This window comes from Coregonus clupeaformis, chromosome 12, assembly GCF_020615455.1.
Source record: "Coregonus clupeaformis isolate EN_2021a chromosome 12, ASM2061545v1, whole genome shotgun sequence".
NCBI classification, from domain to species: domain Eukaryota; kingdom Metazoa; phylum Chordata; class Actinopteri; order Salmoniformes; family Salmonidae; genus Coregonus; species Coregonus clupeaformis.
Window position 1 is genome coordinate 40,014,509 of NC_059203.1, and position 240,959 is coordinate 40,255,467.

Consider the following 240,959-nt stretch of genomic DNA (forward strand, 5'->3'; position numbering starts at 1 on the left):
TCATTCGTGCTGAGACGGCTATTACAGCACTGAGGAATGCTGAAGAGACTTTAAGTGACGGGCTGTTGATTGCAATGATTCTGAAAGGTTTGCCCGAATCATTTAAGCCGTTTGCCATCCACATAACGCAGAGTGACGAGCCGACAACTTATGGCAAGTTCAAAACCAAGTTGAGGAGCTATGAAAGCACCGAGAAGTTTAGCGCCATTTCCACTGACGACAACGTGATGAAGGCAAGTAACAATAAAGTTAGCTGGCCAAGAGGAAGAGATAAAGGGACCGAGATAACCTGCTTCAACTGTGGCCAGAAAGGGCACAAGGCCCGGGAATGTACCGTTACTGGAGAGCACAGAGAACGGAGACAGTGGTGTAGTTTTTGCAAGCGCTCCACTCATACTGACGCAAATTGCAGACGAAAAGGAAGAGACAATGTGAAACAAGCAACAGATGCTGAAGGCCACACATTTGCATTCAAAATAAGTGACTGTCAGCTTCGTGGACTGAAACATAAAGGGCTGATGGTTGATACGGGAGCAACGTCACATATAGTCACGGACATCGGGAAGTTTAAGGAGTTTGACGAGACTTTCAAACCGGAAAAACATTCCGTGGAGCTGGCTGATGGAACAAGAACGAATGGTGTCGCGGAGAGGAGAGGTGCAGCGGAGGTTTACCTGAGAGACAACACGGGTCGTCGGGTGAAAACAACGCTGACGAAGGCGCTGTACGTGCCGTCGTTTCCACAGGACATTTTCTCTGTTAAAGCAGCGACAGCCAACGGAGCTTCAGTCAACTTTCGACAGGGGTGTAACAAGCTCATCCACAAGAACGGTACCACTTTTGACATCGAGGAGTACGATAGACTTTACTATCTTAACACTGTAAGTGATGAAAATGATGATGGCTGTCATGGGTGCTATGATATTCACACATGGCACAAAATTCTTGGCCACTGTAATTTTGAGGATGTGTCAAAGTTAGAAAATGTGACAGAGGGAATGAAAATCACAGGTAAGATTGACAAATCTACCCTCAACTGTGAAATCTGCACACAGGGAAAATTTGTTCAGAGCAGAAACAGAGAGCCTGATGAAAAGGCAAAAGCAGCTCTTGAGCTTGTGCACACTGATTTGGCTGGCCCTATTGAGCCAGAGGCGAAAGATGGGTTCAGATATACTCTAGCATTTACGGATGATTATTCAGGGGCAGTTTTTGTGTATTTCCTAAAAGCAAAAAGTGATACTGTAAAAGCTACTGAGAAGTTTATTGCTGATGTGGCCCCTTATGGAAAAATAAAGTGTGTCAGGTCAGATAATGGCACAGAGTACACAGCCAAAGAGTTCCAGTCACTGCTCAGTAAGAATGCCATAAGACATGAAACTTCAGCCCCTTACTCACCCCATCAAAATGGGACCGCTGAGAGAAATTGGAGAACACTGTTTGAAATGGCAAGATGCATGCTACTTGAGAGCAACCTACCAAAGAAATTGTGGACATATGCTGTAATGACTGCTGCAGTAATTCGCAATAGGTGTTACAATAAGCGTGTAGGACAGACTCCACACTACATGTTTACTGGGAGAAAGCCTGATCTTTCAAAGATGAAAGAATTTGGATCTGTTTGCTATGCATACAGACAGAACAAGAAAAAGTTGGACTCAAGATGTGAAAAGGGTATTTTTGTCGGGTATGATAAAAATAGTCCAGCATACCTAGTCTACTACCCAGACACTGGAAAAGTTCTTAAAAACAGATTAGTCAAGTTCGTTACAAAAGGTGTAGTCGAACGCCAAACTCAGACAGATTTGGAAATGAGTGATGATCTTCGTGGGGAGAGATTTCAATCCCCCATGCCAAAAGCCAAGATGGCAGATCAAAATTCCGAAGAGACACAAGATGTGCAAATCGAGACTTCAGATAGTCAGAGTCCACGCTATCCAGACAGAGAGAGGAAGAAGCCACAGTACTTAAAAGACTATGAGTGTAAAGTGAAGTGTGATGACCAGATACCACCTAGTGTTGACTACTGCTACAGAGTAATGTGCAATGCACCACAAACCTTCAAAGAAGCAATGATTTCACCAAAATCAGAGATTTGGGCTACTGCTATGAAGGAGGAGATGGATTCCCTTAGGGAAAATGATACATTCACATTGACCACACTGCCAGAGGGTAAAAATGCAGTGGGGGGCAGGTGGGTCTATGCGGTCAAAAAACAATTCAGATGAGACTGAGACATACAAGGCAAGATATGTTGCAAAGGGATATAGTCAAGTGGCAGGAATAGACTATAAGGAGACTTTTTCTCCAACTGCAAATATGACATCAGTACGTTGTTTGATGCAGCTAGCAGCTCAGTATGACTTAGAGTTACATCAGATGGATGTCAAAACAGCATATCTACATGCTCCTATTGACTGTGAAGTGTACATGGAGCAACCAGAGGGTTTTGAAGTCAGGTCAGATACAGGTGAGCAACTAGTCTGCAAACTGAACAAGTCACTGTACGGCCTGAAACAGTCAGGAAGGAACTGGAACAAAATGTTGCATGATCACCTTAGTGAAAATGGTTTTACACAGAACCCAGCTGATCACTGTGTTTACAACAAACAAACTGCAACAGAAAGGATCATTTTGATAATTTGGGTCGATGATCTAATTATCGCTGCTAGTGATAGTGACTCACTCACAAGTGTAAAAGAAATGTTAAGTAACGAAGTTCAAAAATGAAAAATTATTGGGTTATATGTTTGGAATGTAAACTGACATTTGTGAGATGTATAACTGTAAGCTAAATGTGTTGATAGTTAGGTTGAATACGACTTGTACAGTATAAGAGCAAGTGGGGGTGTTAACATATAGACTAATATGTTATAAATTGTGTTCTTACACTGGTACAGTTATGCCCTATGAGAGATGTACAACTGCGCATGTGCGAAAATAAAGAAAGGGCATTTTCCCGCGTTCTGGTTGAAACACCAACGATGAACATGTGTGTTTATTCCTCCGTTAAGTAAGCCGGTATTCCTGTCCTGAAGATGACAGCACCAACAAGTTACAAGCCTCCTGAAAGACTAACTCTGTAGTTGAGACAGAGACTTGTGGCGTTAGAGTTTGTTTGGAGCAGCAGACCTAGTTGAAAAGAAATAAGGACAGTCTTTTATTTTTATTTTTACGGTTACAGTAACACCAGCAGAAGTTCTACAGTGTTGTGAAGTAAAGAAAAGAAAACATTGATTTACTTGTTAACCTTGTGTTTTCCTTACAAGGGGGATTTAAATTGAGGGGGGAGAAGTGTTATAGTGTGGACACTATATAAATAACTACATTGAATATGTGTTGTACTTACCTGCAGTATAGTATGATTACTATTCATGTGTGGAGGGTTATTATTGGCATTGACCGTGACCTTTCCCCTTTGTTGATGTCATCACCCAGAGTAGGATCTGTACAATGTGACTCTACCTCATGATGTTGTGGGCTGTATCGTTTTGCTGTATTTGTACCATTTGTACATAGCTGTATACCTTTTATTTCTTAAGTTGAAAGTAAAGGAAAGTAATATTGAAATTCGTGTGGGCATTCCACCTTCCTGTTCAAGTGAGCACAGCACAACAAGGTGAGTCCAAAAATGTATTGTATGCTGCTGCATAAATGATGTAATATGCCAGGGAGATATGTATACTGCAGCTAATAAAGTAATACTAAGTGAATGTTGTGTAGTAAGCTGTTAGTAGCCCATGTGCCTCACCCTAATAATTTGGTCCCGTTTCCCCTCCTAATTTCGGCTACTGTTCTGACTTGGTGGTGCACATGTAGCCTATAGCCTGTTTTAGATAAATGTAATCATCGAATATTGTAAGAGCTTTCATTGTCTGCTTATATGCCCCCTTGATTTATCCTACGGTTCTGACTTGGTGTACAGGGGGAATACTGTAAGAACGGCCCATGTTCTGAATTCTGTCGCTGTACATTTCAAAAGTGCTGAACAACGTCCGTCCTAGCTCGCTCATTGTCTTAATCGAAATTACGGATTGCCTCTTATCCGCTCGTCGTCTCCTTATGCCATAGTTTGTACATCTCAATTGTCAGTAGAAAACACATTTGTTTAAGTAAGTCAGCCATATCAGCTGTTTTTTTTTAAAGGCAGTAAATGAGGCTGAATCAGCTGTTTCGCTGCCAGACAAGGATCCGCTGATAGCCAGGTGTAGCAGTGGTAAGGTGTTGAGACTGCTGTAGGGACAGCTTTATGTAGACCCTAACAGTGTGTGGTCACCGTTATAGTGCAAATAATGTGTTGCGTTGTGTAGTGGATTTGCTGGCATGCATAAAAAAAAAAAATTGTGGCCACTGCTCCAGTGTTGCCAACTAATTTTCATGGGAAGTTGCTAGAGGCAGGTCGATTTGTTGCTAAAAGTTGCTAAATGACGTTGTGATATCATTACGTAATAACGTAAAACTGCGTCACTATGTAGAATACACAATAACGTTACTCAAATTGACTGGCCATCTCAGCGACAAATATGATTTGACATTTGTTAGTTTAGATTTGTTTGTTTATTATCACATTTTTATTTGTAAAAGTAATATAAACACAACACATTTTATATGATCAGATATTTTTATTTTTAAACACAACACATTGAATTATTGAACAATTACACATTATTGAACAATTACATTTGATTTATTTTCTTATTAACTAGTAAACCTACACATTCTGAACAATTATAGTTTTAAGCAGTGTATTGGTAGTTAGTTAACATGCTACCTAACTGATCAACAATTAGAGGTACAAGCTAATTAACAAGGTATATATGCTATCTTATTGAACAAGCAACTTAAGTCGAATAATGATGTGTGCGCTAGGCATCTCTCTCCAGCTCTCTCCAGGTTGTTGTGCTGCTTGGCTGGCCTGCTGCTGCCTGTGCACGAGCTGAGCGCCTGCTGCTGACGTCACTCACCATGCACTTTTGCAGCCAGGCACGTGTGTTGTGACTGAGTGTGTGACAGAGAAAATCGTTTTTGTGTAATTTAGAGGGAAAATGCGTGCATTTCACTTTTCAAAAGTTACAAGAAGTTACATTATTGTATGGCCAATATTTGCTTATTTCAGATTCATGTGTGGGAGAGTGTGTGTGCAAGAGAGAGAGAGCATGTGTGTTACAGCTGAGAAGGGGGCCAGAGGACATCAGCAGTATATTTTCAGTCCCAGGTGAATAGCATTCAGAAAGATGTCATTGCAGAGGGCAGTGAGATGAACCCCATCCCTCAAAATTTGCCCTGGGTGACTGTTTAATGTCAGTGTGCTTTATTGCTGCTCCCCCCAATCCCCTGACAAAGGCTGTCATCATGTTGTTGACCCAGATCCATGCCTTGTTGATCTTCACTGGATGAGCATTCCTCCAATACACTTGTTGAATGATACAGGGAATGATACAGGAGTAGAGGGGGACTCTGCACGTACACACTCTGCATGTCTCGCTCTTCATTCTTCTAACCAGCTCCACACTTTTAAGCCTTCTTAAATCATTGCCCCCTGCATGTACGATCAGGATGTCAGGAGCAGGCTGTTGCAGGAGCTGCCTTCTGAATGTTGGAAGGGCGCCACTCCAGCACATGCCTCCTTGTCCAAACCAGGACACTGTGGCATTCAGCCTGAGGTTACTCCCCAAAGTTTGGATAGCCCTTGGTTCAGCTCAGCGCACCAGACTGGAACCCATAATCCAAATTATTTTCGCTGTAATGAAAGTTGAGTCCACATTACTTGCCTCCTTCTTGGCTACATTGCATATAAATCATTTTTTGGGGATGAAATGGTCCTTAAAATAATGTCAGGTGAGATAATCATGCTAAGAAATTACTCAAAGGCATGCAATGTAACTTCCATACCTAAGAGTACAACCAGTCATTTGTTAATTTGCAAAAGGATATGGTGAAAAATTACACAGCTAGGATTTGTACACATCACATGATCATTCATTTGTGTGGATCATTCTTTAACTTGTACTTTTTGAGATGCAACAGGAGGCAGTGGGGTGAAGAGGCAAGAGATACAAACAAAGGGCCAGCTATATCTATGACTACTTATATGACCTCAATGGTGTGTACCTCACAGTGCATGACACAAATAATGCCTAAAAGGCAACCCTGAAAACACATGTTGCATTCAAGAGAAATGATGAACAGGACAAATTACACATATGAGCAAAGTGTTAGTCACAAGACTGGGTTAAAATACCAATACTGAACAGTAAAAAAAAAAAAGTTCATTAAAAAAGGTAATATTTACTTACTTAGAAACACCAAACAAATGTCAGGATCTGATAGATTAATTTGTATTTTAAGAATAATGACTAAAGGATTTCACCCCAAATACAGTATAAATGTGTGAACGATGTTAGAGTTATAATGTAGTGTCAACCCACTAACAGAGGGGGGAAGTTAGAAACTGTTGAGAAAGCATTCCAGGGTGAAGGGGACTAAGAAACGGTTTAAAGGTGGGCGGAGCAAAGTGCCTTTGTGTGTCAAGGGGTATAAAAGCTGTATATGTTTTTTGGCGCCAGAGCTCTCCATTATTAAAAATACAGATAATTCTTGCTGGTTGCGGACCTTTGTTTAATTCATGATTAAACCAGAGAATTTACACCCTCTGGGAATTATTCAGAGCATTAATTTTGATTAATTAGAGATATAAATTCTCGTGACAGGATCTCAGTTCAAGGTTGTAGGTCCACTAACAGGAGGTATCTTGGAAAGTAAATCAAATGTTGTTATTGTGCTCTGTAACTGGGCAAATCCTTCTCCAGGGACCGCACATGTAAAAGGCCATTGGTCAGTGACCCTGAGTATATAAGGTTGAAGGTGAAAAACACAAGAAGATTCAACCCGCCTCCCCCTCAGGAAACCAGTCAGTCTTGGGGCAGCTGGGGGTGTGCTGGCCAGGGTGACAATGGACATGGTGCTGAGCAGTAATTGCCACAGAGGGATGCCTTGTTGTGTCTCATCTTCCTCACCCACATTACTGAAAGAAAAATGTATAGATGCATCATTAGTACAGACCAACATTTAATTATTATTGTTAAACAATGATGGGCCAGCTCTACCCCCACAGAGCACTCCCTTGACCTCTTGGCTGTCTGTAAGAGGTGTGAAATGGAGGGATAGTGATCTGCTAAGGATCAACATGGACATTTGTTTTGAGCCACTGGGCTCAACATGACATAAAAAATTGATAATCTTACTGCTAACCCAAACGTAATGGTTTTAAAGAGTTAAATGCCAATGGACATGATTCTGGGCTGTAGGAATTTGAGAAAAGACTCAACTTACAGAATACAGTGAAAAACAACAAATTGGAATAGAGACAAATTGAGGTGCCTGGTTTGGTTTAAAGCCCACTCACCACATCAAGGTACAGGCCAAGAGTGGGATGTTAGTGTGACAATACAAAGACAGTCTTAGTTAACAAATATAAAGGACACACAAGCACTTATATACAGTAATGCCACCGACAGTACAAACATTTAAATAATATACAAGACAAAGGTATTTTTTATTGGAACATATATGTGCTACTATGAAGACTCCTGAGTGGCGCAGTGGTCTAAGGCACTGCATCGCAGTGCTAACTGTGCCACTAGAGATCCTGGTTCGAATCCAGGCTCTGTCGCAGCCGGCCGCGACCGGGAGACTCATGGGCGGCGCACAATTGGCCCAGCGTCGTCCAGGGTAGGGGAGGGAATGGCCGGCAGGGATGTAGCTCAGTTGATAGAGCATGGCGTTTGCAACGCCAGGGTTGTGGGTTTGATTCCCACGGGGGGCCAGTATAAAAAAAAACATGTATTCACTAACTGTAAGTTGCTCTGGATAAGAGCGTCTGCTAAATGACGTAAATGTAATGAAAAAAATGAACATTACAACGACAACACATTTTTTGGATGTTGCAAGTAATTGAACAGGTTTCAACATTATTACAGTATATTCAGAACTGTTAAATAAATATGTACACAAAACTCGTAAGTGGTGGTTAATAAATGGGGAACTGTAAATTAAACTACCAAAATGTCTTGTGAAAACCTGGGCCCCATAATGCGCACTCCAGGTATCAACTGCAGCATGTTGTAGAGAGTAAAAACTTGGGCCCTGTAAAGCAGACTCCAAGTATCACCTCAAGCATTTATTATGCTTGTTTTGCACGATGAGCCACGGTCGCCATGATGTTGAAACTGTGAGAAAAACTGTCCTTGTGTACTGGGATGGGGGAAATGTTAGGTGTCCATACATGGTTTGTTGGCAGCTGGCTTTGAATATGACTTTGAACAACATGAATTGGGTTGTTCTGCTGAAGGTCAATTTTCAGTAAAGAAGGATAAATGACAAAATACTGCAGGTCACACACATGTAAACTACTCATATAAGACAAGACTAACATATATGAAAGACTTACATACACATAAATAAGACAAGACAAACATAGATATAATATGTATACACACACACACAACACAACACATAACCTGCAGCCTTCTCATTACTGTTGTCATTCTCCCGTCTTGCCAGGTAGTGCATGCAGATCTTACAGTACCAAGAGGATGCAATTTTTATCAGCAAATGCAGATGATTTGAATCTACAGCAAAGTCAAACGTGGCTGTGCAGCTCTGGGAACAGACACTTCTCAGCATAAGCCTCAAGAACGTCACGGACAATGCCTGCTGTTATTCCTTGTCCCTGCGGTGGCTTGCTACCAGTTGTTCTCAGAAGCCTCTGAAAATGCTGTTCTGTGGTCTGACAGCTACTATGCCAGCTGATGGCTTCTGTTACCTCCTCTGTCTTTCAAAGCAACAAATGGATGTATAGAGTCAGAGGTCATGCCAGTGAGCAAGGCACCCAGGTGATCTTTCCTTCATCTTCTTGACCACAAAGCCTGAGATGTAATTTATGGCCGCCTCTTTATACTCTGATACCAGGGTTCAGCTTCATCCTCGTCAATCAGCAGGTGGTCACTGTGAACCTGGGGCTCCTCACGGGTCCATAGCTCTTCCTCAGTCACCATCTTCTGATATGAATTGTTGCCTCCAAGATGTTTTGTTGTCTCTGAGGAGACAGTTTCCATTCCCACTTTTCACCTGATGCTTTACCAGAAGGCGCTTGTATGCAGCCTTAAACTCCCTGGCATTGGGGTTATCGTTACTCCCCCCACGTGCTCTAACGGTGGAGAAGAAGAGCTCAAGCTGATCCTGGCTTAGCTTGTATGTCGGAAGGTACCTGCATGGAGCATTTGGTGCTTCCACAAGTTTACAGAAAACATTCAGGGCACTTCTGATGCTGGCGATAAAGCCAGTCACACATGTTCTCCTTTTACCAGCATGCAGAGGCTTGCCCCCTCAGTCCTTGAGCTCCAGAAGGAGGTTGTCTTCAAAGCTTGCCTTGTTGCATGTGTGTCTTCACATCCTTGGAACTGAGGCAGATGGAGATATTTGTCGCAGTAATCCATAGCATCAGCCAGAATTCTGCTAAACACCTGTGCAACAAGATTCACCTTTGTTTTCTGTTGCCGCCACCGTATATGTGCCATTTTCAGCTTGTTGCCAAGCCTCAGCCCTTCTTCCTCCTGCAGTTTGTTGAGCTCCTCTATGTACTGCCATATTATCCTGCCACCTCCACTGGTTTGGAAGACTCCACCCAATGCATTTCTCAGCAGCATCAACATGTGACACACATCCAACAGCACATGCACTTCCTGTGATTGACTGCCGGGATGAAGAAATGAGGGTCTCAAGTCTAATGTCCAGTTTGGCTCTGAGAGCCCTCAGCATGGAGAAGTTACATGAGGGCCCATCACATGTTAAGGAGACCACACGGACCCCAATGGCATGGAGACTATGCAGGCATTCCTTTAGACGTTGGCTCTTTCCTCGCCACACATGCCACTGTTAAGGAAATAGGCTACAGGGATTTTCCATGACTGGTCGATGGCAACCACCATGAGGACCATTGCATCCTTGGCTTCATTTGAGATGTAATCAACCTGGCCAGTGCCGATGTCAGCATAGCTGTGGATTTTATCCCCGTAGTATTCCACGGTTCATTATGGCCATCTCGTCCACCATGAGATTTGCCATTGCACCGAAAAGGGTGCAATTGCGGCCTGCAATTCGGGTCGTTCCTGCATGTGGGCATTCCTGCATCTGCAAACGGCTAACTCCGCCCTCTCGCGGCACAGGCCGAGGGCCTGAGACATGAAACAAACAATCCCCAGCTCGCAGTCAGCTCAAGTAGGCAGCTAGTACTGCCTTGCGGTCGGAGGCCAAGCAGTTGCCATACCAGGCGGTGATGCAACCAGTCAGGGTGCTCTTGATGGTACAGCTGTAGAACAGTCCTTTTTGGTTGTTCTGCTGAAGAACTTAGTGAAGCAGTTGGACAGCGTTCGTTGTCAGTCAGGGTGTTCTGACTGTTTTGTCCATTGCTGAAGGCATTTGACACTTCAGTAGTGTCATCCTGATGATACTCAGTCCCTTGAGTAAACGGCTGAAGCCTTAGAGCCACTCGGTTTCCTCCAAGTTTTGATACATGCTCCGTTTGGATCTCGTAGGATCGCGGTGCAACTTCTCTCTGCACGTGTCCTTGCTGCTGCATCCAGGTTCCCGTAGTGAGGTCTCTGAGTTTTTGGTTTTTTCTTTCAATTAAAACCTAGACAACCATCTTCTCTTCTTCTTTGATGGGTTTAACGGCGGTTGGCATCCAATGTTAATGGTGCATTACCGCCACCAGCTGGACAGGGTATTGAATAAGAAACTAAAAAACCATTGCGGGAAAGGTGGGGAAACAACGACATACAAAATAGAACATGTCAACTAAGAAAACCCATCCCACTTCTTCAATCACAGTCCACTCCAAAATACATCCCTACACAGGCTCAGGGGCTTGTGATGGCGGTCACCGACAGGATTTCTTACACGGCCTCAGCTGTGAAATCACAAAGACCCCAAAAACGTTCAGCGGCATTCACAATGATTCAAATATTCTTAGACTTATTCTCTGCTTGTGCTGGACAGTTTATGACCATTGCAATACATAATACAAAGTCCACCTTTTTAACATGTAGCATTTCACTATCCCTCGATTGATGGGAAACCTTCACTGGTCGTGGTGGCTCTACTACCATTGTTTCTTCCCCGCCACTCGTTCCTTCCAATCTTCTCACCGCCTCCAGATAGGAGACAAGCTGGACGCTCCTTACCCTTGCCACCTCATTCTCCTTCACCCTAACAGGGCACTCCAGGAATTCAGGTGCATGTTCACCTCCACAGTTGCAGCATTTACCTTCATCTGGCATACGATACTCTTCCTTTCTGCACACACTTGACACATGACCAAGTCTTTTACATTTATGACACTGAAGGGGCTTGTGCACAAAAGCTCTTACAGGGTATCTCATGAATCCTAACTTTATATGAGAAGGGAGAGACTCTTCATCAAAGAACAGTAGCATTTATTTTCTCCATCCACCATACAGGTCAGTCGACGTTCATCAACCACTCCATCGATGTCTTCAGTTATATCCTCTGCCTTTATTTCTTGCGCCACCCCATAAATAACCCCCTTGATAGGCCCTGCTACGAAAATCCATACAGGAAACATTCCATTCCGATATCTTTTTGAGTCTTAAAACATGCTTCTTCTGCTCCGCAGACACACAGAAAATCTAAATAAGACCACTTCTTGTGACTCTCACTGACTCCACACTTTCCTCCAACACATTCCAGATTTTCCTGGAGACGTTAAATGGATTTCCCAAGTAGCATTGATTCAAAAACCTCACTCCGACTAAAAACGAGTCTAGTGGTTTTACTTCTCTTGTTTCCCTTTGTCTTTGCCACTGTAACTCACTCATTCACACTTTCTGTACTCTTAGCTTCACCCGACTCACTAGCAGTTTCAAACAAAACCTCCTTTCCGCCATCTTCTCAACCGATGATCTTTCGACCTAGACAACCAGGTGAGGGGAGTTCCTTACTAATTAGTGACCTTAATTAATCAATCAAGTACATGGTAGGAGCGAAAACCCGAAGACACTCGGCCCACCGTGGAATGAGTTTGACACGTGACATAGATGTACCCTATTTTAGCCTCTATTAATTTAATAATAAGCCATTTAGCAGACGCTTTTATCCAAAGCAATTTACAGTCATGTGTGCATACATTTTTACATATGGGTGGTCCTGGGGATCGAACCCACTACCCTGGCGTTACAAGTGCCATGCTCTACCAATTGAGCTACAGGGGACCAATTTACTGTAGCTAAAATCGTTAACTGGGTTTGTATTGTTGCCTGACATCAGACAAGTTTTCACGAAGATAGTTTGGAGTGAGATTTGTTTCTTTAATCTGTAGATATGTCTACCATGATCCGTGCTTATATTCAACATGATTCACAAATAAAACTATATCTATGAATATATTTAAATATTTAGTAAATAAAACCAGGATCCGTAAATGTGTAAAAATATTTCACAAATTAAACCATAATCCGTGAATATGTAAAAATATTTCACAAATTAAACCATGATCTGTATGTGTATTCACCATAAATCACAAATAAATCCATAATCTGTCAATATATTCAACATAGCTCACAAATAAAACAAACATTTTAACAAATATAGAACGATTTGTGAGCAAATGTTCAGAAATGCCTAACATTTACAACTGTGGAATGTAGGTCCCCTGTAGCTCAGTTGGTAGAGCATGGCGTTTGCAACGCCAGGGTTGTGGGTTCGTTTCCCACGGGGGGCCAGTATGAAAAATGTATGCACTCACTAACTGTAAGTCGCTCCGAATAAGAGCGTCTGCTAAATGGCTAAAATGTAAATGTAATGTGCATTTGCACATTCAAAACGTGCTTGTGGATCTCCGTATTCTGTTTGTCAAAAATGCAAGTTATGGATTAACACTGGCGCCTAGTGGTTCTTTGTAATACTCCAGCCACAAGAGTGGATGTCCAGGACTTGTCGCTGTAGAGGTTTTCTCAGGCATGTACTGTATTAGATCAGGACAGTAGGAGGGCTTTATGAATCACAGTCTGATGGCTAGCTGTTAAATAGAACTGCAGCATCCTCAACACACAGTCCAGTGGCTCCTTTACACAAATGAAGTACAGTTTGGATTTTGAGAGAGATTTAACGTTACATAAAGGGTAAGTTCTTTATTCGTTGGGTTAGGCTAGCTATATACCTTCTTACATCGTGTTGCATTAGCTAGTAGTGTTTCAGTGATTATTGTGTGATAGTTGGTTGTTATTGAATTATATTGGAATATCTGATTTATTGATGCCATTTACTAATATTTGTTTCAGCTTGATGATTGTTGGTGATAGGATAGGGCGATGAAGATAATTTCATTGGGTTACTTACCTTAGTAGTTGTTGATGTTTACATCTGAGAGGAACAGTCTTGGTCTTACATAGATTATTGCTATCATCTTTACCTTTGTTCACAAGTTCAGAGGCATCTGATTGATTGCAGTGAAACATTTAAAAAATGTCTCCCTCTTCAGCGCTTTTTGTTTTGCTATTCTGTAGAGTAGAAGACTCAAGAAAGGGACTGGTGTCACATAGGATATTTAAACAAACTGACTCTTTCAACTCAGACAATGTACACTATATAAACAAAAGTATGTGGACACCCCTTCAAATTAGTGGATTCGGCTATTTCAGCCACACCGTTTCTGACAGGTGTAAAAAATCGAGCACACAGCCATGCAATCGCCATAGACAAACATTGGCAGTAGAATGGCCTTACTGAAGGGGCTCAGTGACTCAACATGGCATCGTCATAGGATGCCACCTTTCCAACAAGTCAGTTCGCAACATTTCTGCCCTGCTAGTACTGTTATTCTGAAGTGGAAACGTCTAGGAGCAACAAGAGGCTCAGCCGCTAAGTGGTAGGCCACACAAGCTCACAGAACGGGACCGCTGAGTGCTGAAGCGCGTAATGCGTAAAAATTGTCTGTCCTCGGTTGCAACAATCATTACCGAGTTCCAAACTGCCTCTGGAAGCAATGTCAGCACAAGATCTGTTCGTCGGGAGCTTAATGAAATGGGTTTCCATGGCTGAGCAGCCGCACACCAGCCTAAGATCACCATGTGCAATGCCAAGCGTCGGCTGGAGTGGTGTAAAGCTCGCTGCCATTGGACTCTGGAGCAGTGGAAACGCGTTCTCTGGAGTGATGAATCACGCTTCACCATCTGGCTGTCCGATGGACGAATCTGGGTTTGGTGGATGCCAGGAGAATGCTACCTGCCCCAATGCATAGTGCCAACTGTAAAGTTAGGTGCAGGAGGAATAATGGTCTGGGGCTGTTTTTCATGGTTCAGGCCCCTTAGTTCCAGTGAAGGGAAATCTTAACTCTACAGCATACAATGACATTCTAGACGATTCTGTTTTTCCGACTTTGTGGAATAGTTTGGGGAAGGCCCTTTCCTGTTTCAGCATGACAATGCCCCCGTGCACATATCGAGGTCCGTACAGAAATGGTTTGTCGAGATCGGTTTGGAAGAACTTGACTGGCCTGCACAGAGCCCTGACCTCAACCCCATCGAACACCTTTGGGATGAATTGGAACGCCGACTGCGAGCCAGGCCTAATCGCCCAACATCAGTGCCCGACCTCACTAATGCTCTTGTGGCTGAATGGAAGCAAGTCCCTGCAGCAATGTTCCAACATCTAGTGGAAAGCCTTCCCAGATGAGTGGAGGCTGTTATAGCAGCAAAGGGGGGACCAGCTCCATATTAATGCCCATGATTTTGGAATGAGATGTTCGACAAGCTTTTGGCCATGTAGTGTACATCACGTGTCTACATTTGACATTACGTCTTTTTACATGATCTTATTGATGACTTTACTGTTTCCTGGATAGTTCCTCAGACCACTATCCTCTTGCTGTGCTCTGTAAGTAGATATCTGTCTACTTAACTAATCTCCCTTTGTCCCCTGCAGTGTAGAACCAGAACAACCATGGCCAGTCGTAAGCGGATTCTGAGCTCCCTGGGGAAAGGTCCTGCCAGACGGAACCTGTTTGGCCCAGTGGACCTTGAGCAGCTGCAGCAGGAGTACCAGAATGCCCTGCGCAGAGACCTGGAGGACGCCTGCCACCGCTGGGGCTTCGACTTCCTGTCAGAGAAGCCTCTGGCTGGGGGAGACTTCCAGTGGGAGGGGGTTCCAGGCACCAAGCTGCCTCTCCTCTACCGGCCCTGCCTGTTGGGTCAGGGGGAGGCACAGAGGGTGGGAGTGCTGGCGGCCACCACAGGGAGTGTTAGGGCGGGGCCATTGCACCGTGGCAAGGAGAATATCCCTTGCACCCCTGAGAAGTACGGAGCCAACCTCCAGAACCTGGAGAAAACACCAGACAAGAAGGAGAACAAGAAGGAGAACAGGAACCATAATGAAAACAGACTGAAGTGGAAACAGACCAACCTCAAAGGTAGGAGCGTTGGTGTGGTGGGTGGATGTAGGGGATGGTTTTTGGGGATGGGTTATAAGTTGGTAGGGTTGAACTGCTGGTTTATTTGAATTAAGTTTTGAATACTGAGTCCAATGCTGACAAAACCTCTATTGGTTTCTGTCTCTGCAGATTTCTACCAAGCCAAGAAGAGAGTGGTGGGTACGCTGTGTAAGTCAGGCCAGTGATTTCAGGGCACACAGTCACAGCTGCCAGGGAGCCAACAGTCGGACAGAACCACAGCAAACACTACTTCTCTCAGGAACCCACATGCTGCACAGACTCTGGGCACATAGAGTACATACTTACATGGAGGAATACGTAACTAGTACTCTAAACAAACGCAGGGGGAAATTAAACAACCTCTTTTATTGCATCCATTACCGATGCATACTGTTACATTTTTATATCCATGTATGGTTGACTGATGTACTAATGATTTCAATGTAAGGGGGCTTGTGTTCTTCCTGTGGTAAGGGAGGGACATTCAAGCGGTTCAAATGATGCATCCATGTTCATTTGTGAGTCATGACATCCTCTAAAACCCTATGACCTTTTGGTGTAAGGGGGACTTTTGGTGTAAGAGCTCACTGTTTGGACAGGTAAGTTCCTGTCTGACATTCCACAGCACTGAAATGGACAAATCAAAACCCTGCCTCTGGGTCTACCCTTAAACCCTACTGTCTTGATGACATCTTGAAATTATGAAACCATACTGTTTATGGTGCTGAGGTTGAATCTACTATAATATACTGTCACATTGAGAGGACTCAATGAAAAACGACCACAACAACACAAGTCTCTTACTAAGTCTTTCTGGTTCATATGTCCAAATGCATTGATTGATGTTATTATATTTAATGTTTTTTCATTATGCTGTATCTCTTGTGAAGAGCGCCAGGAATCATGTTATTGTCTGTCTTTTGCAAGCACTTCCTGGCCAAAGTATGTATTTTTTTTTACATATTGTGTCAATTATGAAATCTCATGTATCTCAACATGCACTCATAGGAAACTAGTAGAAGAGTACCGTGATGCATAAGATCCCCAACCGGCCTCACAACCGCAGACCATGTGTAACCACACCAGCCCAGGACCTCCACATCTGGCTTTTTCACTTGTGGGATCGTCTTGAGACCAGCCACCCAGACAGCTGATGAAACTGTGGGTTTGCAGAACCGAAAAGTTCTAAAAAAACTGTCAGAAACCTTCTCAGGCAAGCTCATCTGCATGCTCATCGTCCTTACCAGGATCTTGACCTGACTGCAGTTCGGCGTCGTAACCGACTTCAGTGGGCAAATGCTCACCTTCAATAGCCACTGGCACACTGGAGAAGTGTACTTTTTTAAAAAGGCGTCTGTGACCAACAGATGCATATCTGTATTCCCAGTCATGTGAAATCCATAGATTAGGGCCTAATTAATTTATTTCAATTGACTGATTTCCTTATATGAACTGTAACTCAGTAAAATCTTTGAAATTGTTGCATGTTGCGTTTATATATTTTTGTTCAGTGTATAAAGGATGAAGACGGGGCCAAGCTTATGTTTGATTACATTTCCTAGTACCTCTACACATTATACACCATTACCACATCATGAACTCTCTTTTTAATCATGTTCATCATATTCCGCAAACTGAAAGTTAGCTCATCAAATATAAATTATTGCATAATCAATCATAATTGTAAACAAAGACTAATAAATTAAATCATTAGTATTTTTTTATTGATAGCATAGTGATTATAATTTGTAATATGCCATTTAGCAGACGCTTTTATCCTAAGCGACTTACAGTCATGCGTGCATACATTTTTGAGTATGGGTGGTCCCGGGGATCAAACCCACTACCCTGGCGTTACAAGCTCCGTGCTCTACCAGCTGAGCTACAGAGGACCACAAATTACAAATACTATCATCATGTAGACAGCTAGAATAAAAATATGATTTTTTGTTACTGTTATTAATGGTTGACAGAGCCCATTGTGGTTGTCAGAGGCCTCACCTCGGTCACTCCTTTACTCCTGTGCCCCCTTTCACATTGGAAACAGAAGATGACCACTGAAAGTAGTGACAACATCGTGATCATCAAAGGCAACTGCTCCGCTCCTGAGTTGAACATACACCTTCTCCCCAACCTCTAGCTGCAGGGAGACTGAGTTGGACATGTTGGTGTAATAATCATTGGATGAGTTGTGGAAAGCAGAGACGACCTTCTGGGAGTTCTGGTACATGCTTCAAATCATATGATGTGTTCCACGGCCAAATCCAGTAATTGCAAAGTGGTAGACTCCTTTAACCTTTGCAGTGAACACACCTAAATATAGGCATTAAGATATTAGTGATATAGGTGATGAGACAGTGTGAGATGGAACAGAGTAAATAGGCATTTCAGCGTCATAGATTTAGCAGGTGGTAACTTGTGGAATAGACACCAGCTGGAATACGGTTTTAACCAATCAGCATCCAGGATTAGACCCACCCCTTGTATAACATGTACTTTATACTTTAGATGACTATGTACAGTGCATGCCCACTGTGACAACTTATCACGTGCATCATTTTACATATATTTGACACACATACTATACATACCAATAGATGAATCAAAAGCCCCACAGATGTTGGTGTAGACTCGTTTGAAGACCACAGTGGTGTGATTGCCATAAGGCCCTATGGTGCTCCCCAGTGCAGAAGAGAACACCACCGCTGACCTCTCAGTGGACACAGGGCAGGGACCCTTACCAAAAAGTACGAAATAGCAATACATTCGAGTTACTTCAATAAAATAAAATAAACAGAATGGTTATCAACATTTTGCTTTGTGCATTACAGTACCTGACATTTATTTCTTCAGCCCTGCTACCAAGCCCTCACTGACTTTCAGCCTGGCCTCCATGGCTATAATGACAGAAAGAGTGTTTAAGGATATTTATTAAATAAAACCAACCAATGACAACAGTAGTTGATTTGATCTCTTACTGTACCTTCATTATCTATGGTGAGTTTCTCCACCATACCCTTGGTGGCTCTCAACTTGGCATCTGTGTTTCTCAGCTCCAAGCGTTGCTCCACTACCATGTCTCTGACAGCCAGGAGTTCAGTCCAGATGTTGGGAGGGCAGCTGTTCTTTTCATCCGTTGTATTTGCAGGAGCTGCAACAGCAATGGCCTCCTGCTTTGTGTTGCTCATGGTTCTAATATTGTGTCTCAAAATGTATATTCTTGTTGTGTGTGGTGCTCTTATGCCTCTGCTCTGCGCCTCACTTCTGATCAATGATTAACTTGGAACTAGGAATGGTGATGTGGACTAATACTTCTACGGAACCCAGGTGTATCTAGATTGGGCAAAACCAATCATCTATAATTCGATTCTGTGGTAAGTTCAAAAGCTTTATGGTAGTTATCACATCCACAATCCATCATATTTTCAAGATATTGCTCGTATAGAGCGGTCAGTGGCTGTGATAAACAAAGCTTGGGCCACCACAGTTGAAGTGTGTGATGGACTGTGCCAAACTCCAACAGATCTTAACAACTCTTTATCTTAAAATATTTATTCACCTACTTGGTAAGGGAGAGGGTGGAGTACATATTCTTCTATAGTAATATACCATGATGAAATTGTATTGTTAACTCCTACTTCCTCCCTGTAAGATCATAACTTTGTGTACTCTGTAACTATAACGAAACTCTTGACAGTTTGCAAATAGTTATATCGCTCTTGAAACGTAATTTTGTTTTGTGTGGATTGTCATGATTGCTGATATCTGTGATGTGACCCTCCAGTATGTGTACATTGTATATTATTGAAAATAAATACAAATGTTGATCAGAAAAAGATTTATGGTGCTTATTCATAAATAACCCTCAATAAAAATTCCTTCTGTCATAAATACAGCTGAGCATGTAAGCATGGCTGTGTGAGATATTGTATCTGTGGATCCAACCCCCCTTTTTCCAAACCCTTCAGTTTAGGAAGTCTGAGGAGAGCTCCTGGCAACCCCCGAAATCCCTACAGACCCCACAACCTCCCAACACATTAGAGAGAACCAAGAGAGAAATAAATAAATATATAATAAATAAGGGCATCAAATATGAACCCGTCCATCACAAAGAGACTATTATTAGTTCTCTGTTTTTGAAACCCTCACCAAGCATTCCTATAACCAGTGTGTGTAGGCCTATTTCTATGTAACTTTTTTTTAAACATTTTGTATCTGCCTTTATAATGCTGCACCGTGGGACAGAGAAGATAGGGCACTCCTTTTTAAGTCTGGCCGTAGCTCCACATTCTTTGTAAACCACTGCAGCAGCCCTCCATAAACATGCGTGAGGCGGTGTATATTCAGGGTTTAAGGGATGAAAGCGCTGCAATAGGCCCTGACACAAGCCCTGCTGTACTACCATCCCCCCTCCCTCCCCCTCTCCGCTTCCCTGGCTTCAGCACACACAGGCACCTGCACGCGTGCGCTAAACTCTCCCCATCCCCCCTCCCTTCTCCCTCCATCATCTGTGCCTCAGCTCACACAGCCGTGATAGAGCAGGACGGCTAGTGTTTGCACTCAGACAGCGAGAAGGGGAAAGAGAGAGAGGGAGACAGAGCGAGCGTAAGATACAAAGGGGGAGAAAGAGAGCAACAGCAGAGACAACGAGAGAGAGAGAGAGAGAGAGAGAGAGATGGAGGAGGACAGGGAGGCTGCAGACATCTTTGTTATCAACAATGGAGCATGAAGCTCTGGTAAGGCAATAGGCAGATATTGGGTAGGGGACAGACATTGAGGAAAGGGGGTCTCGTGTGACCACAGGGGGGAGGGAGGAGGAGAAGGAGGAAGTGGAGGAGAAGGATGGGCCTCGAACACAGACCTGCAGTGGCACAGCCAATCCTGGATTAAACAGTATGGTAACGTTCCCAAATTAATCTATCACTGCACTGGTTTTGTCTCATCATCCTCTAGTGTTTACACCCATTCTCGTTGGCACCCATCACTCATTTCACCCATGTCGCAGTGCATGTCTCCTCCTCACATGTGAAGACCCTTTTTTTTTAATGCCATAGCCGTCTGTTATGATCATCTCCCTGCTTCTGCTCTTGTCTCCAGGAGCCTCACCCACCGTGGATCTAACCCTGTGTTTTCACACACACTGTTGGATCTGAGCATCGGCCATTGCTGTCTCTGTGTCTCTGTGTGTGTGTTGTTTTTGTTGTATTTTTTCCCATCCATCCAGAGAGGAAGGAACATTGTGTATTTCTTCCCTTTATCCAGTCTGTAACAAAATAAGCTTTCCATTTGCTCTCATTGAAATAAAATGAATAGGTGAATAGCCTGGTATTGTAGTGCCTGCAGTCATTCGTCCATTAAAATCACATGCCTCCGTTTCAATGCAGCTACCTGATTGTAACCTACTTTCTAAAATTATCGCCTGCTTGTCAGTGGATCTGTTGGAAAATAGTGCTAGGCACTGGGGCTCCTCTGAGACCTCTTTTACATGCTAATACAATTCTAATAAAGCCTTAGTGGCCTGACTAGATGAATTAGGGCAGCGCTTGCTGAGAGATGTGTGGTGTCAGTTGTCTGCCCTGGTTCCTGTCTGCTGGGGTTGGTGACAGTAGTGTTGTGATGTCTGCCCAGGAGACGGGGTAATAATTCAAACATAACAAATTCCCACTCTCAGAAACAACTACATGGTTTTTATCCTATATTAACAGTCCACAGATGGTTGTGTCTTTCAGTGAGATGTTAAGAGTTCACACTGAGGGAGATTAGACCTCCATTGTTTGTCGAGCTGCCTGCCACGTTGCAGGGTAGAAGTGGCAGGGTACCCCCCCATGTTTATGTCATGCAGTATCACACCACTAGATCATACATCACACAAGTTTAAAAGGGATAGAATGATACATTGACAGTGCATCATTGTTTTAGGCCTAACCATTATCATCACCATCACCATCATCAGTGCAATGTGTTAAGGTGTTCATGTGCCAAAATAGTTTTTCACAGTTTAGCAGTATGCACTGTGAAAACACTTGATATAATATCTGTTTATTAAGGCTTAACAGTAATCTGTCTGGGTCTTATGCCAAGGATCTGGGGGAAAGTCAGTGAAAAGAGAATAATCACCAGATCTGTCATTGCGATGGGTGTTCTGCTTTAAAGATCATTTTTACCTTGCGATGCTGACTTCACATCAATCATGGCAACCACTTTCTCTCTATCTGCGCACTCTGTCACCCCTGCCTCCCCCATCCCCTTTCCCTGCTTAGCTGGATAAAAGTGAAGTGACAACATTGGGCCTGCCCCCCTCAGCCAGCCATGGCGGTTCTGACGGTAACATCAGCTTGGATGGGACCGGGGTGGGTGCGGGGGCGGGGGCCGGGGCTGTGGCTGGGTTGGGGGCTGTGGCTGGAGGGGCTGAAGGGGTCACCGAGCCTCAGCGAACGCGGGTCGCTCTGGAGCACCTGCAGCAGAAGATCCTGAAGATCACTGAGCAGATTCGGATAGAACAGGAGGCACGAGATGACAATGTAGCCGAGTACTTGAAGCTGGCCCACAACGCAGACAAGCAGCAGGCCTCGCGCATCAAACAGGTGTTTGAGAAGAAGAACCAGAAGTCTGCACAGACCATCACCCACCTGCACAAGAAGCTAGAGCATTACCACAAGAAATTGAAGGAGATAGAGCAGGTGAGTGAGTGAGTGTGTGTGTGTGTGTGTGTGTGTGTGTGTGTGTGTGTGTGTGTGTGTGTGTGTGGTGGTTCCTGCCACACTCACTGGTTCCATCTCATGACTGATGATGACTCCTCTCCATGGCTCAGCTGTTCCTAAGGGACATTTGTAATGTAATGTGTTTGTCTCACTTGAATGTTTTACCCTGACTGCTGCTTTCTGAGGTGATGCACAGGAGGTTGGTGGCACCTTAATTGGGGAGAACGGGCTCGTGGTAATGACTGGAGCGTAATCAGTGGAATGGTATCAAATACATCAAACACATTGTTTCCAGGTGTTTCATGCCATTCCATTTGCGCCGTTCCGGCCATTATTATGAGCCGTTCTCAGCAGCCTCCACTGAGGTGATGATACATGTTGTCACTTTCTAAGTAGGGTTGGGCGGTATCCACATTACCTTACGAATTAAATACAGAAATCATCCCTGTATGATGTATGATGCATTTTGCATCGTATGATGCAAAATGCATCATACAGGGATGATTTCTGTATTTTTAAAGTTACATATCTTAAAAATGTGAGTGCTGAGAAGCAAAACATTTTGGGACTATGTCAACAATGAACTAATGAAACAAATACCAAAATATCGTTTTTGGGTGGAATTTCCCTTTAACAACGGGCTGTTGAAAATACCTATTTCAATACCTGGGTTTGTAGAACATAACATGAGATGTCACTCACTCACTATCTAACGATTGGTTGTTGTTGTAGAAAAGCAAATAAGAATGATTAGCTTTATCTTTCAACCAATACACATATTTTATTTTAAAAGTACAAATATTAACATTTTAAAGAAACTGTTTCCACAGTATTGGAAATCATGTCTCGGTAATTCCTCGGTATACGGTATTATCATAAACCTGCCCAACCCTATTCCTAGGTAGATTATCTGAGTGTTCTGTTCAGACTATTCCCTCTTATTGATGAAGCATGTGTTTGTATTATCCTATCCCCCTCCTCTGTTGTGTCACCTCCACCATTCCACTTTTATTTCCATCTCTCTCTCACCACTTCTCCATCCATGTATCTGCTACTTCTTCACACCCTGTCAATCTATCCCATTTATTTTTGTTTCTCCCTGTCATCTTCCATCCCCCCTCCTCCTTCAACCCTCCTTATAGAATGGTCCTGCCCGTCAGCCTAAGGATGTGCTGCGGGACATGCAGCAGGGGCTGAAGGACATGGGGGCCAATGTACGAGCCGGGTTCCATGGCTTTGGCGGGGGTATGGTGGATGGGGTCAAAGGAGGGGTGGAAGGGGTCAAAGGAGCTGTGGTGTCTAAGCCACGGGAGTTTGCCAGCTTGATCCGCAACAAATTTGGCAGTGCAGACAACATCTCCCACCTCATAGAGGACGGGGTGGGAGGGCACTCGGAGGACGCGCCCGCTCAACGAGCCCTGAGTGGCAGTGCCACCCTGGTCTCCAGCCCCAAGTACGGCAGCGACGACGAGTGCTCCAGTGCCACCTCTGGCTCAGCAGCAGGCAGTCACTCAGGCGGGGCCGGGGTAGGAGGTGGGATGTCGGGGCAGGGGCAGGCTGGTCTGGGGAGCCCCAGACTGGATGGGCACCACCACCACCACCATCACATTCACAGCTCCTGGGACGCCTTGCTGGAAGGCCTGCAGGAGATCAAGGCCAGCCAGGCCCACATGGAGGACGCCATCGAGGACATGAAGAGTCAGCTGCAGAGTGACTACTCCTACATGAACCAGTGCCTGCAGGAGGAGAGATACAGGTGCAGACCAACACCTAGGCCAATACACAGAGCATGGAATGAAAGTTGGTAGTATACATCGATCTCACACTAACTGCTGAAACAAGCTGCTTTGCTTTTAGCTTATTTCAGTACAACAGTGTAAATCGTGTTCAGTGTTTTCACTCTACATGATTTATGCTGAATGATATTTATGAGGATAATTAAAAAGGTCAAGGAAACTGTTACAACAGGTTTTGTACATTTCAAGTTTTGTCAAGATCAGAAGTAGTTGTTTTAATGTATCAAACCAATCCTTAAATTAAACGGAGTGATGCCTTGAAAACTCCATAAATATGTAAAATCTTTCTCTAATTCATTGAATTAGTCTTTACGGCGCTGGTCTAAATTCTACCGACTCTACCTCATACATTTTTTCTCTCTCTCTGTTTAGGTATGAGAGACTGGAAGAGCAGCTGAATGACTTGACAGAGCTGCACCAAAACGAGATGACTAATCTGAAACAGGAGCTGGCCAGCATGGAGGAGAAAGTGGCCTACCAGTCCTATGAGAGAGCCAGAGACATACAGGTAGAGAGATAGAGACCTGGATTTACAGTATATGATACTTTTCCTGTAGATAACCACACAAGTATGACTCCAGAAATGAGCCTTGTTCCCCTAATTCAGTTGTAACATTGCGTTTTCCTGTGTTTATAATTTGTACCTGTGTGTGTATTTATACATGCAGGAAGCGGTGGAGTCGTGCCTGACCCGCATCACTAAGTTGGAGCTACAGCAGCAGCAGCAGCAGGTGGTGCAGTTGGAGGGTGTGGAGAACGCCAACGCCCGCGCCCTGCTGGGCAAACTCATCAACATCATCCTGGCACTCATGGCCGTAGTGCTGGTCTTTGTCTCCACCCTGGCAAACTTTATCACCCCACTCATGAAGACCCGAGCGCGGGTGGCCACCACCATCATGCTGGCCCTGTTTCTGTTCATCCTTTGGAAGCACTGGGACTTCCTGGAGCTGTGGCTACTGCCCAGCTGAGCTCCTTACAGCCAATCACCCACGCCCTTGTGTCTGAGTGACCAGGATGTGGACAGAGGGACCAGAGTGATACACTGAGCTGCCCTAGACACACTAACAGTCTGAAATTGTGAATACAAAACTCCGATATTTCTGAATGAGAACCAGCGCACTTTTTTCATAGGGTTTATGCTTGGAGAGCCATACTTAGGAGGGTTGAAAGGTCAAAAAATTTCTTTACAAAGCAACCGACGAAGACTCCCTTTGGATGGGGGGAGCGGCATTTCTGGTTGACTGATGGTCGAGAGAGAGACTTTTTAGGAAGAGTTTGGGGCGTTTTTGGTGATTACCATGACAAGGAACCTAAGGAACTATCTGCCTGGTCGCTTGGCAACTCAAGCATTTGCTCTTTCTCATGACCAATCTAGTGGCGTCAACTCACCATCGTACTGTAGTCACTATGACTTAATTACAATTCGAGAATTCATGTTGAAATTCTTTGACACTTTTTTCTAATAATTTTAGTATAGGCCTACACTTAAAAGTGATAATGGATAGAAGAACAAATTATACTTTGTCTTTGCTAAACCATGTTTGCTGTTACCTTTGTGTTGAGCCAATATTTGGAGAACATGGCCAAGCAAAAGGATTGCTTTTTTGCTCAATGTTAGGGTATGTACTACTCATGCATGTCCTCAGGTGCATTTATACCTGTGTGATGCACTTGGCATGAGTAACATTCCAACACCAACATAAATACTATTTGGACTTACAAGCATTCTGTTGTCTGTAGACAGTTTCTACCTAAATGTTTTTTTAAACTTTCATCTCCATATTATTTCTAAAACAGTCAACTCAATCACTTCTGGTGTTTAAAACTACACCTTTTTTGGTGTATCAGTCCTTTTAGTGTCTTATGTGTGATGTAAAGAAGAATTTGAGGGCCAGAAAGTAATCTGGTGAGATGGATCATCAAAACTACTAAATTATCTATAATCTATTCTGAGCATCAATGCTATTTCATAACCACTGTTGTTGTAGAGCAGCTAAGAATATATGTAGCGTCAGCCTCACAGGCATGTTTGACCATTGCTTCCATATTTCTATCCAGTTTGCTAAATCCATCACAACTCTGTTGCATTCTTAATAAATACATTCTTAAACTATATGCTAATGTTGCATGATATTGGAAAGTAGGATATTTTGCATGCAACTGTGTATATCTAACAGTATTGACTATGGAGTATAATAATAATATGGTAAGTAATCTGTGATAATCTGTGATAGTTGGGTCTTCACTATGAAAAAATGCCTACAAATTTCAAATACAGTTCCACAACCTATAAATTCCCAATGTAATTCCAGCCTGGTTCAAGCTAAAGGTTGTTTTTATATCAAGTTATGACATATCTTGTGTCCATCATTTCAGTCAGGGCGGCCTAAAATATGTGTTTACAGATGTGCAGTGAATAGCCTCTAAAAATGTATTCAGTTCCAGCTCAGCTGAATATTCACCCACTAATCCTGTGGATTACAGCATTATTTACACTTAACTGCCCCCCTCTCACTTTTATTCACTGGCTCAGTACAACTGTTAATCCTCATATGTGATTGGGTGAGAGGTAAACAACTCTGCACAACTGAATCTCAAATGTTTGAAAGAATACACGTTTAGGTTGGTTCTGTTGCCAAAATGTAATAGTTTACTATTCTGACCAACAGTACTAAATAAACTATGGAACTCTCAAAGGCTAAGACTGAGCCCTACAAAAATTAAGAGTTGTCAAGGTTTTGTCAGATGCAGTAAAGAGGCAAATAGGTTTTTAGTGAAGATTTCTTTGGAAAGGCCTCAACCATCAGACAGACCCTGACATAGGCTAAAACACACTGAGTGTACAAAACATTAGTATTGAGTTACACCCACTTTTGCCCTCAGAACAGCCTCAATTCATTGAGGCATGGACTCTACAAGGAGTCGAAAGCGTTCCACAGGGATGCTGGCCCATGTTGACTCCAATGCTTCCCACAGTTGTGTCAAGTTACCTGGGAAACTGTTGAGCGTGAAAAACCCCAGCAGAGTTGCAGTTCTTGACACACTCAAACCAGTGCACCTGGCATCAACTACCATACCCCATTCAAAGGCACTTAAATCTTTTGTCTTGCCCATTCACCCTCTGAATGGCACACATGCACAATCCTTCTCTCAATTGTCTCAAGGCATAAAAATCATTCTTTAACCTGTCTCCTCCCCTTCATCTACACTGATTAAAGTGGATTTAACAGGTGACATCAATAAGGGATCATAGCTTTCACATGGATTCACCTGGTCAGTCTGTCATGGAAAGAGCAGGTGTGCCTAATGTTTTGTACACTCAATATATGTACACTCACAATCACATAGGTAAGTTTCATCAGCACAAAGGCACCTCCTAGTGGAAAATATGGATATTGTTTTATTTTGTGACCACTAAATGGAAGTCTTCACTGCGCCAAAATCAAGAACTTGACTAAACATGAAAAATGAGTGTTGGCATTGTCACCGTTCTCTCGAGACACACAATAAACTAATATTGTGAGAAACACAGACATAGTTTCAATCCTTAAGAGTCCATGCGTCAATCTAAGTAACATAATAAAAAAAATCCCCATCAAAATCATTCAGTGTAAACTAGAGATCTGTTTTTTTGCATGGGCTGCGTCTCAATCCACTGCATCCGCCTACGTCAGCCTTACGCATCTGTGGTGGAAGGTGGCCGAGCTACAACGGTGTTTGTCAGACCATGAGACATCCCTAAAATCGGTCTTCTCACGAAAACTAATATATGAGACTCATGAACATGATGGTGTTCTCCGTTTTGCTCTACAACTCCCACAAGCCCCACTGGACTCGTCTGAAGTCGGTACTGCTGATGTGCCAACTTCTGTCTGTAGCATCCGAACCGTTTGGGCTACAAACTAATATGACCCCACAATGTCACGGACTCATCTGAAGGTATGGCAGTATGGAGGTAGTTTTGTGCCAATAAATATAAGGGGTTAAATGTGTCCAAAAAAACGAAAATATTTCCTGAGCTTTCTTATATCCCCTAGATATAGGAGACACTTCAAAACCTTTTTCCTTATGATTTTGTTTTTGACTGTCTTTTTTGCCATTTATTCAATGCCTTTCTCTGGGCTATAGTACTGTAGTAAAGGCCAAATTCAATATTTTTGGATACCTAAAAGGGTCCTTAAAATTCTAAATCAAATAGCTAAATGATCCATGGTATAACCATCTTAAAACAATTCCATATGTTAGCTTAGCAGAACCACCCCCCCCCCACCCCCACAGTTTAGAGGTTAAGACAGTCCATCAATGTAAGAGGGTACAGCAGGTAGTACATTTTAACATTTTAGTCATTTAGCAGACGCTCTTATCCAGAGCGACTTACAGTTAGTGAGTGCATACATTTTTCATACTGGCCCCCCGTGGGAATCGAACCCACAACCATGAAGTAGTACATTAACAAAATATATGCAAGTAACACACAAAAATGTATGTGATTTCTTGTTTTTTTTAATCAGTATTGTCCGGCAAACCCCATTTGACTATTACATTGATAACAGGTGCTTTTACAATACAGGACTGAACTCAAGAGATTATGATGGTCCAATGGAAAGGCCATAGTTGACCTCACAAATTAAGACATTCATCGTCATTAGATTTTCCATTTTTACAGTTCACAAATGAATTTTGAATTTGATTCATATCAAGACCAGCAGTACAATATCTCTTCATTACCTGCCAAACTATTAAAGTAACTGCCCAGCATTTCTAGATGTCTATGAAATATGACCTATAATTACTTACAATATGAGTAAAATAGATTTCCTTCTAAAAAATTGTAATTGGGTCCTCCTGAGTGGCACAGCGGTCTAAGGCACTGCATCGCAGTGCTAGAGGTGTAACTACAGACCTGGGTTCATTCCCGGGCTGTTCCACAACCGGCCGTGGCCGGGAATCCCATAGGACGGCGCACAATTGTCCGGGTTAGAGGGTTTGGCCCCTAGCGACTCCTTGTGGCAGGCCGGGTGCCTGCAGGCTGACCCCAGTCGCCAGTTGAACAGTGTTTCCTACGACACATTGGTGCGGCTGGCTTCCAGGTTAAGCTGACGGGTGTTAAGGAGCACGGTTAGGTGGGTCATGTTTCGGAGGATGCATGACTCCACCTCCTGAGCCTGTTGGGGAGTTGCAGCGCTGAGACAAGATCGAAATTAGGGAGAAATAAAAACAACTATTTGTAATTAAGTATGTTAAAAAGCAGCTTTTCTGTTTTGGAATGGTGTGGGCGTAACCCAACGACAGAATGGGGTGGGCGTATACTGGTCATTAAGTAGACCGCTGATTGGCCAGCTCATCCTCCTCAGGGAGATGACATGTTCTATGAGGAAATAGCATTTTTTTAAACAGTCTGTTTGAGATACAAGCAAAGACAGTACGAAGATAGGCAAAAACTGCTTCTCCAATATAAATCCACGATTACACTTGTAGGCGATGTTGGAGTAATAACATGTTCAACTACTTAAGACATTGGCTCAAATCTAGTTTGTGCCTTTAAATTGAGAAAATAAACAACTAAGGAAGAATTTTTCACTTCTCTCATTGGCTTCTCAAACCCCAACCTGGTCTGGTCTGTTTCGCAAGCGTTCCTGGACGTCTCATGATGTTGAGCCTCTGGGTTTAGAAACTCTGTGATACAAGTTTTAGGTGGGGTTTTTAAAAGTGTTTTTTCTTCAATGTATTATTCGGCCACAAATACAAGTATAGGATGAGTCAACATTAACTGGATAGGAGTTAACAGAATATTACACAAAAATAAAACGCAACATGAAACAATTTCAAAGACATTACTGAGTTACAGTTCATATAAGGAAATCAGTCAATTGAAATAAATTAATTAGGCCCTAATCTATGGATTTCACGACTGGGAATACAGATATGCATCTGTTGGTCACAGACACCTTAAAAAAAAAAAGAGCACACTTCTCCAGTGTGCCAGTGGCCATTGAAGGTGAGCATTTGCCCACTGAAGTCGGTTACGACGCCGAACTGCAGTCAGGTCAAGACCCTGGTGAGGACGACGAGGCCGCAGATGAGCTTCCCTGAGACGGTTTCTGAACGTTTGTGCAGAAATTCTTCGGTTGTGCAAACCCACAGTTTCATCAGCTGTCCGGGTGGCTGGTCTCAGACGATCCCACAGGTGAAGAGATCGGATGTGGAGGTCCTGGGCTGGCGTGGTTACACTTGGTCTGCGTTTGTGAGGCCTGTTCTCTAAAACGGCTTATGATAGAGAAATGAACATTCAAGTCTCTGGCAACAGCTCTGGTGGGCATTCCTGCAGTCAGCCTGCCAATTGCACACTCCCTCAAAACTTGAGACATCTGTGGCATTGTGTTGTGTGACAAAACTGCACATTTTAGTGGCCTTTTATTGTCCCCAGCACAAGGTGCTCCTGTGTAATAATCATGCTGTTTAATCAGCTTCTTGATATGCCACACCTGTCAGGTGGATGGATTATCTTGGTAAAGTTGAAATGCTCACTAACAGGGATGTAAATAAATTTGTGGACCACATTTGAGAGAAATAACCTTTTTGTGCGCATGGAAAATTTCTGGGATCTTTTATTTCAGATCATGAAACATGGGACCAATACTTTACATGTTGCGTTTCTATTTTTGCTCAGTATAACTTTTAAAAGTCAGATTTTCACTGGGCAGTTACTTTAAAAGACCCCAAATAGAAACAGCAGAGTAGAAGAAAAAAAACATTGTATTACAAAGCTGAAGAATTCCTGATTTGATCTTGATTTCATGTCATGATGTCACACGTATATTGCTTGCATGTGCTCCACTCGTAAAATGGGTACCCCTCTTATCCCAACAACACACTCCTCAATCTCTCAGTCCATTCTTCCATCTATTTCTATCCATGAACAGAGATACAGTACATCAGACTCCAACCAGAGCACAAACTAGCCTCTACAATTAAGGTAGGAGAAGAGAGCTGCCACAGGATACAGAAGTCAATAAAAGATCAGAAGAAGCCCATTGATCATGGGATCAATAACCTAAGCCCCTCCTCCATAAAGGTGCAGCATGACGCCAGTTGGCTCAATAAAGTTTCCATCCACATTCAAAGTGGCTGCCTGCCACACAACCCAATACCTCCGTTCAAGGTAGGGAAACAGAGTACACACAGGAATATCTACACACCATCTATCCCTGTTCATGCCGTTGGCCCAAACCAAGGCCATCAAGCCTGAGATATCCACAGCAGAACGTGTAAGAACAAGAGGTCATAGTGAGATACAGATGACACTGGGTTGGAGACTAAAATGCTCTTGGCTGACATCTCATTGTGGTTGAGAATACAGAACAGAGGTAGGCTAGGCAACATTGGTTCTGGAGTGTCTGATAGTATCTGCTGGCTCGTAATCCACCCAGGCTCTGAAGCACCTGATGCAATCGATCATCTCCGTTCCTGAGCCACAATGACAAACTCCATTAGTTTAGTCACAGGACGATTCCTATTCCACTCCAAATGGCTGCTGTTCATCACCCCAGGAGGGAGATAATAAACATTGGTGGAGGACGAGGCAAGTTACCTCCTATACAATGTAAAGCACTTTGACACCTGGTGAAATATATATCTAACCATATATGCAATTCATCATCATTATCAAAAGCTGGTCTTAAGACTGGATAGAGCAAAAAACTTTGCGGACACTGCCACATTCCAGGATCAACATTGCCTTCCCTTGTGGTACAACGTTCAGTAGCTCTCACATGGCTGTTAGCCTACCAGACTCAACGAATGTGGGCTGAGTTGTTTCAAGCCCGGACACACATCTAGGTGTAAACCAGGATGTAGCCTAGTAGATGGAGTGTAAAATGCCCAGGCAGACCTCTAGGCAACAAACCTAGATGTAGGTCTCGGTCCCCCAGGCCAGGCCTTGGCAGATGGGCCTGGTTGTTGAGTCCAGGCAGACAGTACACCCTGGTGTAGGGTGTAAGTGTGGGAGGGAGATGGGCCTAGGCAGACCTCTGGGTATAGAACAGAATGTAGGCCTGAGTGTTGCACACCTCCTCCACGCTGCACACGTTCATCTCAGAGTCATTACAGTGGACCCAGAAACCTGGAAACACACACACAGGGCTGGTTACGGATTGGTAAACTGTGCCACCTAGTCTCAACAGAAACTCATGTAATCTCACAGTATAAGGTTATACTCGGAGCAAACTGTTTATGAGAACCAACTGTACTATACAAAACTATAATTTCTACCAACTCATCATGTTTTCAAAATCTGAAATGTCCACATGACAAATCAGCCTAAAATGTACCAGTTAGGCTATTCTAAGCCAGAGTTGTTAGCTTTGATGCTAGTTTCTGGTATCTTGGTCCCACTCACCTCCCTCTGTGTTGTAGCAGTATGCAGTGTAGTGCCCGGAGCCAAAGCCTTTCCCATGGTGCATGACTACAGCAGACAGGTCGTAGGTGTAGCCCTCTCTGTGGACCGACTGACCAGAGTCTGTGCAGCAGTAGGGCTCTATGTTCAAAACCTGGTCAAAAGCCACATGGACGCCAATCTTTTCCCTGTGGTTCCGGCCTGACCATCTGTCACACAACAAGGAAAGGTTAACTTATGGTTGTCCCTGTTACAATTCACAGAAAAAAATATATCATACCAAATAAACCACAAGATAAGACAGTACCATAACATGCAACAGCATACATTTAGGAAACTAACAAGGACAGACGCGATAGACAAAGTGGTGGGTGTAAATCTTGACTGTGTAAGCAGACAAAGTCTTCAAATTCAGTAGACCAACTGGGTGTGTGAAAATAAAGTCTTCCTGCAAATGTAATAAATGCTCTGAATGAGCAGTATGGACTAAAGTTCAGGGCTAACCTGAAGCGTTTGAGGTGCAGCCGTAGAACCTGAGGTAGGCGGTAGATCAGCAGCTGCTTACATGCCTCTGACAGAACCAGGGGCTTGTGGGACGTCTTTCGCCTTTTCCCTGACAAATAGAAAACATACGTTACAGACGTGTAACATTTGTGTGATGGAGGTATAGGATGGGATCACCCAGAAAAAGCAGAACTATATTGTGATTACCCGAAAACACAAACTCAGTTTCACTTTAATTATCCACCAATTGACTAATTTGTCAAATAAAATCTAGCCCAAAATGAAAGAAACACACAATAGGCCGAATTCCCTAACCATGATTTGTCTACACCTGTTGTTTACGAAAGCATGTGACAAATACAATTATTTGATTTCATGATTCTGGTCAAATAGCTGAATAAAAACTATAGAAAAACATTGTCCAAGAGGATTTGTCTATTCCACAAACAGACAGATTTGTTTCTATGCCAGTACTAACTGTTGCAGTGGTTGCAGGCATAGATGCTGCCCTCCAGGGCCTCTGTCTCAGTGAACTTGGCCAGCATCTCAGTGAGGGAGCAGCTGCGCTGGTAGGCCAGAGATGCAGCCGAGCCCTTCTCCATGCTGTGGTAGCGCTCCGGGAACTCCAGGGACAGGTCCCAGAACGGCTCCACCGTGTTTGACTTGTGCTTACAGGACAGACACGTCACCTGGACAGATGCAGGGATAACCAAGCAAACATTTTAACAAGGGCTTATTAGTTGAAAAATCTGACAGAGCTGACACGCCTTAGTCCTGGTGCTGGAGAGCAACTATTGTCCTGCTTGACTTGAGACTTAGAAAAAAGGCTCTATAAAAAGCAATAGGTAGCTCTTTAAAAAATGCTCAGCTGGAGTGAAATCCAGCAATCAACTAGTATAAGAGTAGAGAAAACCTGGTCTAAAGTCAGAATGGTATAGAGTAGAAAGAGCTTAAACATCCTTGTGATTTACCTTTAGCCATGATAGGGTGTTGAAGGTCAAACCTAAATTAATGTGTTGTGTACAATTGCCATGGGAATGAGTAGAGACCTTTACCTGGCTGAGTAGCTGCCCGTGAAAGATGGTGTTGAGGACCTTGAGCACCTGCTTGGAGAGCTTCCTCTGGGTGATGGGGATGACGATCCTGCGCTTGCTGCCCTCTGACTCCAGCTCCTGCTGCACCTTGTCCAGCAGCTCACACAGGAACTCCTGGGCGTCCTGTTGGTCGTAGCCACGGAACGCCGGGATCAGGTTCCACACAGAGTGCAGCATGGCAAAGGGCGACACCAGCGACCAGCGGCCCGACCACATGACCCTGAACAGTGTGTGCAGCTCATGGCACAGTGACATCTGCTGGCGGGTGGAAGTGCGCGGCTCCTTGGGCTGAACCAGCTCTGCTGTGTTTAGGCAGGGTGGCGAGTTCTGCTTGCTGCCCGTGGGCAGACCCCCTATGCCTGCCTTTCCCATGCCACGTCCCAGAGGGCAGACTGATGTGGCTACACTACCACCCCCCACCACAGCCCCCGCCACACCCTGGTTAGTCTTGGCCAGCAGCTCCTCAGTCTCACACATGTCCAATGTGAGGAAGCACTCCCTGAATTTCTGCAGGTGGCTCAGCACCTGTAAGATAGAGTTCATGTAGCACGTGTTCCCAAGGTTGCGTAGCCCTGTGACCCCCGGGGCCAGTCTCCGATGGGTTGCCTTATGGGAGTAGTACCTCCGCACTCTGAGTTTACGAGTCCTGCCGTTGCTGGGGGGTTTCAGGGATAGAAGGGAGGGCTTCTTGGGTGGAGGCAGACGCTCCGGAGGGTCGCGGAACTTCAGGGGGATAAGTGTAATGGTTGAGCGGGGCGCCTGGGTGAGCAGCCTGGCACTCTTCCTCGGCTGCAAATTGTCAAGCTCTCCCATGAGTCTCCTCTTCACCTCGTTCTTTTGGCGCCGGACCTCCTCCTTCTCCTGCTCGAGTTTCTCCTCCCGCTGGCTCTGCTCCTGCTGCTGCCGGCTCCTCCAGTGGTGCAGCATCTTCCCCAGCAGCACCTTCCTGCGGTGCCACAGGGCCATTTGCATGGCAGGTTGAGGCCCGCCCTCGCCCACCCCTGCAGAGGAGCGCAGGGAGCGCCTTCCAGAGCTGCGCACAGTGGACAGTGCTCCCCGCAGGAGCTTGAGGTCTCCCTCAGCGTTGTCGTTGAGCACATAGTCCCCACAGGCGAAGCAAAAGACATCCAGCTCCCGCACCTCCATGGCCAGGGGGTGGCGTGACTCCTGGAAGTGTTTGAGGGAGTGCTCTTCCATGAAGCGGCCACAGGCCACATGGGAGCACTTGAGGCAGGCCCACACGGACTCGGTGGTGCAGCAGTCCACGCAGCGCCATTTCTGTGGGTTGAGGATGGAGTGGTCGTGGCCCAGGCGAAGGCGTCCCACATGTTTACAGCGGTCCATCTCTCCAGATGCACATGTGCCTGCCCACAGCGTCAGGACACACACCCCTGTGCCAAGCAGCAGTTCATCCTGCAGGAGGGAAACAGATAAACTTCAGTACATCACAGGGATAGAATTCAACCACTTCATTTTAGATATGCCAAACGCAAAATGTGTGCTCTATATTAAAGCAAAATGGTGTAGCATGTGGAAAGGATTTTAAGGCCCCAAAATATGAACTTGTTCACCATGTAGGCTTGTTTTACTTACTGTAAAAACACTGTGCTGATGTAAGTCAGTGCTCTTTCGACATATGAAAAGGGCCCTTCCCAGGTGCATTCAGTCAGCTTCACTCATGTCTGGTTCAGGATCCTGAATAAACTGAGAATAAAAAGGAGGAAAATAAATGGTGCTTATATAGCTAGTTCTATACATAACACTTTACAGGTAAAGAGCCACATTTTGTAGCAAAATAAATATATTTCTAACAAACTTATAGCATATAACTTGCTAACTGTGGCCATTTACAAGCAGTGTTAAATTCTGCTGTTCAGTTTCTTAGCAGAATGTAACACTGCTTGTAAACAAATTAAGTTAGGCAATTGAGTTTAGCCGTTAAACACGTTATTAACTAGTTAGACTGCCTTAAAATAAAGAACAAATCGATTTATCCATGATAACAAACAAAGGGGTCAAACTGCATAGAACATCTTTTCTGCAGTTTGCTAGTTAGCGAACTAGCCTCACTGGCCAACATGTGTCGGGTTGGCGACCAATCAATGGACTCGATTCAAACTGTGCTATATGCTAGCTAGCGTCTGGTACAATGCTTGCCAAATGGCACCAGTTTTTCCATAACGTTGCCACTCGGCTTGTAACACAATGAAAATGTAGTTAACGTTAGTTACTCCCTCCAGCCGAAGTGGGTTAGAGAGTGTGTTGTTCTTGTTCATTTAGCAAGCTCGAACTTATTGTTGCCTGTTTTGTTATATAGCCAGCTAACTCGCCAATACTATTGGCAATACAGATAACGTTAGCTAGTTAGCTACTTGTTGGTAACGTTAGCTAGCGAAGTTACCCATTCTTCACTGTATTTCTTCATAATCATTCGGCTAATGGTACAATAGCCGACATTGTGATCAAATAAAATGAAAACGTAAATGTCCTTCACCTCATAACTGTGTCCCTATGTATGCCGGTGTTTTTTCTTCAATTTAAGACAATACATACAGAATAAATAGCCTGATGGCTAGCTAGCATCACTAGCTAGGCTTGCTATCAGAACAAAGACTAGTCTGAAACACACTTTCTTGCGAACACTCAATAACTTCGGGTTAATATGATTGACAACGGGGGGTGGGGGGGAAATCACTGACGTTTTGCCAGGTAACTAGCTAGCGTCCACGGAGCCGCAATGTAAACCAAGTTAAATGTGTCGGATATCAACTTTTGAGTAAATCTTCAAACAAAACACCGGGAGGTCAACCTAGAATAAAGTCACAAATTCTCAGAAAACATATGAAAACATATGAACCCCTACATTTCTGAGGTTGACAAAAAAGTACACGACAATGTCAGTAGCTAGCTAGTTGATCCATAAAATAACTGTTTGTTGTATTTGTAAAAAACAACAACATTTGCTTCTATTTACCGCCATCGTCTGCACGCGAAAGCTGTCACAAATCTCGAGACAACCGAACCATATCCGTCCTAGAATCAACTCATTCTGATTGGATTGAACTGATCACTTTTCCGTCGAGCTTTAGCTCTCATTGGTACACGAGGTGGCATTCATTAAGTTGGTCGTGAAAAGATCCTGTGAGCAGAAAGCCCACAGTAGTCCACATTATTTGAGCTCAGTTGGTAAACCCAATGCCATTTTTATAAGGCATATGGCTTTTCACCTGGAGACTGATGCATTATTATTAGCACAATCATTGATTTATTTCAATTCATTAGTATGGCATGCTTTTCCCAATCATAACAGCTGAAATAGTCACTAGTAAACCATTCATGACAGGACTGACTGTAGTTGGTGAAAAACACCAGCGACAATATACACAACATATGTATATGGTTAATCAGGAACATAATCAATTTGATATTGACAAAAATATGTTTATTGAGTGTTTTGTTAGACAACATTTGTATTAAAATAACCAACTATAAATAGGACCATAAAGCCCAGGGGTGCATTCATTACGCCGATTCTGTTGCAAAACGTTTTGTCTGTTGCAAAGGTTTTGCAACAGAAACCGTTCACTCCAAACGGAAAACGTTTTTCAACGAAAAAGAGTTTATATCAGTCAAATCCAGGTAGGGCCCTCCCCGTTTGGTTATGTTTGCTCACGTTGGGTTCCTAGAGTAAACGGTAAACGGTTTCCGTTGCAAAACGTTTTACAACAGGCCAAACGTTTTGCAACGGAATCCGACTAATGAATACACCCCAGATACAACGTTAGTATCTAAAATGACGGTTCTTCAAACCGATTACTCATAAAGACAATCCACAAGACATTTGGGACAGCATTATTCTGTCAAGAGTTCAGACTACAATAAGGTTTTGATCTCATTTTTAGCATGAGATATTCCTTGCAGTGGTTGTGAAAGCCTTTGATCCGTTTGAGTTGCTGTACTAACGCTCAGTACATACCTTTCCTGCTGCCAAGTTAGCCTGTGTAAATGACTTATAGCTTGTAGCACAAACATCTGTAGCCATGAAATGCTTTGAAAAGCTGGTCATGGCTCACATCAACACCATCATCCCAGACCCACTCCAATTCGCATACCGCCCCAACATATCCACAGATGATGCAATCACTATTGCACTTCACACTGCCCTTTCCCACTTGGACAAAACGGACAGCTGCGTGAGAATGCCGTTCATTGACTACAGCTCAGCGTTCAACACCATCGCGCCCTCCGAAGCGCATCACTAACACAGATAGAACAATGAGACTGATATTTCACTGGATGTATACATGTGAAGCATCCGGTTGGCGTTTCCACTCACTCCCAAATATGGCGTTATTGCACATGCGCACTTCACAGAGTAGGTGTTCCCTAACGGAAATACTTAGATGCATACTAGAACTCGCCAATAGGATATCGCTAGTGCGTGCTTGGCTCTGCCCACCTCCTTGCTTGTTCTGCCCACTATGACTCATTTGTTCCCATTGGAAACGACAAGCTGTGGTCTATCTTAATTTAGTTATAACAATCTTTGTCACTAAGGTCCCTGGGACTGAACACCTCCCTCTGCAACTGGATCCTGGACTTCCTGACGGGCCGCCCCCAGGTGGTGACTGGCTGCATCACCGCTTGGTATGACAACTGACCCTTTTTTGCACTTACTCTGACTATGCACACACTGGACTCTACCCACACTTTAGTAGACAGGAGCAATTATGGTGAAGTGCCTTGGTCAAGGGCACATGGACAGATTTTTCACCTAGTCGGCTCAGGGATTCAAACCAGAGACCTTTCAGTTACTGATCCAACGCTCTTAACCACTAGGCTACCTACCACCCCACACATTACATACTGACACCACACTCACAGTTTCAAATCAAATCAAATCAAATTGTATTTGTCACATACACGTGTTTAGCAGATGTTATTGCAGGTGTAGCGAAATGCTTGTCATATGCAGGGGTACATGGTAATTGAGGTAGCTATGTACTGTACATATCGGTAGGGGTAAAGTGAATAGCAGCAGCGTATGTGGTGAGTATGACAAGCATTTCGCTAATTGAGGTAGCTATGTACGTTAATGCTTTGTACACTCAGTGTATAGCCATGGTATTTTTACTCATTATTTTTATTAGTTATTCACTGTGTATTATTATTTTTTCTTCTTATCTTTAACTCTGCATTGTTGGAAAAGGACCCGTAAGTAAGTATTTCACTGTTAGTCTACACCTGTTGTCTATGAAGCATGTGACAAAGTGTGGTCCCTGGGAGCTCCTGCTGTTTGCGCACTTTGCTGAACAACTTCAGTTCATGGTGTCAACACAGTCCGCTGGCGCATAAAGGCCCTCAGGCTTGGTGGCAAACACAGAGGGCGGCTCCGGGATGCTGGGCAAAAAGGAAGCTTTGCATAAACTCTTTCATCAGGTTCCAGCAGTCCCCATGGACCACACAGGGGCAGTACTCTACCCAAACAAACACACATAGATTTGATTGTGGATGTCAGTTTAGAAAAAGTGAGACAGATCGAACATCCCCTTTACCCTCCTTTGTGTTCATTCGCTGTACAGACCACTCACCTCTACTGAAATGACCCTCGCACTGGAGCACATTTTTACCGCGCCAACCTTTATCAGGAAATCACAATAGCGGTAGCGGGAGCCACAGCTCTCTACCTTCTGCCCCTTGGCGTTCTGGAAGTGGCTCTTCAACTTAATCATGAGCATGTCAGGCAGGGACCCCCTTCAAACAGGGCTAAGCAGCTCAGTGGTGTTTCTGAGTTATGCATCACATACAAGAGTTTGTTGGGCTGGCCTGTGACAAACAGAGAGAAAGAGAGAGAAAATAAAGATTAGGTGGCTGTTGTGGGTAGTTGAAGGATGTAGTCTGATGAATTACATGTTTATGTCATAGCTTTGCAGTACAACTTTAGTCACTGCTGGTAAAGTCTCACAGTCCACAGTAAATATTTCCTGCTTCACGTCACCCAACTGCTCCAACTTCTTGTGCAGAATTTATATTGTCTGTTGCACACTCTTTCCCTCTGCCAAAGGCACCTAAAACACACTAAGCATGGGATACAGCACACAGAGTATAAATGTTAATAACATTAAGATATTGTTCAGCATTAAAAATCAGATATTGAAACAATGTCAGATCTGAATGGTGATGTAAGATGAGAGGAAGCTTGGAGGAAATCAACCAGGTGACAGGTAAACTAATTGTGCATTGTTGCCTATTGATCCCAATGATTTACATATACAATAGATGACTAATAGGGGGCTCTGTGTTGAAGCCACAGCGCCTCCATCTTGGCACTCCCCCACCATTGTAAAAAGTATTTTGGAAGCTATAGAAAGGAATTTATTAAGGTCTACATTCGTTTTTGCCACGTTTATTCTATTACAGACACATTAATGCATACTTACTTTTAAATTATATTATGTGAGCTAAACATAAACATTTTAAATATATAAAAACATTTTCTTTAAAGTATAATTTTTTAGAGATTGCTAATGTTACTGTCCCCACTACAAGAAAATAACACTTAAATACATGTAATTTTGTCCTTGAAGCATTTAATTGAAATACTGTAGAATTCAATTAATTCCTATTCCTTATACATCACTGGTTTTTCCACATGGGATCTTGGACCATGTAAGAGACCAGGTGTGAGAAGTTATGTAGCTAGCTAACTATTGATATTTCATAAGTTTTATAAGAAAGCAACAAAAGCAAACAATAGATCTCACCAAATCACCCCCATTGATTTAAGCCGTTTGTTATTTTCCTACTATGAAAATGCACAGGCTTCCTGCCCGCTGTACCTGGGTCGTTTTTTGCATTTTAGCTAACCCTAACCATTTTCCTAATCTTAACCTATTTCTCCTAACCTGCTACGTTAATTCTCCTAACTTGCTACGAAAAGTCAAATCTGACGTTAATTTGACAAAAGCTGGATCCCTTCTAACCATGACCCAGTTCCTGCCGGTTCTAAACTAGAGGAAGTACAGCTACGACAGAAGGTGACTTTTTCGTAGCAGGTTAGGATAATTAACGTGGAATTAAGAGGCTTATGTTAAGGTTAGGAAACCGGTTAGGGTTAGCTCCAACGCTCTCCTAACCTGCTACGAAAAGTCATTTCTGGTCGTAGCTGTACTCTTCTATTCAAGTCCAGAGAGAAAGAGGCAAAGCGAGAGGGATAACTGAGCCCAAAATGAATGGCTTATTTGATCGAATATAAGTTTTGTAATTCTTAGGTTGTTACAAATATACTGATATAAGTAGGACACGTGACATCCCGATAACTTAAAAAACTAACAAAAACTTGTTTTTCACACGCGTATCTGCCCTCTCATTGGCTAGAATGGTCCCACCTGCTCGTGCCTCCTCCCGGATGTCTTTCATTTTTTAAGGATTTTTTAAAAATCGTAAAAGCAGCTACTTTAGTATCTCGTCAATATAATGGATAATCTGTGTCTAGTCACAACAGTTCCTGAAAAGAAAACTAAACCAAGATAGACCACAGCTTGTCGTTTCCAATGGGAACAAATGAGTCATAGTGGGCAGAACAAGCAAAGAAATGGGCAGAGCCAATCACGCACTAGCGATGTCCTATTGGCGCGTTCTAGTATATGTGTTGCACTGCATTAGGCAAATAAATGGTGGTCACACCAGATACTGACTGGTTTTCTGATCCATGCCCCTACCTTTAAAAAAAAAAGGTATCTGTGACCAACAGATGCATATCTGTATTCCCAGACATGTGAAATCCATAGATTAGGGCCTAATGCATTTATTTCAATTGACTGATTTCCTTTATATGAACTGTAACTCAGTTTATATTTTTGATCAGTATAGATGCCATAGAATATAATGACAACATGCATAATTTTACAGGGTAACAAGGTAAGCCGTGCACCTGCTCCATGCTGTATTCATTTGCTTGGCCACATGTAATTTTCCACTTCATCAGATTTCAGTCAGAACAGTCAGATGCTGAATATTACCAACTGATATTATAAACTTGTTTTTCTCTGTTGCTCTAGGTTCTATCTAGATATCGCAGTGGCAAGCTGCCCAAAGCTTTCAAGATTGTTCCAGCACTGTCAAACTGGGAGCAGGTTCTGTACTTAACAGAGCCTGAGACCTGGACTGGTCCTGCTATGTACCAGGCAACAAAATATAAATGTTATAAAAATTAAGAGGACGCTTTGTTAACTTCTATCAGTAACGTTTATTTAATTATTAGAAGGCACCTTATGAATATTCATGACCAACTCTGATTTGTCTTCTTTCTGAACAGAAACTTCTCATTCAATTTGAAGAAGCAAATGGCCCAACTGTTCTACAACTTGGTGCTACTGCCAAGGATACGAGATGACATTGCAGAGTATAAAAAACTAAACCTCCTCCTGTACATGGCCCTGAAGAAAGGTATTTTCATGCCAGGGTCATGGTTCAAAGATGAGACAAATCAAGAGCGTGTATTAAACAGGAGAGAAATAGTCAGGTAGATCATCTGAAAACTTGGTTGATAATCAGATTTATGGTTGCTAGGATGTAATAATGTGGAATGAAAGTAATTAAAATGATACACATTTTGCTGTCAGGCATTCAACATTTGTATCTATATTTACATTTTAGTCAATTAGCAGACGCTCTTATCCAGAGCGACTTACAGTTAGTGAATACATTTTTTTTTTTTCATACTGGTCCCCCGTGGGAAACGAACCCACAACCCTGGCGTTGCAAACGCCATGCTCTATCAACTGAGCTACATCCCTGCCGGCCATTCCCTCCCCTACCCTGGACGACGCTGGGCCAATTGTGCGCTGCCCATGAGTCTCCCGGTCGCGGCCGGCTGCGATAGAGCCTGGATTCGAACCAGGATCTCTAGTGGCACAGCTAGCACTGCGATGCAGTGCCTTAGACCACTGCGCCACTCAGGAGGATTATATACTCACTATATACTGGATTTTGTTTTGAGTGCATGTTGGCAATCAGCCAAAAAAGACAGTCGTTGCCACTAAGTGGCAGTATTGTCTAATCAGATCGCAGATTTAACCCGATTTATACTGTTATTTTGGTTCCTTAGTAAAGAAAGCAAGGGTTTGAGGGGTCAAAAAAGCTGACGCTAACCAATAAAAAAAACGATGATACTTTACCTTAGCTTGAGTGTTTATCTCAAGGTAAATAACAATGATCAACCATGATCTATTTAACATGTGTTGTACAATATTTTATCAATATTTGTTTCAACTAACGACTTTAACTCTAAACCCAGCATATGTTTCATGTGTCACTGGATGTGTGTTCACACATTGGCTCTTTCTCACTCAGTCATCCTGATCCCGCTCTGTGAATCTGGAACATGCACTCTCAGTGAGGCTATCATCATTGGCAGCATACTCAAAGTGCTCAATCCCTGTACTGCATTCCAGGTAAGAGAGACTCTTTTACCTGAATTATGTGTGCAATTTTGTATGATCTATGATGCCCTAATGTGATTGCTCGGCTTGCCGCTTTGGTTAGGGACTTGGTGTTTAAGCGTGGCAGCTTCTATCGCAGATCATGTAAGTGTAAATTCATGTGAATGTATGGTACTGTATTAAAGGTAGTTTAACAGCAGGGCTTGCCACAACTTGTCCTCTGTGGAAAGAATGCTGTAAGCAGTAAACAAATTACTTTGATTCTTTTTTTGCAGTGCTGCCATGCTCTAACTGGCAGAGATGGAGCACAATGGAGTCAACAGCATCTTCCTGCGACTCTTACTGGACAAGAAATACGCCCTGCCCTTCCGTGTCCTGGATGCCCTGGTCGTGTCCTTCCTGTGCTGTGGCACCAAAGTCTGCTCACCCTGGCGCAGCGCTACAAGGCCGACCTGGCCTCCGAACAGAAGGCTGCACTGCTGGAGCTGCTTAAATTGCAGACACCCCCCCAGATTTCTGCAGAGATCCGTCAGGAGCTGCAGAACCCGGAGTCCCGTGATCTGGAAACCGCCACAATGGCCTTGCACTGACTATTAAAGTGTTACTGTAAAAAAAATTTTTTGACATGTTTTTGAATAAATTGAATTGTTTTTTTAGTGTTTTTTTTTAGTGGTTTTTAGTGGTTTAAAGTAAAATGTCTTTAGTTGTATTGCTACCATCCACAAAAAAGGCCATAATTGTTTTCCCCATTCAATACAGAGATGCTAGCTACCCTGGCCTGGCCTACCAGATGAGTGCAAGGTGTGACAGCACGAGCCGCGTTTGAGAAATTCCCACCGTGCATAGGGTTTCGCAGCTAGCTAGAACTCGTAGCTACCTCACTTGCTTCAGCACGTTAGATTTAACATATATAACGTTAGCGAATTAAAGTAATGTGAATTAGAGGAAAGGTACCCGACCTACTATTTGACAACTCAAGACAAAATACATTCACTTTCTGCTCTGTTAGCTAGCTAGCTGAGACGGGGGCAGAGGTAGAAACGTCTTCGCAACGCCAATTAACGTATTGAGTTTGTTAGCTAAGCTTTGCTAACTGAGGGAGACCCTACACAAGTTGTCCAACAACCCTCTAATGGAGTTGTTGTGTCACGAGGATGGACAATTCCAAGACGCCTCAGAAAGCACCACCGAATATATGAATTCCACTGCTCTTCGGGCCAGCTCTGACCCGACCTTGACACGGGACCATCGAACATTGCAGAACCTTCTGTCACTGGAAAAGACCAGTCGGGCCTCACCATCATACTTCGGCACGATTCAGACAGACATTCAGCCATATATGCGGAGAATATTGGCAGTATGGATGCTACAGGTAATGTATGACAAAATATCCAAAATGAATTACATAATATTCAGGTCACGGTTAGTGGTAATTGTGATAGGATTTTGCTGTCAAATTGGATGTAATTCTTTCATTGACCACCATCATGCCACTGCAACACCGTCATCCAAGTTTAATTGTCTCAGTTCGCTTTCTTATGTAGCTAATGCACTCATCAGCCTACATTGCACCTGAAAGCAAGAGGGACTCTCTTGGACTGATTGGGTAAAATACTAACACCAAAAGAGAGACACATTGGAGGACTACAGTACAAAAAAGCTACAAGAAAACATATGCATGTGTATAGAAACAAATCTATCCACGAAACCAGTGCAGTCCTTACTTATCGTTGTTTAACAAACTTATTTCCTCCAACAGGTTTGCGAGGAGCAGAAGTGTGAGGAAGAGGTGTTTCCTTTGGCCATCCACTATCTGGACTGTTACTTGAGTCGCTTCCCTGTTCAAAGGTCCAACCTGCAGCTTTTAGGTGCTGTTTGCATGTTCCTGGCCTCAAAACTGCGAGAGACGGTACCCCTGAGTGCCAGCAAGCTCTGCATCTACACTGACAATGCAATTACAGTGTCAGAGCTCCTGGTAAACACAAGATTTGTTTACAAGTTCCATTTGCTTTTGCCATAAGTATAATAAAATGGCTGATACATTTGATGCACTTTGACTCGTCAATAAGTGTGTTATTACTTCGTAATAGCAGGTTGAATACACTGTAATTTCAGTTCTCTGTTCTGCTTTTCAGTCAGTAGGAGCCTGTTTTATGTTAATGTAATAGCCTACATATGTATTTATCTGTTATGCAGCAGGTGGAGCTTATGATGGATTTAATGTAATGTGTGGGTGTCTGTTTTGCAGCAGTGGGAACTTGTGGTGGTGGCAGGGTTAGAGTGGGACCTGGCTTCTGTGTTACCCTCTGACTTCCTGGAGCAAATTCTTCATGGCATACCCATAATCCCTCACAACCTCCATGCCTTGCGCAGGCATGTCCACTCCTACATTGCACTGGCAGCCACAGGTAGGGTCAGACATTGTGTAACTCATGGCGGTGTGATTGTTGCTTCTAGCAATGCAGAAACATTTAGGCCTACACGTCAAGTATCATAGAAAAACAAACATCTCTTTGTTATTCTATATGATAGGTTGTGCATGGCACTTCTTTGATTAATAATAGCTTGTGTTTCACTTATTCAAAGAAATCAAGTGGCTCTGTGTGAGGCAAACAAAGGGCACACAGCAACCATAACTTTGATTACGATGTGTCAGCGGTTCATTTGGGGGTAGGGGGGGTGGGCTGAGTTTGTGTAATCCTGTATTGTGCGGTGTGAAAGACCCATGCCCGTCCATTCAACTGCCTGATTTCCCACGAATCTCCCACGAGGTTGCCCGAGGCAACCAGTCACTGGGATACAGTCAGGGCCATTTTGAATAGGCTGTTTTATTGTATCTGGATTCGGCCCATTCCTGACTCCTGACTTTGAAACCTATTCTATGAGGTGTGGGTGAGAGGATTGCCTGAGATTGATTAATTGTCTCGTCGTCTTTCCTGCCTGGAGCCATTGGGTTAAAGTGTTAGATTTTCAGGTTTTGGGAAATGACCGTCTTTAAGCACTTCCTATTGTCTGTCAGGGCGGCATTCCTCTACTCCTATGGCATCCTGCCTCAGGGATTAACGATGTCTGCTCCAAACCACTAACTCCCAATTGTTAAGAAATTAATTTCTGTTGCACACTTGGTATTATGTTCCTTGTCCACAAAGTGGGTCTGACAATTGCTCTGTCATCTAAGCAGATTAGTATAACAGACTGGTCAAACCTAAAGGTATTACTTTTCTGCTGATCTCTTGTTTATCACCCTGCCTTTAGAGTTTAAATTCTCTGTGTTCCTGCCCTCCACTATTGCCTGTGCCAGTGTGGGCGCTGCCATTCGCAGACTGAAGCTCCTGGAAGGAGCTCTATCCAATGATTCACTCATGCAGTTGCTAGCCAACATCTTGGCCATTGATCTGGTGAGGCGAATATTTAACTAGAAACCTGCTGCTCCTTCTTTAACCTTGTCTGTTTCCTCTTCAAGCAAATGCCTGTATTTTCCTTGTTTGTCTGGCTCCTCCTTGTTTTCTTGTTTGTCTGCAGAAAAAAGGCCTCCTTTATTCAAGGAAGCAAGCAGACTGGTTTTGAAACAAATAGTACAAATGTCATTGTTTTCTCTGGGCCTTGGTTGGTGAGGACTCTGGAGATTGATGTTTTTCAGCTTAGACTCTTTCTTTATGGCGCTGTCCCCAAACAGGAGTCTCTCTGCTGCTGCTCTGACCAGTTGGAGGGTGTGCTGGAGCTCAGCCTGCCCCCCTGCCCCCAGGCACCAGGGGCTTGCCGTTCAGGGACACCCGGCCCAGAGGTCAGCTACACTCCCACTGACATCCAGGACGTACACCTGTCACCACTGGGCTAGAGATGACACCAAGCAGACAATCACTTTAACTGCTCTCTTAACAATGACTGGGGCTTATTTATACCGTAGTGACTATAATGAGACAGGCGTCTTAACTACCCCGTAAGACTATTTTTGGCAGTCACTAAAACAAAGAATGTATGTGATAAGAAGAAACATGTCTTATAAGCAATACGGTGTTCACACATGATGAATTGTGGAGATCTTTTGCTAAAATGTCAAAAGTTTTTTTTCTGTTTACATTTTACAGCGTGTTTGAGTTCTTTGTCGTTGCTATGCTGTTGCTGCTAAGGTTTTTTAAGGACGTTTTAAAACTTTGAAGTTACTGTCGCTAGCGTCAGGGAACACCGTTTCTCACTGCTCTCTGAAGTTACCACAGAGGGGTATCTTTTTATCTTAAACATGCTATTTGTGATATTGCCAGAAGTATTACACTGAATTTCCATTTCAATGTTTGCACTGTGTGAGCGGTGTTCTCTGAATACATTATGAATTATAAAAATGCTGCTTTTCATGGAGTTGTATTTAGTACCCCTTCTGACATCTCTCATCCTGCAAACATCAGTCACTCAAGACTGTTACGAGTGTTGTAATACACCTCTAGATGTTGGGTAATGCCAGCAGAGTTTGATAAGCACAAACAATGCCATGCATTGTTTTCTGGTATCAGCGTTCTACCATAATCAGCCTACTAAATCAATAGTAATGCCACAACTACCATAAATGCCCCAAACGAGGTCAAAGACAATGAAGGAATCATTCATATGGGTATAGTTTATTTTTTTATGATTCACTGGGCCAAGTCAGATCAGTGGGACAGAGCACAAGCTGACAGATAAGCCGGGCAAACATGGATCACGTCCCACTCATGAAAAACATAATTGCTTAGATTTACCTGTATCTATTAACATGACAACATATTTTTATGGTTTTGTTGACATGAGTTGGCTAACAACTGACAAAAACGCAATTAGGTCACTTAATGGAACTGTATGAAAGGTTTGTAGTTCCTGTATAATACTGAAAAATCACCTGAATCTGTTTGAGCATCAACGTGTGAATATCTTTGCGTTTTAACCTCCATTGTTGACCGCTCTTGTATACTAATAAAACCAAGAGTTCTATTTCCCCTTTACCCCTACAGTGTTAAATCAATCTAAAAGCAACCTATTAAAAACCAACAATAAGAAATCACCACATTCCAGTCATTGAACAGCAACTTGATGTTGTAGCCCCATGTGCGAAGCATCATGTGCAATTTGTTCCACATTCAAGTGAACCCTGATAAACATTTTATATAATTATCAGGTTTCAATAGTCTGATTGAGCAGCTCCTAGGCACAGTTTTTAATAGCATTAATAATGTTTTAAGGTGTTAAAAACATAATAAATTGAATCAATCCTGGTCATTATCATGAAATGCTGGAATCCAATTTGATTTGAAATGCCCAGAGGGCACATCATAAAGTCACAAATACCAGTCTTTGGCCACCTGCTGTTACCGGGAAACCGAAACGCACCTTTAGACCCATCCTTGTAAATTAATCAACTCATAAAAATGTCACATGTATCGGTCTGGACTAGTTCTTCAGTTCACTGTCTGGGGAGGTTACACATTAACTAGTTACCACACATGCTACAGATCACGGTTTAGTTCCAGAGAACTGCTGGAATACTGCTGCAATACTTAACCCGCCAAAAGACTGAGGTACTTAACATTTACTGTAAACCCCCCTTTTCATGTGAAATGCACTGAGTAAACTTAGGCTGAATAGAATAGAAGCAGGTTCTACACGTTCTTGCTAGTGTGCCTCATTGCTTAAAGGAGCAATCTGCAGTTTAAACAATAACAAAGCGGTAACCCGGTAAACAGCTGAGGGGTGGGGCTGGAGAAATGTAACCACTCAAAATGTACAGAGCTATGTATACAGGGAGAGACCATCCATGATTTAAAGATTATAGTTTTAACCATGGTTTGAGACTATACATTGTTTAAAACAAAGGAGTATAACAAACTCATTTTGGGTTCTGATGGGGTACGACAGTTGAACTAAGCTGATGAGGCATCTATAAGTTATATTCTTAATTAATTTAAAAGTCTAATAATGGATGTACCAACTACAGATTGCCACTTAAATGATGTCATTTAAGTCATTATTACCTTTACTTATTATTGTGAGTCATCTCTCCAGGTGTAAATAAATTCCAGTTCTAAAAGTTGAATCATAACAGTCAGTAGTAGAATTCAGCTCTGCAGGCCCAGATGAACCTGTCTTATTAACATGGTGATTGAACAGAAAAAATAGTGCTCAACATGTTGTTTTCACATTTTATCTTTGGTATTGAACTGTCAATTCCCTCAAACCTTGAACAAAAATGCTACATTTTGAAATCAAAATCCAAAAGTCAACATTGAAAAACCCCCAAAGCCAATTGGAACTTGATCCAGACAAAATGTCACAATTAACAGCTACCAATATTTTTGAAAAACACTAACTAACCTCTGTTATTCTGACATTTAGTGACTGAAAACATTATTGTATTGAACAGGATATCCCTGGCAAATAAACAAAAAAATGGGAATATCTCAAACCTCTGATTTAGTTAGCTAATTGAAAGGCATTTATTTTACAATGTTTGTCTAAACTAGCAATGAGTCTGATATGAGCCTAGATTCTTTCTCCCTTTGCTAGACTGTTTTTGGTCAAGTAGGACTGCATCAAAACAATGTCACATCACGAGTGGCTACTGTAGCTACTCACTTCTCCTATACCACTTTGGCTATCAAGTCACACATTACCACAAATGTGTTCAGTTGTCAGCCAACTTTAAACACAACTGCCTCAGTCTCTGTGTCCTTTGAGAATGCTGTATTATACTGTCCTTGGACACTTGCTGGTCCTCAGCTGGCTGCAACTCCTCCGATCACCATGGCATGCTTGTAGGCTTCTGTCACATTCTCACAGTCTGTGATGGAGAAAGCGCTGTCAGCCACCCCAGACTGATAACAGGCCATGTCCCAGGGTCCTCTCTGCCTCAGCAGGTCTTGCCCAAGCCCCTCCTCTCGGATGTCCAGGAGGTTGTCAGCGGACACGCAGCCTCTCATGGTGCCCTTGGCTGGGCGTTCGCTGGGTGCCGCTGGCCCCACGCGGTCAGGCAGATCCAGCTGGTCAAAGGACTCTGAGGAGAGGATGCTGTCCTCGCTGATTGCCCCGCTGGGTCGTGCTCTGGTGCTCCCTCTTGGCAGGGAGGCCACCAGCTGGTCCAGAGACCCAAACTCCTGCAAGCCGCCTGAAGAGAACTTGCCGTGGCGCTTCAGGATGCCTTTTCGGTGGGGCGGGGCTGAGGGGCAGAGCTGGGCCTGGGGTGTCTGGGCAGAATCACTGCTGTCTGGGGAGGAAGAGTAGTAGCCAGACTCTCGCTCGGCTGGTTTCTTCAAGATGCCTTTGCGGGGCAGCGATGCAACAGGTGGGGGCTGGGCTGGGGTGGAGAGTTCATAGTCCCTCACTGGTTCCTCTATCACTGGGGTTGTAGCCTCGCTGAGGGCTTTCTGCTTCAGGCTACCTCGTCTCTTCAGTATGCCCTTGGAGGGCCGAGCGGTGGCCCCATCATTCATGGTCTGGGAGACGTTGTTCTCCTTGCGTGACCTCCGTAGGGACCGCTGACGCACCACGTCCACTCCACCGCTCCCGTGGGACCGCAGCAGGCAGCGCACCTTGGAGCTGTTCTCCAGTAAAGGCCGGGAGTTTCGACGCAGCCAACTGGCAATGCTTGCAAAGCCTCCAGACTGCTGTGTGGATGCAGAGGTCTTCTCACTTGGTTGTAGCAATGTCGCGTTCTCACTCTCGGCCAGTAGGGGTTTCTGGTAACCCCAGTTGAGCCACCAGTGTCCAGCGATCTCCTCTATGGTAGCTCTGCGCTCTGGATTCACCATTAACATCCAGCGAATCAACCCACAGGCATCTGAGACACGGAGGAAGAACATACACCAGTATTTACAACTGATACAGCTCTGCTGGGCTACAATAAGATACAGTTGAAGTCGGAAGTTTACATACACCTTAGCCAAATACATTTAAACTCAGTTTTTCACAATTCCTGACATTTAATCCTAGTAAAAATTCCCTGTTTTAGGTCAGTTAGGATCACCACTTTATTTTAAGAATGTGAAATGTCAGAATAATAGTACAGAGAATGATTTATTTCAGCTTTTATTTATTTCATCACATTCCCAGTGGGTCAGAAGTTTACATACACTCAATTCGTATTTGGTAGCATTGCCTTTAAATTGTTTAACTTGGGTCAAACATTTCGGGTAGCCTTCCACAATAAGTTGGGTGAATGTGGTCCCATTCCTCCTGACAGAGCTGGAGTCAGGTTTGTAGGCCTCCTTGCTCGCACATGCCGTTTCCTCCAGCATCTTCACAAGGTCCTTTTCTGTTGTTCTGGGATTGATTTGCACTTTTCGCACCAAAGTACGTTCATCTCTAGGAGACAGAACGCGTCTCCTTCCTGAGCGGTATGACGGCTGCGTGGTCCCATGGTGTTTATACTTGCGTACTATAGTTTGTACAGATGAACGTGGTACCTTCAGGCGTTTGGAAATTGCTCCCAAGGATGAACCAGACTTGTGGAGGTCTACAATTATGTTTCTGAGGTCTTGGCTGATTTCTTTTGATTTTCCCATGATGTCAAGCAAAGAGGCACTGAGTTTGAAGGTAGGCCTTGAAATACATCCACAGGTACACCTCCAATTGACTCAATTAATGTCAATTAGCCTATCAGAAGCTTCTAAAGCCATGACATCATTTTCTGGAATTTTCCAAGCTGTTTGAAAGGCACAGTCAACTTAGTGTATGTAAACTTCTGACCCACTGGAATTGTGATACAGTGAATTATAAGTGAAATAATCTGTCTGTAAACAATTGTTGGAAAAATTACTTGTGTCATGCACAAAGTAGATGTCCTAACCGACTTGCCAAAACTATAGTTTGTTAACAAGAATGGTGGTTGAAAAACAAGTTTTAATGACTCCAACCTAAGTGTATGTAAACTTCCGACTTCAACTGTATAACTAAAACACACACCACTACAAGGCAGACCTACATCCCAGTTAGGAGAGGCTATACTCTGTAAAAGGCTCACCTGAAGGGTTGGTGGGTTTGCGGTAGTTTCCAGTGCTAATCTGCTGGACCAGGTTCTTGTGGTTTTGCCCATCGAAGGGCATGGCCCCGTGGACCAGGGTGTAGAGCAGAACTCCCAGAGACCAGGTGTCCACCTCGGGCCCTTTGTACGGCCGCCCGTTAACAATCTCTGGAGAAGCATACAGAGGGCTGCCACAAAATGTCTGCAGGTACTCATCACCACGGTACAGGTTGGACAGCCCAAAGTCAGCAATCTGGAACAACATTCAAATAGAAGTTTGCCATTAGGTACAATCACTAATCAATGAACACTAGGAACTACAAACAAGTGAAAGTAGAGAGAACCGAATTGGAGTGGATGACAGGAATCGTTTGCCACCAGTATGTGAGAGTTGTTAATGTGTAAATTCTCCAAGCAACACTGCAGTGTGAACTGTGCATGTATGAGAGTGACCTATGTGTGAATGCCTCAGGTGTGCAAATGCTAAAGATTGTAGATTGTCACAGGTGTTGAGACACAGTAGCCCTTTGTCCATACCTTAATATTGCCCTTTCCATCTAGTAAAATGTTCTCCAGCTTCAAGTCCCGATGCACTATCCCATTCTGTGTGATGGGAAGAAGATAAACTATTAAGGTCTTCATGTTGACACAGTTGACACCTAAGATGGCTGATATGAGTCTTTGCTATTTGCCCACAATGCGTAAAAAAAAAGAAAAAAAGAAAAGAAAAAAAGAGTGAAGCCCTCTGAGCATTTGGGTCAGAACAGAGGTTGTTCCAACAGAAGATTATTCTGGAATGTCAGCTATGCTCCATTGTCCTCCACTCTACAGGGGGGGCATGCCTCTGATGCAGGTCAAACTAGTTTGGTCTTGCAACTCCTGTTAGAATCACTCAAGAATTTGTTTAAAATGTAACTATTCTGAATTTCCATTTTTATTTGATGTTGCAATGAGGTAAAGAAAACATACAAGAGCCAGTGAACATAGAATAATGCTTTTAGTAACTGTAAAAGGGTTCAGAACATACTACTTATTGATTTGATATACATTTGGTTCTAAATGTACAGTATATAAAATTGATAATACAAAATAGTTTATTTAATGAGGAACCACATTTTATTGGACCAACAATATTCTACCACTAAACAACCAGCCTAAGAGCAATTTTATACAGCTCAAATAGCAATAAAGTACCAAAAATATTGACATATCTGACAAAAGACAAACAGAATAGACAGCTGGGTAGCAGAGAGAGAGCCTTTTACTGGCCCATTTCCTTCACTTTGTCAACTCAGGTTGGTTTAATATGGTACTAAACTCTTCCTACCTCTCACAGAGAACAGGCCTAAGTGGTTCTTACTGTAATGTACAGAAAAACAGTATACTATTAAACCATGTACTCTAGACACAGGGATTGTAACACTACTATGGGCCCTGGGGGAGTAACGATTAGATGTGTGTGTGCGCATGTGTGTTTGTCTATGTGTATGTGTGTTCACAGAGCCTGTCTGTTCCCTCGCATCCTCATTAGAGAGAGAGACAGAGAGAGGGTGTGTATGTGTGCTTGTGTTGAGACCAGTGGCCTTTGGCCCTGACGCTGGCTCTCCATAAACCTAACGGTTCATTTCACCCTTCAGAGCTGGCCGACGGTGAATAATGCCCATTATGTAACTGCCAGGGTGGCTTTGCCAGCACTCTAGGGAGGAGGCTGATGAGCAGGCAGGCTAGTGGGGTTCCCTGCCTACTTACTGTCCCTGTGTGCCCGTCACAAATCTGCCCACGAGGTACAGCAAGTTGTGGGCACTGATGGAGATTTGTTTCGGCTGATTTAAGAAAACAAAAAAAGATGGCTGTAATTATATGAGACCACTATGTGTAAATACTAAACAAGTGGACAGAGATGTAGGCTAATCTCAGAACCAAATCTCATACTCTGTCAAGACAGACTAATAGAGATGTAATGCCTTAACCTGTGGCAGTAGTGTACAGTTGACAATGCTTTACCCTGTGGCAGTAGTGTACAGCTGACACGATTTGTCTGAAGAAGTGTCTGGCCTCACGTTCTGAGATCCTCTGCTTTTCAGAGATGTAGTCGTAAAGGTCACCTCGGCTAGCATACTCCATCACAATCACAATCTTGTCCTTGTTCTCGAACACTGCGAGGCCACACACAGAAAAACACACAGGGGGAGAACTGTCAGACAAAGGTACACAGCAACGTAGGCGGGATGGGTTGTTACAGGGACAACACGTCAGTGGTGATGGGAATTGGGAAGCTCGGAGGGCACTGCAGCGGGTAATGTAACCAAGAATAGGTCAATGTCAAACAAAGCCTTGCGTGACCAGACTCTGCTGGAAGACGTGTGCTCCACAGAGTTCAGTGTGAAAACATCTTATTCTGGTGTCACGTTTCATCGCATATGCAATTTGATCACATCTTACTGTCTTGTTCCCGAGAAGTTTTACTACTGTATCAGTGCGTGACTATTGTAAAACCAACAGGGCTGACCGCGACCTGGGTCTCAATGTGACTTCCCTATCTAAATAAAGAGCTAATTAAATTAAAAAGTGAAAGTGCTCCTAGTGGGGATTTGAGACACAGATGTGTGTACCTTCATATATGGTGATGATGTAGGGGTGATTGAGTGCGGACATGATCTCAATCTCTCTGCGAATGTGCACTAGGTCCTGCTCATCCTGGATCTTTTCCTTTCTGATGGACTTAATGGCAACCTGGGTAAAGGTAAAGAGAAGAACAATAAAATAAGGCTTTGAGAAAGGTATGCATTAGAACAAACCGTGTTGTTTAATTTAACATTTTCAATGTAATATGATCGTATAATGCACGTGTCAAAAACTAATTCCACAGAGGGCAGAGTGTCTGCGGGTTTTCACTCCTCCCTTGTACTTGATTGATGAATGAAAATCGAATCACATTTTATTGGTCGCATACACATACAGTGGGGAGAACAAGTATTTGATACACTGCCGATTTTGCAGGTTTTCCTATTTACAAAGCATGTAGAGGTCTGTAATTTTTTATCATAGGTACACTTCAACTGTGAGAGACGGAATCTAAAACAAAAATCCAGAAAATCACATTGTATGATTTTTAAGTAATTAATTTGCATTTTATTGCATGACATAAGTATTTGATCACCTACCAACCAGTAAGAATTCCGGCTCTCACAGACCTGTTAGTTTTTCTTTAAGAAGCCCTCCCGTTCTCCACTCATTACCTGTATTAACTGCACCTGTTTGAACTCGTTACCTGTATAGAAGACACCTGTCCACACACTCAATCAAACAGACTCCAACCTCTCCACAATGGCCAAGACCAGTGAGCTGTGTAAGGACATCAGGGATAAAATTGTAGACCTGCACAAGGCTGGGATGGGCTACATGACAATAGGCAAGCAGCTTGGTGAGAAGGCAACAACTGTTGGCGCAATTATTAGAAAATGGAAGAAGTTCAAGATGACGGTCAATCACCCTCGGTCTGGGGCTCCATGCAAGATCTCACCTCGTGGGGCATCAATGATCATGAGGAAGGTGAGGGATCAGCCCAGAACTACACGGCAGGACCTGGTCAATGACCTGAAGAGAGCTGGGACCACAGTCTCAAAGAAAACCATTAGTAACACACTACGCCGTCATGGATTAAAATCCTGCAGCGCACGCAAGGTCCCCCTGCTCAAGCCAGCGCATGTCCAGGCCTGTCTGAAGTTTGCCAATGACCATCTGTATGATCCAGAGGAGGAATGGGAGAAGGTAATGTGGTCTGATGAGACAAAAATAGAGCTTTTTGGTCTAAACTCCACTCGCCGTGTTTGGAGGAAGAAGAAGGATGAGTACAACCCCAAGAACACCATCCCAACCGTGAAGCATGGAGGTGGAAACATCGTTCTTTGGGGATGCTTTTCTGCAAAGGGGACAGGACGACTGCACCGTATTGAGGGGAGGATGGATGGGGCCATGTATCGCGAGATCTTGGCCAACAACCTCCTTCCCTCAGTAAGAGCATTGAAGATGGGTCGTGGCTGGGTCTTCCAGCATGACAACGACCCGAAACACACAGCCAGGGGAACTAAGGAGTGGCTCCGTAAGAAGCATCTCAAGGTCCTGGAGTGGCCTAGCCAGTCTCCAGACCTGAACCCAAAAGAAAATCTTTGGAGGGAGCTGAAAGTCCGTATTGCCCAGCGACAACCCCGAAACCTGAAGGATCTGGAGAAGGTCTGTTTGGAGGAGTGGGCCAAAATCCCTGCTGCAGTGTGTGCAAACCTGGTCAAGACCTACAGGAAACGTAGGATCTCTGTAATTGCAAACAAAGGTTTCTGTACCAAATATTAAGTTCTGCTTTTCTGATGTATCAAATACTTATGTCATGCAATAAAATGCAAATTAAATACTTAAAAATCATACAATGTGATTTTCTGGATTTTTGTTTTACATTCCGTCTCTCACAGTTGAAGTGTACCTATGATAAAAATTACAGACCTCTACATGCTTTGTAAGTAGGAAAACCTGCAAAATCGGCAGTGTATCAAATACTTGTTCTCCCCACTGTATCTAGCAGATGTTATTGCGGGTGTAGCTAAATGCTTATGCTCCTAGCTCCAACAGTGCAGTAATATCTAACACACTCAAATCTAAAAAGTAAAAGAACATAATTAAGAATATTAAGAATTAAGGTCACTGATTAGTAAGGAACTCCCCTCACCTGGTTGTCTAGGTCTTAATTGAAGGGAAAAACCAAAAACCAGCAGACACTAAGCCTGGGCTGTCCAACTGTGGCCCGCGGGCCAAATATTTTCTTTAAATGTTCATTGTTGGACATAAAAGGCTGTAAAAACACCAGGAAATGAGCTCCAAGTGATTTCCATTTAAGAAATCTGTTCCCAAGTATTCCCACAAATAATAAAAATGTAAGCAAGGTTTGAAATGATTATGTTTCAGTCAAACATATGTTTGGGCTTCTTGCAGTCAATTTGTTACAAATTATTTATAATAAAAACTGTGGTTCGAGCCCTGAATGCTGATTGGCTGACAGACGTGGTATATCAGACTGTACACCACGTGTATGACAAAACATGTATTTTTACTGCTCTAATTACGTTGGTAAACAGTTTATAATAGCAATAAGGCAACTCGGGGGTTTGTGGTATATGGCCAATATACCACGGCTTAGGGCTGTATCCAGGCACTCCGAGTTGCGTCGTGCATAAGAACATCCCTTAGCTGTGGTATAATGGCCATATACCACACCCTCTCTGGACTTATTGCCTAATTATGTTCCAGCCCCCTGACCATCCGCTAAAAAAACAAAAACAAAAAACATTAAAATCGGCCCACGGCTGAATCTAGTTGATGATCCCTGCACTAGGCCCTCCATGGAATGAGTTTGACACCCCTGATATAAAGTATCCACCATCACTGACAGGTTAAACATGAATCAGTTTATTCTCCAAGACAATCACTATACTAAATAATGCAGCAAGTCCTGCCAAGGGAATGTCACAGAAACCAAACACAATGAAAGACGGTTTATCAAGTAGATGTTAAAATCCATACAACAGTAGCAAATGGACCTGCCAGGAATATTTAACAAACTTAAACAAAGTGAGTAATTGTTTGTTTTTTAAAACCTAGCCAAGTATGTTAGGCAACATGTAGCATGGAGAAGAGGTTAGGCAAAATGTAGATTAGATCAGAAACATAATTTATCCAAATGAAAGGAGCAATCAGAATCTTAGTTTAGCTTTACCCTTCCATAGCCTGAGGGTTATTGGGCTGAAAGTGTTAACTGAAAACACACCACAGTGCTACTGTGACAGGGCAGTAGAAGGGGGGACAGTGTACTGTCTGTTGTGATGAAATGCATTGTCTCGTATGACGTCAGTGAGGCGCCCAGAATTAGATCATTTGAATTTGAATAGAAGTGACAGAGTTTAAATGCACACATGCATCAGGGTGTGACTGCATGTAGACATATGTGCAGGGCTGTAACTAAATGTCAGCATGTATGTGTGTATATGGTTGTCTGTGTGAAACATACGTGTTGAGATGTTATCTGTGATTGGTGCTAATGTTCACCTATATGCCTTTTATATTTTTGTATGTATAATTGGTGTGTGTAATAGATTGCACTCTATCCATGTGTACATGAAGGAGTATGCATGTGTCTTAGCCTATTTGATGCAGGCTTGTTTAGATGTCTGGGATTCCACACTGCCCCGAGTGCGTCAGAAGCATATCAAAATGGGAGAAGAGGGGTAATGAGGGGCAGCCGATGGTTAGAGAGTGGGGTCTTCTTCAGCCCTTCACATTCACCATAATAAAGACCACAGACACACTCAGTGAGAGGAGGAGGAATGCCAGACAAGACCTTCACACACTCACGTCCTCTTCCTATGAGTCATAGTCTGGATATGTCTTCTCCTATCAATGTCACATACCTCAGGATGAATCCTTCTGTTGTTGTGTCTGTTAACTGGATTCATTGCCAAACTAATGCTCAATAGTCACACTGAGCTAGTGTTAACATCATGTTAGTGAGTTATTCCTCAATACAGGTGGAGTATTGCCACCAAATACTGGTCCTGTAAAACACTGTGGTGAGGACTAAACACACACACACGCGCAAGGTGACGTTTAGGCTGGCCTAAAGATTAAGCTCCTTGGATTATGTAACATACAGGATTTCACAAAGGGATAGGAGCAGCAGGAGAACACAGAATACTGTACATAGAGCCTGTAGATGAAAATTATGCCCTCCATTGTATTAAAGGTCACTCCCAGCATTGAGTTATACATCTGTGTCATTAGACTGGAATATATAGGAAGATGGATCAGAGAGAAATGCTTCTTCCTCATCAGCCAGCAGAGTCGCTAGTGAGGTCACCCATCAATTCAGAGAAGTTTTGCACAGTGATGGTGACAAAATCTTTGTCATATCAGTTTAACTGGGGGCCCAGGCCTGAGGAAGGAAGTTAAAAAGTTAATAGTTTACATGACATGTCAGGTTCAGTCAGTCTCAGCCAGACTCAACTCATGTCTGACAGAGTTCCAGTCTAGAAAGTCAGCCTAGCCCTAGTCACTGATGATACAGTGCATTCGGGAAGTATTCAGACCTTCACTCCCCCCCGCATCATTCTACACACACAATACCCCTTTATGACAAAGCAAAAACAAGTTTAGACATTTTTGCAAATGTATTTTTTAAAAAAACCTGAAATATCACATTTACATAAGTATTCAGACCCTTTACTCAGTACTTTGTTGAAGCACCTTTGGCAGGGATTATAGCCTCGAGTCTTCTTGGGTATGACGCTACAAGCTTGGCACACCTGTATTTGGGGAGTTTCTCCCATTCTTCTCTGCAGATCCTCTCAAGCTCTGTCAGGTTGGATGGGGAGCGTCGCTGCACAGCTATTTTCAGGTCTCGCCAGAGATGTTAGATCAGGTTCAAGTCCGGGCTCTGGCTGGGCCACTCAAGGACATTCAGAGACTTGTCCCGAAGCCACTCCTGCATTGTCTTGGCTGTGTGCTTAGGGTCGTTGTCCTGTTGGAAGGTGAACCTTCGCCCCAGTCTGAGGTACTGAGCGCTCTGGAGAAGGTTTTCATCAAGGATCTCGCTGTACTTTGCCCCGTTCATCTTTCCCTCGATCCTGACTAGTCTCCCAGTCCCTGCCGCTGAAAAACATCCCCACAGCATGATGCTGCCACCACCATGCTTCACCGTAGGGATGGTGCCAGGTTTCCTCCAGACGTGATGCTTGGCATTCAGGCCAAAGAGTTCAATCTTGGTTTCATCAGACCAGAGAATCTTATTTCTCATGGTCTGAGATTCCTTTAGGTGCCTTTTGGCAAACTTCAAGCAGGCTGTCATGTGCCTTTTACTGAGGAGTGGCTTCCGACTGGCTACTCTACCATAAAGGCCTGATTGGTGGAGTGCTGCAGAGATGGTTGTCCTTCTGGAAGGTTCTCCCATCTCCACAGAGGAACTCTGGAGCTCTGTCAGAGTGACCATCGAGTTCTTGGTCACCTCCCTGACCAAGGCCCTTCTCCCCTGATTGCTCAGTTTGGCTGGGCGGCCAGCTCTAGGAAGAGTCTTGGTGGTTCCAAACTTCTTCCATTTAAGAATGATGGAGGCCACTGTGTTCTTGAGGACCTTCAATTCTGCAGAAATGCTTTGGTACCCTTCCCCAGATCTGTGCCTCAACACAATCCTGTCTCGGAGCTCTACGGACAATTCCTTTGACCTTTTTGCTCTGACATGCGCTGTCAACTGTGGGACCTTACAGAGACATGTGTGTGTCTTTCCAAATCATGTCCAAATCAATTGAATTTACCACAGGTGGACTCCAATCAAGTTGTAGAAACATCTCAAGGATGATCAATGGAAACAGGATGCACCCGAGCAAAATGTTGAGTCTCGTAGCAAAGGGTCTGAATACTTATGTAAATAAGGTATGTTTTTTTATTTTTAATACATTTGCAAAAATTTCTAAAAACCTATTTTCGCTTTGTCATTATGGGGTAGTGTGTAGATTGATGAGGAAAAACTAAAATGTATTCCATTTTAGAATAAGGCTGTAACGTAACAAAATGTGGAAAAAGTGAAGGGGTCTGAATACTTTCCAAATGCACTGTATGTGGGTCGTTCCATGAAATGAGTGCCTTTTTGCGTCCCTTTTATATTTAAAAGTAATAATATAATAATAAGCCATTTAGCAGACGCTTTTATCCAAAGCGACTTACAGTCATGTGCGCATACATTTTTACGTATGGGTGGTCCCAGGGATCGAACCCACTACCCTGGCGTTACAAGCGCCATGCTCTACCAATTGAGCTACAGTTGAGCTAATATCGGTGCATAATTTCTAAAAGTAGAAATTACGCACCGATATTGAAATGGTAAAGTACCAAAATTCAGCATTTTGACATGTCCCTGTGTCACTTCTAGGAAGATTTCAACCCACTTAATCCAAAAATGTATCCAAGTTTCATCATCATTATTGTAAAGGCCTAGTTATTTTGCTGCTTTGACAAAGTCATTTCTGAAAATTATTATTTATATTTATGTGATTAGTGATGCATTTACATCTGTCACAAATTTTAAGGCCAATCCTGTTATGCGTACAATTTACCACTTTAAAACAATGGACCATTCCACAAAGTTAAATGATTCACAGCAGGTGACATAATTTGGGTCCTCTGAACAGCATGGTGGAAAAGGAAGTAAGTCTCTCTTTTTGGAATATTTATAATTGTTTTATCATCTTTGACTGAGGTGGTTGAGTTTAACATGTCAATCCTGTTCGTTAAGTAAATTAATGTTTAAATCAAATTAAAGTTATGTCTGGAACATTTACATTTTTAGTCATTTAGCAGACGCTCTTATCCAGAGCGACACAGTTTTTAGTGAGTGCATACATTTTCATACTGGCCCCCCGAGGGAATCGAACATCTTTACTAAACTTCAGACATACGAGTTACCACACCCGGTCTCAGGGATGGCCAACTCTGGAAATGTGTTTGGTCTCTACGGAGTTTGGTAAATCAGCTTTTAGATTTCTTGCACCTTATTTGTTGAACAATCTTCAAAATGTTCTTAAATTTGATGTTTTGGTGCCTCTAAGGCAATTCAGAAAGCTGATTGAGGACCTTATTACTGATGAATGTGTTTGTTTTTTATGATTGTGTTTTTCTTTCTACTTGCATTTTGATGTGTGTATTTTCTGTAATTTATGTAATTCAGGGCTCATCTGTAAAAGAGTCCTTGGTCTCAGTATGACTCCCTGATAAAATACATGTCAAATAAATCATTCCTAATTTCATGAACACCATTTGGTCCCATGCTCGTCACCACATGAGGAGTATTGGCCGATCTTCACCTAAAACCTCAACCCTGCTATTGTCAAACCAGTTAGAGGCCCAACTAACTTTATCAGTTTGATGTGTGTGAGTTTATTTGTTTAAGGGATACTTGATCAATGAAAAATCAAATGTCATCTCAAACATGGTTTTAAATAATAGTTAGGCAGTTACATACAGTAAGTGTCCATAACAGGGTTGACAGACATTGTCCAAAATGCACCCATTTCGTCGAACGAGCCATGTGTGATGATACAGCCACCCCAGCCAGGTATGCAGACACAACACTTTTATCTATACAGAAGTTTCGGGAGGGGATTTCCAATCGTCACTTTCTTCAATTCTCTCAGGATGTTTCCTCACAGTAAACAGTCCAATCTTTAACAGCACACTGCTTGGAAAGGGCCAACCCCAGCTGATTTAGCATGGACTTTAATGGCCAAACAAGCCAGGATTATTTGTTGACACATGCATGTTTTGGAGGTCAGCATAGATTGTTCACCTTGTTGTTTTCTCCCTGCTTCTATCTCAAAATATAATGAGAAATGTATCTTCATGCTTGTGCATGTCCACAGTCAAGAAGGGTGTGAGCATCTTTCTGTTCCTGTGGAATTGCCCCAAATGGAAATCCATCTATGTCCTTATGGAACAATCCAGTCCTATTATGTGACCACATCAAAGGAAACACCTATATAAAATCCCCTTGTGTTCTTTCCTACGAATTGTGTTTCCTGCTTCCCTAATGGTAAATGATGAATAGTGTAATGAAATGTGAAACTGAATATTGATGTTTAACATCACCTTTACTGGTCAGGATGCAGGGTTGGGGTCCATTAATCTCTGTCCATTAATCAAATCAAATCAAATTTTATTGGTCACATGCGTCGAATACAACAGGTGCAGACATTACAGTGAAATGCTTACTTACAGCCCTTAACCAACAGTGCATTTATTTTTAACAAAAAAAGTAAAAATAAAACAACAACAAAAAAAGTGTTGAGAAAAAAAAGAGCAGAAGTAAAATAAAATAACAGTAGGGAGGCTATATATACAGGGGGGTACCGTTGCAGACTCAATGTGCGGGGGCACCGGCTAGTTGAGGTAGTTGAGGTAATATGTACATGTGGGTAGAGTTAAAGTGACTATGCATAAATAATTAACAGAGTAGCAGCAGCGTAAAAAGGATGGGGTGGGGGGGCAGTGCAAATAGTCCGGGTAGCCATGATTAGCTGTTCAGGAGTCTTATGGCTTGGGGGTAGAAGCTGTTGAGAATTCTTTTGGACCTAGACTTGGCACTCCGGTACCGCTTGCCGTGCGGTAGCAGAGAGAACAGTCTATGACTAGGGTGGCTGGAGTCTTTGACAATTTTGAGGGCCTTCCTCTGACACCGCGGTGATGCAACCAGTCAGGATGCTCTCGATGGTGCAGCTGTAGAATTTTTTGAGGATCTGAGGACCCATGCCAAATCTTTTCAGTCTCCTGAGGGGGAATAGGCTTTGTCGTGCCCTCTTCACGACTGTCTTGGTGTGTTTGGACCATGATAGTTTGTTGGTGATGTGGACACCAAGGAACTTGAAGCGCTCAACCTGTTCCACTACAGCCCCGTCGATGAGAATGGGGGCGTGCTCAATCTCTCTGTGACAAATAGATTCACTTTTTTTTTGCTAACAGTTAAAAAAACAAAACCATTGCCCTCCTCTCTCCAACCCCCCTCTCTTCTGATCAATATGACAGAAGTCCAAGGTTATACCATAGAGGCATTGTGTTATGACCCAATGTTGCCTAGTTTTGGCTACAAAACTGCTGCGACTGTTCACTGAGGTTAATTCACTGATACTGACCAATCTGTATTATTTGTTATGAACACACAAATGACATACTGAATGTTTGATGTTTGTCAGCAAACAAATTGTGAATAATCACAAGTAAATATGTCAGATCAGGTATTTTTTTTTTTACCTCATTCTCCCATCCCCCTCTCTTTTTGCCTCTAGGCCACAGGACAGGAATGCACCTCAGCCTGGTGGGAATTTACCCAGCTGTCCCTCCTCCATACCTGAGAGGTAGGCCTAGATTAGAGAGCCATTTTAGGGTGACCAACTATCACCCCATCAGGAGACACCAAAACTCCAGTGTCCTTTAAAAGGACAAATCTGGGTTACAGATTACACCTCGGTGTCACATTTTACACATAATAAATACCATGGGGACAGGATTATGTGAGACCTCCAAAGTGTTGAGAGATTTTGGGACATCGACTTTCACTTTGCTAACCCACGTATTTGTTAGTGAACTACAAGGGAATGGTTGTTATCCATCTAACTCTTGCATTTCAAATCCCCTGCATTCAATTTATGTATTTGGAGGTCGGTTGCCCTTGACACAGGAACATGTTACACACATTTCGGTCTTGTGTTTGATTAGATGAGAACTACACTTTTAATGCCCTGTTGGAAACTATACTATATTAACAATGTATTTTTCCAGTATGGCTCTCAATTGTCAGTACTGAATGAAGGTCATTCATAGCCATTGGCATCTATTGCCAAGTATACAACGTACCCAAGAGGTGAATGAATATAATGAGCTCAGACTGTTTGGAGATGTTCTACAGGACAGATAAGAAGTGCACATACATCGTTATGGTCTGGAGATATGGGAGGTTTATTGGACTGTACTGAACCATCCCAGAGCATGTCCTGTTGTCTTAACTGTTGAACTCTTACTCAAACATACATTTGGCTAAATCTTTACTCAACACATTCCAAAATGGAGGGTAAATAGAAAGTGGCGTGCCTTCCCAGAAACTCTGATACCATAGTGTCAAGTTGCCAACTGTCTGCCCACAGAGCTATTCACTGCCAGGCAGGCATTGTAGAATAGGCTACAGGCCAGTTTGGTGCCTCTTTGTTCTAACATGTTGGGTGTTCAATAGACTGGACATGTTTAGTCTTAGTAGATCCAACCAAACAAGGGTAGATTACAGTGTGGAAAAGATCACAGAATGAATCTATTGCTGATGTTGTAGCCTACTGCTTTATAAAGTCTCATCAAAACATGTTTCTCTTTCTAATGCAGGCTGCACGCAGTTAATGGTATTGGCCTTAGAGGCAAAATAATACATACCATCACCCACCTTTAGGAGTTTCTACAGTGTAAACTAGATATGGGTGTGCTAATGGAAAGACCTGTTTTTTGTTTTTAAAGGAAAGTCCATTCAAGCTCCTGGTGAACCAGTCACAGTGTGTCATTATTTTGTGTCATTGTACTTTGAGTGAGTCATGACAGAACATACACAACTTTGTGTGCTTGCTTCAGTCTCCTCTGTACAACATAACACAACAATTTGGTCTGACATGGCATCAGCTAAATAATATATATATGCGTATATATAAGTATGAGGACACCCTTTCAAATTAGTGGATTTGGCCATTTCAGCCACACTCGTTGCTGACAGGTGTATAAAATCGAGCACACAGCCATGCAATCTCCATAGACAAACACTGACAGTAAAATGGCCTTACTGAAGAGCTCAGTGTCTTTCAATGTGACACCATCATAGGATGCCACCTTTCCAACAAGTCAGTTCGTCAAATTTCTGCCCTGCTAGAGCTGCCCAAGTCAACTGTAAGTGCTGTTATTGTGAAGTGGAAACGTCAAGGAGCAACAACGGCTCAGCCGTGAAGTGGTAGGCCAGACAAACTCACAGAACAGGACCACCGAGTGCTGAAGCACGTATCGCGTAAAAATCATCTGTCCTCAGTTGCAACACTCACTACCGAGTTCCAAACTGCCTCTGGAAGCAACGTCAGCACAAGAACTGTTGGTCGGGAGCTTCATGAAAATGGGTTTCCATGGCCGAGCAGCCGCACACAAGCCTGAGATCACCATGCGCAATGCCAAGCGTCGGCTGGAGTGGTGTAAAGCTCACCGCCATTGGACTCAGGAGCAGTGGAAAAGCGTTCTCTGGAATGATGAATCACGTTTCACCATCTGGCAGTCCGACGGACAAATCTTGGTTTGGCGGATGCCAGGAGAATGCTACCTGCCCCAATGCATAGTGCCAACTGTAAAGTTTGGTGGAGAAGGAATAATGGTCTGGGGCTGTTTTTCATGGTTCGGGCTAGGCCCCTTAGTTTCAGTTAAGGGAAATCTTAATACTACAGCATACAATGACATTCTAGACGATTCTGTGCTTCCAACTTTGTGGCAACAATTTGCGGAATGCCCTTTCCTGTTTCAGCATGACAATGCCCCTGTGCACAAAGCGAGGTCCATACAGAAATGGTTTGCCGAGATCGGTGTGGAAGAACTTGACTGGCCTGCACAGAGCCCTGACCTCAACCCCATCGAACACCTTGGGATGAATTGGAACGCTGACTGCGAGCCAGGCCTAATCGCCCAATATCAGTGCCTGACCTCACTAATGAGTTTGCGGCTGAAAGGAAGCAAGTCCCCGCTGCAATGTTCCAACATCTAGTGGAAAGCCTTCCCAGATGAGTGGAGGCTGTTATAGCAGCAAAGGGGGGACCAACTCCATATTAATGCACATGATTTTGGAATGAGATGTTCGACGAGCTGGTGTCCACATACTTTTGGTCATGTAGTGTAACACAGAATGTAGGCATAATGTAAAAAGAATAAATACAAGTCTACATAATTAGACCAGCAAAGGGGGGGACCAACTCCATATTAATGCACATGATTTTGGAATGAGATGTTCGACGAGCTGGTGTCCACATACTTTTGGTCATGTAGTGTAATACAGAATGTAGGCTATAGGCATAATGTAAAAATAATAAACACAAGTCTACATAATTAGACCATCAAAGTAGGCCAATAGATGAATTAAAGGCCTAAACCTTGAAAACATTATGAAATTGTAATGACAAATTATGAAATATTTAAAAAGGCTACTCATTATAACATTGAAAATGAGGATAAGCATAAAAAACGTACCATTCTACCGGATCTCTCGATTGCTTTCTTCACTTTTCCATAAGTCCCTTTTCCAAGAGTTTCAAGAAATTCATACCGATGCTTCAGATTGTGTTTATGATGGTGTCTCTTTACCGCTTGCCTTTTCACGGATGCCTCGGAGACCGATTTTCCAAAAATCGAGTGGCCATGACCAGGTAACAGTTGTCTATTGTCGGATAAAGTTGATGATCGCCCGCCACTGTTGAAATCGTTGGGATCCATTATAGATTGCAACCCCTTTTTATTTATCCTACAGTTGAATGACTAGACTATACAAATATAACACATTTAAAACATGTATTTTGTTGTATACACTCTTCCTCAGGTGTCCTTGTCTTCTGTGTTGGTTTCATGAAGTCGATGAAGGTGACCACTCCTCCTATTTGAATATCCATCAAACAGGCATCGTTGCCCATTTGCTGTTGTTTTACCAGGGGGCGTGTGAGCTTCATGGTGCTTTCAAGACAACTGGGAACTCGGAAATAACCGAGGTCAAATCATGACGTCGGTGATCTTCAGGTCGGAAAGTCGGAGCTCTAGAAAGATGCACGAGTTTCCGATTTGGAATTCCGAGTTGGATGACCGTTCAAAACAATTTTCCCCATTTCAGAGCTCGTTTTTGTCCGAGTTTCCAGTTGTCATAAACGCACTGAAGTCGGAGTAAGTTTACCCCTACCTACATGTACAAATTACCTCGACTAACCTGTACCCCCCCACACACACACACACATTGACTTGGTACCGGTACCCCCTGTATATAGCCTCGTTATTCTTATGTTATTTTAGTGTGTTATTTTTTATTCAATTTTTTACTTTAGTTTATTTAGTAAATGTTTTCTTAACTCTATTTCTTGAACTGCATTGTTGGTTAAGGGCTTGTAAGTAAGCATTTCATGGTAAGGTCTACACCTGTTGTATTCGGTGCATGTGACAAATAACACTTGATTTGATTTGATTTCCGAGTTCCCAATTGTTTTGGACGTGGCATCATTCCAGTGCGCCGTGTGGGCGGAGTTCGGGAATAATGGCGCTTTCAATGCCCCATTCAAAACAACTAGGAACTGGGAAGTCGGAAATATCAGATTTCCGACTTCAGTGCATTCAAAACAACTGGGAACTCGGAAAAAAACGAGTTCAGACTGGGAAAAATCAATTTGAACGGTCATCCAAATTGAAATTCCAACTCGGGAACTTGGGCCTCTGTCTAGAGCTCTGACTTTCCAACCTGAAGATCACTGACGTCATGATTTGACGTCGTATTTTTCTGGAGTTCCCAGTTGTTTTGAACGCGGCACAAGACAACTGGGAACTCGGGGGAAAAAACAAGGTCAAATTATGATGTCAGTGATTTTCAGGTCAGAAAGTCGGAGCGCTAGAAAGATGCCAGAGTTTCCGACTTCAAATTCAGAGTTGGAAGACCGTTCAAAACGATTTTCCCAGTCGGAGCTAATTTTATTTGGAGTTCCAAGTTGTCTTGAACGCACTGAAGTTGTAAGTCGGAGATTTCCCAGTTCCCAGTTGTTTTGAACACTGCATTATTTCATTTTCTGCCAGTGCGAAATGCCAGGCAAGCTAAATCAGGTGCTTATCTTCTTTATAAAAAGAGTATTCCAAATTTAGTTACACAAGTTCTTATCTGTTCTCTTCAACGTTTCCAACTGTTTGCCAGGCTATGTGTGTGGATTAGAGTTCACACTGTGGCCTAGTTGAACCTTTACAAATACAACTATAGTGATAGAGTACACCAAAGACTTTTCAGTAGCCTGCCTATTATTTGGTCCAAAGTTCCTGGCTTGCTGCCGCTATGCTCTGATACACATGATCTAACCCAAATTTCATTTATTATGAATCCCCTTTAGTTCCTGCCAAGGCAGCAGCTACTCTTCCTGGGGTCCAGACACATTAAGGCTCACCACAAAATAAATAAACAAAAACAAAATAAAACAATACATCACATAACATCACCACATATCTACAACACAAAAATGTACAATACCACCATACAACAATATTAAAATGTATGTGTGTATAGAGTGTGTGTGCTAGTGTGTGTGAGAGTATGAGTGTGTGTGTCCCTGTGTATCTCTTCACAGTCCACGCTGTTCCATAAGGTGTAGTTTTATCTGTATTTTTCAACTTAATTTCACTGCTTGCATGAGTTGCTTGATGTGGAATAGAGTTCCATGTGGTCATGGCTCTGTGTAGTACTGTGCGTTTCCCAGAGTCTGTTCTGGACTTGGTGAATGTGAAGAGACCCATGGTGGCATGTCTATTGGGGTATGCATGGGTGTCTGAGCTAGTCGTTTGAACAGACACCTCGGTACTTCCAATATTTCAATCCTTCTCACAAAGACAAGTAGTGATGCAGTCGATCTCTCCTCTACTTTGACCATGTCATTGATGTTAGCTCTCTGTGTACATTTAAGGACCAGCCGTGCTGCTCTGTTCTGGGCCAACTGTAATTTGCCTATGTCCCTCTTTGTGGCACTTGACCATATGACTGGACAGTAGTCCAGGTGTGACAAAACTAGGACCTGTAGGACTTGTTTTGTTGATAGCCTTGTCAAGAAAGCAGAGCAGTGCTTTATTACGGACAGACCTCTCCCCATCTTAGCTACCATTGCATCAATATGTTTTGACCATGACAGTTTACAATCCAGGGTTACACCAAGCAGTTTAGTCTCCTCAACTTGCTAAATTTCCACATTATTTATTACAAGCTTTTTGTTAAGTGTTGCAGTGATTTCACTTGCTGTGGTAGCTGACATGTATAATGTTGAGTCATCAGCATACATAGATACACATGCTTTACTCAGTGCCAGTGCCAGGTCATTAGTAAAGATTGAAAAAAAGTAAGGGGCCTAGACAACTGCCCTGGGGAATGCCAGACTCTACCTTGATTATGTTGGAGAGGCTTCCATTAAAGAACACCCTCTGTTTTCTCTTAGATAGGTAACTCTCGCTCCACAAAATAGCAGGGGATGTAAAGCCATAACACATGTTTTTCCAGCAGCAGATTATGATCGATAATGTCAAAAGCAGCACTGAAGTCTAACCAAACAGCTCCCACAAGATTCTCACTGCAGTTACACAAGTCATCTCAAGTGTGAATGGAAATGCCTCTTAATGAGTGAATAACTGACAAACAGGAATATAAGCCAAGATCACACAGCATATGTAAATATGAAAGTTGTTTAGTCTTTTATCCAGGGACTGGATTTTTCATCATCCATACATTACAATTCAATTGAGTCCTCAAAACTCAGAGGGGAAGCTAAATGTGCAACAAACTGTACATATCAATTATTTATATATATACTGTGCCTTCTGAAAGTATTCAGACCCCTTGACTTTTTCCATATTTTGTTACATTACAGCCTTATTCTAAAATTGATTAAATTGTTTTTTCTCCTCATCAATCTACACACAATACCCCATAATGACTAACCAAAAACAGATTTGTATCCTTTTTCTTCTAATAATAAAAAACAAAAATGGAAATATCACATTTACATAAGTATTCAGACCCTTTACTCAGTACTTTGTTGAAGCACCTTTGGCAGCAATTACAACATCGAGTCTTTTTGGGGAGTTTATCCTATTCTTCTCTGCAGATCCTCTCAAGCTCTGTCAGGTTGGATGGGGAGCGTTGCTGCACAGCTATTTTCAAGTCTCTCCAGAGATGTTCGATTGGGTTCAAGTCCGGGCTCTGGCTTGGCCAATCAAGGACATTCAGAGACTTTTCCCAAAGCAACTCCTGCGTTGTCTTGGCTGTGTGCTTAGAGTCGTTATCCTGTTGGAAGGTGAACCTTCGCCCCCAGTCAGAGGTCCTGAGCCTCTGGAGCAGGTTTTCATCAAGGATCTCTCTGTACTTTGAACCATTCATCTTTGCCTTGATCCTGACTAGTCTCCCAGTCTCTGCTGCTGAAAAACATCCCCACAGCATGATGCTGCCACCACCATGCTTCACCGTAGGGATGGTGCCAGGTTTCCTCCAGATGTGATGCTTGGCATTCAGGCCAAAGAGTTCAAACTTGGTTTCATCAGACCAGAGAATCTTGTTTCTCATGGTCTGAGAGTCTTTAGGTTCCTTTTGGAAAACTCCAAGCGGGCGGTCATGTGCCTTTTACTGAGGAGTGGCTTCCATCTGGCCACTCTACCATAAAGGCATGATTAGCGGAGTGCTGCAGAGATGGTTGTCCTTCTGGAAGGTTCTCCCATCTCAAATCAAATCAAATTTTATTGGCCACATGCGCCGAATACAACAGGTGCAGACATTACAGTGAAATGCTTACTTACAGCCCTTAACCAACAGTGCATTTATTTTTAATAAAAAAGTAAAATAAAACAACAACAAAAAAGTGTTGAGAAAAAAAGAGCAGAAGTAAAATAAAATAACAGTAGGGAGGCTATATACAGTGGGGAGAACAAGTATTTGATACACTGCCGATTTTGCAGGTTTTCCTACTTACAAAGCATGTAGAGGTCTGTAATTTTTAACATAGGTACACTTCAACTGTGAGAGACGGAATCTAAAACAAAAATCCAGAAAATCACATTGTATGATTTTTAAGTAATTCATTTGCATTTTATTGCATGACATAAGTATTTGATCACCTACCAACCAGTAAGAATTCCGTCTCTCACAGACCTGTTAGTTTTTCTTTAAGAAGCCCTCCTGTTCTCCACTCATTACCTGTATTAACTGCACATGTTTGAACTCGTTACCTGTATAAAAGACACCTGTCCACACACTCAATCAAACAGACTCCAACATCTCCACAATGGCCAAGACCAGAGAGCTGTGTAAGGACATCAGGGATAAAATTGTAGACATGCACAAGGCTGGGATGGGCTACAGGACAATAGGCAAGCAGCTTGGTGAGAAGGCAACAACTGTTGGCGCAATTATTAGAAAATGGAAGAAGTTCAAGATGACGGTCAATCACCCTCGGTCTGGGGCTCCATGCAAGATCTCACCTCGTGGGGCATCAATGATCATGAGGAAGGTGAGGGATCAGTCCAGAACTACACGGCAGGACCTGGTCAATGACCTGAAGAGAGCTGGGACCACAGTCTCAAAGAAAACCATTAGTAACACACTACGCCGTCATGGATTAAAATCCTGCAGCGCACGCAAGGTCCCCCTGCTCAAGCCAACGCATGTCCAGGCCCGTCTGAAGTTTGCCAATGACCATCTGGATGATCCAGAGGAGGAATGGGAGAAGGTCATGTGGTCTGATGAGACAAAAATAGAGCTTTTTGGTCTAAACTCCACTCGCCGTGTTTGGAGGAAGAAGAAGGATGAGTACAACCCCAAGAACACCATCCCAACCGTGAAGCATGGAGGTGGAAACATAATTCATTGGGGATGCTTTTCTGCAAAGGGGACAGGACGACTGCACCGTATTGAGGGGAGGATGGATGGGGCCATGTATCGCGAGATCTTGGCCAACAACCTCCTTCCCTCAGTAAGAGCATTGAAGATGGGTCGTGGCTGGGTTTTCCAGCATGACAACGACCTGAAACACACAGCCAGGGCAACTAAGGAGTGGCTCCGTAAGAAGCATCTCAAGGTCCTGGAGAGGCCTAGCCAGTCTCCAGACCTGAACCCAATAGAAAATCTTTGGAGGGAGCTGAAAGTCCGTATTGCCCAGCGACAGCCCCGAAACCTGAAGGATCTGGAGAAGGTCTGTATGGAGGAGTGGGCCAAAATCCCTGCTGCAGTGTGTGCAAACCTGGTCAAGACCTACAGGAAACGTATGATCTCTGTAATTGCAAACAAAGGTTTCTGTACCAAATATTAAGTTCTGCTTTTCTGATGTATCAAATACTTATGTCATGCAATAAAATGCAAATTAATTACTTAAAAATCATACAATGTGACTTTCTGGATTTTTTGTTTTAGATTCCGTCTCTCACAGTTGAAGTGTACCTATGATAAAAATTACAGACCTCTACATGCTTTGTAAGTAGGAAAACCTGCAAAATCGGCAGTGTATCAAATACTTGTTCTCCCCACTGTATACAGGGGGGTACCGGTGCAGAGTCAATGTGCGGGGGCAACGGCTAGTTGAGGTAGTTGAAGTAATATGTACATGTGGGTAGAGTTAAAGTGACTATGCATAAATAATTAACAGACTAGCAGCAGCGTAAAAAGATGGGGTGGAGGGGCAGTGCAAATAGTCCGGATAGCCATGATTAGCTGTTCAGGAGTCTTATGGCTTGGGGGTAGAAGCTGTTGAGAAGTCTTTTGGACCTAGACTTGGCACTCCGGTACCGCTTGCCGTGCGGTAGCAGAGAGAACAGTCTATGACTAGGGTGGCTGGAGTCTTTGACAATTTTGAGGGCCTTCCTCTGACACCGACTGGTATAGAGGTCCTGGATGGCAGGAAGCTTGGCCCCAGTGATGTACTGGGCCGTACGCACTACCCTCTGTAGTGCCTTGCGGTCGGAGGCCAAGCAGTTGCCATACCAGGCGGTGATGCAACCAGTCAGGATGCTCTCGATGGTGCAGCTGTAGATTTTTTTGAGGATCTGAGGACCCATGCCGAATCTTTTCAGTCTCCTGAGGGGGAATAGGCTTTGTCGTGCCCTCTTCACGACTGTCTTGGTGTGTTTGGACCATGATAGTTCGTTGGTGATGTGGACACCAAGGAACTTGAAGCTCTCAACCTGTTCCACTACAGCCCCGTCGATGAGAATGGGGGCGTGCTCAGTCCTCTTTTTTTTCCTGTAGTCCACAATCATCTCCTTTGTCTTGGTCACGTTGAGGGAGAGGTTGTTATCCTGGCACCACACGGCCAGGTCTCTGACCTCCTCCCTATAGGCTGTCTCATCGTTGTCGGTGATCAGGCCTACCACTGTTGTGTCGTCGGCAAACTTAATGATGGTGTTGGAGTCGTGCCTGGCCATGCAGTCATGGGTGAACAGGGAGTACAGGAGGGGACTGAGCACGCACCCCTGAGGGGCCCCCGTGGATCAGTGTGGCAGATGTGTTGTTACCTACCCTTACCACCTGGGGGCGGCCCGTCAGGAAGTCCAGGATCCAGTTGCAGAGACACTCAAGAGCTCTGTCAGAGGGACCATCAGGTTCTTGGTCACCTCCCTGACCAAGGCCCTTCTCCCCCAATTGCCCAGTTTGGCCGTTCGGCCAGCTCTAGGAAGAGTCTTGGTGGTGCCAAACTTCTTCCGTTTAAGAATGATGGATGCCACTGTGTTCTTGGGGGACCTTCAATGCTGCAGAATTTTTTTGGTACTCTTCCCCAGATCTGTGCCTCGACACAATCCTGTCTCGGAGCTCTACGGACAATTCCTTCGACCTCATGGCTATTTTTTTTTGTTTGTTATTTTTTTAGTTTTATTTTCCTTATTTTATTTTATTATTTTAATTATTTTTTTTGGGGGGGGGAATGGATCAGCTTAATATTGCAGATAGATTGTATCTTCTATCAATGTAATTGTCTGCATCACTTCCAATCCCCCATGTTTTTTTTATTTTTTTTATATATATATACTCCCCTTTATTACTTTTCAACCCCACCATCCTCTCCCTACTTGGAGTAAATTAGTGAACAACAATGCCCAGGCCTCTACTTCCGGTCTATACTTACTATCTACACCTTATGGACAGAGTTAATTTTACAATAATTCTATATATATATATATATATATATATATATATATATATATATATATATATATATATATATATATATCTATATATAATTTATTTTTTGCTCCTGAACTTCTTCTACTCTCAACCTCTCCGATCATTTTCATGATGTCCATCCGGTTTGCTTCTATATGCCATATCTTTCTAACTGTGCTCTTTCCCAAAAGCTCCCAACATACAACCTATATACTTATTATGGACACAGTATGCTTACATTATTAGCTATCTTTGTTATTATTTGTTGTTATTTGTTATTAGTCCCATCCTTCAACTTTATTCAATACCTCCCATCTATCTCTTAACACCATCCATATAGGATTTCTTCGACCTCATGGCTTGGTTTTTGCTCTGACATGCAGTGTCAACTGTGGGACCTTATATAGACAGGTGTGAGCCTTTCCAAATCATGTCCAATCAATTGAATTTACCACAGGTGGACTCCAATCAAGTTGTAGAAACATCTCAAGGATGATCAATGTAAAAAGGATGCACATGAGCTACATTTCGAGTCTCATAGCAAAGGGTCTGAATACTTATGTAAATAAGGTATTTTTATTTTATATACATTTGCAAAAATGTCAAAAAATCTGTTTTCGCTTTGTCATTATGGGGTATTGTGTGTAGATTGCTGAGGAAAATGTTTTATTCAATCCATTTTAGAATAAGGCTGTAACATAACAAATGTGAAAAAAGTCAAGGTGTCTGAATACAGAGATATAAGAGATATAAAAATGGTTGATTCAATGTATATAAACAAAAAGTCCATTGACAGAACCAAGACATAATATAGTTAAATTTTTTCATTCATTGGTTGATTCTCCTGCATTCCAAGATCGACAGAGGCGTCAACACTAGATTACTTAAAGGGTGCACAGTTTTGAAGCCAGAGTGCCTCCATCTTGGCACTCCCCCACCAGTGTAAAAAATATTTAGGAAGCTATAGAAATGCATTTGTTAATGTCTACATTTGTTTTTGCCACATGTATTATGTTACAGACACCTTAATGCATACTTTTAAATTATATTATGTGAGCTAAACATAAAAAAATATATATATATATATGTATATATAAAAACATTTTCCTTAAAGTGTGATTTTGAGAAAGTTATAATGTTACTTAAATACATGTAATTGTTTCCTTGAAACATTTAATTGAAATACTGTAGAAATGGAGGGGACTGCTCCTTCTGGGGAGTGACAATATGGCCGACTGGAGGCTTCAAAGATCACACTGGCCAATACACAGCATCTTCAATCCAGGGTTTATATACAACATTGGTCTGTCCACACATGACATTGTCATTTGAAATCTTAGTGTAAATTCTACATACATAGAGGACAGACACCACCAAGTGGTGCATTTTAATCATGAAATGTAGGCCTACTTTTGCCCCAAGAGGGAGCACTTTACATAAAAATGTGTAATCCATGTTGAGAGTTTGGTAAATAAATTGTCCTTATCAGTTACTGACTTGGGGTTTTGTGACACTTCATCATGCCATTACATTATACCTCATGTAATGATTGCAGTGGAGTTACTGGAATATTGCATGAAACATCAAACTAAGAAAGCACAACAATAATCCAATTAATTGGGGGTTATTTCATGAGAAGGTCTCTAGGTCTCTACTGGAATACACCAGTATTATAAACATATTTTCTCAAATTACATGTCAAATGACAAACCTGTCACAAGGCATGATTCTGCATTTGAAGTTCACATTGATTAGTTCCTTACTCACTTGGAGAGGATGACATGTTATTCTAAACAAAAATATTTCCAGAGAATCACCCACTAAATCTGACTTCATTAGGACAAATGCTGCCTCTATAGATTTTAACGACTCTCCGGAAAACATGTGAATCTGAAATCTCATGAGAATTCTGCCCTAATTCGGTAGGCAAAGCTGCAGCCAGCAAAACCGCCAAGGCCAATTGATTGGCTGCAATAAATCCACTGACATTGCAAAATTAAGGCTAAAGGCCCATGGGTAAGGTTTGTACAGCATGAGTCACTGTTTTAGGACACAGTGAATGACAAGGTGAGGATTTGATGAGCCTCTAAAGTAGGACAAGTGCAGCTTTGCGAGGAGCACATTAAATGTGGATTGGAACAATACACTTGAGTTAAAATACTATAAGGGTATTTCAACGACATTTGGAAGTACGATTTTTTATATGTTTTATTTGAAAACACAAGTAGTTGAATATTGGAACGTATTTGTTAATACACTTGGAAAGTATTGGCACACTTGAAAATACTCAAATACACTGTGTATTTTCAAATAAAAATACAAATACTCTTGGTCTTTTGAACGCAGGTCTGTTTGGTATTTGAAATAATGTATTTGGAAATAAGTATTTGAAATATTTTCAAATAGTAGGCTTTTTATAGGTCATTTTTGAAAATACTTGAAAAAACTTCCAATAGAAGTAGTTGATTTGGGCCAGATTATTTGAGAATACTCAAATACACAGAAAATGGTATTTCAACGACATTTGGAAGTAAGATGTTTTATATGTTTTATTTGAAAACACAAGTAGTTGAATATTGGAACGTATTTGTTAATACACTTGGAAAGTATTGGCACACTTGAAAATACTCAAATACACTGTGTATTTTCAAATATAAATAAATACTCTTGGTCTTTTGAACGCAGGTCTGTTTGGTATTTGAAATAATGTATTTGGAAATAAGTATTTGAAATATTTTCAAATAGTAGGCATTTTATAGGTCATTTTTGAAAATACTTGAAAAAACTTCCAATAGAAGTAGTTGATTTGGGCCAGATTATTTGAGAATACTCAAATACACAGAAAACAGGTATCTAAATAACAAATAAAAAAAATTGTCCTACACATGTATTTGAACTCAGGTCTGGAAACAAACGCGACTCAAACTCAACGAAGACAAACACTACCAGGAGGAAAATAGTGAAAGAGTATAGGAGGTGAACTCAGTTGAGTTTCCCCCCAAATTTGCTATACTGGTGTTAGAAATGGGATTGCGCTGCTGGGAGGCTGTTGAAAGTGTGTCCCATCGGGACTTGCACGTTCCAAAGGAAGGGGCAGAGATGAGCAGTATTTCTGTTACATGTATTTGAAATATGTATTTCAATTACTTCTGAGTATTATTTGTAATTTGTATTACACTGGGCTGAACTACACTCTTAGGTATTTTGTAACAAGATGCTTTAGAGAGCTGTAATTTATATTTTCAAAATACAAAATACTTGTGTGGCCCCCTCTCACCTTGCATTGGTATCAGAAGTCTGATAGCACTATGGTGTGATAAGAGCATCTACTAAATAAACGAAATATAATTATATATGTAAAAATGGACAATTGCAAAGCATGCTGAGTATTATTCTAATGACCTCTGCCTGACACTAGACCAATAATAATAATACCCAGAGTGCTTTGCAGTTCATTCTGGTATGTTCATTTTCATATATAAGATTACATTTTGGTCATTTAGCAGACACTCTTATCCAGAGTGACTTACAGTAAGTGCATTCAACTAAGGTAGATAAACATCACATATCACAGTTATAGCAAGTAAAACGTTTCTGTAACCGTTACTGAGAATGTTGTTGCTGTTCGGCCCAACTACCGTACTTAAAAATGTAGGCTTCTTTCCTATTTTAAAATACATGTCTTTTTATTAAATACTTTCAAAATACAAGGATTTTATAGGTTATTTTGACACATTGATCTTTATGGTATTTTGTAATTGTATTTTGTAATTTTTGTCCATCCCTGGGAAGGTGATACTTTAACGACCAAGAGGTCCACCTTCTTGGTGTAATAAAGTATTCGACTGACAGTCGCATGGAACCAAGTTCCAATTCACTGCAACACCAAACCTCTAAATTCATTTCCCAGATAATATTGTTTTTCACACATTGCCCTGTCAGAGAAAGAAGATGGAAAACTTGAGCCTCTTTGGCCTCGAGTACCGTACATCCTAAATAATCTATCGTGTACTACGTAAACATAAATAAAACATACATTTAATCGAGCAAAATTGTAGTTCTGGGTTAACCGAGGTTACGTCCTAACAGCAGCAAATTAGTCCATGTTCTCTGGGCAGACGAACTACATATCCCAGAAGGCAGTAGAGAAACGTTGTCCCTCTCCAACTAACTAACTAGGTACTTTCGAACTGTCTGTCTGTGTTTTATGAGAGTGCTGCTAAACTGTAACATGCCAAATGTTGATCTCCTTGAGTGATGGTAACAGTTTTTTTCTAGCATTAATGGAAGACTGAGGAGCGCAGCGACGGACATCTAATCTTTATCCTGCATCACAACTGTCTGTTGATAGAGAGCGAGTCTGTTTGTTTAGCTAGCTAACTAACCATCTCTTCCGTGGAATCTCGGATTAGAAAGCTAGCTAGATAGTTAATTTAGCACCAGTGGAAAAAGTTACTCGAGGGAGCTAACGACAACGTCGGCTGGGGTAATGGGTCTGCTGTCTTGAAACATATTAGCTTCGAATACGATGCCTGGCTTGCTGGCTAGGATAGGAACTGGATAGGAAGGTAAGTAAGGCTACTAGTACAGGAGCTAGCTAACGTTATCTATCTCAAATCACTGAGACACTGCTAGTTAGGGCTGGAAACAAGTTGGCAAGTTCGACAGCTAACGTTAGCTAAGACAGTCATTTGCTAGAATACACTGCCGGTTATCAAACTAGCTATATGCCGTACAAAGTTAGTGTCATGCTATGTTTTGTTTATTTGTGGACAGCGACAATGTGATGCAGTGATTTTGCTACGGAATTCCCCACGGCAGTAACGTAGCCCGCTAGCACACTGCGATATCGCTTGCACAATCGGCCCTTTGAATTAACTGTGGACTTTTTGGACTGTTGATGTCTGTGAAATCCATGACACAGGGCACAACCTAGACGTCAAGTAAACAAACATTAGTGATACTGATGCAAATAGTTGAACAACAGTGGAAATCTGAATAAGTGAGACCAGAGAGAACTCACTGAAACTGAGCAGCAAATCACAGATTGACGCTCACTCCTTGCGCCCTTGTCCAATAACTTTCAATGGCAATTAAAACTTGAAGACTGGGTCCATCTACATACCATATTCGGTTGGAGATTCATAAGGTGTTAGAAGTAAAGAGAAGAACATTCTCCCATTTGTGCCTCATTTCAGACTCGAATACCTACTGCCATGGAGGGGGTAGGTGGGGGAAATTTGCAGAAAGTCACTCCTTTAGCTAGAGAATTATCCCGGATCTTCAACAGCTACAATAAACACTCCATACAACTGAAAAAGAATCTGAAGGAGACCAACGCATTTTTCCGGGAAATAAAACGCAACTACAGTAACGCCTGCGCATCGGCCGCCAGCTCGGAGGCAGCTGCTCTGGAGGCAGGTAAGAATGTAAACCTGTTCAAATTTGTTACCTATAATTACCGCTTTTCTCGGCATCATCACAACAGAATGTTCAGTAAAACTCCCACATTCCTCAGAAAACGTCATGCTTATTCAAACATGCATAGCTAACTAGACCATATTAAATGGTTAGGTTGTCACATCATGTCACACACACTTCAGTACTTGAGGTTACATTTATCCATGCAGCTACAGTACTAGCATTATAATATGCCTGCCACTGAAGGACCCTGTCTGATTCTTTTACATTCTACAGACTGCCTTCATTGAGAGCCACCACTCAACAAGTTTTGGAATGTGCTCATTGGTTCCAGTGTAAAACCCTATTAACTTTAGACAAGCCCCATAAACATATCAGACTCAAGCATAGGAATGTCTGTCATTCTATAATGAGTTTGAGTGGAAACTCTTCTGATTGTGGTCAAGGAGGACTGAATTAGGTACAGCAGACTCTGCACATCCCATAATGTTCCAATTAGGAATGTGCTGCTGACGTCAGGCAATTCCTGAAGGGCCACAGGTTTCTGACCTGTAATCCATTCATATACAGTGGTGGGATGGCATTAACAGGTGGATTGTTAATAGCTAAACTGTCTTCTGAATGGGAGTAATGAGGTAGTCTAAATTCCCCCACAGGAAAAAAAATGACTGTTCTTTGCCCGGAAAGAGATTTACTTGGCAACACATTGACGGTAGAAAATGCATTAAATAGGATTTAGAGGGAAAAATTAAGAGATTAGGGCCAGCTAAAGTCTTTCTCAACAGTATGACCTGACAAAAGGCACCCAGTATACTGAGATTCCCGCTTAAGAAAGAACTGAGGCTAAAAATGTATGCACTCACTAACTGTAAGTCGCTCTGGATAAGAGCGTCTGCTAAATTACTAAAATGTAAAATGTAAAACGAAGCATGTACTGATGATGAATAACATATAAGTAGGTTATATATCCACTTGCTGTAAGCCATCCTCATTTCATCCTATTTTCAACTCTACACTAGTCACTGCACTAGTTAATTTGGGGATTGCCTGACTTCGAGATGTGTGCGGGCTGATGAGCAGAGTGTGAGTGTGATTCTCACATTCCTGTTTAGGAGATGTGAGTTCTTTTGAGCCACTGTCTAATAGGGCTGTCATTCAAGCCCAACCTTCCTGTCCACTAAGGTATGTTTGTGGGGTTAGTGTCTCCACTACACACATTTACACACACATTTACCAAGAATATTTAAACATCCTCAATCTAGTGCATCTAGAATGTAAAATTTCATGTGAAAGCAAATCTAACCTTATCCTTTCCATCAAGTAGGGCTATACATATCTTTCAGTCTAACAACAAACCACATAGTGGTTGTCATGCCAGATGACATGCTTCAAGCTCTAGTAACATGCTACAAAATGTGACCAGTCATCACTGAACGGAAAGTGCAGCAGTTTAGCCTAATTCCAAGTGGATGTTTTAGCCTATAGGCCTATTTTTATACAAAACCTTATGAGTGTTCGAATCCAGGCTCTGTCGTAGCCGGCCGCGACCGGGAGACCCATGGGGCGGCGCACAATTGGCCCAGCGTCGTCCAGGGTATGGGAGGGAATGGCCGGCAGGGATGTAGCTCAGTTGGTAGAGCATGGCGTTTGCAACGCCAGGGTTGTGGGTTTGATTCCCACGGGGGCCAGTATGAAAAAAACAGTCACCGCCTTTAGAATCACACACACACACACACACACACACACACACACACACACACACAGAGATGGTCTTTCTGGCCTCAATTAAAAACCTTATAAATGCCATAGTTGTGATAAAATGAGCTGCCACCTCTTAAGCAAGGTGTCATAAGTGAACTTGAATACAATACCAAATTAGATGTAGACAACAGTACAGTAGGTATCTTTTTAAAAATGAATTTACTGTGGTTCAATCATTCATTGTATTATAAAGCCTACTGCGTGCAAAATGTTTTAGGCCAAACACCATGCAGAGAAATACCAGATTAACAGCTGCAGAGGAAACAGAGTGGCAGAGTGGAGAAAGAGGGAGTGAATATAATGGGTGGGGAGGGAAAAAGAGAACCAGAGTAGAGTAGTCCATTGCTGTCTTTGTCTGTTGTATAACTGCTTTAGACCGTGACTCCGCATCATGGAGGATTATGACCATTTCCTGTAATGAACTTAGGTTGAAGATGACAAAGGTTAAGACAACTGTATTCTAATATCCCATAACTCTTTGCAACAATGGGGAAGAATTCTAAACAATGGGACTAGCAATGCGAGCGAAAATTACTGGAAGGGAATCTTAGCAGTACAGAAAGTTTGCCATCAAAGTGGAAAATAAACACAATCATAGTGCATTTCAGCTAACTACTCAGCAAATACGTAGCATAACTGCTTTACTGTCATTCTAATCATTTAAAAGTTTTTCTAATGATCTACAGCCACTTTACTACTTGATGTCCCGACAGCTGGTCACGTTTTCTATGCTAATCCTGTAGAATCAGCAACGGCGCTGGTCCAATTATTATTATTGTTATTTTTTGAATGCTCCCACATGGAATTATTATGTTGTCTTAACCTGTATATTTTCGACCTAGTGATGAACCAGGATGAATTGGTTGTGCTGTTAATATGGATTGCCACAGAGATGGGTCAGGACATAACAGACAAGGGCTTAAGGAGGGGCTTTGAAGTAAACACAATAGATTCTCCCTCAGGCCTTTCCTATGCCAGAGGTGCAGAGACAGAGAGATGCCAGACACCAGTTCACAACAGGTTGTTATTTCTCTATTGCAAGCCAATCCGTTGGAATTTGCACACATTCAAAGTGGGATGTTAGATGGTGTTATAACATTACATTGTATTATCAATTTATGCAGATTTTTACTAGGCCTAATACCTGAAGAAAAAGGCTTCTTCATTAACCCTCAGAAGGGAGAGGGACAACAGATCAAGCCCCCCCCCCTGACCACCATTACTATTCCCTGTTCCCTTCTATACACCCACATGTTGTTGTCCCTTCTCTTCCTAGGCCAGCTGAGCTGCATCTCCTTCCCCCGGCATGAGGAGGAGTTCCTGCAAAGCAGCGTGGGCAGCGCCCCCTACGTCCTGGTACTTGGTCAGGACTGTGCCGCGCGTTACCAGCTGCTCAACTGCCTGCTGGGGGAGCGGCTCTTGCCCCTGGGGCCAGAGGCGGGCGAGGCCTGCGATGGCGTCCAGGGCACCGCCTGCAAGAGGAGGAAGCTGTGCTTCACCCACGGGCGCCAGACGCGACTTAGCCTAGCGTTGCCCGGCCAGTATGAGCTGGTGCACCAGCTGGCGGCCCACTGCGGGCGCTGGGATACGGTTCCCCGGGAGGACCTGGAGATCCAGGAGGAGTGTGAGGACCCCGCCCACAGGCTGGCCGAGCTGGAGATCACCCTGCACCACCCTCTGCTACAGGTATACACACACATACATTTGCATATGTGAGGAGGATTCCGATGGTGGGAGTCTTGTTTATGTATTTGCAATGTAAGCCTACACAAAGCACATAGTAACAGGAGAAATGGTCAAGGGTCCTTTTACTTATTGGTATGCTCATTGACGTTACAGCATTGATTTGATAAATGCCTGATTTGTTGGCGCGCTTGAGAGTGAGTCTTTGAGTTTTTGACTTTGATTGATGATACTGTCATCTCACTGATGATATGTTAGTTCTCTCTCTTATGGGAACTAGAAGGGTAGGCTTGTTTTTCGTCTTTCTCTCCAGGCTGGAAACATTACTCTCACACGTGGCTTAGCTGACACAAAGGTTACTGCACAGAGTAGATCAGTCCCCATGTTAGTCAGAGCTCTCCCTCTCTGGTGCCTGTGGCACCAGAGGACTAGTGGACTTACAGAGGACTAGTGGACTTACAGAGGACTAGTGGACTTACAGAGGACTAGTGGACTTACAGAGGACTAGTGGACTTACAGAGGACTAGTGGACTTGTCTACCAGGTGGACAGACATAGCCCATCTTGCTCGGCTGACTAACATGCCTTGGTGTGTGGATTGCACTGTGCTCGCTTGTTGTCACGTGCGGGTTGAGAAAAGTAGCACTTAATCCTTCAAACAAAGGCCTCGCTTAGCTGGTCGCCATGGAAGCCAGGCTCCAGACAGCCCTGAGACGTACGCGTTAGCGAGGCCCTGCCTGCACTGCTTTGTAGGCCGCCGCCCACCCCCACCTTACATAATGGCCCTGGTCTGGTGCGATTCACATGACCGGGGCACATAAGGAAAAAAACTTCCCAAGTTAAACCCTTCACTGCGATGAGGAAGTTGCCATGGTTACGACTGGATCCTTCCCGCAGGGCACTATTTATTAGCCCATGTCATAGTTTGCCGCCTTTCAGTGTTTTGCCAAATTCATTATGATAGCAAGCTTATTATTTGGAGCACAAAAAGCTGATATCAGGTTGCCCTGTCCTTTGGTTTTGTCGTTTTTGTGTTAAATTGGCGAGGCAGGATTCTGAGTGTGAATGGAGTAGTGACGGCGCCAGTGTAAGTCAATATGTGATGACCTATGTGATTACTCACACATTAAATAAGTCTTATGAAGTGGTGCTCCCTTACCCATCTTATTTTTCCTGTTTTGTTTTCAGGTAGGCTAAACAGGGAGATATTGTTTACGCAATGATTAAAGAGACCTTACCTGAGAAGCTGTAAAATTCAGGCTGGTATGTAATGTTTCTGATGCTTGTCAACCTGATTAATCTTGTCATGATAATGCAAATGCATGTGCCAGGTTAGGTAGGCTAGGCTATGGTTTATTTAATAATGTAGTCAGAGCAGTAGTTCAGAGAGATGCACCCAGCTGCTGCTGTTTACTCAGGGGGGCTAGAGGCAGGCAGGCAGGGAAGCAGCTCTCAGCCAACTGCTGTTTACTCAGGGGGGCTAGAGGCAGGCAGGCAGGGAAGCAGCTCTCAGCCAACTGCTGTTTACTCAGGGGGGCTAGAGGCAGGCAGGCAGGGAAGCAGCTCTCAGCCAACTGCTGTTTACTCAGGGGGGCTAGAGGCAGGCAGGCAGGGAAGCAGCTCTCAGCCAACTGTGACATTCACACAGCCATGGCAGAGTCAGAGCGCCCCGTTTTGGGAGGCCAGGAGATAAAAGGGTTAACTCTCTAATTACCTTCCCCTCCCCACCCCTGGGCTCCCCACTCCTCTTTTTCCCAAGTTAGCCACACAATGACACACATGACTGGGATAGTGCTAACCTATGTATGGATGCATTTCTCAGATAACCTCCCCGACATCAGTCTGCCACAAGTTCATATAGCCTAGAATGTCATGCTTGTTTTTTAACAATGGGTCGAGACATCTTTAGCATAGACTCTCCAAGAATGCTATTATTGGATCATACCATTTGAAGGGACAAACATTTATTAGGAACATTAGAAGTTCGAAAGCTTTTTAGATGTGTTTCTATATCTAGAGAATGTTTTCGACTGAGAAGAAAAATCTATTGGTATGCAGATTGTGGGTTGCTACCGTCCATTATTGTCTGATATAGGGGTAAATCCATTTGAATTCAATCACTTTTTGACAGCCTCCCTTTATTATTGTAATAATAATAATAATACTTTTGGGGGGGTGCTTATATTTGTCCTGTTACTCAGTGTGTAATGGAAATGTGTTTTTTTGCATATCCCAACTCCCCCTGAGACACCCGCAGGGAGTGGGGTCACAGCCAGGGTCGTCATTGTGGAGCAATTAGGGTTAAGTGCTTTGCTCAAGGGCACTGCAACAGATTTTTTCACCTTGTCGGCTCCGGTATTCGAACCAGCATCCTTTTTGATTTAAACAAAACTTTCCATACATGTTTGTCCATGAAAGAAGTGGTCAGAAAGTGACTTTTTGGACCTGAATGACAAAATATTCAGGAGATAAAGGTGCTCAAAGTTGACCCGTTTTCCATACCCCACCATACTATGAGACATCCATGTCTTCATCACTGGAAAAGATAAACGGTTGAGTTTGATATCATTTAAAATCTTACAAACAGTGTTGTCAAACTATTTTATAATTTCTTTAATTTTATAAAAAATAAAATAAAAGTTATGGAATTGTTTCACCTTTAACGTCATTATCTAAAAACTTGTAAACTCCGTTTTTTTTTCTTAATATTTGCACATGTAGCTTAGACCCTACTTTACATAATAAGAGGTTTTTTGTTTCACCTGCCATCGGTTGAGACACAACATGCTCTTGAATACAGTGTGGGTGTAATTTCAATCATAGAAATATAATTCATAGAATGGACCTATCCCGTTAGACCACTGCAGTTTAGCTGGCACACTATTGAAATGCAAATGTAATTGACATGTAAACTTCTAATTACTACCACGAAGATGGCCGCCGGTCATGTCTATTCTATCATTTATATTTTCTATGATTTCAATAGGTTTCCTATGGAGGTTTGACAGTATAATTTAAAACAACAGATATTCCCATTCAAGTCAACATTCTCTGATGTGTGGACCTCCAACCATCTTTGAAATGTAAATGTTATTTCCATTTTAATAAATGTATCAGCCAAAACATGACACCCACCCTGTATTCAAGAGTATTTTGTGTCTGAACCGATGGCGGGCAAAACACAAAAACCTCAGATGACGGAATATACGGTTATGAGAATATGAAGAAAAAAATCTGAGTTTACGCGTTTTTAGATAGTTGACGTTTCAGGTTAAAAAATGCAATGTTTTATTAACATATTTTCAAAAAATTATAAAATAGTTTGACAACCCTGTTTGTAAGCTTTTAAATGATATCAATCTTAACTGTTAATATTTTCCAGTGATGAAGACATGGATGTCTCATTGTATGCAAAATTTTAGCACCTTTATCTCTTTAATGTTTTGGCATTCAGGTCAAAAAAGTCACTTTCTGAGCACTTCTATAATGGGCAAATCTGTATAGAAGGTTTTGTTCAAATCAAAAGGGGTGCTGTCATTTTACCCATAGGGGTGATACAATATTCTTCAAAATATCCCATAGATATTCAGCTGTTGGACTACATTTGGAAATTGACTGCATTATGGCAATTCAAACATTCTATTTATTTTGAATGGTTGTGAAGAAATGTTTGCAGGCTATCTTTGTTCTAAAGAGACTGCTCAGTTGGCCACAGCTCTTGTTACTTGGAGACAGGACTGACTGTCTCCTTTGTGTGGCTGTGTTAGTCATTTCTCTCTCTCTCTCTCTCTCTCTCTCTTACACTCTGCCCCCCCTTCCATTTCTCTTCCTCTTTCCCTCTCACGCTCTCTTGTTCTATTTCTGTGGCTGTTACTGTGTAATTCATCAAACGTGGAGTGAAAATGTTTTCTTGCTTAGTTTTCTGTTGCCCTCCCATACCCTTTCCCATGACCAGACAGGTCTGTGTGTGTTTGTGTTTATGGGGGATGGCACTGGCAGCACATACTACGTCTGAGTTTCCTGTCTCTGACTTTTCTCATTCGTCTATGTCCCAGTTAGAAAAACAATAATGTGACTGGTAGTAGTATATGTGGGAGCCAATTGGGACTGGAGAAATATTGTGTACTCCCCTGCACCCTGCATGTTTACTCAACCTAGGAATCTTTTTATTTAAAAAACGCCCTATTAACACATGTTGGTGTTTCCTTTCCCCCCCCCCCCCTCTTTTCTTTGAAATCTTTTTTTATAAGCTTTTTTTAATTATACAGATAACACAGACAGAACAGGTAGAGGGCAAAACACACTTTGATCCCCTACCAAATCAACCCCCCCCGCCCCACCCCAAAACCAGACTTAAAGCATGCATGATATACAATTAGTAATATAATCAAAAAGTTAAAAAAACAACAAAGATATTATAAAACAAAAGTAAAAAAAATAGTTTAAATAGTGATACAAATTCTAATATGGGTTGGTTTATGGAGTTGTGAAATTAGCTGGGTCCATGTCTTCTACAAAGGATAGGAAAGGTTGCCAGATATTATAAAATGTAATTGCAGATCCCCTAACGGAGTAGCGTATTTTCTCTAGCTTGAGATGTTGCATAACTTCCTTTATTTAATGTTTAAAAGTAGGAGGAAACCGATCCTTCCACTTAAATAGTATAAGACGTCTAGCTAGAAGAGTAGTAAATGCCAGCATGTTGCCCATAGAACTGTTTAGACGGGCCTCCTGTGGTGCCACTCCGAAAATGCAATAAAGGCAGAAGGTTCTATAGGTCTCTCCAGTATCTTAGAAAACGTCTCAAAAATTGATATCCAGAAATCTGTCAATTTCAGGCATGTCCAAAACATGTGCAATAAAGTAGCAGGAGCCCGCTTACATCGGTCACAAGTGGGATCTATTTCTGGTCTAATTTTGGATAATTTTGCCTTTGACCAATGCAGCCAATGAACTATTTTAAATTGAATTACAGTCTTAGACATATATATGAATAATGTATTCTCTGAAGCATACTCTGCCAAATTTCATCTGAAAGTTGTTCACCTAAATCCTCTTCCCGTTGGTTCTTAAGAGAGTTCAGGGAATCCAGATTATGCGAGTTTAATAACGTTGTCACGGTCGAGGTAAGGAGTAGACCAAGGCGCAGCGTGATGAACAAACATGACTTTAATTAGTTAAAGCACGAAACAAAACAAGAAACGACTCGTGACGTCCACGGTATCAATGACCGAACACGGAACAAAAACCCACAACCACAAAGGAAAAACATACAGTTTAAATATGGCTCCCAATCAGAGACAACCAGCCAACAGCTGACACTCGTTGCCTCTGATTGGGAGTCACTCAGGCAAACATAGAATACAACAAACTAGAATGAACACCAACATAGAAATACACACATAGAAATGAACACACCCTGGCTCAACATAATGAGTCCCAGAGCCAGGGTGTGACAAACGTATAGATCAAGCGTATGCCCCCTTTGATATAAGGGTTCACTTTAAAAAATATAATCTAGAAGGGAGGTAGGTGGGCATGATGGGAAGTGACTAGAGTATGAAGATACAAAACTACGCAATTGTAGGTATCTAAAGAAATGGTATCTAAGAATATTGAACTTTTGTACTAACTGTTCAAAAGATGCAAAATCCATATCAATGTACAAGTCGTTCAGTGAGGAGATCTCTTTTCCAGACCAGATATGAAACGCCCTGTCTACTGTTTCCTTTATTTTGGCAGTTACCTGTAGGTGTTTTATTTTTCCACAACATTTATATACAGTTGAAGTCGGAAGTTTACATACACTTAGGTTTTCAACCACTCCACTAATTTCTGGTTAATTTCCAAACTATCGTTTTGGCAAGTCGGTTAGGACATCTACTTTGTGCATGACACAAGCAATTTTTCCAACAATTGTTTACAGACAGATTATTTCACTTATAATTCACTGTATCACAATTCCAGTGGGTCAGAAGTTTACATACACTAAATTGTCATGGCTTTAGAAGCTTCTGATAGGCTAATTGAAATCATTTGAGTCAATTGGAGGTGTACCTGTGGATGTATTTCAAGGCCTACCTTCAAACTCAGTGCCTCTTTGCTTGACATCATAGAAAAATCAAAAGAAATCAGCCAAGACCTCAGAGAAATTTGTAGACCTCCACAAGTCTGGTTCATTGTTGGGAGCAATTTCCAAACACCTGAAGGTACCACGTTCATCTGTACAAACAATAGTACGCAAGTATAAACACCATGGGACCACGCAGCCGTCATACTGCTCAGGAAGGAGACGCGTTCTGTCTCCTAGAGATGAATGTACTTTGGTGCGACAAGTGCAAATCAATCCCAGAACAACAGCAAAGGACCTTGTGAAGATGCTGGAGGAAACTGGTAAAAAAGTATCTATATCCACAGTAAAACATGTCCTATATCGACATAACCTGAAAGGCCACGCAGCAAGGAAGAAGCCACTGCTCCAAAACCGCCATAAAAAAGCCAGACAACGGTTTGCAACTGCACATGGGGACAAAGATCTTACTTTTTGGAGAAATGTCCTCTGGTCTGATGAAACAAAAATAGAACTGTTTGGCCATAATGACCATCGTTATGTTTGGAGGAAAAAGGGAGTGCTTGCAAGCCAAAGAACACCATCCCAACCATGAAGCATGGGGTAGCAGCATCATGCTGTGGGGGTGCTTTGCTGCAGGAGGGACTGGTGCACTTCACAAAATAGATTGCATCATGAGGAAGGAAAATGATGTGGATATATTGAAGCAACACCTCAAGACATCAGTCAGGAAGTTAAAGCTTGGTCGCAAATGGGTCTTCCAAATGGACAATGACCCCAAGCATACTTCCAAAATTGTGGCAAAATGGCTTAAGGACAACAAAGTCAAGGTATTGGAGTGGCAATCACAAAGCCCTGACCTCAATCCTATAGAACATTTGTAGGCAGAACTGAAAAAGCGTGTGTGAGCAAGGAGGCCTACAAACCTGACTCAGTTAAACCAGCTCTGTCAGGAGGAATGGGCTAAAATTCACCCAACTTATTGTGGGAAGCTTGTGGAAGGCTACCCAAAACGTTTGACCCAAGTTAAACAATTTAAAGGCAATGCTACCAAATACTAATTGAGTGTATGTAAACTTCTGACCCACTGGGAATGTGATGAAAGAAATAAAAGCTGAAATAAATCATTCTCTCTACTATTATTCTGACATTTCACATTCTTAAAATAAAGTGGTGATCCTAACTGACCTAAGACAGGGAATTTTTACTAAGATTAAATGTCAGGAATTGTGAAAAACTGAGTTTAAATGTATTTGGCTAAGGTGTATGTAAACTTCCGACTTCAACTGTAAGTGTCGTTGAGCTGATGAGTGCTGCTATGACCATTTCAATGATAAAAGTATATTCCCTGCTCTGTCAGGAGGCGAAAATCATGGTGGTGCCGTGCCCCAGTGTCCAGCCCATCGAGGAGGCCCTGGAGGACTGTACGCGTAACGTGGTTCCCATCATGCTCTACGCCCTCAACCAGGACTCCCTCACTGCTGAGCAGGTGGCTGAGCTAATGAAAGTCAAAGAGATGCTCATCTTCCCCATTTGCTTCGTCCGTATCCCTGCCACCCCACCCGAGGCCTCCCCCGAGCCCAGCCGGCGCCTGGAGAAGGAGAAGGAGAGGGAGAGGAGCCCCCTCTACAAGCAGCTGCTGTCCCTGGGCTTCCTCAGCACTCCGGTGGGAAACTGCTCCTGCGGAGCCCCCTCCCAGACGCCCAGCCCGGCCGTCAAGCCCCAGAGCGTCCTGGGGGAGGCCTTTGAGAGGCTGCACCGCCTCCTGGTGCCCTTCGCCCGCCAAGTGCTCCACAACCAGCAGGTGGAGGTTGCTAACCTGCTTAACGGGGTCCACTGCCGCTGCCTTGACCTCTTCATCAACCAGGTCAGTAGGGGGGCGGCTGTGTCTGTGGGAAATAATCAACCAATCAATTAGCTAATCAAATAAAATCTGTATAGCGTCACAAAATGTATAACAGAAACTTGTTTAATTTGAAGGCATGACTACAGTAGGGAGACATTACTCTGACTATGTAGTGGTAGTGGTGGCAGATGGACTTTTCCTCCTCCTCCCTGGTTGCAGGCATTTGACATGCAGAGGGACCTGCAGATCACGCCGCGGCGGCTGGAGTACACACGGGAGAAGGAGGGCGAGCTGTTCACCTCCCTGATGGCCATCGCCAACCGCAAGCAGGAGGAGATGAAAGAGATGATCGTGGAGACGCTGAGCAGCATGAAGGAGCAGCTGCTGGAGGACGCTGCCAACCTGGAGTTCACAGGTACACTGCCTGTCACAGGCCACAAGGTCAAAGGTCAAAACTAAAGACTGATACTGTAAAATGTCTCTGAGATCATCGCATACTATAGTACTACTGACCCTAAGCTGACCCTCAGTTGTTGATTAATGACACTGAGTTGACAAGACACAACCTTGAGGTGACCTATGTTGTAGCTCAGTAAAAATACCTTAATAGTTAATGTGGGAGATACAGCCGACACAATAAGGAGATACAGCCGACACAATAAGGAGATACAGCCGACACAATAAGGAGATACAGCCGACACAATAAGGAGATACAGCCGACACAATAAGGAGATACAGCCGACACAATAAGGAGATACAGCCGACACAATAAGGAGATACAGCCAAAGACACAATAAGGAGATACAGCCAAAGACACAATAAGGAGATACAGCCAAAGACACAATTAGTTGAAAAATGCGTCCTCATCAAAGTGTTGACCTGGTATGAACAGTGTCCAAGTTATTTGCTGTTGCAGCAGCACATGCTTCATATTATGGCACAATCAGAAAAACTAAATTGTCTTTATTTAATTTTCACAATGTTATACTTTGACAGTGTCAGTTCAACCTGCAAGCTAGGACAGTTGCGACACTGTCACTCTCACATTTTTGGACGTGAGCCAGATTTGGAATTTTTATTTTATTTTTATTTCACCATTATTTAACCAGGTAAGCCAGTTGAGAACAAGTTCTCATTTACAACTGCGACCTGGCCAAGATAAAGCAAAGCAGTGCGATAAAAACAACAACACAGAGTTACATATGGGGTAAAACAAAACAAAGTAAAAAATACAACAGAAATAAATATATATACAGTGTGTGCAAATGTAGCAAGTTATGGAGGTAAGGCAATAAATAGGCTATAGTGCAAAATCATTACAATTAGTATTAACACTGGAATGATAGATGTGCAAGAGATGATGTGCAAATAGAGATACTGGGGTACAAATGAGCAAAATAAATAACAATATAGGGATGAGGTAGTTGGGCGGGCTAATTTCAGATGGGCTGTGTACAGGTGCAGTGATCGGTAAGGTGCTCTGACAACTGATGCTTAAAGTTAGTGAGGGAGATAAGTGTCTCCAGCTTCAGAGATTTTTGCAATTTGTTCCAGTCATTGGCAGCAGAGAACTTGAAGGAATGGCGGCCAAAGGAGGTGTTGGCTTTGGGGATGACCAGTGAGATATACCTGCTGGAGCGCATACTACGGGTGGGTGTTGCTATGGTGACCAATGAGCTAAGATAAGGCGGGGATTTGCCTAGCAGTGATTTATAGATGGCCTGGAGCCAGTGGGTTTGGCGACGAATATGTAGTGAGGACCAGCCAACAAGAGCGTACAGGTCACAGTGGTGGGTAGTATATGGGGCTTTGGAGACAAAACGGATGGCACTGTGATAGACTACATCCAATTTGCTGAGTAGAGTGTTGGAGGCTATTTTGTAAATTACATCGCCGAAGTCAAGGATCGGTAGGATAGTCAGTTTTACGAGGGCATGTTTGGCAGCATGAGTGAAGGAAGCTTTGTTGCGAAATAGGAAACCGATTCTAGATTTAACTTTGGATTGGAGATTCTTAATGTGAGTCTGGAAGGAGAGTTTACAGTCTAACCAGACACCTAGGTATTTGTAGTTGTCCACATACTCTAGGTCAGACCCGTCGAGTAGTGATTCTAGTCGGGTGGGCGGGTGCAAGCAGCGTTCGGTTGAAGAGCATGCATTTAGTTTTACTAGTGTTTAAGAGCAGTTGGAGGCTACTGAAGGAGTGTTGTATGGCATTGAAGCTCGTTTGGAGGTTTGTTAACACAGTGTCCAATGAAGGGCCAGATGTATACAAAATGGTGTCGTCTGCGTAGAGGTGGATCTGAGAGTCACCAGCAGCAAGAGCGACGTCATTGATATACACAGAGAAAAGAGTCGGCCCAAGAATTGAACCCTGTGGCACCCCCATAGAGACTGCCATAGGTCCAGACAACAGGCCCTCCGATTTGACACATTGAACTCTATCAGAGAAGTAGTTGGTGAACCAGGCGAGGCAGTCATTTGAGAAACCAAGGCTATTTAGTCTGCCAATAAGAATGCGGTGGTTGACAGAGTCGAAAGCCTTGGCCAGGTCAATGAAAACGGCTGCACAGTACTGTCTATTATCGATCGCGGTTATAATATCGTTTAGGACCTTGAGCGTGGCTGAAGTGCACCCATGACCAGCTCGGAAACCGGATTGCATAGCGGAGAAGGTACGGTGGGATTCGAAATGGTCGGTGATCTGTTTGTTAACTTGGCTTTCAAAAACTTTTGAAGGGCAGGATGGATATGGGACTGTAACAGTTTCGATCTAGAGTGTCACCCCCTTTGAAGAGGGGGATGACCGCGGCAGCTTTCCAATCTCTGGGGATCTCAGACGTTACGAAAGAGAGGTTGAACAGGCTAGTAATAGGGGTTGCGACAATTTCGGCGGCTAGTTTTAGAAAGAAAGGGTCCAGATTGTCTAGCCCAGATGATTTGTAGGGGTCCAGATTTTGCAGCTCTTTCAGAACATCAGCTGTCTGGATTTGTGTGAAGGAGAAGCGGGGGGGGGCATGGGCAAGTTGCAGCGGAGGGTGCAGAGCTGGTGGCCGGGGTAGTGGTAGCCAGGTGGAAAGCATGGCCAGCCGTAGCAAAATGCTTGTTGAAATTCTCGATTATTGTAGATTTATCGGTGGTGATAGTGTTTCCTAGCCTCAGTGCAGTGGGCAGCTGGGAGGAAGTGCTCTTATTTTCCATGGACTTTACAGTGTCCCAAAACTTTTTGGAGTTAGTGCTACAGGATGCAAATTTCTGTTTGAAAAAGTTAGCCTTTGCTTTCCTAACTGCTTGTGTATATTGGTTCCTAACTTCCCTGAAAAGTTGCATATCGTGGGGGCTATTTGATGCTAATGCAGTACGCCACAGGATGTTTTTGTGCTGGTAAAGGGCAGTCAAGTCTGAGGAGAACCAGGGGCTATATCTGTTCTTAGTTCTGTATTTTTTGAATGGGGCATGTTTATTTAAGATTGAGAGGAAATTACTTTTAAAGAACAACCAGGCATCCTCTACTGACGGAATGAGATCTATATCCATCCAGGATACCTGGGCCAGGTCAATTAGGAAGGCCTGCTCGCTGAAGTGTTTTTGGGAGCGTTTGACAGTGATGAGGGGTGGTCGCTTTGACCGCGGACCCGTTACGGACGCAGGCAATAAGGCAGTGATCGCTGAGATCCTGGTTGAAGACAGCGGAGGTGTATTTAGAGGGTAAGTTAGTCAGGATGATATCTATGAGGGTACCCATGTTTACGGATTTAGGGTTGTACCTGGTAGGTTCGTTGATAATTTGTGTGAGATTGAGGGCATCTAGTTTAGATTGTAGGATGGCCGGGGTGTTAAGCATATCCCAATTTAGGTAACCAAGCAGTACGAACTCTGAGGATAGATGGGGGGCAATCAATTCACATATGGTGTCCAGGGCACAGCTGGGGGCTGAGGGGGGTCTGTAGCAAGCGGCAACAGTGAGAGACTTATTTCTGGAAAGGTGGATTTTTAGAAGTAGAAGCTCAAACTGTTTGGGCACAGACCTGGATAGTATGATAGAGCTCTGCAGGCTATCTCTACAGTAGATTGCAACTCCACCCCCTTTGGCAGTTCTATCTAGACGGAAAATGTTATAGTTGGGGATGGAAATTTCAGAATTTTTGGTGGCCTTCCTAAGCCAGGATTCAGACACTGCTAGAACATCAGGGTTGGCGGAGTGTGCTAACGCAGTGAATAACTCAAACTTAGGAAGGAGGCTTCTGATATTTACGTGCAGAAAACCAAGGCTTTTACGGTTACAGAAGTCAACAAATGATAGCTCCTGGGGAGTAGGAGTGATACTGGGGGCTGCAGGGCCTGGGTTAGCCTCTACATCACCAGAGGAACAGAGGAGGACTAGAATAAGGATACGACTAAAGGCTTTAAGAACTGGTCTTCTAGTGCGTTGGGTACATAGAATAAAGGGGGCAGTTCTCCGGGCGTTGTAGAAAAGATTCAGGGCATTATGTACAGAAAAGGATATGGAAGGATATGAGTACAGTTGAGGTAAACCTAAGCGTTGGGTAACAATGAAAGAGATAGCATCACTGGAGGCACCGATTGAGCCGGTCTCGGCGTGTATGGGGGGTGGAACAAAGGAACTATTTGAGGCAGTTTGAGAGGGACTAGGGGTTCTACAGTGAAATTGTATAATAAGAACTAACCCAAACAGCAATAGGCAAGGCATATTGACAAGGGAGAGAGGCATAAAGCAATCACAGGTGTTATTAGAGAGAGCTAAGACAACAACTGGTAATAGCGATAAAGTTTGGGCTGAGGCTAAACAGAATAAACAGGACAGGGTACCGTGTAAAGGAACAGTCCAGCAGGCATCAGCTGTGCAGCTGAGTGATCATAAGGTCCAGTGAACAGCAATATGTGAGTCCGAGAGCAGTTCAAATTGGTGCTTCAGCACAGCTAGCAGGGAGCACAGTTGTAGTTTGCGTGTGCTAGCGGGCCGGGGCTAGCAGATGGATCTTCGTGGTCGTCGCAACGGGAAGCCTGTTGAAACCACATCAGACGATTTCGTCGGCAAACCAGTCGTGTTGGATCGGCGGGGCTCAGTGTCAACACTAGGAGGTCCCGTCCGGTTGACAGAGAGGTAGATAGCCGGGAGATGGGCCTGAGGCTAGCTCAAGGCTAACTGGTGCTTGCTATAGGGCAATGGTAATTAGCCAACAACAGGTTGCAGCTAGCTAGCTGGTTGCGATGATCCGGCGCTAGGGTCCAGTGATTCCGGCAGAAAGTCCGATAAGCTCTGGGTCGATAGCACGCTGTGAATTGTCCAGGCTAGAGCTAGAGCTGGCTGGTGGATAGTGTAGGCCACAGACAATGGTGAAGATGCTAACGGTGACTAATAGCAAGTAGCCATTCAGTTGCAGCTACACTAGTTTCAGCTTAAGGTTCTTGATGAAAGTTATAAAGAAATAATAGAATCCTTTCCACGTTGGGTGAGGCGGGTTGCAGGAAAGTATATTTAGTTAAAGAATGAAAAGTAAAAATTGAGAAATATATACAAAATAGACCCAAAAAACAAGAAACGGGATATTTACACTAGGACAATTAATAAAACCGCGACCGCACTGCTACGCCATCTTGGATCATATGATAGAGATAACCTTGTTGTTCTCAATTGTCGACTACGCTGAAAAACAAAAAAACTAATAATTTGCAATGGACAAAACAATGCATCACATTCACAAGTATTATGTCACACAACATATTTTCGGAGGACTGTTCTATGTAAAAGGTGTCTGACTACATGAACACCTCTGGAGAGTGAACAGGAGTGAGTGTGATCTGGCAGAGGAAGCCCAGTCTCAAAGGGAAGGGGATGTCCTCAGCTCATTATGTCATTATGCTGCTCCATTACAGAAGATGTCCAACTCGTGGCTCCCTCCCAGAGTAGAGCCCATTCAGCCCGTCGTCATGGCAGCCACTCCTATTTAGAGTTGAGAGACCAGAGAGAGAGAGACCAGCGAGAGAGAGAGACCAGAGAGAGAGAGACCAGAGAGAGTGAGAGGCACACAGACCAGACAGTGACTGGCTGGATTCATAAGACACAACACTCCAGTGTTCAGTCTCAGTGCCATTCAGTTAGCAACAGCAGCAGGTGTCAATATGATACTATGCCAAAAGCTCATCAAATGTTGCCAGAAAAATTTCATGAATACCACAAATTCCTCTTGACAGTTTACAAAAGACCATTTAGCCTACTTGTAAAATGTCCCAACTGTGAAATTTCACCACACTTTTGTTCCATTTGCAAATGGCTCAAGAGTTCAAGGGACAGCCCTGTTCTAGCCGTGCAATCAACATAACCACACTATAACACAATAGCATGAACTCAGTCACCGCATGAGGGTTGCATGGTAGTGGCGTGTAACCAACCTACATTATCTTTCACTCACGCTTTCATTCACATTATCTCTTTCTGACCTCACAGACCTCATAGTGGCGACCAACGGAGAGCCTGTTACCTCGAAGGACATCAAGTCTTGCATCCACCAGATCCAGGAGCTGATAGTGGTGAGGTTGAACCAGGCGGTGGCCAACAAGCTGATCAGCTCTGTGGACTACCTGAGGGAGAGCTTCGTAGGAACCCTGGAGCGCTGTCTAAACAGCCTGGAGAAGTCCAACATGGAGTCATCTGTCCACAATGTCACCTCCAACCACCTCAAACAGGTGTGTGATTGTACAGTATACTGTATGTCAACCATGTCAAATGAAGCTTGTTTTGTTCAGAAGTGCCTTTTCTGTTTCTCTGTACTACATTATGTTGACCATATCATTGATAAGATGTCCAAATACCATTAGATATCTGAGATTAATTCAATAGAAGGATTCCTCAAAAGTCAATAGAAAAGACAGGATAAAAGACAATGACCTTTTTTCCTATGAGACAGTTGGTCTAAGTTAAATGATAACATCTTGTTCTGTTTTCTCTCCATCTCACTTCCTCTCCTGGTCAGATCCTTAACGCTGCCTATCACGTGGAGGTGACCTTCCATTCAGGATCATCTGTTACGAGACTCGTCTGGGAGCAGATCAAACAGGTAACCATTCCCAGTCAAGCCTCAGGAATCTACTTCAATTGTAGGGCTTTGCAATAACAACAAATGTTGATTTGATTTTAACCTTGATTTATTTCTGGTGTACTCTCTCTCTTTCTCTTTCTCTCTCTCTGTCTCTCTCTCCTTCTCTTTCTCTCCTCCCCTATGTAGATCATTCAGAGGATAACGTTTGTGAACCCTCCTGCCATCACTACAGAGTGGAAGAGGAAGGTGGCCCAGGATGCCATAGAAAGCCTGAGTGCTGCCAAGCTGGCTAAGAGTATCTGTTCCCAGTTCAGAACACGACTCAACAGCTCCCACGACGCATTCGCTGCCTCCCTGCGACAGGTACACCAACTAACTCTCAACCACATTCCCAACCCGGCTTCAGCTAATCTTTTTGTCTCAAACAAACTTTTTTATGCACCTTCACGCTCTCCATAAGGTGCCCTCTTCTCTATTGCACTCTTCATCCAATCAGGTTTGGTCTTCGCTACTTTTTACTTTCCCAGCGGGAAAAACTGTTTGAAAAGACGTTATAATTACCTTCTTTCAACCATTCTCTGGTTGTAATGATGATGTAATTTCAACCAGTTTTGCCAGGTTCTCTCTTCACGCTAGCTCTTGGGACTTTAAAACCTTGCAATGTGTCACTTCAGCAACTCTCCAGTTACAAATTTAGTGTTGTAAGGAGTCTGATTTTCTTTTACCTTTGATGTCAATGGTCAAATTGCTGTGATGGCTGTCCCCACATGACTGACAATGTGATTCCCATCATTGATAAAGACCCTTGTTAAGTATCACAGTGATTTCAACAAAGCCCAGTTTGAACTAGGACGCCATATTAGAGATTAAAACACAATATATTGAAAACATGGATTATTTGGCCTGTGTTTGCCGGAATGATTTATGATTTATCTGATATCTAGGCCTAGATTGTTTTTCTGTTTGCAGTTTGCAATTGTTTTTTTTATGATGATCTTATCTTATGGGTTTACAAGTAGCTGGAGTGTCGTTAACGTTTGTTGGGTTAATTTCAACCAATGATGTGTGTGTGTAGCTGGAGGAGGGCCACACGGGGCGGTTGGAGCGTACTGAGGACCTGTGGCTGCGTGTGAGGAAGGACCACGCCCCGCGGCTGGCACGCCTGTCTCTGGAGAGCCGCTCCCTCCGAGACGTGCTACTGCATGGTGAGACACACAGACTAGCTGCTCTATCCACTGGGCCCTGGGCTCTATCACCAACAGTAAACACTCTGCCTGGGTGCCACGCTCTCACAGGCTAAAAAGGCCCAGAACCTGTATTTATGACCGACAACAAAATCAACAACACAATATTCTTCCAACTTTGTCATGAAGTTGACCAGTAGTTGACATTGATGTCACTGGAGATGTTGGTTTTGTGAAAATGAATTGACATGTTTCTCTCTTCCTGGCAGGCAAGCCCAAGCTTGGGCGAGAGCTGGGGCGGGGTCAGTATGGAGTGGTCTATCTGTGTGACAGCTGGGGGGGACGCTACCCCTGCGCTCTGAAGTCAGTTGTACCGCCCGACGACAAGCACTGGAACGACCTCGCCCTGGAGTTTCACTACACCAGGTGAGCTGGCCCAGCCAGTGGAGAGGAAAGGGTTACGACAAGCTGCTGCTATCCTATATGGCCACACCTGTGCCATGGATCTCAGACATACCCTTTCAGTTTGGAGTTTTAACCATTGCTGAATGTACTATAATTTCAATAAAGCATGCCTTTAAACTGACACCTAAGGTAGTAATAGAAAGTCAACTGAGTGAACTTATTTTGCAGTATAAAAATTGGTCCATACTCAAGTGAAAAGTAGTCCTCCAATAAAAAAGAATGGTGACTAATTTGTCATTAACAAAACTCTTCTTTATTGGTGGTGACAGCTCTTTGTATAACGCATGTACTGGTAAAACCACCACACCCTCTAGGATAACGAAAAAAACATATATTCTGCTTGCCGGAGCACATGTTTTTCTCTCTAGGGCAATGAAATGGCATCTGGTGCTGCGTGCATTTAGTGTACATCTCAGCATGTTCATTTCATATAACTGCAGCCTTTCACTGTGTAATTTCACGGTTCACCTGCTATAAAAGCTCACTAATGCAGTTCATGGAGAAGTAACCACTCATGTCTGTGGCCAGATGCCAGTGTTGGAACTGTGATGCCTCTGTCCTGTTGTGACTGATAGAAGAATTGAATACACCATGCAGCTGTAAAGGAAAAGTTGTGGTACTGTATTTGCGGGCCAGACTCCACAAGGGGGCAAAAGGGGGCTTAGCCCCCTCAGTTGAAACTTGTGCCCACTCAGTTTTAGTTTTATGTCTCTATATAAAAATAGAAAAAAAGTTTAAATGATTGAGTGACAGGTTGGCGCATAATCTGTATCTCAGCTGCGCTGTGTCAGCACAATGGACAGAGTTCACCGAGGTGTGTGTAGGGGGCTATGGAAAGCCACTGGGGTGGTTATGTATGATTTCTTTGTGTTTCTCTAAAAAGTGGGAAAAAACGCTTCTCATCTGTGGTAGGCTAAGTAAATAATGTGATACGTCTCCTACTTGTTATATTAGATTTAGATTTATAAGGGCGGGCCAAGTTTCCCATTGAAGCTGGTTCACTTTACTCTGCCTCACGCCCCACCACTAGAGTTTAGTTAGCTTCTTAGCTAGCGTTAGTGGTATTAGAATTAGCCTATTTAGCTAGCTCGAACCAGCTAATCTGCCACTGCCACGATGGATATCAGAAATAGGCTTCGCCAAAGTATCCAAACAAAGCCAAACGGAGGAGAGCGATGAGCAGCAGCATTAAACCACCGAGGCCGCCGCCAAGCACAGCAGTGATGGTGCTGCCGAGCTCCGGCTTGCTCCTTGTGCAGAACCTACCCACCTTCCACAAGCGCCGCCAGGATAATGGCTCCACAGCCCTCTCCACCTCCGACTGTTCCTGACGATCTTGGAACAGAGGAGCCAGCCCAGGTTAGCCTAGAATCCTACCCTAGCCGCAGCTTTTCTGCCCCAAAACATTCATTTTAATAGCAACTGGTTTATAGGAAGAGAGTGGCTGGAATACTCGGTTACTGCAGAATTCAATATAATTCCAATGCAAAAACCCAAATGACACCCCTGGGTATAGCTACATATCGGAAGTTACAAATGTAACTATGGTTCTACGAATACCTGGAAGACCGTCAGTACGGTTGAAAGTATGGATTATAGCTCTATCGCGCTCCGCGCAGGTCGAGTAATAAATAACAACAAAGTCACGCCGGTTATGTGACAGCGTGGGAGGACGTGCCCCTGCGGTTCATATAAAACCGTACGTCAGACCACGCACTGTCTCAGAGAATCTTCTCGCCCAAAAGATTCAGAGTGACAGGAAAGTACTGACAGTCTTCCAGGTATTCGTAGAACCATAGTTACATTCGTAACTTCCGTTCTACTTCATACCTTTCAGACAGTCAGTACGGTTGACAGTATGGATGACTCATACCAACAAGGTCACGAGGAATAGCACTACTAACCTCTGATTAATGCACCAGTGCCACTGGAAGAATGGCAGAGCCCATGGTGTGGCAGGATTTGACGTTGACCTTGTAAAATCTTGAGAACGTACAGGGTGACGACCAGGTAGCAGCTGCGCATATCTCATTCAGGGGGAAGCCTCTCAGCGCAGCCCAGGATGTGGCGACACTTCTGGTCGAGAGGCATATCACACCTTCTGGGACAGGGAGCCCTACTCCCTTATAGGCCTGAGTGATGACATCCACAACCCAGTGTGAAAGCCTCTGCTTGGACAATGCAAGTCCTTTTTGACTTCCCACTGAAGCACAGAAACAGCTGGTCTGACTTCCTGTAGTGCTCCGAGGCTTGCATATAGCGTTTGAGGGAACGGACTGGACACAGGAGATTTGCTCACTCCTCCTCCGCATTCTGGAAAGGAGGGGGACAGTAGGCCGCCAGTTCGATGGCTTGATTGATGTGAAGGGGTGATAAACCCTTAGGCAAAAAGGCTGGATTGGGCCATAAGGTCACGCCTAGGTTGTCTGCCTTCCATTGTGGGCAGACAGGGCTCATAGAGAGCGCGTGGAGCTTACTCACACGTTTCGCTGATGAAATAGCTAAGAGGAAAGCCGTTTTCAGAGGGAACCATTTTATGTCTGGCTCCTCCGTATGCTCGAAAGGATGTTTTGTCCGGTAATAGCAGGATCGCAGCCGATCAGTAGAGGGTCGGGCTCTTCAGAGGCCACACCCATAGCTGTAGTTGGTCTGGGCTGGTATGCCATATCCTGCATTCCAACTGTGAAAGCAGGTCCTGTCTGTGAATGAGCTGCCATGGCTCTCCCTCCAGATGACTGAGGAGGGTTGGAAACAAGGGTCTCCCTTCTAGGGGCTACAAGCATACAGTACTCTCCTCGTACAGACCTGTGTTGCCACCCTGCTCCCCAGCCTGTTAGCGAAGCGTCGGTCGTCACTACCTCCCGCTTTGCCGGAATTGATCCAAGAGGGACACCTGTAGTCAGGTAGGCTCTCTACCTCCACGGCCGCAGAGTAGCACACCCTTGTCATCCGTATTTTGGTGTTTCTGTCCCGCTTGGGGTCCAAGCAGGGGTTGTTGAACCACCCTTTTAGTGGCCTTAAAGACAGCAGGTCTAACGTTGTCACTGCGGAGGCCACCGCGAGAATGCACATCAGTTGTTGGAACGTTCGTACCTTCACCAATGCATTCAACTGAAATTGTTGCAGAAGAAGAATGCTGTCCACACGCTGAGGTGTTATACATGCCCTCATAGTGCGGGAGTTCAGAGCCATGGAATAAAGGTGACCTTTTGGCTTGGTGTGAAGTTGCTCTTTTGGTTGTTCATGGTAAGACCCAGTGCGGTGACGTGGTTCAGTGTCAGCGCTGTGCCCTCGGCCGCACACTCGCGAGAGGGCGCGTAGATGAGTCAGTCATCGAAGTACGGAAGGATCTTGATCCCTTGTAGGTAGAGGAAGCTCAGGGCTGCGCTCAATCATCTTGTGAAGACACGAGGAGCCATGGAGAGACCGAAGGGTAATACCACAAACTGGTATGCCTGGCCCTGGAAGGCGACACGCAGAAAATGGCTGTGTTCCGGTAACACAGGAATGTGAAAGTAAGCATCCTTTAAGTCCAGGGACGTGAACCATTCCCCTGCGGCTACGATCTGGAGAACGTCGACCGTCTGCAACATGTGAAAGTGGAGAACTTTTAGGAAAACATTGAACCTCTTGGGGGTTGGGGGAGTGGCTGCATCGCTGTCTGCGGCTGGCGAGCACCTGTGTTAGGCTGGTGGTAGGACCAAGGGCGTGTGTAGGGCTGGGCCGTGAGCGCGGCGAGGTTCACAGGTGTCAGGCCTCACTCTGCCACGACTGTGGTGCCTGGTTTCTGGGCTGTGGGTTCCACAGTGGTGTAGCCTGACTCTGTTTTCTACGTTCAATGGCCCGCTCAGCTGCGGGGCCGAAGAGCAGTCTGGGGACCACTGGGAGATTTCTCAGCGTCCGTCTGGAGTCATCGGGCTTGGGCAAGCCAGACCTGGCGACGAGTCACAACAAGGGTGGACATCAGTCTGCCTAACTCTCTGGTCATGAACGCTTGAAGAGATGCGTCATTCAGGTTGCAGAGGTCCAGGTCTGCGTGCTCCGGCTGGAGAATCCTGTTCTGTGCTAGCATGAGCACTGAGAAGGAATTCCCAATGCGGGCCATGCGGGCCGCTGTGTCGTAGGCCCGTGACAGTAGCTCATCTGTGGCCCTGCATTGAGGTCTGGGGCAGTGGGCGTCATCTTTCAGGGCTTCATCTGGGGAGAGCATTAGCTCTGCTATGCATTCATCCACCTTAGGCATATGGTCCAGCCCATGTTGTTTTGCGTCACACATGGCAGATAGCGTCCTGCTGTCCTTGCCGTGCTGGGCAAGGGCCCGCGGGTCAGCCCAGCATCTATGAAGCTCCGTAAGAAAAGCCGGTGAAGGTGGCACATTGAATGGTGTAGCTGCCGGGGCCTTCTTAAAGAATGGGTTAGCTGCAGGGGCTGAGGCTTGAGGGTCATCAAGCCTAGCTAAGGCCGCACGCAGGACCACGCGTAGTGAGGCAGAGCTTCCTTCTGACTCCGTGTGATCAGAGCCTTGGAATGACTCCTCTGCCCCATCTTTAGCGTTGACTGAATGGGTCCACAACACTGGTTGGCACTTCCTTCACCATGTTGGGTGTGTCATCATCCTGGTCACTAAAGTGCCGGTTGGATGTCCAAGTGGACAGCAGGTCATCAACCCGGCTATCTGGGGGGACGCAACAGAGTCCTCTGTTGCGTCCCCCATGCTGGAGGGTGTGCTAGAGGGCCTCGACTCAGATAAGGAATTGACCTTCCGAATTAGGCTCTTATTTTTGTACTTTTTTACCGGGGGGGCATCGGTTTCGTGGGCTTTCCCTCTTTTGGTGGCCCTGGGTGGGTCCTGGTGAACAATGCTGGACGCTGGTAAATTATCTGTGAAAACCAGGCCCTCAACTCTGGCTAGCCGCGCTTCTCTCACCTTCACAGGCAGGATGGCGCAGTTAACGCAGGGGTCAGAAAGGGCCTCACGCAGGTGGCCAATGTCTAGGCAGGCGGGGCACAGGTCATGACCATCTTCTACTAGTTCAGCTCCACAAGAGGAGCAGCCATGCATGCAATACACTGATTCATCAAATGAACTAATATAATAGTAACCGAAGACTGTATACAACAGCTACAATAATCTGTCGGGAGCTGTACAGCACCCGCAAAAATAAATAATTTTGGGTGAGCCTAGCTATGACCACAGGGCTGGAGCAGGAGAGGTAACATGTTTGAACGTAGGCTTATTTATGCGAAACATGCACAAATGGCCGTCGTTTGTTAAGAAAAGCTGACAACACACAGTGGCAGCTATGTGGAGTTGATAAGCTAGCTGACGACACACAGTGGCAGCTAGGTTGAGTTAGTAAACTAGCTAGCTAGCTTGTAGCATGCTAGTAATACCAGGGGAGAGGGATGCCTAGGGGAGGCAATCCGAATCTCACGTCATATAGCTGGCTAGGCTAACAATCTTCCTAGATGTGGTTATCTAGGGAAGTGACCCATTCGAGTTTTAAATAGTCGAAGGACGACTAGTGCCCAGTGGCCTCGATAACGAGCACAGCAGTGGAGGATATCTTGACAAGGTTAGCACCAGAGTAGTCAGCACAAGACAAGGAAGCCAGATATCCTCTGATAAAAGGGATAGGTAGGGGAGAGCTGTCACACAGCCTTGGAGGGCGAATTTCGTGCTCTGACTCACAGGTCACAGGCTGTTGGTGACAGACTGACAGTACACACAACTCATACAGAGTTTAGCTTACCCTACCGGGACCTGGGAAGATGCAATCCGAAAAACGGGAGCAGCGGAGCAGTCAACTTGCGTGATACAGCTAAGCTAACTTTGCGAGGGAAATGAGACAGTGGTCTGACGTACGGTTTTATATGAACCACAGGGGCACGTCCTCCCACGCTGTCACGACACCGCCGTGACTTTGTTGTCATTATTACTCGACCTGCGCGGAGCGCGATAGAGCTATAATCCATACTTTCAACCGTACTGACGGTCTGAAAGGTATGAAGTAGAACGGTATGTTTCATCGTAGAAATGGATACATTCTATTATGGTTTTCTTGGTAGTCTATTGGTTTTTGTGGTTGTAAATGTATGTATTGGAAATGTGTTTATGATAGGCTGGCATTTCTTAATTGATTACGTGGCTCAAATTTGATCAACAGAAGTGTATTGTGCCATATCACAACGTGCTGCTGCACTCACGGGCGCCATGATTTTCCAAGCGGGCCTATAGGCCTATTTGTTTGGCAAGACCGCTGTGCATGGCTGCATCTCACTGTAGTAGTTGTGTCGGTATTCTAAGCTGGTATTCTAAGCCTGCATGAATAACTAAGCTATTTTGTTAAGACAGCTGTGTGTACGGCTGCATTCACATGGCTGTTTGTAGTAGGTGAATTACCCTATTTATCTTGTAGCCTATATTCATTACCAAAACGACCTCACTTTAGTGTGTAGGGCGCTGTCCATTGTGCTGATACAGTGCAACGGCAATAGGCTACAGATTTAGTGCCAACCTGTCACTTCAAAAGCACTCAATATAATTCCAAAGCAAGATCCCCCGCCCCCCCAAAAAACGATTTCAACTGCCCCCTTATCCTGGCACCGGGTCTGTATTTGTGTGCTAGTGAGCACTGTAAAAAGAATGGCAGAACCCATTTCCACTAACACAGAGGGTAGGATGTAGTAATATTAATATAAAAATGTAGGACCTTATTTCTCCTACCTTCTCTATTGTGTACGGGTACAGGTCCCTCCCTAAACACGAGCGCCTGGTGGACCTGCATGGCTCGGTGATTGACCACACATATGGCGGAGGCTCCAGCATCGCTGTGCTTCTCATCATGGAGAGGCTTCACAGAGATCTCTACACAGGCCTGAAGGTAACCACATATCTATTATATACCCTAATATAGTTCATCTTGCACATATGATGACATAAGTGATTCGCACACTGAGGTCTACCTTACCATCTCCCTCTCTCTCTCTCGCTCGCTCTCTCTATCAGGCTGGTTTATCAATGAAGGAGAGACTCCAGATTGCTCTGGACGTGGTGGAAGGCATTCGCTTCCTGCATGGTCAGGGGCTTCTGCACAGAGACATCAAACTAAAGAATGTGCTGGTGAGTGAGGGTTAAAGGTGCTTTCTCAAATCATGCTAAATGTAACACTAGCGTTGATCACTACATTATCAATTTATCAAATCAGTATAATTTCCATTGATTTTTATTTAGACATAGTTCTAATGTTGAGCTGATTTAGCTGTGGTCATCATGGCTCAGTGGAAACGCTCCAGCACCACACACACACCAATGAATTCCTCATTATTTCCATCATATTCATATTCCGCCTGTGCTGCTTGCTTGGTTATGTAAGAATAGCCCAGCCCTGCCTACACAGTATGACGTTTGGCTCATATCTCACTGTTCTGCTGTGTCCTCTGACTGACTCAATTATGTGTGAAAATGAGGGCAATGTTTAATGAGACATACTATGGAGGTCACAGGCTACTATACTACAATAAAGGGCTGTATTGTTAGGACAGAGTTATGGAAAATGATTTAACTTCCCTCATAAATTGAATGTTCTGGGGCATTGGATGTTCCGAGTGGAATGATAGATATGTACTGAACTTTTTGGAATTTAGGTTTGAGTTGAAAATTGGGGGAAAAACCACTTAACCCCTCTTTGTATAGAGGACCTAAGGGTATGCTTTTTTGACTGTGTGTATACCCTGAGAAACCAATATTTATGGTCCTGAAATTTCACATCTTGCCAGACGTGTTCCTAACCTGTGCTGTCGTTTGTCCCTCCCTCAGTTGGACAAACAGAACCGGGCCAAGATCACAGACCTGGGCTTCTGTAAGCCAGAGGCCATGATGTCCGGCAGCATCGTAGGAACCCCAATCCACATGGCCCCTGAGCTCTTCACAGGTCAGCTATCCTGCTACTCAGTCACAGTGCTGCATCATGGACCACCTCTTATTCTAGGCTCTTTGGTTTAACCCCAAGTCTCACCTCTCTCTTTCTTCAGGAAAGTATGATAATTCTGTGGATGTCTATGCCTTTGGAATCCTGTTCTGGTACCTCTGCACTGGCTCCGTCAAACTCCCAGAGTCCTTTGAGAAATGCTCCAGCAAGGACCAGTTGTGGAATAATGTTAAAAAAGGTGATGTACAATTCCAGCTCGAGCAAACCCACAGCTAAAATACTAATTCACACTGACGACTGAATATGATCAAAACCAAATAGCTTGTTGTAACATTTGTCTTTTATCCAGGATTTACAGTGTGTCTGTTTGTGGATGAGATGTGTTGTGTGTGTGTCTGTTGGCTGAATTGGACTAGAGAGCTGCCCGGGCCTCATTTGTGCCCATGTTTGCAGGCGCGCGCCCCGAACGGTTGGCCAACTTTGATGAGGAATGCTGGCAGCTGATGGAGGCCTGCTGGAACGGAGACCCTTCCCAGAGGCCCCTGCTCGGCATCGTAGAGCCCAGCCTGCAAAGCATCATGGTACGGCTCTGCAATTGTGGCTCAGATCAGAAGAGCAGCAGCCTGGACTCAAACTGACAAACTCTGAGAGGACCACAGTTGCAAAGGATTATGATCAAAAAATGTACTTTTTGTTGTATTTATGGAAAAAGGACAGTGTGTTTCTGGAAGGCCAAGAGAGGAGAAGACCAATAATAAAGATTGACAAAGACAGTGTTCCTCTTCCTTTACAGGAGTTATATATACACTATTTAAGCTGAAACAGGACAAACATTTATATGGATATGTGTTTGTGCCGTGTGTATTTGTATAGTATACAAACTCTAGCAGACACTATGCTTCCGTCTTAGCTGGCATGCTAATTGCTGCTTGGTCATAGGATTGTTACTAGATAAAACATTTTAAATGTAGTAATAAAAAAATAAAAAAATGCAGTATTATATAGAAAAATATTAATTTTAGGTTGTATTTAAACTGGTTCAGAGTATTTCTGCATCTATGAAATTTCAATTTTTTTAATAAAATGATTTTGACAAAATAATAAATTGTTTCCCTTCACTCTTATATAGGGTTCTGTTTTCAGCATCTTCACAGCACCGGTCCTCAAGGCTTAGAGGATACTGCTATTTCCCTGATAATAAATCAATCTATATCATTGATAAGATGCCAGCAGGGTAACCTCCCCAGGCAAATTTTGACTGTCCACATTAATACAGTAGAGAAGATGGTAGTGATGCTGATGCTCTTTTATGTTTGCTATCTATATGCCTGTTACACATGTTTGACTTCTAAAATGTGGGATGGAAACGTAATGACATGAATCAACACCTGGAAGAAATTTAGGATGGTAGAATAATTTTATATTAAGATTCTGGAACTGAGGTATTCTGAAACATGTCATAGCTGACAACAGCATTTTTCAAGTGTTTTTGAACAGCAACAAGACTATCCTGGCCATTGTGTACCAAGTAAGTAAGACTTGATTGCGACCAGCTGAACGCGACAGCATTTGTTTAATCTATTATACGTAGTGTACATAATGAATATTTTGATTTGCATTGAATGTTTATTTTAAGTTATTGAAGACTACTGTATACTTCTGTGATCCAGAGTTTTTAGGAGGGATGGAGAAGACAGAGACTGCTCACACTGCACAGCAGCCCACCTTGGAGTAAGTGTAGTCCATAAAAATACAATGGTGTAGTCTCACCTAGTCCATGATATGGTCACTACTATAGTGAATATAGTCTCAAACAATTATAAATAAAAGTGGAATACCAAAGCATGAGGAAAATGCTTGTGCTCTGGTCTCAGTGACTCACAGAGCGAGTTGGACGAGGAAGAGGATGATTGCTTTGTTGGGGGGACCGGAGAGCAGTCAGACAAGGGACAGAGTGGCGCGGAGTCAGAGGGTGTGGATGAAGAGGATGACGACGATGATGAGAAAGAGGAGGTAACTTTGTTAGAAAGGACATTGTAATGTTTGGTCCAATCCAGACAACTGTACATTTGATATCAGAGATTTAATCACCTTCAGTTTAGGTATAAATGTGTCCCTCTTTCATTAGGCGGGACCTGCAGCCCAACCCAAGGAGAAGGATAGTGAGTATTATCACCAGTAACATATTTCTCTCTCTATTCTGAAGTACACTGATAAAGCACCAATGACGTAAGTAACCATTGTTGTGCTCTACAGAGGATTCCTTTTCCCGGAAGCGTTCTATCTGGGGTACCACCAAGTACATCAGCAAGTGGAAAATGGCCCATCGGAGAGGCTACCACATCAACTGCCTGACCGACGACCCATACCGCAAGGCCATGATCATGCAGCAAGAGCTGGACTGCAAAACCAGCGTAAGAGATCCTAACCCCAACCTTATTCCTTCAACTCTGCTCAATGGTAGAAAGGGTAATGCTGCTTGTGAGAGTTGCTGATGACGTTGATTAATTGTGCATATCTTAGATGTCCATTACCCTGAAAGCTGAATCATGCAACTCTCTTCTTCAGATTCCCCTCCCTATGGTGTGTATGATTGAGAAGGAGACCCTGCAGATTCTACAAAATATTGAGAATGGTAATCCCTGGTCAAAGTGTCTCTACACTTCAATTTATCTGAGCATGAAAACTCTAGAAAGTCCTCTCCTCTCCCTACATTCTCTGTGTTACTGTAGACTACAAGTACAAGTTGGGCGCCAGCCACCATCTGACGAAAGAGCTCCATGAGCGTATTGAGAGCCTGAAGTGCCAGGTATCCTCCAAGGTTAGGCACAGTGATCCGGCCCCAGAGGTAGGAGTGCTGGCGACCCTGGTGGGGTGGTGCAGGGCACTATCTGCTATGCTGGGTTGGGGCAGTGGAGCCTCAGCTACTAAAGATGAAGAGAACGCTCTACCCCGCAAGGAGCGTCCCCTTGAAACAGACGAGACAACAGAATTATAGAACTAAAAGAATAAAGACTTGAATTTCAACTGGTTGAATATAAATAACAGACTAATCTGTGATTCTTTTTGAGGTTGTCACTTGTGTTTTGGTAGCAGTTCAGCACATTGGGCACCAGAGGGCTCTAATGACTGGACTGTACTAAAGCTCAGCATTCTACTACACACTGATACAAAATGCTTGGCCTACATGTTCACTTGACACACATTATGTTGCATTAAGATAGCCATGGAATGCTTTTAATAGGCTATGGAGGCCATTTCCCCTGAAGGAATAAAAAACAATAACACCACTGTATTAAAAGCACATCTGTCTGTTTTACTCATTGCATTTTGGAGAATTCCTTTACAAAGCTGTTTCTCATAGAAAAATACAAGTAATATCTAGTCTACCCTGTATCACTAAAGCTTTGACATCAGTAACCTACTACAGGTCTTGGTTTAAAGCAGTTGATTGCTTGGCGCTCCAATTATGAACTGTTCGTACCAACCAGATAAGGAAACAGAAATGTTTTGTTATTCAATCAAACAGAGATAGGGAGTATGAGAGTAGCATATATAGTGCTCTTCACAGTTGTCTCAAAGTGATTAATTAGGATCCTGATAATGTGGTAATGAATACACTGCAATATGAAAGTGAGGTTGCACTCTTTTGTAGGCCTGATATTCAATAACCCTTCAACAAATGTTTTACTAAAGCTTCACCTTGTATTTACCTTGATATCATAGTGTTGTAAAAAAAAGGAAAACATTTTAAAGAAACAATTGGCAATGCAGGAATGACCCTTACTTGACTTGCCACATATATTGTTGAGGTACTGTATCATGGAGAATGCTCTCAGATGTCAGTTCATTTCATTTTAGGGAGCACCAATGAAAACAGACAATCCTCTCAGGAACTGTAGTGTTATTCAATCTTCCAATAAAACATGATTCAGATGAAGACTGTGTGTTGGTGCTTGTGGAGTAATGTTAAATTAGTGATAAGACCTTTTAAGGCTGATAAAAACGTTATCTACAGTTTAAATCTACACATCAAAACACATAATATGCGAGAGAAATAACATGTTGTTTTCTTTTCTACACATCAATAAATTGCCTGAACTGCTTTTCAATAGTGGGAATATAGTGGTGTACAGTATATTTCAGGACTGACTGAGGTGTGTACAGTTTATGCAGTATGATTCAATTGAAGAATATGTTGCATGAAGAATTAGTGTGTCTTTTTACAGAAAACTCTGTACAGTAAAATTGGAATACATTTCAAAGAGTATTACAGCACAAGTTTGCAAGTATTTCAGTAAGTATTTTACAAAACAATGAGTCCTTCATACCTAATCTATAAAAATACAAAGTTGTTTAGTCGCTGATTCAAATGAAGGCATATATCCCTAGGACAAAAACATTTAAAATTGGGAGCATCTTCAGTGTCCATACAAAAATTTGCTCCCAACAATTTACAAAAGTCAAGATGTATCAAAAGTCCTTGTTATACAAATTCTTGACACGCACTCTTTTCCTCCAATGATGATGTAATAAAACAAAGGCGAAGTGGAGGAGAAAGGCAGGCATTCTTCCTCTATGTGGATGACAGCTGGCCAGTCACTGCTGCCTTGATTAAACATCCTTCACTAGTGAGAGAAACTGTTTACAGAGCGTCCATTACGGGGCATGGCAATACTGAGTGACCCCATGGCCTCTCACTGTCCACAACCCAGTTCTCCAGCCACACTTCCAACAGGAGTCCTTTCCTCCAGTGCAGAGCACAGTGTAGTGGTTGACCTCAGCTGGGTGGAGCTGTTCATCTCTCTGTCCATCTCTCCTGTTCAGTCTGGGGACATGTTGGACTGACTGCTCTTCCTGTCCACCAGCTCAGGCTGGCAGCGTCCTGAGACTGGAGTGGAGAAGAGTGAGTCCTCTCTACACTGCAGCAAAACTCAAACTGGCCTCAGCCCTCAGTAGAACAACTAAATCCTCTAACAAAACAACAACTGTACAGGCGACCCTTTCTGAGATTACAAACTAGATGAGGAAATTCCCTGAACATGTAAAATCTTACAGCTAAATGACCCAGCCAAAGGAGGACTTATTCATTGTTCCGTATCTCCGGAGTTTGAAACATAAAAACAACCACAATAAAAAAAAACAGAACATCTGCTCCAGTTGACTACCAGCACATCTGGTCGGGCAGTTTAAATGATTAAAAAAGTGCATCGCTTCAAGTATGTAAACAAACAATGAAATATATATTTTTTAAAGAGAAAGAGACTCATTTCATTAGTGCTCTCAAGCCTGGGCCAGTGCAGAGACTCCTGAGGTGTGGTTCTCTCTCTCACACACACACACACACACACACACACACACACACACACACACACACACACACACACACACACACACACACACACACACACACACACACACACACACACACACACACACACCCTCTGAAAAAATGAGGGGGAAGAGAGAGGGTACTCCATGGATCTCCAGGTGAGGACAGTCCAACGCTCTGTGTCTCCTCAGACATCAGCTCCTGTCACTTAGAGAAAAGTAGGCGTGGCGATGAGGGGCGAGGCTCTATGACCTGCAAAGACACACCCCTCCGTCAGCCTGCTCATATGTGTTGCGGTGGCTGCTGGGAAAACAGGGTGATGGGGGGGGGGTGTCAGTGACAAACGTAACACAACACAGGGAAAACAGAAGGAACAGGGAGAAAAAATGAATGAGAATGTTTCACACACACAGTACGTACACACAGTGTGAGAGGTGATAACCACATATGGGATTCTTATTTTGGTTGTAAGGAGTGAAGGATGCTGAATGATCCAACGACATGAAGACAGTGATCCTGATTTCAAATGAGGATCAAGTACTTCAGTGAATAAAATTAAAGAATAAGAATCTATGGTTTTTGGAGAGAGAGAGGACAGAGAAGGGTGGTTAGAAAGCAACAAGACTCTGCACTGTAGAAACTCTTCATAATAAAATGATATTGCCTCACAATTAAAGTTGCAATCTGCAGTTGCTGCATACATTTTTTGGACCTATAAATTAATGATATAACTTAGAAATGCCTCGTACCCCATCAGAACCCAAAATATAAGCTTGTTTTAATGCAATGTTTTTGAACAAAGTAAATGTTAACAAACACTATATAGCCTCACAACATAGTTAAAACTATAATTTTGATATCTTGGATGGTCAGTCCTTGCATCCATAGCTCTATCTATGAATTTGAGAGTGGTTACATTTCTCCAGCCCCATCCCTCATCTTTTTTACAAAACAGGTGCGGGGAGCACGCTTTGTTATTGTTGACTGCTGATTGGCACTTTAAAGCCACTTGTTTCTAGCAGTTTGTATAATGGTAGCGAACAAAGCTAAAAAAAAAAAGTGTTAATATACAATCTAACTTGTTGAAATGAGCTTTTACCAAGTCCCTCTGTTTATGGAACTAACAGTATTTTGAAAATACAGTATTTTGTTCCCAATAGAATAAAATCACCTGATCATGGAAGTTGTTTGAGATCTTTCCACATTGGTGTCTGAGCTCATTGATGAGAATGTGACGGTACTGTATGTATTGGACTATTGACAAGCCAGCATGCTAACATCAACACTACATAGTCAGAGGAGGACAGGGGACTACACACAATGGTGTGGGGGAGACGACACATACTGAAGACAGCAGCAAGATACATTCAGTGGGACATCAATTCTCACACATCAACCTGGCAGACTGTTAAACAGAAAATATAACATACTGTATCCAGCAACACATAAAGCAACATTTAAATAAATAAGTACTGAGAAATCTCTTAACTTCCATCTAAGGGCTGTTGCTTTGACTATATGACATTGTGTTGTACTGTATGAGTTGATGTGTTTGTGATCTATTCTGGGTTGTGTTCAGACAGATTGGTGTATTCTGGGTATTATGCTTGGACCTGGGTCATGTTTGGTGCTCTGTGTTGGATGACACTCACTCTGATCCTGACGAGTCACCGTCCACTGTTCCCGCCTTGATGCTCATGGCGACACCATTCAGCTGATCTGGTAGGCTGGGCTTGGCCCGGCCCCCTCGGCGCTCACCGGAGGAGGAGCCCTGAGAGGAGGCATGGCCCGGAGCGTTCTTCGACAGCTCGTTATGGATGCGGTTGATACCATTTCTCTCCGCGATGGGGGAGAGCTGTTTCTTCTTCAGGATTCCTGTATGTGAAAAGACACATCCTCTCATAAACAATTCCAATGTTCTGGAAAGTCCACCCCTACAAAGATATAAAGTTGAACTAACAACAACATGTGGATGTTTGGGTTTGTTGCTGACCTTTCTGTGGGAGTGCATGGAGGTTGGGCTGACTGGGAAGTAGCAGCATCACGTTGTCCTTCCCATAGCTCTCTGCCTTGTCCCCTGGCCTTTCGTCTGACATGCCTCGGTTGTCCCGGGTCTGGCCCAGCTCAGGGTTGGCCAGAGACTGTGCCTTCAGCCTGTCTGCTCCCCCGAGGCCCTCACTGTCGCTGGCTGTCGTCACATACTCCCCTGGCCAGAACAGCTTACTCAGGTTGTTATCTGGGGAACAACCAGACACAACTTTAAGACTACATCTTACATGCTTGATGCATTAAATCATGGTGTAAGCTGTGGTCTTTCAAGACCATAATCTGGTCATGTAAGTCTTATTAATAGATGTTTAAGTAAGATTCATAACATTCATGTATTGCTCAGAAGTGGATTTATTTACTCCCGGACAACTGTATACAGTGTAGGTGTAGTCTATTGAAGGGATGTCTGGTATGTGTGTGCTGTTTGGGTGTGGTGAACTGTTTAAACAGAAGTGTGGGAGCAGTCTTATCAAGAAGGTGTGATGCCAAATCTTACAACGCCTGGATAGGTATTTTACGTATCAGCTAACCACATCATATGTTATAGCAATCTGATGCCCAACAGCAGTCTATGACGTGGCACGCAACCACTGGTTGATGCATGCAACGTCTAAGCAGGGGGAACACGACCACCATGTTGGTGTGGTCTACTGGGTGTGAGGGAGTGAGGTCGTATAGAGATTATATTGTGTGGGTGACTGGGCTGATTATAGGTGTGAGGTCATACCATGAGGGTGTGGTCTCTTGGACACGTTGGAGGCCATGCTTTCCCAGCATTCCTCTGGTGGGTAGGGCCCCTCCTCCTCGCTGTCAGAGGAGTGTGTGGAGGCGTATGAGCCGCTCTGGTCGTCCTCCAGAGATAGGTCACTGTCCGAGTCCGAGTCGTGATCTGTGGTTGTTGCACAAACACATGTTAAGATGATGACCAATGAGAATTGCACAGATATATATATATTTTTTATACATATATTAACCATATGAAATGAACCCTCTGTATGCCTCTCTGCTAAAGGCAGTCACAGTGATCCTAATGACATTAGAATGGGAGACCTACCATCTAAATGCTCTTTAGTTTGATGGAAGAGTGAGCCGTGCTCATTCAGAGCGATGTGTGCCTGGCTGTTATTCAGGCCACTATCATCCCTGAAAAACACAACAGGACTTGTAACAGGACATAAACGTACAAACAAAGCCCTCATCTCCTCAATGAAAGTTACTATGTGGATCTGAAAGGGCTGTTCTACTGTTTTACAGTACATAATGGACCATCATAAAACACACTTTTTCAATTAATTTGTAAAGCACACTTTTTTCTAGCACACAATGATGCAGGAGGCCCTGAACAGCGTGTGTCCATGGGGCCTGTTATGTCCCTCTGGGCTTGCTGTACCTGAGGACAAAGGGGACGTAGCTCTGCTGGCTCTTGCCGCTCTGTAGGGTGCCGTTCAGAGACACACTGGAGTCTCCAAACGGCAGGTGGTACAGTCTGCCATCCATGTAGCTGGTGTTACAGTTATATGACTGGAGGAGGAGGATGAGGAGAGGGAGAAAATAGAGAGGTATGAGTTAATAGGCAATAATTCATCATACCAAATTCTGTTTTATTTGTTTGATGCTTTAGTTAAAATGTCCTTGGTAATAAAAGGCCAAACCTAAATGCCATGATATGGAGGCCTTCAGCTGTACATAGCTGTACTAGTTCCTGTTCTACTAAGACCTTGGAAGACTGGTATCCCTATATAGTGGGAGAGACTCACAGAGGGCTTGGACTTGATCATGTGATCTGGGCGCTTGCGGCTGCAGCAGTAGCGCATGGCGTTCCTGGCCTCCTTGTTGAAGACGATGCGGAAGAAGAAGATGAAGGGACCCTGGAAGGATAGACCAAACGAAGAGGAGGTCAAAGAAACCAATGGAGCAAGGATACTGATTCCTTGTACAAATGAGAGAAAAAAAGTGTTTACCTGGAGACAGTTGAATCCAGCAAACAAGTAGTGGAAGATGATCATGTCACTGTTGACTGAGAGTATAGCTAACAGACATGTTACAGTGACCAGGAGGAGAACCCCACACGCAGTCCTCAGCCCAGAGCTACACACACACACACACACACACACACACACACACACACACACACACACACACACACACACACACACACAGGTTAGATGAGAACACCACAAAGGTTACATTAGGATAAGTGCGTTTTCAGAGTTGATAGAAATATGTTTTTGGCCTTTATGAGCCAACAACATCAACAGTTTAGTGAATTGGCAGCTTCACTCTCAATTCAATGAGACAATGCACACTCTTGTGGTGCCTAAAGTGCTGTAGTCATGTTTCCTTGGGGTACAACAGCATGCCTGTGTTAATGACAGAATGAGTGTAGTTTCCCTAGTGTTTTTATTCAGGCAGCGGCAGCACACTCACACAGGGGGCTCTTTCTTCTCAAAGCTGTGGTGTCTTATGGAGCAGGATACTCTGGAGGCCAGGATGTACATGAAGATGTTCATCTGGAAAACACAAAACACAATCAAACAATGTATTAATGCACCATAATAATACATAATAAGCTACTGATATTGAACACAAACTACACAAAGATTACACACCACATCATATGAATATAATATAATACACTGTATTAGAGAGGTGGAGTGTACTCACAGACACCACCATGGCGATGGGCCCTGCCAAGCTCCAGATCAGAGTGTCGTACATGGACAGCCAGCAGAAGTCTGGGTTCCCATAACCCTCTGGGTCCAGTCCGACCGCCAGGCCTGGACAACACAACAAACAAACACTAGTAACTATAAAATAACTACAGTCTAACTGGATACATGATGAGTTGGCATTGTGTGTCTGTGTGTTTGTGTATGCAAGCGTGTGTGTGTGTATTGTTCAGACCTGTGATAAAGGCCGGCACGCCCCAGCCGATCATGTAGTAAAAGCGCATGGGTCCGTAGTTGATGTCTCGTATTTCACTCAGCATGCGGTAGACATGTAGGCCCTCCAGGAAGAGCCAGGAGAAGGTGCACAGGTAGAAGAAATGCAGCAGGATGGCGATGATTGTGCACACGAACTAGACACACAGACAGAGACAGAGACGTAGAGAGAGAGAGAGCTTATTATACTGGATATGACAGGGCTCAAAATGGGCTGAATGTTTTGCTTATTTTTTTCCATTGTTTTGAATCAGATCCATATGTCAGACACCCATTCCAAATATAAATGAAAGGAAAGGTAGGATATTGAAAGTGATGTTGCTGAACGGAGGTAGAGAGGGACAAAGGTAGACAGAGAATAACTTTGTTCCAGTAGTTTACCGGGTTGTCTGCCAGGTTAATGCCCAGGATGAAGATGAGTTCGGAGATGAAGAGGGCGGTGGCTCCATTGTTGATGATGCTGGTCTTGTTGCAGTGCATGGCCCGCAGGCAGAGGAGGAAGAGGGTGGTGAGGAAGAGGAAGACCAGGGTCACACCCACCGTGCTCCACGTCACCAGCTTCACCGGCAGGATCTCACCGTTCTAAGAAGGAAGAGAGGAAGAAGAGGTTTTTTTGGTCGTTATAGTGAACAAGACCACTTTGGGGTGTGGCCTGTGGTCTATTGAGGTATCTATGTAAAGTTTACAATGTGAAGTCTATATGGAGTAGTTTTGTAGTGTTGTATGAAATGTTAGGTCTGAAAGTATGAGGGGAGTGTTGTGTTGTGTTGTGTTGTGTAGCCTCTCTCACCTCTCTCCTGGAGACATCCATGAGGACAGCGAAGCTGGTCATGTGGTAACACTGGCAGCTGATGTGAGTGTTGTTCCTGAACACCACCTCACAGCCTTTAGCTGACCAGCCTCCGTTCCCCGCTCTGACAAACACAAACAACAGTCAAACAATGCAATAGTCAAACAATGCAATGGTGGATTAATTGGTTTCAACCTAATCCCTTATAGAGCCTTTGTAAAACCTTTGTTTCTACAGCTCAAAGTTGAAATAGCTAGTGTGTGTGTGTGTAACTCACAGTATGGAGTGGTTCCAGAAGACACAGATGGGTTTGGAGCGGTCCTCGGTGGTGACCATGCGGAACTGCACAGTGATTGGTTTGTCCAGCGTGTGCTGCAGCAGCTCCTCGTTGTCATGGACCGTGATGCTGACCACCGGGGTGTTGATGACCGGACGCTTGGGCACCCTAGTGGACGTCACACAAAACCATCATTAAATAATACTTCAGCATAGAAGACAGCAACCTTGACACTCCTATACTTTACCATCTTTCTCTTCCTCCCTTAACCCCTACAAACACATACAGTACCAGTCAAAAGTTTGGACACACCTACTCATTCAAGGGTTTTTCTTTATTTTTACTATTTTCGACATCGTAGAATAATAGTTAAGACATCAAAACTATGAAATAACACATATAGAATCATGTAGTAACCAAGAAAGTGTTAAACAAATCAAAATATATTTTAGATTTTAGATTCTTCAAAGTAGCCACCCTTTGCCTTGATGACAGCTTTGCACACTCTTGGCATTCTCTCAACCAGCTTCACCTGGAATGCATTTCAATTAACATGTGTGCCTTGTTTAAAGTTAATTTGTGGAATTTATTTCCTTCTTAATGTGTTTGAGCCAATGAGTTGTGTTGTGACAAGGTAGGGTTGGTATACAGAAGATAGCCCTATTTGGTAAAAGACCAAGTCCATATTATGGCAAGAACAGCTGAAATAAGCAAAATAAAACGACAGTCCATCATTATGTTAAGACATGAAGGTCAGGCAATCTGGAACATTTCAAGATCTTCAAGTGCAGTCGCAAACACCATTATGAAACTGGCTCATGAGGACCGCCACAGGAAAGGAAGACCCAGAGTTACCTCTGCTGCAGCAGATAAGTTCTTTAGAGTTACCAGCCTCAGAAATTGCAGCCCAAATACAGTTTAAGTCGGAAGTTTACATACACCTTAGCCAAATACATTTAAACTCAGTTTTTCACAATTCCTGACATTTAATCCTAGTACAAATTCCCTGTCTGTAGGTCAGTTAGGATCACCACTTTATTTTAAGAATGTGAAATGTCAGAATAATAGTAGAGAGAATGATTTATTTCAGCTTTTAGATTTACATACACTTAGGTTAGAGTCATTAAAATTTGTTTTTCAACCACTCCACACATTTCTTGTTAACAAACTATCGTTTTGGCAAGTGGGTTAGGACATATACTTTGTGCATGACACAAGTAATTTTTCCAACAATTGTTTACAGACAGATTATTTCACTTATAATTCACTGTATCACAATTCCAGTGGGTCAGAACTTTACATACACAAAGTTGACTGTGCCTTTAAACAGCTTGGAAAATTCCAGAAAATGATGTCATGGCTTTAGAAGCTTCTGATAGGCTAATTGACATAATTTGAGTCAATTGGAGTTGTACACCTGTGGATGTATTTCAAGGCCTACCTTCAAACTCAGTGCCTCTTTGCTTGACATCATGGGAAACTCTAAAGAAATCAGCAAAGACCTCAGAAATTTTTTTGTAGACCTCCACAAGTCTGGTTCATCCTTGGGAGCAATTTCCAAACACCTGACAGTACCACATTCATCTGTACAAACAATAGTACGCAAGTATAAACACCATGGGACCATGCAGCCGTCATACCGCTCAGGAAGGAGACGCGTTCTGTCTCCTAGAGATGAACGTACTTTGGTGCGAAAAGTGCTAATCAATCCCAGAACAACAGCAAAGGACCTTGTGAAGATGCTGGAGGAAACAGGTACACAAGTATCTATATCCACAGTAAAACGAGTCCTATATCGACATAACCTGAAAGGCCGCTCAGCAAGGAAGAAGCCACTGCTCCAAAACCGCCATTAAATGCCAGACTACGGTTTGCAACTGCACATGGGGACAAAGATCGCACTTTTTGGAGAAATGTCCTCTGGTCTGATGAAACAAAAATAGAACTGCTTGGCCATAATGACCATCGTTATGTTTGGAGGAAAAAGGTGGTAGCTTGCAAGCCGAAGAACACCATCCCAACCGTGAAGCACAGGGTGTCACGGTTTCGGCCGAGGCTGCTCCTCCTCCTTGGTCGGGCAGGCTTCGGCGGTCGTCGTCCCCGGAGTACTAGCTGCCACCGTTGTATGTTATCGATGTTTGTTTGGTTTTGTCTTAGTTGTACACCTGTTCCCGTTTAGTGTTAATTATGTGTCCTATAAGTTCTCGTTTTGTTAGTCGTGTGTTGTGTGTAATTGTCCGCCTGTCAGCAGGTGCCGTATTGTTTTGCTCCATTGTTTTGGAGAGTTTCGCACTTGTGTGCGCACTTATTTGTATTTTCGGTGTTTACGCACGGTGTGCGTAATCGCTCGCCTCCGGGCTCTTTTGAGGCCCGTTTGTATTTGCTTGATCGTCTACTAAAGTGTGTTGGACAAAGCTTCTGTGTCCTGCGCCTGATTCCTGCACCACATCCACATTCAGCTATTCCTGACACAGGGTGGCAGCATCATGCTGTGGGGGTGCTTTACTGCAGGAGGGACTGGTGCACTTCACAAAATAGATGGCATCATGAGGAAGGAAAATTATGTGGATATATTGAAGCAACATCTCAAGACATCAGTCAGGAAGTTAAAGCTTGGTCGCAAATGGTCTTCCAAATGGACAATGACCCCAAACTTCCAAAGTTGTGGCAAAATGGCTTAAGGACAACAAAGTCAAGGTATTGGAGTGGCCATCACAAAGCCCTGACCTCAATCCTACAGAACATTTGTGGGCAGAACTGAAAAAGCGTGTGCGAGCAAGGAGGCCTACAAACCTGACTCAGTTACACCAGCTCTGTCAGGAGGAATGGGCCAAAATACACCCAACTTATTGTGGAAAGCTTGTGGAAGGCTACCCGAAACGTTTGACCCAAGTTAAACAATTTAAAGTCAATGCTACCAAATACTAATTGAGTGTATGTAAACTTCTGACCCATTGGGAATGTGATGAAATAAATAAAAGCTGAAATAAGTCATTCTCTCTACTATTATTCTGACATTTCACATTCTTAAAATAAAGTGGTGATCCTAACTGACCTAAGACAGGGAATTTTTACTAGGATTAAATGTCAGGAATTGTGAAAAACTGAGTTTAAATGTATTTGGCTAAGGTGTATGTAAACTTCCAACTTCAACTGTACACACACACACACACACACACACACACACACACACGTAACTCCACCTGGCCTATCTGAGGGAAAGGTAGACCCATGACCATATTATAACCAATACGTATCCAATGGTTTTAGATCTATATGAAGTATCTAGAGGTAGAGGGGCTAGGGGTCAATATGGAATCAGATCTCAATCTCTCTCTATCCCACCTCAGACTCCTCTTATCAGGGTCGTAGCTCTCAGGCAGCAGCGAGGCCAGGCTGTGGAAGATGATCACACTAGCGATGGCCTCCTGCTCGGGGTCGTCAGGACCTCTATGGCGCCTCTTCCTGTTGGACGTGTGGTTCCTCAGGGAGGGTTCTGGGAAGGTGTCCAGGTGGGGGTGGCCCTTGGTCTCCACGGGCGGCTCGAAGACGGAGTCCGGGAGGGTGACGGCCGTCTCCTGGTCCTGAGGCCTCAGCCCTCTCAGAGACTGGTAGCGAGGGAGCTTGGCTCCGGCAAAGTTCATCTTCTGGAGGCGATCTACTGAGATGACTGTGGAGAGAACACACACAACACAGGTAGGGTAGGTTAGACAAACCACAACAAAGAGATAAATGGTTAGATCAGGTTAATCCTTCAACGCTCCTGGAAGAAGAATGAACACATACAGTGAGGGAAAAAAGTATTTGATCCCCTGCTGATTTTGTAAGTTTGCCCACTGACAACGAAATGATCAGTTTATAATTTTAATGGTAGGTTTATTTGAACAGTGAGAGACAGAATAACAACAACAAAATCGAGAAAAACGTATGTCAAAAATTGTATAAATTGATTTGCATTTTAATGAGGGAAATAAGTATTTGACCCCCTCTCAATCAGAAAGATTTCTGGCTCCCAGGTGTCTTTTATACAGGTAACGAGCTGAGATTAGGAGCACACTCTTAAAGGGAGTGCTCCTAATCTCAGTTTGTTACCTGTATAAAAGACACCTGTCCACAGAAGCAATCAATCAATCAGATTCCAAACTCTCCACCATGGCCAAGACCAAAGAGCTCTCCAAGGATGTCAGGGACAAGATTGTAGACCTACACAAGGCTGGAATGGACTACAAGACCATCGCCAAGCAGCTTGGTGAGAAGGTGACAACAGTTGGTGCGATTATTCGCAAATGGAAGAAACACAAAAGAACTGTCAATCTCCCTCGGTCTGGGGCTCCATGCAAGAACTCACCTCGTGGAGTTGCAATGATCATGAGAACGGTGAGGAATCAGCCCAGAACTACACGGGAGGATCTTGTCAATGATCTCAAGGCAGCTGGGACCATAGTCACCAAGAAAACAATTGGTAACACACTACACCGTGAAGGACTGAAATCCTGCAGCGCCCGCAAGGTCTCCCTGCTCAAGAAAGCACATATACAGGGCCGTCTGAAGTTTGCCAATGAACATCTGAATGATTCAGAGGAGAACTGGGTGAAAGTGTTGTGGTCAGATGAGACCAAAATCGAGCTCTTTGGCATCAACTCAACTCGCCGTGTTTGGAGGAGGAGGAATGCTGCCTATGACCCCAATAACACCATCCCCACCTTCAAACATGGTGGTGGAAACATTATGCTTTGGGGGTGTTTTTCTGCTAAGGGGACAGGACAACTTCACCGCATCAAAGGGACGATGGACGGGGCCATGTGCCGTCAAATCACACAGCCAAGGCAACAAAGGAGTGGCTCAAGAAGAAGCACATTAAGGTCCTGGAGTGGCCTAGCCAGTCTCCAGACCTTAATCCCATAGATAATCTGTGGAGGGAGCTGAAGGTTCGAGTTGTCAAACGTCAGCCTCGAAACCTTAATGACTTGGTGAAGATCTGCAAAGAGGAGTGGGACAAAATCCCTCCTGAGATGTGTGCAAACCTGGTGGCCAACTACAAGAAACGTCTGACCTCTGTGATTGCCAACAAGGGTTTTGCCACCAAGTACTAAGTCATGTTTTGCAGAGGGGTCAAATACTTATTTCCCTCATTCAAATGCAAATCAATTTATAACATTTCTGATATGTGTTTTTCTGGATTTTGTTGTTGTTATTCTGTCTCTCACTGTTCAAATAAACCTACCATTAAAATTATAGACTGATTATTTCTTTGTCAGTGGGCAAACGTACAAAATCAGCAGGGGATCAAATACTTTTTTCCCTCACTGTATGTTCCAGTTTATAAACAGTCTACATCATATTGTGTATTTCTCTAACTTATTTTGCATTAAGTGAAAATCATCGCTCCCATATGTTTCAACAATGGCATACCACAGAATACCACTCTTACCTATGTGTGGAGTGATGATGGTGAAGGGGCTGAGGTAGGTCTTCCTCATGTTCTGTGCCAGGATGTTGGCGTACTCCTCATACTGGCGCAGTAGGGCCGCCGTGCCCCCCTCCGTCTGCTGGATCAGCTCCCAGTGTGGCCGTGTGCCCGGGGACAGGATGGCACTGCCCACCCGCACCAGGTTCTGATAGAGGGAGGAGGGCAGACGGTAAGATAGACAGACTGGCATAGGGTGGTGTTAGGCAAATGTTGTGTGATGTCATCTACAGAGTTTATCTGAGATTTATGTTGTACTGTGTCATGTAGTATTATGCTGTGCGTTACACTGTGCTGTGTAGTGTATTATTGTGTTACCTCAGTGAAGTGGACGTCCTGTGTGGCGGTCAGGCTGAAGCCCTGCTGGTGGCTCTCGTACTGCAGTAGGCTCTGGGTGAGGCGGTAGGCCACCTTCACATCACTGCCGTAGTACTCCACTGTGTGCAGCGTGGCGTTGGCCAACATGGCTGCAGTCTGCTGGACACGCCCAGAGTCCAGGAAAGACATGTTACGGGCCAGCTTCTCCGACTGGACCAGAGACAGAGAGAACATTCTTTAAGCACCATTTTACACTTTTGATGAGATATGTATACAGTACCAGTCAAAAGTTTGGACACACCAAGGGTTCAAGGGTTTTTCTTTATTTTTACTATTTTCTACATTGTAGAATAATAGTGAAGACATCAAAACTATTAAATAACACATATAGGTGTGTCCAAACATTTGACTGGTACTGTGTGATATATATATATATATATATATATATATATATATATATATATATATATATATATATATTGTAAAAGAGACCTTGGTCTCAATGCCTGTTACAATAAAGATAAAATAAAAAGGCTCATCATTCAACTTAATAGCATATGTCACTGAAGTGAATTGATCCATATAAATGTGAGCTAGCTCTAGAGGAGCTGTACACACCAGGGCCTTGAGTTTGGTGAAGGTGACAGAGGTACAGTTGAAGAGGTTGGGGGGCAGCCATCCCTTGTGTTCATCACAGTGGCGGATAGCTGTGCCTGAGAGAGAAAGAGAGAAGGAGGGAATGTGCATGAGGCAGACAGAAGGAGAGTTTCAACCATTCCATTATAGTACGGTAATTACAGTATATACTATTTATTTATTATTTTTCCTTTATTTAACTAGGCAAGTCAGTTAAGAACAAATTCTTATTTACAATGACGGCCTACACCTACTATATAGTATACTACATTCCATTATAGTATGGTAATTAGCTAAGCCACTGAGTCATCGTACCGATAGATCCCTTGGGACAGGAGACGGCTGCAGGGAGACCAAACTTAGTCCTGGGCCACCAGATCCCTGCCTCTATCGCCTGGGGACAACTGTCATAGATCACTGAGAGAGGGGGATAGAAAGAGAGAGGGAGAGAAAGAGGGAGAGAAGGAAAGCTGATCCAATTAATTGTCCAGGTGTAACATATGACAGATAATTAATGATTAAAGCTGCAATATGTAACTTTTTGGGCGACCCAACCAAATTCACATAGAAATGTGAGTTATAGATCTGGCATTCTCATTGAAAGCAAGTCTAAGAAGCAGTAGATCTGTTTGTGCACTATTTGTTATGCTAAGTTTTGTTTTTGCGTCTTTTACTTTCGTTTTTTTACACCAGCTTCAAAACAGCTGAAAATACAATATTTGTAGTCATTGAAAATATATGTAACAGAGGTTTAGATTGTACAATGATTTTCTGTACATGTTTTGTCACATAAACTGAACTCAAATTGTATTTGTCACATGCGCCGAATACAACAGGTGTAGGTAGACCTTAGTAAAATGCTTACTTACAAGCCCTTAACCAACAATGCAGTTTTAAGAAAAATAAGTGTTAAGTAAAAAATAGATTAAAATATAAAAAAAATGGTAAAATAACAGTAGCGAGGCTATATACAGGGGGTACCGGTACAGAGTCAATGTGTGGGGGCACAGGTTAGTCGAGGTAATTGAGGTAATATGTACATGTAGGTAGAGTTAAAGTGACTATGCATAGATAATAAACAGAGAGTAGCAGCAGCGTAAAGGAGGGGGTGGGGGGAGGGGGGGACAATGCAAATAGTCCGGGTAGCCATTTGATTAGCTGTTCAGGAGTCTTATGGCTTGGGGGTAGAAGCTGTTAAGAAGCCTTTTGGACCTAGACTTGGCGCTCCGGTACTGCTTGCCGTGCGGTAGCAGAGAGAACAGTCTATGACTAGGGTGGCTGGAGTCTTTGACAATTTTTAAGATCTTCCTCTGACACCGCCTGGTATAGAGGTCCTGGATGGCAGGAAGCTTGTCCCCAGTGATGTACTGGGCCGTACGCACTACCCGCTGTACTGCCTTGCGGTCGGAGGCCGGGCAGTTGCCATACCAGGCAGTGATGCAACCAGTCAGGATGCTCTCGATGGTGCAGCTGTAGAACCTTTTGAGGATCTAAGGACCCATGCCAAATCTTTTCAGTCTCCTGAGGGGGAATAGGCTTTGTCGTGCTCTCTTCACGACTGTCTTGGTGTGTTTGGACCATGATAGTTCGTTGGTGATGTGGACACCAAGGAACTTGAAGCTCTCAACCTGTTCCACTACAGCTCTGTCAATGAGAATGGGGGCGTGCTCAGTCCTCTTTTTCCTGTAGTCCACAATGATCTCCTTTGTCTTGATCACGTTGAGGGAGAGGTTGTTATCCTGGCACCACACGGCCAGGTCTCTGACCTCCTCCCTATAGGCTGTCTCATCGTTGTCGGTGTTCAGGCCTACCACCGTTGTGTCGTCGGCAAACTTAATGATGGTGTTGGAGTCAGACTACACGTCCTGGTAATCCGTCTGGCCCTGCGGCCTTGTGAATGTTGACCTGTTTAAAGGTCTTACTCACATCGGCTACGGAGAGCGTGATCACACAGTCGTCCAGAACAGCTGATGCTCTCATGCGCATGCTTCAGTGTTGCTTGCCTCGAAGCGAGCATAGAAGTAATTTAGCTCGTCTGGTAGGCTCGTGTCACTGGGCAGCCCAAGGCTGTGCTTCCCTTTGTAGTCTGTAATAGTTTGCAAGCCCTGCCACATCCGACGAGCGTCGGAGCCGGTGTACTACGATTCAATCTTAGTCCTGTATTGACGATTTGCCTGTTTGATGGTTCGTTGGAGGGCATAGCGGGATTTCTTATAAGCGTCCGGGTTAGAATCCCGCTCCTTGAAAGCGGCAGCTTTACCCTTTAGCTCAGTGCGGATGTTGCCTGTAATCCATGGCTTCTGGTTGGGGTATGTACGTACGGTCACTGTGGGGACGACGTCATCAATGCACTTATTGATGAAGCCAGTGACTGATGTGGTGTACTCCTCAATGCCATCGGAAGAATCACAGAACATATTCCAGTCTGTGCTAGCAAAACAGTCCTGTAGCTTAGCATCTGCGTTATCTGACCACTTCTTTATTGACCGAGTCACTGGTGCTTCCTGTTTTAGTTTTTGCTTGTAAGCAGGAATCAGGAGGATAGAGTTATGGTCAGATTTGCCAAATAGAGGGCGAGGGAGAGCTTTGTACGCGTCTCTGTGTGTGGAGTAAAGGTGGTCTAGAGTTTTTTTCCTCTGGTTGCACATTTAACATGCTGGTAGAAATTAGGTCAAACGGATTTAAGTTTACCTGCATTAAACATTTAACATTTTAGTCATTTAGCAGACGCTCTTATCCAGAGCGACTTACAGGAGCAATTAGGGTTAAGTGCCTTGCTCAAGGGCACAACGACAGATGTTTCACCTAGTCGGCTCGGGGATTAGAACCAGCGACCTTTCGGTTACTGGCACAACGCTCTTAACCACTAAGCTACCTAACCACTAAGTCTCCAGCCACTAGGAACGCCGCCTCTGAATGAGTGTTTTCCTGTTTGCTTATGGCCTTATACAGCTCATTGAGTGCGGTCTTAGTGCCAGCATCGGTTTGTGGTGGTAAATAGACAGCTACGAAAAATATAGACGATAACTCTCTTGGTAAATAGTGTGGTCTACAGCTTATCATGAGATACTCTATCTCAGGTGAGAAAAACCTTGAGACTTCCTTAATATTAGATTTCGTGCACCAGCTGTTGTTTACAAATATACACAGACCGCCACCCCTTGTCTTACCGGAGGCAGCTGTTCTATCTATGCAGCGTATTTCCCGCCAGCTTTATGTTATCCATGTCGTCGTTCAGCCACGACTTGTTGAAACATAAAATATTAGTTTTTAATGTCCCGTTGGTAGGATATCCGTGATCGTAGTTCGTCTATTTTGTTATCCAATGGTTGTACGTTGGCTAATAGGACTGATGATAGAGGCAGATTACCCACTCGCCGTCGGATCTTTACAAGGCACCCCCACCTACGTCCCCGATATCTCTATCATGCGAATGACTAGGATTTGGGCCTTGTCAGGTGTCTGAAGAAAATCCTTCGCGTCCGACTCGTTAAAGAAAAAATCTTCGTCCAGTACGAGATGAGTAATCGCGAGATGAGTAATCGCTGTCCTGATATCCAGAAGCTCTTTTAGGTCATAAGAGACAGTGGCAGAAACACTATGTACAAATTAATTTACAAATAATGCGAAAACACACACAATAGCACAATTTGTTAGGAGCCCGTAAAACGGCAGCCATCTCCTCCGGCACCATTCTTAAATTGGGCAAACTATAAGAATTTTAGCAACCAGGAAATGGTAGAGCGATTTCTGCATATTGCACCTTTAATGTTTGCTTGGCACAAAAAAACACTTTTGAAAGGCCTTCTATAACCATGAATTTACTAAATTAGTGAACTAAATTAATCAGTCTGGACTACAGATACATTTCAACCATGATGCAGTTTTATGAAGCATGTAACGTATTGCAATGCTGACCTTCACAGCCGTTGGGCGACACCTCAGCAAAGGGGTTATCACAGCGGTCACACTGGCGCCCAATGACCCCTGGTTTACACTGGCACTGGCCGCTCTCCATCTCACACGCCCGCGAGAAGGAGCCCACTGGGTAACACTCACACAGCAGACACGCATCGCTGCCCTCTGGACGGTAGTGGTTATCCTGAGAAGAGGGAGCGGGATAGAGAGAGAGATAGAGGGGGAGGGAGCAGAAAAGGGAGGGAGGTAGGGGGAAAGGGATGAAAGAGAGAGAAGTACATTTTCCTTGTCATTGAAATACCATCCCACAGTGCAGTTTCATCCATCGCCCCTGTCCACTTCAAACATCCTGACATTGAGACTCAGTAGTCAGCTGGCTCACCTTGCAGCGGCACTCGCCACTGGTCTTGTTGCAGTCGGCATCGAAGCCCTTGTCTGTCTGACAGTCACAGGGACCACAGGTCTTATGTCCCCACCAACCCCTAGGACACGGCAGGTCAGTCCTGAGAAGGGACACACACAGTCAGAAACACGGACAACAGATACACAGACACACTCTGATAGTGTTCTTTATAGTGATAAGGACCAAAAAGATAGATTGAGAAAACCAACACACAACTATCGGTGTATAACAAAGATTACCAGGAAGTGATGCAGACAATTACATTGATGGAAGTTACAATCTATCTGCAATATTAAAGCTGATCTACCCCCTAAAAAAATAAAAAAAGGTTCTACTCACTTTTTCTCGCAGTACTGCCCAAAGTGGTTGCTGGGACAGTCACAAGTGTAGCCACGGGAGGAGCTAGCCTTCCTGGTGCAGGCTGATTGGTGCTCACAGGGGTTTAGCGCACATACATCTATGCAGTTATCACCATAGTAACCTGACAGGTAAACAACAAAATAGAAATTCATAAGTTATGCATGGGAGGGATCAACGTAAGGCTACATGGTTGTATTATATGGTTGTAAAATTGAATTATGAAGATGAAGATGATGAAGAGGATGATGATGGTTGGCAGACTGACCGGTGAGGCAGGTGCAGGAGTGGCTGTCCCAGTCATCGCTGCAGTAGCTGTTGGAGGGGCAGGGGTTAGAGACACAGAGGTCTGGTACGCTGCAGCCCTGTTCCATGTTCACCCTCCTGGCCTGAGACATGCTGAGAGACACCGAGCTGGAGGAGGTCTCCCCCACAAGCAGACCCTAAGGAAAACACACAGCAGGGAGAACACACTCAGACACATGGACAGAAAATACAGTGTGAGTGTGTGTGTGTGTGTGTGTGTGTGTGTGTGAGTGACAAGAGGAGAACTGACCTGGACACAGCCACGGAAGCCATGTTGTATTTTCCCATCAGCCCCAGTGATGCCCCCGACACTCAGAGTATTGACCTTCGCCCCCTTCAGAATAGTATCCACTTCCATACTGGCCTGGATAGGTAGATCAGATCACACACATTAGATACATTCATATACACTACCGTTCAAAAGTTTGGGGTCACTTAGAAATGTCCTTGTTTTAGAAAGAAAAGCAATATTTTTGTCCATTAAAATAACATCAAATTGATCAGAAATACAGTGTAGACATTGTTGATGTTTTAAATGGCTATTGTAGATGGAAACGGCTGATTTTTAATGGAATATCTACATAGGCGTACAGAGGCCCATTATCAGCAACCATCAGTCCTGTGTTCCAATGGCACGTTGTGTTTGCTAATCCAAGTTTATCATTTTAAAAGGCTAATTGATCATTAGAAAACCCTTTTGCAAATATGTTAGCACAGCTGAAAACTGTTGTGCTGATTAAAGAAGCAATAAAACTTCATTAAATAGTACCCTGTGGCGCAGTGGTCTAAGGCACTGCATCGCAGTGCTAACTGTGCCACTAGAGATCCTGGTTCGAATCCAGGCTCTGTCGCAGCCGGCCGCGACCGGGAGACTCATGGGCGGCGCACAATTGGCCCAGCGTCGTCTAGGGTAGGGGAGGGAATGGCCGGCAGGGATGTAGCTCAGTTGATAGAGCATGGCGTTTGCAACGCCAGGGTTGTGGGTTCGATTCCCACGGGGGGCCAGTATAAAAAAAATAAAAAAAATAAAAATATATGTTATCACTAACTGTAAGTCGCTCTGGATAAGAGCGTCTGCTAAATGACTAAAATGTAAAATGTACCCGCAAAACACCAGTCTCAACGTTAACAGTGAAGAGGCGACTCCGGGATGCTGACCTTCTAGGTAGAGTTGCAAAGAAAAAGCCATATCTCAGACTGTCCATCTTAATCTTTTCTTTTTATTGGCCAGTCTGAGATATGGCTTTTTCTTCGCAACTCTGCCTAGAAGGTCAGCATCCCGGAATCGCCTCTTCACTGTTGATGTTGAGACTGGTGTATTGCTGGTACTATTTAATGAAGCTGCCAGTTGAGGACCTGTGAGGCGCCTGTTTCTCAAACTAGACACTCTAATGTATTTGTCCTCTTGCTCAGTTGTGCACCGGGGCCTCCCACTCCTCTTTCTATTCTGGTTAGAGCCAGTTTGCACTGTTCTGTGAAAGGAGTAGTACTTTAATCAGCACAACAATTTCAGCTGTGCTAACATAATTGCAAAAGGGTTTTCTAATGATCAATTATCCTTTTAAAATGATAAACTTGGATTAGCAAACACAACGTGCCATTGGAACACAGGACTGATGGTTGCTGATAATGGGCCTCTGTACGCCTATGTAGACATTCCATTAAAAATCAGCCGTTTCCAGCTACAATAGCCATTTACAACATTAACAATGTCTACACTGTATTTCTGATCAATTTGATGTTATTTTAATGGACAAAAAAATTGCATTTCTTTCGAAAACAAGGACATTTCTAATCTTTTGAACGGTATTGTACACTCAGCTGACTGGCTGTCTACATACTGGCCTAAGTACATAACACTATATTATAACTGCCCTGAATACATACATACTGCATTTCAATTAAATGTCATTAAAATACCGAAGCTACAGTCTGTCTTCTAACAGTGTCTCACCGTGTAGAGTCCGTGGTCGAAAGAGAGCACAGCCTTGTGTCTGGGAGCGCCCCCCGGTACACCCTTCAGCTCCAGCTGTAGATGGTGCCAGTCCCCGTCGTTCACAGTCACCTCCTCTACCCGGGACAGGGTGGAGTCCTCCCCCCTCTGCAGGCCCATCACCACACTGCCCCCCCGTAGCTATATATATATATATATATATATATATATATATATATATATATATATATATATATATATATATAGAGAGAGAGAGAGAGAGAGAGAGAGAGAGAGAGAGAGAGAGAGAGAGAGAGAGAGAGAGAGAGAGAGAGAGAGAGAGAGAGAGAGAGAGGAGAGAGGGGAGAGGAGAGGAGGGGGAGAGAGAGAGAGAGAGAGAGAGAGAGAGAGAGAGAGAGAGAGAGAGAGAGAGAGAGAGAGAGAGAGAGAGAGAGAGTCAATTTGGCATGAGGGTCTGCTATACAAATTGATGGAAAGTGGGGTTGGGGGAAAAACATACAACATTATAAAATCCATGTACACAAACAACAAGTGTGCGGTTAAAATTGGCAAAAAACACACACATTTCTTTCCACAGGGCCGTGGGGTGAGACAGGGATGCAGTTTAAGCCCCACCCTCTTCAACATATATATCAACGAATTGGCGAGGGCACTAGAACAGTCTGCAGCACCCGGCCTCACCCTACTAGAATCTGAAGTCAAATGTCTTCTGTTTGCTGATGATCTGGTGCTTCTGTCACCAACCAAGGAGGGCCTACAGCAGCACCTAGATCTTCTGCACAGATTCTGTCAGACCTGGGCCCTGACAGTAAATCTCAGTAAGACAAAAATAATGGTGTTCCAAAAAAGGTCCAGTTGCCAGGACCACAAATACAAATTCCATCTAGACACCGTTGCCCTAGAGCACACAAAAAACTATACATACCTCGGCCTAAACATCAGCGCCACAGGTAACTTCCACAAAGCTGTGAACGATCTGAGAGACAAGGCAAGAAGGGCCTTCTATGCCATCAAAAGGAACATAAAATTTGACATACCAATTAGGATCTGGCTAAAAATACTTGAATCAGTTATAGAACCCATTGCCCTTTATAGTTCTGAGGTCTGGGGTCCGCTCACCAACCAAGAATTCACAAAATGGGACAAACACCAAATTGAGACTCTGCATGCAGAATTCTGCAAAAACATCCTCCGTGTACAACGTAAAACACCAAATAATGCATGCAGAGCAGAATTAGGCCAATACCCGCTAATTATCAAAATCCAGAAAAGAGCCGTTAAATTCTATAACCACTTAAAAGGAAGCGATTCCCAAACCTTCCATAACAAAGCCATCACCTACAGAGAGATGAACTTGGAGAAGAGTCCCTAAGTAAGCTTGTCCTGGGGCTCTGTTCACAAACACAAACAGACCCCACACAGCCCCAGGACAACAACAACACAACTAGACCCAACCAAATCATGAGAAAACAAAAAGAGAATTACTTGACACATTGGAAAGAACAAACAAAAAAACAGAGCAAACTAGAATGCTATTTGGCCCTAAACAGAGAGTACACAGTGGCAGAATACCTGACCACTGTGACTGACCCAAACTTAAGGAACGCTTTGACTATGTACAGACTCAGTGAGCATAGCCTTGCTATTGAGAAAGGCCGCCGTAGGCAGACCTGGCTCTCAAGAGAAGACAGGCTATGTGCACACTGCCCACAAAATGAGGTGGAAACTGAGCTGCACTTCCTAACCTCCTGCCAAATGTATGACCATATTAGAGACACATATTTCCCTCAGATTACAGCGATCCACAAAGAATTCGAAAACAAACCCAATTTTGATAAACTCCCTTATCTACTGGGTGAAAAACCACAGTGTGCCATCACAGCTGCAAGATTTGTGACCTGTTGCCACAAGAAAAGGGCAACCAGTGAAGAACAAACACCATTGTAAATACAACCCATATTTATGTTTATTTATTTTCCCATTTGTACTTTAACTATTTGCACATTGTTACAACACTGTATATATACATAATATGACATTTGAAATGTCTTTATTCTTTTGGAACGTCTGAGTGTAATGTTTACTGTTAATATTTATTGTTTATTTCACTTTTGTTTACTATCTACTTCACTTGCTTTGGCAATGTTAACACACGTTTCCCATGCCAATAAAGCCCTTAAATTGAATGAGAGAGAGAGAGAGAGAGAGAGAGAGAGAGAGAGAGAGAGAGAGAGAGAGAGAGAGAGAGAGAGAGAGAGAGAGAGAGAGAGAGAGAGAGAGAGAGAGAGAGAGAGAGAGAGAGAGAGAGAGAGAGAGAGAGAGAGAGAGAGAGAGAGAGAGAGAGAGAGAGAGAGAGAGAGAGAGAGAGAGAGAGAGAGAGAGAGAGAGAGAGAGAGAGAGAGAGAGAGAGAGAGAGAGAGAGGAGAGAGAAAGGGGGGATAGGAGAGAGAGGTGGAAAAGGATGGGATAGAACAAGAGATGTGGGGGAAAGGATGGGAGGGATAAGGGGATGGGAAGAGAGAGAGGTAGAGGTGAGGGAATGCAGGAGAGAGAGAAATAACTTATTTAGTATGCATACGTTACATACTCACGGAGTCAGTGACCTTTTCCTCTCCTCCATATCAGACAATCTATGGTAATACAGTAGTAAAGTAGTTTTAAAATAAACCAACTTTAAAATAGCTGCTGGACGGTTATGACTTCAAAAGAGGTACCTGACTAGACAAACACGACAGCTGCCATCTGAAAGGCCTGAAATGGCAGCTCTCAGATCTCAGGATAAGTAGTTTTTTAGTGGACAGGCTGTCTCAACACCATCAAATATTTAAAGTCATGCTGCTGCCCAGACAGCCAACAGGTGGAGCTTTACAACAACTAACCTACAGTCACTCAAGTTTTAAGTTTCAAGTTTTAATGTCACATGCACAAGTACAGTGCAATTCCTTTATTGCAAGCTCTAAACCCAACAATGCAGTAATCTATATCAATCTAGTACTAAAAATAACAAAGTAGAATAAAAACACACAAGAAATAAGAAACAAGAAGAACACAAGAAAGTAAGAAGGGATACTGAAGTGATAGAGGTAGATATGTATAGGGGTAAAGTGACTAGGCATCAGGATGTATGATAAACAGAGTAGCAGCAGTGTAAATGAAGATTGAATGTGAGTGTGTAGAGTCAGTATAAATGTGTGTGCATGTTATGTGTGTGTTGGAGTATCAGGGTCAACTCACATTGTCCGTGTTGCCATTTTGTTAGCTATTTAGCAGTCTTATGGCTTGGGGATAGAAGCTGTATAGGAGCCTATTGGTGTCAGACTTGATGCACCGGTACCACTTGACATGCAGAAGCAGAGAGAACAGTCTATGGCTTGGGTCTTTACCAATTTGCTGGGCCTTCCTTTCACACTGCCAAAAATATAGAGGTCCTCGATCGAGGGCGGTGCTGTTGCCATACCAAGCAGTGATGCAGCCAGTCAAGATACTCTCAATGGTGCAGCTGTATAACTTTTTGAGGATTCGAGGACCCATGCCAAACTTTGTCAACCTCCTGAGGGGGAAGAGGCGTTGTCGCGCCTTCTTCATGAATGTGTGCGTGTGTGTGGACCATTTTAAAGTCCTTATTGATTTGGACCTCGAACTTGAAGCTCTCGACCCGCTCCACTGCAGCCCCGTCGATGTGGGTGGTGGCGTGCTCAACCCCCTATTTCCTGTAGTCCAGGATCAGCTCCTTGGTCTTACTGACGTTAAGGGAGAGGTTGTTGTCTCAGCACCACACTGCCAGGTCACTGACCTCCTCCCTGTAGGCTGTCTCATCGTCACCAGTGATCAGGCCTACCACCGTCGAATCATCAGCAAACTTGATGATGGTGTTGGAATCGTGCGCAGGTGGGTGAACAGGGAGTACAGGACGGGACTAAGCACATACCCCTATGGGGCCCCCACGTTGAGGGTCAGCGTGGTGGAGGATGTTGCTGCCTACCCTTACTACCTGGGGTTGGTCTGTCAGGAAGTCCATCATCCAGTTGCAGAGAGAGGAGTTCAGTCCTAGGTTCCATGCTTGGTGACGAGCTTGGAGGGGACAATGGTGTTGAACGCTGAGCTGTAGTCAATGAACAGCATGTGAGCTGTTGGAGTCATGCTGGGGTTACATGCTACAATGCACTGATCTACTCCAACACCACACTAAGGGGGAAACATGCATAATTGGATAAAAAAAGGAGTGAAAGAAAACAATAATCCCTAGCAAAACGGAATGCGCAAAACCATTGGCTATGTTCTCTTTGCTTCAGAAGGGATCGAATTCTGTATAACTGTATGATATGCAGTATACTGTGTGTAATATAATATGATGTGGCCTACAGTGGCCTGTGGTATACGCCTCTTATTTTACTTCCCTATTCATGGGTCATGTTATTGGAGGTGTATGTATGTGCCAGATTGAGGAGGGCTGATTTGTGATATTGCAGACCTGGCCTCTGCTGGCGTGAGATAGTCGGTAATAATAATAATAATAATAATACACTGTATTTATATAGCGCTTTTCAAGGATCCAAAGTCACTTTCCAGTTGTAGAAATAATCAAAACAATGCCAGGCTAAACCGAAGGAAGAAAAAAGATTAAACAAAGAGTAGGGAGTAGGGCTCAAGGAAGGGACAGTGTGATGGGTCAGTGCATGAGTGAGTGACCAGGTGTGTGTGTGTGAATTGTCCTACTGTGTTTCTCCCTCTCCTTCCTCACCCTCTTTTCTCGCTCTCTTTCTCCACCCCGCCACTCTGTTGCTCTGCAGCTGTTAATCTGGTATTACTCTGCCTGGTGTTTGGTCTAAAACATTTTGCGCGCAGTAACAATTCAATGAATGATTGAACCAGGAAATTCATAAAAAACATTTTTTTGAAACCTACTGTACTATTGTATACATCTAATTTGGTATTGTATTCAAGTTCACTTATGACACCTTGCTTAAGAGGTGGCAGCTCATTTTATCACAACTATGGCATTTATACGGTTTTTAATTGAGGCAGAGAGACCATCCATGTGTGTGTGAGAGCGTGTGGGTGGTTGTGAGGAGGGCGTGTGGGTGAGACCCTGTAGGGTGAGGTTATGTGGGCCGAGACAATGTGGAGTGAGTTAAGTGTGTTTTCTCTGTACCTGTAGGGTGAGGTTGTGGTGCTGTCCGGCGCTGACGTGCAGCAAGGTGGCACTAGGCTGGCGTGTGCGGAACATGAGCTCCACATGCCACGGAACGGTCACCACCACCGCCAGGTTAGTCCACTGCAATAGGCTGTTACCCAGGAAACGCTGCGGGTTGGTCATCACTGCAACACACAACCAGAGAGAGGGGGATGAGGGATGAAGAGAAGGAGGGGGAAAGAGAGTGAGCGAGATAGCGAGATAGCAGGAACGAGACAGATGGATAGAGAGCGAGAGAGATAGCGAGATAGCAGGAGCGAGACAGATGGATAGAGAGCGAGATAGCGAGATAGCAGGAGCGAGACAGATGGATAGAGAGCGAGAGAGATAGAGAGATAGCAGGAGCGAGACAGATGGGTAGAGAGCGAGAGAGTGAATGAGGAAATGGCTGCTATCTAACAAACCGTTGGTGACATGTGACAGTGAGTCAGTACCACTCTCACGTAATATGTTCTGTGATCAAGTCTGAACAACCCAACTCCAATGACTGGCGGCCAGATTACTAGACAGTCTATGATGAATACAGAAAACATCTAATTAAAAAGTCAGTGGAATTAACACCTTGGGAGTCGCTATATGGGTATAACAGTATCTGTGGCAATTTGAAACTCGATAACCATTCAATAAACGAATACTGTACAAACACAGCCAGTAACAGGAGCCAAATACCACAGAGACTTCAACATGCCTCCTACCCCTATTCACTAGTACTTGTGATGAGTGTCAGTCAGATAGCACTCAGGGGTGTATGTGTGTATGTGTTCACATGCATGTGTATCTGACCTGCAGTCTGTGCATTCTGACAGAGAGGCATTCTGTCCCTTCTTCATGTCAGAGAAAGAGAGGTACTAGTGACACTTTTAGCTGGGTGTTAGACATGTTTTTTCTCTTTCATTAGACCGTGGCACTCTTCACAGAGATGCAAAACACCCCAGTCACACAGACAGGCAACGTCCATCAAAAATTAATGACAAACCAAGCAGCAGCGCTAAGCCTGTCATTGGCTAGAGAGAGAGAGAGAGAGAGAGACCGAGAGAGAGAGAGACAGAGAGAGAGAGAGAGAGAGACCGAGAGAGAGAGAGACAGAGAGAGAGAGAGAGAGAGACAGAGAGAGAGAGAGAGAGAGAGAGAGAGAGAGAGAGAGAGAGAGAGAGAGAGAGAGAGAGAGAGAGAGAGAGAGAGAGAGAGAGAGAGAGAGAGAGAGAGAGAGAGAGAGAGAGAGAGAGAGAGAGAGCGAGAGAGAGAGAGAGCCCAGGGGACAGTGGTTGTTGTGCAGTCTGGCTCTGGTCTAAAGCTACAAAAATGTTTGAAACATAATCCATGAAAAGGTTGATATTCTCAGTTCCTCACTGCAGTGTGTCAAGCTCCCTCACGACGCCAGGACAGCGGAGTCACTCACCACCTTCCGGAGACATTTGAAACCCCACCTCTTTAAGGAATACCTGGGATAGGATAAAGTAATCCTTCTAGGTAAGTATACTCATGGGATTAACTATGAAAGTACTTTATCCCCCATACTCATGTAGATCCAGAGTCAGCTGTGGTCAGAAAGGATGTGAGATGCCGGGGATTTGCTCCATGGTTATTAGCCGCCGATCCTATGACAAACTGTAAGTTTAAAGGTTATATTTTGATTGTGATCTTTGTAGTGACGTTGAATAGTTAATGGCCTTGGTAGAACATTAACATTCATGCTATTGACACCCACTATCTAAAAAAGACCAGTAGCATGCTACTACACTACAGTACATTATGCTTTCCTCTCTCCCTCGCTTCTTGAGATGGAGTCACATGGGTTAACCTGCTGCACTCTGTTCTTCACCCTCCACTCTTTCCTCCCTCCACTCTTCCCTCCCTCCCTCCCTCCCTCCCTCCACCTCTTACCCTTTCTCCATCCCTCTTTCATCATCCAGCCTCTCCGTCACCCCTTAACTGTGAGAAAGAAGTGGTCCTTTATCACTGGATTTCACTCTAAACTAAAACAGGGATGCTTTTGGGTAATTGACCATTTCTTTAGTAGTTTTCCCTTTTGTCTTCTCTCTCACTCTCTCCCTCTGCCCTCACATGGGGCCTTCCTCCCTCCCCCTCTCTCTTCAAGCTGTCCCAGCTTGTAAATCAGCAAGTCAAACAGCTGCAGAGCACAGAGGAGCTGAGACGAGAAATGGACACTAGTAATGCTGTTACATACACATAACCCTCTCAAACTGAAAAACTAAATACTTCACCTTAAACATGTCCGAGGTGTTATGTCAGAGTAAATGTTTAAACATATAGCTCTATTAAAATGTAATATGCTCCCTCATGACAGATTCATAAAAGCTTTTGGCATATCACATCGCAGCTGTCATACACACAAATGGGACCCTCATCAATCCTTGTGAAATGGCTGGCATAAAACAGTAATACTCAGTATGCACAACAGGCTTACGAAACCATCATGTTAGCTAAATAAAATATGACTGGCTTGATCTGTGCCAGGAAAGAGCCAATGCTAAAAGGATGAAGAGCTTACTTCAGTTATTTAGAGCTCTGCCAATTCCCTCTACGCATCATCATCATATCTCCTGTTCATGGTGTCTATGCAAATGTTTCTGCACTACATCTACACTAGTTCACTCAAAAAGGCATGTTTCAAAATGATAAGAAAATACAATATAGCAGGTGCTCTTAACACCACAGCACTAAGAAGCAAATGAAATGGCCAGTGTCACTGTAACCACCTGGTTGTTGAGTTATGGTACAGTCCATCAACTACAAAGACCCTAGTTAAGTCTAGGTCAGGAGAGCTGGGGGATGTTGTCTGTCTGATGGGTCACTTAGTCCTCCTAATGCACGCTTGTAAAGTCCCTCAACCAAAAGGGTCTATAATGGTAGTAGGTCACGGGGCCAACAAAACCTGGTTAGCTTTGATCTCATGTTTTAACCATATGAGGAAGCTTTCCACCCTCCTGCAATGCTGTTACTTCACTGAACCTAGGGCTCCCGAGTGGTGCAGCGGTCTAAGGCACTGCATCTCAGTGCTTGAGGCGTCACTACAGACCCCCTGGTTCGATTCCAGGCTGTATCACAACCGGCCGTGATTGGGAGTCCCATAGGGCGGCGCACATTTTGCCCAGCGTCGTCCGGGTTTGGCCGGTGTAGGCCGTCATTGTAAATAAGAATTTGTTCTTAACTGACTTGCCTAGTTAAATAAAGGTTAAATAAATAAATAAAAATAAAACACCTCACTTACTCTTCTCGCAGTTCCGGCCTCCGAATCCTAGGGGGCAGTCACAGCTGAAGGAGCCCCACAGGTTGACACAGGTCCCTCCATTCAGACACGGGTTGTTGTTGCAGAAGTGTCTTTTAGCAGAGCATCCTGGGAAGGTATTGGGGATGTGAGGAAAAGTTCCAGCCAACCTCATTATTAACGATTCATAAACTTCCGTTACAATGTAAGATGCATCCACTTCCCCAACACAACTCATACTGTTCTCAACTAAAACAGTAGGCTTGGGTGGATGGCTACAAAATGGTATCAGAATGGTTCAGTCAAATGGCAATGTGCAAGGTTACTGACCTGGTAGGGTGCCGTTGTTAGCGATGAAGCTAGCCATGTCGATGTGGCGGTTGTCGATCCTCAGGTCCTTCATGCAGCCCACAAACTGGCGGTTCTGGATGGGGAAGTCCTCAGGCAGTTTGGGCACCCCCCCCAGGAGGAGAGGACCAGTCAGGTCCAAAGACCTACAGCAGACAGACAGGACACAGACACATTTAGAAGCTGACACAGCTCTGCTTCTATACCGCAACACATCATAAACACTTAGCTCGGCTTCTACTAGCTTGGCTTCTATACCAGAACACATCATAAACACCGAAACAGTGTTCATTTAATATTTATCACAAACATTTTGCAGCTTGATTTTTTTTCAGGGAGGAAAACAGATCAACACCCAACTGAACCAAAATATGTTTACGATGCTTTACATGCTGGAGGTGACAGACTTATTTGAAAATAATTTCTGTAGATAACCCATAATGAGGGCCATGTTTAGCTCAGGAAAGAAAATTGGGATTTCAATTTTTCTCTTGGGGTCATGACAATAGTACACTAGATCAAGAGGTTAAGTTCAGCTTGTGGCAAAATGTAAAAACAGAATTCATGGCAACAAAAGGCTAATATTGCTTTTACTAAACTCTACTATAATCTGTTGGCAAATAACATTGCACAATGAAATACCAGTAAGCCCCTCCCATTTCCTTACTTTTTGGATCCTGATTGGCTGCCCTGGGCAGAGCAGGTGTAGTTCCCGATCACATTACCAAACCGCAGCGCCACTGAGGTATCACAGTTGTCCACGGTTACTACGACAACCTTCTGGTCAGAAGGACCCTGGAGCATGCCGGCCTGGTTTAGGATTGGCTGTGAGGAGAGAAGAGGAGTTGTTGAGTTTGGCTCCAGTGTTATGGACAGAACACCTACAGCAGGTGGGGAGGAATTCACCTGACAAACTACTGTAAATAGCAGCACATGGGTGAGAGTTTCTAAACAGTACAGCATTTATAAGTGCCACTATTCCAAATAAAATAAAATGTTCCTTCCTAAATGGGCAATACTGTATGTGTTTGGGCAGAAGGTGGACATATACCAGGTAAGTAGTGTTTGGTTATGGATGGCGAGATAGACAGGAAAAGCACACATTAAGCTATAATGAGCCTTCTGGGAGTGTCCAGAGGAGCATTCTCTGAAAATACATTCACAGGTGCATCTCAAGGACTGCTTGATGCTAAAAATATGGTAATACTTAAGGTTTCTTCTTCAAGTTACAAAAGACAACATTCAAGAATAGAAAAGGCAAGTAAATGTGTGGAATCTTTTGTCTCAGAATATCCATCTCATTGTTTCTTGTGTGTGTCACTGTGAAGTATTTTTGGTTGCTCAGCACATATAAATAGATTGCTTGTCTGCCTGAGGGTTGCTAATTACACATTAAGGTGTGCTACACATCTCAGCAGTGTGATCATAACAAAATCTGTCTTATAAGGTGTCAAAAACATAGTAATCACATTTCTATTTCTATCAAATGCAAAATATCAAGTGTAAAAACTAGCATAAAAAAAAAACTAACTATCTCATTGAAACATTCACCCTAGAGATAAGGATTTTCTCAAGTTAAGTCAAGTGCTTCAATTAAACAACAAAAGACCTGAAACAATTTCACACATTTAAAGAATTTAAGAAGCTTTAACAATCCTAATGAAAAGTTTGAATCAATTCTGAAGTAATATTCCGCCACTAGCTTTTATGTTCAGACCAACAGTATTCTTAAATATCACCCCAATTTACCTAATCATAATTGTTTTCAGTGCTTCAATAATTTAAAGCCAAAACAGCCACAGTTTAAGTCAGAGGCTAGGACATAACCAAAAGCATAAGAGGCACAGACACAGACACACACACGGTGGAAAAGCCCGGCTCAGCAGGACAGTAACGGTCTTCTTCTCAACAAAGGATCTCTTTCATTGTGAGAGGAATCAATGGAGGGAGAAACAAGAGGAGGAGGGGCGGAGAGGGGAAGAATAACGGTCCTGTCAATAAAGGTCACAACCTCTTTACAAACACAAGCGTTTCCCCTAGGTCACACAGAGCTCATATTGACCGTCAGCCCAGTTAGAGCTCGTGTCAGCTACGGCTATGCTAGCAGCACTGTAATGAGAGGGGTGACCACCCCTGACCACCCTCCCACTGTTGACTGACCAGGCCTGGGGCTGGACACTGAGCTGTGGACAGACCAGATAGGATTATTCTCTGTGCAGTGTGGAGTACAAGGAGGATATGATGCCCTGGGTGGCCTGATTGTTGAGAGATGAGGAATGCACGTGATAGGGAGGATTGCGAATATTTTAGAATATTGTCTTGTAAACTAAAAACACAAATAGCTCCACTTATTCATAGCATAACTTCATGTTACCATAAGCCATTTTTGCTACATATTCCTGCAGTTTCCATAATAACTGTCTGAGCCCTTTAATCAAAAGGGGCTAAGAATAAAGACCAGACAAATGGAGTTTAGGTGGGTCTTACACACACAGACACTGCTGACATAACGTATCTAACCAGCTGTAATATTGTAGGTCATGACCGTAGAGTCCCATCCTATCTCCCTGGAGCACTTCGGACTGAGACACTGCCACAGAACATCTCCCTCACATGGTTCTCATTTCAACCCTGTATCCCCCTATCCAGTGAGTAGATTAGATTATATCTGTGCATGCAGCGTGCTATTAATACAGCTGTCCCATTGAGGGGCTGTCTGTGAGAAGCTGAATACTGGTGGAGTTCATTGTGGGTCTTGTGATCACTGACGGCTGCCTGTGTGTGAGAGAGAAGATGGAGACTTAATTACATTGTTCCACTGCACTGATCAAACATGAGCCCTCCTCTTTAAACACCTCTTCTGTCTCCCATTAGGCATTAGAGGTTTATCTTATTATCATATCTAATAACCGGCAAACAGGATTATTTGCTTTGCTGATTTGAGTCCGAAATACTTGCAAATGGATTTCATTATTCACAACACACCAGCCTACTAGAAAGGTAGAAAGAACCTATGAACCTCTAAACCTTCCATTCACAAGATTGTTGACCAAAATGTCTTCATCGTTTAGTTGACCCCTGGTGAGGCAGTGGGAAACTAATTTGTTGGGACTCCGAAACAAACAAACCGGCAGTGTGAGATGGTCTGTTAGAATGGTCACACATCAAATCACCCGACACGCTCTTTTCCACAGTTCCCCTCAGTTGAGAAAGGTCCGGAACAGACTGTGGTCCAGATTCGCTGGTTCTTTCACTGACCTACACATTGGGCCATCACTCCCAGCAGCCCCTGGCTCGCTGAACTACAGCCCCCATCAGTCACGGTTGTTGACTCTCCTGTAATGACACTCTGCTACTGTCTGTCAGCCGCTCTGTCTGCTCACAAAGCCTTGGCCTGTCAGAGATGATTGGAGAGCACATATTTACTCAGGAATACATTAAACACTGTTCCCCTCACAACGGGGTGACAGGGAATCCTGGGAATATGAGTTCACCATCACCCATGGATAGACAGGAGGGGCAAGGGAGCAAACAACAGTAATAGGAGATCTGAGATTGATTGGAAACACCATAGCAACCAGAGAGGTTAGCCCTGAAGCGCAGTGTCCCGCTCAAAGCCCAAGTCAATACTTCTCTCTTGCCTTTCTTTTCCCTCCTTTCGCTCCTCTCCTGCCCAGTTTCTTCGCTCCTCTCCCAGGCACCTTCCCTGGGGCCGCATCATTCACCGCCCATGGTCCCATTGGAGGCCGAGCGAAGCACAAAGGCAGTGATCATTGCCATTCTCCACACTCCCCCTTTCCCCTGAAAGGCACATTTCAATCTAAAATCCGCCCCACCTCATCCCACCCACCCCACGCGGACAGGAACAGGCCTGGGAGGGCCGGTAGGCGTGGGATACCTCAGATGGGAGGAGCCATCATTCTACCTCCATGACTCACTGGATTTGGACCAATGAGCCCATTGCTGCTGCAGCGGCTGAGAATTTTAATTTGGGGGGATTAGTTCAACTAGGCCCCTGAATGATCTCTGGGCAGTTTTCTAGGAATATGTCCCTTCCATTGGTCTGGGCCTCTGCCTAAAATGATGGTTGTTCCATGTTATTGACTTCATGCTTTGTATTGCGCAAATGATGAGTAGGAAACTAGCTGGTAAAATGTGATAGTAAAGAAAACACCTAATCAAAGGCATTACAGTGTAGACAGTGGGCACTCAAGAGGAAACGCTTTGTAGGTCACTGGAGACTGCCATTGTCTGTTTAATTCAAAAACGACTAGGTCAACATTAAAACAAAAGATGGAGACTTTCATTGGACTTGTTGGATTGTAAAAAAAAGTGATTGAGAGAATAATGTCCTCACTTTGAAGGGAACCAAATACTTTTCCTCCAATGGCTCACGAGAAGTGTTCCCTCACATTCTGCTGGCTGAAATCTGACATGGCCATGTTATCATTGACCATGAATAGAATATCCACACTAGGGAGGTTGCCTAGCAACAGCTTTATGATGCAAAGTGACTTCCTGAATAGACTAAAATGTAACATCCTGTGTGTTGGTCTGGGGGGGGTCTGAAAAGGATGGGTGTAAGGGAGGAAGGGTTAGTGGGGTGGGGGGTATAGTTCCATGCATTCTTCACTGGTTGATATGGAAATAAATAAGTTTTGAAGCTTATATCTCGTTTGTATGGAGAGTTTATTTTATTATATTATTCCTCTGTCTGGCTGTCTCATCCCCCCTCCCTCTCTCCTTTTCTCCCGCTCTCATTCCTCCTATGTCTGTCTGGCACGCTTCCCATTCCACTGTCCCATCAACGGTGGTTCTCTGGAATGACACAGCAGCAGTTCTAACAGGAAGCTGCAAAGTGAACCTCCACAGAGGATTCAGGGTATTCTACTCCCAGTGTGGTCCAACTAGAATACCCTCATCACTCTATAGACAGTCACTGTCAGACACTTAATGAAGTACAGCTGGTCTAGTATAAATGGATATGGAATCAGCAGGACACTAAGTACAGTATAAATGTATATCCAGATCTACCAGAATTTACAGGTATTTCTACTCACAATACTACACAACATTCATAAATCAATTACCGGTATGCAAGTCAATTGCAGGCCAAACATGTTAAGAAAATATGTCTGTTATTTCAAGTCTGTGGTAAGAGACAAACATAATTCAGTTTAGGCATGTACTGTACTGATGTTGGAAATTAACTGCTCTTAGTCCTCCTGCTCAGGGCTTCAGAGTGGGGTCTGATAAAGCCAAGCCTATAGTGGGCCTTTTCGGTACCTAGTCTGACCTTTGCACCACAAAGAGCTCAAGTCAGTCTTTACCTAAAGTAGCAGGAGAAAAAGAAACGCCTGAAACTAGATCCCCTACATACTGGTCTTGGTAAGAAGAAGAAGAAAAAAAAACAGTTGGGGGAGGTTTTCTGCACTGTTCAGCCAATCCAGTAAATGTGGAGGAGGAGTTAAGATGGAGTGTCGCCTTGTTAATAACGTCCAAAAGCAGAAGTCGCGTTAGAGGCTCTCTTTCCATTTCCCTGAAAACAGGAACATCCAGTTGTTGGGGACTCGGCAGAGGCTAGTCTAGACCCAAGTTATATCTCAGCCCAGACCCAGCAAATCTGTGTTTTGTCAACTGTTGAACCAGTCTACATCTTGTAGGATCACAAGGACCAGCCCATCACAGGTTTCTCTCTGACATACCTTGTTGTAGTAGTAAACTTGGACCACATGCCACTGGCCATCACTGACACCTCCAAGGATATACGGTGACACAGTCGTCTTGGTCTCACCTAAAAAAATTTAACAGTCAGCAAAAGTTACTCACACATCATTGAATCAGGGCTTCAGTGTGTCAACACCTGCAACAATAATCACATGATGATATTTCAAAAACAACCAAATGTAGATTTGGGGTAAATTGACTGACGTGCTCTAACAGATCCCCTCCTACCTGCAGAGAAGGTGAGCTGGATCTGCTTGTTGATGATTTCCACACCGATGAAGTCATGCTTCTCGTTGAAGCGGCCATTGTAGAGTAACAAACCGTTTGGTTCCTTTGTGGCGAACCTGGAAGACAGAAAGAAACTGGGCTCACAGAGTGTCCATTCACAGCCAAAGACACCAAGATAGAGTAAACAGTCTTTTCACTGAACAGAGGTCTTTGTGAGGGGAAGAATACACCAAGATGCATTTAAGGCAGTATATTTCTGCACAAAGGATTTTGCCATACTTGTAGTATTGAGGGCATAAGGGCATAATTCTGTAAATATAACTAATTATTTCTGCAATAAATGCATTTTCAACATCCAAATTGAACGTCGAAGATCTCAGCAACATGTCTAAATGGTTCTGTATCAATATGAGGTGTAGCCTTTTACATTTACATTTTAGCCATTTAGCAGAGGCTCTTATCCAGAGCGACTTACAGTTAGTGAGTGCATACATTTTCATACTGGCCCCCCGTGGGAAACAAACCCACAACCCTGGCGTTGCAAGCGCCATGCTCTATCAACTGAGCTACAGGGGACTACCTCTTGCATATAGAACCCCATCCAGTACTCTCGACACGAGGAAGTCAAACAGTGTACTGACTGACATGCCCTACTATAGCAGAGGATACAGATTTTGAACGCAACAGAAAACAACTGTTTTCCTTTCCTATTAGATTACTAGGAGGGCTTATTGATGCACTGTGCCTTATGATTCACCATTGAGGAGCAGAGAGGGCTAGATTTAACAACTCAGCAGTTCTCCATAGATCACTGAGCACCCAACAGGGTTAACTATCCTGAGCACCGTGCTTTGTCTGATACTGAGAATATCTGCAGCTAGGCATGGAGCATGATACACCCCATAAACTCAAAGACAGCATGCCGTGGATAGTGACTACACACAGAGTGAGATGAAAATATGTTCTGATAAGAAGTGACAAACTAATACAATGTCAATGCTACAGCATAATAAACACTACACTACACTGATGCAGGAAGCATAATGCATGTGCAGCCTTTACTGTATAATATGGAAATAATAGACTGAGCTCAGAATGATAATAATGGTTTGCAGCAATGAGGAGATGCAGTATTATTTTAACAAGCAGAGGAGGAACTAGGCAGAACTGAGGTAGTTACTGTATAACCACAGAAAAAAGCATATGATGTTTTCTCAAAGAGGAGTAAATAAAAACAGGCTGCAACTAAACAACCGCAATCTGCATTTACACTTTTATTTCTGAAGAGACAAAGACAAGAAACCTAGTTTATAGTGCCAGGGGTCGTTGTGGTGTTGTCAGTTAATGTCATGTTAACGCACAGTTAGACAAATTTGAACACGCCAGTGCACCTCTGCCTCTCTGGCTTCCTTCCAGAGCCTACACCACTCACGCTCCCGATCGCCTGGGATTCAAGGAACGACAGACACGGTCCAACTGCAGAGACCACAGGGTATAAAATAAAACCACACTGGTTTTACAAAGGCATAAAATAATTGGGTCACATTGAGTTCTAAATGGTCTTAATTTGATTTACCACAAAGGTAAAAATATCTCAGTGGAGCTCATTAAAATCAATGTAAATGAATGACACTGTTACACTACATGATCAAAAGTATGTGGACACCTGCTCATCGAACATCTCATTCCAAAATCATGGGCATTAATATGGAGTTGGTCCCCACTTTGCTGCTATAACAGCATCCACTCATCTGGGAAGACTTTCCACTAGATTTCCACTACATTAATGCAGGAACTTGCTTCCATTCAGCCACAAGAGCATTAGTGAGGTCGGGCACTGATGTTGGGCAATTAGGCCTGGCTCGCAGTCGGCATTCCAATTCATCCCAAAGGTGTTCGATGGGGTTGAGGTCAGGGCTCTGTGCAGGCCAGTCAAGTTCTTCCACACCGATCAACAAACCATTTCTGTATGGACCTCACTTTGTGCACGGGGGCATTGTCATGCTGAAACAGAAAAGGGCCTTCCCCAAACTGTTGCCACAAAGTTGGAAGAATAGAATATAATTGTATGCTGTAGCGTTAAGATTTCCCTTCACTGAAACTAAGGGGCCTAGCCCGAACCATGAAAAACAGCCCCAGACCATTATTCCTCCTCCACCAAACTTTACAGTTGGCACTATGCATTGGGCCAGGTAGCGTTCTCCTGGCATCTGCCAAACACATATTTGTCCGTCAGACTGTCAGATGGTGAAGCGTGATTGATCACTCCAGAGAACGTGTTTCCACTGCTCCAGAGTCCAATGGCGGCGAGCATTACACCACTCCAGCCGACGCTTGCCATTGCGCATGGTGATCTTAGGCTTGTGTGTGGCTGCTCGGCCATGGAAACCCATTTCATGAAGCTCCCGATGAACAGTTTTTGTGCTGATGTTGCTTCCAGAGGCAGTTTGGTACTCGGTAGTGAGTGTTGCAAGTGAGGACAGACGATTTATACGTGCTATGTGCTTCAGCGGTCCCGTTCTGTGAGCTTGTGTGGCCTACCAGTTCGCGGCTGAGCCGTTGTTGCTCCTAGATGTTTCCACTTCACAATAACAGCACTTACAGTTGACCGGGGCAGCTCTAGCAGGGCAGAAATTTCACAAAATGACTTGTTGGAAAGGTGGCATCCTATGACGGTGCCACGTTGAAAGTCACTGAGCTCTTCAGTAAAGCCATTCTACTGCCAATGTTTGTCTATGGAGATTGCATGGCTGTGTGCTCGATTTTATACACCTGTCAGCAACGGGTGTGGCTGAAATAGCCAAATCCACTCATTTGAAGGGTGTCCATATACTTTTGTATATATAGATTATCTTATAAAATGATATTGCAGCCCAGGCCAAATGCAAAGGTTACCAGATAATTATTAAGCCAGAAAATCGTTTCCCCTCATTCCTGTCCCAAGGGACCACACAGTGGATCTGTTCTGTTTGACACTTTTTTGAAAATTCTGAACATCTGTCGGAGAACTGAGAGCCCTGTCGTCTGTGTGACTGGTGTGACTCGTTGGCGCTTGTAGTCCGCATCTGCCTGTTCAGATGGAGACCCTGTCAGACGGATGAAGCCTACTGACTTCTTTTTCAAATGAGGGTGAGATTCCAGAGATCTGAAATGGTGTCTAGGGATGCTCTTGGAGCATGTTGGGAGACATTTTGGGTGAATGTTGGGAGGATGTGTGCATGTGTCTGTGCGCATGTATGCGTTGTGTGTGTGTGTGTGTCAGTGTGGAAGCGTGCATGCATTATTCTGAGCGTAGCCATGGGGCACAGCACTGCTGACCTGCTTACTGAGGAGAATGATAATCATGACCTCAGAAGAAGAGGGAAGATGAGAAAAACACACAAGCTCCATCTGAATAACACTGAATATCTCAAACAGAATATCTCCTGTGTTATACAGTTGAAGTCGGAAGTTTACATACACCTTACCCAAATACATTTAAACTCAGTTTTTCACAATTAATGACATTTAATCCTAGTTTCAAATTCCCTGTTTTAGGTCAGTTAGGATCACCACTTTATTTTAAGAATGTGAAATGTCAGAATAATAGTAGAGAGAATAATTTATTTCAGCTTTTATTTCTTTCATCACATTCCCAGTGGGTCAGATGTTTACATACACTCAATTAGTATTTGGTAGCATTGACTTTAAATTGTTTAACTTGGGTCAAACGTTTCAGGTAGCCTTCCACAAGCTTCCCACAATAAGTTGGGTTCATTTTGGTTCAGGTTTGTAGGCCTCCTTGCTCGCACACGCTTTTTCAGTTCTGCCCACACATTTTCTATAGGATTGAGGTCAGGGCTTTGTGATGGCCACTCCAATACCTTGTTGTTCTTTAGCCATTTTGCCACAAATTTGGAAGTATGCTTGGGGTCATTGTCCATTTGGAAGACCCATTTACGACCAAGCTTTAACTTCCTGACTGATGTCTTGAGATGTTGCTTCAATATCTCCACATAATTTTCCTTCCTCATGATGCCATCTATTTTGTGAAGTGCACCAGTCCCTCTTGCAGCAAAGCACCCCCACAGCATGATGCTGCCACCCCGTGCTTCACAATTGGGATGGTGTTCTTCAGCTTGCAAGTCCCTCTTTTTCCTCCAAACATAACGATGGTCATTATGGCCAAACAGTTCTATTTTTGTTTCATCAGACCAGAGGACATTTCTCCAAAAAGTAAGATCTTTGTCCCCATGTGCAGTTGCAAACCTTAGTCAGGCTTTTTTATGGCGGTTTTGGAGCAGTGGCTTCTTCCTTGCTGAGCGGCCTTTCAGGTTAGGTCGATATAGGACTCGTTTTACTGTGGATATAGATACTTGTGTACCTGTTTCCTCCAGCATCTTCACAAGGTCCTTTGCTGTTGTTCTGGGATTGGTTTGCACTTTTCGCACCAAAGTACGTTCATCTTTAGGAGACAGAACGCGTCTCCTTCCTGAGCGGTATGACGGCTGTGTGGTCCCATGGTGTTTATACTTGCGTACTATTGTTTGTACAGATGAACATGGTACCTTCAGGCATTTGGATATTGCTCCCAAGGATGAACCAGACTTGTGGAGGTCTACCATTTTTTTTTCTGAGGTCTTGGCTGATTTCTTTTGATTTTCCCATGATGTCAAGCAAGGAGACACTGAGTTTGAAGGTAGGCCTTGAAATTCATCCACAGGTACACCTCTAATTGACTCAAATGATGTCAATTAGCCTATCAGAAGCTTCTAAAGGTCATTTTCTGGAATTTCCAAAGCTGTTTAAAAGGCACAGTCAACTTAGTATATGTAAACTTCTGACCCACTGGAATTGTGATACAGTGAATTATAAGTGAAATAATCTGTCTGCAAACAATTGTTTGAAAAATTACTTGTGTCATGCACAAAGTAGATGTCCTAACCGACTTGCCAAAACTATAGTTTATTAAGAAGAAATTTGTGGAGTGGTTGAAAAACGAGTTTTAATGACTCCAACCTAAGTGTATGTAAACTTCCGACTTCAACTGTATCTTATGCTAATATTAATCAGAGCAAAAATGGTTATCATCAAGAAATTGTACTAGTCATCAATGAATAGGTTTCAAAGGCTTGTGTACACCTCTTCAAGATCCCCCCCGGACTGAGTGCAATCAACCATAATATAACTGACTCCACTGGCAACATTATATGTCACATTAGGCAGCCATTTACAAAGATAACAACCAGTCCACCCATATTAAAGTATAGAAGGGTGATGCCCACGGTGTAATGGCAAGTTGATGTAACTGTATCAGACATGATGGGCGTGGTGTTTCCATGTCAATCAGAGGAACATGACATGAATACTAACAATGTGTCACGCCCTGACCTATAGAACTCTTATTTGTTGAGTCAGGGTGTGGAATTCTGTTTATGTTCTAGTTAGTCTATTTCTATGTTGCAGTTCTAGGTTGTGTTTCTATGTTTGGCCTGGTGTGATTCCCAATCAGAGACAGCTGTCGCTTGTTGTGTCTGATTGGGGATCATACTTAGGTAGCCCATTGCCTACTGTGTATTGTGGGATCTTGTTCCTGTTAGGCTGGTATGTGTATAGCCTTTTGGACTTCACGTTACGTTGTTTCTTGAATGTTTATTTAGTTAATAAACATGTACGCTTTTCACGCTGCACCTTGGTCCGACCCGTCTGTCAACATTCGTGACACAATGTGAGAGGTAATATTAAAATATGTGATACAAATGTTTCTCCTAAGACGGTTTCTGGTAACCAGGCTTCCATCCAACCTTTTTATGCGAGTAAAGTACATGTTGGATAAAGAATGTCACGACAGGCCTGATGGAAACAAATAAAAATAACCTTGCTCCTTTTGTCCATAATAATATCATATAGTAGGCTATACCCACACTGTATCTGCAAGTTGTTAGCTAGAGCACACGTGCCAAGACCAGAGTGGGCACATTTGCTACAGAACCCAACATGTTTTGTGAAAAAAACATCAGTAGAGTTGAAAATGCGATGGAAACCCATTTAACCTGCATTTTTTATTCGGTACATGGGAATTTAACCGCAAAAGTTATTTTATGTGCACTACGTCATCATGCAGTCTTTTATCAACAGCAAGTCAATTTGATGGAAACACTTCTCTGGTGTGAAAATGCACATATTGTTTTTATGCAGATTTTATAATATTCACATGAAAATCTGTCGCCAATTGGATGGAAACCTAGCTTAGACACACTTTCAGCTCTCCCCTTCCCTTCACACTTTCAACACACTTCCTGCTCCCTCTTCCTGCTAACTATCTCTACTGCAGTCCAGTCTACAGGCTCCAACTCACTGGGAGGATTCCCCATGAGAAAAGCTCTTTACGACATTAACTTGATCAAGCCAGGTTCAGGTAACAGAGATGCCTGACAGACAGCCTGCTGGGTCTTAGCTGTTATATCCCCAGCTTTACACCCCGCCTTCTTCACAGCTCTGGCAGCAATCTGGGAACTACCATCCAATGCTTTTAAGAAACAGGTCGGAGCAATTCTAAATCCAAAAAGACTGCCATCCGAGCCACATTTAAAGCAAGGCCACCACTTCCATAAAACTCAAAGGCGTATCAATATCACCTCTAGCCATTAACAGCTAGTTTCAAGCCCTGCCAAGCACTTCTAGAGAGACAACACATTACAAAGGTAGATACAAATGCCAATTCTGACAGTGATAGCAACTGGGGGTATTGTCTTTGCTATGATTGTCACTTGGGATGAAGAATATAATTAATATCAATGTAGCCTCGTCTCATTCACATGAATGTACACTACCGTTCAAAGGTTTGGGGTCACTTAGAAATGTCGTTGTTTTCGAAAGAAAAGCAATTTTTTGAGTTGCAAAGAAAAAGCCATATCTCAGACTGCCCATCTTAACCTTTTATTTTTATTGGCCAGTCTGAGATGTGGCTTTTTCTTTGCAACTCTGCCTATAAGATCAGCATCCCGGAGTCGCCTCTACACTGTTGACGTTGAGACTGGTGTTTTGCGGGTGCTATTTAATGAAGCTGCCAGTTGAGGACCTGTGAGGCGCCTGTTTCTCAAACTAGACACTAATGTATTTGTCCTCTTGCTCAGTTGTGCACCGGGGCCTCCCACTCCTCTTTCTACTTGGTTCTGTGAAGGGAGTAGTACACAGCGTTGTAGGAGATCTTCAGTTTCTTGGCAATTTCTCGCATGGAATAGCCTTCATTTCTCAGAACAAGAATAGACTGACGAGTTTCAGATGAAAGTTCTTTGTTTCTGGCCCTTTTGAGCCTATAATTGAACCCACAATTGCTGATGCTCCAGATACTCAACTAGTCTCAAGAAGGACAGTTTTATTGCTTCTTTAATCAGCACAACAGTTTTCAGCTGTGCTAACATAATTGCAAAAGGGTTTTCTAATGATCAATTAGCCTTTTAAAATGATAAACTTGGATTAGAAAACACAACGTGCCATTGTACGTCTATGTAGGACCTCTGTACGTCTATGTAGATATTCCATTAAAAATCAGCCGTTTCCAGCAACAATAGCCATTTACAACATTAACAATGGCTACACTGTATTTCTGATCAATTTGATGTTATTTTAATGGACAAAAAAATTGCTTTTCTTTCAAAAACAAGGACATTTCTAAGTGACCCCAAACTTTTGAACGGTAGTGTACTTTAGTGTGATTGACTGTGTTCGGTGATTAGTCTTCATCGGTTTAATTTCAAAACACCACCCTCCCCTGGCACCTTCTAACAAGATACTAGGCTGTGAATTTGGTCTTAAAATACAACTTGCTGTACCTGTATCAGACAAATGTCACCCATTATGAATTAGTGCTGAAACTGGATGGCTGTCAATTGAGAGCGAATACATGTTTCCAAAGTATCTAGGCATCCCAGGATGAGGGCACCCTAGGTGTAGGATGTATTAGCAAGACACACATGCAACTGCACACACACAAACCCTAGGGGCAGACAGTGCATATCTCCAGATTCACCTCGATGAGAGCAACTGAGGAGGAGAAATAGGCCACGCGATGACTCACTGCTCAAAGTCAACACTGAGTGTAATAAGATCAGACTCCTGGGTCTCAGATGAATGTCCTCGGTTAGGCAATGAGCCAGTCCAGAAACAGTAAGTCCTCAGGCAGCTGGGCTTCTTCTCCTTCACCCCCATTAGAAACCTCTCTCTCTATACATACATACAGTGCCTTGCAAAAGTATTCATCCCCCTTAGCATTTTTCCTATTTTGTTGCATTACAACCTGTAATTTAAATGGATTTTTATTTGGATTTCATGTAATGGACATACACAAATAGTCCAAATTGGTGAAGTGAAATGAAAAAAATAAATCGTTTAAGAAAATTCTACAAAATAAATGACGGAAAAGTGGTGTGTGCATATGTATTCACCCCCTTTGCTATGAAGCCCCTAAATAAGATCTGGTGCAACCAATTACCTTCAGAAATCACATAATTAGTTAGAGTCCACCTGTGTGCAATCTAAGTGTCACATGATCTGTCACATGATCTCAGTATATATACACCTGTTCTGAAAGGCCCCAGAGTCTGCAACACCACTAAGCAAGGGGCACCACCAAGCAAGCGGCACCATGAAGACCAAGGAGCCCTCCAAACAGGTCAGGGACAAAGTTGTGGAGAAGTACAGATCAGGGTTGGGTTATAAAAAAATATCTGAAACTTTGAACATCCCACGGAGCACCATTAAATCCATTATTAAAAAATGGAAAGACTGTGGCACCACAACAAACCTGCCAACACAGGGCTGCCCACCAAAACTCACGGACCAGGCAAGGAGGGCATTAATCAGAGAGGCAACAAAGAGACCAAAGATAACCCTGAAGGAGCTGCAAAGCTCCACAGCGGAGATTGGCGTATGTCCATAGGACCACTTTAAGCCGTACACTCCAGAGCTGGGCTTTATGGAAGAGTGGGCAGGAAAAAGCCATTGCCTAAAGAAAAAAATAAGCAAACACGTTTGGTGTTCGCCAAACGGCATGTGGGAGACTCCCCAAACATATGGAAGAAGGTACTCTGGTCAGATGAGACTAAAATTGAGCTTTTGGCCATCATGGAAAACGCTATGTCTGGCGCAAACCCAACACCTCTCATCACCCCGAGAACACCATCCCCACAGTGAAGCATGGTGGTGGAAGCATCATGCTATGGGGATGTTTTTCCATCGGCAGGGACTGGGAAACTGGTCAGAATTGAAGGAATGATGGATGGCGCTAAATACAGGGAAATTCTTGAGGGAAACCTGTTTCAGTCTTCCAGAGATTTGAGACTGGGACGGAGGTTCACCTTCCAACAGGACAATGACCCTAAGCATACTGCTAAAGCAACACTTGAGTGGTTTAAGGGGAAACATGTAAATGTCTTGGAATGGCCTAGTCAAAGCCCAGACCTCAATCCAATTGAGAATCTGTGGTATGACAAAAATCCCTGTTGCTAGATGTGCCAAGCTTATAGAGAGATACCCCAAGAGACTTGCAGTCTGTAATTGCTGCAAAAGGTGGCTCTACAAAGTATTGACTTTGCATCTTCAAATTGGTAGGCATGTTGTGTAAATCAAATGATACAAACCCCCAAAAAATCTATTTTAATTCCAGGTTGTAAGACAACAGAATAGGAAAAAGGCCAAGGGGGGTGAATAATTTCGCAAGCCACTGTACATACATACATACAAGCCATAAGACTCCTGAACAGCTAATCATGGCTACCCGGACTATTTGCACTGCCCCCCCACCCCATCCTTTTTACGCTGCTGCTACTCTGTTAATTATTTATGCATAGTCACTTTAACTCTACCCACATGTACATATTACTTCAACTATCTCAACTAGCCGGTGCCCCCGCACATTGACTCTGCACCGGTACCCCCCTGTATATATAGCCTCCCTACTGTTATTTTATTTTACTTCTGCTCTTTTTTTCTCAACACTTTTTTTGTTGTTTTATTTTTACTTTTTTTGTTAAAAATAAATGCACTGTTGGTTAAGGGCTGTAAGTAAGCATTTCACTGTAATGTCTGCACCTGTTGTATTCGGTGCATGTGACCAATAAAATTTGATTTGATTTGATTTGAAGTCGGAAGTTTACATACACTTAGGTTGGAGTCATTAAAACGTGTTTTTCAACCACTCCACACATTTCTTGTTAACAAACTATAGTTTTGGCAAGTCGGTTAGGACATCTACTTTGTGCATGACACAAGTAATTTTTCCAACATCATTTGAGTCAATTGGAGGTGTACCTGTGGATGTATTTCAAGGCCTACCTGCAAACTCAGTGCCTCTTTGCTTGACATCATGGGAAAATCAAAAGAAATCAGCCAAGACCTCAGAAAACAAATTGTAGACCTCCACAAGTCTGGTTCATCCTTGGGAGCAATTTCCAAACGCCTGAAGGTACCACGTTCATCTGTACAAACAATAGTACGCAAGTATAAACACCATGGGACCACGCAGCCGTCATACCGCTCAGGAAGGAGACGCGTTCTGTCTCCTAGAGATGAAGATACTTTGGTGCAAAAAGTGTAAATCAATCCCAGAACAACAGTAAAGGACCTTGTGAAGATGCTGGAGGAAACAGGTACAAAAGTATCTACAGTAAAACGAGTTCTATATCGACATAACCTGAAAGGCCGCCCAGCAAGGAAGAAACCACTGCTCCAAAACCGCCATAAAAAAGCCAGACTACGGTTTGCAACTGCACATGGGGACAAAGATCGTACTTTTTGGAGAAATGTCCTCTGGTCTGATGAAACAAAAATAGAACTGTTTGGCCATAATGACCATCGTTATGTTTGGAGGAAAAAATGGGGGGGGCTTGCAAGCCGAAGAACACCATCCCAACCGTGAAGCACGGGGGTGGCAGCATCATGCTGTGGGGGTGCTTTGCTGCAGGAGGGACTGGTGCACTTCACAAAATAGATGGCATCATGAGGAAGGAAAATTATGTGGATATATTGAAGCAACATCTCAAGACATCAGTCAGGAAGTTAAAGCTTGGTCGCAAATGGGTCTTCCAAATGAAACGACGACCCCAAGCATACTTCCAAAGTTGTGGCAAAATGGCTTAAGGACAACAAAGTCAAGGTATTGGAGTGGCCATCACAAAGCCCTGACCTCAGTCCTATAGAAAATATGTGGGCAGAACTGAAAAAGCGTGTGCGAGCAAGGAGGCCTACAAACCTGACTCAGTTACACCAGCTCTGACAGGAGGAATGGGCCAAAATTCACCCAACTTATTGTGCGAAGCTTGTGGAAGGCTATCCGAAACGTTTGACCCAAGTTAAACAATTTAAAAGCAATGCTACCAAATACTAATTGAGTGTATGTAAACTTCTGACCCACTGGGAATGTGATGAAAGAAATAAAAGTTGAAATAAATCATTCTCTCTACTATTATTCTGACATTTCACATTCTTAAAATAAAGTGGTGATCCAAACTGACCTAAGACAGGGAATTTTTACTAGGATTAAATGTCAGGAATTGTGAAAAACTGAGTTTAAATGTATTTGGCTAAGGTGTATGTAAACTTCCGACTGCAGCTGTACATACATACATACATACATACATACTCACCATGCTCAGGGAACCCCAAAACAGCTAGAAGAGATTAGACTTTTAAAGACTACAGCTATTAAATTATTCAATAACTGTTATGAAACACCAGGACGCTTATGCCAATGAGAGGACGGAGGAATAATCATGCATCACAGGCCATTAGAAGTGTGAGAGTGTAAGAGCAGTTGTGGGATACTTGAGAGAGAGAGAGAGTATGTGTAGTGTTAGAGAGAAAAGGAGTCATAAAAAAAGAGAGAAAGAGGGAGTAGTAGTGGGAGTAAGGATGAGAGAGGTGGAGTGAGTCACAGTAGTATATTTAAACAATAAGGCCTGAGGGGGTGTGGTATACAGTGAGGGAAAAAAGTATTTGATCCCCTGCTGATTTTGTACGTTTGCCCACTGGCAAAGAAATGATCAGTCTATAATTTTAATGGTAGGTTTATTTGAACAGTGAGAGACAGAAAAACAACAAAAAAATCCAGAAAAATGCATGTCAAAAATGTTATAAATTGATTTGCATTTTAATGAGGGAAATAAGTATTTGACCCCCTCTCAATCAGAAAGATTTCTGGCTCCCAGGTGTCTTTTATACAGGTAACGAGCTGAGATTAGGAGCACACTCTTAAAGGGAGTGCTCCTAATCTCAGCTTGTTACCAGTAGAAAAGACACCTGTCCACAGAAGCAATCAATCAATCAGATTCCAAACTCTCCACCATGGCCAAGATCAAAGAGCTCTCCAAGGATGTCAGGGACAAGATTGTAGACCTACACAAGGCTGGAATGGGCTACAAGACCATCGCCAAGCAGCTTGGTGAGAAGGTGACAACAGTTGGTGTGATTATTCGCAAATGGAAGAAACACAAAAGAACTGTCAATCTGGGGCTCCATGCAAGATCTCACCTCGTGGAGTTGCAATGATCATGAGAACGGTGAGGAATCAGCCCAGAACTACACGGGAGGATCTTGTCAATGATCTTAAGGCAGCTGGGACCATAGTCACCAAGAAAACAATTGGTAACACACTACGCCGTGAAGGACTGAAATCCTGCAGCGCCCGCAAGGTCCCCCTGCTCAAGAAAGCACATATACATGCCCGTCTGAAGTTTGCCAATGAAAATCTGAATGATTCAGAGGAGAACTGGGTGAAAGTGTTGTGGTCAGAATAGACCAAAATGGAGCTCTTTGGCATCAACTCAACTCGCCGTGTTTGGAGGAGGAGGAATGCTGCCTATGACCCCAAGAACACCATCCCCACCGTCAAACAAGAAGGTGGAAACATTATGCTTTGGGGGTGTTTTTCTGCTAAGGGGACAGGACAACTTCACCGCATCAAAGGGACGATGGACGGGGCCATGTACTGTCAAATCTTGGGTGAGAACCTCCTTCCCTCAGCCAGGGCATTGAAAATGGGTCGTCGATGGGTATTCCAGCATGACAATGACCCAAAACACATGGCAAGGCAACAAAGGAGTGGCTCAAGAAAAGCACATTAAGGTCCTGGTGTTGCCTAGCCAGTCTCCAGACCTTAATCCCATAGAAAATATGTGGAGGGAGCTGAAGGTTTGAGTTGCTAAACATCAGCCTCGAAACCTTAATGACGTGGAGAAGATCTGCAAAGAGGAGTGGGACAAAATCCCTCCTGAGATGTGTGCAAACCTGGTGGCCAACTACAAGAAACGTCTGACCTCTGTGATTGCCAACAAGGGTTTGCCACCAAGTACTAAGTCATGTTTTGCAGAGGGGTCAAATACTTATTTCCCTCATTAAAATGTAAATCAATTTATAACATTTTTTACATGCGTTTTTCTGGATTTTTTTGTTGTTATTCTGTCTCTCAATGTTCAAATAAACCTACCATTAAAATTATAGACTGATCATTTCTTTGTCAGTGGGCAAACGTACAAAATCAGCAGGGGATCAAATACTTTTTTCCCTCACTGTATGGCCAATATACCACGGCTAAGGGCTGTTCTTATGCACGACGCAACTCGGAGTGCCTGGATACAGCCCTTAGCTGTGGTATATTGGCCATATACCACAAACCCTGAGGTGATTTATTGCTATTATAAACTGGTTGCCAACGTAATTAGAGCAGTAAAAATAAAATGTTTTGTCATACTTGTGGTATATGGTCTGATATACCACGGCTGTCAGCCAAATCAGCATTCAGGGCTCGAACCAACCAATTTATAATGACGGATATTCTTCTGTCCTATGAAAGTGAATGATTGAGATGGCCATGTGACACTGTGTGGGGTGGTTGTTGTACGTACGAGAGAGAGAGGGTGAAGTGGAAGCGCTGGCGGAGGCCCTTGAAGGTGAGGAAGGACTGCAGGGGGAAGTTCCTGGTGGTCATCTCACAGTAGGGCTTTTCATAACCGCCAGACGGACACTCACACTTGAACCCTCCCACCAGAAGGTTCACACAGGTGCCCCCGTTCTTACACACACCTGGGGCACAACGCCCAGAGCGGCACGACAGCTCACACCACTTGCCTGGAGGAAGAGATAGATGGACAGAGAAAGAGAGAGAGTGGTGGAGAGAAAGTGAAACGAGTCAGAATTAACCAGTATCAAGGTGACAAATGACAGTGCCAGCCCTGGACAGTCTATGTGGGTTAAAACCATTGGTCGTCCTTTCCAGTTCAACTTTACTAGTGTAAATTCTCACCACACCACTGCTGCAGTTCAATATGGGGCATGACAAGATGCCTCCAACACTTAGCACCCGAGCCGTGAGGGAGAGGGGGGAAGAGAACATGAGAGAGCGAGGCAGAGATGGAGAAGAGAGGTCAAAGGAGGCAGGCAGTAAGGAAGAGAGAGATTTCAGACAGTCTAAGAAAAAAAGAGAAACTCAGACAGCGAGTGAAAGAGAGAGGGAGTCACAGAGTGCTATCTATGGCAGGGGGAAACTGTGTCACTGTTAGTAAGCCTCCATGCTTTGTGTAGCCCTGCCCTGTGCTCACAACTTCTATTTGTCTCCAGTCTCTGGATGAGAGGCTGCAGTTGCTATGTCAAGACTGCACGCCTCCTTGCACGAGCTGGAATTTGTGTCAGAGCCGCTCAGCAGCATGGAACACTTCCGCTGTGTGTCGTGTTACTGTACTGTCCTGTATACACCACACAGACAAAGACAACATCTCTATAGACTATAGATACACAGGGCTTGTGTTGTACATACTCGCTAATCACAGGATTCTCAGTCTAAGACAATTAAGGACCCCCTTTGTTTCACTACTGTTGTAGGGTGCATTCATTCCTTCATTCATGTATTTATTCATTCAACTGCAAGGTTGTTGTGCTCATTATGGATTACACTTTGATAAGATGTGAATTAAAACATGTTATCCTATGCTGACTGTACTGTTACAGAAGAACAGTCACTTTGCTCTGGTGAACCATGACAATGTGTTGCCGTTTTCTTGTTGATGGCGCTTGGGGACAATTGGCTACTGCTAGCCACCCAGAAACAGAAAAAAACTATAGCTGCATGAGTCGTGTGGAAATTAATCAGCGAATCGCCTCGGGCAACACGTTACTTCTGTCTCTTTAAACAAATGAGGGGAAGATGGGACATTTAGTCATAGCTTGATGTGGTCAAATATTGCTGCAGCCAACACTGGGCTATTGTAGGAAAGTGGGACACTGGGATAGTAGTCTACTTCCTCTAAAGTCACCTTGGGCTCTACAGTGGCCTTATTCTCACTGAGGAGGCTTCAAAGTTAAATGTTCTGTATTACAGAGTTATAATTGCACGCCACATCAAAAGAGAAGTATTATTTTTAATGCAGAAATTAAGGGGAAAGGGGCTATCCGTTTTTTGATTCAGTTACTAAGAAACCTATATGCAATCCTCTTACACTCAAACCGGAAATATTTTAATATTCTGTTTACCCCAAAATACCTTCCAGCACAGCTACACATGCTACTCTAGTGGATATATCCCAATTTAGGTGTCTATAAAACATACAGAAGCCAGTAATAGACATTAGTGAGCATCCGGTCTCCGCCTGAGTCTGTTCTGTTGTCTGTTCTGTTGTCTATATGGTAACCTGAGAATAAACAGAGCCAGTTTTTTCTGTCAGGCATCCCTCTGGGACGCCCACCCGCCACAGGTGCAGGGTCCTGGAACAACAGCTCTGGGTTGCTAGGTGAACTGAGCCATGTGACAATGGGAGGAGCTTGCCAGAGAGTCACTATTCCAGAGAACACCCCAATCAATTATTTAGAAAGCATTTCCTCCGCTCTAGTTGCACCCCTTCAGATCCCCTCCCCCCCGTTCCTCCCCAACTTTCTGTTTACTGCCAGCATGAAACACTAAGGCTGTCAAAATGTGCAGGGACCCTGGAAATGGTGCCGCTCGGTTTTAGGGAGGAGGAGATGCTCTGCTGTTGTGAGTCCACACACGTGACGGTCATGGAATTTTGAATGACCGTAATTGGCCAGCCAAATGACCAGTCTCCGTAATAACCGTTAGAATAGCAAAAAATAAAAATAAACATCTCCTTTCCTCCACTCCTGACTACATGTGATGCCATAGAAATAGAATGAATAGAACGGGAGAATGAGTGGACTGGTGGGCATTGGGAGTGAACTTGGGGCCATATAAATTCCTCAATGCGGAGAAGGAGGACGGAATCACGGAATCCAGACATTAAAATGGAATTCAACAACATCGGTATTCAAAAATGTATTGAACTTTAGTAGGAAATCAAATAAATGTATTGAACTTATTAGAAAATTCAGTGCCTTCAGAAAGTATTCACACCCCTCGACTTTTCCCACTTTGTTGTTACAGCCTGAATTGTTAGGTGTAAAATTGTGTGACTAAGATCTCCTCAACAAAAACTTTAAAATGAATGACACATTTCTTGAGTTATCATAATTTATTAATTTCAGACTATTTTGAGGAAGTGTATACTGGCTACGACGTCTCAAGATGGACAAACAGTACTATTGCCGCTTTTTTCTCGTTTTTCAAGCAAAGGTCTTTTAAGGGAGTATGCGAGCTAACCCGTTTGGTTCACCGAAGCATGTGGAAGGCTTAACACTCACATCATATCTACTTACACAGATGAGGGATCTGGAGACACATCTCCAACCACCATATATCAAAACTGAGTTGACAAGGCATTCAGATAAAAAAAATGAGGTTCTGTCCAGACATCCAAAAAAGTATTTTCTATGCAACAAAGAATGTGCAGGGGGATTAAAAGCTGTGCTGTAACTAACTCCTCCTGCGGAGACTCCTCTACAGACCTCCTAAAGTGGAAAGGGTGTTTCTGTGCTGCTAGGTAACTGAAACGCATGGTCTCCTCTCCTAAATGAAACAGAGTGCTATAGAGTCCTCATATCGGCACAGTCTCTCCCTCAGGATATGCTGAAGGCAGAGAGGAAGGCAGTTAAAAGAACTCAACGCTGGGTCGACCCACTCAACAGGGCTTACTTAACAAACATACTGTCAGTCTGCTGTGAGAATACACTTGACATGTACACTGAGTGTACAAAACATTAAGGACACCTTCCTAATACTGAGTTGCACCCCCCACCCCCCCATTTTGCCCTCAGAACAGCCTCAATTCGTCGGGGCATGGACTCTACAAGGTGTCGAAAGTGCTCCACAGGGATGCTGGCCCATGTTGACTCCAATGCTTCCCACAGTTGTGTCAAGTCGGATGGATGTCCTTTGGGTGGTGGACCATTCTTGATACACACGGGAAACTGTTGTGCGTGAAAAACCCAGCAACGTTGCAGTTCTTGACACAAATCAGTGCGCCTGGCACATACTACCATACCCCGTTCAAAGGCACTTACATCTTTCACCCACAAATCAGTGCGCCTGGCACATACTACCATACCCCGTTCAAAGGCACTTACATCTTTCACCCTCTGAATGTCACACATACACAATCCATGTCTCAATTGTCTCAAGGCTTAAACATCCTTCTTTAACTGGCCTCCTCCCCTTCATCTACACTGATTGAAGTGGATTTAACAGGTGACATCAATAAGTCACTATCATGGAAAGAGCAGGTGTCCTTAATGTTTTGTACACTCAGTGTAATCAGGCAGGGGTGAATCAAGTCCATGTAGAAAAATATTCTATATCTCACCCACTGATTCCACTCACTAGTACTGAAGGTGACAGAGTGGCATAATTGTGATCCCACTGGTCAAACTCATCGTAGCATAACTCAGGTGTTGCACCTGGACCAGATAACAGGCTAACATGAGGCAAGAATGATGGGGCTGCTTTTTATAACTACCTAGACCAGAGGTGAGGGACTAAAACAGATACATTCAGTAGCAGTATCTAATATCTCACAAAACACAATATGATCACAAGCCGATTTTTGCCCCATTCAGAGCCTGCAGCAGCCGTTGGGGTAATTTTGAAAGGTTTCCATGAGGCATTCCTACATGCTTTGATCCTTTAGTTGATTAATACGACTTCAAACACTGAATTATAAAGCTCTCAGCATGTTTGTACTGTAGGCTACTGATAGAACTAAGTACACAACATATAGAATTGCTTGATCAAAGAAAAATAGTCTGCTACAACAGCCTTGTTGTGTGGAGCCTCTTTTCATATGGGGCAGTGTGTTTAGCAATACACTATATATACAAAAGTATGTGGACACCCCTTCAAATTAGTGGATTCGGCTATTTCAACCACACCCGTTGCTGACAGGTGTATAAAATCGAGCACACAGCCATGCAATCTCCATAGACAAACATTGGCAGCAGAATGGCCTTACTGAAGAACTCAGTGACGTTCAACGTGACACCGTCATAGGATGCCACCTTTCCAACAAGTCAGTTGGTCAAATTTCTGCCCTGTTAGCGCTGCCCCGGATAACTGTAAGTACTGTTATTGTGAAGTGGAAACGTCTAGGAGCAACAACGGCTCAGCCGTGAAGTGGTAGGCCACACAAGCTCACAGAACGGGACCGCCGAGTGCTGAAGCGCGTAGCGCGTGAAAATCGTCTGTCTTCGGTTGCAACACTCACTATCGAGTTCCAAACTGCCTCTGGAAGCAACGTCAGCACAATAAATGTTTGTCGGGAGCTTCATGAAATGGGTTTCCATGGCCGAGCAGCAGCACACAAGCCTAAGATCACCATGCGCAATGCCAAGTGTCGGCTGGAGTGGTGTAAAGCTCGCCGTCATTGGACTCTGAAGCAGTGGAAACACGTTCTCTGGAGTGATGAATCATGCTTCACCATCTGGCAGTCCAACGGACAAATTTGGGTTTGGCGGATGCCAGGAGAACGCTACCTGCCCGAATGCATAGTGCCAACTGTAAAGTTAGGTGGAGGAAGAATATTGGTCTGGGGCTGTTCTTCATTGTTCGGATAGGCCCCTTAGTTCCAGTGAAGGGAAATCTTAACGCTACAGCATACAATTACATTCTAGATGATTCTGTGCTTCCAACTTCATGGCAACAGTTTGGGGAAGGCCCTTTCCTGTTTCAGGATGACAATGCCCCCATGCACAAAGCAAGGTCCATACAGAAATAGTTTGTCGAAATCGGTGTGGAAGAACTTGACTGGCCTGCACAGAGCCCTGACCTCAACCCCATCGAACACCTTTGGGATGAATTGGAACGCTGAATGCGAGCCAGGCCTAATCGCCCAACATCAGTGCCCGACCTCACTAATGCTCTTGTGGCTGAATGGTCGCAAGTCCCTGAGGCAATGTTCCAACATCTAGAGGAAAGCCTTCCCAGAAAAGTGGAGGCTGTTATAGCAGCAAAGGGGGGACCAACTCCATATTAATGCCCATGATTATGGAATGAGATGTTCAACGACCATGTGTCCATATACTTTTGACCATGCAGTGTAGTTTACAGTGCAGTATACTATATTGAGGTAGGGGCTGAGGAGATGGTGTATGAAACACTAAAAGGTTGAGGCTAAAAGTTGTTCATTTATTTAACCTTTATTTAACCAGGTACAGTGCCTTGCAAAAGTATTCATCCCCCTTGGTGTTTTTCCTATTTTGTTGCATTACAACCTGTAATTTAAATGGATTTTTATTTGGATTTCATGTAATGGACATACACAAAATAGTCCAAATTGGTGAAGTGAAATGAAAAAAATAACTTGTTAAAAAAAATTCTACAAAATAAATAACGGAAAAGTGGTGCGTGCATATGTATTCACCCCCTTTGCTATGAAGCCCCTAAATAAGATCTGGTGCAACCAATTACCTTCAGAAGTCACATAATTAGTTAAATAAAGTCCACCTGTGTGCAATCTAAGTGTCACATGATCTGTCACATGATCTCAGTATACATACACCTGTTCTGAAAGGCCCCAGAGTCTGCAACACCACTAAGCAAGGGGCACCACCAAGCAAGCAGCACCATGAAGACCAAGGAGCTCTCCAAATAGGTCAGGGACAAAGTTGTGGAGAAGTACAGATCAGGGTTGGGTTATAAAAATATATCAGAAACTTTGAACATCCCACGGAGCACCATTAAATCCATTATTAAAAAATGGAAAGAATATGGCACCACAACAAACCTGCCAAGAGAGGGCCGCCCACCAAAACCCACGGATCAGGCAAGGAGGGCATTAATCAGAGGGGCAACAAAGAGACCAAAGATAACCCTGAAGGAGCTGCAAAGCTCCACAGCGGAGATTGGAATATCTGTCCATAGGACCACTTTAAGCCATACACTTTAGAGCTGGGCTTTACGGAAGAGTGGCCAGAAAAAAGCCATTGCTTAAAGAAAAAAATAAGCAAACATGTTTGGTGTTCGCCAAAAGGCATGTGGGAGACTCCCCAAACATATGGAAGAAGGTACTCTGGTCAGATGAGACTAAAATTGAGCTTTTTGGCCATCATGGAAAACGCTATGTCTGGCGCAAACCCAACACCTCTCACCACCCCGAGAACACCATCCCCACAGTGAAGCATGGTGGTGGCAGCATCATGCTGTGGGGATGTTTTTCATCGGCAGGGACTGGGAAACTGGTCAGAATTGAAGGAATGATGGATGGCGCTAAATACATGGAAATTCTTGAGGGAAACCTGTTTCAGTCTTCCAGAGATTTGAGACTGGGACGGAGGTTCACCTTCCAGCAGGACAATGACCCTAAGTATACTGCTAAAGCAACACTTGAGTGGTTTAAGGGGAAAATTGAAATGTCTTGGAATGGCCTAGTCAAAGCCCAGACCTCAATCCAATTGAGAATCTGTGGTATGACTTAAAGATTGCTGTACACCAGCGGAACCCATCCAACTTGATGGAGCTGGAGCAGTTTTGCCTTGAAGAATGGGCATAAATCCCTGTGGCTAGATGTGCCAAGCATATAAAGACATACCCAAAGAGACTTGCAGCTGTAATTGTTGAATAGTTATGCATGTTCAAGTTTTCAGTTTTTTTGTCTTATTTCTTGTTTGTTTCACCCCAAAAAATATTTTGCATCTTCAAAGTGGTAGGCATGTTGTGTAAATCAAATGATACAAACCCTCAAAAAAACAATTTTAATTCCAGGTTGTAAGGCAACAAAATTGGAAAAATCCTAAGGTGGGTGAATACTTTCACTTTGAGAACACATTCTCTTTTACAATAACGACCTGATGTATGCAATATTGATGCATGGGTCAGCTGTTTGTTCATCCACACCCAACCACAATTGCTAATAACCCATCCGTAACCGCCCGACTATATGTGATAAAGTGAAAATATGAGGCCCGCACCCGACCATAACCTGCAAATATAGAAAATGTGCTGTACAGTCAGAGATGGCGGAACAATTTTTTGACAGGTCTTTTTAGATAGGCCTATGTTTCTGCATATAATTTCTGACATCTTGGTAGGCTATTTCTTAGTCAAGATGCAGCTTCTCTTCTGTCATTACTTGTTGCCTTAGAAGACTAAATAAACCCTTGCTCACCAGAATAATGTCAAATCGATAGCATGAACACTTCAATCTAGTTGACATTGGTAAAGTTTGCTTTCCCTTTCCTCTTTCATTTCTGCTTCTCTGGTGCAGCAAAGACGTTTAGGGACTGGGAAGAAAATACACTAACTAAAAAAACTGGAATGATTTTCCATGCAAAATTGACATCAAGGAAATTAAAAGCTGTTAAACAACCCAACGTGTTTTTGATAAGATTGCAGTTTGTTTTAGATGCATATTGTATGTGGTTGAAATACTATGAGCATTTACAATGCTGATAAAGATAGCACCTTTACAGAAGGCCTCTAACCGCGCATTCATTCTCTCAAGGTGCTGAAAGAAATTATATTTCTCCACTCCTGTTCCCAAGTCAAAATTTACATTTGGTGTATCATTTTACTGCAAGAAATGCTTAATACTGCAGGAGTTAATATTATATTAGGCTATGTCAGGGATCATCAACTAGATTCAACAGCGGGACGATTTATTCTGGAGCGGATGGTGAGGGGCCGGAACATAATTACAAATCATTTGTGGACTGCAAATTGACAGCAAGAAGCCCAAAACAGACATAATATTTGACTAAAACATAATTTCAAACCTTGCTTACATTTGTATACTATCAAATACTTTATATCTCTATATTGTGCGTGGGAATACTTTGGAACAGATTTCTCAAATTAAAATCACTTGGAGCTGATTTGCTGGTGTTGTTACAGTCTTGTTCCAAAGTATTCAGAAAACTTGGGGTGCCAAATAAAAATCAACCACTGGCTGCCAGTTGGGGAACCCTGGGCTATGTGATAGGTTATAGACCTACAGTGAGTGTCCATATTTCAGTTAGGCTAATATTCCATTTAACCCATCTGAACAGTAGGGCCTACAGTTCCCTTGAGTCCCCACCACACAATGGTCGCACATAACATAGTAGTGCTATCATCCGCTTTGACCACTTCACCAAATCTTTCCCAAACAGACTACTGTTCTGGCCCTCCCTTCTATTTATTTTCATCACTCAATTTCGCAGCTTTTCTCTTACTGAATTTAACCCCGACATTGTCCTTTTTGCCTCAGTGGATTGACGTAAACTTTTTCTACCCAAGTTCCCAAAAGCATTTGGCAATTGGTGTGTATTTGGCACGCTACAGTTAGGCCCTAAGGCTGCGCGCTAAAGATGGATCGAAATTTACAGAATGGTTACCTGGAGGAAAATAGAGGGGCATGCTTTTTAAAATCTAGTCCAGGGGAGTAAATATTTCTCAGTGTTTTAGAATTAGTTGCTTATTGAGCTATATCTCGATGTGTGCCCCTCATCTCTGATTCTCAGCTAGGCACGCAATATCAAGTGTGCCTATTGGCTATTTAGTGTGGTCTCAATCTAATGATCAATAGCCGATAGGCTACATGCTACGAAGTGCATGCTCAGAGAATCACAGAGCAAATGTATATTTATAAGATAGCTGCTGAGATGGTGTAAATACAACTAGGTTGCAATACACACTGCAATGAATATCCCACCCCTAAACCCGGCCTGCTCTGGCTGATAAAAAAAATTAAATGGTATGGTGCCTATCCAATGGCTGTGCTGTGTAGGCCTACCGTGGCAGTCATGGCCGGCGCCAGAACTAATCAGTTAAAGTGTGGCAGTTATGATTATTTTTATACACACATTTTCGTGGAACAGTTTCATTTGATTAATAACGTTTTCGTTAATCAAAATTATTGTCACTTGGTTAATCATAAAATCTTAATTTAAATGATAATTTAAAAGTTCAAATTCAACTAATGCTAGAGCGCCAGCCTTTGCCATATGGACACATTGATACACCGTGATCCAATTGGCGGCTAAAGAAATTAGCGCATGGAACTCAGAGGCCAATGCAGCAGTAGGCCTATTAAAAAAAAAAATACTTTATTTAACTAGGCAAGTCAGTTAAAAACAAATTATTATTAACAATTACGGCCTACCCCGGCCAAACCCTGACGACGCTGGGCCAATTGTGCGCTGCCCTATGGGACTCCCAATCACAGCCAGATTGTGATACAGCTTGGAATCGAACCAGGGTCTGTAGTGACGCCTCTAGCACTGAAATGCATTGCCTTAGACCGCTGCGCCACTCGGAAACCCTGTAACTCCCATCGTCAACTAAGTAAAATACATAGGCCTAAAGCCAACAAATAAAAAAGTCTAAAATTTCCTGATGAAAATTCAGGTTGTTTCAATCGCTTTAATCTCTCGACTTCGCATGTCTGCCTCCCTTTCTATCTATCTTGAGCTATCGCTAGTGAAGTGCAACATTGTATCAACTCAGGAGGTTGGTGTGCTCAGGCGCGCGCACTCCCTCAACATTATCAGGATAGAGAAACCACATGCATGCTCATTGCTCACATGGAGCTCACATGGAGCACACATGGAGCACTCCAAACGGGGATTAACAGTACATTTACTAGGCCTACTGGTTGCATACAGTATGTAATGGGGAATTTATTAAAATAAACAATCAAAGGGCAAACAATTCACACACATCTCCTTCGTCTCAACATTTTAAATTATACTCAAGACACATTATCTTCACACATTTTAGATGCTTTTCACTTACAGCCGCAACTCAATAATCAGCTAGGCCTATTGCCACGCGCGCTTCCCAAATAGGCATAGGCATAGGCCTATGCACTTTACCAGCTATATATATAAAAAAAAGCAAATTATCATCTGTGGCTAAGTCAAGCTCTCTGGTAAAGTATTTTGAATGATTTTATTCAGACAGGAGTAATTATATAATTTTGGCAAAACATACATTTACTTTAGGGGAAGCCAGCATCCGAACAGTGCACAGTGCATCCACCAACTTGTCTTTCTAATTCGCAAGTGGCTGAAACCAGAGATCTGTATATAATGATGAGATGCTCATGTCGTTGTCCCAAAGGCGGGAATGCAGGCGTCAACCTTCGGTCTAAATATTATGCCCATAGAAACGCATTGGGTTTATTCAGGACAGATTTAACGAGAGTGAGCCCACTCGCTTCGTCTCTTACTCTCTGTTGAAACTAGCGAGCGAAACAGCGCCGCTCTGTCTTACAATGTAGCCCATGTATCTAATGCTGTCTGGCCAAGTATGACATGCCATACTCCTTTTGTACATACAGCATCAGATACAGAGATGCTCGGATGATGCTCGGATGCGTCTTTCTGTCGGAGCGAGTCTTGGTCAAATAAATGATCAATATTTTATGTGGACAAGCAAGGAGGTACGGTAACGCTGGCCAAGTTGGCAGTTCAGGAGGAGAGTCAAAGGTTTTTCTGAAAATAATTGTTGATTAGGCCTAGTCCAAAACATTCACTCTTGCGTGTGGACTAGCCTATAGCCCATGTTCTGTTCAGTTTGAGAAGGACAGCGTGAAGATGAGAAGGAGGACCGGAGGTCAACTTCAATAGCTTACTTCTACTATAATAGATTTTATTAAAAACAATATGTTTCTTGCCCATGATGTATTTATCAGAGTTATTGACCTCACAATAAGGCAAATTCGAGTAACTTACACTAATACCATGCACTCTTTAAATAGCCTACCTCCATGTCAGTGAAGGGCTGTTAAGTTAAAACCAAGACTCAAATTGAGGGGTTATGCGAGGGTATGCCATAGGCCTACCTTTTATTAAAGAAAATTACAAAAAGCACCCATTGTTAGCTTAAATAAAACGGATCCGATTATATAAAGTGATCTATAACAGCGATGCTTTATGCTCGAAACAAGCTGTAAAATACCCGAAAGACGGGACTCCGATACATATGGGAATATCATTGTTTCGCTTCTTTGACATTCAGAGGCTGAGCTAGAACCTTCTAAAGCTGAGGAGACAAAAACATTACTTTGCTTGGTAAGTAATATAATTCCCTAACGGTAGATAAAACGAATGAAAGAAAAACCTCAAATGTAGCCTATCGATATGAATTGCACAAGAATTCTACATTATGGATTTTTTATGTATTATTTTATATATTTTTTTAACCTGCTAGACCCCCACTCGCCCTTCATTCACAAAATATTTCATGGCCCTAAACCCCCCCGCAGATATAACCGCGGGGGCTGGGGGTTATTAGTTAACCCGCGCATCATTAGTATGCAAGTGTTTTCTGTCCATTTGTTCAGTTTCAAGACTGAGTCAGCCAGGCTTAATCATTCACTCTGTCCTTCCCAATGTGTGTAAAATTGATGGCTGCTCTGCTCTGTTATTTTTCTCGCTTTCCATCATACTGCCATCTGCCACCGCCCATGGGCCCCAGCAGCCCCCCCCACACACAGCAATTCAGCACTTACCTACCCACCCACATGGAGCAGGCAATTCAACACCTACACACACACTGCCTCTCTCTCTCTCACACACACACACACACACTCTGTCCCTCTCACACACCCACAACTCCCTCAAACACACACACAAGCACACAGCCAATTGAGCCCACACACTCTCTCGGCACAGTGGGACAGTGTCAAATCCAACAGTCAGTTAGGTTGAACAGCAGGAGCTGTAGATTACATCCAGGACAAACCTATCAACCCAGCCCTATCTTGGATAGATCTGAGAGGAGGCAGGTTGACTGCTCTCTCAGCCTTGTTTGAGCAAATATTAGAGCAAGCCTGAAAGGGTGATGCATACATCATAAATCATCAGCTAACACAGGTGTACTGTATGTCTGGATCATATTAATACTCTGATTACCCGGCAGGCAGGCCCAGTAGATTGAGTTGAACTGAGCTGGGCCGTAAAGGCGGTACAGAGGATCACTCTGCTCCTCCTACACCCGACACACAAGACACACCACGAACCGTCGTCCTCCACAGTTCAGCTCTCACACACCCACAGCAGTGCAGACCATGTGAAAGAGTGGTCCTCAGCCTGAACCTCAGCGACTAAGCCCACACAATCAATCACTCACACATACCCACTCACTAGCACAACATATTATGGTCTCCCACACTTGGAATGTGTGAGTAAGTCTTGCCAAGATTTGAACCATATAACAGAGTATGGTTTTAAACTGTACACACTGTTTATGCAATTGCGCCAACCCACTGGCCTAGAAGTGTCAACACTGATGTACTTGTATATGCAACCTCTTAAAAAGGATACCAGAAAAGATAACTGAATCCATTCTAGAGAATCCAACCACATTTCATGCTTTTATCTAACTAGAGCTGCAGTTAACTTCAAAGAACATACTGTATGTCCCTTAGGGAGAGAGCAGGGCTCGGGTGAAATTAAATTAACTCTCACACAACCCCATAACCCTTTGATAAAGCAGAGGGAAAAGACTCTGGTATTCGTTCATATTAGCATATTTTCATTCCCTTCCCTTTCTCCCCACCCTCTCTCATTCTTCAACTCTCACCTTAAGCAGAGAGAAAGCAGATCATCTGATATTTTCAGGATATGCATAATATTTAGCGCAGTATAGGCATAATCTTTCCTCCCTAAATGTGCTTTAAGTGTACAAAAATAAGACTTTAAAAGCAAACCCATTTGAGATGGGGGCTGAGATAGTAATGAATAACATCAGAGTACCGCCATCTTCCTCAGAGGCCACCAAATCTACACAGTATGTTTTGTTATACTTTATCCATCCCAGCTATTTTTTACCAGGGGGCATTGTTACAGGCAGGAGACACTCTCCCTCTTTCCATCTGTAGCCATCCATAATTCAGCACCTCCTTCCATTATTCCGCTCAGAGCTACTCTGCTGCTGACCGGCCAAATTGCTATTGTTTTACCCATTCAGACACAGTCATCACTGTAATGCTACAAGATAGACCCCAGGAAGGCAATACCACACTCTAGTGCACCATGGACCTGGCTTGTCTTCATAGCACTCACATTGTAAGACCCTGTTAGCTCAACCAAGACAGAACGTGTTGGTGATCCAGACTTCCTCCCACACACACTTCCTTTATTTAAATTCATAATCTCTCATTGATTCCTGCTGTATTGAGATGTATGTTGTTTTTTTACTTGTCAACTCACACACAGACTGCCCTTTTCATTCTCTCAGACAGACAATGGGGAAGGGTAGGAAGTATGAACAGTTAACAGGCTGGATCATGTTTAATGCAGTCCCGCCTCATTGGTCCAGGGATTATTAAATCAATAAATCATCACACTGCCTTTGTCCAGCTGAACGGGTGTCATCACTGTATAGGCCCTTAGCCAGGCTGTAACATGTCATGGTCAATATATAGACCGGAGGGTAGGACGGAATGAATGAATGAATGAAATAATAAATGAATTAACGAGATCGTATACATCCATAGAATTTCCAATGGGACATTAGACATGAAAATTAACTTTATGGCCACTTGGCAAGAATAATGTTGATTCATATTCTCACTGTTGTGTCTATGACGGATATGAGGCCATTCACTAGAAATACAGGACATGCACACACATTCAAAATCATCTTTGGGGTTTTTATAACGGTTAGCTTTTTGTGAAACTTACGTCATCTACGAAGTGAAATTGCTTAATTTATTATTCAACATCAAATCAAGACAGAGAGGTTACTCACCTGTATAGTCATCGAGGCACTCGCAGGTGTAGCCTCCCTCCCTGTTGAGACACAGGCCATGGGTTCCACAGGGTTTGGAGTAGCACAGGTCAATCTCTGTCTCGCAGTAGTCTCCCGTGAAGCCGGTGGGGCAGCGGCAGCGCAGGCCGGCGATGGGGTGGATGGGCCGGAACAGGATGGTGTCGGACGCCACGAAGGGCGCCAGACTGTCGAACTTCAACACGGATACACACTTCATGTAGTTCTCGCAGGGCTCTCTCAGGCAGATGTTGTCATCGAAGGGCAGCACCTGCTGGGAGGAGATGCGGGCCAGCAGACTGCGGTTCAGGTACAACCTCTCCTGTAGCTCCTCAGAACCAAAGAACTCTGCCACTCCGTTGGCCCCTGCTGCCCCTCTGCCCACCCTTCCGCCCCCCCGGGGCCCCTCTCCTCCCCCACGCGGGCCCTCCCCGGACATGGCCACAGACAGGCTGACATTGAGGATGCGGGCGCTAACGTCTGTGTCATCCTGGATGTTGAACACTACAACATCCTCACGGTCAGCTGACAGCACGCGGGCCACGCCCTCCAAGAACTGGGACAATAGCTGGGACAGGAAGTGCTCCTGGGAGGTGTTGGCCAATCGCAGCGTGATGCTGTTGGATAGCATCTCGTCTGTGATGATGGTGACCTGGAGCAGACACTGGGCCGACACGGAGTGGATCCCATCTGACAGGAGAGGAAGAGGAGAGATGCAGGGGGCACAGTATTAATGCTTCAGAATCTGGATTTACATCACAAACAGTACTCACAGTGCCTTCAGAAAGTTCACAACCCTTGACTTTTTCTGAATTCAAAATGGATTAAATTGAGATATTTTGTCACTGGGCTACACACACACAGTACCCCATAATGTCAAAGTGGAATTATGTTTTTCAACATTTTCACAAATTAATTTAAAAAATGAAAAACTGAAATGTCTTTAGTCAATAAGTATTCAACCGCTTTGGGTTGTAAAAATGTGCTTAATAAGTCACATAATAAGTTGCATGGACTCACTCTGTGTACAATAATAGTGTTTAACATGATTTTTGAATGACTACCTCATCTCTGTACCCCACACGTACAATTATCCGTAAGGTCCCTCAGTCGAGCAGCGAATTTCAAACACAGATTCAACCACAAAGAAAAGGCAGGTTTTCCAATGCCTCGCATAGAAGATGGGTAAAAATTAATTACACTTTGGATGGTGTATCAATACACCCAGTCACTACAAAGATACATGCGTCCTTCCTAACTCAGTTGCTGGAGAGGAAGAAAACCGCTCTGGGATTTCACCATGAGGCCAATTGACTGTAAAACAGTTACAGAGTTTAATGGCTGTGATAGGAGAACTGAGGATGGATCAACAACATTGTAGTTACTTCACAATACTAATCTAACTGAACCAGGTTTTCCTCTAGGATTTTGTGCTTAGCTCCATTCCTTAACGATTACAAGCATACCCATAACATGATGCAGCCATCACAGAGTTAAAAGAAGCAAGCCTGTACAGAATAAAAATATTCCAAAACATGCATCCTGTTTGCAACAAGGCACTAAAGTAATACTGCAAAAAAAGTGACAAAGCAATTAACATTTTGTCCTGAATACAAAATGTTATGTTTGGCGCAAATCCAATACAACACATTACTGGAGTACCACTCTCCATATTTTCAAACATAGTGGTGGCTGCATCATGCTATGGGTATGCCTGTAATCGTCAAGGACTGGGGAGTTTTTCAGGATAAAAAAAAATATATATACGGAATGGAGCTAAGCACAGGCAAAATCCTAGAGGATAACCTGGTTCAGTCTGCTTTCCACCAGACACAGAGATAAATACACCTTTCAGCAGGACAATAATCTAAAACACAAGGCCAAATATACACAATGTTCCCGAGTGGCCGAGTCACAGTTGACTTAAATCTACTTGAAATATGGCAAGACCTGAAAATGGTTGTCTAGCAATGATCAGCAATCAATTTGACAGAGCTTGAAGAATTTTGAAAATAATAAATGGGAAAATGTTGCACAATCCAGGTGTGGAAAGCTCTTTTCAAGTATTTTTAAGCAAAAACTATAACTTGGCCACTCAGGAACATTCACCGTCTTCTTGGTAAGCAACTCCAGTGTAGATTTGGCCTTGTGTTTTAGGTTATTGTCCTGCTGAAAGGTGAATGCATCTCCCAGTGTTTGTTGGAAAGCAGACCAGGTTTTCCTCTAGGATTTTGCCTGATTTTGCCTTGCTCCATTCTGTTTATTTTTTATCCTGAAAAACTCCCCAGTCCTTAAATATTACAAGCATACCTATAACATGATGCAGCCACCCCTATAATGTGTTGTATTTGACCCAAACATAACATTTTGTATTCAGGACAAAATATTAATTGCTTTGCCACATTTTTGGCAGTATTACTTTAGTGCCTTGCTGCAAACAGGATGCATGTTTTGGAATATTTTTATTCTGTACAGGCTTCCTTCTTTTCACTCTGTCAATTAGGTTAGTATTGTGGAGTAACTACAATGTTGTTGATCCATCCTCAGGTTTCTCCTATCACAGCCATTAAACTCCAACTGTTACAGGGGCGGTTTCGCGGACACAGATTAAACCTAATCCTAGACTAAATTGCACTTTTAAACTGGACTAACAAATCACATTTCTCAGACATGGTTTAAAATAATAGTCTCAGACTTGCCCTAGTCTAGATTTAAAAAGTCAGATTTTCAGAAGGACGATTAGAGTTAATCTAGATCTGTGAAGGCTTGAATAAAACCTGGCCAGAGGCAGGTTTAACTTCAGATTAATGGATGTTGTCCCCCAGGTTGACCTTGGCAATGGAGGAAAATGGAATGATGATCAAAGAGCACCACCAAGGCCAGACAGAAGGGTGGTTATAGACAGGGGCAACCCACTGAATGATTTTGATGAAATCAATTTCCGTATGTAAATAGAAAATGCAGCTGACATTAGTTTACTTGAGCCAAGGATTTCACCTGACTCTTTTCGGGGAAGGCCCATCCCTTCTTCCCTACAAGTACTGATCACCTTGAGGTTTTTTAGCATCTGGAACCTTCCATCGTGAAACAGGAGATTTGTATGGTGTAAGTGAACCGACTGTATGCAGAATAGTCCACAAAGTCTGCAATGCTATAGGTGAACTGAAAGACAAATACATCAAGTTCCCAAATGCTGCTGCCCAAGCCAACTACAAGGTAGGGTTCTATGAATATTGGAACTTCCCTGGAGTCATTGGCTGTATAGATGGATGTCATATTCCCCTCAAGTGTCCCTCTACAGCAGATGCTGAGGAGTCCAGGAATCTTAAAAACTGGTTCTCAATAAATGTACAAAGTGTGTGTCCTCCCAATTTGCAGTTCTCCAACAGTGTTGCACGTGGGAAGGGGTAACATCAAGGATCTGCATCTTCATATCATGCTCTTCTTATAAATACATTAGTTTGCACCCATAAAATTCCATGGCCAGGTTCTCATGCATGCTCAGCCTCTTTGTATTTGTCCTCCGGCCCGGGTTAGTGACAATCTTCCCTCCTGGCTGCAGCAGATGTCCCCTCCAAGCTATGGTGATCATCTGCCTCTAGAAAATGATTACATTGCTGCATTAGAGAACATTATTTCTTCAAGAGTTGAGTTCATTACATAAGTTATTTTATGGGAGTGCAAGAGATGACTGACAACATTACATATTCCCTGCAGTACGGGGATGGCACATGCTGAGTGAATGTGTCCTACCAAATGAGGATTGGAACGGTCCCCAATGTGAACTGTCCAATATGTCACCCCTTCCAGGGGTTGCTGGCTATCAATGATCCCGGTCAACAAATACCCCAGCTCATCTGTTTCTGGTCTTACCAGTCTTGAAACGCTCCCTATGAGCAACAGCATATGTCTTTAAGTTGATTTGTATGTTTTTCCACAGAACCTCAGAAAGGCAAGACAATATAGAAATGATATTAGTAATTATGTATGACATTGTTTGTGTTACATTCCTGTCACACAAATACATTTATGCTCCACTGTGTTGTGTTACGCAAGAAAAATAACATTTCAAAGTGACTGATTTGTAAAAGTGGGCCAACCAATACAGTATCTTACCTGAAGTTGTTGTAGCGTCCTTTAGTTTACTTTTTCATTTGAGTTGAATTCATTACAAATGGTAGTCCAGGCATTCTTTTTCTTGTTTTCTGTTGATGAATCATGCTGTTTGTTCTTGATAATTAGGTGGTTTGACACAATTCGCTTCAAGAGTTTTTTTTTCAAAGTCACTGAAATTATTTTATCTCCGTCCATTGTTTGGTTTAGGTGACTTGCTCCAATTCAACACAATGCTTATGTACTAGTGTCCCATGCCTGGTTTGTGAAGCATCCTTAGGTCAGCACCAAGTGCACATCGTTAATCTAATCAGACTTCACAAAGATTAACTGGTTAGTCCTTACCTTAGTCTGGGACTCTGAAGTTAAGCAACGTCTTAGAAAGCCATTTTTAAAATCTGGATTAATTTAATTAGAATTAGCATAGTCCTGACTTTAATTAAACTATGTACGCAAAAACACCCCTTAAAAGTCACCATTGGCTTCATGGTGAAATCCCTGAGCAGTTTCGTTCCTCTCCGGCAACTGAGTTAGGAAGGCCGCCTGTATCTTTGGCCGCCTGTATCTTTGAGTTAGGAAGTGACTAGGTGTATTGATACACCATACAAAGTGTCATCAATAACTTCACCATGCTCAAAGGGATATTCAATGTCTGCTTTTTGTATTATTACCCATCTACCAATAGGTGCCCTTCTTTGCGAGGCATTGGAAAACCTCCCTGGGCTTTGTTGTTGAATCTGTGTTTGAAATTCATTGCTCGACTAAGGGACCTTACAGATAATTGTGTGTGTGGGGTACAGAGATGAGGTAGTCATTTAACAATCATGTTAAACACTATTATTGCACACAGAGTCCATGCAACTTATTATGTGACTTGTTAAGCAAACTTTTACTCCTGAACTTATTTAGGCTTGCCATAACAAAGGGGTTGAATAATTAGACTCAAGACATTTCAGCTTTTCATTTTTTGAGTTCATGAATCATTAAAAGTTAGACAGCCAATCAGGCCCTCTCCGATATCATCCAACCATCTCTTCTCACCATCTCAAATAGACTCTGCGGTTGAGACATTTGTAAGGATCTGTTAGTAGACAATACATTAATACAAAGTATTACTGATGTTAAAGATGTTCTCTTTTACAGTATAATCCTGTCTCCTGTCTCCGTCTGTCTGGATCTCTTTACAGTCTATTACTGCCATATTTGGTTTGTGAAAATCAATAGATAAAGTTGTCAAAAAAAGATAAGAAACCAATCCTATTATTTCCTTAGTTATACATTCTATCTGCAGCGTTGTGTGTTTAAGGTCACCAGAGAGAGAGAGAGGTTCTATTTGTAGCATGTCGTCTCATCTCTGGCCTGTAGGCTTCTGTTTGCTCTGCTGTTGCTTGAAGGGCAAACACAAAACACGCCTAATCAAATCAAACCTGCCGTGAAAACAAGCCCCAGTCTCTTCCCCCTCGACAGTAATCAATAGTCTCTTTGTCTGGGAGCTCTGGATGTGGGCCAGGGAACAGAAACCCTCAGCTTATCTCTGGTGGAGGAGGAGAAAACCCAACCAACCACACAGACAAACAAACAGTCAGCAGCACTGTGGAAGCTACCAGATCCCAGGCTGGCGCAAGGCGTGTTTAAACACCCAGTGCCACAATGAGAGCGAGTGGGAAGAGCGAGAGAGAGGAGTAGAGAAGTGAGGAGCAGAGAGAAAGGAAAACTAAGCAGCATGTTTGACACGGCTTAAATCTTTCTGCTCCCAGTCAAGCCACCTCAGCACTGGAATGCTACAGGCCCAGAGCAGAGGGAATGGGAGCTGGAGGGAGGACTGGGAAGAAGGAACACTTCTCTCTCAGACACACATCTGTGTCATCTGTGCACACAGAAAGGCACTCGCACAGAAACAAATTGGTGAGGAGAACATGTCAGAGGGACATAAAAAAAATAGAGAACAGTCAGATGCTTTGGAAAAGAGGGGCAAAGCTGTGGCAAGGTGGTTCAATTTAACATTTAATCCCAGATTCCTCTTGGGAGATGAAAGTAGTGCCTTGGTGCCTCTTCCACACAGGCCTAGCTGTGTACATTGGCACACCTTGTATCAATCTTGAAATGGTAACTGCACAGTTAAACTGTCCAAGAGTTCAACTGAGCAAGCTTATACTACATCCTATCCTTCAAGTCAACATAGTGCCATCTTTATAATGACAGCACTGAGCAAATGCCACAGAGATCAAACTAATTCAGCCAACTCATCCTCACGTGGCAATTCAAATCTTGACATTTACATCCTGACTCATATGTTACGTCAGTCAGAAGAGCTTCTGCAGCTTTGATGAGTTACATCATTGGAAAAGGAGAATGTAATATTTCGGTTACGTGAGATAATTAGCCTACTTAAGTCTGTATGCCTAGTTGCCTATATTAATTCAGAATTCACCATGATAATATAAAGCATGATGTGAACTCTAATAACGAGCCATGCATTTGAGGACTTTCTTCGCCATCAGGCAGTCATGTAGCCACTGATTTCCAAATGGAGCAAGAGACAGAAAAATAGGCAGAAAAATAGGAAAACAGAACACATGAGAGAAGGTTACACTATGTATCAGTAGAGCAGACATTCCCTTAATGATGTTCTCTGCCAAGTGGCATTCTTGGATCGAGGCTTCGGCAGAGGTCCATGACAGACAAAGAGACTTGGAAACAGTATGCGAGGATAATCTGCTCTTTAAAAGAAACTAGACCGTCCTTCAAAGGGGTGCCTCTGTAGAGAAGGAAGCTCTGCTTTAGGAACGGGGGTAGTTGTTGGGAAAGGAGGGGGGGGGGACAAGGTGCCAGCTCTGGAGTGTGACACCCCTGCAGGCCCTATGCCTCTGGGTGCCAGGAATGCGCTTAGCAGAGAAGTGAAGCCAGCGAGAGATGAAACACACACTGAGCCTGTATGAGCGCCAGGGCACCACAGTGTGTGTGTCAGGATGAAGACAGAGCATCTTCAGTAACCCAGCCCACCAGACTCTCAAAAGATTTAAGAGAGTGTACAGAATGTTAACTCCTCAGGGGTCGAGTTACCTGAAAATGTTTATGTAAAGCTAGCCCCTATCTATCATGTGATGATGTCAAAGCGTGAAATCCTTTTCTAATAGTGAAAATGTCCCCCATTCTGTTCTAACATACACAACATGACTTGATGTGATGGTTAACACACACTCAGACCTACACTGAACAAAAATATAAACACAACATGCAACAATTATATTGATTTTACTGAGTTACAGTTCATATGAGGAAATCAGTCAATTTAATCTATAGATTTCACATGACTGGGAATACAGATATGCATCTGTTGGTCACAGATACCTAAAATAAAAATAAAAAAATGGGCCTCAGGATCTCGTCACGGTATTTTTGTGCATTCAAATTGCCATTGATAAAATGCAATCATGTTCGTTGTCTGTAGCTTATGCCTGCCCATACTATAACCCCACCGCCATCATGGAGCACTCTGTTCACAACGTTGACATCAGTAAACTGCTCGCCCACACAACGCCATACACGTGGTCTGCGGTTGTGAGGCCGGTTGGACGTACTGCCAAATTCTCTAAAACGACATTGGAGGCGGCTTATTGTAGAGAAATGAACATTCAATTCTCTGGCAACAGCTCTGGTGGACATTCCTGCAGTCAGCATGCCAATTGCACGCTCCCTCAAAACTTGAGACATCTGTGGCATTGTGTTGTGTGACAAAACTGCACATTTTAGAGTGGCCATTTATTGTCAACAGCACAAGGTGCACTTGTGTAATACTCATGCTGTTTAGTCAGCTTCTTGATATGCCACACCTGTCAGGTGGATGGATTATCTTGGCAAAGGAGAAATGCTCACTAACAGGGATGTAAACAAATGTGTGCACAACATTTTAGAGACATACGTTTTTTTTTTGCGTATGGAACATTTCTGGGATCTTTTATTTCAGCTCATGAAGCATGGGACCAACACTTTACATGTTGCGTTTATATTTTGGGAGAAGCTCTTAACATGACAGGCTGAGGATTGGACAGCACTGAACCTCTAAACTTTATAGGAGATGTAGGCTATAACATGTACTATACACATTTAATGTTTAACGGCACAGATTTAGGTCTCTTTCCAATGTTACTAAAGATATGTCACCACAACACAATGAACAGGATAGAAAGGATTTGGAATTCCACTATCTGTAGCCAACACCATAATTAAATCACAGTTTGGGTCAGTTCTACTTGAGCTTAGCCTGGGTGACAGACTGTTAGGCAGCAAGCAGGCAGTGACCAAACAAGCATGGCACCAAGTTAGCTGCCAGAACCATGACAATGGAAAATTATATAATTTAACATGTCCAACGAATTGAAATTATTTGTGGAATTCAATTTTTGAGGTGTAAGACATTGAAAGAGACATTATGCCCAACCTAGCTACACATGTTGAAAGTTTTCTGAGTGAAATGCAGGTGAGAGAAAGTGAGTGAGTGTGAGAGTGAGAGTGAGAGAGAGACTACAGGGAAGCCCTTAAAGCAGTGCAACCGGCTTAGAGCACAGTGCTCCTTGTCCCAGATGCCCAAGAAATGCCAACCGAGTCACAGTGGATGAGGATCATGTGGGCAGTAACCACAACACTGAGGAACGAGACGTCCCCTATAGCACAAGTCAGGACCACTGTCCCTTTACACCTCTGCCCCTATATGCCTATCAATCAATCACATTTTATTTATAAAGCCCTTTTTACATCAGCAGACGTCACAAAGTGTTATACAGAAACCCAGCCGAAATCCCCAAACAGCAAGCATTGCAGATGTAGAAGCCTACAGGAAATGACTCCCCTAAGCAGCTGGGACCTTCCCCAGCCCTTAGACAAATTATTTAAGACAGTTGTTTATTTCCCAAACCCCTGATAGGGTTAAATGTCTACATTTACAGTCCTAAGGTGCTGATGAGACACAGCTGTCAGCCTCCAGCTACTGTAGAGGTCAAACTACCACAGCAGTACCATTAATCATCATCATTAATAGCACTTTTCAACCTTGTCTCAAAGCAGCCATACATCACACTGCTGTCATTACATCCAGTAGGAATGAGAGTGTGAGCCAGGCAGGCATTACATTTAGGCTTGCACACATCGAACCAAATGTGGATCTAGCGTTCGTCTGCCGATCTTTCAGCGTGCTTTGTTTTAGGGACCACCCGCTGTAGACGTCTGACTGCCGACATATTTCACGTGATTCTACATGCAAAATTGTCGCGCACTCTGTTCACAAATTACGTTCATAGGTGCTAAGTACTCTCGGCCAGCAAACGCCATTGGTGTATCTGAGCCCTTATATGTGCTGATCTAGGGCAGAGGTGGTGTCAAGCTGCAGATATGGGTTCCAGTTGTGAAGTGTGCCATGGCAGAGCAGAGGGTACCTCGTTGAGCAGAGCCACAGCCCGGCATCGTGGTTATTTTAAAACCAGAAGACAGAGTATGTACAGCACGCACTCCGCTAACCACTGACTGACTACATCAAAGCCACGGTCCCATTCCCAAGTTCTATAGTGTCAGAAATTAAAGATCTGCTCTGAGAGAAAAAAGGCTACAGGTATTCGCACCCCCTAAAATTGCAATCGGCAAGTTGTTCGGCTTCTGTTATGGCTGCTTGTTCCTATCAAGGCGGCAGGTGCATAAAAATTCACTGATGGAACTTGTTTTTGTACAATTTGAAAAAGGGGCGCACCATATAGAGTACAGACTGTTGTACAGATCGTAATGTCAAAGGCAATTTATGTAACCCTCATTTCAGACAACACGTTTACCAATTGCTGACTAACAATAAAAACAACCGAAGTCTGTGAAATATCTCAGTATACAAAATGATCTTGCACAAACCAGCAAACCAAAATGTGTGTGACCTTGGGTGCACACAGTTCCATTGGAGGCAACACCAGGACCCACACAGTTTAATCTAATTAATCTGACGTGGATGACCTAGGACCACTGTGGTAATTAAATACATTCATTAGAGGGACTCCGCTGCCCTTGAATAACCCTGGCTAATTTATTACAGTTATTAGAGCTTCCTCAGGCTTGGCCTTGTCAGGAGTCATGGAACAGCTTTGTTCTGCCAGCACCTTGACAGGATTATATGGCCCCATTTCCAGTGGCTATTCATTACAGTCAGGCTCCATCAAAATAGAGACCTACCTTTCCAAAATATGTGTAAGTGCACAGCCACATCAAAGTGGCGCCTTTGATAAGAAGCACGCCATTGTCCATAAGGTTGAGTCTGTATGAAGAAGGCTACCTTTTGTTTATCCACTCAGGTTGGTGTGGACTACGGATGGGCATTATAATTATTTTCACTGTTGAAGCACTCACATTATTTTTTTCTGAGTACTCGAGTGAGAAAATAAACACTTTTTTTGAACAAAACATTACGCATTATCTACAGTTGAAGTATGAAGTTTACATACACCTTAGCCAAATACATTTAAACTCAGTTTTTCACAATTCCTGACATTTAATCCTAGTAAAAATGTCCCGTCTTAGGTCAGTTAGGATCACCATTTTATTTTAAGAATGTGAAATGTCAGAATAATAGTAGAGAGAATGATTTATTTCAGCTTTTATTTCTTTCATCACATTCCCAGTGGGTCAGACTTTGACTTTGTTGTCCTTAAGCCATTTTACCACAACTTTGGAAATATGCTTGGGGTCATTGTCCATTTGGAAGACCCATTTGCGACCAAGCTTTAACTTCCTGACTGATGTCTTGAGATGTTGCTTCAATATATCCACATAATTTTCCTTCCTCATGATGCCATCTATTTTGTGAAGTGCACCAGTCCCTCCTGCAGCAAAGCACCCCCACAGCATGATGCTGCCACCCCCGTACTTCACGGTTGAGATGGTATTCTTCGGCTTGCAAGCTTTCCCCTTTTTCCTCCAAACATAACGATGGTCATTATGGCCAAACAGTTCTATTTTTGTTTCATCAGACCAGAGGACATTTCTCCAAAAAGTACGATCTTTGTCCCCATGTGCAGTTGCAAACCGGACTTGTTTTACTGTGGATATAGATACTTGTGTACCTGTTTCCTCCAGCATCTTCACAAGGTCCTTTGCTGTTGTTCTGGGATTGATTTGCACTTTTTCGCACAAAAGTATGTTCATCTCTAGGAGACAGAACGCATCCTGAGTGGTATGACGGCTGCGTGGTCCCAAGGTGTTTATACTTACGTACTATTGTTTGTACAGATGAACGTGGTACCTTCAGGCGTTTGGAAATTGCTCCCAAGGACGAACCAGACTTGTGGAGGTCTACCATTTTGTTAATGAGGTCTTGGCTGATTTCTTTTGATTTTCCCATGATGTCAAGCAAAGAGGCACTGAGTTTGAGGGTAGGCCTTGAAATACATCCACAGGTACACCTCCAATTGACTCAAATTATGTCAATTAGCCTATCAGAAGCTAAGTGTATGTAAACTTCTGACTTCAACTGTACGTTTTATAGGCATTCATTTTTGTAGGCCTACGGGAGCTTGTGTGCACTCAGCAGCACGCGTGTGTAGAGGGAGCGGTCAGAACTCAATTGAGTGACAACTGTGTGATGCTTGGCTTGGTTTCTTTTTTGTTGTGCCCCGCAAATGCACATGTACAAATGGAACACTAGAATCTTCAAGACAACATTTCAATTTTGGGGGGGGGGGACAAAATGTAACTTGCCCATTCGGGCAGCCACAAAGCACATTCCACCAAATAGTTTTACAGTACTTGAACAAAAATGTGATCTCTGGTTAAAGATTTAATTTTAAAGTCAATTTGAGTACATTTTAGTCATTTAGCAGACGCTCTTATCCAGAGCGACTTACAGTTAGCGCATACATTATTTTATCGAACCCACAACCCTGGCGTTGCAAACGCCATGCTCTACCAACTGAGCTACATCCCCTGCCGGCCATTCCCTCTCCTACCCTGGACGACACTGGGCCAATTGTGCGCCGCCCCATGGGTCTCCCGGTCGCGGCCGGCTACGACAGAGCCTGGATTCTCTGGTACTTACACACATCCCTAGTGCCAACATGAAATTGTGTAAAGATGAACATGCTTTGACAGAAACTAAAGATTGGTTTCTAAAAAGGTTTGGTGGAGTTTCAGAAATTGAGGTTTACAAGGTAAAATTCACAAAAAGGGAAGCTAACAAGTCTTTATGAGAGTGTTTTGAAGGCTGGACTCGGTTGCCTATGGTTTCTGTGGGTGTCATGGGAACTGAATAGAGTTCTCTTCCACCTGAGCAGAACACTGACGTACAGTACAAGAGAGCTCTCAGCAGGACAGCAGGCCTAATCCACCGCTACCAACCATTCAGTAAGCAGGGATCACAGTCCAATCAGAACTCCATCAAAGGAGTGGGGAAGTCAGTCCTCGGTAGACATTAGTGGGGTTCCCACATGCTGCTCCTGTAGAGAGGGCATTTTAGCAGGGTAGGAGTTGGGAGGTTTGATTCTCTGACTGTGGAAGTAGTAAAACCAGTACGAGAGCCATTTGTTAGATCATGCTAATCAGTGGGCTCACTCATTAAATCAGCCGAACATGTTCTGTTAGTGATGTTGGGCATTTCCATCGAAAAGTACCAATAAGCACCAACATGTGATGTTCATAGGAGCATATCAAATTGGGTGTCAAATGAAAGCGAAGAGTCTATATTTTAGGGAAATGAAAGTATAGATAACATTTTTTTAACCATTTTCCTTTTTTGGTGGGGGGGCATCAGTAAAGGCTTTCTGGATTTCTGGATAAACAGATCTACCAGAAAAATTCTTAAAAGGTATCAGAAATACATTAAAAACACAATAATGTTGAAGTAAAGACCCCTGCCAACTAATATCAACACATTTTTAGTTTCTGAGAAATTGTTTACCTTCTGTAAATCTAAGAAATATTGCCTTTTTCCTTGTAATTCCGTTACAAAAAACCCACAGAAGTTCACAGAAGTAATAAGTAATGGTAGACCTACCAATTAGTTATAGTGATTTTACTGACATAAAATGTGTTTATGAATTATTAATGATTAAAATTCGTAATTACCCAAACGGTACAGTAAAATACAGTATAATACTCTGCTCTGCTCTATTGTACTGCACTGTACTCTACTGTGATGTCCAAACTTGTGAAGCATGAGGAGAATTACATTATATATTTATGTGTAATGATGTAATTCAGTTACAGTAGTTCAATAACCAAAATATTTTTTTTTCAAACTCAAGATGCCATGTCATAGTGGACACCCCATCTTAATTCGTAGCAGATATTTAACAGAGTTGGAATTGCCCTGTTCTTTAAAAAAATATCAAATTTTAAATCCTAGTGATCACAAGGAAAAAGCGGCTCTTGAGAACGTATTAAAACGTCATTGGGGAATGTGCTGGATGAATTAACCAGAGCTGAAACATGAAACAGGCTGCAGTCGCTGTTAGTTGGGGGTTACGACTTGGAGGGGGGGGTATTTGATGCTTTGCGCCATGCACTCATCTCCCCTCCCCCACTTCATGACCCCCCGCAAGACTAGTAACAACATTCCTCTTCTGGATAGTCCCCATAACGCCCCCACCTACCATGGTTCACATCACCATCTCTACTGTCCACAATCCTCATCAGAACCTCTGCAGTCTGACCTCACACTTTTTTTTTTCGTCATTTAGCAGACGCTCTTATACAGAGCGACTTACAGGAGCAATTAGGGTTAAGTGCCTTGCTCAAGGGCACATCGACAGATTTTTCACCTAGTCGGCTCAGGGATTAGAACCAGCGACCTTTCGGTTACTGGCACAACGCTCTTAACCACTAAGCTACCACCCTCACCACACAGCCAATGAGAGGGTCTGACAACCCTGTAATGGACAGACTGAAGCTCAAACACAGCATGATCGCTGATTTAATTCTCTAAGCTCCCACAATATTGTCCATTATCCAACTCAGAGCACGGAAGCAGAGGCAGTTGGTAACTGCCACCTCTGAATGTAGACACATAGGACTCAGAGACAAAACAGACAACCCCTATGGGCACTGGAGTGATAAGAGAGTATCAAAATGATTCGCTTTTGGAATTGTTCACAAGTTTTACACGAACGTAACTCTGGGCTGGATCATTAAGGGCTCAGACACAGCAGTAGTGGTTGCTGGCCCAGAGTACTTAGCACCTCTGAACGTAATTTGCGAACCAAGTGTGCACCGATTTTACATGTAGAATGGCTTGACATTTTTTGGCAGTTAGACATCTACAGAGGTTGGTCCTTAACAAAACGCTAGATCCACATTGGGTGCAATGTGTGCATGCCTTAACTAAAGCATACATGATCCTGTAAGGAGGGCAAATTGAGGCAGATTTGGACAATGTGCCCTTGGCCTCTAGCAGGGTGAAGGGGTTAATGGCTTGGTCCCATTGTTGGGAGACAGCTGCTGTATGAGATTAAGCACAAATTAACATGAGCACTTCATATATCACATAGTGAGCCAACGTAGCCCTTCTGTGAGACTGAGGAGGGGTGACTGTGGAGCGAGCATGTCCAAACTCCTACGCAACAGATTTGATGTATATCATCTCGGAATGATGTAAAGCCAATTCAATTGCACAAAATTAATTCATTTGTTTGACAAAATCATAAAAAGTATATGATGAATGCTGCCAAATCTTCTTGCTCCACAATTCAGCTGTAACTGTTGCCAAATGGATTAGTCGTCTTTGGTCTTTGTGTGTGCATGCACATACACTACCATTCAAAAGTCTGGGGTCACTTAGAAATGTCCTTGTTTTCGAAAGAAAAGCAATTTTTTTGTCATTTAAAATAACATCAAATTGATCAGAAATACAGTGTAGACATTGTTAATGTTGTAAATGGCTATTGTAGTTGGAAACGGCAGATTTTTTATGAAATATCTACATAGGCGTACAGAGGCCCATTATCAGTAACCATCAGTCCTGTGTTCCAATGGCACGTTGTGTTTGCTAATCCAAGTTTATCATTTTAAAAGGATAATTGATCATTAGAAAAACCTTTTGCAATTATGTTAGCACAGCTTAAAACTGTTGTGCTGATTAAAGAAGCAATACAACTGGCCTTCTTGAGACTAGTTGAGTATCTGGAGCATCAGCAATTGTGGGTTCGATTACAGGCTCTAAATGGCCAGAAACAAATAACTTTCTTCTGAAACTCGTCAGTCTATTCTTGTTCTGAGAAATGAAGGCTATTCCATGCGAGAAATTGCCAAGAAACTAAAGATCTCGTACAACGCTGTGCACTACTCCCTTCAAAGAACAGCGCAAACTGTCTCTAACCAGAATAGAAAGAGGAGTGGGAGGCCCCGTTGCACAACTGAGCAAGCGGACAAATACATTAGTGTCTAGTTTGAGAAACAGACGCCTCACAGGTCCTCAACTGTCAGCTTCATTAAATAGTACCCGCAAAACACCAGTCTCAACGTCAACAGTGAAGAGGCGACTCCGGGATGCTGACCTTCTAGGCAGAGTTGCAAAGAAAAAGCCTCCTATAGAGCAAACCAAGCACTATTTGTCATGAGAAACTGCATAAAGAACAACAGCAACACAGCCCAACCTCCCATCTTCTTCAACGTCCAGACATTCAGGAAAGGAGAGGGCCTCCGGAGCGCAATGTCAGACCCAGGCATTTTAATCCAGAGGATTTCTGGAGCAGCCACATAACGTAGGGTTTCACAGCCCAAGAAAAGACAACAGTGGACAACTCTCCTCTGTATCAAACCAAAATAACTCCATTCTCTACCATTCCACAGATGTTTCCTTATTATGAGAGGAAGAGCTAAAGAGGATCAGTGCAGTTCAAATCAACATATTAGCATATTAAAAGGAAACCCGCTGTCAGCACTATGGTAAAGAGACATTAGCATGCAGAGACGTGACCAAGCATGAGGCTGGTATTCAAGCATACTGATACTCATTCAATATGGATGTGATTTGGTACTGAGTGAAGCAGGCGTGATGATAATCATCGATGTCGCATAATTCAAACAGAAGACTGGTTAATGTGAAAAACATCAGCAACAACAGTACTATAGAGATTTCTTTAAGCAGAGATTCTTAAAAATAGTGACCAACGCCTTATAATAACATTGAAAAACCTCCATTTGAAAGTAAATAACTGAGGTGACCTCAACAATTTCTCTCTGTATGCTGTGAAAATAATAAAACATATTTTTTAAATCTATAGAATATGATTTTGCCCAGTCCTTCTTGGCATGGCTGATAAACTGGCCACTTACTGAAAACAATCCGCCTAGTTTAATTGGAACAGCTGAAAGAATAAGATTGATGCCACCTAGATGGCCAAGCTCGTCATTGTCCAGAAGAAACCATCTGGCTAGTTAGCTGGAAGGCCTAGTTGGTGCTAAAAAACATGAGTTTCATCACTTCACACACAGTGTGTTAACTAGGAACTAACTAGGAACCCTTCCCCCATGCCTAGTCCCAAAGCCTGAAGGCCCAACACTGACATTCTAGGAGCCCATGAAACCAGGTCACTGTGTAATATCTCTATCATTTGATGCTAAATGAGTGCAATGTAGCTTGCAAGTAAGCGATCTGTTAAATAAACATATCTGTTGCTCACAGCACTAGAACACCACAACTTGTTCACATTATGGATTTTTTAAATTAGTGGAGACTTTAAATTAAAGTTTGAAATGTTGTAGTAGTACTAGTAGTAGTAAAGGGGATTTATTGTAGACATAACAGAAAGAGTACCCCAGCTCAGAAATGTGTGGCAATGCAGTGGATAGCTGAGCTATGAATTAAAATAAATCTAATCTAAGGAGTAAAGAAGTATTACAGACAAAAATTGATACTAAATTCTTCATCAGACCGTATATTAATCTGAAAGTAACCAACTCATGCCTTAACATGGCAGTGCTGGCAGGCATTGTCAGACTCCCCTGAAGACTACAGGACCAGAACAAACAAGGGACACAAAGACAGAGGGGTACAGACCCAGACAGAGCCCGCTAAATTCCCCACCCCATTGTTTGTAGTGATAGTGGGGGACAATACAGGACGACCTTGCGATAGTGCTAACGCCAACAGCCCTAACTCCTACCCCAGCCATGCATCAGCCCTAATCCCAAACACTGGGATGATGTCATCCCCCCCTCATCCGGACCATAAGAGCAACAAAGCGGGGAGGGATAGAGGTGGAGAGAGAGAAAAAGAGAGAGAGAAAAAAAGAGAAAAAAAGAAAGAGAGTCCCACAAAGGAGATGTTCTGATAGAGAAAGCAGCCAACAGCAGGAAATCAGATACCCTCGACACATTTGTGTCACAATTCAAAGGGCTTAGACAACACAACCTGCCCACCATGTGCTTTACTCTTGTAAGGGTTTCACAGAACAGTTACAAAACTCTGAGCTGTTGACATCCATCAAACCCTAGCTCCTGTTTTCTCACCGTCAACAAACAACAATGAAGTGGTATCGGTTGAGGAGACAACCAAAGGCAAATAGTGCCTTGAAGGTTTAGTGAGGAAAGTTTACGTAACTTTTTCTAAACTTAAAGCAATCCATTGTTATTGCCACCGGCATAAAGTTATCAATGCATACAAGTTATTTCTTAGTAAAAAAATAGTAACCTCACATAAGCAGAATGGATGGTGTGTATCAAAATAGTTTGTCCCATAAAAAAATGTCAAGCGGTGAGAGAGAACAGTCAAGCAGTAGGACAGGTCACTGTGGCTGGCCTCACAGACCCCCGTGTCCAAAACAAAACTCATTGGGGTCTATCCTTCACTGGGGAGCGGGTGGGGGTGACAGTTGACTCAAAAGTAGCGCTGTTGCACTTTAGAACTTATGCGCTGCCCCTCCCCCAATCTTCCCTCCACAAAGGGACCCTCCCCCTTGTCCCCACCCACCAGGAATTTCTCAGGCATTGCTGGGTTCACCATGACAACTGGGTGCTTAACAAAGCATTTCTCTTAGGCATTCTTCCTTTCACAGAGGAGAGAGGGAACAACAGTCAAAGGAGAAATGGGAAGAAAAGAACGAGGGTGGAGGAGCTTGACGGGATGGGGAGGGGGGCAGTGGAGAGGTTGCTGCGGGGGTGAGACTCATGGATAGAAGAGGAGGGATGGATGACTGACGAATAAAATAGGGAAAGAATCCAGGGGATAGGTGATGTTAGAGGAAAGAGCAGATAGACGAGGTGAACAAAGTGCTACATACATTCCAAGCAGGGCTGTGACTAATGTTTTCTTGGGGGACAACAGAGGTATGGAGAGAGATAAAGGCTCATTACAGACAAGTCAGCACAAACATACACACACCAACAGACTACATCATGGAAATTGTATGGCATATTGAGTGATAGTATATGTAGGCCGAGGGTATTTCTGGGTATTAACACGTTCTCAACTTCTTTCTCTCCATTATCCATGTCGCCATGGGGGAAACCCATTGGCTTCAAACACTAAGCGAAAGGTTGAGAGGAAAACTGATCTCAGAGCTACTCTTGTGCAGCCATCCATACCTCAGCTAAATATTACAACCAGCCAGACCCTGTCCCCTGGCAGAGACCAGCCACAGAGGAAGTCCATCCACAGACAACAGCCCAGTCTTAATACACTGTAATGTAATTACACAGACTGGGACGGCGCTGATTTAGATGTGATGGATGAGAGTGGCTTCCTTCCTCCATTAAAATTCCACTCTTGTCCTGTTATGTTGTGTGGTGGATGGTGACAGTGGGAAAATGGACGCCTTACAAAACACCATTTAACCACACAGAATATGGACTGCCTAGGCCTGGCTGTGTGGGAGTTGGGAGAACTATCTCACATTCAAATCAGAGATTTGAACATTTAAAACAAGCTGCCCATTGTAGATTCAGTTAGTCTTCTTAAGCCAGGCTTAATTAAAAGAGAACCAATGTAACGTTACGCTATGTTTATAAGGTCTCGGAAACAATATTTGCATATGTGTAATTGTCTTGAAATAAGATTTGTGAGCGATAATCACAAAGCAATGCACTATGGAAATTGATTCCGGTGTCAACATGAATCTCAGTCCCAATTCCAAATTCAGATCCAATTTCTTTAACTTTTCTTTAATCCTAGTGGAACTGATTAACATGCTGTCTGAAGGAATAGGGAGTTGACCAAGGGAGGTAATGAGAACAGTCAGATGTCAGGGGTCAACTGTGATGGTTCAGAGGGGTTGGTGAGAGGAGACAGGAGAGGAGTTTCCCTATGGAGAATCCCTACTATACTGACTACTGATGATCTAACCAGTGACAGTACCTCATGGCCAGAGACCACCTAGGTAGACGACATAGCATGCCTGCTACTACTAGCATGTCATCTGTGAGCTACTGCATGACCTGCCGTGGGCTGAGGCAAATCAAGCTGCAATGTTCAATCAGAGGGGAGGCCTTGACCATTTAACCTCAGCACTGATGACTGTAACAGTGGGCATGTGCAGTATTTTGACTACTAAGGCTTCTGGTTTCAGGAATTTCATTGAAGGAACAAACATGACAAGGTAAATACCATGGTGTTTATTCTAGAACAATATTCAGGTAAGTAGACTGAGGGAAAATATTCCATCAAAGGATGAGAGGTAGGAGGATAAATCCCCAGCATCAAAAGCACACACACATTAATGCGAGCTCACGCAAGATGCATGTATGTCAACGCTGGAGCCACAGAGCCCAGGTTCTGCCACATAAATTACTAATCCCACTGCCTGGTACTGGCCTCCCAGCACGGTCAGAAACGTCTTCATAACCGATGGCTGGGCTGATCTGGTGTCAGTTCTGTTCCTTAGCTCGGGAGGGAGAAGAGGATCCAACAATCCCCACAAATCTGTAATCAGCTGTACTTACAACCATAATCTGGGCAGCAGAAATTCATCCAGAAATGTCTACTCCCATGGCCAGTGATATGGAACGTCTAATCCAGCACATTAGCCGGGGTATCCCTCATACCCATGTTTATTGGCAGGGCCTACAACCAGCGCACCATGGCAGGAAAGCTGGCTCCCTAATTGGCTAAGCAAAGGATTCATCAAAGGTATAATTGCCAGGGCTGCTATGAGAGCAGCTACAGAGTGCAATATGGACCCACCATGCCAATCATAGGCTATTCAACCCTGCACCACTCCAATGAAAGTCATAGTGAAACAGTACACATAGGTATAACTCTTATTGATCCTTTTTTAGACCTTTTGATGCTCCTCTTAGCATGAATATCTAGATACAGTAATACTATTTACCTGAATTGGTGCACCCTAACAGTGTAATTGATGTGGTTGAAGTGATATGATCTGTTGTATTTCATCACAGACTAGCTGAGGCTAATGGAATCATCCATCATATGGCATCACCTCATAAATCAGAGAGCATTGGGAAGATAATGGGAGGATGTGAAGTCATCAAGGGAAGATCTCTCAGCATTGGGGCAAACAACATCTATTCTACAGGCAGGCACCTCCCTCTCCCTCCTTCTTTCCCCCTCTCCTTCTCTCTCTCACCCGCAGGGGTACTGACGCAGGTGCGGGACGCGGAGAGAAGCCATCCGTCTAATTGGTCCTTGGTAGAGTCGCAGCTGTTGCCCCCAACCAGGGCATAGTATGAGCTCCTCGCGCCTGCCTCAATTGACCACTCACCACTGTCTCCAAGAAAGACAGAGAGCTATCTCATCTGTCACCAGGGACTCCTCCTCCTTTAAAGAGGCTTCAGGGAGGAGAAGAAGTAAAAACACACCAAAAAACAAAGCAGTGCTCCAATTCATTGTAATGATTAATACCCACGCTGACCATCTAGTATCTGGCAGTCAGAATCAACTCAGCCAGCCCAGCACTGTCTATTGGTCAAGCAAAGAGCTCAAAACAGTTATGCTATAATGCTGATAATATCTGACCCTCCCATATACCACACTACCTCTGCATCAATCAGAGTAAAGATAAAATTAGGACAGTTTTAATCCATCTGGTTAAATGTATTTTACCTAGTTAAATATGGACGCTTTGATGTCAAATCCCTGACTGAAATGCAGTGTCACATTTAGAAGGTGCTGTTTGCGCATCTCTTTTAAGGAGATCCAAGGTAATAAAGGAAATAGCGCTGCAGTCTGACTCACACCGTGTCACAAATCTGTTTCCAGACTCTTCTGCAGCAATTCAAGATCAGTCACATTATTGGAGCAAATAAAATGCTCTGTAATTTGTGCTGACAGTTGAAATTACGAGTGCCTAGTGCAGACGCAATTAAAGACAAACAAGAGGTTAGAGAAGACAACACAGCTCACTGGTTTTCATGAGCTGGCTACTATAACTCTCCAAATGTAAAAACTATTTGTTGGTGCTACATAAGACACAGGCTACCTTTATCTTTGCAGTGTGTCTAAAATGAATCTAAGTTAATTACATGCCCGGGTCTAAAGTGTCTATTCACAGATGGCATAGTCCATCATGGCTTAAAACATGACATGTACCATACCTTATAGCCATAAGGCCCATGTTTGATTCATGCTACACTTATTTAAAAAGGTAATACAAATGCTGGGATAACAACTTAACTGGAACACAAGGTGTGCATTGCTCATTTTGATATTACAAAGAATAATTTGAGTAAGTAGGGAAATATCCTGCCAATCTGGCATGTAATACAAAATAAATATGGGCAAATGAATCCTTGTTTTACCCTCAGTTTGAAATTAGCTGTCATCATCATGTGAATACACAGATTTAAAAAACATCCATCATTGAAATAAATCTTGTGTGCTAGCTGAAAATGGGGGTTTTATGTTGGGCAATTATGGAAAATGATCCAGACCCACTGAAGTCTATTTCCCACAGGAGCAGGCCAAACGGCTGCAGACATGCACAGATAAACTGTTATTTAAATTCAGGACAACACATTGATCTAAATCAGGCCTGGGTACAGCCGCCTGCTCTTTAACAAGATGGCAAATACTATAACAGAAAAACAGGAAGCTAAAAAGCACAATCTAATCTAGAGATGACTTCTCCCTCCAAATGAAACGTAAGGCTTGAGGAGGCACACTAAGACCATGCCCTGAATGTTAATTATAATTTATGATTAATATTGAAATAATGAAGATGTAATATTGAAACACTGAAGCAGAGGCCATACATAAAACAGTGTGTATGGCATTCACAGTATTCAACTCCATCTGTGTCATAACAATTACATCTTTGATATTGTAATGTTGAACATTTTCAAGTGAGAAACAAAAATAAGAAAAATCAAAGTAACTTAATGAGGAAGAACAAAAGCCTTCACTGTGGCTAACATTAACATATCAGAAAAGGGACTATGTATTAAAAAACAATTGAGGAGAGGTTGGTCTTACCGGAGACAGATATCCTCATGGAGGCCTCCAGGGGTCGGTTGTTGTCGAGGGCCTGGCTGAGGCGGATCTCCCCAGTGCTCTGGTTCAGGATGACCAGGTTCAGCTCATTACCAGCCTCAAAGCTGTACTGGAGCTGGTCCGAGGCGTCTGGGTCACGGGCAGGGATCCGCCCAATCACCCCTGTGGGGAAGCTACTGGACTTGTCAGTGACATAGTTATTGAATATGATCTGGAAATTTTTCAGCACTGGTACGTTGTCGTTCTTGTCAACCAGCATGATGTGCACGGTGGCACGGCTGACCAGTGGGGCGGAGGTGGCCTGAACCACGATGACATACTCCGACCGTGTCTCATAGTCGAGATCTGTCAGAGCAGTTAGTTCTCCTGAGAAGATGTCCAGCTGGAACACCTCTGGGATGTTTCCCTCCACTATCTGGTACATGATCTGGGCATTGCTCCCCTCGTCTGGGTCTGAGGCAGATATGTGTGCCACTACCCGGCCTATGGGGCTGTTCTCCTCCACAAAGATGTCAAACTCATCCTTCTCAAACACGGGAGGGTTGTCGTTCACGTCTAAGATGGTCACCTGGATGTCCACGGACGTCTTGAGAGCAGGAACACCTTTATCCACAGCAAAGGCCTGCAGGTTGTAGATGGGCATGTTCTCACGGTCCAGGCGACGCAGCGTTCGCACAATACCAGAGGTGGACTCAATTATGAAGTCTCCATCACCGTCTTCTCCCCCCTGGAAAGTATAGAAGACACGTCCATTGAGGCCAGAGTCTCGGTCAGTGGCAGAGACCTGGACCACGCTGGTAAACACTGGCACGTCCTCCATCACAGAGCCTAGGTAGTGGTCTCTGAGGAACCGAGGAGAGTTGTCATTCACATCATTCACCAGGATCTCCAGGTAGGTGGTGTCAGACTTCTGTGGGATGCCGTTATCCCGGGCCGTGATGGCTAACGTGTAGGACACCTGGTCTTCATAGTCCAGCTCCATCTGGGTGGTTACAGCGCCTGTGTCTGAGTCGATGTCGAACTGGGGGATGCTGTCATCCATAAAGTAGGTTATACGTGCGTTCTCCCCGGTGTCCTCATCTGTAGCACTGATTACCACAACGGTGGTGCCCACAGGTCTGTCCTCATTGATGTTGACGGTGTAATGGGAGCTCTGAAACACAGGCCGGTGGGTATTGGCATCGGTGACGTTGACGAACACCTTGGCGGTATCGAAGCGTGTGCCGTCAGACGCGGTGACACTCAGGACATATTGGCGCTCCAGTTTGTAGTCGAGGGGCAGGGCCAGGGTGATGAGGCCCCCTCCACTCTGACTGGTGATGGAGAACCTGTTTCTGGTGTTCCCACTGGAGATCTGATACGTCACCACACTGTTGATATCCTGGTCCACCGCAGAAACCGTCACCACGCTTGTGCCCACGACAGCGTCCTCATTGAGGCGCATGTAGTATGATCTCTGGGTGAACTCTGGGTTGTTGTCGTTGACGTCAAGGATGGTCATGCTAACGCTAGCTGAGGAGGACATCACCGGGTGGCCATGATCTCGGGCCTCCACCCCAAAGCTGTAGAAGTCCACGCTCTCCCTGTCCAGCTCAGCGGCTACCACTATCCAACCAGTGCTGTTGTTGATGGAGAAGGGGTAGTTGGGCGTGGTTTCAATGAGGCAGTACTCCAGCCTGGAGTTGTCAACGGAGTCTGCATCGACGGCCTGGATGTGAATGATGGAGTAACCCACCGGCACGTTCTCTAGAACAGTGGCCTGGAAGGGGGTGCTGACGAAAATGGGGGCGTTATCATTGATATCCACCACCTGCACTGTTACCAGGCCGCTGATGTTGGAAAGCGGCGGGCGTCCCCCGTCCTGAGCACGGATGCGAATGGTGTATTCCTTGTTAGCCTCGTAGTCCAACTGACTGACCAGGTCCATCTTGCCTGTCTGGGCGTCAATGTAAAACTGGCCCCTGGTGTTGCCACTCATGATGCTGAAGTGAACCATGGCGTTACTTCCTCTGTCCTGGTCTGTGGCAGTCACCTGCAGAATCTCAGTGTTGGGTGCCATATCCTCCGGAACCTGCACCACATATCGCTTTTCACTAAACTGGGGCGCATTATCATTGTCATCCTCCACAATAATGTAAACTGTTGCTGTAGCGCTGCGGGGGCCGGGGTCGCGACCCTGGTCGTTGGCTTCTACCAACAGCATGTAGGCCTCCACCATCTCTCTATCCACCGGGCCCTTTGTGCGGATCACCCCTGACCTGGGGTCAATCTCAAACACATCATTGGAGCCGTTGCTGTTGAGGACATGGTAGAGGATGTTACCATTTACCGGGGCGTCCCCGTCCGTGGCCCTGACGGTCAGCACCTCATAGCCTATCTCTAGGTTCTCCCTGACACTCTCCTTATAGTCCTGTTGCTCAAAGACGGGGTCATGGTCATTAGTGTCACTCACTGTGATGGTGAGGGTAGCCATGGCCGTACGGCGGGGCGTGCCGTGGTCAACAGCATTCACACGGAACACATGGGTGTCCTTCTGCTCTCTATCCAGCACCTCCACAGTGGAGACAGCTCCATTGACTGGGTCCACAAAAAATAGATTGTTAGAGCGACTATCAAACAGGGCCTCTATGAAGTACTCCAGCCTGCCTGCCTCCCCCTCATCAGCGTCTACTGCCTTCAAAACAACTACAGGAGTTCCAGCTGGCTTATTCTCTGCCACAGACACCTGGTACATAGGAGGCTGAAACTGGGGACTACTGTTGACAGCCCTCTTCCTCCTGCTCACTATGCCCGACTCAGACTGGACAGCCTGCTGTAGTAACTTTCCCAAGTGGCCCTGTTTGAAAGAACCTTGACCCACCCGCCAGTGGACTGAAATGCTGTTCACTTTAGCTTCCCTCTCATCTCCTTTGTATTGGTTACAATGTAAGTCTAGCTCAAGGAGTGTGTCATGCTTCAAACACAGGGTCTTGGACACAAACAACTGCCCCTCCAAAAAGTAGAAGTCCGAACTATTAGTCACCTTGCAGTGCATACTGCTGAGGGTCGCGGATGCGGGTAGTAGATCCCCTACCCGGAGGAGCGCAGTACCAGCCTCGTAGCATTCTAACTGATGACTATGTGCCTTAAACAAACTGATGATCTCCAAGTCCCATTGAGATTTCCTTTTGTGTTTACTTGAACAGTTCCTGCCGTGAACATGCACATCATACTGGCTCGTGAGGAGGTGCCTGGACCCTGGGCCACTGTTCATGCAGTCCACAACAGTGTACACGGTGAAAGGGTTGGAGCGAAGCGAGGCACAATTTAAATTACCCGAAAGGAACACAATGCGCGCAGACGCATCAGTTTCAATGAAGGTCTTTGAGAATTTAGGAGCGATTACCTGATCCAAAGTGCATGCCCCGCTCTGTTCCACACTTGCTATCACCGTTCCCAGCTCTGCATCCTCACTGATGTGTACACTGTAGCAATCCGACAGTGAAATTATTTCAAACCAGACGAAAATAATAAACAACAAATCCCACTTAATGAGGGGCATTGCTCCTCGATAATGTTAAACCAGATTTTAACGTAATTACTGCCGCCTTCCCTTAAACTTTCCGTCTAGTCGTTCCCTTTTGTTGCAGTGTATCCATGATTTCACTACTCCACAGTAGCTAATCCAATTGAATCGGGAGAGAAATCGCGGTCACCTAGCCAAAGCTTCTCACCATCCAAACACGCCGAACCGACAACTCCACTCTGTCCGCGTGAATGAATAAAATGGCTTCTACTACCCCTGAGCCTTCTCATTATCATAAACCTATTTCAGTGAGCACGAGAAAGGGGGGAGAGAGCGAGAGTAGCAAGGGCCGTTCTCCCAGGGGCCACACTGAGTTGTAAAGAAAAAGATGACCGGCCTCTGTTTGGTCCCCCTTGTGGAAGACACATTTAGCCGTTTACAGTGTTTTTGCAAAGGAGCAGTACATGGATTAATAAGAGTTCCTATAATGCAAAAACTTTTTCATAAGCCTAAACAAATGCGGTCACAATTGAAATACCAACATAAGGTTAAACTTGTGAGGATCTTTCAGTTCTCATCCCCCCTACCCAACCCCAGGCACAGAAAATGTACTGTTTCCCTACGCCTATACATACCTGTCTAGTACAAAAGTTATCTTACCTTATAGGGTAGTCAAATTACACTACACATCAGGCCTATATGAAAAGCAATATTTCCTGTTATTCTCTAGTCCTTTTTGGGTATCGAAATGCTTTTCTTGTATATGAGGTTAAATGGAGTAAATGACAGGACAGTGAGCAGGGGTATATCTTGTAATGTTTCATGTAAACATACTTTTTGACACTGCTGCCCAGCAGATGCTGCAGACCTCCAGTTCTGGGAAACATGATGGTATCTCATGTGGGAGAGTGGTCATGCCAAAGGCGTCATAATCATCATCCTAATTAAAAACACAGGCATTATGCCATATGTCTGTTATGTGCCTCTTACAAAATCATTAGGAAGTATTGAGCAGCTGTGCGAGTAAATAGGCTACTGTGTAGAATAATGTGTAGAATAGTGTATTTTGCTGAGGGTGATCTAGGTAACTGCCAAAATAATGGAAACACTTGAGTAAATGAGGGATACAAAGTATATTGAAAGCAGGTGCTTCCACACAGGTGGGGTTCCTGAGTTAATTATGCAATTAACATCCCATCATGCTTAGGGTCATGTATAAAATTGCTGGGAAGGCCATTATTTTTGACAACCATGGCTATTGCCCCCATAGGATGACAATAACCCCCCATAATCTCTTGCACATCTAGCATTCCAGTGTTAATACTATTGTAATTATTTTGCACTATAGCATATTTATTGCCTTACCTCCATAACTTGCTACATTTGCACACACTGTATATATATTTTCTGTTGTATTTTTGACTTTATGTTTTTTACCCCATATGTAACTCTGTGTTGTTTTTACCGCACTGCTTTGCTTTATCTTGGCCAGGTCGCAGTTGTAAATGAGAACCTGTTCTCAACTGGCTTACCTGGTTAAATAAAGGTGAAATAAAAAAAATCCACAGGGAACGAGCGGTCACTGAATGGTTTGATGAGCATGACAACAATGTAAACCATATGCCATGGCCGTCTCAGTCACCAGTTCAATAATTATGGGAGATTCTTGGAACATAGCCTGATGGAATTTATTGTGGAAGAATGGTGTTGCATCCCTCCAATAGTTCCAGACACTTGTAGAATCTATGCTAATGTGCATTGAAGTGGCTCTGGCTCATGGTGGCCCAACGCCTTAAAACACTATGTTTTGTGTTTCCTTTATTTTGGTAGTTACCTGTACATTCACTTTACTTTCCTGCCACCTGCTGGTACATGTGCATTACTGCAGACCGCAATCAGACCAACTAATCACATCTAACTTCCAACTATTTAGGTAACAATTGAGACAAAACGAGTTTAGACTACAACTCATCTTTCAAGAGAAGTCCACAGATCTCTTTTACAGTAATCCTGATGTCATTAATAAGCTGAAGCTGACCATCACTGTCACAGCACAGTAACCTAACATTTTTCCATTGGTTATCTCTATACAACTGGTTTAATCAATTCATCATAATCTTTAGATAGCCCAAGAACAACTCTGGAGCAAAAGGTTTCAACCTTGTGAGTGATGGACATGATGCAGAAAAGTAAATATAGCTTTTTACTGTTTTTATTGTTGCTGGAGGCTCTAATACAATATGAATCATAAGCTTTACAAAATAAAAACAAAATACAACAAAAAAGATTCCCCCCAAAACAGAAACGGTCAAAAGCTTCCTTCAAGACGCAAAAAGACAAACTGTGACACCCAACATAGACCAGGGTGAAAGGGAGAGAGAGAGAGAGAGAGAGAGAGAGAGAGAGAGAGGTATGCAAATCGTCACGTTATACACAGTGTAAGAGGGGGACTTAATGACATGGGTATACATAGTGAATTTAACAGTCCATCCGCATGTTTTAGAGGTCTACATCTCCATCCCAGGATCCAATGCTTCCAGACTCACATCGCATGCGGGTAAGAGTGGGACGAAGGGCAAACCATTGACCAATCCTTACAATATATAATATCTAGGGCCATCCCATTCCGTTCCCGCCACTACATCACCCAGAAAAATGACAGTTATATTGACAGTTATATTTCCAAACAGATAAGGTGGTGGCACAGACACTTTGATATAATGGGTACAAGAAAGAAAATGTTGGTGGAAATGAATGACAGTAGAGTCCCCTAACCAGAGGATAGGAGAGGAGCCGATGTCACTCATTCAAAACAGACCCAGCTGTGACAGAGCTATAGGGATTATAAACATTGCCGTCAAACTGTAAAATTATCATTAACCTTGAGAATACTATCATAATATTCATAGCACGACTCAGAGAGAGAGAGAGAGAGAGAGAGAGAGAGAGAGAGAGAGAGAGAGAGAGAGAGAGAGAGAGAGAGAATGGCTTGATAGAGAATGAGATGCCTCGAAACAAAGAGTAAAAATAAAAGCTAAGCATTTTCTCCTTTTTGTTTTTTCCATAAATGAACAAGAGTGCAGCACTGAAACAGGCATACAGGGATGGAAGGAGAGACATACAAACAGAAACAGAAAAAAAGATGGTGGGAGTAAGGTGGAGAGAGTGTGAGGGGAACAGACAGAGAGAGAGAGAGAGAGAGACAACAACAAAAAAGCATCTCTAGCTTTGCTGTTTGCGTTGAATTGCCTTTATCAGGTCGTTCTTCAGAGCCTCTTGCCCTGACTTGTCAGCCAGGGTCTGAACACTCCTGTCAGGGAAGAGAGGGAGTGAGACAGATTAAATATACACTAGATTCCAAATCAACCCGTAACACCTACCCCACTAAGCACATTATCTAAGCAATATGATAAAAGTTTCACTCAGCCTCACAGAAGCTAAGGTGAAACAAGTACCATAAAACATTCCAATAGTTTCAGATATACGGGAGTGCCAAGGGAATAGGGGTTGATTTGGAACTCAACAATTAATAGATGTAGTAAAAGTGAATTTGTGAGAAAGCAAATAAGATGGGTAGATAGAGGGGAAAAATAGGTAGAGATATAGAGCAAATTCATTTTTAAACAACAAGTTGTGAGGATATCACACGGTCTCCAACTCTCTCTCACTGTTGAGAGAAGATGGCTGGGTTAACACACTCCAGACACTGCCTTTCTAGGTGCAATCAATATTAAATGTTTAGTCAGGTAGGTTTATCCTCTAGGACTCTTCCTCATGCAGTTGGTTGTCTCAAACTGCATGTTGGCACGGCTGGCTTAGCTGCAACAAACGCTCCTTGAGAAACAATGTCAGGGGGTTGCAACTGTCTGGGAAAGCACTCATTCACCACACAAACAAAACCACGCCACACATGCAACAGCACACACACATATTTCTCCAACGCCACAGACACACAGCCTGTTGTCCCATGCCAGACGATACCTCTGGCCCTAGTCAATGAAGATCTGGCGCTGGGTGAGGACCTGAGACAGCTCCTTCTGGAGCTGCCGATACTTTTGGTTATCAGGCAAAGAGTCAATAGATCTGGAGCACAGTGGAGAGGAGACAGGAGGAGGGGGAGAGGAGAGAGGGAGAGAGACGGAGAAGAAGAGGGACAGGCAGACAGACACATGAGGGACAAGAGGGCATAGAGTAGAGATAGGACAGGGGAAGGAGGAGGAGAGGGGAAATGGAAGCGAATAAACAGGTTTGAAAAATGTAGAACTGAAACACAGACAATGACATGGGAAGCAGATAACACAATATGGCAGAGAAAAATTAGAAAAAATCCCAGTCAACAGATAGAGATGTAGTAGCCAAGGTTAAAAAGGAGAATGGGTGAAAGAGGCCAAACAGAAAATGCAGTAGGTGACAACAAGACCCCATTAGGATGTCAGGTGTGCTGAGACTTGGAGAATCTGGAGCAGAATATAATGACTTTATATCAATGTGACAAGTGTGTGTGTGTCTGTCCGCGCTCACGTACCTCAAGCCATTGACGATGTCCTTGGTCTTCCCAAAGTAGATCTCATTGAGAGTGGAGCGAATCTTATTCTCCATATCCTGAGGTTAGAAAATACATTTACATAAGAACACTAATCTTGTGATATCCATATCAATATGCCTTCAGAAAGTTTTTATACTCCTTGACCTATTCCACATTTTGTTGTAACAGCCTGAATTCAAAATTGATTAAATGTTATTTAATTTTTTATCCAACGGCACACAATACCCCATAACGACAAAGTGAAAATATGTTTTTAGGATTTGTTGCTAATTTATTGAAAATTAAAGTATTCACACTCCAAATTGAGCTCAATTTCTTTTGATCATCCTTGAGATGCCAATTCAATTGTTTGGACATGATTTAGAAATAAACACCTTTCTATATAAAGGTCCCACAGTTGACAGTGCATGTCAGAGCAGAAACTTTACCATGAAGTCCAAGGAACTGTCCGTCGATTTCTGAGATTGTGATATATCTTGGGAAGGCTATAAAACAATTTCTAGAGTTTTGGAAAAAACAATTTCTAGAGTTTTGGAAAAAACTATTTCTAGAGTTTTGAAAGTTTCCAAGAGCACAGTGAAATGTGCTCCATCATTGGGAAATGCAAAAAAATATTAAACTACCCAGACTCTGCCTAGAGGTGGCCGTTCGACCAAACTGAGCAACAGGGCAAGAAGGACCTTGGTCAGGGAGGTGACCAAGAACCCAATGACCACTCTGACAGAACTACAGAGTTCCTTGGCTGAGATGGGAGAACCTGCCAGAAGAACAAGTCTCTACAGCACTTCACCAATCTGGGCTTCATGGGAGAGTGGCCAGACGGAAGCCACTCCTAAGAAAAAGGCACATGTGCGTGTGTGTAACTGTATATGTCAGTGAGTGAGTGTGCATAAGGGCATGCATATAGTAGGTGTAGTTCTACCCACCTCCACCAGGCGGCCGATGTTGGCAATATGTGGGGAGGACTCTCCAACTGTCTCGTCTTTCTCCATCTGGAAGAAGAGAGGGATGAGGGTATTGTACAGTCCAGTACAGAAGAACAGTGGAGATATGTCGCAACAAGTAAACCAAGAGACAGATTATGAGAGCATAGAGCAGGCACACACAGACAACCCCCCCCCACAAACACAACCCCCCCAACCATACAAAATCATCCGTACAACTACAATTCCCCCCCCCACCCCACCCCACACATATTCCCCCCTACCACCCACACGCTCAGTTGTATGCAAGTACCTGTCTTGTCAGACTGCCACCTAGGTTCATGGTACCAGAGCCGGCCTTGGTCGTCTGGAGCCACAGCATGACGGTGGAGGTGAGTTTGTAGTGAGCGGTCCGTCCGCTGGACTTCTCCTGCACCTCCACCACATGGATGGAGTCCCAGCAGCCTTTGATCTTCTTGGAGCCGTCTCCGGCCTTCTTGATGAGGATGACCCCGGCGAAGCCATGATCCAAGTCCCACAGATACACAGAGGATACGCCACCCTCAAAGTACCTGACAAACACAGAGGAGGACATGGATATTTATGATAAGACTGTCATTGGTGGTATTATCGGGATATTTGTTTGCGTCAGACAAGGCATAGCCAATCAGCATTGAGGATCCAACCTACCCGTTTCGTAATAATGTTATAAATGGTATTACTGTGGTATAATGATACACTAAAGTCTCAATAATGAGTCCGTCTGTTCCTCTCACATACGGTCTTGGTCATACCAATGGCATACTGGTACTCACAGGTCTCTGTACTGGTCAAAGGCGTTGTTGGCCTCCACCTCTAGTTTCCGCAGGCGGGCAGATGGCATGGCACCATCGTCGATGGGAGGCTCATACTTATTACTCCATGGGGATCTGAAAAACAAGAACGAGCAAGAGAAAATCCAAATCAATCCTTTGTGACTAAAGGGTTGTCACTATAATTTGTGTGTGTGGCAAATGTTCATGTATGACAAACAAATAATTGTAATGACATTATTTATACCAGGCATGGTTCCTGAGGAGATTGATATGTGGAAAGGTCCTACCTGTAGGAGTCCCCGTCTCTGTTGTAGTCACAGAGCAGGTAGTCTTTCCCCACCACCTTATCCCGGGCGATCTTCAGTGGCTGGTCCACAGAGGAGAGCAGGTCCTCACACAGACTGGGCACCTGGACACAGACAGAGACAGCTTTCACAACATGATCCAACAACACACTTTTGATACTATTCTACATGCTCACACAAACACACTTTCATTGCCATAAACTTACACGCAGACCTTCTCGCAAACTTACAGTGCCTTCAGAAAGTATTCACACCACTTGACTTTTTCCAAATGTTGTGGTGTTAGAGCCTACATTTAAAATGGATTACATTGAGATTGTGTCACTGGCTTACACAGAATACTCCATAATGTCAAAGTGGAATTATGTTTTTACAAATGTTTACAAATTAAATATGAAAAGCTGAAATGTCTTGAGTAAATAAGTACTCAACCCCTTCGTTATGGCAAGCCTAAATAAGTTCAGAAGTAAACATTTGCTTAACAAGTCACATAATAAATTGCATGGACTCATTAGTGTGCAATAATAGTGGTTAACATGATTTCTGAATGACTACCTCGTCTCTGTACCCCACATATACAATTATCTGTAAGGTCCTTCAGTTGAGCAGTGAATTTCAAAAACAGATTCAACCACAAGGGATGTTTTCCAATGCCTCAAAGAAGGGCACCTATTGGTAGATTGGTAAAAAATTAAAAAACGCAGACATTGAATTTCCCTTTGAGCATGGTGAAGTTATTAATTACACTTTGGATGGTGTATCAATACACCCAGTCACTACAAAGATACATGCGTCCTTCCTAACTCCGTTGCAGGAGAGGCAGGAAACTGCTCCATGAGGCCAATGGTGACTGTAAAACAGAGTTTAATGGCTGTGATAGGAGAAAACTGAGGATGGATCAACAACATTGTAGTTACTCCACAATACTAACCTAAATGACAGAGTGAAAAGAAGGAAGCCTGTACAGAATAAAAATATTCCAAAACATGCATCCTGTTTGCAATAAGGCACTAAAGTAAAACTGCAAAAAATGTGGCAAAGAAATTAACTTTACGTCCTGAATACAAAGCGTTATGTTTGGGACAAATCCAACGCAGCACATCACTGAGAACCACTGGTGCTGGCTGCATCATGATATGCGTATGCTTGTCATCGGCAAGGACTAGGTAGTTTTTTAGGCCAAAAATAAACGGAATAGAGATAAGCACAGGCAAATCCTAGAGGAAAACCTGGTTCAGTCTGATTTCAAACAGACACTGGGAGACAAATTCACCTTTCAGCGGAGTTGCTTACCAAGACCACATTGAATGTTCCTGAGTGGCCTAGTTATTTCTGAATAATAAAATAATACTATTAACTTTAAAATGACCACCAACCAAATTGACAGAGCTTGAAGAATTTAAAAAAATGAATAATGTGCAAATATTGTCCAATCCAGGCGGGCAAATCTCTTAGAGACATCCAGAAAGACAGCTGCAGTCGCTGCCAAAGGTTATTCTAACACGTATTAACTCAGGGATGTAAATGAGATATTTCTGTATTTCATTTCCTTTTTTATTCTAAAAACATGTTTACACTTTGTCATTATGGGGTATTGTGTGTGGAATAAGTCAAGCGGTATGAATACTTTCTGAAGGCACAGTACATGAAAACGTTCAAATGTTCTCCAAAACATTTTCTAAAATATGTCTCTCTCGCTTTCATATAGCTCAACTTAAATTCACTAAAAAAGCGATTTATTTAAGCATACTGTACAATTTCATACACAGTATATTTAAACAGGTACCATAGTAACTTACGAACAACAGAACCTATCAATGTTTTTGTCCATCAACCCACTCCAAAATCACATTTAAGATTAATAGAGCAATGACTCACATACTTTTGAGTCTTTAATGTAGTCTGAACAATATATTGTGAATACCGGTATGGATCCACATGGATTTGGATTTTTACAATACCGTCTATGACGATATTTTAATACAGTGCTAAATTAAATGAAAACTTCTACAAATTGGACAACTGTTATCCTAGTTTGGTTGAGTATAAAATCAGAATGGCGAAAGCCCATTAAAATCACTTACAATGAATTTGTTGCCATTCAAGGGTCATTCCCTACTCATAAAACACAGGGTTTGACATTAACGCTTGTCCTCTTGTCCAGGACAAGTAAAAAAAAAAAAAAATAGAATATACAGTGAGGGAAAAAAGTATTTGATCCCCTGCTGATTTTGTACGTTTGCCCACTGACAAAGACATGATCAGCCTATAATTTTAATGGTAGGTTTATTTGAACAGTGAGACAGAATAACAACAAAAAAATCCAGAAAAACGCATGTAAAAAATGTTATAAATTGATTTGCATTTTAATGAGGGAAATAAGTATTTGACCCCTCTGCAAAACATGATTTAGTACTTGGTGGCAAAACCCTTGTTGGCAATCACAGAGGTCAGACGTTTCTTGTAGTTGGCCACCAGGTTTGCACACATCTCAGGAGGGATTTTGTTCCACTCCTCTTTGCAGATCTTCTCCAAGTCATTAAGGTTTCGAGGCTTACGTTTGGCAACTCGAACCTTCAGCTCCCTCCACAGATTTTCTATGGTATTAAGGTCTGGAGACTGGCTAGGCCACTCCAGGACCTTAATGTGCCTCTTCTTGAGCCACTCCTTTGTTGCCTTGGCTGTGTGTTTTGGGTCATTGTCATGCTGGAATACCCATCCACGACCCATTTTCCATGCCCTGGCTGAGGGAAGGAGGTTCTCACCCAAGATTTGACGGTACATGGCCCCGTCCATCGTCCCTTTGATGTGGTGAAGTTGTCCTGTCCCCTTAGCAGAAAAGCATAATGTTTCCAGCTCCATGTTTGACGGTGGGGATGGTGTTCTTGGGGTCATAGGCAGCATTCCTCCTCCTCCAAACACAGCGAGTTGAGTTGATGCCAAAGAGCTCGATTTTGGTCTCATCTGACCACAACACTTTCACCCAGTTCTCCTCTGAATCATTCAGATGTTCATTGGCAAACTTCAGACGGGCCTGTATAAGTGCTTTCTTGAGCAGGGGGACCTTGCGGGCGCTGCAGGATTTCAGTCCTTCACGGCGTAGTGTGTTACCAATTGTTTTCTTGGTGACTATGGTCACAGCTGCCTTGAGATCATTGACAAGATCCTCCCGTGTAGATCTGGGCTGATTCCTCACCGTTCTCATGATCATTGCAACTCCACGAGGTGAGATTGCTCAGAAAACTAGCCGTTTTAATCGGCGTATGCTTACTAAGATTTTGACCTTACGCCAATTATGATAAGCAGAGTAAGGTGTTTACATGACCATTTCCATACTCTGCCTACTGCCATAATCAGTTTAATATCGAATTAGTGTGCATGTAAACATATTCAATAAAGCGATCATAGCTTTCACCTGGTCAGTCTGTCATGGGAAGAGCAGGTGTTAATGTTTTGTATACTCAGGTGTATAATTAAGCAATAAGGCACGAGGGGGTGTGGTATATTGGCCATATACCACAAACCCCTGAGGTGCCTTATTGCTATTATACACTGGTTACCAACGTAATTAGAGCAGTAAAAATAAATGTTTTGCCAATCAGCATTCAGGGCTCGAACCACCCAGTTTATAATGAAGGATAATTAACATTAACGTCTAAAGGCTTGATTCTGTCGACATACTAGGAAATGCTTAAACCACCTGACCAAGTCCTAAAGGAATGGGACTCGCTAAATCTTTCTGATTATTACCAATCCCACAAGGTATGACACCAAACACCCAGAAAAGGCTACTCTCCTTGATGTTATCCTCACAAATAATCCTGATAGGTATCAGTCTGGTGTTTTCTGTAATGACCTTAGTGATCACTGTTTTACAGCCTGTGTTTGTAACGGCTACTCAGTTAAACAACCTGTCCTGATTTGTCATAGACTCTTTCTAAAAAACTTGAATGAGCAAGCCTTCCTTCATGACCTGGCCTCTGTAAATTGGTATAGAATCAGCTTGATCCCCTCTGTCGAAGACACTTGGACCTTCTTTTTTGATATTTTCAGTGGTATTGTTAACAAACGCCCCATAAAGAAAATGAGAATTAAAAACATGTTCAGCACCTGGTTCGACCGTGATCTGGCAGAGTTACTCCACCTCAAGAATTCAATTTGGCGAAAGGCTCAGCACACGCTTACTCAGGCTGACTGGCTCTCGTTCAGGCAAATGATAAATAAGTGCACTCAGGCTATCCGGAAGGCTAAAGCTAGTTACTTTAAGGAGCAGTTCTCTCTCTGTGGGTCTAACCCCAAGAAGTTCTGGAAAACGGTTAAAGACCTGGAGAATAAACCTTCCTCCTCACAGCTGCCCTTAAATGTTGATGTGGTTGTTACTGACAAAGAGCACATGGCTGGGCTCTTTAAAACACCACTTCATTAAGTCAAGGATTCCTATTTGACTCAGCCATGCCTCCTTGCCCGTCCAACATTTCCTCATCTCCCAGTCCTCCTAATGTGACTAGACCCGATGCTCCTCCCTCTTTTTCCCCTGCCCCGCTACAAAGTTTCTCCCTGCATGCGGTCACGGATTCCAAGGTGCTAAAGGAGCTCCTTAAACTTGACACCAAAAAACCATCTTGGTCAGATGGTTTAGACCCTTTCTTCTTTAAGGTTGCTGCCCCTATCATCGCCAAGCCTATCTCTGACCTTTTTAACCGGTCTCTCCTCTCTGGGGAGGTTCCCATTGCTTGGAAGGCAGCCATGGTGCGTCCTTTATTTAAAGGGAGAGATCAAGCTGATCCTAACTGTTATAGGCCAATTTCTATTTTGCCTTGTTTATCAAAAGTGTTGGAAAAACTTGTCAATATTCAGCTGACTGCCTTTCTTGATGTCTATAGTATTCTCTCAGGCTATGGATGTGTCACTGCAACCTTAAATGTCCTAAACGATGTCACCATTGCCCTTGATTCTAAGCAATGTTGTGCTGCTATTTTTATTGACTTGGCCAAAGCTTTTGATACGGTAGACCATTGCATCCTTGTCGGCCGGCTAAGTATTGGTGTCTGAGGGGTCTTTGGCCTGGTTTGCTAACTACCTCTCTCAAAGAGTGCAGTGTATAAAGTCAGAACATCTGTTATCTCAGCCACTGCCTGTCACCAAGGGAGTACCTCAAGGCTCGATCCTAGGCCCCACTCTCTTCTCAATTTACATCAACAATATAGCTCAGGCAGTACGAAGCTCTCGCAACCATTTATATGCAGATGATACAGTCATACTCAGCTGGCCCCTGCCCGGATTTTGTGTTAAACGCTCTACAACAAAGCTTTCTTAGTGTCCAACAAGCTTTCTCTGCCCTTAACCTTGTTCTGAACACCTCCAAAACAAAGGTAATGTGGTTTGGTAAGAAGAATGCCCCTCTCCCCACCGGTGTGATTACTACCTCTGAAGGTTTAGAGCTTGAGGTAGTCACCTCATACAAGTACTTGGGAGTATGGCTAGACAGTACACTGTCCTTCTCTCAGCACATATCAAAGCTGCAAGCTAAGGTTAAATCTAGACTTGGTTTCCTCTATTGTAATCACTCCTCTTTCACCCCAGCTGCCAAACTAACCCTGATTTAGATGACCATCCTACCCATTGAGACGTAATTTATAGATTGGCAGGTAAGGGTGCTCTCGAGCAGCTAGATGTTCTTTACCATTCGGCCATCAGATTTGCCACCAATGCGCCTTATAGGACACATCACTGCAGTCTATACTCCTCTGTAAACTGGTCATCTCTGTATACCCGTCGCAAGACCCACTGGTTGATGCTTATTTACAAAACCCTCTTAGGCCTCACTCCCCCCTATCTGAGATACCTAAAGCAGCCCTCCACATACAACACCTGTTCTGCCAGTCACATTCTGTTAAAGGTCCCCAAAGCACACATCCCTGGGTCGCTCCCCTTTCCAGTTCGCTGCAGCTAGCGACTGGAACGAGCTGCAAAAAGCACTCAAACTGGATAGTTATTGTGGCTGCTTCGCGTGATGTATTGTAACCCATGCTAGTTGATGAGTCTTTAGATCTCCCCTTTTTTAAAATTTCTAACGGATATTTTCATCTGTCACATGAAACCGCATGCACATGCAGCTAAAATGTTCTTATGTGCAGTGGTATGTATGTATTTTAGATCTGTCATCCATGAGTCTGTTTTGAACAGTAGACATATACAAAAAGTACTTGGTTGTAATTGCAATGTTGTAATATTCTATATGCTACCAAGGGTGGCCAACCATCCTCAAGGAGAGCCTTAAAACGGGCAGTGTTGTATTTTGAGATGGGCTTCAATATGCAAAGAAGCCAATAGCCAGAGAGTAGCCTATATTTTTGTGATTCTCCATGGTAAAAAAGATAGTAATGCATTTTATTTTGTAAACTGGTTCCTTGCATCATAAAATGATGTAAAAATGGTGTTAGACCATTTTTTTTTTTGGGGGACAAGTGACTTGAGCTTTTGGACAACTAAAAAAATTAAATAAGTCAAGCCCTGAAACATATTTAGAACTTGTATTATTCAGAAGAAAAATAAAATATATATATAGTGACATGATATTTTGTGTTATTGGGGACTTTTGGAGACTGACGTGAAAGTACGTATCGTTCTTACTCTTCTCAACGAGCAGCGGGTGCTTTGTTACCCCCGTCCCAAAGCACTCACAGGCGGCCCAGTCCACGCGCAGCAGTCCCTCCCAGCTGCAGTCAGAGCAGGAGATGTTCACCACTCCGCGTCCAGACTGCAAATGAATCGCGCATGCAGGAAGCCGCCGCTGGCTGATCCCGCCCTGGCTTACATTCAGGGCGGGATGTAAATGTAGGGTGTTTTTTACTCACTTTTTGTCTCTCCCACAACGTTATTACTCTCTCCTACAGCGTCCATCACAATTACATGCACATGGCAAATTATGCTAATTAGGTGATGACGTAATTTAGCATCTTCTAGCGACTTTTAGGACAGCCAATAGCTACTTTCGTTACTGAGGAGTTGGCAACACTGTTGATAACTCGCAAACACTCACAGGATAGCTAAAAAGCAGTCCGGCTACAATATGCTGTCTTAACATTTGAAAATGTTACCAAGGTGACATCGTCCCCTGAACCCCCTTTCATCCTCAAAAGACTCAATCTTACCAAAACCTGAGCAAATATTCACTACCCAATTCTACATCTAGCTAAGGTGTTTTGTGGTGGTAGAATCAGTATTTGTGAAATTCTAAATGTGCACGAAATTTGCTAGATAATGTCTGCTTGCTGGCTGAACCAGTCTCAAATCAATATATATGAAACGAAAGGCAGGGATGCTAACAACGCCAGTTCACACACACACTCAATGCTGAATACTCCCGCTAGCTAGCATAGAGAAGTTCTAGCTAATACACAAATTAGTTATCATGATTATCTGTTCTGCCGTGATTAGTGCGCTGAGTTCTACTGCACAGCTGACTGCTCTCTGCAGCGTTATCGCGTTGGTCAAATATTACAAAGTAGCGAGGCACAGTGCCAGCTGTCAGTCAGATGCAGATTTTTGAGGACAGTCCCACAATTTCGGTGCCGTACTACTTCAATAACAAGCTGGCAAACTAGCTACCGTATGGCCATTCAAACAAGCTTGCACTAGGGTGCTAGCTGGAGCATAGTTTGCCGTAGTAGCCAGTGCATCATAGCTACCGAGAGCGGAGTGATTTTCAGAAGATGAGTTCCACTTCCTACAACACAGATTGGTTGAGGGACGAGCGTCACGTAGGAATGACGGGATCTGACGTGAGACAATGGGGGGCATAGTGTGCATGAGAAACAGATGAGACAGGGAGACTAGAGAAATCTGGCATTAGATGTCCCTGAATCAATATGAGGGGGAAATAAGCCATTTTTTCCTCATTCCCTGTCTACTTGCTAAGTGGGAGAGAAGGTGACACAGGGAAATGCGAGAGGGAGAGAGAATAGGGAAAGAATTTGAATGACAACAGTCTCGGGGGATAAAGGGGTACAAATGACTACTCACAGACTGACACGGACTCCCCCCACCCCCACCCACCCATCAGAACACACAGACAATGCCTGCTCTGTTCCCCGGACAGAGCGCCACACACCTGGCAACTGCCAGACACACAGAGACAGAGGGGGGACAGAAGGCAGGTAGAAGGGGGAAATTGGGGTAGAAAGTAGAATCACAGAGGAAAGAGAGAGTGGGGTGGGTGGACAGACCAGTAGAGAGGGGGAAAGGAGGACAGGGGAGGTGAGCTCAGGTGATTCCCAACCATAAGGAGCGAGAGTAACGAGAGGGAGGGGCTAAATGGGCTTATGTAGAATGACAGCTTTGCTAATGAGCACTAACAACCAGATACAGAGGAGCGGGCTGAAGCGGTCAAGGAGAGTGCTGGTGCCCAGGGGAGTGAGTTGTCAAAGGGGAGAAGAAAGGAAGAGGAGCAGATGGGGTCTGAAGGGAAGAACGGATATGATCCCCAAAAAAGGTGGAGAACAATCACTAGAGAAAGTGTGGTTTGATTTCTGTCTGATTCAGCTTCATCTGTCAGATGTTTTTGCACTATGGGAGATTTCAAGCACAGTCCTGGCTGTTAGTAAGTAGTCTAGAAGTGTACTATAAGTCTGTGTATAAGCTAGCAGAGTTTCTCAACTCCACAGTTGTGGTTGCTTCGCGTGATGTATTGTGGTTTCTACCTTCTTGCCCTTTGTGCTATTGTCTGTGCCCAATAATGCTTGTACCATGTTTTGTAATGCTACCGTGTGGTTGTCATGTTGTGTTGCTACCATGCTGTGTTGTCATGTGTTGCTGCGTTGTCATGTGTTGCTGCCATGCTGTGTTGTTGTCTTAGGTCTCTCTTTATGTAGTGTCTCTTGTCGTGATGTGTGTTTTGTCCTATATTTTTAATCCCAGCCCCTGATCCCGCAGGAGGCCTTTTGCCTTTTGGTAGGCAGTCATTGTAAATAAGATTTTGTTCTTAACTGACTTGCCTAGTTAAATAAAAAATAAAACATCCTCTCCTTCATCTACACTGATTGAAGTGGATTTAACAAGTCAATAAGGGATCATAGCTTTCACCTGGATTCACCTGGTCATGTCATGGAAAGAGCAGGTGTTCTTAATGTTTTGTATACTCAGCTTAAAAAGTCAACAACAATCAGATAAAATAAATGATTATTTAGCCTATACCATTCTTTATAACACATGAATGAACATTGGCTTACGCTAAAAACAAATAGGCCTCAAATATACAAATCAGACCAAACAGATTGTTATTTATAACATTCTTTAGGTTATAACACTTAAAAAACAAATGAACATTTGCTTAGGCTAAAAACAAATAGGCCTATTAGGATAGCCTATGCATTTTGCCTATCGAACTGTACAAATCCTAAATATATGCCTACAAGTTACAAAATAAATAAGGTAGCCTAAACAAAATAAGTACGAAAATAACCTAAATTAATGCAAAAAAACAAAGTGCAAGTAAGTCTTTCAAGGTTTGACAGAATATTTTAGCCTGTCTTTCGAATAAGATGCATCTGGATTTGAATATAGGCTACATTTAAAGTTAAATAAAGTGCCACGAGGAACCATTAGGTCTACCTAAAGGTTTCTGGCAAGGAACACCAGCATGTACACCTTTTCTTTTCTGTCACAGTGTAACGAACTCAGCAGGATGATGGACTTGTAAATGTTCACAGAGGTTTGTAGTCTGTCTATCCTTTGAAACCAAAGAAATGCCAAACAGGCGAAGACATGATTTTCTTTCCCACCAAGTCAGCTATCGTTTTTTTTCTATATTTAGCATAAGGCTGGCTATACCATAGTAACTAAGTGATATCCCATCACTTCCTTTTACAGTCTGAAACTGTCAGAAAGTAGCCTAATGGAAGAATGTAGCAAATGAGCTTACCCAGATGATCAAGATTAAATAACAATAGACTAAACTTGATACGGTAGGCTAATCTAACTGATATCTGAGTCTTTTTATGGAATGGAGAAAAATAGCCCTATCAATTTGAAAATCATTTTGCAGCCTAGACTAGATAAAACATAACTAGGCCTAACACGGTTTTGTTTAGAACAGGGGTGTCAAACTCATTTTAGCTCAGGGGCCACATGGAGGAAAATCTATTCCCAAGTGGGCCGGACCGGAAAAATCATGGTATATATAACTTAAAAACAACAACTTCAGATTGTTTTCTTTGTTTTAATACGATCAACATACAACATAAAGCTGGAGCCTGAGGACAGTGTGTCCAAAATAGTACAAGCACAACATCACTATTAATCATAAAACACGTCAAGTTTATTTGAAAATTCTAAAGAAAAAGAACACACAAACACACAATGCCTCAGTGATTAACAGAACTGTTTCACAGATCACAGAACTATATCAGGGTGTCATTTCTCAGGCAGAAATGTAGATAAAAATAATGAAATCCTGTTCCCAAAACAAGTGCAAGAACCACAGAGTCAAGAATAGGTTAAATATACAAATAAAATAAAATCTATTAAAAACAATAGCAAATCAACATAAAAACATATAAACATAAATCTGAAAGCGTTGCTCAAACTCCCGTAACAGTCCAGTTATTTTATCTTTGAACCGCTTCATGTCAGCCACATGTTGGGTCGCGCACACATTTTTCAGACAGGGGAAGTGAGCTGCATCACCACCGGCAAGTTGCGTCTCCCACAATGACAGCTTCAACTTGAAAGAACGTATGCTGTCATAATACTGCGTGACAACTTTGTTGCGCCCTTGCAGCTGTTTGTTCAAGTTATTCAGGTGCTCTGTAACATCCACCATAAATGCAAGGTCCGGCATCCATTCTGCGGAATGAAATTCTAACACTGGTTTGCCCTTTTCTTCCATGAACTGTTCAATTTCTTCTCGTAAATCAAAGAAACGCCTCAGCACAGCACCTCGGCTTAACCATCTTACCTCAGTGTGGTATGGCAGGCCATAGATGTGGTCTTTCTCTCTGAGAAGGCTGTCAAACTGACGGTGATTCAGGCTTCTGGATCGGATGAAATTAACAGTTTGGATGACCACCTTCATGACGTTATCCATCTTTAAATGACTTGCAACACAAAGCCTCCTGGTGCAAAATACAGTGAAAAGTCAAAAAATCACGTCCTCCATTTGCAGATTGCACTTTCTCTCTGAATTTGTCACAACGCCTGCTTTTTTCCCGATCATTGAGGGCGCACCATCTGTAGCCAGGCTGACAGCGCGGGACCAGTCCACTCCGACCCTGTCCAGCGCGCCGACGAGTGCGGTAAAAATATCAGCTGCTGTTGTTGTATCTGTCATCGGCACCAACTCCACGAACTCCTCGGTGACGGTCAATGTGTCATCAGACCCGCCAACAGTTCATTCACCTTCTCTCATCTCCGCTGTCCTTGAAAGTTGTCATATTTGTCAGCATGAAGACTCACATAGTGGCGACGAAGGTTATATTCTTTCAGCACTGCAACATGCTCTAAACACACCAAACATACAGCTTTCCCATTCAATTCCGTGATTAAATAGGATGACCATTTTTCTTGGAACACTCTGCGTCCACTTTTCTCTTTTTTGACAGAGACATATTGGGGCAATGAGGGTGCCAAAGCACATAATGTTAAAAGTAGAAGCCGTAATAAATTTCGCGGGCAAAACAAAGTAGCTCATTGGCTGCACGTGCTTGACCTACTTGCTCTGCCCCGGTATAAACAGTTTGCTTGCTTAACAAAATTGCTATTGCGCCATCCAGTGGACGCAATTGGAACAGCAGTTTATTTTATTGAAAAATTGCAGCGCATTTTTATACTTAAAAAAAAAATAATCATCTCGCGGGCCGGATTAAACCCGTTTGCGGGCCGTACGTTTGACACCCCTGGTTTAGAACAATGATTTAATGAGATTGTTACTAATGCCATAAACAATTTAAATAAGAAGAATGACATTATGCACCAAATCACAGTTCTAGTATAACCAATGTGTCCTTAATACTGTATATTGCGTTCTTCCCGCCAATTGACCCCTCCGTGCGCAACTCCCCCCACAAAAAAAAAAAAAAATGTGCCCATGACAGTTTACAATCCAGGGTTAGACCAAGCAGTTTAGTCTACTCAACTTGCTAAATTTCCACATTATTCTTTAAAAGATTTAGTTGAGGTTTAGTGAATGATTTGTCCCAAATACAATGCTTTAAGTTCACTAGTTGGCTGTACCAAACCTCGAGTATTTTTCTTTCATAGCTTGTCATCTTCTTTATAAATAGGGAGCCTGAACAGGCATTACTCAGTGCCAGGTTATTAGTAAACATTTTAAAAAAGTAGTGGGCCTAGACAGCTTCCCTGGGGTATGCCCGACTCTACCTTGATTATGTTGGAGGCGCTTCCATTAAAGAACACCCTCTCTGTGTTCTGTTAGACAGATAACTCTCGATCCACGATATAGCAGAGGACGTAAAGCCAAAGAAACTAGTTGTTTTTACAGCAGCAGACTATGATCGATAATGTCAAAAGCTGCACTGAAGTCTAACAAAACAGCTCCCACAATTGTCTTATCAATTTATTTCCGCCAATCATTAGTCATTTGTGTAAGTGCCGTACATGTTGAGTGCCCCTCCCTATAAGGTTGTCATCTGCCGGAGACTCACCAGGTCAATGAGGTCACTGAGATTTTTCTCGATCTGCTGGGGAGGCAGACGCCTCATCAGGTCCAGAGCACAGTCCAGCTGCTGGTCATTCTGAAACACACACACAATGAGAGTAAGCTTTTGATACACATTCCTACACACAAAATGTATAGTTCCGCAAAAGACAGTCTAAAAGCAAGTTGCACTTGCCCTTTGTCAATTTGTTAATTTTACAAGAGAAAATGTGTCTTCATTTTAAATGAACTTGAACTTTGCCAAGTTCAACCCTGCAGAAAGATTCAACAGTTTAGGCTGGTCTTGGAACATATAAGAAGTTAGCCGTTTTAACAGTTGATTTTCATTCATCTTTTAAGGAGATTAAATTAACTTTAAAATGTTTCAGGCTAAATGCATCCCCATCAATGTCTGCATTTAAATCAACCAAAATAGATTGAATTGACAACAGAGCAAACAAAGCTCCCAGCCTCCCACGCAGCCCCAGCAGACTGAGGGGGCAGCCAGTGATGGATGCATGTTACATTCTTACGGTGGATACGACAGGGCCGAGCCAGGCCGTGACTAGGCTATGTAAGGAACATTCACACCCTGACAACCATAGCCATACACTCACTCACTGCATCCTGAGATTACATAGGTCATGGAGCTAGCTGCTCATGGTTTCAGTAACATGAGACTTTATCGAAGCAAAACTAAGTGGCATGAGAGTGGAAGTTTGCCCCTAAATAGCCTTGTTGTGCATGTGATAGGTCTATCTAGTACACTAGGCCTAGGCCTAAATGTTGTGGGTCTGGAGTCATTGGTGGGTCACAACAACTTTACAACCCATGGCAGATTCCTTTAGGGGAGTGTCTAAATCCACAACTGGGCCCTGGCTAAAAACTCTGAAAAGCTTCCGACTGGGTCAAACGTTAAAAACATTTTGTAACCATGGTAGTTAGAAGACAGATTGACTGGTTACCATATAAGGCAATGCTGTGGAGCCTCCAGTTACTGATACAGGCCTGTCATTTTATGGCATCTAGAAAGGTCAACATTATTTTAAGTCTATGTAAAAACGTTGATTGCTTGAGCGCTCATAAATTAAGACAACAGTTCCTATCAACTGAAAATGTGACTAACCCTATACCAAAAGGATGTGGGGGGTAGATCAGCTATAATATTGCAGATACATTGATGGAAGTTACAATCTAATTGTCTGCATCACTTCCAATCCCCCATATGTTTTTTTTCTCTCTCATATATATATATATATATACACACATACACACACACATACATACTTTGTGAGGAAAGATAAGTGTTTTATTTGTTTTAAATGATTCATTCGTGGAGAATGAGTAGCCATTAACTCAATACTCTGCTCCTACAAGTACAATACTCTGCTCCTACAAGTACAATACTCTGCTCCTACTGATACAATTACCATATAACTGACGGATGAAGACTGTCATGAAAATAAAAGAAGTCATAACGTTTTTAAAAGTTTAATAGAATGGGCTTGCAAACTCTAACCCTGGCAATTTGACTGGTAATGGGTACACTCGCAATTACTGCCTGGTATTGTGATGCAATAATTTCCATGGTAATGTAGAATGTTCATTCAAATTATGTTAAAGGTAGAATGTGAACAGCATAGTGGGTCAATTTCCACAACTATTTACATTTTAGTCATTTAGCAGACGCTCTTATCCAGAGCGACTTACAGTTAGTGAGTGCATACATTTTTTTTTCTCATACTGGCCCCACGTGGGAATCAAACCCACAACCCTGGCGTTGCAAGCGCCATGCTCTACCAACTGAGCTACGTGGGGAGTTGAAGCGTGAGGCTCAACTTCTCCACTGTTTTCATCCCCTGGCTACCACGCTGTAAACCGCGTAAAGCGATCGCGTGCACATGCCCAGATACTGTGTGTGACTGTGTGAGAGCGAAGTGTTGCATCTCGCTCATCTCAATATCTGCGGTGTTGCTCATGGCAATGTCAATTCACTGAGTCTACCTTTAACTGTGGCTTATGAAATGGAATGTATTTTTCCATTGCAGTAGAGTTTAATCAACAAATCACAGCATGGATGGGTACACTTCCTGCTTTTACTTCCTGCTTTGCTCCTATGGGTACACTCACAATGGCCACCAGTCCACCTATTATGCCATCATTGACTTGAATGGGGACGTCCATTTGATTTATTCTATTTCTATGGCAGCACGTGCAGTCAGGAGCGGAGGAGAGGATAAAATGTGCCTCTTATTTTTTATTTTATTAAACGGTTTTTATGATAAATGCTGTCATTTGGCTGGCCAATTACCTTGATCCAAAATTCCATGACCGTAACAGCCCTACCTACCATTGAGGATTTTTCACTGTAATGTGAATTGTCCAATTTGTCTCAGTTGATAACTAAACGGCTGGCTTGGTGATTCTGTCCTAGTCTTCTAGAACTGGTGGAGATTAGCCCAGGGAGGTCAACATTAAGGAATTCGTAAGGCAGTTCTTCCTTGCTACCAACACCTCAGGGCTCAGGCTTGCCTTTTTGAATACAGGCCCATTTGTGAAGTGTTGTGTTACAGACAACTTTGACAAACAAGCCCATATAAATAAAATGTGATTAAACTGAACTTCTTCAGAAAGAAGGATGAATGAATACGGATTGATTCATGTCGTCAATCTGTCTCTCCAAAAGCTCCCCTTCCGTTCAATTACTGAGGAGATCTAGCAGTGGCACAGAGAGGTTTGTTGTTAATAGGGAGAAGCTGAGCTAGCAGACCACATAACAGCCTTCCCCGAGGGTGGTGTTCTCTCTCTGAACTATGTGGTGAGCAAGATATCAGCATGCAGGGAAGGACAGGCCAGCCACAACATGTAACCCCTAAGAAATGTACAGGACTGAGATATCTGGAGAAACTCAAGTCAAGTTTGCACTCATCCAATTTGTACTTAATGCAGTTCCGACTGTAGTCCTATTCTAATTAAATCATCAAAAATAACAGAACTCTAGTAACTACTGATGAATAGTGCAGCAACACACTCATCTTGAGAGATGCAAAGACTACAAACAAGCAAACTGATATATAGCCTAGAGACCCAAAAGTCTAAAAACAACAAACTGAAGACCTGTCAAAACACATGGTGGTTCTCATAAACAACATTGATTCTCATAAACAAAACACACCAACTTTGACAAATTCCAATATACAATAGACAAATTCACAGGAATACCAGTAATCAACTCAATGTCTTTCAATTAATATGCACAGTACCCAGGTACAGAACAAATTCAAGGAAACGTACAGTATTATACAGAGCCATGAGTGCATGGAACTCCTTTCCATCTTATATAGCGCTAGTGCAGCAAACCTGGTTTCAAAAAACAAATAAAGCAACACCTTGCGGCACAACGCCTCTCCCCCATTTGACCTACTTGTTGTGTGTATGTACTGACATGTATGGGTAACTGATAGATACATTTAAAAACATTAACATGTAGTGTGTGTATGTATGTAAATTGTAAAGGCTTGTCTGTAATGTATTTTTCGTTATATGTCGGACCCCAGTAAGACTAGCTGTCGCCATTGGCTTCGGCTAATGGGGATCCTAATAAATAAATCAAATCAAAAATCAAATGCCAAGTCATCAGATAAAACCAAGGTAGACACTACAAGCCAGAAAAGAGCAGCTGGCTATAGGAGAATCACACACCCAAAATCATTCCTTCCCTAAACAAACTTCAGTCTGCTTTCTCCGGAACACAGCCAAGGTTTTCAGATCATGTACTGCATGCCCTCTCTCACACTTTTGGGTTGTTTCTAGGCAGATGAATCTGTCTTGTTCAGCCGACACCTGCGCTCCTTGACACTGTTTACCAATGCCCCAGACTCAGTGTAAACACTACCGGACCAACTGCCCCGGGGGCCGAGAATAGGCAGCGAGGATGGACCAACGGGACGGATGAGGTCAGGGGAGAGAGTGTGGGTGGCTGGGGAGACAAGCCATCTGCTCTCCACTATATTGTATCAGACTTTCATTCCAAGTGTGGGATAGTCATAAAAGGAGTCCAGTGGCGTTTGAGGTGTGAATGTAGCTAGTTAGATTTGTTGGTGACACAAGGCAGTCACACATTACTTCAAGTGTTTAAAGCCATTAGGAATTTCTAAATAATAATAAACAAGTGTGTAATGGAAATGTTTTTTTGCATATCCCAACTCCCCTGCAGGAAGTGGGGTCATGGCCAGGGTCGCCATCGTACTTCGTCCCTCGAGTAATTAGAGTCAAGTGCCTTGCTCAAGGGCACAGCGAAATATTTTTTTAATGTGTTCACCTTGTCGGCCCTGGTATTTGAACCATCAACCTTTCGTTTACTGGCTCAACACTAACCTCAAGGCTACCTGCCGCCCCATATAGGCCTATATTGGAAAATAATAGCTATGCACGTGACAATGGTGGTTGAATTTATTTTGTCAGGTGCACCACAATATGCCTAACATTGAAAGGATGTTAAGAGTGAATATTCTTACCTAATATAATTTCACAGTTACATTATTAAACGTGTTATACAAAAAGTTACTCTGACAGTAATTTCAAAAAAAGTTACAGGAACACGTAATTCACATTGTTGAAGCCAAGGAAAAGTTGGGAGTTGTGGTTTACACGTCGCCTCAAATCCACGGGAAGGAATGGGCGGAGCAGGCCGATTTTAGCGACAGGCAACAGCGCTTGTACTATTTTAACCATGGGGTGTGTGTCTGCAAGAGGAGGGGGTAGCGAGACCGAGACCCCTTTAATCCCCGAAGTAGTTCCTCAATCCAAAACATCCTGTGTAACTTTATTCTGCGCGCGGAGCATCAAGCTGGCTAGTTAGCTAACAATGAAACTCGGACTAACATTTATAGCTAGGTCGTTTAGCTAACTGTGGGTAAATAATGTATATGAATGTATATGCCACTTTCGAAACGCAACACAGCACTACCTATAAAAGGACAACATGCTAGCTGGCTAATATCCCTTAGCAGCCCCACCAAAAACGACCCATCCCCATTCCTCCAGCTCGTCTCCGCGGCCTTACCATGTCTGCGGCGCTCGGTGACGATCTCGGAGGGGAAATATGCTTTCACCGATAGCTTTACACGTGCGTTTTATTGTGCTTGCACAACTTGTTCTTCTATACTATTGTTGTTTTTATCCCCACCAGGTAAATTGTGTTTCTTTTCGCCTCCCTCACGGAACCCAGCCCTGTCAGCGAATTCACTTCCTCAACCGGGTACAGGAAGTGGGGTCGTAACTAGTTACCACAGCTACAAAGTAATATACCCCGCCCATTTATACAATTGATATTCTTACAATCTGATTTTAAACCTAACCCTAACCTTAACCACACTGCTAACCTTATGAATAACCATAACGTTAAAAGAAGACCAAAAGTTAGATTGTAGTTTTCATGAATTTTTACGATATAGCCAATTGTATCTTTGTGGCTGTGGTAACTAGTGGAAACACAGGAAGGGGTATGGTGAAAGATAGCAGAGATTGCATATATCCGGGTCACCCTACTCCTTCTCTGAAACAGCCAATCGGAGAGGAGTAAGTAAGGAATTGCCAAGTATGGAAAGGAGAGGAGTGGTGAATGGGGGGGCAGTCCTCCATTGGGATGAATGGAATTGTACAGTATTTCAATTAAATGTTTCAAAGACTTTAAGGAGAATGTTTTATACTTTTGTTCATGTTTTATTTGTATGTTTAGCTCACATAATGTAAAAGTATGCATTAACGTGTCTGTAATAGAATAAACGTGTCAAAACGAATCTGACATTAATAAATGCAGTTCTATAGCTTCCAAAATATTTTTTTTACAATGGAGGATGAGTACCAAGATGTGTTTATGCACATCACTGGGTGATACACAATTTCCTCAAGCTTGTCATAATAATACAGTTTTTCTTCAACCAATTACCAGCATTACTTTTTAAAATGTATTTAACCTTTGTTAAACCAGCATTACTTGAAACATTGATACACATTTTATAGCAATTAAAACATGTTTTACTGAATAAAACAATAGATCTGCTCAATTCTCTGATCCACAAGCATTGTAGAGGCCAAATTACTGTATTTATATATTTACTAAATAAACTAAAGTAAACAACAAAAAAACATAAAAACCAATAATGAGGCTATGTACAGGGGGTACCGGTACCAAGTCAATGTGCGGGGGTACAGGTTAGTGAAGGTAATTTAAATCATCTTTGTAGCTGTGCCATTATAGTGTATGTGACAGCATGGGCAGCGCCATTGAGGCTATCTCCATTTTGAAGTAGTCAATTTTCTTCTTCACGATTGGCTGATCCCTCCTGATGACCCGGTTGGACATGACTCCAACAGGGTCACCAGGAGGGATCAGCCAATGAAGTTGGAAGTCCCACCCAGTTGTCTACATTATGGTCGAAGCCCTTAATAGAGCTAGCCAGATTGTAGTCCTAAAACTCGGAAATTAGATACCTCTGATTCGTTCAGCCATCCCTGTGAAAAATGAATGGTGAAAGAATAGGATATTGGAATAAACGCAGAAAATAAGGTCTGAGGTAACACATGCTTAGGAGATCTTATACGTTTTGTTCTATGAGATAATAGCAGTTATGAATTATGAAGCCTTTATGTGCTTCATGTACTTTTTCTTTATAACATAAATTCTTCAAAATTCACAAATATTTAGCTGATGAAGATCTCATAGAACAAAACGTATAAGATCTCCTAAGCCTGTGTTTACCACAGACCTTATTTTCGACGTTTATAAATTATTAATTTTTTTACCATTCATTTTCTGCATATGGCCAACGCACCATAGTGGAGTTAGTGCCTACAAAAAGAAGCCATTACTATTTATCTCTTTGGTGCTGCCCATGCTAATATAGCCCTTTGGCCACTAGAGGCCTCTATCAATGTCTATGGCGCCATCAAAGAGTTTCATCATCACTTTCTTTCCTTTGCAGTACCTCAAACTGTCTTGATTACCACCTGAGATAAACTTTTATTAGTTTATTTTACTCCTGGCTGAGAGTTTGTCTGAGCAGTGTCTTAACATCATCATAATACCTACTCTGAGCTGGGAGTTTTTTTTTCTTCTTAAAACAGTTTTAATAGGATTCCTTTAGGATCTTTTCTGATATGCTTTGTGGATATGGGCCCAGTTGTTGTAATGCCTCTCATGTCATTGTTCGGTCATAATAAAGCTTCCCTCAACAAAGTACTCTGAGATCTACTTTAGTGCATGGCTCTCCAACCCTACTACCCTCCTGTAGGTTTTTGCTCCAACCCTGTGAGAGCCATTCGTGCCCAAACACATGCAGTGTGATAAATGTCAATCATTTGGTAATGTGTCAAGTGTACATACACGGGAGGAGTATTATATGCCAGCTTAGTGTAAATGCTGAAATTGTGGTGGTGAACATGCACCTACATTTCTGAAGTGTCCTGTTAGGTGAAGGAGAGAGAGGTGGAATGAATAAGGGCTGTCCAGAATGTCTCCTATCCGGAGGCATTGACCAGAGTGGAAGAAAGGATTGAAGTGGAAGAAGCAATGGTAGTAGGAGTAGAGACTAAATATGATATTCCTTGTCAACAGAGAGATCCTGACATGTTGCATGTTGAGAAGGTAGACTTTGTAGCGTTTAATACTTTGGTTATCAACTGCACAGTGCAAACAGAATGGAAATGTGAGAAATTAGACATCATTGTAAATGCAGCTGAGCATTTTTTGTAACTCAGGAATTTTTCTACAGAGGCATTACAAGGAATCCTGTCGATGAATGCTCCTTCCTCACAGGCACCTGAGTATGTGTAGGGATGTGACTGAAGGAGTGGGATGGTTGTTATATACCCTGTACAGTAGGTGGCGGCAATACACCATTAGGTGTAATCTGCCATAAACTTTAAAGAAGAAGAAGAAGAAGCGTGATTTAAGGTTGGGTGAAAAAAGCGTTGGGTATAGTGGAATCGGTGAGGGTAACGATTAGTTACCGGAGTGTAACTCCAGTTCTATGAGTGGAGCGGAGCCCCATAGGGGAGCTCTGCTCCTAGTGGTTTACCCTCTGCCCTACGGCAGCAGCAGCCTGAGACAAAATTATGCACACACCTACAGCCAATAGGAGTACAGGTGTCCCTATAAGAGGGGATGCCTCCCCTCAATCAGCCTCCCGAGATATATTTCTTCAGCGAGACTAGAGAGGGTCGGCAGGGCCTTAAGTCCTATGGGCTCCGCTCCACTCATAGAACTGGAGTTACACTCCGGTAACTAATCGTTCTATATCGTGGAGCTCCGCCCCATAGGGGAGCTCTGCTCCTAGTGGTTTAAGGCGGAGCGTAGCGCTCCCAAAATGTACTCCCTGCCGAGCCTAACACTTCCCATCGAAACGAGAAAGTCAGGCCTAGCAATGGCTGCAACCGAGTCCCGCAGTACTGCAACTAAAAACCCCTACGGGCGTCACAATATACCGCGTCATCGGTTAAAGACCCGCCCCACCTAGTCCAATGGCAATGCCAATGACTAGTGGGCAGATCACCAGAATAGAAGCCATACTAATCTGTACTAGCAGATATATGTGCCTCAATATCCTGTGAAAACACTACCGACCACTAATGGAATGACACCAAGTGTCACTCTACATTGTAAACGTGGTAGACCGCCTCACTCACTCAATGGAATCCCAGAGATTAGTGGGCAGGAACAAAAACATGAGTCATACTAACTGAACAAGCAGATAGATGACCTCACATTCTATTAATCAACGCATGCCTCTACTGTACTGACCCTGTCAGTCAGGATTCATGCCACAAAATATGTTTTCCTATCCAAAGCGGACCTGATGGAAACCCTGTCCATAGTCCTGCTTTTCCCTCTCTTCCTAGCTCAAGATCTCCCTTCAGCTATGCTGAGTACAGACCGAGCCAAATAGTTAGAAAACACATCTGTCAAAAAACATGTCTTCCTAACCAAAGCGGACCTGATGGAAACCTGTGTCCACAGTCCTGCTTCTCCTCTCTTTCTTGCTCAAGATCTCCCTTCAGCCACACTGAGTACAGATCGAGCCAGAGAATTAGAAGACATATCTAAGAGATAGAAACGGATAAATGGAGACGGCGTCGACCAGGATGCTGCTCTACAGATATCCTCTACTCCTGTTCCTCTGAAAAGGGCAGTAGAAGCCGCTACTCCACGAGTGGAGTGAGCTCTGATACCCTGAGGCAATTGCCGCCCCGCTGCCTCATAAGCTGTCTCAATGCCTTCACAAAGCCAATGAGACAACCTCTGTTTTGAAAGTGGTCTACCTAGTGCAGCCGCACCGTGACACACAAACAACTGAGGCGATGACCTAATCGCTGCTGTGCGCTCGACGTAACACGCCAAAGCGCGTACCGGGCACAGGCGATGGAGCTTTTCCTCACTCTTCTCTCTATGAGGAGGAGGAGAAAAAGCCCACAGCTCCACGGTCTGTGACCTATATGAACTCTTAATAACCTTCGGCACAAATGCCAGTTTAGGACGTAACACTGCTCTGCTCAGGTCACCATTGATGGCCAAGCAGTCAGGTCTCGTCGAAAGAGCACACAAATCACTGACCCGCTTAGCTGTAGTCAAAGCGAGCAACAGTGCTGTCTTTATAGACAGCATCTTGAGGGGTATTTGATTCAATGGCTCGAACGGCGACTTACGTAGCGCTTCGAGTACCAAAGCCAAATCCCACTGAGGAAGCGTGACTCTAGGTGTTGGCCTAAGTCGCCGCGTTCCTAATAGGAAGCGTTTCACTAGAGGGTGGCTAAAGACATTGTCTCTGCCAAAACCCTAATGACAAGCTGAAATCGCTGCTGCAAACACTCTAATCGTGGCAGGCGATTTTTGCTTATCAAACATGAGCTGTAGAAAAGAGAGAATACTCTCCACCTGACAGCTCATGGGGTCTACACCTTGTGTGACACACCATCGTGAAAACACGTTCCATCTACTGGCATACATCTTAGAAGTGGAACTGGCACGTGAACCCTGTATGGTCCTGATCACTGCATCAGATAACCCACGGCGTTCTAGCCTGTCCCTCTCAGCAGCCAGGCCTTCAGTGGTTGGCCGATTATGGGCAATTTCCCTATCGTGCCAGCCGCCTGAGACAACGCGTCCCGTCGATGTGGAATTGGCCAAGGTGGCGCAATCAACATCTGACTCATCTCCGCAAACCAAGGAGCCCCCGGGCGATCGGGGCGCTATCAGTATCACTGACAGCCCCCCTGACCTCACCCTGGCTAGCAGTGGGAGAATGCAGGACAGCGGAGGGAATGCATACAGGAGAACTCTCGGCCACGGTTGGTGCGCAAAGCGTCCCCTTCCCAGTGGCAGTTCGTCCTGTTCCCTCAGAGTGAACCACAGAGGACATTGCGCGTTCACGCGTGACGCGAATAGGTCCACCTCGGCTCTCCCGAATTGTTCCCAAATCTGGAGAACAATGTCTGGATGCAGACACCACTCGTCGTCTCGAGGACCCCCTCTTGACATGAGGTCTGCTCCTACGTTCAAGTAGCCCGGAATGTGTGCTGCTCTCAATGAGCGAAGGTGCTCGTGAGCCCACAGCCACAATTCCTCTGCCGCCCGATGGAGAGCAGGAGACCTGACTCCTCCCTGGCGATTTATGTGGGCTACTGTGGTCCGGTTGTCTGACCAGACCAGCACATCGCGACCCCGAAGGGTAGACGCGAAGTGGGTCAGAACCAGTCGAACCGTTTCCAACTCCAGGAGGTTGATGTGACGACCTGATTGAGGCCACACACCTCCTATCGCTTGTGTCTGACATGTCCCTCCCCATCCCGTCAGGGACGCATCCGTGAATACTGGGATGTGAGAGGACACCTTTCCTATCGGGACTCCGTGCGTGAGAACGCGCGAGTTTCTCCAATAGTTTAGGTCTGCACTGAGCGAGAGGAGAACCACCACCAACCGATGACGTTGACTCAATGGGTCTAGTCTTAGTTGGGCGAACCATCGCTGCATCCTGCGCATATGCAGGAGTCCCAGCGGAACCACAGAGTGGGCTGACGACATGAGACCCAAAAGTGACATGATCGACAGCGCCGTCACCGTGTGATTCGGACGACACTTCCTTAGGGCTAGCAACAAGGCTACCCTTCGGGGGTCCGAGATTCGGGCCCTCATCCTCACAGTGTCTAGCTGTATCCCCAGGTAGACAATATGATGAGTGGGCCAGGGCGCGCTCTTTTTCCAATTCACAGCAAACCCCAGACTTGTGAGATGCATCACTGTCTGTGTTGTGTGAGTGATCGCCAGCTCTGCTGACGGGGCGAGAACCAGTAGGTCGTCCAGGTAGGCTAGTAGCCGTGTTCCCTGACGACGCAACGGTTCCAATGCCGCCTCCACACACTTGGAAAATGTGCGAGGTGCCAGGGCGTACCCAAATGGCATCCTCGTGTATTCGTACGCCACCCCTTGAAAGGCGAACCGCAGAAACTTCCTGTGACGCGGCTGAACCGGCACATGAAAGTACGCGTCCTTTAGGTCTATGCTCGTACAAAAGTCCCCTCTCTGGACACATTCCAGCAGACGTTTTGTCGTTAGCATTCGGAAGGGCCGTTTGGTTATGCTCTCGTTGAGAATGCGTAAATCCAAAATCGGCCTCACTCCCCCGTCTTTTTGGGCACTAGGAAATAAGGCGAATATAGCCCTTTGTTCCTTTGCTCCCGGGGAACTACTGTCACCGCCTCCTTCGCCAAAAGTTCCGTAATCTCTGTCATCAGAGCGGCCACTTTGTCTGGCGTTTTCATCACCGTCTCCACCACTCCCTGAACGGGGGGTGGGGTCCGTGGAATTGGAGGGCATAACCCTTCTGCAACGTCTGTTCTAGCCAGCGTGAGAGGGTGCAGCTTCTTCGCCACTGCCAGCAATGCAGAGAAAGCGGCTGGGCGCGAAGCTGTGGTGCATCCAGTAGGAAGGACCTGTATTCCTCTATGGCCCTTACCGCCACTGTTCCCCAACATTGAAGTGGTGGAACAGCCCAAGGTGGGCCTCCCGTGAAAGGGAGAGGAACTATCGATGCGTTCTGAGAAAGAAAGAGGAGTAGGGACGTCGGTTAAACCCGTAACCGTCGTATTCCTGCCCTCCTTGAACGCATCGCGGGTCTGAATTGCGCTGACCGAGGCCACAGCCTGCGGCAGGGCACCATCCCCAGCAAGCAATTGCGTCATCTTAGGTGACTGCAATTCGCTATCAGAGCCCTTCACTACAGTACTCCTAGAAGTCTGTAGTATGAGGTCTCTATGAGGTAAAACAAGGCGGCGCCTTGATACCTTCTTGACTTTCACCTTCTGTGTGTGTTCATCACTGCACCCCTGGTGGGTTGATTCACGCTCAGTGTGGTGAGTACTGGCTCGTTCTGTCAGGGGAGCTGATACTTTGGTTATACCCATAACGCTAGTAATCCTGCCCTCCGTGAACGTAGCATGGGTCTGAATCGCATTAACCGAGACCTTGGTCTGCGATAATGCGCCGTCCCCAGATAGCTGCTGTGTTACAATGCCTGGGGGTGCCGATACTCTGGGCACCTTGGTGACCGCGTGTAATCGGGCCCTCCGTGAACGCAGCATGGGTCTGGCTCGTACTAGTGGAGACCTTAGTCTGTGCTAGTGCGCCATCCCCAAATAGCGGCTGCGTCCTCATGTCAGAATCTGACCGGGACTGCTGCCTTCTATGTAAAGCACTTCTTATACGTGAAGTGTGATGTGACGACCTGATTGAGGTCTTCTGGATACCTACTCTTAGTGCCTGTTCAGCAACGCACCCTCGGTGGGCTGAACGGCTCTTAGAGTGGTAAGGAAGAGAGGGTGAGATTTGAACGCTCTCGGACGTATTATGGAAAAGAGGCTCTTTTTTGACAAAGTCAGGTGGAGCCAACTCTTTATTAAACACATCAACAAAGGCATTAACATCAACACCCATCCCTTCAACCGAAGGGTGGGGGGGGAACAGTGGGCACGTTCGACACCATCGATGTGTCCTCCATCCTCTCCCCCGCGTCCCGTCACGTACGCCTCCTCTTGCCTCCCTTGGAGGGCCAGGTCGGCGTCCTCGTCACCTCCCTCGCCGGCTGTAGTGGGGCTACCGTAGCTGCTGGGAGGGCCGGGCCCGTTCCCTTGCTGCTCGTGGCCGCCGGATGACGTCGATTACGCCGCCTCGTCGTAGACCCCGGTCTACTTAGAGGGGCGGAGGTAGATGGCCTTTGGGGAGGAGGGGGGCCGAGTCGTCCTGCCAACGGCAGGTGCTTGGCCAACTGCTTCTTCTCCTCCTCTAACTTAGAGAAACGCTCCGTCGCCTCTTTGACTGCGACCCCAAAGAGGCCGTCGTCAGAGAGGGGGGCGTTCAAGAGAGACGTCCTGTCTGCCTCTTTCATGGATGTCAATGACAACCAGAGGTGTCGTTCCCCGACCACCGAAGTGGCCATGGATCTCCCCGTGCAGACTGCGGACGCCTGTGTCAGGTGGAGTATGGCGCCAGAAATTCTGGACGCCTCCTCCACCTCCTCCGGTGCCATCTCTGTCTTACCCGTGGTTAAACGGGACAGAGAGGCCGCCAAGAGGGCAATGTTGTTAGCTGCTGCTACAGCTTGGGCTCCCAACCCAAAAGACTTCTCTAACAGCTGTGCTGTGAGTCGGTCCTTCTGGGATGGCAACGTGGCCTTCTTGGAAGAGGGCCAAGGGCTCGAACCCGGTACGAGATACGCCGCCATGGCGCTCTCTAACCTGGGGATTCCCTGACCCTGAAACCTTCCTTCCACTCTCGTGAATGGGAGATACGCTTTTACAGGCGAACGCGCCGCTAAAGGTGCCTCCCACGAGCCCTCAACGTACCTAGCCAAAGAAGGCATGGCAGGAGCCACTGGCTCTGCCGCCTTCCTTGGCCTGGAATAAGGACCGCCCTCCATCATATCAACCTCCGGTGCGGAGGGAAGAGGGGGCAGCCTTATTACCAGCCGTTGAGCAGCTCTCTCAATGAGACCCGGAAAGTCCGATCTCAGAGAGGCTGCAGCGAAAGAGAGAGCTTCTGATCTCTCAGAGCTCGTATCCCCTTCGCTATAGGGACTACAAGCCCTCTCGCTCTCCAAAGGAAAGGGGGGCTTGAAAGTATGAGGGACGGGGTCCGACTGTTCCATTGGAATGCCAGACCCTTCCTCAAAGTCCCTATCTTCCCCCGAGTCTGCGCCGTCGGACGACGCCTCTGAAGCAGAGGCTAGTATCGACAGCACATCCTCAAGGGGGATGTCCTCCCTGAAAAACGCCCAACGCTGCTTCCTCTCCTTTAAAGAAAGGAGGGCGCAGGAGGCGCAATTCGGGGGACTGCAGACGCCTTCCTTGGCATGCTGGGATCCCAAACACACGAAACATAGGTCGTGGTGGTCACCGGCCGCCATGGAAGTGCATCTGCACTGAGCTCTGAAAATAGCTTTTGGGGGTGGAAAATCTCCTGGTGTGCTCATTTAGACGACGTTGATGACTGGAATATCAACGGCGTTTTCGTCCTGAGTCTTCGTGCTTCGTGCTTCGTCTCTTCTTGGCTCTTCAGTCTAGTCATCCAGTCGCTGAAGAAAAAGGGAGGCTGATTGAGGGGAGGCATCCCCTCTTATAGGGACACCTGTACTCCTATTGGCTGTAGGTGTGTGCATAATTTTGTCTCAGGCTGCTGCTGCCGTAGGGCAGAGGGTAAACCACTAGGAGCAGAGCTCCCCTATGGGGCGGAGCTCCACGATATAGAACCAGAAGTGGTCTAGTGACAATTGTTTGTGGTTTTGTTGGTCAGAGGGAGAAGGCGCTCAGAGTTAAACAAATGGGGGAAAGAATTGTGAATTGTTTCGCTCTCAAGAAAAGGGCTCCATTGAAAGGAGTGATTACTGGGGTAGCAGTAAATGTAAAAGTTGACCAACTGAAGGGGAAGATTCCCGGTCTTTGTGATGCTCGTCGTTTTGTGCGACGCAAACAGGGTGGCAAGAGTGGGGAAACAGAAGATTCATTGTCTGTTCTTTTGAGTTTTGAAGTTGAGTCTTTGCCTGACAAAGTGAAGTTTGGATATATAACTTATCCTGTATGAGCTTATGTACCGAATACATCACGATATTCCAGGTGTCAAACTTATGGACATGTGGCAGCAGTGTGTAGGAGGGAGGTTCCAAGGTGTGAGAAGTGTGCAGAACGGCATGAGACAAAGGAATGTGTAGGATTGGGGAAAGTAGTGGTATGTGCTGATTGTAGGGGTGGCCATGGGGCTGGGGATCAGAAATGTTCCATGCGAGAGAGGCAGGTTGAGGTTTCCAGGGTAAGAGTAGTGAAGAAAGTAGAGGAAGATGGGTCAAGGGGGAGGAGTGGTGAGAGTAGTAGATATGTACCAGTACAGAGGGATAGGCCAACAAGTGATATATGTTTCAGTAAGATTGGATTTTTAGCATTTATAGCAATGGTTATTAATTGTACTGCAGGAATGGAACGTAAGTTGAAGAAAATTGAGGTTGTGGTGGCACCTGCAGAGAGGTATTTGGGTGTGCGAGACTTGACATCAGAAGAGTTACAGGGAGTGTTAAGTGGTGATGTCCCATCATTTCAGGTTGAGGGCATGAGGTAGGAATGAATATATTTAAATAGTGGAGTGGTGTTAATTATTAATCATATTTTTTGAATTTGTGAGTGTAGTGTTAGATGGTAGGGTATTTCTTTATTTTATTTTTCAAGGAAAATATAAGGGAGTTGTACTCCAGTCTAGTAGGTGGCGGTAATGCAACAAATTGGATGCCAACCGCCGTTAAACCTCATCAAAGAAGAAGAAGAAGCGTGACGTCGGATCACATGACCCCATTCTCGCGGTTTTTGATGATTTGTCGTAGGTAGCAGCTGAAAACATGGCCGATGAACACGGACGGAAATGGGACCGATGCCTAGCTGATAGCGCTGTAAAGATAGGTAAATATCTATATTTCATAAATGCATCTATTGAGAAATTTATTCCAACAGAGTACAACCTAAAACAGGTCAGTGTAAGCCGGGGACCAGGTGCATGATCTTAGCAAGGCCACCTGTCTACGCATGGTGTGGGCCGTATACCTGGTGAGGTCAATTGACATTTAAAACCAAAAGTGCCATTAACATAGCAATATTTTTTTGCTGATTTGTTTTGTTGTTGGAATTATATTATCGGCTATTGTGTTGCAGAAGCGGACCCAAACATTTGCGTGCGCTGGTCCTCAGTTTTTAATTTATTCTGCGACAAGTCCTTGAAACGCTCATATCTCTTGCCCTTCATGCCCTAATTTACGCGTTTGATACAATGTTTCAATGACAGTAACTGTTAATCCCATAATTGATACAATGTCATGCTGTAAAATGTTGCAATGCAGGTCACAGGGAACTGCGGTGTATTCATTACACCGATTCTGTTGCAAAACGTTTCGTCTGTTACACTACGATTGGGAACAGAAACCGTTTACTCAAAACGGGAAAAGTTTGACTGCAAAAACGAGAGCTTCTATTGGACAAATTCAGGTAGATCTCTCCCCATTTCGTTCAGTTTGCTCTGTTTGCTTCCGTTTTTAAACGGTTTCGTTGCAAGACGTAATGAATACACCCCTGATAGAGGGGCTTGGCGGTGTCTGTCATTGCCACCATCCATTCTCATCATGAACTCTACTCCACTGTACCACTGATGCAAGATCCAAGCAACATCCATAGACCTCTTGGCAACATTCCACTAGGCTTATGTTGTGCTGCTGACACGATACCTATAGCTCATCAATGCATCTTTTAACAATTTCCTCCCATCATTTACCCTGGCCTAGCCTTGTCTCATCCTGTTTCATGTCAGAGAGAGAGACCCTCTCTATTTGGCACAGTATTGGCTATGGTAAGACAGCGTTGTTGCGTATTGCCTTGCTTTGATATAAAAATCTAAGAAATACTGAGACTTGCATATGACATTGAGTCCTCTAGTCGATAGGTTAATATGATTAACTGCAGTAGACTTACTGCAGCATTAAACAAACTATACAGTAATGATGCACATGAACTGTATGCTCCTTATCAAGCCCATCTAGATCTTCTTCAATCAGAACATAACCAGTGTTATTGGAATACCGACATTACTATGAGTACATTAATGAAGCTTTAATTATGTTCTATGTAGTTATGTCATTTACATTGACCTTTTAGTCATTTAGCAGACACTTTTATCCAGAGCGACTTACAGTAGTGAGTTGATACATTTGATACTTTTTCGTACTGGAATCGAACCCACAACCCTGGCAATGCAAGCGCCATGCTCTACCAACTGAGCCACACGGACACAGGACCCCTGTCATGTCTATGATGTGCTGATATATGATGTGTAATGAGGATTAATTAATTTACAGTTAATGTAAATTGTTACTATACTTTACAGAAAGGTCAATGCATTTTACATTTACATTTACGTAAATGCAGACAGCATAGTTGCGCTAGCCTATACTCCCTTGCCCTATGTTGTCTTAATGTTAATATTTTACTATTACAGTTGCTGGATCGTGTTGGGGATAACATATTTTAAACCTGTGGATAAAACATTTTAATCATACACGTGGGTTGTGAAGGTAGTGTCCAATATCCATAATAAAATAATATTGTCCAAGAACATGTCACAACTGATATTCAGACACCCTTTCCAATCACAATATTTGGGGAAATTAGAGGCAATTTAAGTAGGGGTTTTGCTCAGAGGGATTTTATACCCATGTAGAGCGTCTGCTAAATGACAAATGTAAACATTTAAATGTATTTGACCATGGGCTTGGAATGTCAGCTAGCTTTGGAGCAACTAGCCATGAGAACTTCCTATTTTCCAGGTTTTAGATGTTGATCACACTGTGTGGCTAGAGATTCATAACTGTAAATCTGTTGCAGATCTGGCCTCATATTTGGCTAACTCCACTGTATTTCAGAAACTATCACAGGGAAGGGGGAGGAGGAGAGATAAAGAGAGGGAGTGGGGTTAAAGAGACAGAAAAGCTGAGTCTGTAAATCTTAAAGCTTGGACTGGAAAGAGGTGTGGGGGAGAGAGAGGGTGAAGAGGAGCATGATTTGTTGTTTGTCAGCAGCAATAAAGATGTGTGGGATGTCGTTTTTTTGTGGTCTTGTTTGGCATGTGTAAGTTTTGTAATCCCGACGGAGGGAGCAGCGTCTGAGTGCTCTGGCAACGGCGTATCGTCATGCTGCATAGCTCTCTGAATCCAATTAAGAAGAGGGGCCCAAACGGTTGTATTTATGTGTTTCTGCGCTGGCTGGCCTGGAGCTGGGTGGGGTGCGGCCCACAGCGAGGTGAAGCTAAGAACACAAACACATTCCTCCTCCTCAAGCTCCCGCTCTGGTCCACACTTACTCAGTCTGTCAGTGTGGTGTCTGATCTGTTTGTCTGTCCACCTCCTAGCCATGGAGATCACATCAACTCACCTGGACTGGACCCTCACTCTCCCTTACTTACACCTCCCAGATCTCTAGATCACACTGCCAGTCCTCTATCCCCCTCTCCCATCTCTCCTCCCTCTTTGTGTCTTTCCTTCACAGCACTAGCTCCTCCTACCCCCAGACATCTCCTCTCCCTTTTCACTCCATTTCCATTTTTTGCTTTCCAAAGAAGTTCATTTTCACATGCGTTTCCTCGTCTTCTCCCGCTCTCTCCTGCTTTCTCTCGCTAATGAACGATGTCTGGCTGACAGGTGCTGTTAACCAACTCTGGGGTCAGGGGCCATGTTGTTCACCTCATTAGTACAGCTTTACTTCGGAGCACACCAGGGAATTCCATACCTGTGTGCATCACCCCAATACTTAATCATAGGGTGTGCTGCTGATTTGGTTTTTGTCTGTTCCTCTGTCGAAGTTCATGCATCTCTTTGTCTCTCCCTCGCTGTAGCCACTGGCCTTGGTGTGGGGATTGTGTTTTCAGTTCTCTTCTTCAAACGTGAGTATTGCCTCAGACAGCAGAGAACAGTTGTAGTAATATGTTCTTTTTATTAACACTGACCATGTGTTTATCTTTGTGGGAGTTATGGTTTGTTTATATAAGTGAATTGTCTGTCCCATCTCCAGGGCGCACATGGCCAGTGGTGTTTGGCTCCGGTGTGGGGCTAGGCATGGGATACTCCAACTGCCAGCAGGACTTCAGGTCACCTTACCTGCTCCATAGCCACATGGTGAAGGTGAGCAAATCACACACGTCATGACCAAGGTCGATGTCATTAAGGTTGAAACACAGTATCCCATATTTTTTCCTCAACAATAATTGCACATAATACAATTACTGTTGTTTTGAATGTCTTTCAGGAACAGTAGAAGACTGATGAGAGTCGGCTGATGTAGAAGTTGTCTCGTCCTCATTATGTTAGACGGAACTCTGTCTCCCTGCCACCCAATGTAATTACTATGTGAGTCTCACAGGGCAGTCGAGATATATAGATATTTAATAAAACAGTAATAAAGAATTTGACAAATATCCTAATTTACTTTTGTCTTCTGTGTTAATAAAGTCTGAGTGCTCACAAATAACATCTGTATTTTGAAATGACTTTGGCAAGCTTTGAGTGGGAGAGAGAATTGAAGTATTTTGTGTGTAAATGAGTAGGAGAGTTAAACTCCTGCTGTTTTGGAATGGGAGCCAGCTTCAGCACCTGCAGCCCTCAAGGAAAGAGGGGAAGCAGGGAAAAAAGAGA

The 240,959-nt window shown here is 43.6% G+C and overlaps 11 protein-coding genes and 1 pseudogene across 21 annotated transcripts; 7 read left to right on the top strand and 5 right to left on the bottom strand.

The window, feature by feature from the left end:
- Positions 1 to 13,031: 13,031 nt before the first annotated feature.
- On the top strand, positions 13,032 to 16,609 carry LOC121578538 (cyclin-dependent kinase inhibitor 1-like). The gene is made up of 3 exons (XM_041892905.2): positions 13,032 to 13,199; positions 15,001 to 15,484; positions 15,635 to 16,609. Exons 2-3 carry the CDS (start codon positions 15,019 to 15,021, stop codon positions 15,688 to 15,690), a joined length of 522 nt encoding a protein of 173 aa, XP_041748839.1. The 5' UTR covers positions 13,032 to 13,199; positions 15,001 to 15,018; the 3' UTR covers positions 15,691 to 16,609.
- Positions 16,610 to 19,998: 3,389 nt separating this feature from the next.
- Positions 19,999 to 25,224, top strand: LOC121577648 (transmembrane and coiled-coil domains protein 2-like). 3 transcript variants are annotated; one of them, XM_041891410.2, is made up of 5 exons: positions 19,999 to 20,241; positions 21,766 to 22,185; positions 23,349 to 23,962; positions 24,375 to 24,510; positions 24,671 to 25,224. In XM_041891410.2, exons 1-5 carry the CDS (start codon positions 20,224 to 20,226, stop codon positions 24,968 to 24,970), a joined length of 1,488 nt encoding a protein of 495 aa, XP_041747344.1. In that variant the 5' UTR covers positions 19,999 to 20,223; the 3' UTR covers positions 24,971 to 25,224. The 3 variants fall into 3 exon arrangements, with proteins under 3 accessions (XP_041747344.1, XP_041747346.1, XP_041747345.1); XM_041891412.2 differs by having other exon boundaries at positions 23,367 to 23,962; XM_041891411.2 differs by having other exon boundaries at positions 20,148 to 20,403.
- A 5,368-nt stretch (positions 25,225 to 30,592) lies between these two features.
- LOC121577649 (ubiquitin carboxyl-terminal hydrolase 49-like) lies at positions 30,593 to 38,098 on the bottom strand. 3 transcript variants are annotated; one of them, XM_041891415.1, is made up of 7 exons: positions 37,972 to 38,098; positions 35,589 to 35,699; positions 33,957 to 35,408; positions 33,380 to 33,590; positions 32,902 to 33,010; positions 32,401 to 32,606; positions 30,593 to 32,124 (listed from the first exon to the last, which is right to left on the bottom strand). In XM_041891415.1, the coding sequence occupies exons 2-7, from the start codon at positions 35,655 to 35,657 to the stop codon at positions 32,021 to 32,023; spliced, it is 2,151 nt and encodes a 716-aa protein (XP_041747349.1). In that variant the 5' UTR covers positions 35,658 to 35,699; positions 37,972 to 38,098; the 3' UTR covers positions 30,593 to 32,020. The 3 variants fall into 3 exon arrangements, with proteins under 3 accessions (XP_041747349.1, XP_041747348.1, XP_041747350.1); XM_041891414.1 differs by lacking the exon at positions 37,972 to 38,098 and adding an exon at positions 36,970 to 37,070; XM_041891416.2 differs by lacking the exon at positions 37,972 to 38,098 and adding an exon at positions 36,490 to 36,963.
- A 1,114-nt stretch (positions 38,099 to 39,212) lies between these two features.
- On the bottom strand, positions 39,213 to 40,852 carry LOC123492072 (annotated as a pseudogene).
- Positions 40,853 to 43,242: 2,390 nt separating this feature from the next.
- On the top strand, positions 43,243 to 44,028 carry LOC121578780 (bystin-like). Its single transcript, XM_041893161.1, has 2 exons — positions 43,243 to 43,450; positions 43,714 to 44,028. Exons 1-2 carry the CDS (start codon positions 43,304 to 43,306, stop codon positions 44,026 to 44,028), a joined length of 462 nt encoding a protein of 153 aa, XP_041749095.1. The 5' UTR covers positions 43,243 to 43,303.
- A 114-nt stretch (positions 44,029 to 44,142) lies between these two features.
- On the top strand, positions 44,143 to 47,933 carry LOC121577651 (G1/S-specific cyclin-D2). Its single transcript, XM_041891418.2, has 5 exons — positions 44,143 to 44,810; positions 45,198 to 45,413; positions 45,687 to 45,846; positions 46,694 to 46,836; positions 47,115 to 47,933. The coding sequence occupies exons 1-5, from the start codon at positions 44,571 to 44,573 to the stop codon at positions 47,274 to 47,276; spliced, it is 921 nt and encodes a 306-aa protein (XP_041747352.1). The 5' UTR covers positions 44,143 to 44,570; the 3' UTR covers positions 47,277 to 47,933.
- Positions 47,934 to 48,035: 102 nt separating this feature from the next.
- Positions 48,036 to 67,659, bottom strand: nuak2 (NUAK family, SNF1-like kinase, 2). The gene is made up of 6 exons (XM_041891417.1): positions 67,257 to 67,659; positions 55,034 to 55,154; positions 54,426 to 54,577; positions 52,959 to 53,024; positions 52,422 to 52,674; positions 48,036 to 51,239 (listed from the first exon to the last, which is right to left on the bottom strand). Exons 1-6 carry the CDS (start codon positions 67,497 to 67,499, stop codon positions 50,179 to 50,181), a joined length of 1,896 nt encoding a protein of 631 aa, XP_041747351.1. The 5' UTR covers positions 67,500 to 67,659; the 3' UTR covers positions 48,036 to 50,178.
- An 11,421-nt stretch (positions 67,660 to 79,080) lies between these two features.
- On the top strand, positions 79,081 to 109,119 carry LOC121577652 (dual serine/threonine and tyrosine protein kinase). 2 transcript variants are annotated; one of them, XM_041891419.2, is made up of 15 exons: positions 79,081 to 79,496; positions 79,705 to 80,349; positions 83,387 to 83,796; positions 91,223 to 91,729; positions 91,928 to 92,123; positions 98,177 to 98,415; positions 98,703 to 98,786; positions 98,955 to 99,131; positions 99,844 to 99,973; positions 100,222 to 100,378; positions 107,169 to 107,301; positions 107,427 to 107,540; positions 108,237 to 108,351; positions 108,452 to 108,586; positions 108,802 to 109,119. In XM_041891419.2, exons 2-15 carry the CDS (start codon positions 80,145 to 80,147, stop codon positions 108,984 to 108,986), a joined length of 2,787 nt encoding a protein of 928 aa, XP_041747353.2. In that variant the 5' UTR covers positions 79,081 to 79,496; positions 79,705 to 80,144; the 3' UTR covers positions 108,987 to 109,119. The 2 variants fall into 2 exon arrangements, with proteins under 2 accessions (XP_041747353.2, XP_041747354.2); XM_041891420.2 differs by having other exon boundaries at positions 80,127 to 80,349.
- Positions 109,120 to 109,826: 707 nt separating this feature from the next.
- Positions 109,827 to 111,375, top strand: LOC121577653. The gene is made up of 7 exons (XM_041891421.2): positions 109,827 to 109,876; positions 110,019 to 110,079; positions 110,223 to 110,361; positions 110,477 to 110,510; positions 110,605 to 110,762; positions 110,917 to 110,983; positions 111,081 to 111,375. Exons 2-7 carry the CDS (start codon positions 110,033 to 110,035, stop codon positions 111,344 to 111,346), a joined length of 711 nt encoding a protein of 236 aa, XP_041747355.2. The 5' UTR covers positions 109,827 to 109,876; positions 110,019 to 110,032; the 3' UTR covers positions 111,347 to 111,375.
- Positions 111,376 to 113,744: 2,369 nt separating this feature from the next.
- Positions 113,745 to 202,285, bottom strand: LOC121577655 (cadherin EGF LAG seven-pass G-type receptor 2-like). 5 transcript variants are annotated; one of them, XM_045223853.1, is made up of 34 exons: positions 198,430 to 202,285; positions 175,908 to 176,615; positions 161,704 to 161,926; positions 147,824 to 147,939; positions 147,574 to 147,662; positions 142,536 to 142,693; positions 141,851 to 142,014; positions 141,524 to 141,649; positions 138,250 to 138,416; positions 133,098 to 133,277; positions 131,394 to 131,507; positions 131,106 to 131,280; positions 130,820 to 130,961; positions 130,460 to 130,580; positions 130,078 to 130,261; positions 126,475 to 126,576; positions 126,142 to 126,236; positions 125,524 to 125,733; positions 125,170 to 125,353; positions 123,084 to 123,408; positions 119,739 to 119,906; positions 119,462 to 119,585; positions 119,053 to 119,253; positions 118,634 to 118,808; positions 118,394 to 118,506; positions 118,157 to 118,239; positions 117,691 to 117,817; positions 117,487 to 117,597; positions 117,120 to 117,250; positions 116,784 to 116,872; positions 116,457 to 116,618; positions 115,674 to 115,916; positions 115,333 to 115,555; positions 113,745 to 113,932 (listed from the first exon to the last, which is right to left on the bottom strand). In XM_045223853.1, the coding sequence occupies exons 1-34, from the start codon at positions 201,986 to 201,988 to the stop codon at positions 113,926 to 113,928; spliced, it is 9,099 nt and encodes a 3,032-aa protein (XP_045079788.1). In that variant the 5' UTR covers positions 201,989 to 202,285; the 3' UTR covers positions 113,745 to 113,925. The 5 variants fall into 5 exon arrangements, with proteins under 5 accessions (XP_045079788.1, XP_045079786.1, XP_045079785.1 ...); XM_045223851.1 differs by having other exon boundaries at positions 113,745 to 113,980; XM_045223850.1 differs by having other exon boundaries at positions 113,745 to 113,983.
- Positions 202,286 to 204,148: 1,863 nt separating this feature from the next.
- Positions 204,149 to 226,470, bottom strand: LOC121577656 (F-actin-capping protein subunit beta isoforms 1 and 2). 2 transcript variants are annotated; one of them, XM_041891423.2, is made up of 9 exons: positions 226,262 to 226,470; positions 221,204 to 221,293; positions 208,524 to 208,645; positions 208,237 to 208,350; positions 207,735 to 207,993; positions 207,425 to 207,490; positions 206,478 to 206,554; positions 205,934 to 206,035; positions 205,185 to 205,262 (listed from the first exon to the last, which is right to left on the bottom strand). In XM_041891423.2, exons 1-8 carry the CDS (start codon positions 226,262 to 226,264, stop codon positions 205,942 to 205,944), a joined length of 825 nt encoding a protein of 274 aa, XP_041747357.1. In that variant the 5' UTR covers positions 226,265 to 226,470; the 3' UTR covers positions 205,185 to 205,262; positions 205,934 to 205,941. The 2 variants fall into 2 exon arrangements, with proteins under 2 accessions (XP_041747358.1, XP_041747357.1); XM_041891424.2 differs by lacking the exon at positions 205,934 to 206,035 and having other exon boundaries at positions 204,149 to 205,262.
- Positions 226,471 to 237,082: 10,612 nt separating this feature from the next.
- On the top strand, positions 237,083 to 240,742 carry LOC121577657 (MICOS complex subunit MIC10). The gene is made up of 4 exons (XM_041891426.2): positions 237,083 to 237,189; positions 240,164 to 240,211; positions 240,340 to 240,449; positions 240,574 to 240,742. Exons 1-4 carry the CDS (start codon positions 237,129 to 237,131, stop codon positions 240,580 to 240,582), a joined length of 228 nt encoding a protein of 75 aa, XP_041747360.2. The 5' UTR covers positions 237,083 to 237,128; the 3' UTR covers positions 240,583 to 240,742.
- Positions 240,743 to 240,959: the final 217 nt, after the last annotated feature.

Bases quoted from the DNA above. Each gene is read 5' to 3' on its own strand.
- LOC121578538 (XM_041892905.2), top strand. From the start codon at position 15,019: ATGGCCAGTCGTAAGCGGATTCTGAGCTCCCTGGGGAAAGGTCCTGCC. The intron at 15,485-15,634 runs GTAGGAGCGTTG...CTGTCTCTGCAG, and splicing joins GAAACAGACCAACCTCAAAG to ATTTCTACCAAGCCAAGAAG.
- LOC121577648 (XM_041891410.2), top strand. The intron at 22,186-23,348 runs GTGAGTGAGTGA...CCCTCCTTATAG, and splicing joins AATTGAAGGAGATAGAGCAG to AATGGTCCTGCCCGTCAGCC. The intron at 24,511-24,670 runs GTAGAGAGATAG...TTATACATGCAG, and splicing joins AGAGAGCCAGAGACATACAG to GAAGCGGTGGAGTCGTGCCT.
- LOC121577652 (XM_041891419.2), top strand. From the start codon at position 80,145: ATGGAGGGGGTAGGTGGGGGAAATTTGCAGAAAGTCACTCCTTTAGCT. The intron at 91,730-91,927 runs GTCAGTAGGGGG...CCCTGGTTGCAG, and splicing joins TTGACCTCTTCATCAACCAG to GCATTTGACATGCAGAGGGA. The intron at 107,302-107,426 runs GTAACCACATAT...TCTCTCTATCAG, and splicing joins ATCTCTACACAGGCCTGAAG to GCTGGTTTATCAATGAAGGA.
- LOC121577656 (XM_041891423.2), bottom strand. The intron at 207,994-208,236 runs GTGAGTACCAGT...TGTGTTTGTCAG, and splicing joins TTTGACCAGTACAGAGACCT to GTACTTTGAGGGTGGCGTAT. The intron at 206,036-206,477 runs GTACGTGAGCGC...ACTGTGCTCCAG, and splicing joins GACATCGTCAATGGCTTGAG to ATCTATTGACTCTTTGCCTG.
- LOC121577653 (XM_041891421.2), top strand. From the start codon at position 110,033: ATGGAGAAGACAGAGACTGCTCACACTGCACAGCAGCCCACCTTGGA. The intron at 110,080-110,222 runs GTAAGTGTAGTC...CTCTGGTCTCAG, and splicing joins GCACAGCAGCCCACCTTGGA to TGACTCACAGAGCGAGTTGG. The intron at 110,362-110,476 runs GTAACTTTGTTA...CTCTTTCATTAG, and splicing joins ACGATGATGAGAAAGAGGAG to GCGGGACCTGCAGCCCAACC.
- LOC121577655 (XM_045223850.1), bottom strand. From the start codon at position 201,988: ATGCCCCTCATTAAGTGGGATTTGTTGTTTATTATTTTCGTCTGGTTT. The intron at 147,940-161,703 runs GTACGTACAACA...TCTGTCTTCCAG, and splicing joins CACTTCACCCTCTCTCTCTC to GTTCGCCACAAAGGAACCAA. The intron at 117,818-118,156 runs GTGAGTGTGCTG...GTGTGTGTGTAG, and splicing joins GAGAAGAAAGAGCCCCCTGT to CTCTGGGCTGAGGACTGCGT.
- LOC121577657 (XM_041891426.2), top strand. From the start codon at position 237,129: ATGGCCGATGAACACGGACGGAAATGGGACCGATGCCTAGCTGATAGC. The intron at 237,190-240,163 runs GTAAATATCTAT...CCCTCGCTGTAG, and splicing joins TGATAGCGCTGTAAAGATAG to CCACTGGCCTTGGTGTGGGG. The intron at 240,212-240,339 runs GTGAGTATTGCC...TCCCATCTCCAG, and splicing joins TTCAGTTCTCTTCTTCAAAC to GGCGCACATGGCCAGTGGTG.
- LOC121577649 (XM_041891415.1), bottom strand. From the start codon at position 35,657: ATGCACCTGGGAAGGGCCCTTTTCATATGTCGAAAGAGCACTGACTTA. The intron at 35,409-35,588 runs GTAAGTAAAACA...TCCCTCCTGCAG, and splicing joins ATCAGCACAGTGTTTTTACA to GATGAACTGCTGCTTGGCAC. The intron at 32,125-32,400 runs GTGAGTGGGACC...GTGTGTTTCCAG, and splicing joins CTGCTACAACACAGAGGGAG to GTTTCTGGGTCCACTGTAAT.
- nuak2 (XM_041891417.1), bottom strand. From the start codon at position 67,499: ATGGATCCCAACGATTTCAACAGTGGCGGGCGATCATCAACTTTATCC. The intron at 54,578-55,033 runs GTACACACATCT...GTGGCCTCGCAG, and splicing joins CATCATCACCATATATGAAG to TGTTCGAGAACAAGGACAAG. The intron at 51,240-52,421 runs GTGAGCCTTTTA...TCCGTGTCTCAG, and splicing joins CAAACCCACCAACCCTTCAG to ATGCCTGTGGGTTGATTCGC.
- LOC121577651 (XM_041891418.2), top strand. From the start codon at position 44,571: ATGGAGTTGTTGTGTCACGAGGATGGACAATTCCAAGACGCCTCAGAA. The intron at 44,811-45,197 runs GTAATGTATGAC...TTCCTCCAACAG, and splicing joins TGGCAGTATGGATGCTACAG to GTTTGCGAGGAGCAGAAGTG. The intron at 45,847-46,693 runs GTAGGGTCAGAC...CCCTGCCTTTAG, and splicing joins CATTGCACTGGCAGCCACAG to AGTTTAAATTCTCTGTGTTC.
- LOC121578780 (XM_041893161.1), top strand. From the start codon at position 43,304: ATGTGTCACTGGATGTGTGTTCACACATTGGCTCTTTCTCACTCAGTC. The intron at 43,451-43,713 runs GTAAGAGAGACT...CTTTTTTTGCAG, and splicing joins ATCCCTGTACTGCATTCCAG to TGCTGCCATGCTCTAACTGG.